The sequence below is a fragment of the Zeus faber genome, assembly GCF_960531495.2.
Source record: "Zeus faber genome assembly, chromosome: 13".
NCBI lineage: Eukaryota > Metazoa > Chordata > Actinopteri > Zeiformes > Zeidae > Zeus > Zeus faber.
In genome coordinates, this window is record NC_137198.1 from 15,996,040 (window position 1) to 16,273,539 (window position 277,500).

At 45.9% G+C, this 277,500-nt stretch overlaps 17 protein-coding genes across 18 annotated transcripts in view; 7 read left to right on the forward strand and 10 right to left on the reverse strand.

The window, feature by feature from the left end:
- Nucleotides 1-6,912, reverse strand: part of prox2 (prospero homeobox 2) — a gene marked incomplete at both ends in the record, with an annotated part of 7,599 nt that extends 687 nt beyond the window's left edge. The window contains 3 exons of the mRNA XM_080012854.1: nt 510-704; nt 2,118-2,219; nt 5,317-6,912. Of these exons, the coding sequence (XP_079868980.1) occupies nt 510-704; nt 2,118-2,219; nt 5,317-6,912 (1,893 nt within the window). The remainder of the gene's footprint in view (nt 1-509; nt 705-2,117; nt 2,220-5,316) is intronic.
- A 7,727-nt stretch (nt 6,913-14,639) lies between these two features.
- Nucleotides 14,640-25,667, forward strand: dlst (dihydrolipoamide S-succinyltransferase). Its single transcript, XM_080012483.1, has 15 exons — nt 14,640-14,777; nt 16,266-16,299; nt 16,405-16,441; nt 18,836-18,897; nt 18,987-19,061; nt 19,269-19,324; nt 21,195-21,303; nt 21,409-21,573; nt 21,710-21,795; nt 21,940-22,037; nt 23,783-23,913; nt 24,286-24,359; nt 24,464-24,547; nt 24,649-24,816; nt 24,966-25,667. Exons 1-15 carry the CDS (start codon nt 14,715-14,717, stop codon nt 25,098-25,100), a joined length of 1,377 nt encoding a protein of 458 aa, XP_079868609.1. The 5' UTR covers nt 14,640-14,714; the 3' UTR covers nt 25,101-25,667.
- A 768-nt stretch (nt 25,668-26,435) lies between these two features.
- rps6kl1 (ribosomal protein S6 kinase-like 1) lies at nt 26,436-30,738 on the reverse strand (the record flags this gene model as incomplete). Its single annotated transcript, XM_080012024.1, has 11 exons — nt 26,436-26,546; nt 26,673-26,768; nt 26,888-26,970; nt 27,134-27,223; nt 27,317-27,798; nt 28,156-28,789; nt 28,966-29,098; nt 29,551-29,598; nt 29,758-29,850; nt 30,153-30,277; nt 30,603-30,738. 11 exons carry the CDS (start codon nt 30,736-30,738, stop codon nt 26,436-26,438), a joined length of 2,031 nt encoding a protein of 676 aa, XP_079868150.1.
- A 2,150-nt stretch (nt 30,739-32,888) lies between these two features.
- LOC307238871 (olfactomedin-4-like) lies at nt 32,889-35,152 on the reverse strand (the record flags this gene model as incomplete). The annotated part of the gene is made up of 4 exons (XM_080012025.1): nt 32,889-33,703; nt 33,791-33,932; nt 34,014-34,226; nt 35,099-35,152. The coding sequence occupies 4 exons, from the start codon at nt 35,150-35,152 to the stop codon at nt 32,889-32,891; spliced, it is 1,224 nt and encodes a 407-aa protein (XP_079868151.1).
- A 1,785-nt stretch (nt 35,153-36,937) lies between these two features.
- On the reverse strand, nt 36,938-38,683 carry LOC307239510 (olfactomedin-4-like; the record flags this gene model as incomplete). The annotated part of the gene is made up of 5 exons (XM_080012922.1): nt 36,938-37,725; nt 37,813-37,957; nt 38,048-38,260; nt 38,348-38,515; nt 38,627-38,683. 5 exons carry the CDS (start codon nt 38,681-38,683, stop codon nt 36,938-36,940), a joined length of 1,371 nt encoding a protein of 456 aa, XP_079869048.1.
- A 1,737-nt stretch (nt 38,684-40,420) lies between these two features.
- LOC307238872 (olfactomedin-like) lies at nt 40,421-42,591 on the reverse strand (the record flags this gene model as incomplete). Its single annotated transcript, XM_080012026.1, has 6 exons — nt 40,421-41,250; nt 41,340-41,487; nt 41,667-41,879; nt 41,969-42,142; nt 42,244-42,325; nt 42,560-42,591. 6 exons carry the CDS (start codon nt 42,589-42,591, stop codon nt 40,421-40,423), a joined length of 1,479 nt encoding a protein of 492 aa, XP_079868152.1.
- Nucleotides 42,592-42,804: 213 nt separating this feature from the next.
- lrrc74a (leucine rich repeat containing 74A) lies at nt 42,805-46,788 on the reverse strand (the record flags this gene model as incomplete). Its single annotated transcript, XM_080012027.1, has 13 exons — nt 42,805-43,396; nt 43,618-43,703; nt 43,929-44,033; nt 44,229-44,372; nt 44,460-44,555; nt 45,172-45,366; nt 45,455-45,540; nt 45,648-45,729; nt 45,833-45,882; nt 45,999-46,092; nt 46,197-46,304; nt 46,394-46,569; nt 46,704-46,788. 13 exons carry the CDS (start codon nt 46,786-46,788, stop codon nt 42,805-42,807), a joined length of 1,899 nt encoding a protein of 632 aa, XP_079868153.1.
- Nucleotides 46,789-47,847: 1,059 nt separating this feature from the next.
- angel1 (angel homolog 1) lies at nt 47,848-54,077 on the forward strand. Of its 2 annotated transcripts, none has more exons than XM_080011921.1 (10): nt 47,848-47,919; nt 48,547-49,265; nt 49,351-49,592; nt 49,689-49,758; nt 49,891-50,327; nt 50,636-50,777; nt 50,925-51,035; nt 51,112-51,145; nt 51,945-52,105; nt 52,234-54,077. In XM_080011921.1, the coding sequence occupies exons 2-10, from the start codon at nt 48,620-48,622 to the stop codon at nt 52,392-52,394; spliced, it is 2,004 nt and encodes a 667-aa protein (XP_079868047.1). In that variant the 5' UTR covers nt 47,848-47,919; nt 48,547-48,619; the 3' UTR covers nt 52,395-54,077. The 2 variants fall into 2 exon arrangements, with proteins under 2 accessions (XP_079868047.1, XP_079868046.1); XM_080011920.1 differs by having other exon boundaries at nt 47,851-47,919; nt 48,666-49,265.
- Nucleotides 54,078-55,879: 1,802 nt separating this feature from the next.
- vash1 (vasohibin 1) lies at nt 55,880-61,469 on the reverse strand. Its single transcript, XM_080012578.1, has 7 exons — nt 60,057-61,469; nt 59,802-59,890; nt 59,184-59,240; nt 58,644-58,718; nt 58,038-58,419; nt 57,363-57,472; nt 55,880-57,261 (listed from the first exon to the last, which is right to left on the reverse strand). The coding sequence occupies exons 1-7, from the start codon at nt 60,276-60,278 to the stop codon at nt 57,204-57,206; spliced, it is 993 nt and encodes a 330-aa protein (XP_079868704.1). The 5' UTR covers nt 60,279-61,469; the 3' UTR covers nt 55,880-57,203.
- An 827-nt stretch (nt 61,470-62,296) lies between these two features.
- fcf1 (FCF1 rRNA-processing protein) lies at nt 62,297-64,682 on the reverse strand. The gene is made up of 8 exons (XM_080011912.1): nt 64,601-64,682; nt 63,747-63,811; nt 63,466-63,537; nt 63,080-63,228; nt 62,925-62,997; nt 62,735-62,822; nt 62,523-62,617; nt 62,297-62,417 (listed from the first exon to the last, which is right to left on the reverse strand). The coding sequence occupies exons 1-8, from the start codon at nt 64,601-64,603 to the stop codon at nt 62,369-62,371; spliced, it is 594 nt and encodes a 197-aa protein (XP_079868038.1). The 5' UTR covers nt 64,604-64,682; the 3' UTR covers nt 62,297-62,368.
- Nucleotides 64,683-65,952: 1,270 nt separating this feature from the next.
- On the forward strand, nt 65,953-81,339 carry arel1 (apoptosis resistant E3 ubiquitin protein ligase 1). The gene is made up of 21 exons (XM_080012619.1): nt 65,953-66,039; nt 66,600-66,768; nt 68,426-68,646; nt 70,772-70,843; nt 70,948-71,174; nt 71,365-71,602; nt 72,252-72,421; nt 74,447-74,627; nt 74,802-75,046; nt 75,655-75,732; nt 75,836-75,977; nt 76,089-76,210; nt 76,326-76,401; nt 76,508-76,617; nt 78,064-78,243; nt 78,571-78,696; nt 79,507-79,636; nt 79,744-79,802; nt 79,894-79,983; nt 80,078-80,253; nt 81,153-81,339. The coding sequence occupies exons 4-21, from the start codon at nt 70,828-70,830 to the stop codon at nt 81,253-81,255; spliced, it is 2,469 nt and encodes an 822-aa protein (XP_079868745.1). The 5' UTR covers nt 65,953-66,039; nt 66,600-66,768; nt 68,426-68,646; nt 70,772-70,827; the 3' UTR covers nt 81,256-81,339.
- A 17,603-nt stretch (nt 81,340-98,942) lies between these two features.
- LOC307238874 (latent-transforming growth factor beta-binding protein 2-like) lies at nt 98,943-191,747 on the forward strand (the record flags this gene model as incomplete). Its single annotated transcript, XM_080012028.1, is given in 40 exon segments — nt 98,943-99,301; nt 102,999-103,066; nt 113,271-113,541; nt 131,665-131,918; nt 133,272-133,457; nt 136,469-136,666; nt 138,148-138,473; nt 139,808-139,910; nt 149,834-149,908; nt 153,720-153,842; nt 153,929-154,093; nt 155,773-156,174; nt 157,030-157,049; nt 157,279-157,309; nt 157,791-157,874; nt 158,944-159,069; nt 160,196-160,324; nt 160,544-160,663; nt 163,254-163,373; nt 163,579-163,701; nt 163,842-163,967; nt 164,070-164,195; nt 164,322-164,447; nt 165,022-165,122; nt 165,124-165,148; nt 165,573-165,698; nt 167,140-167,259; nt 168,130-168,255; nt 172,257-172,379; nt 173,107-173,226; nt 182,546-182,674; nt 183,279-183,413; nt 184,773-184,979; nt 185,110-185,202; nt 185,623-185,751; nt 185,869-186,009; nt 186,574-186,747; nt 187,664-187,933; nt 189,212-189,361; nt 190,981-191,747. Coding segments are annotated over 40 exon segments (6,021 nt in total). The 3' UTR covers nt 191,172-191,747.
- A 2,551-nt stretch (nt 191,748-194,298) lies between these two features.
- On the forward strand, nt 194,299-202,430 carry pomt2 (protein-O-mannosyltransferase 2). Its single transcript, XM_080011887.1, has 21 exons — nt 194,299-195,071; nt 195,173-195,257; nt 195,367-195,471; nt 195,590-195,698; nt 195,800-195,908; nt 196,533-196,692; nt 196,790-196,896; nt 197,011-197,093; nt 197,171-197,280; nt 197,379-197,445; nt 197,611-197,671; nt 199,426-199,504; nt 199,626-199,777; nt 199,884-199,975; nt 200,087-200,163; nt 200,248-200,319; nt 200,429-200,488; nt 200,565-200,670; nt 201,149-201,286; nt 201,374-201,485; nt 201,594-202,430. The coding sequence occupies exons 1-21, from the start codon at nt 194,752-194,754 to the stop codon at nt 201,697-201,699; spliced, it is 2,310 nt and encodes a 769-aa protein (XP_079868013.1). The 5' UTR covers nt 194,299-194,751; the 3' UTR covers nt 201,700-202,430.
- A 507-nt stretch (nt 202,431-202,937) lies between these two features.
- On the forward strand, nt 202,938-215,123 carry lin52 (lin-52 DREAM MuvB core complex component; the record flags this gene model as incomplete). The annotated part of the gene is made up of 6 exons (XM_080012145.1): nt 202,938-202,956; nt 204,404-204,478; nt 204,604-204,641; nt 204,772-204,838; nt 204,983-205,066; nt 214,743-215,123. The coding sequence occupies 6 exons, from the start codon at nt 202,938-202,940 to the stop codon at nt 214,796-214,798; spliced, it is 339 nt and encodes a 112-aa protein (XP_079868271.1). The 3' UTR covers nt 214,799-215,123.
- Nucleotides 215,124-219,300: 4,177 nt separating this feature from the next.
- On the forward strand, nt 219,301-224,451 carry vsx2 (visual system homeobox 2; the record flags this gene model as incomplete). The annotated part of the gene is made up of 5 exons (XM_080011896.1): nt 219,301-219,742; nt 220,192-220,276; nt 220,823-220,946; nt 223,549-223,729; nt 224,054-224,451. The coding sequence occupies 5 exons, from the start codon at nt 219,301-219,303 to the stop codon at nt 224,449-224,451; spliced, it is 1,230 nt and encodes a 409-aa protein (XP_079868022.1).
- Nucleotides 224,452-234,224: 9,773 nt separating this feature from the next.
- Nucleotides 234,225-242,262, reverse strand: LOC307239504 (synapse differentiation-inducing gene protein 1-like). The gene is made up of 4 exons (XM_080012915.1): nt 242,094-242,262; nt 240,285-240,780; nt 236,406-236,543; nt 234,225-234,996 (listed from the first exon to the last, which is right to left on the reverse strand). The coding sequence occupies exons 2-4, from the start codon at nt 240,708-240,710 to the stop codon at nt 234,838-234,840; spliced, it is 723 nt and encodes a 240-aa protein (XP_079869041.1). The 5' UTR covers nt 240,711-240,780; nt 242,094-242,262; the 3' UTR covers nt 234,225-234,837.
- A 17,990-nt stretch (nt 242,263-260,252) lies between these two features.
- Nucleotides 260,253-276,673, reverse strand: LOC307238961 (RAS guanyl-releasing protein 1-like; the record flags this gene model as incomplete). The annotated part of the gene is made up of 17 exons (XM_080012126.1): nt 260,253-261,730; nt 261,824-262,164; nt 262,832-262,963; nt 263,420-263,456; nt 263,721-263,865; nt 265,585-265,694; nt 265,881-265,985; nt 266,182-266,262; nt 266,601-266,876; nt 266,989-267,105; nt 267,812-267,985; nt 268,152-268,305; nt 269,673-269,804; nt 270,008-270,059; nt 271,576-271,701; nt 275,666-275,838; nt 276,540-276,673. The coding sequence occupies 17 exons, from the start codon at nt 276,671-276,673 to the stop codon at nt 261,608-261,610; spliced, it is 2,412 nt and encodes an 803-aa protein (XP_079868252.1). The 3' UTR covers nt 260,253-261,607.
- Nucleotides 276,674-277,500: the final 827 nt, after the last annotated feature.

Sequence of the window (277,500 nt, forward strand, 5' to 3'; positions counted from 1 at the left end):
AGCATCGCTCAGGCGTGCCGGCCCTCTAATCCTGAGTTGTTTTAGCGGGATTCTGCGGCTTCCTCTTCCCACAGTTTGATAAAGCATCCCTCTGGGGTTTGGATAATGGCCGCCGAGGCCGGGGCGGCTACAGGTGCAAGCGTGACACACAGGTCAGCGCAGGGACATGGTGCGCGGCCGCGGGGCGGAGGTCCTGGAAAGTGCAGCAGGTGTGGGGGCCCGAGCCTTCGCACAAAGAGGGACCGCTCCGTCACCGTCTGAGTCAGATCGAACGCTCTCAGCTTGAAAAATGTGCACCATTCAGCAGCTGAGCCGTGCCGAATCAAAAGAGTCTAAATGCTGTTTTTTTCCCTGCAGATGAAAGAAAAACGCGTGGTTGCACATCCTACGCTAGTACGCGGATGCTTATATCACAAGTCAATGAGCCAAACATCGAATAAAAAAAAAAAAAGAGGTTTACGCGAGAGGAGATGTGGTTTCATTGGCCGGAATCTGGAAATGACGTTCACCTGAAAGTCGTTGGCTTTGTTGTAGTGCATGTTCAGTGCCCGGAACAGCTCCGAGTCGCGGCTGACGGACATCTCCTTGACGTCGCTGACGCCGTCCACGATGGCCTGGCGCGCAAACTTCTCCATCTGGATGTAGTAGAACTCCCGGAAGTTGCTGAACCACTTGATCAGCTGGGAGGTGATGCAGCGGTTGAACTGGGGACAAGAGAGGAAGGAAGAGGTGCATGACAATCTGGGACGTAAAAAAAATAAAGTATTCACATGTTAAAAGTGCGTCACAGACCCAAAACGAGGTCCGGCAAGGTGTCGACCAGAGGTAATGTTCTTTTGTCGACCCGGTACTCTGATGCCACTGATTAAGGACAAGCAAAAAATGTAAATTTGGAGGTTGGTGTCGCATCGGGACATTGAGATTGAATCTCTTATTTTACTCCAAACCAACATTTGGCATCCACTGGAAAAAAAAAAAACCCAAAAAAACCCCGACCTAATGGCACATCACTCAAGTCCGCATTAATTGCTCTGATCTTTTCCCACCGATGTCCGGGGCGAAAAAACATCTGTCGTGGCTGTGTGTTTCTAAACTCAGTCTTGACATTAGGCTTGTTATTCTATCTCTTCATCCAGAAGGACAAAAAAAAAGGGAAAGGGCCTAAGGGCTGGGCAGGCATCAAAGACGTGTCTTGCCTCTGGTGCTGAGGGTGAGAAAGCGGCGGCATAAGGACAGAAGGAAGCTTCCCTCTCACTGACTCTGAGGCTGATAGGATGGAATCAGACACCGGGATTAGTCGCTCTTTTGTTCACTGCCACTTCCCACCACGGGGTTGTAGGCAAGGAGATGTTCGCAGGCTGCGGCACCGACTGCATCCCGCCCTCCCGCCCCTCCCGCCGCCCCCCCCCCCCCACCCCACCCCACCCCCTCCTCCCTCACCGTGGACCCGGGGGTCAGGGCAGATTGGGGGGGGGGGCGAGGCCCACGGAACAGGCAGGGAGACGGAGAAGACCGAGACGGGGGGGGGGGGGGGAATAAAAAAAAAGGGGGGAACGGAGACTTGTGAGAATATGACAACGGCAGATGCCTCGACACGAGGAGCATCAGGTGAAGCAGAAAACGGAAACAAGAGCTGAGGGGGAGCGGAGAAGAGCAAGAAGCAAAAGTCGAGGTAGCAGACGAGAAGAGGAGCCCGGAGAGGAGACGGGCAGAAAAAAGCACAGGATGTTGTGGTTCGGGCCAGCGTACACAGCTCACAACCCGGCGCACCACAAGTCTAATACAAACTCAATGTTGACACTCAATAGCAATGCCTTGCCTACAGAGTCCTTTGTCACTCCATTTGCTGACTGGAGTGGCTTTTTTAAAGAGAGAATGCCCCTCTATCTCCCTCTGCCCCCAGGACATACTAGCAGCTTAGCGGCTTTGTTATTCTAAACCCTCTGCTTCTTTGTTTCCCTCCTCCGACACACTGCTGATTCTGTCCCAACCGTACATCAACAAGTAGATACTGAAGAGATAAACACGCCGACCAAATCGTGCATTGTATCACGATCGTGGGGGAGGGGGTCAAAAAACAAAACGGCGCATCGCGGGTCCCGATTGCGATTATTTACCTTGACATCGGGAAAGTAGGTTTTCAGCACGTTGGAGCTGGGGTAGCGGGTGTAGAAGAACATGAGCTTGGCCTTCTTCAGATGGTTGGGTGTGAGACCCTCCTGGATGTGCGGGTTCACGTTAAGGCGGCAAAGGCTGAAGGTTCCCGCATAAAACGCGGCGTGCAAAGCGATAGCAGACAGGAGTATTGTGTTGCCTCAATCTTCAGTCAAATTGAATTTCGCTGAAGAACAGCTCGGCATTAACTGGGGAGTCAATAATGACCCTAACATGTGCTTATTGGCAAAACAGCATTGCAAATTAGATTAGGGATTTTTAATTAGAGAGTAAAGCACTTCATGCCTGGCAGTAAAAGCGGTTTGTTTTGAAATGTTTTGAAAGGAGGGAGTTGATTTTCAGATATAATTAAGTTGTGTTTTAGGACAACATGTGTTGCTTTATTTCTTCCCCTTTTTTTCCCCCCATCACGCGTCAAAACATTGAAATTACCTAAAAATAAAGGTTCTCGAAAATAACTTACATTTGGCTGCGTATATGTTCGTTAAATATTATTATTGGAATTGCATCGCGCGAGCCCTCAACATCGACATGCATGTACGCATATTTCAGTGAGATTTTCTGCATTGAACATATCAATAGATTCAATTCTTTCTCAAGTTCATCCCTCGTGGCGGTGAAGATGCTCGGGAGCTCTCCTCTCTGTAGTCCGCGCCTAAGGTCATAATATTTCCTTATCAGGTTACCCCACGCCATACATTTATTAGGGAGCTCACCTTTGAAATAAGGAAGTTGGAATTAAAGATTGATGTGGCACTGTTCAAAGAGAAGCAGCGCCCGTTGCACGGTAAAGATAAAGTGAACCCTGGGAGAAAGCAGATTAGAGGCAAAGGAAAGAAATAAAAATAAAAAAAATCAACAGTATCGATCGCTCCCGTCACCTTTTTTTTTTTTCCTTTTCTTTTTTTTTCAACGCCCCAATCGAACGCGCCGCCAATATGTTTAAGCAAGTCGGACGAGTCGCAGGTTTCCCAGAGCGGCGACGGAAAACAGCCGCGGCGGTTCCTGTACGTTGATCCCTTACAGTCGGACTCAAATCCTCTGATCTACTTGTTGACAGAAGTGTCCGACAACAAATGCTCAAGACAAGAGCTCAAGTGTTGTGGTTGGAGAGCTCTCGCGGTTTCCACCAGCACTCAGAAGTGACCTTTATGCACCCCCATCACTCTGATGATGGAGAAATAGATCCTGCACCTTTTCAAGTTTGAAAAAAAACCACACACACACACACACACACACACACACACACACACACACACACACACACACACACACACACACACACACACACACACACACACACACACACAACAACAGCGCTTCCTGAAACAGAAACTGATGCTTTCTCTGCCTTTGAAAAATCTGCTTTTGTTCCTGGCAATTCTTATCAAAGCCTTGTATTCCTTTTTATTTGTCTTTTTCTAGACTTAAAGTCATTACTCCGCTCAGATTAAAGAAGATGCTGTAATTTTCTTTGGGGTTAGCGAGATCAAAGAAAAAATTCTCCTTGAAGTTTGTTTCTCGTACCGGCTCCTGCTGCAATGAACCTCAACTAGCTATTGTTCAACGGAAAGACCACAAACACGGGGTTTCTATGCCATTGTAAACATTTGGTTAAAGATAAATTATGTTCTAAAACCATATGCATGATGTGAAAAATGAAAAAGATGCAAATGTGAAGGATAAACTAAAAGCTCTTAATTTCAGTTTGAAACGTCTACAAGAGGACGTTTTTAACGGCACAGGAAAATAGATTGAGGCAAGATGAAAGATAATATAGTCAATGATTAAAAACGACTTACACCGATCAGCCACTACATTAAAACCACCTGTCTAATATTGTGTAGGTGGTGCCGCCAAAACAGCTCTGACCCGTGGAGGCATGGACTCCACAAGACCTCTGAAGGTGTCCTGTGGTATCTGGCACCAAGACGTTAGCAGCAGATCCTTTAAGTCCTGTAAGTTGCGAGGTGGGGGCCCCCGTGGATCGAGCTTGTTGTTCCAGCACATCCCACAGATGCTCGATCGGATTGAGATCTGGGGAATTTGGAGGCCAAGTCAACACCTTGAACTCTTTGTCATGTTCCTCAAACCATTCCTGAATATATTTTGCGGCGTGGCAGGGCACATTATCCTGCTGAAAGAGGCCACTGCCATCAGGGAATACCGTTGCCATGAAGGGGTGTACTTGGTCTGCAACGATGTTTAGGTAGGTGCTACGTGTCAAAGTAACATCCATATGAATACCAAGACCCAAGCTTTCCCAGCAGAACATTGCCCAGAGCCTCACACTGCCTCTACACTTGCCTTCTTCCCATAGTGTATCCTGGTGCCATCTCTTCCCAGAGGAAACGCCGCACGTGCACCCGACCATCCACATGATGTAAAAAACAATTTGATTCACCAGACCAGGCCACCTTCTTCCATTGCTCCATTGTGATGCTCACGTGCCCATTTTCGGCGCTTTCGGCATTGGACAGGACCGGTCTGCGGTTACGCAGCCCCATACACAGCAAGCTGTGATGCACTGTGTGTTCTGACACCTTTCTATCATCGGAGCATTACATTTTTAAGCAATTTGTGCTACAGTAGGAATCGGACCTGATGGGCTTGACTTCACTCCCGACGTGCATCAACCCTGTCGCCCGTTCACCAGTTGTCCTTCCTTGGACCACTTTTAGGAGGTGCTAACCACTGCATACTAGGAACCTAAGACCTGACCTGAGATGGTAAGACCTGCCATTTTGGAGATGCTCTGACCCAGTCGTCTAGCCATCACAATGTGGCCCTTTATCAAAGTGTCTCAGATCCTTACGCTTGCCCATTTTTCCTGCTTCCAACACATCAACTTCAAGAACTGACTGTTCACTTGCTGCCTGATATATCCCACCCCTTGACAGGTGCCATTGGAACGAGATGTGCACTGTTATTCACTTTTTTTGTCAGTGGTTTTAATGTTGTGGCTGATCAGTGTATATTCCCATGAATGTATTTTAATTGTAATATATTTTTTTCTCATTTTATTTTTTTTATTTTTTATTTTATGATTTAACTTAATTAACTTTTCAATCAAAGGTAATTGAAAAAGTACACAGCATAAGAAATGATGAGAAATTAAGTGTTTTTTTCTTTAAAATCAAAGGATATATTGAGAGACATGTAGGGGTTTCGTTCGGCCATGCTCTGCAGATCCCCGCACTCCATCTTGACGTGAGGAAGACACAAGTTGTCCATCGTCACGGGGCCGAGGGCAGCAGCACGAGGATGGTGACCTAGGTGACCGGACGTTACCTTGGACCTCATGGCCAGAGTGTCCCAGGGCAGGTCCACCGAGTCTGGGGAGCTTCTTTCCATTGAAGGGGTCATACACGGTAGACCCGAAAAGTTGGTGTGTTGCCCGTACTTGAGGAGGTGCTCTAGGATCTGGCTGTCATGCAGCGGTGTGCTGTAGTTAAACTGAAAGGCGGGCTGGTGCAGGGGATAGGGCCTCTTCACTGTTGGGGTGACTGAGCTCAGAGGGGCCATTGTTGGTTTGCGGACCACTAGGGACAGGGCCTCCGTCTGGTCCTGTGGACTTTGGGGGTCGGCATTTTCAATGCACTCCAGAGACCTCGGATTGCACGTGGTCTCCTCGGGGTGCGGTTGTTCCTGAGGAGGACACCCTCCGTGCTGGCTCTTCCTCTCTGCGCCCAAGTTAATCTGCATCTCTGGAGATGGGCACATGTGCTGCTGAGGGGACAGATCCAGACCTGAGGAGGAGGAGACTTTCTGGAACACCTTATCGACACATTCGTTCACAACCCTGGAAAGCTCCTGCTTCAGGGTGTCCTGGAGGCTCTGGGTTTCTTTGTGGTGTAGGAGATAACCCTCTACTTTCATTCTGTCCTTACACTCGGCAATCGCTCTCTCATGCCTTCTCTCGAACTGCTCATCGCCGCTTAGGTAACTAGACTCTTTATTTGGCGACAAATTATCTTGCTCCGCAGGGCCTGCTGCCTCGTCTCCGTCATCGTGTTGAGAATCTTCTTGGTTGTAAACCTGCAGGAACTTCTCCTGGAGCTGACGCAAAAGCTTTTGCATGCTCTGAAGCTGTTCTTTCAGCTTGCTGCACTCCTCGTCTTTAGCGTTATCACCACCGCTACCGGCGGCAAACTGCCTGTTCTCCAGACCTCCATCATTGCGGCTGTGCTCCTGATGCTGAGGCAACCTCTGCTTCCGTTTGTTTTCTCTGTACACTTCTCTGGCCTCCCGAGTCTCTCTGCTCTCTCTTGCGTCGGCCTCAGATCTTTCGCTGTCTCCGTGGAGCCTGCTGTTGGGCGAGCCGGCCATGACCCTTATAATGTTCTCCACCCTGGCTCTTTTGGCCTGCAGGTGATCACTCAGAGGACGCTCCCCATCTGGGCTGCCTGCTGTGGAGAGGTGAAAGCTCGGGGAGGTAGCCTCAGTTGTGCTGTCCTTTGAGGAGACGCTACTCTGGTCCTCCAGGCTAGAGTCAGCGACGGTGGAGCTGGACACGGCCGACGGAGCAAGGTAGAAATGGCTTTCATCCAGCGCTCTTTTAATGTGAATGGTCTTGCGAAGGAGCTGAGAGATTATGGAGCCATTGGAGTACGAGGCCAGGGTCGGCTCGTCGTACATGTTTCTACGGAAACACGGGATCATGAGCTCAGGTTTTTCATCCTCCAGACAGCCGTCACTCGAGTTGTGCATGTTCTGGTCAGGAAGGCTGAGGTTCATGCTGAATTGGAACACGGATCTACAGTTTGAGACCGGAAAATCACTAAATGGGCAAAAGGATAGAATCTGAAAAGTGAGAAAAACAATTTCAACATGACATTATTAACATGGATAAAAAAAGCTCTGAATTAATTGTAAACAATACAATCAAACCTATGTACAGTAATAATAAATAAAACATTTCTGAGCTCACTCCATGATCCATCTATTCCTGGTCTAGACTTGGTTATTATTAGTTATTAACAGGTACAAGTACTACTATTTTAAAATCCCCGTGTAGTGTATCCTTACAAATAAGGTTGTTACTATGAAAATGTTTATATTGTGACTGTGACTGTGTGCATTATCATTCAACAGGACAATAACCCAAAATACGTCTCCAAGCTGTGTAAGGGCTATTTGACCAAGAAGGAGAGTGATGGAGTGCTGCATCAGAGGACCTGGCCTCCACAATCACCCGACAGTCCCGACCTAAACCCAACTGAGATCGTTTGGGATGAGTTGGACCGCAGAGTGAAGGAGAAGCTGCCAACAAGTGCTCAGCATGTAGTATGTGGGAACTCCTTCAAGACTGACTGAGGAGCATTCCAGTTGACTACCTCATCAAGCTGGTTGAGAGAATGCCAAGAGTCACAAGGCAAAGGGTGGCTACTTATAAGAATATCAAATATGAAATATATTTTGATTTGATTTGACACTTTTTTGGTTAACACATTATTCCATATGTGTTATTTCATAGTGGTGATGTCTTAACTATTATTCCACAATGTAGAAAATACAAAAAGAAAGAAAGAAAGAAAGAAAAGAAAGAAAGAAGGAAAGAAAGAAAGAAAGAAAGAAAGAAAGAAAAACCCTTGAATGAGCATATATATATATTTCCCTTTAGGTTTGGGTCTACTTTATCCTACAAACTGCTTTGACATATTCACAGCATGAAACATCAAAAGAATATCCATTTTGCAGTCCGTTTGCAGTATTTGATATTTTTCATTTCGTAATCTACCATGACGTTAAACTCTCACGTCTCCTTCTATCTTGCTTTGCTTTGTGTGGCGTGAAGGATAAAAAAGGATAATTGTTTAAAACCTTTTCAAGGTAAATTTCATGTAATGACAAACTAGACTATGCACCCTATATGCACGGGACTATATTTATATAATTTCAGTTAAGGATTTTTTTTCTCTCTTTTTTTTTTTACAAATCTTTTTTACATAATGAACCATTAACATATTTAAATCTCATATGTATCACCCATTTGGTTAAAGGGAAGTATAATAAAATCAACAACAATTAATTAATTATTATTATTATTATTATTATTATTATTATTAATAATAATAATAATAAATATAAATATAATAATAATAATAAACATTGATTTATTCATTGAACTGTGGGTCAAATTGACCTTAATGATATTGTCAGTAGCTCTGTCCTTGGTAGAAGTGAGTAAAAATAATTACAGTCGTATATGAGTAAGAAAATATCCTGCACGGACAGTCTGATCTTTGAAAAACAAGTAGCCTATGATTAATAATAACACCGAGGTGGGTAAAGAGGAAAAGGCTATGGTATATTTCTGACGATATTCAAACTGCAATGCACGCCATTTATATATGTCCCATGGGGAAATTGAATAATACATGTCATATGCAACATTAAAATGTTACATTTGAAGAATATCTGGGAAAGGTTGAAAGGACAGAACACACTCGCCCAAAAAAAAAAAAAAAAGGATTGTATTGCTTAAACGTGTTTAATAAAACCGCATTGAGGTTTGAAAATTCTCTACGAGACGCCGACCAAACTTCAGGCCTGTGTATCTTATTTATCTGCACGGATCGGTACGAACAGAATTCACATTTTATGTTTAGGCGATGAGAAAAAAAAACTATAAACACGGAGCAATACAAGTGATGCGGTCTTCAAACTGGGGTCGTGTTTATGTATCAGGTCGTACGTCGTCGAATCGAATAATTGTTTGTTTTAATATCTTTAGCAACAAAAGTCACAGCCCAATAAAGTAAGCATTTGCAGATTTTTTTTTTTTTTTTTTTTTTTAACCGGGCAGCTGCAATGCATAATTCTTTGCCAAAACAAATGAATAAGTGGAATAAATGTCCGCCACACAAAAAAGAGAAGAGCAGGTGGGTGGGGGGGGAGAGAAATGAGAAATCAAGCGTTAATTCACAAACGCACAAACAAAATGAAAGAAAACAATATGAAGCGAGGAGTTGTACGGGCGTGCGGTGGCATGTGCCGTGTCCGTCTGTGATGTGTGCGTGTAAGTGAGTCCGACAACAGAAGCAGCGCAGCACCTACCTGTTGAGCGGGGCTGTCGCTGTGGCAGCGACGCGCGTGGAAAGTGAGTTGAGGGAAGAAGTGCGGAGCGCGAGACGGAGCAGGGGCGTGGTCAGCCACGAGCCACGCGGGGTGGGGGGTGCGGGGTGGGGGTGCGGGGTGGTGGTGGGGGGGGGCACGACACGGGACGAGCTGCGCCTCACCCGCTACCGGTTTTGAAATAAAGGTATTTATTTGATTTTATCCATTTATTATTATTTTTTTTTTTTATTTCGTTGTATTTGTATGTCGCTTTCTTTTATTTATTTATGTATTTATTCGTTTATTTTCATCCCTATTATCTGCAAAGCGGATTTTACCTCCTGAAAAAAAAAAAAAAAACAACAACAACAACAACAACAACAACAACAACAAAAAAAGGGTTTTAACCGATCTCATTTTCTAGTCAGGTCAAAGTCAACACAATAGACAGACAGACTGACAGACAGACTGACAGACAGACAGACTGACAGACAGACAGACAGACAGACAGACAGACAGACAGACAGACAGACAGAGAGACAGACAGACAGACAGACAGACAGACAGACATAGATAGATAGATAGATAGATAGATAGACAGACAGACAGAGAGACAGACAGACAGATAGATAGACAGACAGACAGACAGACAGACAGACAGACAGACAGATAGATAGATAGATAGATAGACAGACAGACAGAGAGACAGACAGACAGACAGACAGATAGATAGATAGATAGACAGACAGACAGACAGACAGACAGACAGACAGATAGATAGATAGATAGATAGATAGATAGACAGACAGACAGACAGACAGACAGACAGACAGACAGATAGATAGATAGATAGATAGATAGATAGACAGACAGACAGACAGACAGACAGACAGACAGACAGACAGACAGACAGACAGACAGACAGACAGATAGATAGACAGATAGATAGATAGACAGGCCGACAGACAGACAAAAAGTTAGATAGATAGATAGATAGATAGATAGACAGATAGACAGATAGATAGATAAAGAAAAAGCTTGAATGAGTGTGGTGTGTGTGCAATCTTTTGACTGGTACTGTATAATATATTTCATATTTGATATTCTTATAAGTAGCCACCCTTTGCCTTGTGACTCTTGGCATTCTCTCAACCAGCTTGATGAGGTAGTCAACTGGAATGCTCCTCCAACAGTCTTGAAGGAGTTCCCGCATACTGCATGCTGAGCACTTGTTGGCAGCTTCTCCTTCACTCTGCGGTCCAACTCATCCCAAACCGTCTCAGTTGGGTTTAGGTCAAGATTCAGGATTCAAGATTCAAGAGGTTTATTCGTCACGTACATATACATACTTTCATACATATGTGCAGTGAAATGTCAATGCAACGCACCCGGTGATTACACACAGTGGCCTAGATTGAACACAGTAGCTACCTGAGAATTTCTACTTGACCAACTAACTGATTCCTAAAACGTCATGCAGTAAGTCGAATACTATAGAATAAAATCAAAATATATAGAATAAAATAAAATAAAATAGAATAGATAAACGGAATAGGCTTATATATATGGGATAGACTTATGTATATGGGATAGACTTATATATATGGGATAGGCTAATTATGTATATACAGATATGTGCATTAAAGTGGCATGTGAATAAAGTGAGGTAGTGTTTGTGGGATAATACAGCACAGTATACAACAGTACGGCGCCGCAATAGGGAAACACCGAACAACCCTGAACAGTGACACAGTATGTGGTACAGTACGCTACAAACAGTACAGTAAGGTAGGGGAGCCTGTGTGTGTGGCTCAGTGAGGACCCCTGGTGAGGTCAGCGTCGACAGTTCTTATGGCTTGCGGGAAAAAAACTCAGTCTCAGTCTCTCTGTTCTCGCTGTGTGACTGCGGAGGCGCTTGCCTGACCGCAGCGGCTGGAACAGTCCGCTGTTGTGGTGGTGAGGATCCTCCATGATCCTGCGGGCTCTGCTACCACACCTCCTGGTGTATAAGTCCTGCAGGGAGGGGAGGGTAGTTCCAGTGGCACGTTCGGCTGAACGCACCACGCTCTGCAGGACCCGCCTGTCCTGAGCAGTACAGCTCCCAAACCAGGCAGTGATGTTGCCTTGTCAGGATGCTCCCCGCCGCTCCACGGTAGAAGGACTTGAGGATCCTCACCGAGACCCGGAATTTCCTCAGCTGCCTGAGGTGGTGGAGACGCCGCCTCGCCTTTCTCACCAGAGTGTCTGTTTGTCATCTGATGCAGCGCTCCAGCACTCCAGCACTCCAGCACTCCAGCACTCTTCCTTCTTGGCCAAATAGCCCTGACGCAGCCTCTGGACGTGTGTTTTGTGTCATTGTCCCGATGAAAAACAAAATGATCGACCATCCCACGAAGAGCAAACCGGATGGGATGGTGTACCGCTGCAGAATGCTGTGGTAGCCGGGCTGGTTGAGCGTGCCTTGAATTCTAAACAAATCACTGACAGTGGCACCAGCACAGCTCCTCCACCCCATCGCACCTCCTCCCCCTCCTCCTCCTCCTTCTCCTCCTCCTTCTCCTCCTCCTTCTCCTCCTTCTCCTCCTTCTCCTCCTTCTCCTCCTCCTCCTCCGTGCTTCACAGTGGGAACCACACATGCAGACATCGTCTCTTCACCTTTTGTGTCTCACAAAGATACAGCGGTTGGAACCAAAGATATCAAATTTGGACCAAAGGACAGATTTGCTTAGTTGATGGTGTTATACTACTACTACTACTACTACGACTACCAATACTACTACTACTACAACAACTACTACTACTATTACTTCTAAAACTACCACTACAACACCTACTATTACTACTACTACAACAACTACTACTACCACTACTACTACTTCTACTACTACTACTACTACAACTACAACTGCTACTATTACTACTACCACTACTACTACTACTATGACAACAACTACTACTACTACTACAACTACTACTACTACTACTACTACTACTATTACTACTACAACTACTACTTCTACTACTACTACAACAACTACTAGTACCACTACTACTACTACTACTACTACTACTACTACAACAACTACTACTACTACTATAACTACTACTACTACTGCTACTACTACTACAACTACTACTACTACTGCTACCACTACTACCACTAAAACTACTACTACACTAACTACTATTACTACTACTACCACTACTACTACTACTACAACAACAACTACTACTACTACTACTACTACTACAACAACAACTACTACTACCACTACTACTACTACAACAACTACTACTGCTTCTACAACTACTACTACTACTGCTACCACTACTACTACTACTACTTAAACGACTACTACTACAACAACTACTATTACTACTTCTACCACTACTACTACTACAACAACTACTACTACTACTACTACTACTACTACTACTTCAACTCATACTACTTCTACTACTACTACTACTACTACTACTACTACTACTACTGTTATATTACATAATTCCATGTTTTTTCATAGTTTTGATGTATTCACTATTATTCTACAATGGAAGAAATTGTAAAAATAAAGAAAAAGTCTTGAATGAGTAGGTGTGACCAAACTTTTGATTGATTCTGTACACACACACACACACACACACACACACACACACACACACACACACACACAGACACACACACACAGTATTACAACAATTTTGCATATACAAAAATTGTTATAATACAATGTGTGTGTGTGTGTGTGTGTGTGTGTGTGTGTGTGTGTGTGTGTGTGTGTGTGTGTGTGTGTGTGTGTGTGTGTGTGTGTGTGTGTGTGTGTGTGTGTGTGTGTGCCAAAAACAGCTCTGACCCGTGGAGGCATGGACTCCACAAGACCTCTGAAGGTGTCCTGTGGTATCTGGCACCAAGACGTTAGCAGCAGATCCTTTAAGTCCTGTAAGTTGCGAGGTGGGGGCCCCCGTGGATCGAGCTTGTTGTTCCAGCACATCCCACAGATGCTCGATCGGATTGAGATCTGGGGAATTTGGAGGTCAAGTCAACACCTTGAACTCTTTGTCATGTTCCTCAAACCATTCCTGAATATTTTTTGCAGTTTTGCACGGCGCATTATCCTGCTGAAAGAGGCCACTGTCATCAGGGAATACCGTTGCCAGGGGTGTACTTGGTCCACAAATTCCCCAGATCTCAATCCGATCGAGCATCTGTGGGATGTTCTGATACATGAATGAGTGTGGTGTGTGTGCAATCTTTTGACTGGTACTGTATAATATATTTTATATTTGATATTCTTATAAGTAGCCACCCTTTGCCTTGTGACTCTTGGCATTCTCTCAACCAGCTTGATGAGGTAGTCAACTGGAATGCTCCGCCAACAGTCTTGAAGGAGTTCCCGCATACTGCATGCTGAGCACTTGTTGGCAGCTTCTCCTTCGCTCCGCGGTCCAACTCAGCCCAAACACTGTTGCCATGAAGGTGTTGACTTGGCCTCCAAATTCCTTAGATCTCAATCCGATCGAGCATCTGTGGGATGTGCTGGAACAACAAGCCCGATCCACGGGGGCCCCACCTCGCAACGTACAGGACTTAAAGCAGGGGCCTTCAACTACAGGCCCGGGGGCCACATCCGGCCCGCAAACAAATGAACGTGGCCCGCTTACATGGTGATAATATACCGATAAACCCGCCCACCAATTGTTTTTTTAACTCACAATGCTTAATTAATCCGCACAGATGTACTTAATGTGTCCAAAATATAAAACAGAGTTAAATAGATCACAACAGAGGTATTTCCAACAGGATTACGAGGTAATCAACAATTAAAAAACAACTAAACAAACTAGGCCGGTTTTCCCTTGGAGGTCAACACGGGGCCCCCTGGAAGAAGACAACATGGCACGCGGCGCCCGGGTCATTTGGGTTTGAGACCCCTGGTTTAAAGGATCTGCAGCTGACGTCTCGGTGCCAGATACCACAGGACACCTTCAGAGGTCTGGTGGAGTCCATGCCTCCATGGGTCAGAGCTGTTCTGGGGACACGGGTGGGGGGGAGCTGCACGGTATTAGTGGTTATTAGTGGAGGGTTTTAAACATGTGGATGATCTGTGGGGCCCAAACCAGGACCTTTCCATTCTGCACACAGTATATCATCTGTGCATTTACTGCGTGTACCGGGGGGGGGGGGACAAAACCGAATCACCATGACTGTACAATACAGTTGTGTTTGAAAAGACGTGTTGAATAAAGTATGGTTAGAGTTATAAAAAAAAAAAAAAAAAAAGCGCTCAATTCCATTATTTCGTTTTCTATTGTGTATTTTTTTTTAACTCATGAAGAGGTGCGCCCCCCGCCCCGGTCTTGACAGATGGTTCGTCCCATTCCACTTCCGCTTCCTCTGCTTCCCGCTTCCGTTGGACTCGCCTCACACCGTATGACAGGCGCGTCCCTCCTACCGACAGCTCGCTGTCACAGCCGCCGCCATGCTATCCCATTCCCGGTGTTTCACCAGGAATTTCGGCCGTTCCCTCTCCGCCATCCGCCAGGTAGGCGAGAACGACGCTGGAGGCGGTGTTGGTCGTTGGTTCCCTCGTTGCGTTGGTAGCGGCTCCTTTCTCGCCGTTCGGCCCGTGCAGCGGCTTCTAATACTGTGCTATGCTAATATAAGCTAAGCTAACTAGCATGGCTAAGAACAGGCCGCAACATTGCAACTCAGCCAAGGGCAGTATGGCACTGTTCCTCGGGGAGTCCTGCTGCACCGCACCGTGGAAAAAACACAGACGAGCAGTTTATTTCTCATGCGTTTCGGTATACTTGTCAACTGATTTGAAAATTATTGAAATAAATCTCTTATTGTTGGAAGAGCTTCACTGTGAACTTGAACGGCGTTTAGCTAGCACGCTCCACATACTGCTCCTTTAGCTAGCATGTTTGAGGTCATAATGGGATTTACATGATCTCAAGTCAGCATGGGAAAGATAAACATAAGCAAACAATTTCTATAGATCTCATATAGAGATAGTGTTGCATGCTTATACACCTAGGGCTCCCCAGTCAAACATATTCACTCAAGCGTTTATACATATGGATTCACCCTGTACAGAATATCCCATTTAAACTTATACCCACAGTCAATACTTGTAATCATAGTGCCACTCAGCCCCCATAGCATTTTAATATCCTGTGCGTAGAACATATTATGTATAATCTGTATTTTGAATCTTATCCTTTAGACTAAGCGTTTGTACGCTTATTGTCTGTACACCGATGCAATCTACACCAACCCATACTGAAACACATTCCTTAGTACGTGAAAGTGTACTTGGCCGAATAAACTGATCACAATTCTGAGAAAGTGCTATGGAATATGTACAAAGGTCATTATGAAACATAGAGCCATGACTTTTGACCCACCTGCAATGAATACAACCAGACCCCTGGTATCGTAAAACTCTGCCCATTTCAAACTTTCTAAACTGGGACCAGCACTTACATGAGAAGCCCCTAGCGTCTCAACAACTTCTTATCAAGTTTACCATTGCAGAACATTGATGTTCTTATTATTATGATCTTGTTCTAAATAATGGCAGTTAATTTTTCAAATAGAAAAAGAAACTTATACCCAATTGGCTTTTTTTAACACTGATATTCATAGGTTTTTTTACAAGCAAGCACAAATCACAGACAACACACAAAAAAACGGATTATAGATGAATTAGCATTCTGAGAGTTGGGTGACAATATATGAGGTGGGTTACAATATATTTCTTAAAAAATGATTTGAAAGAGAAAATTAATAAAAGAAAGCACAGATTTAACATACTCATGAATCCATTCTCAATATGATTCAAAGTCAGTTCAAGTCTTATCGTATATTTGTTTGTCATGTTGTATACGCGCCATCATTTTTTCCATGTCTGACAGTTCTCTTTAAAGTCCAAACCACACAACCGTTGAAGGAGCCAATTCTGCTTTCCAACAGATTGTGATAGATTTAGCAGCAGCTAAGCTAACAAATATCTTCTTTTTAACAGGGAAATAATGTCTTAGCTCGTCGAGCAACAGCGGGTATGTGTGACTGCTGCTCTTAAACTTTTCTTTTGCTTTAAGTTAACCCAGAAATGGCTGCGCTGAGAAAACATTAACTTGTTTCTTTTATTCTATGTCTTGTAGCTCTATCAGCCAGCCAGGCTGTCACACTCAACAATGTGTAAGTATCACAACAGTACATGTGGTCTTGCAGAAAACATTACTTGGAACTGATCTAATGTCCCATACGCATTGGCTGGGTGTAAAATGTCAATACTTTTATCTAGGGGTGCAACGGATCACAAAACTCACGGTTCGGATCGTATCATGTTTTAGAGTCGCGGAGCGGATCATGTTTTGGATCAGCAAAAGAAAAAAAGAAAGGGAGACAAATATAACTTCCCTTTCAATTGATTATGTTTAACACCTAAAGCAAGGAACTTTTGCCCATGGTCTTAAATGAAAACCACATTCAAGACATCCAATGATTAAATAAAATCTTAAATTATATAAAAATTATACTCAATTGTTAAATTAAAGTGCAATATGAGGCACGCATGATACCTTCTTCCTTTAAACATGGTAGTGAATGTAAAAATATAATTAGATCCGCCCCAAGTAATTGAATTTTGATTCCAGTATCACACTAACCCTATCTAGTCTTGGTTTGTAAAGAGAGACGCTTGATTCTCAATAAGTAATTGAATCCAATCAATATATATAATGTTGTTTTTTTTCCTCGTGGAATAAATATAAACAATATTTCATACAATTGAATAGATTAAAAAAAATGCTTGGGAGCCGTAAGAGCCGTCCCTTTTCAGTGAGAAAAAAAAGAGACAAACTTTTCAAAACTGTCTGCAAGTGTGATAAAAAGTTTTATCTCACTGACTGAATTGCATATACTTTAAGTATCAAAAGATCATGTGGTATTTGTCAAGTTTCAATACCAAAGTAGTTTCTTCAGCATCAAACAACAAAATTTCATATTCATTTTATTCATATATATATATATATATATATATATATATATATATATATATACATTACAGGGTACCTGCAGGGTCTTAAAAGTATTGAAGGTGTATTGTGGGGAATTTATGGCACAGACTTGGCAGAAATGGAATAATATTTATAAGCATGTTTTAATTTGTGTATAATCCCATTAAAATAATTATCGTTATGTTCTTAGCCCAGAGCGGGCAAACCAAACACTGACTCTAGAGAGGGCCTTTCGCAGGTTTCACGGCCACGTGTCTTCTACGGAGTCTGCCATGTTTGATCACCATGGGAAGGAGTATTTGGTTGAATGCCACTGCTAGATACCGCTCAATTCTACACACTGCACCTTTAAAAATGCATTGAATTCAATATTCTAAAATGAGGCCTTAAATGTATTGAATTTCGTTTACAAAGGCCTTGATTTTATTTTTCCTGTCCTTTCGTAGGATTAAAAAAAAAACCTTCAACTTCAAAATCCATTAACATGTGAATTCCCTGCCTCTGTTCTGTCTCTGCATTACCACCGCGACACAGCAGAGAGATGACGTCAACAAGTGGCGACATCAATAGTATAGATTATTAAAACAAAAAAATATATAGTTTCACATTTATCTGGATTTTGGTGACATTTCAAACAAAAATAAGTGGTGAAGCTGTGATATGTTTGCAAGAGTTTGAAGTGACCATATTATTTGTTGTTAATGGGGGGTTTCCAGTTTACGTTGTGTAGTAGTACGCTAGCTATCGTTTATTTCCATTTTCTTGCCTTGTTTTCACATTGCACATTGTTACTGTGATTAACCTAGACCCTGTGCATCACTGGCTGCTATATAGTTTATGGATTTTATTTGTTTTACTTTATTATTATTTTTTAACCACCCTGTAGTTACCCTGTAGTTAGTATATGACCTTCAAATCAGTGTTTCTGGTAGAGAAATTGGTATTGAAATAGATTTTTTTTGTATATAATCTGTCTATCTAAGTGCATATAGATAAAGAACAACAACAACAAAATGCACTGGTGGTAAAGAAGAAACCCCTAAGTGCTTGTGATGAAACTACCAAACAAATATATGCTTACAATGTTAATCATACACAGACATAACTGCACACATGCTCACACAAAAACATTGAAAAGACAAGGTATTAGAAGTGATATCACATGTTAAAATGATAGCTTGCCCCACATACGTCAGACATAAACAAACCTTTTTTTTTTTTTTTTTAAGATGCCCATATCGTATTGTCTGTAGAAACACTAATTTCCTAAATTCTCTCGATGTAAATAATGCATAGGAATTTCATATATTTTCCTTTGCTTATATTGCAAAGGAACCTAGTAGTTATGGTATCAGAATAGTATCACAACTTGAGCAGGAGAGAAGGTGAACTTCAAGTTATAAATTAAATTAGGCATAGCTGTTTTAATACATGAGCTCTGGGCCAATTACCATGGGCTGGAAGTGGAAGTATCCCACGACATGCAGACGAAGAAAAAGGAAACTTTAAATTGTTAAGGCGACCTGACCTAGATATGTCAGTATTTAACTGAAGATCTCGGTTTTTTCTGCAGTAATGGTGGTCACCGGTCAAGTGTCTTCCAAATCCAATACTTTAGGACATCTGCACTCTACAGTATGTATAAAATTAAGATAATTAATACAATATCTATATGATCTATTTGCAGTGATTAATTAACCGGTGTTGTCTTGTTTGTGTCCTAGGGAATGAAGTCATCACAGTCAAGACCCCGGCCTTTGCAGAGTCTGTCACAGAGGGTGACGTGAGGTGGGAGAAAGGTAAAGAACTAACTTTATATTGGATTTGATCAGGAGAAAAATGTAAAAAATTTAAAATAAAATTGTAAGTGTGGTAAAATTTTGCAGTTGCAGTTATTTATGAGATACGCTGCAACGGAGAAAAAAAAAAAATCATATTTAAAAAAAAAAAAAAAGTGTTCCCTTTGGTGTTGTGTTCCTTTACTTAACACAGTGTTCTCTCTACAGCTGTGGGAGACACCGTCAATGAGGATGAGGTCGTTTGTGAAATTGAAACCGATAAGGTATCGCCAGTTAATTCTCACCCGTTTTTCAGTGTTGACAGTTATGGACAGGTTAACCCCCAGAAATGAACTATTTGTAGCGAATTAGGAAAACAAAACCTATGCCTCGACCACACGTGCATGGATTTTTCTGATAATGCATTTTTTCACCCTCCATAAAAAATAAAATAAAAAACCGCTATCCGCACAAGAACGCAAAAATGATTTTAAATGCTCACATGAGCATGCCAGGCAAGTAGATAATGTCATAAAACTTGATGTCAAACACGAGAGAAGAACATTAGGAGCGTGTGTATTGAGCTTCCTCTTGAGCGGTGCGATCATAATATTCATACACAATACTCTACAGGCGAGATTCCTAAAGTTGGAGATCCTTTTAAACTTGGCGGAGGAGACACGGCGAGCAACACAATGGTCATCGGCCATCGCTCGTAGGTTCCTGATGTATGCTCAAGTTGAGGTCTTGACGTCAGCATTTTCAAGAAGCTCCGTTTTAGGTGTCCACGCCGAAACTGAGATTTGAAAAATCTCCACCCTGGAAGGTGTGTTCCAAAAGCTTCTTTTTGAGTCACCTCAAACCTTTTCACATGGACGGGAGGCCAAAACGCAGGGGAAATACGTGTGGCCAGGTGCTGTTCCCTCAGTTGGTACTATCAACCATCACACTTTGCATTGCTTGGTGTGAGATGGGAGAATGTTAAAGAGTTGATCTATTTCCCATAGGATCGGCTGTGTGTAAGTTTACTAACACTGTAAAGTGATCTCTTAAACTTGTCTTCCTACCTCGACATTTAAGCACAAGGCAACATAGCCTACAAAAATATTTTTTTTTTTAGCTTTGATCTACCCGACTTGACGCGAAAACCATTAAATATAGCTTAGAAAGACTCCATTTAATCCCTAAATTATATAATTTATTATCATGGAATGTGTGGCCATTTAGTTATAACAATGTTTACTCTCAAAGGCACCTCATTTTTTCATTTCAATAGACAATTGTTTTTCTAAAATTGAACCCCTTTTAATAAATTCAAAAAGCAATCACTGTTTATTCAAAAAGTAGTTTCAGTAAAATTTGAAATTCTCATTTCCATTTGGTTGCCATGTCAACCAAATAAAACAGGTTGACGTGACTCATCTATGACTTTTAGAGTACTTCTTGGTAGAGCCTGACCGATATATTTGACTTTTTTGACCACATCGGGATCGGAAGTTATGCAGCCAGTGTGTCCCAATTTTTAAATTAGTATCAAAAACAACAAACATTGATTATTTATCCTGTACTTGCCTTTTTTTACACTACTTTTAAGTTACTCACCAAAATCAGAGCAGAAGTCCGACTAGGCTTTATAAATCCATCGATGTTTATTCACACTCGTTTAGACGCGGACACAGTTTTCCAAGCAGGAAGCGATGCTGCGTTCATTGAAACTCGGAGAAGGAATTTGTTTGGGAAGTGATTACGCGTTCATCTTTAAAAAAAATTTAATCTATCATAAAGTTAATTGTGTGTTTATTTGTAATTGTTTGCTCATATGTAAAATGTTAGCAATTATAGAAACTTAAATAAAATATAAGTTTTTCAAATTGATTTGAAAATGTTGCACTTTTTAGCAAATTATCAGTCAAAATGTTGGTAATCGGTGGGCTAGGACGCTCCAATATCGGGATCGGCATCGGACCCAAAAATCTGGCACCGGTCAGGCTCTGCTTCTTGGACAACAATCGAGTTCAAGGATATGAGCTATATCTGCCGTTGTCTGGATGCAAAGTTTCTACAGTTAGTTTACAAATTGCTCTGCTCTTTTAAAAAACTGTTGTTTGCTGTAATTGCCATTTTGTAATTTATTTTTTATCTCTCATTTACTAGACGTCAGTGCAGGTCCCCTCTCCGGCCGCCGGGGTGATTGAAGAGCTTTTGGTCCCCGATGGAGGCAGAGTGGAAGGGGGAAATCCTCTGTTCAAACTTAGGAAAGGAGGTCCGTCGTGAAAGTGTGACTTTATATTTAATATGGAATTGTAACGCTGTGCTGTGCAGGTCAAAATTTACACAGATGCATTTTTCCTCCTCCCATTGCTCGTAGCTGGTGCTCCTAAAGCTGCGGAGGCTCCCAAGGCCGCCGACGCTCCCCCGCCCGCTGCTGCTGCACCTGCCCCTCCCCCGCCTCCCCCCGCGGCCGGGGGTCCTATTCCCACCAGCATGCCCCCCGTGCCACCTGTGCCAGCACATGCTATGGACACCAAACCAGGTTAGTTCTCATCGGGCGGCTTCTCCCGAGTCATCCGAGAAGTGTTTAGTGTTCGAACCGTTCGGCCTCTTAATCAAGAGAAGCCACTTCATCACTGCACCGGCGGTGACTTACAGCTGCTTCACCTTTTCACCAGTTTCAGCCATCAAGCCCAGCGTTGCCCCTGTCGCCACGGCGACCCAGATGGAGGGCGGAGCCAAAGGCGCGCGCACGGAGAGCCGGGTATGACGCCAGTATCGCATAAATAAAACGGGGATCTCATTATTGCTGGAGTTACCCACGTTCCTACCCAAGGCAACAAATCAAATTTAGTGTTTCTTCTTTTTACGTTTTGCATTAAGATGTGGTGGCAAACTGTGCTTTTAGGTGAAGATGAACCGCATGCGACTGAGAATCGCCCAGAGGCTGAAGGAAGCCCAGAACACCTGCGCCATGCTGACCACGTTTAATGAGATCGACATGAGGTTGGCAAATAAAAACGGCTAAATTATTTCCTTGAATTATTACAATTTCCACATGATCAGATTGATGAAATGGAAAACGCTGCTGCTGCAGCTTCAGCAAGGTTGTGTTGAGACTCATTTTATATTTATAAATTACATTATAAGAATGATTCGTTTGGAAATTATATGGCCTTGTACAAAATTAAATATCCAAAAAATCGAAATGAACAAAAGTTCGACAGGCGTATGTTTGATTTATTTTATTTTTTAAGTGCAGAAAAGTCTAGACCTTTCACAAATGGTTATAGATTGGAATCTTCTCAATAGGAAGAGCTTTTTGAAACCCGAGAGCCTCTTAGACGTCGGAATGTAAATATTTGGTTATAATGCCATCTAAAACGAAGATAAGAATTTTTTAAAACGGTCTTTATTAATTTACAAGGAAATGTTATTGTCTGCGCTCTGCCCCCTGTGCCGGAGAGGACACTTTGAGGGTTTCTTTCCACCCCCCGCAAATGCGCGGTGTCAGCTTTCGGCTATTCAGGGTTTTCTGTGCATCCTAATTGGATTGACATTGACGGTGTGGAGGAAGACTTCCCAGGCCGGGGCTCATCTGGAGCCGAAGGAGCCGCTCGGAGCAGGAGGCAGGAGCATCTGCACGGCCCGCAGAGACCTGCGCTCTGAGTGCACGGGGCTGCCTCAACCGATATGGGCTTTTATGACAGCCCAATAAGATTTACAGGCCCTAGAAAGTGAAGATTTTTATCGCTTCTTCTCTCCTTTCTCGGCGAGTGTGTGTCTTGGGAGAGGCTAATCGCGTTAGCGGAGAAACCCTAGAGCTTCAACAGGGTTAGAGACAGGAAAACAAACAATTAAAAAGGGAGATACAAGGAAAAACAGCAATATTGAAACGATTAGCAGCCCAATGTCAAAATCGCTAATTCACTGTGACATCTTTTGAAAAGTTCAAATAAGGCAGATTTTAAGCCTTTATCTTTGAGAAATTATTACACTGAGATGAGAAAACAAAAAAAACAACAATGCAACTTCTGTAAATTCTGGATGTTTTTGTTGGCTACATCATACTCAAAGCCATTTAACCACCAATTATCATATTAATTAAGTTGCTGTTTACACCTATGAGTTTATATGCTCTACCCAAGAAATGTCAGTGTTTGAGTCTCCTCTGACAGACTACAATAGAGGCAAGAGGAACCATTCAAAAACCTGTCATAATCGTAGTTTTTCTAGACTTTTAACTGACAACTTGTAGAGCTCAAAACAAAATCTAATAGTACCTTAAATGATCCAATATCACCTGCTACATTGAATGTAGTAATGTTTTTTTTTTTTTTGTTTGTTTTTTTTGTTAAAATGAAGTTTTTCTACATCAGAGTCAAGATTTCTAGTCTTATAAAACCCTGAAACTACTGCTGAACCTGATAGCTGCACAACCGATGGAGAAAGATCATTTTATTTGCCTGTCTGAAGTTCTGTGCTAAAGGTACTGGTTAGATATATTGTAGTACCTGATCACTGATCTGCTATCTGACCCAAAGGAAGCTGTTATGATAACAGTCCAGAATCATGTGGTTCATATCCAACTCTATCTCTGCCTAATCCGTACTGCTTCCCTCTACCAAGTACTTATATATTATTATTATTATTATTATTATACGGACCCTTACCAGTTTGTGTTTTGCTTGCAGACGCCCTGGGAAACAAACCCTCGTCTTAATTTGTCTAATTTTGTCATCTGTCCGCAGCAACATCACAGAGATGAGAAAAACATACAAAGACGCCTTCCTGAAAAAGCACAACATCAAGCTGGGCTTCATGTCGGCGTTCGTGAAGGCGGCCGCGTACGCTCTGGCCGACCAACCCACAGTCAACGCCGGTACGGAGCTCACCTTAAACCGACTTCTACGTTTTTGTTTTTGGTCACCAGAGCTTGCGGCAGACAGTCTTGCACTTCATTATCTGCTACTGCCAACCTCAAAGCCTCAAGCTAACTGGTTTAACCCCCACCCAACACCATCCTGTCCTACTTAGACAGACCACACACAGCAGGGTTGATCTGCGCTGCCAGGCTCCGGCACCTCAGGCTGGTCTGTGGTTTTTATGCTTTGTTGCCATCAGACGTAGAAAGCGGTACATGTTTTAAGGAAGTCAACCTCCATGGCTAAAGGTATAATAGCTTTGTAAAGGTGTGTGTTTTGAAGCCTTTTTAATCCATACCTTTATTTTTTATTGTTTTGGTCATCTCTAGTGATCGATGACACAACCAAAGAGATTGTGTACAGGGACTATGTTGACATCAGCGTGGCCGTGGCCACACCAAAGGTACGGCATACGGATCTTAAACCTTAACGTTGTGTCGCAGGGTCCACTTGTGTCTGATGAGAAGGGTCCCACCCTTGTAGTGACGTGGCTTGGCTCTCTTGCAGGGTTTGGTGGTTCCTGTCATCCGAGGGGTCGGGGATATGAATTTTACTGACATTGAGAAAGCCATCAATCTGTTGGGAGAGAAGGTAAGGTTTATTATTTAGTTAAACATTGAATTGAATCACAAAGAAGCAGATTGTGCAGTTTTGGCTTTTTCTATTGTTTTCGTTTTTTGTTTTATTTCTAGGCCCGTAAAAACGAGCTGGCTGTTGAGGACATGGACGGAGGCACCTTCACCATCAGCAACGGTGGAGTGTTTGGCTCCATGTTTGGTACACCCATAATCAACCCGCCCCAGTCGTCCATTTTGGGCATGCATGGCATCTTTGACAGGCCCGTCGCCGTCGGGGGCAAGGTTTGTCACCGCAAAAGTTTTGATAGCGCCAACCTTTTTACATCTACAGATCTAGTTAAATTATAACCGCTGGGAAAAGGAATGGCGTTTTAGCAGCAGAATCCATAGAAAATGTGGTCCGCTTAACTAAATCGCATCCTCCTCCCCAGGTTGAGATCCGTCCAATGATGTACGTTGCCCTGACGTACGACCACCGTCTGATTGATGGAAGAGAGGCCGTCACCTTCCTGCGGAAGATCAAGGCCGTGGTGGAAGACCCCAGGGTGTTGCTCCTGGACATGTGAGCCCTTTGTACCTCCAGGCATCAAGAAACCAACCACACCCACAGAAAAACAGCTTCTGTACCATCCTGACGATCTTCTCTGTGGCTACAAATTGATTTGTTATTGTATTGGTAAAAAAAAGGAGGGGGGGGGGGGTATTTCAACCAAATTCAATGTGTGCTCTGGACATTTGCATGACTAAGAAAAAGATAAAAGGCTTGATGCCTCTCAAGACTGGGTTGGGGGTTCTGGTGGTACTACTCTCTGTAGATCAAAAAGCATATTGTATAACTCATGTTCACCATTTGCCATTTTCTACATATATAACATTTTTAAATTGTGCAATGGATGGCATACATAGATATATATATCTTAACCACAATTTATCGTTTCCTTGTTTATGGTGAGAACAATATTATTCTCAAGTTGGGACTACGAAGCAGGAGACACCAAAATAAAGAATTCCTATAAGTGTTTTTTTTTTTTGTTTTGTTTTTTGTCATCTGGTTCAAGTAAGGAAATTGTTCATGCTGTTAAAAGAAAGTGACACTATTTAAAATGATTTTAAAAAATAAAACCTGAGCTGCATTACCTGAGAAGTGTTTAATTTCTTCGTTTCCAGTGACTTACACAATCTAGCGACAAAAAAAGAGCAAGTGGAAAATCTAGACTGAAAATACGTTTTTTTCAAGGTTTTGTTATATACAGAATTCAGTGGATTGTCATGCATGTACATTAATTGTCTCTTAGTGGCTTACATAGAAATAAAGATAATTTCATGTGGCAGTATGTTGAGCCAGAACATTTTGTCATCATTACCTCAAAGTATTGCTCTATCAAGAATCTTATTCTAAAGTAAGTATATCTGGATACGTTCTTTCTAGAGACCCACCATGTTCTGATGATTAACTTTGCATAGACATATGCCCCAATTAAAGTGATGGCAAACACAGAAAGAGGTATTTTATTGCATGGTTCCCTTGGTTGACAAACAATTATTGTCACTCATAGCAGTGAAACTCTTAATGCTCAGTTTTTGATGAGAATATGCATCACTGGCCATGCGTGGTGATAAAGTGTGATGTTGATATGTGTGAATATACAGTACAGTACTGTACAATTTCACAACGGTGTCAATGTCTCGAAATTGCTTTCAGTTTCTACCTCAAGAGGCTAAAAGTCTCCTTCATACGCAGAAGTATCAATCCAATTTTGCTGCACACTGTCGAAGGGACATTTTTGTGTTGGCAATTTAAAATAGGCAGGGCCCTAAGTCTTGCATCCACTTTGGCCACATGAGGGCCCCAGAATTCCAGAGAAGCAGCAGAGCAGCGCGCCTCCGTGCTGGCAGTAGATCTAGCAGCTCAGAGCCTTCCAGGAGACACCACTGAAGAATGGATGACACTTGATGTCGCTCACGCCTCCTCCTCCAGAGCCCAACCGGTAGCCGGGGTCAAACTGGAGCAACTGTGGAGTAGATAATACAGTACAGTGACTTCAGGAACCAATATGGCGATAAGGATGATGGCGCTTGCGTGTCATTTGCCGTCATCGGGTCTGGCGCATCCGCTGTTCCGCACTACCAAGTCCTACCTCAGTGAGCAGGGAGGCTGCCGCAGTGCTCAGGTGGTCTGGAATGAGGAGCTGGGTGTGGGAGTTTATTCCTGCCGGGTGGAGCTGCCACAGTGGCTGGAGGAGCAGAGTTTTGCGTGAGAAGGTGCACAAGGGCTCAACGGCTTTAATATCTCAGGGAACAGACTTTACTTTGAGACCGAGCACTTTAAAGTAAGTAGGTTCTCTTTGCTCACCATTCCTGTCAGAAGCTCAAACAGCAACGCTCCCAGACTCCACCAATCACAGGCTTCTGTCATATTTGAAACACCTCCAATTTCTTTGAAAAAAAACAAAAAAAACAAACAAGTTTGTTTTCATTTTGTTCTTAAATGTCACCTCCAAATGTAATAACTTTATTTGTTGACATGGTTTTAATAGTTGAACATGTACGTATCATTCATCACCACAGTGGCAGAAGACATCAACATGCTTGGTGGTACCTGGAGCACAGTACATCTGTTCCATCGCTCTGGAGCTGATCTCTGACTGAACCTCGCTCCACTGGCCAAAGAAAGTCAAATATACCTTTCCTGGGAAGACATTGTGCTTTTTTATCTCAAGTCAAAAAGCATGGAGCCCCCTTACAGATCTTTTACTGGTGTAGGCTGACTTGGTGCACTCACCGTTGCTGGTGAGCAGGACGTTTTTGGGGTTGAGGTCCCGACACAGGATGCCTTGCTGGTGCAAGCTCTCGAGGGCCAGCAGGATCTGGGCCCCCCATACACGCACCTCTTTCTCAGGAAGGCCCCAGCAGATTTGCGGGGCCTTTTCTTTGGCTTTGGAAGACTCTGCAGGGAAGTGAGGCACGTGGCACCAGCCATCCACCTCAATGAACTGGCCCTCCCCCTGGGCCTCCCATCCCTCCGATTTCAGAAAGGCATTCATATCTCCCCTCCGGCTGTGAGGCGGGGCCCCGGGGAAGCCGAAACGCTGCGAGGTGCACGGTGACGCCGTACTTGGAGGTGCCTCCTTCCCCCCGGGGCTCAGCAGCTCCCACGCCTCCTCTACTCCTTCTTTTGTCTCTTGGGAGATGCCTACCTCTTGATATTTCACCCCAGAAAGGGCCACAGAGTTCCCTCGGTGTGTCCCCTGTTCCCCAGCGGTACTATGGTAAAGGGCGAGAGATGCAGAGTTTTCCGGCGCGGTCCCTGTGTCCGTATAATCGGAGAATACTGCTCTGTCTGTACTCCTGATGACCACCATTGTTTTACTGTCCTCTGTGATCGGACTACTGTTGCTCTGATCCTCTGCTCCTTTATGTTTTGCGGTGTCTGTCGCTGTACCTGTGGTACCTTCAGATACCTGGTGAGAACCATTAGTCATCCTAGATGCCGAAGTGCAGATCTCGGTTTGGCAATGGAGAGGAAGATGTAAAATAGCCGGAGAGGAACATTTTCGTGAGTTTGTGCAACGATTTCCGGCGTTCACTGACACAGATCTTCCATTTGCATGTGATGCAGACTGTCCAGCAGTTGGTTCGTATTCTGTGTCGGCCACTGCATAGGGGTTGATGCTCTCGCCGTTGTGCAGAGGATCCGCTGCATTCCAGGCGACTTCGAAGTCAGTGCTGCATTCAAGGAGTCCCATCCCAGCCGTCTTTTTCTGAAGCTCCGACATGACATCAAGAGTGTGGCTAATACGAGCACACGCAAGAGGAAGAGCAGGTGGTTCCTGAGTTTCATAAGGGCGCAAACACAGACTGGGGGCTGGTGGGTGGATGTGGGCTTTGACGTGCGTCTTCGCAGGCCCAGAGAGTGAGGTGGGCCGGTCTAACCGGGTATAAAAAGACGCGGAGGCGCGCGTGTTCTGCAGACAGCCCGTTTCCTCGATGTAGGAGTGGGTCCCGCAGCTCTCCAAGCGCTGCTGGGTCTCGTCCCAGGAGGTGGGGGAGGAGGCCGGGCTGACGTCCCTCGCTCCGTCCGGGGAAGGGGTGGTGCCCGTGCCTAATGTACTATCGTGCTGGTACTCCGCGCTGATCGAGGGAGAAGTGTAGCTGTTTTTCATCTTGACCCTATGTTGGCTGGCACCGAAGCATTCCGGGTGTTCCCTGGCTCTTTCACGCCTCACCTTGTGCAGCTTAGAGAAGAGCCTCCCACCTGAGGAACCGAGGGGGAAAATAATCACCATGTCAATAATGAGCAATGTGAGTTTACATTGACATCCAAGGGGGAAAATGACAGCGTGTTGGTGTATCTCAGCAAATGACACCATTGAACTGCAAATATTATTCCTGTGGCGTTCCTGCGGTCAGGGCGTGGTCCCTGGACCTCACCTTGTACATGTTCCAGGTGCAGGTACACGGCATCCTCGCTGACGTAGTACCGCAGCAGCTTCACCATGTACGGCACCCCCTGAGGGATGATGGTGGGCTGGTCTCTGCTCTCCCAGCTCGACTTGACCAAACTCTGGTTGGAAAGAAACAGAGAAAAACACGACAAGGTATAAACCTCGACTGTGACCAGGAGTCCGGAGCGGCGTTGTTCAGCCCTACTCAGTTTTGAGTGAAATTCAGTCAATTGATTGATTGATCCACCTGGATGTATTGCGCTGACATGGACCTAGTTGCATCAAAGCAGTCAACCACTACTTAAAATGCCTCTGAGAGGATTGCCTCTTTTTTCATCACACCTCTGCGGCTGCTTAAATTGCAGGGGCAGCGGCGCTGGCTGAGAGTGGAGGCTTTTCGATTGATCGATAAAGAGAAACTCCCATTGCTCGCTCTCTGCCAGACAACACCCAGAATACCTCGCTGCCGGTGGATAAAGCTTTGCCTCCTGGTGTAAAACCTGTTCTATGTTTGTGTAACATACTGCAGCAGCAACTCAGGCTGTGTTAAAGAGTGGAGAAGAGAACTCACCTTCACAATAAATGTCTCCTTATTGACCATGCTTTGGACAATCAGGACCTGTGCAGTAACAAATATGAAAAATTGATTCATCTTTGGGTTTAGCAACAAATTCTTTCTGTTTTTTTTATCTTCCCCAAGCATGGGTGTCAAGACACAATGTCTGCAGAAATAAAGTGCTTGTTTGGTACTAAAAGTTCCAAAGGGGTCCCAGCTTACCTTGTCCACCACATCCACCACCTTACACATCTCCAGGTCCTCCACAGGCGAGCTCAGGTGTCGAATTGGTCGGAATCTCAAGCTGCTGTAGCCCTGGTGGTAAAGGTATAGTATACATTATGTATTCTTTATTTCATCTTTATTTTCCATGTTACTGTAAATATATTTCCAATACTATAGTCGGTGAACTGAGATTTTACCCTGTGTTTAAAATAAACAACTGGAGAGGACTTTAACACCCAGAGGGATGGGACTACAAGATGGGTAGTGCTCATTTGTGCTCTCAAACTCTCAAGAGTTAAATGTCAATGTGTGCTGCTGGGGTCTGTCCAACAGAGTGGAAATCCCTCAAAACTGCGTTTTTGTAAATGTCCGAAAGAAATCAGTTACCTTACCCCTAAGTGAGAGCTTCCCTTGCCCAGGTTGTCCTGCAGGTGTGAGATGAAGATTTCTTCCGCTCTCTTCAGGTACTGCGTGGTCTTCCTTTTCACAGCCTCCCGACGCTCATTATTTGGGTCCACTGGAAAACAGTCAAGGCATTTTCAGGCGGCGTATCCCGCGGAGTCATACCTCTACAGCTAGTGTAAACATTGACTAGCGCCGTCACATGAGTGGCCTTTGAACTAATAAAACCCGCCAGTAACACATAGTCAATCACTGACAAACTGCATCCAAGGGAAACACATCCAATAAGTTCCTCTTTTTTATGCTCTTCCTCTATGAATCACATTTTCATCACATGCCTGGTGATTTTGTAGAAACCATGCATGTCGCTACTTTAGTATTCAGTATACTATATGCAAGTTCCTTTGACATGCAGACTGACATGGACGCAGCCCCCTTACGCTGTACACCGTTGAGCAGTAAATCCACGCCGTTCTTGTAGTAGCTGAAGGCTGCCTCGTAGTCTTCGTTAACCTCCCTGTCCAGCGCCATGCGTATCTGCTTGGCCGCCTCCAGAAGGTAGTCTCTCTTGGCCATGGCTGCCCTGGCTGAGCCCCGCCAAGGTCCGGATGGGCCTAACGCGACAGGGGAGAGTCAGTTGTGCGCCTTGAGATCATCGGGTGGTGAGTGTGGCCGCCCAGGTTGTAACTCACCCTCGTTCCCCTGTTCTTATCAGCAGTGGGACTCATCGCGCCTTCCCCCGACGGCTCGGCGGTCGAAGTCCCATGGCATCGCAATCTGAGTCGGGTGTGAAAAGAGTGAGCCTTCAGACGTGCACAGGAAGTGGGCTGGCGGTGGCGGCTGCTATGAATAGGAGGCAGTCGCAGCGGCAACACAGGGATGACTCACTGCGCTCAGACACGCGGGCCCCTGTTTCTCTCAGGTCAGATGAGATGTTGGACTTATTTCCATTCATTCACTGTTGTCACCTTGGTCACGAAGCCCAAAACATGCCCACGCACCAACACCCATGCAACCAGATATGTGAGGACTCTCAGGCAGCAGAGCATCTGCGGTGGCTATTTTCTATATTGTGAAAACTCTGATCAAATGGGTCCTTTGATTATTCCTGATTGAAATGTATGATTGATTGGAGATGCTTTCAAATAAATTACAGCCCAAAACGCAGACATGGCACATGCACACAGCTCCCGTCCCTTTTAACAGTCACAGAGGCAACATCATCTTAGCAGTGTTATGAAACACACACAGCCATCTTCCCAGCATCCTCTCCCCCACATCGCTACCCATGCCTGCTTCCCCGTGTCCCTTTCCTGAACCACAGAATCCAGATAATCACACACTAAATTCCCAGAAAACGGAAACACACCCTACCTAAAGGCTTTGGATCCACCGGCCCCAGACCGCAGCATCAGCGGTAGTCCCTATTTCAACCGCCTCCCAGGAGCAGGAGCAGGAGAGGAGGAGGAGGAGGAGGAGGGGAGAGCTCGGAGGAGGGCTGTGATTGGTTGGGTGTGATGTCACTTTGGGTACCACATCCTCACATCCCCCCTCGCTCGCATCTCGACAGATGCTTCCTCACTTAAAGTGACAGAGCTGAATTTTTTTGTGTGTCCGTGTGTTCTGCAGGCCATTCCCATCTCACGACGTTGCACTCGTAAAATGGACGGCGTTTTACATTTGATCTAATCGCTCGTCACGACGCGTCGGAACAGATTTCGAAATGCAAAATAAACCAAAAAAACCTAGTTAAATTCCTGAAACAGTAATGACTGTAATAACTCGTACTTATTTGCTGTCGACCTTCCAAAGTGGAAGTCACCACCCCCGGGGCTGGAATTTATAATCTACTGGGACGTGGTCCTCTGTACCAGATGGAGCCATGCTCTTAACAGAGCACAAAGAGAACCCCCCCCACCCCCCCCCATAACCTCCCCCTGACCCTCCCCCTTACTCCCCCCACTCGCTCCCCCCAGCACGGAGGGGGGACTGGCTTTCAGGGAGGGAGCGAGGCCCAGCGAGAGAAGGGGTTGCGGGAAGCTTCGGCGGGGAGGACACAATGAAACCTTACTCCAAAGGATACAGCGGGACGGGGGGTGGTGCATGGGGTTGTCTCACACTGACACCGCCCAGACAATATAGCTCCTACATTAGCTTTGTAGCAGGGGTTCTCAAACGCATTTTTAGGACCAAAAAAATGTTCATTTTTTTTGTCTTCATTTTAGGGCGAGAATCAACAATTGTATGTGTTTCAATTCACATTTCGGCCTATAAGCAACAGATTGAGTCCTTATTACTATACTTTAAAAACTCCCATTACTGGTCAAAGTGTACATATTCCACATTGCATATTAGGAATGATATGCAGAGGGAGCTCCAAATGGATGACAAAGAAATTATGATAAATCTCAAACCTATTTATGTTTTTTATTTTTATTTTTGAGAATAAATTAATCACATATCATTAAATAAGCAATGGAAACGTCCTGTGACCACGTGTCCATATCAACTGACCCCGCGGCGGGTCGCCACCCCAAGGCTGGGAATCCCTGCTTCACACTGTTTATTGGTTATAATTTCTCCCTCTCCGATTTAATTTTCGGTCAAACAACTGATGCGACACACTTATTTGAATGCTCCAGTTGCCTTTAATTTTAGAGACGTGACACGCTTGATGAAATTATTATTATTATTATTTTTTTGTGAATCAGCTTTTTCTCAGTCTCTCAGTGAACATAGAAAGGTGTCCAGTCAGTGTCGAACTTGACGTCGTACGACACGTAGTAGCCCTGGTTGTACATGTAGAGCTTCTGATCCGTGGGGTTGTAGTGCAGATTCGCAAAGCTCTCCTGGAACCTCCGGAGCGGGACGCTGAGGTGCTTCTCCCGCCCCGTCCTGGTGTCGTACGAGTAGAAGATCTCCTCCGTGGTGAGGTCCCCCGGCCGGGTGGCGTACATCACGCCGCACGCCATGAAGGCGTTGCCGGCCAGTGACTTGAAGGCCCCGGTCGTCCACTCATCCTCGATCCCGAACGACTGCTCGTCTATCTTAGCGATCACCATCTTGCCCTTGGCCTCCTCTGTGGCGTAAATCACCCACAACCCTTTCTCGTCGGCCGAAAAGTCCAGGTACTGTTTGGGTGAATAAATGTAGGTAAATCTTTCGCTAGCTTTTGGGACGTCCCTTTGGTTGTAAACGGAGGTGGTCAAATTCAGTTTGGACATGCGGAACGGGTTGCCAGTTTGGTAATATATGGCATTGCCGTGGACGATGTAGTTGTTGCCAGTACCTTCGTACCCCTGTGGTAGAGCATGATGGGTGAAGGATGACCTCAGAATGAGCTGGTCGTAGTTGGAGTAGAGATTGAACTCGTACACCGATGGACTGCTGTATGCGCCGTACCAGTACATGGACTCAAAGCCCCGGACGGGTTTGGAGTCTTTTCCCCAGCCCCCGAATCTGAAATCTACGTTCAAGTGAGCGTTGAGCTGGCCGACCACGGGCTCCCCCACACCGACGATGACTCCGTGATCGCAGTTCCCTGAAGGGAAACGGGAATGGAAAAAAGGGAGTTTTGGCTTTTCCATCGAAAACAATAACCATGTAACTGAACGGGCGTCCGTCTTACCAATATCTGGTTTGTTGACCTTGGTTTCTTCCTGGCATTCCTCCAGTATCCTCTGCAGTTTGATGAACTCAACGCGGATCATTTCCAGGTTGCTCTTGTCGTAAGTCTCCAGCTGGTCCACGATGCGGCTCATGTTGTGGATCTGGTACAAACATGCGGTTTAGTCACCAACCCGTCTCAGAATCGAAATCCGCCTCAAAACGCTTTCGCCGAATGTCTTTACCTCAGCGTGTAGGCTGTCCAACGCGGGCGAGGAGGAGTTGAGGGACTCTCTGAGCTGCGCCACCAGAGCCTCAAACTCGCGGAGCTCGACCCTCAGAAGCTCAAAGTCCAGTTGGACGTAGTTGTCCGGGTTGCTTTCCAGAATGGCCACTCTGAAGGTCAGGTTCTTCAGCTCCGCCAGAAAGATCTCCAACTCACCCTTGTAGCTGACCATCTGAGGGACAACGACACATTAGGTTGTCATCATTAGAAATAACCCAGATAGCCCATCACCTGAAGAGAAAACATGCTTTTTTCGAGATCATCTCCACTACAATTGTCAGACAATTTGAAGTCGAAATTCATCGTAGCTTATTTATATTATAGTATGTATTTTTCATCTTCCATATTCTGACAAAAACTTCCCATGAGTGAAAATGCGCAAAACTTTGTAGAGCAGTATGGTCCGGTCCAAAATACTTAGAAATACTTTTCTGGGGAATTTTCTCAGGATGTAACCCCATTTGAGGAGAATGATTTTTATCCTGCAATCATGTTATCTGTATAAACTATAAAACTCATTAAGTAACATTAACAGTTTTATGCAATAAATTCAAATGTTACCATATATATTCTATACCATATTTGTTCATTCCTCAACAAGGTTTGTCAATATCTGTAATATTGAGAAAAGAAATGGCATTGTACACAAATTCTCACTCAATCAAAGCTTAACGTATAAAACTAAATGAATGTATTCTGCTTAGCTGTTCTCCGGTACACCTCATTGCTGCTTATCGCTCAATATACAGTATATAACTGCAATAAAAAAATGTGAAAATGTTTTTTTTATACAGTTTATATATTTTTTTCTTTTTTCAAATTGAAGATTGAAGCATCACCACACAAAAACGCAAATACATTAATGCAAATACAATTTTTTGAACTCAAAAGAACGTCAATATTATAGTGAATGTATGTTGTGGTGTAGCCTGTACTGTGTCAAGCAGCAGTTACTCTGGTGCTGTTAATCCAGTATCTTTCCAGTCGAGGATTCCACCTCAATAGATTTAGGAGCATAACTGTAAGAACGTGTTTTGTTTCTACCTTTTTCATCTGAATCTCCGCCTCCAGAATCAGGTCCTGGGTGACTTGCTGCATGTGTTCCACTCTCTCCACCGGAAAGTTGGTGTCGGGCAGATACACCCTGCAAACACACTCTGGTTCCTCCGCTGATGCCGTCACGTTGCCCGAATCCCAGCCCTCCATCGACTGTAAATACAGTACAATATTTCTAGTAGGGATAATACAGGAATTTGTTCAGAAGTAGAAGAAGAAGCAATTTTTTTTTTTTTTTACCAGCCATGCCAGAGCGGTACTCGGTAGGAGCAAGAGAAGCAGGAGAGTTGGAGGCCTCATGACTCTGTTTGTCTGATATCTGTCCTGGCCCGTGGGGTTTTATACCCCTTATTATCTGATGGAAAACATATGACCTATTCCCATCGTTATGAGGTTACCATCATTTATATAAATGTAGATGTTCATGTCATGTACACACACCCTTGAGTATTATCAGAGTTTTGTTATTGCCATCTGTGTCCCTTTTACAGCTATAAAAAAAACAATTAACTTTTTATTGAGTTTCCCCCATCCATTTTTAAATTTTACTTAAATGCTCAATTTCCGAATTGAATCTCCGAATTTAGTTTTGATTTGAGCTTAGTTCAATATTTTGTATTAATGCTACAATCATACCTGTATTGAGTGAAGCTGTAATCATATTTTGTGGACAATTTTATGTAATTGTGTACTGGGAGTGTATAGTATAGATTTCGAGTCGTTTGTGCTTTATTTCAAAGGTATCTGATGTTATTGGCACATTTCTGGTGAGAATTTTAAATTGCATGAATGATACCTTAAATTCAAAATTCAATAAAAAAAAAAAACATTAAATTGAATATAACCATACACATGAGCTGGGGTGTTTGACACACAAATTGACATGGGAGATTTGATTTTTTTTATTTGATTTTGTGCAGCTTTCTGGTAATGTATTGGTTTTTTTTTTTACTTTCTGGAAGCTGTATTTTCAAAGAGAATAATTTTACACAATAGTGTCATTTTGATTGTTTTGTTGTTACGTCTTGATTCAAGTGACTTGAAGAATATACAATTATTTCAAAAACTATATTGTGTTGATGTCACCAAATTCTGCAGAATGACTTGGATGCACAATGATAATATGCACCTTATCAATGCTGTACAATAATTACAAACTAGAAACACAGCATCATAAAACATTCATAATCATTTTTTTTTTTTTATTAAAATTTTTTTTTTTTTTGTTTTGTCCATCATGACCTGATTATCTCCGGCACTGAGGAGGAGTGGTTCTCGCCCTAATTAATATTCATGAACTGACCTTTGAGGGATACACTGTGGGCGTGGCTTAATTGTGGACGTGGTTTCATAATCTTCTGCTGTGACCTGATTGGCTGTACATTAACTAGTGTATCTGATGAGTTCACGAGAGTACGGAAAATAAAAACGTCGACTGAGCTTGAAAGAACAAGGGGCGCGCTTAAAAAAAAAAAAAAAAAACTAGAGTGTATGTTTTTAAACATTATGCATAAGTTGATTTTTCAATGTAAAGCGGAAAGAGTGCTTGATGAGTACATTTATAAGTGATGGTACAAAATACTGCAGTTTCAATTTCAGTCAGACTTTAACACAGGAATATAATCATATGAAGAAAAAAAAAATAATGCTTGAATGCTTCAGTGGAATTTATTTTGGAAAAGAAGGAAACAATTTTTCCAGAGTTTCATGACATGACAATGACTCCATTGGAGTGAACGGAGTGAATACAGGAGGACTACAGGTAAACATAGATCGGGTTGTGTAAATTACGACACGTTCCGCTGTAAAGAGAGGACAGCTTAAGTCTCAGTTGAACTTCACGTTGTAGGCGATGTAGTAGCCGTCGTTGTACATGTACAGTTTCTGGTCGGTGGGGTTGTAGTCCAGGTTGAAGTAGCTCTCCTGGAACTTCTCGAAGGGGACGCTGAGGTGTCTCTCCTCCCCGGTCTTGGTGTCAAACGAGTAGAAGATCTCCTCGGCGTTCAGAGACACGGACCTGGTGGCGTACATGACTCCGCACACCATGAAAGCGTTGCCGACCAACTGCTTGTACACACCAGTGTTCCACTCGTCCTCCACACCAAACGACGGCACGTCTATCTTAGCAATGACCAATTTACCTTTTGATTCCTCTGTGGCATAAATAACCCACAACCCGTTCTCATCTGCAGCAAAGTCCATGTTTTGATTTTCTGAATAACTGTAGGAGAACCTTTGGCTAGCCTGTGGGATTACTCTGTTGGCGTATGAGGAAGAAGTCAAATTCAGTTTGGCCATACTGAAAGGAGAGTTGTGCTGGTAATATAGGGTGTTGCCATGAACAATGTAATTGTTGCCGGTGCCTTGCCATCCGCTCACTATGTCATGGTGCTTGAACGCAGTCCGCAAAATCAGTTTATCGTAGTTAGAGTACAAATAGAAGTCATACACTAAGGGACTGCTGTATGCGCCGTACCAGTGCATGGACTCGTAGCCCCGGACAGGTTTGGAATCTTTTCCCCAGCCCCCAAATCTGTAATTTACATTCAAGTTGGCATTGAGTTGCCTGACCATGGGCTGGCTGACACTGACGATGCCTCTGTGATTGCAGTTTCCTAGAAGAAAAGAAGAGGGTTAGGTTGGCTGTTCATCTCTTATCAAGCCACCATCCTGCCTCCAACATGAATTCACCGACTTCTTACCGATATCTGGCTTGATGATGCCTCCCGTCTCTTTCTGGCAATCCTCCAGCTTCTTCTGCAATTTAGCAAACTCGATGCGGATCACGTCCAGGTTGCTCTTGTCGTAAGTCTCCAGTTGGTCCACAATGAGGCTCATGTTGTGGATCTAAGAAGAACAAAAGACCAGTTGCGAGGATGGCGTGAGTTGAACCTCATCGCTGGTGCGCACGTTGTGAGTTGCCTTTTTTGTTTTTACCTCGGTGAATAGACTATCAAACGCCGGTGAGGAGGAGTTGAGAGACTCTTTGAGCTGCGTCACCAGAGCCTCAAACTCCCGGAGCTCGATCCTGAGAAGCTCAAAGTCCAGTTTGACGTAGTTGTCCGGGTTGCTTTCCAGAATGGCCACTCTGACGGTCAAGTTCTTCAGCTCTCCCAAAAAGATCTCCAACTCACCCTTGTAGCTGACCATCTGAGGGACAAAGGCACATTAGGTTGTCGTCATTAGAAATAAAATAAAAAACACGTCTGATCTTTGATTCACATCTTCTTGTAGTACCTTGTTTATTTGGATTTCCACTTCCAGGATCAGGTCCTTGGTGACTTGCTGCATGTGTTCCACCCGGTCCGCAGGGAAGGTGGTGTCAGGCAGGTTGACGTGGCAAACGCACTGGCCAGAGTCACCCTCAGATGCAGTCACATTTCCAGATCCCCAGTCCTCCAGTGGCTGTACACATGAAGAGTTCAACAACTTTCTCTACCACCGATTAAACAAGAAGAATATAAAATCATAATAACTCATTACCCTGGTTTGTCATAGAAATCACAAGTCACTTACTATCCAAGCCAACGCAGGGCTGAGTGCTGAGACCAGCAGTAGAACTGCAAACACCATGTCTCCGTTTAATTATGCTCTCAAACTCAATGTCTCCCTACCTTCCCCGGCAGTGGGTTTTTAAAGACGACTCTTATCACACTGTTGAAAAAAACCACCATCCCACATCTCATCATTAGTACTTTAACTGCTGATAGGTTTTATGACATTTGCAGATAGTGTATCAACACGCAGCAATTCCTCTATTTATTCACTCTCGCTTTTGATGGCGTGGCATCCTGAATTTATGGTCACGATCTGAAAATAGTGAGAAAAGCCTCAGGTGCACTCATGTGTACATGTGAGTCATGCACTTAGCTTTTGTAGATTTTTCCTGGTGAACTTTTACAATTATGTATTTAGGGATGACTACACAGCTGCTTCTTCACATGCAAGTTGCTTGAGTCCCATTGAATAGAGTGGTTTAATTACCTGGTTTAAGGACATTTTGTTTCCATTCTTAATAAAGGTTGTTTAATTCCTCTTATTTAAATATTAAGGCTATTAAATATTACTGTTCTGTATTAAATATCAAATTTTGCAAATATATAAATATATAACATGCAATACATTCAATGTGGCAAACCGCCACTAATGCAATTCTAACTAGTAATGCAATAGATTCAAATTATTTAAATCAATCCGTGTTCTCTCCATGTTCAAGTGGGTTTCTTCCCACACAAAATCATGCGCATCTTATACATCTGGCCATGGTACTAGCTCTCGAGCTGGAGTTGGTCCCCCTGCCCCATAGCCCGTACTACTCCAAATACCTTTGGTTGTGTCGGTGCAGAGGGCCTTCCTAAGTGATAGGTTTGAGAGTTATTGATCCCTGTAGGGTCAATAATGTGTCTACTGCGGATCTCTGGTGCTGAGAGGCGATATCACAACCAACTGGGCTTCTCCAGTTTGCCTAACCTACATGAAATTAGAGACATCCTTACAGCCGGTGGGGGGGGGAGACATACTGTGCATACATACTGGGCATACTGTACTGCACATGTAGAACCTGTGAGGGGAATCAAATCCAGTTCTTTAAAGCTCTCTAAACCTGAATCCTCATGTTTGATTAAATCAAACTGAATGAAGCAAGATGCCTCATTGTTATTCATCTATAGCAGCTGATTGATTGGATCTTCGATATTGATTCTTCACACGGTTTGACGCTGGTCATCGGGATATGGATGTCTCTACCGCCATTGATCAGTGTGATGCTGGGAAACAAATGGATATCCAATTCACGTGTATATTTTCACAAATCAATGCCTGCAAATTTATTTGTGCAAGGCTAGGCAAGGTGATCTGAGAGAGGATTTGGCTCGTCACGTGAGAGTCTTGAATACACTTCCAAAAGTGAATAAGCCCCTCCCAAATCTCGAGTTTAGTTTTGAAATACTTTGAGTTCTCAGTTCACGACGCTGAATCAGTCAATGAAGAGTTATATTATGTGTCGCTCGCATGATCGTTTCTGCTCCCCAAGCACTACTTGGCACCACAGAGCCCTATGGTCAACAGCTTTTTATAATTATTATCACGGCCACTGGAATGAGCCACAGGATTATATTAATTCAGCAACAAAGAACAGCAGTGCCGTTGCAATTATAACAGAAGAAATGTGACACCATCATAATGCTCAAGAGAATTTATTGGCAATTGAGTAGAGAGGGTTCGTGAAGTATTTTTGCAAGAAACAATAACAGATATGATTTGTTTTTATTCATACGGTATCACATATTTCAGTTCAACATCATCTGCCCACTAAGCCAGAAGTGGCGGTGATTCCTCAATGGCGTTAGCCGTGTGATTAAACCACAGGTGGTAGTTGACGTAGTAGCCGTTGTTGTACATGTAAAGCTTCTGATCAGTGGGATTGTAGTCCAGGTTGACGTACGCCTCCTGGAATCTCTCGAAGGGAACGCTGATGTAGCTCTCTCGCTTGGTTTTGGTGTCAAACATGTAAAACACCTCCTCGGTCTGGATGTCGATCGTTCTCACGGCGTAGAGGACGCCGCACACCATGAAGGTGTTGCTCGCCCCGGGTTTGTACACGCTGGTCTGAAACTCCTCCTCTATTCCGAAGGAGGGCTCGTTGATTTTAGCCAAGACAATCCGACCGCTGGACTCCTCTGTGGCGTAGGTCACCCACAGCCCCGTCTCGTCGGCGGCAAAATCAAAGTTCTGATTGGGCGAGTGGGAGTAGGAGAATCTGGTGGTCGCCTTGGAAACCACCCTGTACTCATATGTCATGGAGGTGAAATTGAGTTTGGCCATGCTAAACGGACTGTTGATCTGATAGTACAGAGTATTGTCGCGGACAATGAAGTTGTTTCCCGTGCCGCCCCAGCCGCTTTTCAAGTTGTGGTGTTGGTAGTTGTTTCTTAAAACGAGGTTCTTGTAGCTGCTGTATAATTTAATGTCAACAATAGAGGCGCTGCTGTACCCAGAATACCAATACATAGATTCACTTCCGCGGACAGGCTTCGAATCTTTACCCCAGCCTCCGAATCTGTATCCGGAGTTGAGGTGGGCATTGATTTGGCTGACAATGGGCTGGCTGATCCTGATGATACCTTTGTGGGCACAGGACCCTGAAGGGAGAGGAACGGGAGTGTAGAGTTAGCAAAGTGCATCAAAGGGTCGGGCCATTGGTGTTTTACAGTGCGAGCCATCTTCTCACCGATGTTGGGGTTGAAGATCTCCTGGTGGCGCCGCTCACATTCCTCCAGTTGCAGCTGGATCTTGATGTACTCACGGCGAGTGACCAGGACCAGGTTCTTGTCGTAGATCTTCTCCATCTCAGTCAGGGTCTCCACCATGACTGAGATCTAGTTGTAAACAAAAACAGTTGTTCTTAGGATTGTTAGGATACTATTAGGGGTATTAGGATTGACCTCCCATAAGAAACATGATTTCGGTAACAAATAGAAGCTAAAGAGTATCATACTGTATGAGTACACATGTGCTGCCATGATCCATTTTTAAACAGCAGTTTATTCAGTCTCACCTGCACATGCAGAGACTCGAAGACAGTAGTGGAGCCTTGAACTGACAACTGAAGTTCAATAACTAGAGCCTCCACTTGTTTAATCTCAATCTTTATTTTCTCAAAGTAGGCTTCGTTGTAGGAGTCAGGATTTTTCTCCATCTTCTCGATCTCCGCAGTCAAGTTCACAATCTTCACGGCGTATGCCGTCAGCTTGATCTCGTAGGTTTCCAGCTGAAAAGCAGGTCGGTTAGTTCATACAAGTCTTTCGGGCATTCATTCGTTCTGCCTGAGTGATGCGTATAATCTCCTGTCGCAGGTACCTTTCCCATCTCCAGCTCCAGCTTATGACTGATCTCCACGGCGGTTTGCTCCACCAGCACCAGGTCTTTTAGAGGGAAGGCAGAACTGGGCAAGAAGGCTTCACAGGTACACCTGTCTCCAGTGCCGCCATCCGTCCCGTTCCTGCGATTTCCTTCACCCCATCGAGCGACATACTAACAAGGAGGATCATATAGACATGCTGTTCACATAGAATACAGACAGAGGTTTGAGGTGACAGGATAAATGTATAAGCAATGAGATATGTAATACATACCCCCCGGGCTAATGTGGAGCTCAGCAGAGCTAAGAAATACAGAGCGACAATCATTCTGCTGCCGTCAGAATAGTTATGACTTCTACTGTCTGATATTATGGCTTATATAGTACTTTTTTCTGTTTGTTTTCATACTTCAGGACCGAACACCTGCTCCTGTTCACAGCACTATCAGCGAAGACAATGTGTCGTGCCATCACATCAGGCCAATGTTGTAAAACCCTACCTCTATCATCAACAAAGATATGGAATGTTTCACTCTAATCATGCAATGTTTGAGGTAGTATTAGAAAACCACTGGCCAGCGGATCTATACCTGGCGATGTTCCAAGGTTTTATGAAAAGCATTGCTCCCAGGGGATGTGTACTTTGTGGTAGCTTGTTTTATATACGAGAACGAGGCTCTTCACTGTGCTTGGCAAAGGTTGATTTGTATGAGTGCCGTTTGAAACAGACCACTAATGCATTATAATTCCCTATCATTTCAATCTTTATTAAGTCACCATATTGAACAAAGAAATCAAGGGAAATCGGGAAATCGTGTTTTTTAAGTGAAGTTCTCTAGGTTTTGCTCTGCTCTTGTTTCTTGCTCTTCTTTTTCTTGACTTTGCCTGTTTTGCTTTTCGCGGCTGGCTGGTTGGCGTTGAGGGCCGGCCTGGATCTAGTCAGGTGGTTCACAGTCGTACTGAGCTTGCTGTCGTCGCCCTCTGGATCAGAGTGCACTCCCTGGGCGGAGATGGACTTGCCCGGGGCGAAGCGAGGGGAGTCGTCCAGCAGATTGGGCTGGGAGTAGGAGTGCATGGACGGGGAACTGGGAGGACGGTGCTGGTGCTGGGAGCCTCCCCCGAGCGCCGGCAGGTTGACCTGCTCGCTGCTGAGGTTGGTGGCGGAGTAGCGGCTGCTGTTGCACATGACGATGTGGTGCCAGGAGCTCAGCGGGGTGGCAGAGAAGTGCTGGGGGCCGCCGGAGTCTTCTTTGGCTCCTCCGGGAGACATCACCATGGAGCTGCGAGGGGTGACGGCCTCCACCGCGCTCTGGAAGGTCTTCAGGATGCGCTCGCTCTTCTGCTTCTCCTTCTTCTCGCGCGACTCGACCTTACGCAGCTGGCGGCGGTGATCCCTCATCATCTGTTTCCTGGTGTCTACCAGGCCCCTGTTTAGAGAAAACACACTCACACACTATAAAAACCTCATACCGGTCTCATGCCAGGTTATTGCAATCTGGGCATATTTCCAGCTCATAAATCCAACAGCCATGTCTTATGTCAACTACCTCCACCCGAGAAACAAGGATAAGAAAACAGATCACACATACAGTAGATGTGTGTGTGTGTGTGTGTGAGATCAAAGCATCGCGTCAGGCAAACTGTTCACCTGTAGTCCACTATGCCCGTCCCTTCCCGGTCAAGTCTCTGAATGAGCTCCTCGATCTGATAGCGATCCAGGGGAATGCTGGATTGCTTCAAAATAAAAAGGAGACGCAACAGATAGAATACAGTGTTTACCTCTGGACCACATCGGAATGCTTTGATGATTCCAAATTATACAATGACAACTGTGAATGTCACTGGGATCTGAGCTGATCCAAGATGACTGAAAAGTTTGTGGCGCGCAATTGCAAATTTATCAGCATAGTCATTTTCTGCAAACGTCACAGTCAGTTGTTTGGCTCTGAATATGAGAACCTGCACCGCCTTCCTGAACTCGGCAACAGGGAGTCTCATGCTTCCATCTTTATCGATGTTCTTGAAGAAGTCCCACAGACGAAGCTTGCGTTGGTCCAGATAATCCTTAAAAATAGACGTTTTTGGTCATTTGGTAACATGTCAGCACTTTGCCTCAAAAAAATTCTCGATAATGGGATGACTTCAATAAAGCGCATGGAACAGTTTTACATTTTAAAAGGGAAGGGTATTTTGGGGGCCGAACTGACATTGTTTATGGTAGAAATAATGTTATGAAAAAAATTGGTTGGGCAACCAGACCTGGATGACCTTCATGGGGTCAAGGCGTTTTGGGGGCTTCTTAGCAATGAAGCCCCCCACCCCTCCATACTGCACCTCCAAAGCTGGGTGTTCCTGGTAGGTGAGCTCCAACAGCTGGACAAAGTTCTCATTTACCAAAACATTCTGCACAAAGAAATGGATTCCCTGTTGGAGTTATACGTTCCACAGCCATTGTGCACATTGCATATCGGAGCTCCACTCGTCACTCACGCAAATGTCGATCTCCTCCAAAGCGCATCTCGGTGCGCACTTCACCACATTGACCAGAGCCAGTGCACCCTCTACTGTTAAAGAATTGTATGCCAGCTAGAGAGGAGGAGAGGAGAGGAGAGGAGGGGAGGAGAGGAGGAGAGGAGAGGAGAGGAGAGGGGAGACATGGTTGATATCACACTGCATCATATGATATTACTCATGGATATGCTGGGTATTTGAATTTCATCTGGCATCAATGTTTTTATTACTTAAGTAGTTGATCACTTCAGTGACAAAACAAAAATGTGTATGTAAAATGCAAAAGTGTACAGTACTTTCTTTCTTAATTGTCATTTGTTTAAGCTGGTGAGAGGCATTTTGTTCTAAAGCAGTGTATGATCTATAACGTATTTGTCTTACTTGTATTTGATACTTGTTTATCATTACAACCATCATGCACACTCTGCTTCGCTGAATATGTTGCTTGCACTGTTGAGATTACAGGCTGAATTTGTCACCACACCCCCCAATGAATGCAATACACTTCCATACATTAAAGCAGGATTCTGATAATATATAAATATAAAGAATTCTCATATGAAAAAGGCATATTGGCATCTTTTATAATGAACTGCTATTGCAGCCAAATACATTTTTTTATTAATAACCAGCCCAACGTATTTTGTGCATGCATATTGCACTGACATTTCAATGCAATTTCTCCACCCACCAGGAGCACCCGCAGGGTGTCGTTGGCCTCCAGCCCCTTGCACAACATGCCCACTCCCTCGTTGGTGATGCGGTTGTTGTTGAGGCCGAGGTGCACCAGAGTGTTGTTGTATTTCAGGGCCTCGCCCAGAGCCAGGGCTCCTTCATTCCCAAAACCATTCCATGACAAGTCCAGGTGTTTCAAGGTCATATTCACCTACATATGGAATATGGGGCTTATATTTGAATGAATCTGATGTGAGGCATCAGTCCACAGATCGAGAAAGTCGTTGATGTGTCCACACCTTAAGCCCAGCACAGAAAGCCACAGCCCCTTTCATTCGGAGATGATTCCAACTTAGATCCAGGAGCTCCAGACCCTCGTTATTTGCTAAAGAATAAGAAAATAATACAAATAAAATAAAGCATACAGTGACTCCTGTAAGTTAGTGACACAATAGAAAATACATTGGGATCAGACAGTGAATTTCACTCAACCAAGCATCTGTCCTAAATGCTCTCCTCCCCGTCCACAGAACTCATTATGGCTCAGGTCCAGTTCCTTTACTCTGAAATTGAGCTGAGAGAGAGAGAGAGAGAGAGAGAGAGAGAGAGAGAGAGAGACTTACAAGATATGAAGTAAAGTTAAAAGTTGGTGTTAATGTCGATCTTGAATAACTTACTGCCAATGCTTCTGCAAAGACTTTAGCGTCATCCTCAGCCAATTTATTTCCTGTAAAGAACATTATTATTATTATTATTATTATTATTATTATTATTAATAATATTCCTGTAAGTAACCTCTGATGATTCACTTTGGTGGAATATGTATAATCTTGTGCGCTTTACCCGAGAGTTTAATAGATTTTATTGAAATATTATCCAGCAGCATTTTAGCAACACCCTGTGCTCCAGCAGACTGAAGGTGGTTGTTGGACAAATCCTAGAAGGAAACAAAAAAATTCCCAAATCATGTCTGACGTTGAGACGCAGTCCTGCAGAAAGCAAAGCTCTTGCGCCCTCCAGTGGACAGATATGATACTCCACCAGGTTCTGGATGGTGAAATTGGCCTTCAGCATCTCCACCAGGTACATCACCCCCTCTGCCAGAAGGTGGTTGTCTGCCAGCTCCAGAGTGCTGATGTCCATGTCAGCCTGGACAAACACTGCTTATCAGTTTAATTTCACTTTAACAGCTAACAAATAAACCACGCAGCTCTATTTCAATCTATTTTCAACCTCACCACCAATGCGATGGCGAGGGCCTTGGCCCCCAGTGGTCCCAGTCCATGGTGGTTGAGGCTCATGGTGGAGGAGCCCAGGTTTCGTATAAAGTATGAGACGGGCACCACGCCGGCCAGTTTGCAGGCTTCTAGGTACACTTCAGCACCAGAAATGTTCCTGTGGCTTTGTTCGTTTTCTGGCAATTGAGTCGGACTGATATCATAGGCTTGTTCTTTTTGCAAACTTATAAATGGATATAGTTGCGTTGAAACTACACAAACAACCGTACTGCACATTGAACGGGTCTATGCTTTCAAACAGGCCACTCACCATCCGGCTCCAGGTCTGTATCCCAGTCATCGTCCGAATCCAAGTTCTCTCTTAAGCAGAGGGACTCGAGGGGTAGCAAAGACATCGTGGTGCCGAATATTTTACATGAGATATTCCATGGATTTACGTCCGTTATATGAAAACCTTTACCGCTTCGTGGTGTTGTCAAATCATTTCTTCGCCCCAACCCAGCTACACTCTGTCTGGGTCGCGACTGTGTAATCGAATAGGCCTGTGCCATCGAACAGGTAACTCTATCCGTGAGGTTCCACATCCTTCACACACATAATTTATGTCCCTATGTTTAAAATCCTGCGTTATAACTCGAGGGCTTATAGTGCCAACAGTGTTGTAAATGAGTGGTGTAAAGAAATCTATGTGATCACAATACACGACCTTTGTCTTTTCAAAATACAAATTTACAAAAACCTTTGAAAAAAGGGCCATTTATCTCAGCAGCTTCTTTGGTATTTATTTGTCGGCGGCAGCTATCTAGACCAGCCGTTTCCCAACTAAAGAATGCCGCGCCCGAATTTGAAATCATCAACATTTCTGCAGCCCAACCAAACCTTTAATGACCAGACATAAGATACGATACAAAAATAGAAACATAGATAAATGAAGAATAACAGGTAAAAAAAATTTTTTAACCCCCGTGGCTTTGTTTCATCATTTCTCATGACTTTTTCAAATGTGAATATTTGATCCTAAATACGTTACGGTCATTTCAAACCAAATTACAATTGCAGCGCCTCCACGGCACACCAGGGGGCCGCGGCCCACACTTTGGGAAACACTGACAAAAAAAAAAAAAAACAACAACAACAAGATTCCGAACTGAGGCGAAGAGACCCGAGCAGACGTCATCGCCGTTAACGCGTGTAACGGCCGGGTGGGGTGTTGACGGGTACGGATCCAGACCATCAACCGCACCGAAGGACCGTGTTCTAACGCGCTAACCGGGTATTACAGCAGCACAAGTTGACGGGTGGGTGCAAGTTTAAAAAAAAAAAAAAAATGAATAGATAAAATGAAATAAAAAAAACAACGCGTCCCGTGGCCGCGCGCCAACCGAACACCACCCGCCGAGCGGTCACAGACGCGCATGCGCACTGGCAGTCCAGTCTGGCCCCCCCCTCCAAACGCGACATGCTCGGCACCCTGTTGTTCTATGGACTTTACCGACTGACACGGCGTCTCCGCGGCCTACGCGCAGGTAATCGTCGTCCTCGTGGATATTTGCAAACGTCAGAACGTTGTGATCCGTGAGCGGAGGTTGTTGCGTCTCTCCCCGCGAGCGGACGCCCGTTTCGGACGTCGGGCGCTCGCACGAGGATGAAAACACATCAATGTTGTCCCCACGCAAACGGCAACGCACTTTAATTTCACTTTTTTTTTTTTGATTCGGAATTAAACATCCCGTCAACACACCGAGGTTCTGGATAACCCACGTATGGAGCACGTTTTGGAGCGTTGCTTGTACTAAAATAAAACCATGTGCGCGGGCATACAGGGCAAATTCAACAAAAATGCACAGGGTTTCACAGGCAGATTTTATTATTATTGCTTTCCTATTCTTCACAACTTTTAGCATCTAATAATAAAAATAATAATAATAACTTTGAATCATAAAGCGATAAAATCGTGGTTTGCAGGCTGCCCTTATCTGGCACGTACTTCCTCTCGGCGTGTGATAATGACGTCATGTCATGGCCACGTGTGAATGTTTGGATTGTGGAGGGGAATGTTATTGCCATGTGTTCACGTTTATATTCGTGTCTGGGAGACGAAACAGGACGTCACTTTTAAAGATTTTTACACCTTTCCCTCGTTTGATTCCCAGCTGTTAGACCAAGCCCTTTTCTCTTACTCCTGCTCGGAGGCTTCATGGTGGTGCCGCCCACCTGCACCCGTTAATGTCCCCGGCGTGTGATGGAGTTTGTGTCCCCTGGTTTCACACAGCCCTGCTGGACCGGTGGCTCCGCCCGAGCGGCCGACAGGGGGAACAGTTAGGGGAAGGACAAAAGGAGGAAGGACCAACGATGGAAGACGAAAACAGACGGGTAGGAACGACGATGGGTGCAGCGAATGGCGACGAAGCGGAGGTGACGGATGGACGGCCGAAGGTCAAATGCGACGCTCCAAACCAAGACACAGGCGTTCCCCGAGAAGTGTTTGATATCGAGGCAATGGCAGAAGAGCCCGTCTTTGAGGGCGATGCGTCGCTAAGCCCTCTGCAGTGTCTACAGACGTTGCTGAATTTGAAGTCCGCTCAGGGCACGCAGCCGCAAGACGTCTATCCAGTGTCCTCCACCGAGGAAGCGTCTCCAGAAGCGGAATGCTGGGATGATTACACCTTTTCCGGAGCGAGCGATGCCGAGCTGGATCTAGCGCAGCTCCTTAAAATCTCACCAGAGGAGCACCGCCGGGGTGTGCACAGCCGCCCGCACGCCGGCTGGCATTTCCCCGTGGGCCGCGGCCTGACGGAGGTTGTGCGTTGCCCGTTGTGGGACTTCCCAACGATGAGCTACTACACCCCGATGCAGCAGACGCCTTTCGAAGGTGAGACGTGTCTCGTACGCCGCGACAGCAGCAGGAAAAATGTGATATTGTGCTTCTGTGCTTTATTAGTCTCATCTGCCGCCAGTGGTTTGGAGAGTGTGGGAGGAGGTGAGCGCCACCCACGCAGCGGGAGATCCTGCTCCGGGACGCGGATCCTTGACTGACCGCGAGGCCTCGTTCGACTTCACCGTCATGTCCTACAACATCCTGGCCCAGGACCTGCTGGAAGCCAACCTGCAGCTTTATTCACACTGCCCCCTAGAGGTGCTGAAGTGGAGTCACCGCTGTCGTCTGCTCCTCGAGGAAATTGTCAAATGGGTACCGGATGTATGTGTTTTGACATATTTCATATTCGTTTCGGTAAGCCATCGCGTTGTGATTGTTCGGTGTTAAATAATGAGCTGTGTTGCATCGCGTGTTCAGATTGTGTGTCTCCAAGAGGTTCAGGAGAACCACTACACAGAGCAGCTGCTTCCTGTCCTCTCCCAGTGCGGTACGTCCAGGTCCACTATATTACTATGAATCCTCTTGCTGCAATTACTGTGCTATTGCCGTATTGTTTTGTTGGCGACCGTAATGTAAAAACAAAATATTTCTACACAGTGAGGTTTTGCTTCGGCTCTAGGCTACAAATGTGTGTACAAGCGGCGAACTGGAACCAAGACGGACGGCTGCGCGACCTGCTACCGTGGCGACCGCTTCTCTGAGCTCTCAGTCAGCCTCCTGGAGTTCCTCAGGCCTGAAACAGGACTGCTGGACCGGGACAACGTGGGCGTCGTCGTTTTGCTTCAGCCTGTTGCGGGGTCAGCGGTCGCGGCGCAGGGCCCACCCATCTGCGTCGCCAACACCCACCTCCTGTTCAACCCCCGGCGGGGCGACGTGAAGCTGGCCCAGTTAGCCATCGCGCTGGCAGAGGTCAGCGACGTGGTCCGGTCCTGCAGGGGCAGAGGGCAGCGGTGCGAGGTTGTCCTGTGCGGGGACTTCAACTCTCTGCCTGAGTCGCCTCTGTACAGTTTTATTACCACCGGCCGGCTGTTCTACCAGGGCCTGCCAGTCTGGATGGTGAGACCAAGGCACCGTTTTGTTTAGAAAAGTTGCATCTGCATCTCTGGCGCCCTTCAGTGGGAATAATTGCGATAGTAGAAAGATGCACACAGACGGACATGGACGGAGGACCCGTCAAACTAACTTATTGTTACACTTTAACGTTCAACACACCCCGATTTATGCACCAATTTGGCACAAGAATAGGAACATTGCTGCTTCCCCATGACTGCTAGTTCCTGCACCAGCGACGGTATGTTGTACTTTTCCCCATGTTTCCTGACATCATTTTTGTAAGCATGTAGGCGTCCTCTATCCATGTCCAGGTATCGGGTCAGGAGAACCTGTCTTTCAGATTCAACCACCACAGGTTGTTCGCCCCCCTGTGGCCAAGCTCTCTGGGAATAACTGACAACTGCCACTACGCCGCTGGCCGGGCCAGGTCTGAGAGCCAGAGTAAGGAAGCAGGTGATTGAATCTGGATTGTGGTGTTAATTTTGTGTCCTTGATACAAGACACAAAACAAAACAGATCATCAGTTCCCCCTGATGTGCCATAATGTTCCGGTTCTTCTTTCTAAATGATTTCTACTTTTTATTTGTTCTTCCTGTGTAGGAAACGTCAAATACAGCCACGACTTTCTTTTGCAGCTGCGCTTCTGTCCGGCTGCATGTGTTCGACCCCTGGACCTAGAATTGATACCCGGTGTAACCGACAACACCCCAGGTCTAGTACACAAGCCACAAACTATTGGCCACACAGTTTACAATTTCAAATACTTTTTCTCCCTTACTTTCCATAGATATTTCAAGGACATATGAGCTTCACGTTCAAAGGTCAGTTAAAGTTGCAATTTGAAAATGGTAAGAAAACATACTTTTTTCAACCTCCAACAGAAATGGTTGAAGGACAAGGGAGTTCGAGCCATCACAAGGTGTTAAATTTGAAGGACATGCTGTAATAGTCAAAATTTGTACAATTACAGATTTAAGCTGAGAGCGACTGTGTTTCCCAGAGCTAACATTGTCGCAGCTGCAAAACTAGTATAAATATGTGTGGCAGTTTCGTCTGCCACACCCCACCCAGGCGGCGTATTCAGGGCCCTCCGGTACAGACGAAGGGGTCGAAAACACGTGTTTATTGTGGAGAGAGGGCTTGATAGAACAGGCACCGGAGCAGATGGACACAGGTCATGACAGGGCTCCTCCCCTGAGTGTGTGTGGGGATGGGGGATTTTACCCGTTGCTCATTAGACTAACCAACGAGCAACAGGTATGCAGCCACACTGATCCTGGGTCCCCAATTACCTGGACCCAGGACAGGTATGGCTGCTCAAACCACACCACACCCCCGATACTTAACTGAGGCCAGGGACCGCCTGGGTGCTGCTGCTGCCAGTGAGGAGAGGGTTGGCGCTGGGGCCGCCTGTTGACCCGCTGGGGTTTTACCTGTTGCTCGTTAGACCAACCAACGAGCAACCGTTATGCAGCCACACTGATAAACATGATAATATGATTTACGATAAAGAACACACTTGAGAAACCTGGAACTCTATTAACTGGAAACTTGAAAGCTTCATGCAAAACGTGTGGAAATGGGTGCAGTGATAATTAAATGTGTCTGCCACACGTTTAGAAACACTATCCATCATGGGCTGAACCTGTGCTCCGTCTACCAACACACGCGCCCGGGCTCCGGCCTCCCAGAGGTCACCACGCTGCACTCTGAAGTGGGCGCCACAGTCGACTACATCTTCTACTCTCCAAAATGTGACTGGCCCTCAGACGATCTCAGAGGTATATGCATGTTTAAGCAATTAGCCTTTGACTGGCCAATCAACCCTGCAAAGCATTTACAAGCACCTGACAGAAACGTCCTGAAAGATTTCTTAGTGCCAACGATGAATTTGTGTTTCTTTTCTTAGGTGATGGCCACCTTGCAAGTGGAGGCCTTAAGTTGCTTGGTTATCTCTCCCTCCTATCAGAGGATGACCTCTGGGCAATGGGTGGTCTGCCCAATCCACACTTTCCCTCTGACCATCTCAGTCTCTTGGCCAAATTCCAGATAGATCTGAGTCCTGCATGAAGGGGAAGGCTTTTGACCTGGGAGTATGGAATGCCATTTGAGTCCATCCTAAATAAATAAATATGCCTATGCAATAAATACTGAAATAAATAAATGAGGCAATAACTAAATATATAAATGAGTAAATATAGTTAAATAATTTTTTTTTATTTTTAAATGATTTTTTTTTAAAATACTTTTATTAATTTCGGGGGACTTTTATTTCATAAATCCACATTAATTTATTTAAGGGGACTTTTATTTCATAATTCCACATGTATTGCTTTTATGACACTTTTATCTCATAATGCCACATTTCCAATCTTTAAATGCAAATGAATGGGGTGCGGTTATCTCACAGATTCGGAGCCGGCAGAGAGGCAGGACAACACCAGGGCTGCCGTTGGCGGTCTCCTACACAACAGTGGTGGTTGCTCGGAACTAGCTGTTACAGCAAGTGCCGGCCCACTGTCTCGACAGCTTGGGGGTGAGGCCCTTCTTTCTTTCCGGACAGTAGAGCCACCCTTGGGTCCCAAAGACTTTGGAACAGTCCCTCTTTGAAAGGCTGCGGGAGGTGCACGGGTTGACCAGGCAAGCCTTGGCGGAAGCCGGGTCCAGACAGAAGTGGACTCACAGCTTCTGCTGCAGGGGAAAGGAATTTGCACCTGGGACCCACCCAGTCTCACCCTGTGGGTCTACTGTCCGGAGAGAACCTGTCTACTGTCGAGACAGTGGGCTGGCCCTTTCACTGTGCTGGAACAGCTGTCGGAGGTGGTATACAGGGTGCGGCTGGTCAAGCGGAACCGGGTGGTGGCCCTCCACCGCGACCGGCTCGCTCTCCACCCGCCCCTGGCTCCAACCAAGGAGGTATCCGTGGATCTGAGGACCAGCTCCGAGCAACCACCACTGTTGTGTAGGAGAGCGCCAACAGCAGTGCTGGTGTTGTCCCGTCTCTCCGCCGGCTCTGAATCTGTAAGATAACCAGGCCCCATTCATTTGCATATAAGGAATGGAAATGTAGCATTATGAAATCAATGTGCTATGAGATAAATAAATGTGGAATAATTAAATAAAAGGACCCTGAAATGAATAAAAACAGCCTTTTGAAAAACATCACTTTTAAAGTAAAATGTATGTATTTATGTATATGTATGTATGCATTTATTTATTGCGTCATTTATTTATTTCAGGGTTTATTTCGGAGGCATATTTATTTAATATTGACTAAAATGGTGTTCCCTATTATGGGAGAACGCAGTAAGACATTTTATTTAAATGATGCTTGCCTTTGCACTGGCCACTTTTAATCAAGACACTTACTTTTACTGGCTGATGCATCCAACTAGCAAATCACTGTCTACAGAAGGGGATGGGGATTTATAAGCACAGGGGGTGTTTACAAAAATTGTTAAGTGTTGTGTATGTTTTCTTTTTTTTTTTATTGCATGTAAAAAGCCCCTCATACTGTATTTAATTTAAAACGCCTTCATATAATTAAGATCGCACCTTTTTCGCTTAAAATGCACTGACCTATTTTAAGTTGAAAATATAGATGTTTTATTAAAAATTTGATTTCAGGGGAATTCTAAAATTATGCCTGGATTCGGCCATGTCATATCAGCTGCTACTGACATTGTTACAAAATATACATGTATATCTACAGCATATATATTTTTTCTTTTGTTTATAGTTTTTGGTTCCATTGTGTGGTCTGGAAATGAAATATTTTCACTGATTTTGTAGCCTCTTAATTCCAGTTATTGTTGAACAATACTCCATCACAGGAAAAAAAGCTTTCCCTCAAATATCACCATTATGTTACTCTAGATTCAACTCTTTATACTCTGCATCTTCATTAATAAGGACTTTTTAGGTGTCGATGTTTCCGCCGCCCCGTTTGTTGAGATTTGTGACCGGAATGTTAGCGATGTCCCTCCACATCCCACTCAAGGACAGTTTGTCAGGGAGAGAGGGATGAATGAATAATTCATGAACACGCTAGAGAATGTCTATGCTGAAAGGGGGCTCAGACACAGAGTCTATGTCAGGACCATTAGTGTGTGTGTGTGTGTGTGTGTGTGTTAGACAGTCAGCTACCATCAATTTGTCTTCAGTGAGAGGACAAATATCTGATTTAATTCGATGTAAATTGCATTTGTTGAATGGCTTTTTAAAGTATACTCTCATAGTATATGCGAGTATACTTTAATTCCAAAATTAATGTTAATGTAATCAATTCACTGAGGCAATGGTTGCAAGTAAATATGCATTCCATAATACTTACCATAAACCAGATATGTGCAGCAGTGTTTCCCCTCCAGCGGCAAACACATGGAGATAAGTGGGTCAGTAAGTTTGTGATGTAGGTCACTGTGCCTTCTGCCGCTCCATACAAGCTGCAGAATTAACACACATCTGGAATCAAATATTTCACAGAACCTTTGAGGAGTGGACAAAATAATGGAGGGACCACACGAGAGCGGCGTTCTATCTTTGAAGTAGCTGAATCACGATTGGAAATGCAGTTTATGGGAGTCATGGCCAGGCCAGTTGCGTCCTATGGTGCCATCCCAGATTTTCGGGATGGTAATGCCACCGTGCACACTGCTAAACACATTCAAAAGTGGTTTCATTAGTCGACTGCTTCCCAAAGTGACTCTCCACCCCCTTCATCCCCTTTCAAGAACTGGCAGCTTTTCTTGAACAGTGATGCAACAATATCCTGCTGCACAGTTCAGGGCGTGCGGCAGCGTCCCAAGAAGGATTTCAGATGTTCTGGAGGCAACGCGTGGCCCTACGCCACAAGCATTGACTCTCCACCCAATCAAGGATGCCTATCGGTTCATTGAGGCGAGCTTCACCTCTCACCCCCGCTGCCGTGATGCTGAAGCGCACGCCTGCACGGCATCGATTCGGTAGCCGTGGACCAATCCGGGCAAAGGAGCGGATTCGATTCGAGGCTACCCCTGGTCATCGGCACAACACCGACCGTCTAAAAGAACGGCCTCGGCCAAAATGTTCGTACCAAAAGAGCAAACCCGAATATACTGTATGTGGCAGTGGAGTGACAAAGTTCTCAGACAGTGTTGAATTTCAAATGCGAGCCAAAGCCGTTTCAATCTGTTGAATGTGTTCCATCTTATCCTGGTGCAGATATTCTCTGGAGAGATTCTCCAGAGATTCTCAATAGGAGGACCCCGCACTTCTGGCTCCAACTGGCCGTCCCGTGTTTACTGGCAGCCGTGCTCGGGGCCTAAACATCTCCTTTTTTAGTAGTGCAGGTGTAAACGCTCCTCTCTGCTGCTTAGCGGGGGCAGAGTTTGGAGAGCTGCCTCCCAGAGGTTTTTTGTTTTTTTAGTTCCTGGCAGAATACCGGCCTTCGCTCGAAGTCTTGCAGAGTCCTCAAGCGTCTGAGCGCGTCACAGAACACAGCTTGCCTGCATTTACCCACGGGACAAAACATTTTAGCCACATCCGTCCTGTTTATTTTGATTTCCTGTAGACCAACAACAATCTTTTGGTATAAAGTGATGCCGTTTCGCAAGAAGATTGTGGTAAAAATCAACATTACACATGACAATCCCGTGGGACTGGTACTGTAATATAACAGTGCGTGGTTAATTAAGTACATGACGTGATGGTGGAGTGCTTGTTCATGAATACTGAAGGCGTTTGAATACAACGAAAAAACCTCCAGATAACACACACGTACCGAATTAAGACGATTGCCGTAAACAAATCTCTTTGCACCGCACCTATAATGTTAAAAGTCACTTGGCTACCGCTTAAGGCTACCAATAGAACCTGGTTAAAAAAACACACACAAAAAAAATGCAAATTATCATATAAATAAATGTCTAAGAAAACGACCCATTAAAAAAAACCAAAAAAAAAAAACCCAGTCCTTGCAGGATCTCTTAAAAACAACAAAAAAAAGCATCTAGAGTAACAACGACGCAGATCAGCTTCAACTCGGCGGCAGCCAGACTGACGCCACGCCCCCAAGATCACAAACAGGGCTCGTAAAATGAAACGGAGCTGTTTCATTGCATGGCACATCTCAGAGAGCAGAGATTGTGCCGTTCAAATAATTCAAATTTCAACTATTTAGACAGTTGGAAAAATAATTAAAACGTAAAAAATAAAATAAATGAACCTACTGCTCCGGCTCGTTGTTCTTCTCTTTGTGTTTGTTAAAAGGCACAGGGATAGTGGTTTTGCAAATTAGACACTACAAAAGCAGTTGCTGCCCAGCAGAGCTCAAGGTTTAAAACTACATTACATGTAATGGGCACGACATGACGATACAAAATGCACCGAATCTTCCAACAAAAAAGTCCATCTTGACAACGTTTCGTGGAGCCTCCCGACGGCGTCTACACCCATGATATTGTCCATCAGCACGTTTACATGACGTGGTTTTCTTGCCCGGCTTTGGAGGTGTGTCTTTCTAAGTAGGTGAGGGTTGTCAAACTGCCTATTTCTAACAGTTCAGGAATTCACATTTCTCGAAACCCTCCGTCTTTGGCTCCCTTTGGAATTTAAAATTTAAAACATTCCCAGCACCAAATCATCGTGTGTGTGTGTGTGTGTGTGTGTGTGTGCGTAGCCTAGCCACGTACCATTCTAAACAAAGTGAGCCTAAGTGACACCATTTTTTTTAAGCAAAAAAAAGTTGCTTGTGACCTATTCAAACAATGAGGGCGTGTGAATAGATCAACCAGTACAGTTGATTAGGCCCAAAAGTTTTTTTGTTTTTGTTATTTTTTTAAAACCACCACCACCGTGGAAAGGAGTCTCTTCGCTTTGAAAGCGAGCTCAGGGTCCTTCTCAGACTCTGATTTGATATCCGTTCATGTCTGCGGGTGGTTTCTTCTCTCCAGAAGGCCTGAAAAACACACACAAACGGGACAAATGTGTGGTGAGGCATTGTTTGGTTACGGTTGTGTTTCGCCGCCAGCGGCAGAAAACCTCTGTGCCGGCTCTTACCGCCTCTCGATGCGGCCCACCCTGCGCATGGGGCTGCCTTGGGTTCGCAGCGGAGAGCCCACGCTGTTTCTCCTGTCTTTGGTGGGAGAGGGATGATCCGGCTTTCCAATCTGTGAAACCGGAGACAAGTCAAGTCGTCGCCGGCGTAAAGCGAAATCATCTCCAATCTGGACGAGTGGTTGTGGGAAAAGAACGAAACCTAATCTGAGTTTTTATTTTGTTAAAAAAGTCTCCGGCTGTGGATACGGCTTCAATATAAGAGAGAGGGCGTTAAGGGCGTGAGGGTTAGACCGTGATTGTGCGTGGGCCGACGAAGCCTTGGTGTAAAAGATCTTATGTCGATGGATGGATCCAGCCGGGCATGACGCACGCCGGCGCGGTCATCACATTAGAGGATAGCAGATTACGCGGCAGCTCAGCTCGGAGGCTGCTGTCATTACCGGGAGCGTCGAGAGGCCATGAGGACATTTCATTACGATCAACCGCTCAAAGAGAGAGTCGGCCCCCTGTCGTCATGCGCAAAGGGGAAGAACTGGCGGGCGAGGAGAAGTCAAAATCGAATCGGCGGCGGCGTAGGAATCCGCTGCAAATCGAACGGATATCGGATAGCGCCACCTGGCGTTGACCGTCGGCGCGAAGGCAAAAGATTAGGAGCGCCAAGGCGTCATACTGTACCTTCAGCCTCATGTCCCGAGCGTGCCTTTCCAGCTCCTTCCTCAATTCTTCCTTGGTCAGCTTGTCCACGTCCAGGATGGAGTGCTTCCACTCGATCTGCTCCACGCTGTGGAGGTCGTGTGACACGTACTGGCCGATCTTCACCTTGCGCAGGGTGTGCCAGTAGCCCCTGTAGGCGCCCTCGAACTCCCGCACCAGGTCGCCCAGCGTCCGGAACTCCAGGGGCTTGAACATCAGGTCGTCCCTGCGGCTCATGCCCAGCGCCCCGAATCGCCCCCCGCTGTGCACGCCCAGCACGATGTGGTGAAAGTGGTTCCCTGAGAACTGGGTCTTAAAGCTGAGGGGGAAGCGCTCCACACCGGGCATGTTGTTGGTGAGGTAACTGCCGCGAGCTCGGGTCAAGGAAATGTACGCTCCCTGTGTCCGGTTCTGAGGCTGAGCGGGGTCCTCGCGCGGTTGTAAATGCACCGTGCTTCCATCGCGCTTAAGCAGAAAGAAAGGACTAAATATATATTCCATACCTCACTAAACAAACTAAAACACTCTAGATATCAATAGCCGTTGCATTGTTTCTATGAGCCCAGAGTTCATCAAGGCAAAAGATACATTCCCAGGATGACTGCCTCCAGACACTTGATGGGTAGAGCCTCCCGGGTCATTTCCTTAGCAATATCCATTAACCTGTATGGCAGATTTGGGGAAAAAAAGCACAGGTTCAATTAAAAAATATTTGTTAAAAAAAAATACATGAACACATTGCAACGTGCAGTAAAAAAACCCCCAAAAAAACGGAAGTGTCAATAAAACGTGAAAATAGCAAAATATTTGCCCTCAAGGAAGATTCTCTGCTACGAAAAAAAGGTAATAAAGTGAGGTCAGTCGAAGTAGAACCCACATCCCCCGCAGGGCCACGTGTTTGGGACCCTGCTCCTGCAAAATACACCTGATCTGTAATTCCAGTTCAATCCCCATCAGCCGTGAGCCGACGACGTGCAAGTCCAGCGGCTCTCGTCGGGTTCTATTGTCTCGGGGCTTCGCATCAGCCTTACAGCGGCAAACAAGAGCGTCCACCCGGAAACACGGAGAAACAAGAGACAAAGACGGAGGCCCGGTCGGGCCGGGGCGCGAGAAACCGAGGTGGCTTACGCAGTGAGCGGTCGACTCTTCTTGATCTCAAAAAACTGCGTTCCGGTGTGATTGTACCTGGAAGACAGCGTTAAGATAAAATAACAAGAGACACGCGACACCAAACACCAAAAATGACTTCGCGCCAGGGCCGCTCTGTGAGCAGGAGAGGACAATCACACGGAGCGCTTTGTGATATTCATAGATTGTTGGTTAATTATGCATGAGTGCCAGTGCGGAGCGGGGGGGACGTTGTTTATGTTTTATACAAGGGACGTACACGCTACAGTGACCCACTTCTGATGTTTGGTCCTGATGAACCCGGTCGGGTGAGCGGGCATGTCAGTCATTCCACTGTTTTACGTGGTACGAATGTAGTTTCTAGTGTTGCCAGCGCTGCGGCGTGGACTCATTTTGCATTAGTGCGAAATCAGCGCAATATCTACGTCGCCTCAGGTGCGGGGACACAATGCAGATTTTACGTGTGATTCATCCCAAACCACGATGAACGTTCATCCGGTTACTACGTTGGGTTTTACTACAATTTGTAGCCAGACCGCTGATAATAGTGCATTCTTGCGATCCCGTTAAGTTACAGCATTGGCATCATTTCCAACTTGACCATGATCCAAAGGATACTGCAAATCCCTGATGTACTTCTGTATGGCTTCCAGGCGCTGTGGGACACTGGTGGTGGGTTGGTATGTAGGCACACTCGGTATTGGAATCTGCAGGGCAGGAGACACAAACAACATCGTGAGCAATGGACACACAATCCCCATATTGACCGCAGCGAGGAGGAATGTTCGTTCCCTCTCAGCTCCCCCCTCAAACGTCAACGGCGCAACGCTTCCGCTTCCATGAGAGCGATTCCCGCCCCCGTCGGAACCTCACCTTGGGCAGATCGGCGGCCCCTCGTATCTCCCTGCCCACGGCCTCACCGCCGGGGTGAGTGCGGGCGACGTGCCGCCACATCCTCTCCCAGGTCTCCTCCTCCACCGGCAGGCCCGCCCTGTTCACGAAGAAGGGCACCCCTCCGTCCCGCAGCTCCTCGTCGCCCTCGTCCTCCTGCTCCTCGTCCCGCTCCTCCACCGAGCCCACCGTGGCCCTGATCATCCCTCCTTCCTTTCCGACTCGAGTTCTGGCTCAGAGACGCTTCACAGATGGGGCCGCGTTAATCCGCCTGCAGGTTTAGAGAAGAGTCCTGCAGCAGGTGACCCGCTCATCCCACCCGACATATGGCGCCAAACGTCTTTCAAAGAGCTCCGCGGGTCAGGCGTGGCGATCTCCGCAGCAATAAGGCGGCGGCGTAGTAACAACGTAGTAACAATGCAATGACAAAGTGATAATGTGTGATGTCTATTGTAACGCTGACGTTGTGATAATGATCATAGCGTAATTACAATATAATAGCACAAAATCATGAAAATCTGCGGTCCCAAGCAGTATTTGTACCAATACGTTTGGGGTTATGTTTGTACGACAAGCCTCCTAGTGACCCCATCAGAGAACGTTGCATGTATTTCTGCTGACTGTATCAACGACAAGCCCGGTCAAGTAAATAAATGAACTAGCGCAATAGTGTCCTTTCTCAGCTTGAAGTGTGCCGCCTATTTAGACGCACTTTAAACGTGCAACCTGTTTTAATTCCAACATCCAATGTCTTTGAGAGCTCCACAAACTAAAATTCGGTAATTAGGCGGCTGTAATAACAATGTAATAGCGGAAACCAATGACAATCGACTGCGTTCACCGGCCGTATTTGTTGAAATGCATTTGAGATCATAGTTGACACCATATATTGAGCCACATTACATTCAGCCCGCTTGTGACCCGAATAGACAATGCGTGTATGTAATTGTTGCGACTATATCAACAATAAAGCGTCTCAAGTCAATGAACTACACCAGAACAATACGCTATATTTCCTTAAGCTTCAAACGTGCAACCCATTTGAATGCAGTATTGTCAGCCTGTATTTAAAAAAAAACAAAAAAAAAAACCATTCTGCAATTCACATTTCGTGTTCCAACTCATCCAGATGAAGGTTGACACCGCGGGGGAATAGAAATAAAAACAAAAGTATTACAAATCTCAATCCCCGGAGCAGTTATCCCAGAGGTCATTCATACAGGGATCCGGCAGAAATGACGGGGAAACGCCGCTTCCCCACCCGACGCCGCTCACTGCGTCGCTTCGTCCCGCCGTCCGTCCCCGACAATAACCCTCCGTCGAGCAGCCATTGTGCGTCTTTGTCGCCCGCGACTCCGCGGAACGCACGCTCCTCCGCTCCGTGCTCCACGCGCCGCTCAGACACTCCCAGCCCTGGGACTGCTGCGCATGCGCGTCATAACGGGATGACTTCACGCCGTTGGTTGTTTTTTTTTTTTTTTTTTTTTTCCCCTCGTTTTCGTTTTGTTTTCCATTTAAACGCCGGTTTTGATAAAAAAATAAATTCGGATGAATTCGAAAAAAAAAAACACGGAAATAAATATATCAAAGCATACGTACACCAACCTGAACGGCTTTCTTGTTCTTCTGAACGGGCTCTTTGGAAAGGATATTAATAGGAAATAAAAAGTGACGTCATTGTACGTCACACACGTGACGTCTCGGTAAAACCCAATATGTTTATTTCCTATCGAGATCCTCTACGGGTGGATCGAAAAACACAAGTTGGCGTGTTAAGGGCAAGTCATCTTGTTTTACGTCGTTTTGTTGCGTTATAAGTGCTGTGTTGATAGTCCAACTTTATTTCAATATTTTAAATTAAATCAATTATTTGTCCACACTTATGTAGGATGGAACATCAAGGTGATGTTTATTTTATTATGGGAAACAGGGAATTCCCAATTCCTTTCTATGATTTCATTTGAAAAACAGTACTTGTGTGCTAAACATTTTTTCATCTTAAAATCAAGATTAATTAATTCCAGTATGATTTACCTCAATGGAGCAGTTTTGGTTAGGAAATAAGATTGAGTGGATATGGCATAATAGGGGGATGAGCATAAGTAATTCACAATTCTACTTTACACCAATTATAGGTGTAGAATACTGTCAAAAACTGCAAAGAATGTTTATCTTTTAATATTTCAACACAGCAAATTGATCAAAATGTCAAAAACCTCAAGTAGTAGACAAATGGAAATCCAATTTAATGACAAACATTAGTTTATTTACAGTTCAGGTTAAACTGAATATATTTAAAACCGTGGAGCACCGTAATCATCAGGCATTCGTTCAATATTGTACCTAGGGAGAAAGACAAAAAAAAATGCAAAAGGTAAATCACAGCTTTTAACTGTATAGTATTTCAAACAGTGGCAAGTGTAGAAAATAAAATAGTGGTTCATTTACCTATGGTTGGAGATGTACATGATTGGCACGCCAGGAATCTTCCTGACCCTTCTCTTTAGGTCTCTGTCCACAGTAGCCATGATGTAACACTTGTGCTATGGAGGATATTTTGAAGTTAGTGCAATCTAATGTGCAATTTTTTTTTTTTAATACGTTCAAATATTAATCTTTAATACTTTTAATGAAGTAGATTTTTAAGAATACAACATTACCTGTGTTACCCTTTGGACCAGGCAGTCATCTGCGTATGTTCCCTTGTGTGAGCACGGCAGCCGTTCGAACCGAGGATCTTTAGCGATCCTGGAAAAAGGAAAAGCATAAAACGATTGTTACAACAGCTTGAGAACAATCCATCAGAAAAGGTGAATGTCCATGGGGTTGAAATGAACGGGAGCAACTTGCCTGAGAGCGACTCTGAACTTCAATCCAAGTTTCTCAAGCTCAGCCATAACACAGTCAGTGATGCACGGTATACCTTGATGTAGAAGGTAAAACACAATGACACAGTTATTCTCAATTAAATCTAGTAGCAGTCAACCATTTTTTTAACTACTTACATTTTGCGTACAGGCAATCCATCATAGATTGTACAACATCTAATTTGGCCTTGATGGAGAAGTTGATGAAATTGGTATCAACCAGAATGTGGTATGGAGGTCCAAGTTGAGTGTTGTACTGGAAGAACATGCAGGAGGGGTGTTTTGTACTGTAGGGATTGAAAAGGGATAAGTGAATCACAATAACACCTTATTCAACTGATGGCTGGGCAGTTATTCCCCTATTTCTATCATCAGTTTAGTATCTTCAGTAGTATTACTAGTCATGGAAAGAAGACATTATGATACACAAATTTTCCAGTTTCATCAAATGATAATGAGAAGATAAACCTTTTGAATTTAAAGCAGGGTATAATACACTATAACATTTTCCCCTATTAACTTACACTTCTTTCTCCTTGAGTTGAGATGGATCTAGCTTCTTTTTTGATTTTCCTTTAGACCGGTCTTTGTCTTTTCTGGAATGACAACTTGAGGTTACAAGCAGAGCTAGTGCACTTTAAGACTAGACATAGGCTGTTTTTTAATGACATTTCTAGATCAAGAACATCATTCCATAGAAGCAATATTACATTGTCAATTATTATTATTATTCATCTTAAATAAATAAAGTATATAGGGGCAGGTTTCAAATGGGAAGACTTCCCCAGAACACTGAAAGTCTTACAGCCGCGGATCTTTAAGATTAATCATCCTTTTCATCACAGCAAATTGCTTGGTCTTGGCCTTCCCCTAAGATTAAAAACAAAACACAAATGTTAAGATTATAAAAAGTTCATGGTATTTTACTAATGCAATATTCTGACGCCACAGATGAGGGAAAAAATTAAGTGTCAGAGGTAACAAAAGATAATACTAAACTTCATTTAGTGCAGCATTAGATTTAAAACGATATAAACACATTCATGAAACTACCTGAAAACAAATGGGATGGATTGGAGCTGTAAAATTGTACAGCATGAATAAGGTTTATACCATGCATTTAAACACTGACTCACTACAGAGGACACACTCCATGCACAGACTACTGATAAGACAGGTATCAGAGTTAAAAAACATTCTTACGCCACGTTTCCACAAAATTCTAGTCTGATTTTTGGAAGCATCATCTCTGGGAAAGTCATTTGGAATTGAAATAAATGAATGTGACCAGTATTTTTACTTTTATTTTTTTACACTTAAGTGAAAAGGTAAATAGCACTCTGCAATGTAATTTAGTTTGAGTTTCGATTGGCAGCTTGACGTGGTCGGTTTCTAGAATAAGTCGCATTTTAATGTCACAATGAGAGTTCATTTGTTAAAGATTGTCCCATCTCGTTTTTCACACCGTCTACACTGATACAGGGCAGCATTCGCTAGCTAGTTAGCTCGGTTCACGTTAGCCCGAGGTAAATAAAAGCAGCCGTCTTTGTTGCGGCATTTAATACAACACGCAACCCCAACGTAAGACTGAAGTAAAACATCGTCACGCTTTAAAAAAAAGTAAAAATGTAAATGTGAACATTTTATGGTCGACATTACCATGTTTCGACCCGCGCAGCCACTTGTGACGGACCTTCAATCCGGTCCCGAATCCTCGTGGATGGGAAACGTCGGCCACGGCCGCTCTGTGCGTGATGGCGTCGGCGGGCGGTACGTGGCGTCATCAACAATCGACAACACTGCGTACGATCCGGTGCTATGCTAACGGTTGGCAGGAAAGGGTTGGTGCAGTGTCTTCATAGCGTTGATAACAAAATATTCCTGCGGCTGTTTAGAGGTTGGAATTGTATATTTTTGTACTAATTACATCTCTTGAATTTACCCCTTGAATTGTGGCACGTACCATCATGTTTTTCTTTTTTTTTTTTTTTTTAAATGTCACTGGCGTTGATATCTTAGTATATGAGGAAGCAACCACTGTAACATTAGCGTAGCGCTAGCGCTAGCCGCTAGCACGAGCCTCTAGCGTCACCGAGCACCACTGACACATCATATTATGCATCTTGAAACGCGTATTTATAGAATAACAGGCAAACGTGGTTGACCCAATTTGTTAATTGTAAGTGTGTGTGTGTGTGTGTGTGTGTGTGTGTGTGTGTGTGTGTGTGTGTGTGTGTGTGTGTGTGAGTGTGAGCGAGCGACAGTGTGAATTGCTTCTATTCTGTTCTAACCTTCTAACATCGAGCGTTATTGTATATTGCCAATTTATTTCTTCTGTTTATTCCTGTTGCTTAATTATTAGTGCCTATTGTTTTAATGCAAGTCTATCTATCTATCTATCTATCTATCTGTCTGTCTGTCTGTCTGTCTGTCTATCTGTCTATCTATATCTATCTATCTATCTATCTATCGTTGGCCAGTCTAAATGTCAGTTAATAATTCCCAAAACCACCATCAGCATTTGCATTGACATTTTTGGCTGGGTATTGTTGAGCACTGTTCAGTGTGTGGTTCGGTTGCGGCGCAGTGGCCCATTCCTGGTTTAGATATGCTCATATCTTGAATCGCCAGCTAGCCTTTAGGAACCATTTGCCAGATTGTTAATGCTTATTTAATGCAGTACCACCCACAACCGTTTTAAAGTGACAAAATAGGTGCCGTATATACCCGTGTATTGGCAGAGAACTTAACTTAGTTCTCTGCCTTTCTCCGTTGTTTAACTATTTAAGTAGACTCAATTGTAACTCCAAAAGTTTTTTGCTGTGTTTGCTCCAGGTATTTTTTGTTCGTTCCTGTGTGGGGTTCGATGAGACGTGTCCGGCCCCCTTTGTGAACGCCAGAGTGCTTCTATGAACAAGGTGGGGTCTGAGCGAAGGCTGAAGATGGTCTGATGGACCGCCGCTTTTTGCTGACCTTCCTATTCTGCTCAGTCTCGTGGATCTTTTTCTGGGAAGTACGCTGGAAGAAAGGCAAAGAAAGTCAGATTCAGGAATGGCTCCAAGGACATAGCCTCTCCCAACACAGGCAATTGTTTGAAGGTCAGTGGAGAAATTTGTCATCATTTGAAATTACCACCAAGCATCACAGCGGAGAGATCAAGAGTGTCAGCAGATTTTTGTTTTTACTTCTGATCGTGCTCAAGTGGGTCTTTTTAAACGACCATGTCGACAGATACTTAATTGGAACTCGAAAGTGTATACAGAAAATACAATTTGGGTGTTAAAACATTCAGATGTTAAAACCAACATACATAAAATAGATCAGGGAACTGTAAAGAACAAACAAAACATCATGTACATGCAGTTAAATACAATAGACAGCGTGTAGTGTTGTTATGCACTTCTGTCTGATGTGCATTGACCTGTCTGTACGTGATTCTTGTTTTATGTATAGCATGCGTGGGTGATGGGTTGGTTGTCGTGAGCATATAAGATTGTTGTTAGCACTGACGTTAACAGTGTGTGTGTGTGTGTGTGTGTGTGTGTGTGTGTGTGTGTGTGTGTGTGTGTGTGTGTGTGTGTGTGTGTGTGTGTGTGTGCGCGCGCATGCGCGCGCGCGCCCATGTGCTTTTCTGCCATTGATCGATTGATTGATTTAGATGTACAGACTTTGGAGGAATTGAGCCTGAGTGTTCTGAGTCGCCTGGAAGAGGTTGTGAAGGAACGGCAGTGGTGGAGGGAAATTGCAGAGGCCCACATCCAGTTGCTCCGAGACTTTGCATTCCAGGAGTGGCTTTGCTCCCAGAGCCTGGAACACTATTACCCTACGTAAGTTTTGCGTGTTATAACATTTTCCCATCCATCCATTTTCCCTCCAGCCTACTATGTTTAATTAGCTTTCCTTATCTGAAAATCATTGCAGGCTGCCATGTGTTTTGTGTCAGTCTTTCCCCTGCTCAGTCCATTCCTCAGCTCCCATTTATATTGAATTGAGTTTGACTATATATTTAATGATGGAAGGGGGGCAAACAGGTTTTATTGTCTTATGTCCACTAGAGGGCAGCCAACCCGCAGCTGAGCTTAGTGACATTGAGAATGGGAGGCTGCAGTGTTTCAGTGTCGCTGCAGTAATAGTTATTCTTTAGGAACTGTTACATAGACAGCACAGTCGGTTTAAGCTGAGAGAAAACAGTTCTTTCCTTATTCCTGAGGGGAGTACCATAACATTTTAGCAGCAGAAAAAAATGTCATTTACAAAAGATAGAACATTATCGCATTTCTAACAATAATATAAATTAATTGTTAATAGAGATCATGAATCTGGATAAATAATGTGTCTAATATGGGATATGGGTATTACAATTATTTTTAAGGTGATTATTTATGAAAATAAATGAATTATTAACAAGTAATTAATTACCTTTGTCTTTTGTTCCCTGAAGTGGGCATTAATTATGGAGGAAACAACTACCTAATGGCATTGAACCAGACAACTTACAATATAGGTGACAACTTGGAAGCACAACACTGATTTTCAAGTGTCTTTGTTCAATTATTTTATTTGATTGATTTTTACACTGCTGTTTTTAAACAAAAGCTGATAATAGCATGAAACTGTCACTGAGTTCCAAAGATTAAGCCTAAAAGACTTGCTGCAACTGTGTCAAGTTACGTTAGCATATCTGGTTTCTGTATCATCAGTTTTCATGAACATGTGCACAGTGTCAGTATTGAGATCTGTACATCCCTAACAGAATTGCATCAGTTGTCAATGTGTCATGTAATCTCATTTTGTTAAAAGGTATTATTTTTAAAGTGACTATTGGTACCGATCAGTAATAAAAAATTCATGAACCGTACCAAGCGCTATCCTATGTGCACTTTAGATACTTTAGATTGAAAAAGCCTTCCCACTTAATTTAGCTCTGTAATCATTTGTCATTTGATCAGATGAGTGCAACTTTCCACACCAAGAAAAACTTTCCGCTTGCTGTTGGCATGTCATGCTGAGTTCGCTCACAATATTTGCTTTGTGTGTGTATGTGGTAAGCCCCATTGTGTGCAAATAAAGGATAGGTTTCCAGTTTCCACCCAGGCCTTATTAAAATGTTGGTTGCCATCATTTATAACTGTTCATACCACAACCTTGCTTACACTTACCACTCTGCTGAAGCTGCTCGCTGTGATTTAATTCAGTCAAATCGGACAAAGTCTGAAGCTATTAAACATCCCTGTTAAATCGACATTTTTCTAAAACGGGAACTAATGATTCTAAAATATGGGAACCAACATTTTATTAAGGCCTGGGTTGAAAAAAATGACAAACTTGTCCTTTTAAAACAATCAATTTAACCTGGAAACAATGTGGAATATTATATTGCAAGATAGAGTTGCATTGCTGGAGACTAGGCTTAGGTTTAAATATTGTAGTCTATGCATGTATCCTTTTTCTAAGAGCTCTACTTTATTGTCTTTATCTTGGCAGGCTGAAGGCCTTAGGTTGTTTGAATCTGGATGACCTAGCACAATTTGACCGTCAGCTACAACTGTCTCTGGCCGCCTGGGGCTACTACTACGAAGACTACATCAAGTTGTCCACAGGAATCAAGGTCCTCCAGGCCTCCAGGGGAAGCCGTGACCAGGACTACGAAATCCGGCTTGTTCACAGCCTTGCCAAGAGGCGTCTGAATGAGAAGTGGTCATTTGGTGAGTGAAAATGTATTTTTTTCCTTTTGTTTATTATTATTATTTTTGTTTGGCCTTTCATCAGTCTTGGCATAGGTCGGCTGACTTGGATTACGTTGCCTGGGCTCATAGAGATTAATTACAATATTAAAGGACCATACCAGTATCAAGTGGAATTTAAGCCTGTTTAACAGTCAGCACTCATTGTACATTACCCCTGACTTGATTTTTAAAATCTTGAACCATATGGGGAGATATTTAATTTCAAATAATATTATGGTCCCCCTTACAATAACACCAACGCATATTTTTGTCAAAGTTACTTAATTGTTCTGCATTTGCCTTTGCTAATTCTATTTGAATAGTCAAAAGTGCCATTGCTAACATGAAATTAACAAATGCAAAATACAGTGAAATTGAAAATTGAAAAAATACGTGTTACCGTTATTTTTTAGCAGAACCAGGAGAAAATGTTATGGTAGGCTTGAATTTTCAGTTTTCCAAAACCCAAACTTAAGCCCCTTTCCCACATTGAATCCATAACATCCCTGGATGAAAAATATCTGGCAAAGGCGGTAGGTAGTCGTTCCCCCATAGCCTCCTTCATGGAAAAGTTCCGTATCGAGTCTGTTCCCACTTAGATGACTGTTCCGGATACATTACGTCATGCTCGCTTGAGAGGTGTCTCATATCACACGTGACTAGGCAACAGAACAATTTTTTAGACCAACAATTCGCTCCCCATCTCCTCGCCCCACAGACTCTTCCCTCTGCTGACTGAAACAGGACAGAGCCCCCGTTCAGGACACAATAACCCTAAACCCAAAGTTATTTAATCAGCGTGATCATCTCCCTGTCTCCCGGCGGGCAAGCTACGCGCTTGCGCCTGATGTCCCCACACGGTGGCACAGCACCTCTAACTCTAAAAGACACGTCTAGGGTCCGAGTGACATTTTTAAGAAGAAAAATAATACAATTTAAGAATACAAAGACCTGTCTCTGTAGAGACTGGACGTGTTTCAGTTTCTCGTCTTTGCAGCCAAACTCCATGGATCTGATTTTATTTTTTTATTATTGTACGTAATGTAATATGTAATAAATATTCGTAAAAACCCGCTATTTGTGCTTTATGTGGATTTGGCTCCATCCCTGCTTTACGGAAATGTTACTGCTTCCATTCCCACATTCTTCCATTCACAGCACTTCCGGCAATATACCAGAAATTATACAACCTCGAGAGTGGTTGTATAGGAAGATTTATAGAACGACTTTTACACAACATCGAGACGCGCTCCCATTCCCACATGACGCCAATATGGAACTTTGTTGGTAGATTTACGGCTATTAGTGCAAGTGGGAAAGGGGCTATGGAGACGATATTAAAACCACCTAAAGGTGTGAGCTATGATCTGTAAAATGGACAAGTCATAGTGTGTGTGCTGACTAGTAAATGAACCAAAGCCCAGTTTGACGCCGGTTTGGTCCTTTTAAATGTTACAACATGGCTGCATGTATTGGTGTTGACAGTCACAGATCCTCTGATATCTTGCAGTTCTGTAATGAGAAGTAACGTGTTGCTTCATCCTGACCTGATGTTGCCAGCCTTGTGTATACATCAGTATCTTGAACGATGTTCACTAGATGTTGAGTTAGGGAAGTTGTGAAGAAGTTGTAAGTTGTGCAACACATGCACACAAAACATATGCTCTCCTTCCAAAGGTAAATGCTGTTTTATTTGCATAGTTATATTGGCTTTTGTTGTTATCTTTGCTTTTAAATATTTCACGGACGGCCAAATTCATGTGCGTTCTACATGTCGGAGTTTGGGCAGAAATTTCAAATGGTTTTCGTGGTATTTGTCACATGACATCAGGATCTTTTTTCCAGTTCAGCCTGCAGAGCAAACCTTTGAAAGTCAGATCGTCAGAGATTGCTAATAGTGGTAGTGGTAGTAGTTATATCTATTGTAATGTTCTATTTAGACTAACAGGGTGAAAGATCATTCACAGTGTAGATTAAACTTTCTGAAACTTTAAAGGAAGTGGATTGAGTCTAACGTTGATCTACATGCTGAGAACAGGAAGTGCTGTATTATTGTTGTATACAAAATTGACTAAGTTTTGGATGCGGTCTTATTGTCTTTCAGCTGGAGCATTCATATTTGGCTGTACTGTGGCGCTGTGCTTCTTGATAAGGGACCTAATGTTTTACGTGATTGGTGAGTGTTCCAACAGCTATTTAGATTTGGGGATGGGCAGACTCAAAGCAAATAAATGAGCCGTTACCAAACCCGCTTGTAATCCCCATCTTCTTGTCTCCCAGGTGGAATTACTGTTTCCATCATCGCGTTTGTCTTTACCATCAAGTTCCTCTGTGAGCTTGCGGCGAGGGTTGTCAGCTTCCTGCAGAATGAGGACCCGGGGCGACGCGGTGACCGCAGCATCTACGACTATGTTCGGGGAAACTACCTGGACCCGCGTTCCTGCAAGGTGGCGTGGGATTGGAAGGACCCCCAGGAAGTGGGACAGACTATGAGCTTTAGGGTCCAGGTGAGAATCGATCAGCCCTGATCATGGCTTGGCGACAGATCAGATAAAATATCGATATAGCGATGTGGGATTTTGTCGCAATATCATAACATCTCGACATAGCACCATGTTGTCTTTAAGGCTGCATGATTACACCACAATCACAAGAAATTCCACGACTGCTCATCCAACCATTTCTCCTGTATCATAGCTCTTCTACAAGAACGGCCAGCCTTTCCCTGCACACCGGCCTGTCGGCTTGAGGGTCAACATCACCCATATGGAGCTGGCCCTGGACATCCCTGTCACGCAGGAGGTCCTGCAAGAACCTGAGTCCAATGTCGTGAAAGGGACCTTCACTGTCCGCAAGGCCGGCCGCTATGAGGTTGCTGTAAAATTGGGCGGCCTCAACGTAGCGTACAGCCCCTACTACAAAATATTCCAGCCGGGTATGATCACTTATTATGTTTGATGGAGTCCAACATGCCCATCACGATGATTGCATTGATTGTCCTGTCGAAGGGATTAGATGAACATAAGTTTTAAGGCCTTTTTTTTTTTTCTTTTTTCAAATAACAAAATCAGATTGATCTTCGTTGATATGGCTTTTGTGACCTTCATTGACAGTTCAGCTTTTTTCAGGGTCCGAACAATGGAACTGAGTGTCTACGTTGTCTTAGCTAAGTAATTCTGTTGGTTCCCCTATCACTATCACAAGGTTAGCAATACTTGATTGATTACATGCATCATGTTGTGAAGCACAAATGTCGCACAAAAATGATAACATATCACCTACAACTCCTCGTGATTTTGCCATAAACAAGGGAGTTTCATTAGAAAAATTTTGCTTTTGGTCTCAAATCCTACTCATCATTATCATCTAGTTTAATGTGATGGGCTTCTGTTGGGTTCTTCAACATTGTAAATAAATATTGTGTTTTAATGATTTTTTTCAGGTTATCCCCTTTTCAGTTTGATGTTACTTGGGGATTCACATTATATTATGTCATATTATATTATAATATATAAAAGTTTTTATTTATCACTATATTTAATTTGCTGATTTATAAATATTTCCTTACATTTTCTCCATATCAGGTACAGTGGTCCCATCCAAGACCAAGATAGCGTATCACTTTTCTACTCTGGTGCTCACCAATGGCCAGCAGCACACCCTGCAGATTGAGCCCAGGGACGAGTACGGGAACCCCACCAGTAACTCCACCTCCCTGATAGACGAGGCCAACTACAGCGTCCATGTCCATTCTGTAAGGAGATCAAAACTCTTCTATCGTTTGCTGGACTGTAAATGAGGGATGACCCGACACATTTACTGCTCTTGTTTGCTACCCAATAGAAAAGTCCAATACCAAAAAGCCATATCAAACATCTTAGACACAAGGCAAAAACATTGTGATTTTCTTTTTTGTTTTTCACATATTAATGCTAATCAGAAAAATAAAAAAAACTTTACGTGAATTACTGACAATCAACACAAACCTAGATTTCTGTTTCAGACTATTGATGATCAAGTAAATCCAGCTACTCCCTGTGCCCCCACCCCTGAAAGTAGGGTTTAGATAACTCAGGGACCTGGAGGCTACAAGGCACCAGGACCAGTGTGCAGATATTTTATTTGTCCCTGGAGGGAAACTGCATGAAAGCTGTTGTCCCTGGGTGGGATCGAACCACCAGCCTTAACCCCTTTCTCAAGGCACCAAAAACCCAGTAGCTCCAGCTAACATCCGGCATTGGTCATCAATGGGAAAGGAAAAACCCGGGTTCAGTCGTGGGGTCAAACGACCCGCCAATAACCCGGGTTTAATCAGCTCCACCTCCGATCGGCCCTGATGTGAACAAGACACTCGGGTCGACCCTCTAATTTTGGCCCCTTTACCGGCGCAATGTGACTGACGCATGTTGAAAATCCGGACACTGGCGCATAAATGCACAGGAATATCCGTGTATCATTTGATATCGGATTTAGAATCCAAAATCAAAATTAGAAGTTATTAACTTTTTTTTTTGCATGGGGGACCGTGATATGTTGTGAGTGGGGGGGATCGCAACCTGGGGACCACAACAGAGAACCCCCACGCTCCCCACCGGTCCCCGCTCCCCACCACCGAAAGACCAGTGTGTGCATCGGTGCTCCATGCTGCTTCTACTGTAGCGTTGGGTTGTTCATGAATGATCCGATTCTTTTGAACAGCTCAAAATACTTTTTTTTCAAGTATTACAGTTTTATGTCGTTGTTTGTTTAAGTGGCTGTCTCCTCTTCTGTCTTGTTCTCAATCACACTGGAACCATGACACGCCCCTTTTCCGGGATGTTCGTGACGTCGAACGTGATGCACCAGAAATAAACGGCATTTCTCCTGGCAATGGAAAAGGTGTCAATCGCCTATTTTTAGCGGGTTGACCCAGGTTTAAAAAAACCCGGGTCAATCCGCTAATTTCGGTGTGAATATTCAGTGGGTATATTTTATCCTTCTTCACAGAGAAGCTGGAGTCTCAGTATTCACTCTGTATTTACCATCCACGATGGGGCACCTTGAGCCATATAACCCTGCATGAACTCCCAGATACTGTGCCTGTTAGTTCATGGAAAAAGGAAGTTATTCTAAGGGCTTGGTGGAGGCCGTGGTAGCATTTGGAGATTGGGATAATGGCAGGTTGCAGGTTCCGAATTGGCCACAGGACTGCCTGGTTGATGTGGAAAAACTGGATGTCAAATGATTTCCTACATCTTAACTGACAAAACAGCAGTCACAGCACATTGCTAGACAAGTAATGTCGTATATCGGTTATATTTTACGATATAGTAACTCTCTTAGATGGGAAATTTAACTTTCAGCATTATACTACAATGACGGCCCAATCATTTTTATATTATTATAAATATTGCAAGTAAGAGCTTCTTTAAAAAAAACAAAATTGACAAGGAATAAATCAACGAAATTGCTCTGTTACTTTTATTGGTAGACCCTGCCTGAGAAAAACAAGAAAATCTCTTCACAAAATGTACTTTTATTTGAAAGAATATGCTGATTTTGGTTGAGTTGAGTATTTTTTTTTAAATATATTTTAAAAATACATTTTTTAAATATTTATTCATAAATATTATGTTGTCTTTATCTTTAACCTATCTGTTCCTTTCCATTTTGACTCTTGTCCGTATCCACATATCGGCTCATACTTGCTTAATTTTCAGAATCAGAATTTGTGTTGGGTAACGAAAAGTTTGACTGTAAAGACACAACTGAAAATAAACCCTGGTGCCTATCCCTGCAGCTTGGTCCGGTGGATGGCGACGGCCTGGAGGAGTACTACAGCAGATCGGTGTCCTCCAACAAGCAGCAGTGCCAGGTTCTGCTGAAGCTGACTCTGAGGAAGAGGGGCTGTTTTAGAGCCCGCATCTCCTACAAGGACCAGCCGCTCAGCAACGGGGAGTTCGATATCATCGTCCTCAGCGGTGAGCCGACAACGTCTGAATCTGTTAGATATAAGAGTCCGTTGCTTCGCTTTGGACGCATTTTTAAAGTTGGAGCTGAAGTCCTTGTGTATATCATGCTTTCTGTCAAGACAAAAGCCCCGCTCGCCTTCTTTGTATTTCCCCCGCATGATGTTGGCGTGACCTCTCCTACAGAGAATGAGAAGAACTGCGTGGAGAAGAATGTGTCCACTCCAGGGATCAGCATCTACTTCGAGGCGTATCTCTACAGCAGCGGGAACTACAGCAGCTCCTCCTGGCAGCTACCGGCCTCTGCCCTGCTGGCCCCGCAGAGGAGGCCCTCCATGGGGGACGAGGAGGAAGAGCACGACTCCCCTGTGGAGGGACAGCCGGAGAAGGTCAAGAAACCAAAAAAGGTCTACTGCTACATATCACCAAAGGTCAGTAGACGCCGCAATATGGGTTGATTTGATCCAGAGCTTGACATGTTTGCTCTGGCTGAATTTGAACTACGGCTGGGCAGTACAGCATATTGTTATAATATCGACATTGTGGTCTGAGACCAGATATCCAGGATTTTGGTTGTGGTAATATAGTTAAATGTTGTCTTTAAGGCTGTATCACAGTAAATCGTTTATAATAAGTGATTATACTTTCTGAAGGTCATAGAATGTTCTCCCTATTGTACCTGCTTGGTCATAATATTCACATAAAAAGAATGATTCTCGTGTGTAAATAAAAAAAAATGTATGAAAGCACCAATTGTCATTCCCAAAATATCATTAAAAGGTATTAATCAAAAATACTTCACCAGATTTTATAAATATATATCCCAGCCCTACGTCTTGCATAATTGTGTGTGTGTGTGTGTGTGTGTGTGTGTGTGTGTGTGTGTGTGTGTGTGTGTGTGTGTGTGTGTGTGTGTGTGTGTGTGTGTGTGTGTGTGTGTGTGTGTGTGTGTGTGTGTGTGTGTGTGTGTGTGTGTGTGTGTTTGAGAAAAGGTTTTATTCAAGAAATTCCGATTTTGACGTTGTTTTCTGTTACACAGCAACTATCTGTGAAGGAGTTCTACCTGAAAATTATTCCATGGCGCCTTTTCACCTTTAGAGTCTGTCCAGGGACTAAGGTAAGCAGAAGTGTCTGCTGTGAAACACCACGAGTAACGGACAAGCTGTCATTTTAATCGACCCGATCGGGCTCCCCTAATATCTCACGTTCCTGGTCTTCAGTTCACCTACCACGGCCCCGACCCCGTTCATAAGTACCTGACTCTGGTGGTGGACGACGGCATCCAGCCTCCTGTGGAGCTCAGCTGCAAAGACAGGAACATCATGGCCGCCACCTTCATCCGCTTCCTGCATAAGAACATCGGTTTGTCAGATCACCACCTCATCCAAAAAAAATCTGCCCTTCCGAGGATTGTGTTGTCAACGCTGATTCAAAATTTTTTTTCATTTTATTTTTTTTATGGTTATTAAATAGGGGGCTCTGAAACGTTCCAGGATAAGGTGAATTTCTTCCAACGTGAACTCAGGCACATTCACTCCAAGAAACCTCGCACCAAGACCTGCCTAAAGATCACACGCCACACCATTCTGGAGTCGGTGAGGCTTTTTCTGTTCTACTTCCAGCTTATTAAATCATTCAGTCGTCTCTCATCAGTTTGCTTCTTCCCTCTATCGGCGTTTTTATTGCTGTTTTTACTTTTCTCTTGCTCAGTCGCTGAAAGCTACAAGGAACTTCTCCGTGTCAGACTGGAGTAAGAACTTTGAGGTGGTGTTTCAGGACGAGGAAGGTTTGTTTTAGTCATTTATCATTTATTAACTCTGGTAACCGAAGGGCTCAAACAAAAAACAAAAAAAAAAAAACTTCTGACCCCCCACCTGTCTCTCTCTCTACAGCTTTGGACTGGGGAGGGCCTCGTAGGGAGTGGTTTGAGTTGATCTGCAAGACACTGTTTGACACGTCCAACCAGTTATTCACACGCTTCAGTGACAACAACCAGGGTCTGGTAAGTTGACGCAGTTAACCATTGGCGATCCACGAGATCGTCTGTGTTGGGTGAATTACAATCCAAGTCCCAGAATTTAATTTGAGTGTTTTTTGTTTATTTTTCAACATCTGGGTGGGATGCCCTTTTCTCCAAAGTACGCCTTCTGATCAGTTGATTTTTTTTTTTTGGTTTTCTTGGTCACTTTAGGTGGTGGGGTTATTTTTTCATCCTAGCAGTGTGCCAGGTCTTTGCATTCTTGCCAGTAAAGGCAATTGTCCGTGGAAACGGCACATGCATAACACAAATCTATTGAGTGGCTGTTTCATATTAAATTTCAATTATGTTTTTTTTTTGTTTTTGTTTTTTTTAAAGAGCACCGATTATGCTCCTTTTCACCAAGTTATTATATGGTCTCTGAGGTCCCCAAAACATGTTTTCCACCACTCAGATTATGCATTCGAGCCATTCTAACATGCGTCCAATCCACCCTGTCTGAAAATGGGCTGTTTAAGTGGGAGGAGCCCCCCTCCCGAGGCCCCGGCTTCTGTAAGCCAATGGGGTTTGAGCACAAGTTCCGGGTTCTGTGAGCCAATGGTGTTTGAGCATGGCTTCCAGGTTAAGTTAGTTGAGTCCCCTAAACTTTCACTGACTTCACCTCATCAGTCCACCAAAATCAGTTTGTGAACAAATTTGAGGCGAGAAATAAGCAATCCAGTTGCTGAAGCTTCCCTCATACTAGGTCTCCAAGGCCTCATTTAAAAAGTGTTCCAACTTTCACTGCTGTGTCTGGAGCAGCGCGGAGCTTAGAGCACCGCAAGTTACTACGGGGCTTGGGGCTTTTTTGTTTCATTCAATTACAGCGACGTCGGGGAGAAAAAAAAATACATCTACAGTTTTGTGTGGAGAAACGGAGCGGAACGCCAAAATGTAACCTACCTACAACCTACAATCTGTTCATGTGGAAACACACACACACAAAAAAAACATACAACAGAATACATTTTTAAGTACTTACATTTCCCTCGTCTGCAGTTTGTCACAGACAGTTGGTATTAATTCCTCTTTCTTTAAAAGATTTGTGCTGGTCTCTACCACATTTCCCATGATTAGCTCTTAGCGTCGATGCTAGCGGGTCCAGTCATGCTCCAGGCGTTGGGTCGAGTTACTCAGATAGTAGTATTGAGACACAAAGCTGAGCGGCTCGTTTTAGGACATGTATTCTGAAACCGACAGCTCACAAAAAACTGACTGCATTGTCTTATTTCACAGATTGTGTGTTGGTAGGCCCATCAGAGACCAAAATGTATGTGTACAAGCACTGGAAACTTAGTTTTGCTTAATAGTTCCCCTTTAACAAAATAATCTCATGGATTACCGCTTTAAGATTGGTTGCCATGTGTCACAGTAGCACACAGTCTGCCTTGTTTTCCATCATGTAAAATAAAATTCACCGTCACATTTCAGGTGCACCCAAACGCTGACCGGCCGGCCCACCTGCGTCTGAAGATGTACGAGTTTGCGGGGCGCGTGGTGGGGAAGTGCTTGTACGAGTCGGCTCTGGGCGGCGCCTACAAGCAGCTGGTCCGGGCTCGCTTCACCCGCTCCTTCCTGGCCCAAATCATCGGCCTCAGAATGAACTACAAGGTATGGAGTACAGAGCATATGGCCTGTGGACAGGAAGTTGGATGAAAGTTCCCTCTTCCATTGTTTACCTTGTGGCGTCAGCTGCACTCTATCATCCTTGTGGCCAGAAACCCGACTTGTGCCTTAGCTGGTTTTTCTTTTTGTTTTTTTTTTAAAGGAGAACAAGCCAATATGTTTAGCTGTTTACCCTGCACACTATGATTTCAAAGCACGGCTCAAGAGCTACAGACTACATTGTCTTTTTTTTCCCCTTCTACAAACAAAGATGTAAGGATTTGTTTACTCAAAGTTGTTTTCCTTTGTTTTAATTACATTTCCCATGGGCAGTACTTCGAGACAGACGATCAAGAATTCTACAAAACCAAAGTCTGCTTCATCCTAAACAATGACGTTAGTGAAATGGACCTGGTGTTTGCCGAGGAGAAGTATAGCAAAGCGGGACAGCTGGAGAAGGTGACGCAACACTCCAGGAACACTCAGACACCCCAATTTATAGCCTGGTCGGAGGAGAGCTGCAGGCCCAACAAAAGAAGCTAAATGGCTCATTTGAATACGAGATACTCATGTCCGCAGTACTCAGTGTTGGGTTGAGGTTGGGTAAATGGGTCAAATTTAAATGTACAGGTACTCCTCACTTAACGACCGAGCTCCGTTCCTGGGAATAGGTCGTTAAGCAAGGACCCGTGTTATTTCACAGTAAGGGGGCGTGGCCATTCAGAACGCTAGTGTAGTGAATCCTGACTGAATGTGAGAACGGTGATGAGATGAGATTTATACAGTGTATATATTGTATATATAGTTTATATACTATATAGAGTGTATACAGTATATACAGTGTATAGTGTATATATATTGTATAGAGTATATACAGTGTATACACAGTATATATATAGTGTATGTAGTGTATATAGAATATATAGTGGCTATTGTATATACAGTGTATATAGTGTATAGAATATATAGTGTTTATTGTATATAGTGTATAGAGTATATATAGTATATATAGTGTATATAGTAAATGGTATATAAAGGGTGATCCGTGGTGAGATGCTTGAGGACCGATCAGAGAGCTGGTCGTGAGTCCAAACAGTCATTAAAAAGCTAGGTCGTTAAGTGAGGAGTACCTGTAATCATTTCTAAAACGATTTGTGACACTATATTTCTGAAACTGTTTTTATCTGGACTATTAGGGCTCAGTATTCAGCATGATCGGAAAAAAATTGCAGAGACCAAATAGAATAACGTGTTCTCCACCGCCCGCAGGTTGTGGAGCTAATATCGGGCGGAGCCCAGATTGCGGTGAATAATGAAAACAAGATGCATTATCTCAACCTGCTGGCCCAGTACCGGCTGGCCAGCCAGGTGAGGGACGAGGTGGAGCACTTCCTTAAAGGTGAGGAAACTTGTATTTTCCTGGACGGCAGTTTGGACACCTGGTGTAAGGCTGTGGTATCCATTTGAACTGGCACGCAAACTGACCGAGCTCTTGTTCCGCTGCAGGCCTGAACGACCTGGTTCCAGAGAACCTGTTAGCCATATTTGATGAGAATGAGTTGGAGGTCTGTTCGATGTTTGAAATATAACTTTTTTTCTCTTTGATTTCAACGCTATAGTACCCGGGATGACTAATTCTGCACTTTTCCCCGCTAGCTGTTGATGTGCGGCACCGGTGACATTAACGTGCAGGACTTCAAGGCCCACGCTGTGATCGTCGGAGGGTCCTGGCACTTCAGAGAAAAGGTAAAAAAATGAGATTCCCGCTTTCTGTTCTTCCTGCGCTCGTTTTAAAGGCTGTGTCCTCAGCTCTCTCTCTTGTATGTCGCGTGGGATGCAGGTGATGAAGTGGTTCTGGGCGGTGGTGTCCAGCTTCACCCAGGAGGAACTGGCCCGTCTGCTGCAGTTCACCACCGGGTCGTCCCAGCTCCCCCCGGGGGGCTTCAACACCCTCTGCCCGTCCTTCCAGATCATCGCTGCCCCGACGCACAGCACTCTGCCCACCGCGCATACCTGGTGAGCGAAGGAATGCCTTTCCGCCTCTTTGTTTATGTGTATACACACCGATCAGCCGCAACATTAAAACCACTGACAGGTGAAGTGAATAACATTGCTCCTCCTGTTCCAGTGGCACCTGTCAAGGGGTGGGATATATTAGGCAGCAAGTGAACAGTCAGTTCTTGAAGTTAATGTGTTGGAAGCAGGAAAAATGGGCAAACGTAAGGATCTGAGCCACTTTGACAGGGGCCAAATTGTGATGGCTAGACGACCGGGCCAGAGTGCCCAGGCTGACCCCTGTCCACCGCCGAAAGTGCCTTCAATGGGCACGTGAGCGTCATAACTGGACCATGGAGCAATTGGAAGAAGGAGGCCTGGTCTGATGAATCACGTTTTCTTCTACATCATGTGGATGGCTGGGTGCGTGTGCGTCGTTTACATGGGAAGAGATGGCACCAGGATGCATTATGGGAAGAAGGCAAGCCGGCGGAGGCAGTGTGATGCTCTGGACAATGTTCTGCTGGAAACCTTGATTGGGTCCTGGTATTCATGTGGATGTTACTTTGACACGTAGCACCTACCTAAACATCGTTGTAGACCAAGTACACCCCTTCATGGCAACGGTATTCCCTGATGACAGTGGCCTCTTTCAGCAGGATTATGTGTCCTGCCACGCCGCAAAATATATTCAGGAATGGTTTGAGGAACATGACAAAGAGTTCAAGGTGTTGACTTGACCTCCAAATTTCCCAGATCTCAACCCCATGGAACACCCCACAAGACCTGCTGTTTTGGAGATGCTCTGAGCCAGTTGTCTAGCCATCACAATAAGTGTGTGTGTGTGTGCTGCGTGCGCACATATTCCTCTAATGGTTCTTTATTGGAGTGTCATCCACTGACTGGTTGTCTCTTTTCAGTTTTAACCAGCTGTGCCTCCCTACCTATGACTCTTACGAGGAACTGCACAAGATGCTGAAGCTGGCGATCAGCGAGGGGAGCGAGGGCTTTGGGATGCTCTAACCCCTGCCACGCCCACACATTCCAGAGCTGTGGCTCCTCTCACTCAACGGGAGAGAAGCAGGGCCCACTCTGCCGCCCTGGTAAGCTGGTTCCTTCTCCACCTGCTCCATCTGAGAGCCACTCAAGACTCTTTCAGGATGGAAAGGTGTTACATGGCGTCGTCGGAAACGGGACGATCTCATATAATTTCGAATTTTCTGTAGATAAAATATTTCTTTTTGTGAAATGGTGAAGATGAACTGCTGCAGAAGACTTGGTTTGCCTGGTTTTATTTCCTGATGCTAAATTTGATTGGTTTTATATGTTTGAGTGACATGTGGCACTAGGGCCTCGAGTGTTGGAATATACTGTTCTTTGTTTTGTTTTTTTGCAAGCTAAGGAATTTTAAGTGCAGCAGCAGCCTTCATGCAATGTGAATCAACTGGACATCTACAGCACTTTGGCCTTAATCGATCAGGGACTGATGTGTTTATGTAAATAAAAAATGTTTTATTTCAGTACTTGTACATACACGTAAGTATATATAGGTTTTCATCAAGTTCCCTTTTTTGGTTTGGTATTTGACGAAGGGACTATGGATATTGATTTCTTTGTGGTTGTTTAAGGGTTGAGAATTTATTATAATTTCTACAGGTATATGAATTATCATTTTTTTTTTTTCTTCAAGGGATGATTTTAAAAGAAGCCCAGTCATTTGTACTGTTTGTGTTTTAACTTATTGTCTTCAAAGTAACTTGTGTTGACCCATACTGATGCATTCACCTTATTGTTTAGAATGATGTTCTGTTTTGTTTTTTTTGGTTTTTTTTTTGTTTTGTTTTTTTTATAACTTGCCTTATTCGAGCCTTTGCCTCTGATTGTACGCAGAGAGGTACATACTAGACAAAAGCCTGGTCACTCACTCGATGACACTATGGTAATAAAGACGTTGCTGTTACTGCTCTGGCCTGCAGGGGGCTCTGGGACGAACACGAGCTGGAACTAAATGCCAGCTTTGTTAAATCTGCTGTTTAGTATTTATTTTTATTTAATGCCTTCTTACAGGTTTACCTCAGAATCTCCTATGTCACCTATGCATCGTCCAACAGTGTACGTGTGCTCGTGCACATTCCCACTCTCACACAAACACACACACACACATGCTGTTCACACTGTCGCTACATTACCCAGACAGGGTCAGCACAGAATGTTATCTTGTTTTCTTTGTATAAAAAAAAAAAAAAAAAAAAAAAGCATTTATTTTTAATGCCCATGTTTGTTTGTATACATTTTGAGCAACGACATCTGTTTATAACTCAAAACATTCCTTTGCTTTTCGTATTAATCGCTTGGCCATGTGCTGATCTTTCAAATGTATACCAAACATTTAGCGGAGGATACCTTCACGGCGTCATTCAAAAAAAGCCTTGATGGCAGGTTCAATTACATAATGTTGTGAGTAGGTTTTATTTCTCTCCTGAGCAAAAGCAGAACACCCGATTTAAATCCCACCGCTTACTTGATTCTCACAGTTGGCAGTGCAGATTCGACTCAGCCATTAAGAGATTACAGGACCGTCAGCCCGGTCGTGTTGAGCAAAACGCACACGTTGCGTTGCGGGCGGTTGGGGTTTCTTACAGGTTGCTCTCCGCACTGGCACCGTTTCTTTGCTTTTTCTCCTCCGTTCCCTCAGACTGTAGTTCCTCAACACTCAGTGTTCCAGTACAGTTTCCTAGCGAGTTACCAGGACGGTTTATAAAACTTGGGCTGTGCAATGTCGCCCTGATCTACAGAAGAAAGCACTAACATGCAATTTTGTATTAGCCGTGCGAATCAGTGGTTTCAAAACTAAATCCTTCACTGAAGGTGTTAAACAGATTGCAAATGCCATATAACTAAAGGAAATCCGCGCCGGCTTAAAAGTATTAGATCTATTTAGTCAACGTAGTCCTTGTTATGAGACACCAGGAAAGCCGTGTTGTTGTAGTAATGTCCGTGTCTAGTTGGTGTTAAACCATCATGCTCATCCTCTGCGATCCGTATCTCATTTCGGGGTGGTTTCTGAATTAAAGTATAAGTGAAAATGTGTGTATGATTTGGATTTTTCTTTTTTTCTTTTTTATTGATGTAAATATTGTTAAATAATGGCATATGAATTAAGAGCGGGGGTGTTTTTTTTATTTGTAAAATAAACATTTGCAAGCTGTTGGCCTTTGCTGATGGATGTTTGGGATTCTCTGCACTGCAGATCCTTTGTTTATGGAAATAAAAAAGGTAGTTTGACTCAATTCAGTCTGTGTGTGTGTGTGTACATTTAAATTGCAAAGACGACTCACCTAAATCTATCTATCGGTGCCTGGCACTGACCAATGCTGTCTGTCTGTCTGTCCCGGTTAAGGCAGTGGGGGAAAAACATACTCTAAATTTAATACCGGCTTGTTTACCCCGTCTGGATGATCCGATGTGGCCTCTCATGGATCTCAAAACGGTTGCATTCCAACCTCGCCAGTCTGCTCCTCGTTATTCAATTTCCTTACATACCATGACTTATTTACCTTTTCACTATTACATATTCTGATTTATTGTTCTCATCTCAAAGGAGTTGTATCCCATTTCTGGCACCAGATGGCAGTGTGACTACAAGTTTTAGCTGTTGATTCCCACTGGGATCGTTTAATAGCAGTAGATGATGAGCCTCCTGTCCTCAGCTGATCCACAACATCAGATCTTCCACAGAGAACAGCAGAGGGAGGAACATGAATTCCGTTAATTTTAAGATCCAACGATGTTTATATTTAACTGAGTTTCAAGTCAGCTGGTGAGGCTCTAGGCTGATTCATCTCAATTGCTAAAATTGGAAGTGGAAACCCTATAGAGGTGGTGGTATATCGACGGACTTTTCAGCACAAAATTTGATTAAATACACTCTTGGGGGGTTAAGTGCTTGACATCTGAGTCGCAGCTGATGGTGTGCTACACATCTGGTAAAGGCCCCAGTTAGAATATTTTCTGACATTGCTGTTTCTTAAAAGCACTGGACATGCCGGACCGCCTGGTTCACCACACTACATCCACATGTTGTTGGCTTGTCTCCCCCCGCCGTGGTCTGAACACTATCAGGAGCAGCCGGAGAGGCATCTTGAAATACTTGGGAGGCAGGAGTCCAGTATTCAGTCTCTTGGCATGCACCTGTGGATTTGCATAATGGTCTCTCTCAAATTTCCCCAAGGAATGCTCGCTAAAGAGGGACCACAAATCAGAAAGTCGTCTTCTCAGAGTAACGTACCACGTTGGATTCTTCCTAAGGAATACCACGGGGGGATCGACGAACAATAACGGCGAGCATTTTTTTTGTATATTCATCCGATGATGCTAATTCTCTGGGAAACATGTTTTTGCTGACAAATTTTCCATGTCCATACTCCGTAAACATCTCCAGACCCGACTCCGGCTTGGTTTAAAAGGCTCGAAGGTTGCCAAATACTGGGGAAGTCAATTTATGGGTGGTTCTTCTCGACCAAGGAATCCAGTCGAAAAAGCAGCGCCTCATTTCCCCTCTCTGAGTCAGCCACCCCGACGACTCCTGAGATGTCTATCGATTTGGCCACTTCCCTGGATCCGACATAATTGTCCGCAGACTGGTCTTTACGGGGCAGAGAACACAAGTGTAGCGGGGCCTTTAGTCACTTTACAACATGACTGATCTCCCCTTCTTTGAAACCTGCCTCGGGGCTTTCTGCTTCCCATTGTACGAGGCAGGTCCTCATTATCAGATCGGGATGCCACTGATTAACTGCCAACTGGATTGGCCGCAGGTATTCATCATCCGAGCTGATTGAACCGATTCCGGGGGCCAATCCCAATCAGCGTCGCCGAAGGACGCGGGCGGCGCTTGCGTCCGGAGCAGCTCTGGCGAGACGTTCTCCCCACGTGAAAGCGTTCCCTTCAAAGCCGCCGTCGCTGACTTCACGTCACGTGCGCGGCCGGACCCCCCCTTTTGGTCCGGCGTCTCCAGCCCTGGGAAACGTCAGCGCTGAGGGTTTTAGCCCCGGGTCTCTTCTCTTCTCCAGCGCGGGTCAGACGGACGAAATTCTCTTGACTTCGGAGTGGAATGCCTTGATGTGTGCGTCGTGTGTGTGCGGTTTCCTCTGCCATGTTATCGCGCAGATGTCCTTTGATGGTCTTCCGTGACGCGGTGACGGTGCGGTTCTGCGATCTTGACGTGAGGGATTACGGGGGGAATGTCTGCGAATGTCTGTGTGGGGGTTTGGGGCGAGTTCCGAGCATCCCGGTGATGACAATGGTCTGGCAACACGGGGAAGAAAAGGAATGTGTGCATCAGATGCTGGCGCTGATTAAAGACGTTGCTGTTATTCAGGATCCTTCGTTGCTCGCCCCGTAAATCCTCCGTGATTGAAGTGCTGAAATGCGGCGCTCGTCGCCTCCAAAATGGCTGAGAAGCCGAGCGTCCGCGCGGGAAGGGTCACCGGCGGGCCGCGCCACGGGGGGAAAAAAAAGGGGGGGGGGGGGGGGGCTCGGTTAAAACGCGGAGGCGTCCGCGGACACGTCGTCGGGCGAAACTCGTCGCAAAAGCACGGTAGAACTCCTCCACGCGGCGAACGTCGCACGGGCCGCGGTCGGAGGTGAGCGGAAGCCCCGGCGCTCACGCACGGCCTTGCGAAACTGTTTTGTGTTGAGACGGAGCGTCCCCCAGCCGAGGGCTGTCGGCGTTATATATGCTGTTGGAGAGAGGCAAATTGATTCATGGGGAGCGCCGTCCTGCTGGGAGGTGCAGCAGTATTAAATTCTGCGTCGGGAAACATTTACAGTCCTTACATTTCCTCCGCGCAGACAGGTTCTTCTACAATAGTTGGACAAGCGCCCCATCCACCGCTTCACCTCTGTCGTCCGTGCGGTGTTCTCATGTCAGATATAAATTAGCTGTAAAATAGAGGTGAGAGTTCAGGGTGCAGCGAAGATACAGACAGCAAACAGCTGAATTTCAAACTAAAAAAGCGGGAGGAGCGGAGCGGGGGTTTACAGGTCGGGTTCGGTCAACCTCACGGAACTTGGGGCCGCACAATGAGGGCCTGTCCGGCCCGGTACGGCGTTAAAGCACCGCCGCTCTCTTCGGAGTGGATTAGGAGAGCGGAGCGGGGGATGCCCCGCCACCCTCAGAATGTGCCGTCACCGCCCTCAGAGGTCTGGTTGGCGTCACTCTCCTTTTTCCGACCGCGAGCACCACAGACCCGCTGAGAGATCCAGGCCACTTTGTTGATCCTGACGACCGTGAGTCACAACCAGGCCTTGACCTCACTCCACACACAAAACACGGTTTGACGACCGCATGATTCACCGTTTGCGATGCTTACGTTAATTTCCCGTCTCTATCCAGTCGGCCGGCAGATGCACTTGCTGAGCCTCAGTGCGTGCTTGAGGACGGTGATTCCCAACCTTTTTCACATCAAGGCCACTCAAAATGGTAGTCATTGTACATTCTGTAACGGTGCTTGCGTTGCGTGAATGAACTACTGTATCAGTGGATTTGAACTATTAACCATTTTGCCGGAAGCCCCCTGGAACCTCTTGCATGTACCCCTGGAGGTGCCCGGACCCCTCGTTGGCGGCCATTGCTTGAGGAGACACTGTGAAGACTGACAACAAAGCACAATGAATCCTCCCAGAATCCATTTTTATTAGACACGAGATGTAGAAACACATCTGACGTCATGTAGTTATTTCTCATGGAGCGGTTTGGCCCCCAGCATCAGACCGCAGCGTGTGAAGTTGCGTCCGAGAACTAAGCTCCCCGCCGGGAAGCCGCGTGGGTCCAGGCCAGGGTACTGAGCTGGCGTGTGGGCGAAACTGCTTTAAAGCCAGGAAGTAAAGAAAACAGGAAGTTAAAAAAAACCCCCAAAAAACAGGCAAGGCTAGGCCTCCTCACCGCACCTTGTGCTCGGTTCGGGGATGTGACGCCATGTCTTGGCCGGCGCGGTGCTTCGCCGCACCGTATTAGACCTACATGCGAGGGAAAACACAAGGGTTGCAGCGCCATTGCTGGGAGACGGCAGAAGTGATGGATCTTCGCGGAGGAGGGCGAGGCTGGGGAGGGGAGCGGGAGGCAGAGAGAGAGAGAGAGAGAGAGAGAGAGAGAGAGAGAGAGAGAGAGAGAGAGAGAGAGAGAGAGAGAGAGAGAGAGAGAGAGAGAGAGAGAGAGAGAGAGAGAGAGAGAGAGAGAGAGAGGAAAACAGTGCACCTGCTGGAAACTGCTGATGGAGTGGAAGTGTGTTCCTGTCTGGTGTGGCATCCTCTGCCAAGCTGTCGTTAACTGCTGCAGAAAGATGGTGGGCCATGAGGGACCACCCTAGAGAGAGAGAGAGAGAGAGAGAGAGAGAGGGAGGGAGAGAGAGAGAGAGAGAGAGAGAGAGATGGGGAAATAGGGCGAGGCTCCGTTTAGAACGACAGGAAGATTGACTGCATCCTATTAGCTCGACCGGTGCCAACATCTCCATGAAGAGATGGCGGGTTGCCAGGCTCACCCTTTCAAAACAGCGAGCGTGTTTTTTGGTCCCACTTCATTCACCCCGTGTCTTTCATGAATCCGGGGGGGGAGGGAGGGAGGAGAGAATTAGCTCAACTTAGAAAACGACTCCAAAGTCAGATGCATGGGAAGCAAGTGGGTTGTTGTTTTTGCAATGTTGCACCCTCGTGCAGAAACATTACCCCGAAGATTTATCCATCTCCGCGGCCCTCTCCGTCTCTCCATGCGGTGATAACCCGGCTCTCCCCTTCCTCCCTCCCCTTGTCTTAAAACCCCGCCGGAGGCCCAGGTGGACGGGATGTGATGTAACCGGTCAGGGCTCCCTCTCTGCTTTCTGTGTTAGCGCCGCGGGTCAGGGCAGGAGTCCCTTCCTGCCACCCAACGGGATGATGAGGAAAGCATCCCGGGGCCCCCTCCGGGGACGACATTTTTTTTTTTTAAACTCCGAACCCGTGCGAGGACACGAGACGGGTCACGGAACACGGATAGGCAAGAGAGTGTCCTTCGTATATTCCGGGTGTGAACCGCACCGAGAAAAACCCCGGTTCTTTTTTTTTCACCAGTTATGGGAAATTTAACTCCTCGGAGGCTCGTCACGCTGTCAGAGCCAGAATATCAGGGACGCGGACGTAAACAGAGCCGTGTTTTGCGCCGCTACCTTTGAAAGCCAGTTCGCTGAGTGACCTCTTACCCCGGCCCCCCGAACGCTCAGAACGCACGACCCCGGACGCCGGAGAAGAGGGAAGAAAATCATAAAAGTACCTGGAACGGTTTTTCGACTTTTTTTTCTTCCTTTTTTTTTCGTCGGGGGCTCCGACTCGGCCAACCGTCCGCGACTCGCATTTCAAGACCGCGGCGTCACTCGCTTAAAAAGAAAATCTGCGATTGAGACGTCAGCGTGAGGGGGAATAGAAGGGACTTCATTTGAATGTCCAAAAAGACACGCGGCTGCTCGGAAATTCCTGTCGGCGAGTCAAGTATCTGCATGAGGTCACGAAAAATGGAAATGCATTCCTGCGCCGCGATGATGGACGCCGAAGAGAGGCTGACGTGCTCCCTGATTTGTTTGCTTCGTTTGGACAAGAGCGAGGAGCGGGGACGAAGGCCCCCGCCGGTGATACTCTCCAGGCTGTGAACCGCTCTCCCCGTCCAAAAACACAGACTCGCGTGGAAGAGCACGCGCGCGCTTGCGCGCACACACACACACACACACACACACACACACACACACACACACATACACACACACACACACGGACGCACACTAAACAAACACGCCCTCGGACTCGATATGGTTTTCCACTTGGACGCCGATGACATCGCTCAGACTTCCCGCTCTTGCCTTCGTTTCCTCCAAGCGCGGGTCCTCCTCGGGGGGCCCCGGTTACGGGGTTAAATCGGTAGAGACGTCCGAGGCTCCCGAAACCTCCGTTTCCACGGGTCAAGGACCGGCCGCACCCGGGAGGAAAATTCAAAATTCATGAGACGAGTTACCACCGTCGATACCCTGCGGTTTCAGATACTTTCCGTCCGCCGAATCTTTTTGGTGAGTCCGCCGGCGAAGCGGGGAAACCGGTGGAGTATTTGCGGCGGGGGTTTAAATGCCTGCCTCCGACCAGAAGGACTTCCCCTGTGAGCCTTCACACGGAAACGAACTATGTACGAAAACAAAAATGACGTGATATTAGCTGTTGCTCGAGCGATGGCTCCCCGGCGCTCCCAACAGGGCTGTCAATCACTCTCTCGTCGGGGTTTCTCGAGACGAACGTCCGACGCGGCGCTCCGACATGTGGTTTGGCTTTAAGCGCTCGCCTGAATAATGTCTCGATTCGCTCTCAGATAAAGGAGCGACCCCGAGGAGGGCTCATCCGTCATCATCGTCAACATAACGACAGAGCCATTTCTTAAGAGCTAATAGGAAGGAGCCTCGCGCTCTGAATGTGGAGCCAGTCCATCCGGCTACGGCTCCTACCGCGAGCGATCCCAACTTTATTTATGACCAAACTGGCACTTGAGGTGAAAACCATCAAACCAACGGGAAAGCACGAGTGGAATTATTAAAAACATGAAACACCCCGCCTCTCGGGTGTGTAATTGAATTTCCGTGCCATTTTCTCGCGACATTACGGCTTTTTTCGCTTCTTCTTCATTCCCATACGGATGTTGGGAATAGTCGGGGACCAGCATGGGGAGGTAAACAAAACGTGGGCTCCAGAGGCTGTGATCGCTGGAGTCCCACCATCTCTTCCATTCACCCGCTAAGAGTCAATCTGGCATCATTTGGAGATTTTTTTTTTTTTTTTGGGGGGGTACATTCCCATAATCAGCAGCCCGTGACGTTCAAAGCCCTCCTACTTAACAGAATGTGATGGAGCTCCAGCTACACTTAAGGGAATATTCCAAATCCACATATATAGGCCGGGTTAAGAGCGGAGGTGTAGATGTGCAGTACACGCCTGCTGACCACATTCCTCGTGGTCAGTAGAACAGGGTGACAGACAATTTGAAATGTCCGCTGCCAAGTGTATTCTTTCTTATGTACTTTTAAGGAAAGGTTTAAAAAGCAACCCCAAATGGAACCTCCCGCCCCCTTCCTCCTGATGTTCACACTGCCCCTCTCACACGGAAAAAACAGAATGCACCTACGTACACAGGACCTGGCATCGACAAATCGGATCTCGTTCGTGCTTGGAGCCTGTAACGTTCTTATTTTTTGTTTTGAAATACATATTACGTCACGAGACAACCAGCTTCTGCTTCGGTTGATAGGACGTTAATATGTGCCGTCTCCTACTTCCCGGCATCCCAACTATTACTGTAATGCACAAGTTCCCTCTTCAGATTTGCAATTGCTTTCCTCTGAGGGGAGCGCGCGTGTACGGTACTGCAAACACCATTTGTATAAAAGCAAATCTTGTCGGCGGTGTGAGCGGTGTACGAGTGTTCGTAACCTGACTGGGGTGTTCACGTCCGCAGAAAGGTGGGACGTTCTCCAGCCCCGCCCACAGCGCCGAACAGGAATGTGGAGCTGAGGAAGGTGGACGGCTCTTCAGTAAAACCGGTGTCGCCCATCCAGGCCGGCGGCAGCACGCCCTCCTCCTCCTCCTCCTCTTCCTCGGTCCCATGGTACGTCTGCCGCGGGCGGCGGCTGGGTCGGGGGCCGGTACTTTGCTCACGATGCCCATGTGAAGTCATGAGGATCAGCGGGAAAAGTAAACTCAACCTCTCCTGGCACTGGAGGCCGTTGAGCAGCATGTCTGTCTGCGGGCTTATTAAAACTTGGCTCCCTAATGACCGCTCGCCCTTGAAGCCCGCTGAGCGCTCAGTGCTGCTCAGGAGACGGAGCGCTGGACGCACGGGGGCCTCGCTTCCTGCTTCCTACGGGGCGCTCGGGTGGACGGAGACCCCCGAGCCGCGGCGTCCGTCGGAGCCGATCTCACAGAACGAACCACGTCCCTTTTCTTGTCTGTGAACAGCGACAGAGACGCGCCCGGGTGTGACTTTTTTCCGCCTTTACTGAAGAGACCTCCGTGGGAAAGCGGTGGACCGTCAATCCTAACCCCCGCCCCCCCACACCGCTTCGGTCCTTATGGCACATTCGTGGAATCCCTTTAAAGAAATCTCATTCCATAAAAGTGCCATAAGGAGTGAAGCAGGCCCCTCCCACCAGAAGATTCAGAGGACTTTGTTGTCTCTGTGCCTTGGGCTTTTTCGCGTACAGGTCAAGCGGCTCTCAGATCCCCACACATCACTCTTCTCCTCTGAGCTCGCACCGTGAGGCCCACGGGCCATAAAGAGCTCCCATTGATCGTCGCCGTTGTCGCCCGGACGGAGGGTTTTTCCTTCCCCGCGTCTCTGCGATGCCGCTGTCGCCCCCGTTGACCTCCGTGCCGCAGGGATCCACGCCCTCTCCTACGGGTTCCTCTTGTTACCGAAACCCCCCCCCAAAAAAAAAAAACCCCCACTTTGAAGTTATCTCGGCTAATTGTCGTCATTCCATTCCAACGTTGCTTGGCCTTTCTTTTTTTTTCCCCCCTCGCCCTCAGCGGACCTCAGGGACGGCGGATCCGAGGGGTTCTTTCTGACTAAATGGACTATGCGGGAAAGGTTTAATGGATTGAAAAATAACACGTTTATCATGCTTAATAGGAAGCTATTCTGGTCAAATTGACCTCATGCGGGGGGGTTAAATCGCATCATAACTTTCTGGCACCCCGGCTTCGTTGTTAATTGGGGGCAGTGAAGAAGATGTTTCATTCGCATAACTCTTAGTGAAAAGAAAAGCACATGATTCCCTGCTCGTAGCTAACCAGGCGTGAGGCCCATCCAGCAGGAAGGGCGATGCAGCAGATTGTGATATGAAATAGCAAAACATGTAACCCCCTTTTTCATAACCGGCGAATTATCCAACGCACATTATCGACACCATGTCAGGTTTCCTGCACATTGCTCCGAAAGGACGCTGGTTTACAGTAGCTTGACCGGGGGAAAAACCAGAGCGCCGGGGATAATTCGGCAATCAGAGGTCGCCAGGAATGCACTTGTCATCGGGTGAGTCAACCAGCGGACGAGTCAAACCGCGGCTTTGGGCCTCGTCCATTCCCGGCAGCACGTGTAAACATACCTTAACGCGCATTACTCAGCCGCCTGCAGTTACAAAACAACCGACCTGGGCAAAAAAAAAATCATTCCGTTCCCCGTCCTCTGGACAACTGTAAAAATGATTGGCTCCGGGGTGAAAAGTACGGACGGGAACCGACAGACGGTGATTCATGGCGGAGCGCGTTTTTCCGGGGGTCTCCGTAGATCACGGTCGCTGTCGGGGCAGGCCGCTTCTCCGGCTGACAGGCGGAAGAGTAAACTGCAATTTGCGCTTGTGCATCGCCACCACAAGTTGTTTGTTAGAGGAGAAAAAAAAAAAACCCCAAAGTGATTGTTGTCTGGGTCTGGAAAACGAATGACTCAGTACGCAGCCATTTTAAAAGGCGTTTGGTGTCTACGCCGGGATCCAGGGGGAGCCCGTCTCCCCCGGCTCTACCTGGCAGTAATTAGGATGAAAACGCACCGAAATGGCCTTCTGGAGCCGATCAATGAATTAGGTGAAAAGAATGTAACTTTCCCTGCATAATTAGTCACAGTCCTTTCACCAGTCCCTGTTCAAAAATAACCTCCGCCTTTATTGGGTCCGCATGACACTCGTTAAAGGGGATGAACAATAGGGGGAAACGGATTCGACGCAGTCCCAGAAACCCGTTGGAAATTGAAAATAAGATTACATATTACTGCTTTACACAGCTTAGACTTGGATTTTATTTAATCCTTTCCCCCTATTTACCGCAGCGGTTACTGTTTGCGAATTGCATACACTTGGGTAGGATGACTGGGTGCAGGAAATACGTTATTACGATGGTGCCAGACAGTTGGCATGACCTCCGTTGTGCCGTTATATCTTACCCTCGCTCCTGTTTACAAAACATTCCATCCAATGTTCCTCGTGTATTTCTCGCTACCGTCGCTTATTAAGTTAAGTATTTAGGGAGCTGTGTTGCGGGGACGCCAGGAATCACATCAGTCTTCAACGTCAATGGAGCGGCTGTGCGGGAGTCTTCTAACCTGGCAGAGGAGAAAAGGGCTTGACCGCTGAGAAGGGGGTCGGAGCGGGGGGTGGGGGGTGTGGGGGGCGGTTCCGAAAAAAGTGGAAGGAAGAATACAAAATAAGCCTGACTTATTCGACTGAGGTTTTTCAACTCCTCGAGGGAAGCGAGGTTTCCGCCCGTTCTCTACTGATTTACGTCGAAGCTGATTTCATGTGAATTTGACGATTTCGAGGGCGGGTGTTGCTAACGATCGGAAGGAAGATATATGTACTGTTTGTATCGTGTAAAGTTATGGGGGGAATTTATTTGACCTTACTGGTGTCCAGCGTGACCCACAAATTGAATGTGCACCAACAACATTTATTTTAATGGCGGGCCATGACATCACCGTGCCCCAGCGTCCCCACACACACACACACACCAGGGAGCCCCCAACCCAGGCTGAGCAGCTACAGGCGTAGATCGGCCCGCCATGCGCCCCCGCCAGACCCCGGTCCCCGCCCGCGTCCCAGGACCAGACAGTACATTCAACCCCCCGGACCCGAGCCCAAAAACCCGCAACCAGGCCCCAAACCAACACACGGATGCCAGCCGCAACCCCCCTCACCCCCCACCCACCCACCCACCCACCGCTGGAGACCGGCCAGCTCAACCCAAAGACAAGAACAGGTCTGGTTGTAAACCAGATTCTTTGACTTTCTTTCAAACAGAATAGTTTTCTAGGGCTCACCCAGCCTCAAGAAGAACCAGGCCAACAGTGGATATTCCCATTTGCAGTTCCTCAAGCTCTGCCCAAACTCATATCTGACAAATAGGATTAGGATGTAGGGAAGAGAGAAAGAATAAACCCAACATTTCTCCACTCGGGAACCACGGCCCAGGGCTTTCCACGCGCCGGCGGTCGACTCGAGCTCGTTCGTTCGTCCGTCGTCCGCTACGTAGTCACCCAGACGAGAGTGAGTTACACAAAATGTTTCCTCCGAGACCCCGCTGGGAAATCCCGGACATCAGGAGGAAGTCTATAAGCCCTCGTAAAACAAAACGCAGCCATCACGTCAGACCGAGGGCGGTCCAACTGACCTCATCAATGTCTTAGAATGACTTTCGACACAAAGGTACAGTATCCTACACTTTATGTTACGTCCGTTCCCTCACAACATACACTTGTCCCGCTGGGAATTTCCATACTAGGGTTATTTGGAGACGTATTTCATCTCAATTTAATAACCTTTCTTGGTATATAGAGGTTATTTTGTTTTTCTGCTTTTGGGTTGGGGCGGAGAAGCCTTTATTGGTTATTTTAATGTAATGGGTATGACATATATTATACCTTTTACATTAAAATAGGTATAATAAAAGAACCAAGCCTTCAGTTCTGGAGCAGTGATGGGTGGATGTCCACAGAAACCCATGGGAACCGAGCAATTCCCCTGTGGCAGGTCTGCAAGCATCAATCTTGAAAATAAAGAGGTGTGCTTGCACACACACACACACACACATACACACACACACACACAGACACATTTTTTCAAGTCAGAACTTGCTGTCTCCACACAAGTATGAGTATTATGAAAGGCGAGGTAGAAGTTCCTCTCTTGAATAATGCCCTTGTGACCCAGCTCTATTTTCCTGAGCTGACAGCACCTCATTCGTCCAGGTGGGAAAGGACCCCTCGGTCCTTGGCCCTGTAGCACATTTCGGCTATCCTGCTCCAACCCCCGACTGTTTCCTCTCCTTCCCTGAACGTCTGCTTTATGTACACTTTGCTAATCTGTGATGAGACTTGAGGGTGGTCTTCTGTAATATTCCCCCAAAGAACAGAGCTGTCATGTTCGATGAAAAAAAAAAAGGCCACATCGGGAAAAACAGATATGTGCTATTTGGCCAAATGAATGTCACTCCTTTTCAGCTAATGTGTTTTCTCATTCCCTCTTCGCCTGTTTTTCGCAGGTTGTGACTGCCGCCCCGTTGGAACAGCATCGGTATTGTGTAAGCCGGGTGACGAAAAGGAGCTGAGGATACTGATGCAAATGGCAAAAGGTAGCGAGCTACTGTAAGAGATAAACCATCCAGGTGCGTCCTGTCCATTGAGAGCAGGCACACGAGACGAATTCACGTGGGACGCTTAAAATGCTGGATCCAGGGGGGCCTCGAATGCACCGTTGGTACCTCGTTGTATCGGGGGGAGGGGGGGGGGGGGCGTACATTCTGGGGCGTAATGATACTGTTGAGCTTCCTAACGGACACACTTGAACCCCGACCCCGACGCGGTCAACAGTGACCATGCGGTCGCTCATTGGGCATCCATTTCTTTGTCAATCTCTGAAAAGAAAATTCTGTATTTTTCTTCAGCGTTTCATATATTTTCCCTTTTTGATTTGATTAATTGGAATTTTTTTAAATGATACATATCCATGCATCCGTATACTCAGATAATTACAATAATTATACTCAGACAAAATAAAACACACAGATTATCAGTGTTATTGAAACGGGGATGTTATTGTTACTAATGCACAGTGTTTACAGGAAACTTGACTGTGAAGCACAGTCATAATTGTGCTGTGCATTTGAAAAGGGGAGGCTAGGAGTGGCTTAGTTGTCGTGCCAGAGTTTTCAAAGAACTCTTTGTGCAAAAAGAGTCGCTCATAGCCAGAGACATCCTCCTGGTATTCTTCCGCGAGTCCCTCCAGATGCTGCAAATTGTGTCAAATTGGGCTACATTAAGGCGCTGATTTCATAACATGGATAACTACTACGCCGATCCCCTGCACACACGCAAAAACGTGGCGTGTAAACAACGTGACGCAAACGGGTTCCCGCAAAAAAAAAAAAACAACCTAATTGTGGCAGAGCAGCCTCTCACGCGTGTCACAGGTCACCGTGCAGACACAGTAGTGCTTCATCAGATTCATTCCCTTCGCGCCCTCGTCACCGAAGACGCTGACATCAACCGGTCCGGACGGGAATGAGAAGGCAATGAAGTAATTATGGGGAATATGAGACGGAACAGTCCGGCTAATAGGCCTCGCTAATACACGGGGAAGACAACCTGCCCGGAGGATGGAATGACCCCGTCGGACGGTCATAAGACGGCCGCGGCCTCCCCCCACACGTAATTAAATTTCTGGAGGGCTAAAAGTCAAGTTGTAATCAGCTGAGGCGCACGGCCTTGCGGATTCCTTTTTCTCGGAGATCCGAGAGCAGAGAAGGAAGGTACGACTCCAAACACAACACAGCGCAGGGATACCTATAGCCCGACCCAGGATCTTCAAAGTGTATTTAGCTGAAAAGCCGGATGATTTCCCAGCAGACGATAACCTCCTCTAATTAAACTCTAATTTGTCCGGCTGGAACTTGGCTGTGGAGAAAGGGCAGCAGATCTCAATTATGTTTAGGGAAAGGGGAATGAATGAATGGCCAGAGAGAGAGAGAGAGAGAGGGAGAGGGAGAGAGAGAGAGAGAGAGGCCGACCGCTAAAGTCTTTCTATCCACTGATGTGTTTTTTGGAAGGTTGTCCGGCGAGTGGTGATGGCGCTGGCATCGGGGGGACCACTCATGAGAGGCTGGAGTGCATCTCTGTGGCTTGAATGCTGGGAGGGAGCCACTTGTTGGAGATCTTATGGGAGAGAAGAAATGTGTTGTTTCCAGACAGCCGGGGGGAAAGTGATGATGCTGCATGGATGAGAGGGGAAGATGAATGGGATTTGTTATATAACCACACCAGTTTTCCAAGGTTTTTCAGATTGGCTTCAACTGTGAGCTTCCCCTAAAACCGCTCTCACCGATCTGCAAATACCGCGCTACGGACATTAAAGTGGCGATCCACGAGATCGTCTGTGTTGCACTACAAGTCCCAGAATTCAATTCCAATTCCAAATCCATTCTATCCAGTCGTCCGATTGATCTAATTGTTTTGTTGTTCTCGGTCACTCTACGTAACGGGGAGCTTCTGTCGACCGAGGGTGCTGTTCTTTGTGAATCTTCGTCCATATCGACAATTCACTGACCACATCTAACCGCGCTGTTTTTTCAAATTCTGGCTGTCTCTGACTACTTGTGCCAAATCTTTGCATTCTTGCCGTTAAAGGCGGACCCCGCCACCAACAATGGAAACGCCATATAGTGGAGCACATGCCTAACGCAGATACACTGAATGCTCGTTTACTCAAAAGTGCCATCTGACCAATATATCACTTCAAAATGATTTGAACACAATAATCTTATGGATTATTACTTAAATGTTAACTGCAAAGGTAGCGAGTACTGCACTTTGAGAGTGAACTCTGATCTAAAACACATCGGGGCTTGATGTTCACTGCTGCAAACTGTTTATTCGGGGGATAAACTGAAACAGGTAGCCCTGCAACTAAGTCACTACAGGCACCCGTCCTGCAGCAGATTGCATTGACCTAAATATATTACATAAGACCCCCGAAAAACTGTTGACTCCGTAGGAAAAACATCTGGTAAGTGGTGGGCTAATTTTATAAAAGCAGTAACCCTGTGTTTTGCCAGCGTTTAATTGCACTCAAACGCGTGGGCTTTTTTGTGCAGCAGCAGCAGCAGCAGCAGCAGCAGCAGCAGCAGCCGAGGCAGCCGAAGCAGTGAAGAGGGGGAAATAAACGCACTTTACTGCTGCAGATCTCCACCGTGAGAGAGAGAGAGGGAGAGAGGGAGAGAAAGGGAGAGAGAGAGAAAGAGAGAGAGAGAGAGAGAAAGAGAGAGAAAGAGAGAGAGAGAGAGAGGGAGAGAGGGAGAGAGGGAGAGAGAGAGAGAGGGAGAGAGAGAGAGAGAGAGAAAGGGAGAAAGTGAGAGAGAAAGGGAGAGAGGGAGAGAGAGAGAGAGAGAGAGAGAGAGAGAGGTAGAACGCTGTGATGTAATTTGGCAGGGAACAGCGCGCGGGACAGCGAAAGGGAAAGGAGGCAGCGGCGCGACCCACGAGTGGGAGTTCCTTCTTCTCGCAGAGCTCCCGGTGAGTCGGGATCCAAGGAGGGAGGAGGAGGAGGTCACATCCATGGTAGTACTAGTGTCTCTCCCAGAGTCAGCGCGCAGGGAGCTCAGTGTAGTTTCAGGAGCCGCTGCAGATGGATTAACTCTCCTTGAAAGTACCATTCCGCAATTCTCACAGCACGCGTTTTTTTGATTCTTTTTCTTTTTTCCTTTCGCTTTCTTAAATTTTTTTTTTTTTTTTTTTTTTAATCCCTAAAAAAAAAAAAAAAAAAATTCGCGCATCGGGGGTTGCACGCTCCCCGGTCCTCCTCCTCCCCCCCCCCGCCCCGTGCACAGCAGCTCACCTGGCACTATGCGGAGCTCCCCGGGCTTTGTGCAGCGCTCCCGCCGGGGACCGGAGTCCCGCTGAACTCCCACGCGCGCTCGGCGTTCCGCGCTCCCCTGCCAGTGGCGCGCGCGACGCAACGTGAACGTCACTGAACGTGCCCTTCCGCGCGCTGATTTCAAAATCAGATTTTATTTTTATTTTTATTTTTTTTTATTTTTTTGGTTTGTTTTTGGTTCCTCGTGAGTAATTAACGTCCACGATGGGACGCGCGGGTGTCGTCGCGTGTGCGATGATCGTGACAATCGCGCTGATGCGGGTGTGTGACAGTGACCGAGACGCGGCGGGTTCGAGCGCCCAGACCCGGGTGCGTGGTCAAGGTCACGGCGCGTCCTCCGGACCGCCCGGCGAGGCCGAGGGTCCACCCGAGGCGGACCACCACCACCACCACCACCCCCGGGGCCCCTCGTCCCGCCGAGAACACAGACTCAAGGCGGGTTCAACCGCCGGTTCGGGGTCCCCCCGGGAGGACGGCGCGGCCCGGACCGCGAGGCAACTGGTCACCCAGCAGCACCCCGCAGCGCAGCACAGAGCCCGCAGCGGCGCCAGGCACAGCAAGACCCACTCCTCCAGCACAAGGAGGCTTGTTGGGTAAGATCAGAGTGTCAAGTGTGCTTCAAACAACTGTCATGACCAATTTGTTTTAACATTTTTGTCAACAATTGGGGATTTTCGTTGAAGCCTGTATGACATGTTTCCTGTACCAAAGTGGCCACTCTGCACAGGTTTTCTGCAAAATACTCCCTGTGACATTGTCTTTCATCCTAGGATTGGCCAATCTATTGATATAATATTGATTTTTTTGACGTGCGACACAATATCGTGTGAGGTTTTGGTTATTGTATTATATATATAATATTATGATATAGGTAAATGGTATTAAAAGTGATGCAACAGCCTTAACTGGGCAATATTGACAGAACAAATATCAAAATATTTTTGATGAATATCTTGTTGTTAATGATGATTTGAGGATATTTTGGGGGTGACTATTGGACTATTGGCTTGCACAAGTTATTTAGACAAGAAAGACAAGGAATATTTGAGAGGCAATCATTAGTAATGTGCTGTATATTATGACCAAGCAGTTGAAGCATCGCTTAGAACAGTCTATGAAGTTCAGAATATTCTATTACCTTATTGCAATGCAGTCCTAAAGACAACCTTTAACCATATCACGCCATGAAGACAACCAAAGTCCCTGAAGATGTCTAGTCTCATATCATTCATATCATCTCAATATTATATTGATATATCTGCCAGCCCTAATTTATTTTTTACAACCTAGTTGCTCTAAAGTTTAGCTATACATCTAACATAACAGCATGCAGGAAAATAGCAGACACCCCCAAAATAAAGCAGTATTATCCAGTGGGAATGGCAGTTGCAGTCCAACCACACATCAACCAAACAGTGACAATTGCCAGAGTGGAGTGGTTTTTTTTCTTTAGTAATCCGGGTCACGGCAGGACATGAATTAATGGCTGAGGTGAAACACTGTGCTGATTGCAACTGATTACATTGTGAAAATGAGAGTTTCTAATGAACAGCAAATGTGGTCTCAATAAATGGAAAGATGAATCTTAATGAACCCCCCCCCCCCCAACAAAAATCATTACGTGTCCATTAGAACACATCGTAGAACCTATAAATCACAGTAGACGATTTGGTATCAAACAATCTGTTTTGTGTGTTCTGCCTTGTGTCGTACTTAGTGGCTGCACCATCTTGGCTGCTGGACATTTGTAAATTCCATTGGTGATCACAAACACCTGTTTCTCTGATACCCTTCACTCAATGGTACAAATACAAATGTTTTTGCCAGTTTAAAATTCTAACACAGGGAAATTGGTTGTTCCTTGTTTTTTTTCCCATTTGGTAAATGAAGCCTCATGCAGCCAATGCAGTTAGCTCTATAAAGACGAAAAACATAATACGAAGCGGAGGGGGCATTATCTTAACAGTAATCACAGGGGATTTAAGGGGATCACTTTGGATTGTAGACACTAAGATGTTAAATATTTCTTCTGTGTATCATGCGAGTGCCTCATGCCTCCAGGAAACAGATATTTTTTGAGGCAGCTTATGAGGAACACCTGTGATGAGTGATAGTTGGAGCTTGGTAAAGCCATCGGCAGGGATGAGGTGTACTTCCAGATCTAAACCCCAAATTGTCATCCGGCAAAGAGGAAACACGTCTAAGTGGCCTGAGCCTGCCAGCCCCTCCTCTCATCCCATCCCGCTCCTTGTTTTGGATCTCACTTGCCTTTCTGCTTGGCTCCCCAAACACAAACAACACAAAGCGTAATGCCCACGTATCGAGTGATTGGCGTGGAATCAAGAGTGTGAAGTTGTATTAAGCTCTCATTCATATGTGCTTTCTTGAACGCTTCGTTCGGGGGGGAACTCCTGACATCATCCGGTGCTTTTTTGGTCTTGCTCCATCAAGCATGACAGACGTAAGTATCCAAATTTGTCTGTCAAAATATCGCGTTTAAGTGGAGTCAAATGAAACGACTGTCCACTTAAGGAATAAATTCACTGTTTAATGAGGATTGCCGCCGCCACAATAAGCCACAACTTGCTTTATTGCAGTATAGCGTAAAGTCCTTTTTCCTGAGAGTGCCAAGAACCTACCCAATTGAATGAATAGGCTCCTTTGAGTTGAAAGAAGTCTAAAGATGGCATAACATAAATTTTCAGGAACATTACCTTGGGGTAATTTGCAATGTGTTTTTAACACTCTCCGATTCATTAGCTGGAAATGAATCATCTGCAGCTTGTTAGGGAGAGTGCGCTCATGACACATTTCCTCTTGGAATTCCCACTCTGCTTACTCACTTTACAGTGCGTACGTCCCCAGGGACTGGCACCGCACTCACTTGACCTTTCTTTCCATTCAGGTTGACTCAGAATTCCTACTTAACTCTCACTTTTCCACCTGCCAGACTTGACGTTTGATTCATTCGGGAACCTCTGAAAATGAGGCAGGAATAATGTATGAGCCAGGCTGCCCCTTAATCCCTTGAAATATTGACTGTTTATCGGTGCCTAAATCTTCTATGTGTTTTATAGCCTCTATGTATTTTAACAGATTTAAGATACATCTATGCAATGTATTTGCGTTACACGTGTTCCTCTATATGCTGTCTCCAGCATCGGTGCCCACCACCAATGCTGGAGACAGCATATAGAGGAACACCTTTCCACGCAAGAATGGTAAGATCGGACAGGAAGTGCAACCGGCGTAGGTAGCAGTGCTGTCAATGTAGAGGAACATTTCCAAAAAAAAATGCCTGCCCCCGCAAGTGACAAAGAAAAAAACAACAAATCCCCAAAAAACCTCAAAAGAAAGTGACTGTCTGAGAGGGAAGAGGAGGTCGTGAACCCAGGGGTTTGCAAAATAAAAACGTTGCCGTTTTAAATGGAATTCTGGGAGTTGTGGCGTAGTCCGCCCGACGCGGACGTTCTTATGGATCGCCACTTTAACATATTCTACAAATTGTGTCGTACAGTGTGAGGAATGTGGGGGCTGACGACGTTTTGGCCCACGCTCGGTCTGATTGGATTTATGCGAGCGCTGATCCTCCCTGCGGCCTGCGTGACTGCACGTCATATCGGCGACTCCTCACCGAAGATCTTCAAATGAATTTAATTTCGCTGAGGTCAGCGAGTCAAAGTCATCACCGTCGCCGATCGGCTTGAATGAGACATCCGCTTACTGAATACCATGTGAGGATGTGACGGGCCTTAGATGTTTCCCAGAGCTGAGCCGGTTTTAGATTTGCTGTTACACTGGGGTTGCCTTTTCATGTGTCTCACTAACTAACATTGGCTGGTTATTCAATTATGGACTTTAGAACGTTTGTGTACTGTAAACGTATGAAAGATGCACTGGGAATTTTCTTTTTAATTTTAATTTTTTTCCTTTGTCCGACATGCCTCGGAAAAGGCGGAGGTGACCCCTGCGGATGAATGAAAACCGCGTGGGTCTATTCATGCGCTCGGAACGAGTTTTACTTTTTTGCCCCGAAAATGCTATTGAGTCAAATGCAATTACAGCCGAACCTCTGAGCCGTTCATTTAGTGGGTCACGACATCTGAATAATGTGAGCGGTCTTTAAAACTGTCTAAAACATTTGGAGCCGGAATGCAAAGGGGTGGAAGCACGCCTGCGACTCAAGGTCACTGTTGCCGTATGAAATACGATGACGGTGATGTGGTGTTATTTTGTGTATTTGTGTCATTTCCTTACAGTGTGTTGTATAAGATGTCCTCCTCTGTTTAGGCCCAACGTGTGCGGAGGTCAGCACTGCTGCTCTGGCTGGGCTGTGGCCGGGAGTCGCTGCATAAAACGTAAGTACAACTCTCCTCCGCCACACCGTTCCTTCCGTCGTCCGCTGGAGGCGGCGTGTGCGCGGGCTCATCATCTGGTTCCCCTGCTCGAACCGCGGAGCTCATTTTGCGTTGTGTCGCTGCACTAAAAACGAATGTCAAATGACGGGAGGACGCGTTTATTAAGTTTGATTTGTTATGGTCACGTCACAAAGCCATGCCAACATGTGGGCCTGGTAGAATGACTTATTTGGACTTGTTGACTTAGTGATTGCTGCTCTCTGTCATTTGACATTACACTTTACTCTGGTTCTTGTTTTTGACAGGAATGAACAAAGGGATTCATCAACTAACTTTTCCACAGAGCAAAACATTAGAGACAGACTTATCTACTATGGGCTATCTTCTAATGGCTGATTCTTCTCAGGGTGTTGTTGCCACCAGTGTGGCTTTCTCTTTTCATGTGATATTCTCGCAGAATAATAACCGACACTTAGCACTTGGCTCTCTCTTTTTTTTTTACGACACAAGCCCTTAATTATGGGTGGAACTGTTTCTTTTTTTTTTTAAATTTGACTGCAGCCGCATTGGAAGGCTTAACTGCCAGATAATTAAAAGTGGAATGGCGTGAACGAATAATTGGGCTCTTTTAAAATGGAATTTGGGCAAAAATTGAAACAACTTTAACAAGTATTTCCAGGCTTTTCATCACGGCATTCGTAACTGTGAAGCAGCTCCTTCCTTTTAATGTATTGTAAACGTGATTCACAGCCTTGTTAGACTTTTTTTTTGTTATTTATTAGTATTTATTCCTTAGAATGAATTCCATTCCAGCACCTGGTCAGTGCAGCTCAGTGTTTGGGGCACCGCCGTCATCTGCTGCGGAGGGAAATAACAGGTTAGAAATTGAACCGTAAAAGTTATCCTTTTAGAAGTTTCACAAGCAAACCCGAGCTGAAACCCAGACAACAACTGGCGTTTCTGTGCAGATAAGTCTACCACTCACACAGACACAAGCAGACAAACCTGCAGCAGTAATATCGGCTGTTTGCTCATTTTGCACTCGATGAGAGGCGTCAGTCAATTCATCTAGTTCCATTGCACAACAAGCTGATTTGGAACAGAAGCCCCCATGCAATGTTCCCCTGCTTCTTCTTCTCAAACCCTGCTAAATGCACATTTAAAAAGGTATAAAATGATGATAATACAGTGCAGTAACTAATCATATCAAATGGGGAAAAAGCTTAGGCTCCGCTAGAAACTAATACCACTTTCAAACCGAAATTAGCAGGACCCAGGTCAACCTGCTAAGAATAGGCGATGGGCGTCTTTCCCATTACCAGGAGAAATGCCGTTTTTTTCTGGTGCGCCACGTTCGATGTCACGATCAAGGAAAAGGGGCGTGTCATGGTTCCAGTGTGGTTGCGAACGAAACAGTGGAGGAAACAGCAACTTGAACAAACAGCGACATAAAATTGTGAAACTTGAAAAAAAATATTTTGAGCCGTTCAAAAGAATCGGATCGTTCACGAACGGCCAACACTGCAGTAAAAGCAGCGTGACGCATCTGCGCACGGATTCTCCATGCTACCGGCCAGTCAGCGGCGGTCCTTCGGTGGCGGGGAGTTCTCTGCTGTGGTCCCCACGGTGCCATCCCCACACTCGCAACATTTCACGGTCCAATTTGCGGGAAAAAGTCAATAACTTCTGACTCTCATATTGGATTCTAAATGGGATATGAAATGATCGAATGATACACGGATATTCCTGTCTATTTATGCGTCCGGAACTCCGATGCGCATCGGATCGCACCGGTAAAGGGGCCAAAATTAGCGGGTCGACCTGGGTGTCCTGGTCACATCAGAGCCGATCGGAGGTGGAGCCGCTCAAAACCGTGTCTATTACAGGGTCATTTGACCCGGGACTGAAACACGAGTTTCACTTTCCCTCTGGTGACTAATGCCGGATGTAAGCGGGTGTTAACGGACGCAGCCATCAGGAGCAATTAGGGGTTAAGTGTCTTGCTCAAGGACACAACAGCATGCTAGCAGGAGAAGCCTGGGATCGAACCAGCAACCTTTAGATCACCAGACCATCACTAGTAAACCCCACCTTACAAACCCTTGGGTTGAGCAGGTGCCGCACAATGCTCCAGGACCCTATAGCCCCAAGCCCTGCCTGAGGTTCTCCTTGGACACTGGAGAACTCCACAGGGTCCAAATACTGGAGCAATCCTTGTCCCTACTACGTCAGACTCGGGTGGATGGCGGCATGAGAAAACACGCTCACAGTAGGAGAAAGAAAAGGAACAAACCGGAGAACGGGGAGCCTAAGTAAAAACACATCGGGGCTGAGCTATGTCTAGGAAATTCCTCGTGAAGGGATTGAAGTAATGTCTAATATTAAACGTGTCGGCTGCAGGCTTCACCCGTGAGGCTGTATTGGGTGTCTTGAGTTAGGGTTTTTCGAACAATACCTCCTTGTTCAATTGGGTTGAGCTCAGAACAAATATATGACAGGAATTGCTTTGCAAGTTGTCCAGGGAGCGTGTCTACCATGTATTTAGAAACGTGTTTATAGAAAGGTCTACGTCTCGGTCTCTGTTGGTCTGGTTGGAGATTATTTTCTGGCTCTCTGAATACATAGTTTTGGCCAGGTCCTGGTGGATTGGGTGGTGACTGTCTCTGTTTTCTCTTCAACCTCTAGACGGATGGTTAGCAGACTTGCTTGTCTGTGTATTAAAGAAAATTCCATCTGTTGGGAATAGTTTATTCTGTTTAATAGAACACTTTGATCCACTGGAAAACATAGAACATTGAATTTCCTCCACTGTGTCCTGTTTATTTCCTTTTCATTGTTGTTAATGACTTTAAATAGAGGAAACAAAGTGCTAGATATTTGTGGTTGTGATCTTCCAAACCAAATTTAAGTAATTCAATGTTTGGTGCACAAAGGTATTTGAGTTGTGGTTCACTCTTAGAAATAAAGTACAGCATTGTAACTTTAAATGGACTTCATTTCCCTTTTCAGTCGGGAAGACACAAAAGCGCTTCACAGTTTACGGCTCACATTCACCCGCTCTCACACAGATGGAGGCAGCCATCCAAGGCACCGACATGCTCCGCAGTTGCAGTTTGATATGCTACCAGGAGGAACCGGGGATCAAACCATCGATTCACCGACGACCAGGGGCTCTACTTCCCGAGCCGCTGCTGGAGTAGACTGCCTTGTCACGCCGGCAGTACCTTGTGGAGGCCAATTGTTTTGCAATTCTTGTCACAAAATTGTTACGAGAGGTGCAAAATAACAAACGAGTACCCATGCCACGGGTACAATGAGTGTACCTCAGAGGGTACTGCTGTTGTGGCAAGCATCCTAAGGGTACAACACTGTACTTTATTTCTAAGAGCCTTGGTCAGTAAAATGTGTAAGTGTGGCTATATTTGATTCCAATCCTTTACCTACCCACAATGCATAATGCATCTTTGTGCATAGATACCGTGATGAAAGGGTTACAAAATGAATTGACAAAAATGTTCTCCTTGGCATGGGCTCCTTGGCATGGCCCGTACCGCCAGGGTCACTGTGAATCATCGTCACTTTTAGGCCTGTGCTGGCTTTTGCTTTTGACATGGGCTCTTTGTTAATCAGATTAATGACATGGTCTGCCGCACAGAGCATGAATCTGTGGCTGAATGTGGAGTCCCAACGGTGGCCAGCTCTCAAAGTCCAATGACTGGTCCCAGCAAGTCAAGTCTATATGAAAACCCCCACCTTCATAGAATATCGATTTTGTCAAGTTCATTTACCCACACTGTACATCACACTGTTTTGGAGAAGGTATTGCACTCAGTCCATATGGCATCATGCTGCAAGTACCGGAAATACTGAGCGCATGACCCCAGGAAAGGTGCACACGTGGCCCTTAATTTAAACCCATCGCTGTGTGCAGAGCGCAGATGAAAGGTGCATCATTCACGAGGAGGAATAAAGTTGTTTTCAGTCTCTTAAGCTGTCGGTGATTGACAGAGTGAAATGCAGTAGAAAGGAGTTTCTTTTTGATTGCCTTCCAGCTTTCTTTGGCCTGCTGTGCCGTTCAGGGCCCCATCCAACCCTAAAATAACTCCTCATGCAAAAAGTCTGCCTCTCTCAGTGCCATACCTCCACTCTTAAAAGCTAATTCTTGCCCTCTTTTTAGACAAAATCACTAGCCTTTTCTAAATGCTATCCCTTCTACTGGGTTTTAAGACTTTCAGTGCAGACACACCGGGAGACAATGATTTTGAGATCTCTTCAAAGGCCATGCTCACCTGTCCAATATTTTATTGTTACCTTATTTTTTGTAAATTTACATTGATAAGTCATTTTCTAACACCCCTTTTTAATAGCAAAAAATGGAAATTAAAATGACACATTTTCATCCCCTGTAATTGACTTTTCAGATAATGATATTTACATAGAACAGACTCAAATAGATGATTATTTCTCCTTCTGACCTCACCAAGCATCTCCAAACATGGCGGTGAGGGATAGATTCTCAAGCCTAGTGTTTGGTGTGAGATTGAGTATACTTTTGATGCCCTCCGCCTCCTCTAACTTCAACATGTGTCTGGCAGCTGCTTAAGTATCAAGGAACTACACATGTGAGCATTTTGGAGCCTCCAAACCAGCACCTAGGAAAATGTAGACTTGCTATCAAGTAATGGATTCAAGGCGCCACGCTGCTGCTTTTTGATAACTCTCCTTCATTTAGGTGAGAATCCGAGGAAAGCCATTTTACACCAGTTTAGCGTTTGTTGGCATTCAATCAAGGGCTTTGGAATGGATTCGGGGTCATGAGGTAGTGTAAATCCTGTAATGTTACCCAAAGATTTGACATTATTCTCTCTCCTGAACTCAGACGTTAAGATTTTTTTTTTTTTACAAGACGTCAGTAAGTAGTAGGTATCCTTCAAACAGCTCCCGACGTAGGACTGCCCTGTGGTAGGAAATGAAAGCCAAAACAACCAAGCCTCCATGGGAACTCTCCCTCCCGCCTCCCCGGCGTGGTCTTCGAGGAGCAGTGGATGTAATGTAGACCTCAGCCTTGTAGTCCCCGCTCCGGCTTTACGCGTGGTGTGTGGATTTGCTGGGGTTACACAGTTCATAGGGCAGCGCCGAAGCTCTTGCAGGCGGCCTGGAGAGAGTTATGGCCCATTAGACAGATCCTGTAATCAATACACACCATTGTCCTGGAACCCATCATTACCCCAGACACCGGACTGCTCACTCTCAGTTTGTCTCCCCAAACCAGGAGTGCTGCCTTCTCCACTCCAGCTGTTGTGTCTGCTCGGAGGCTGCAATTCCGTCCCGTTTCGGCCTCTTCCACCACATGGTTTTGTAATTGCTACTATGGATGACAGTGTAGTGAAAATGAGTTACTGCTGCTACTCTGGATTTAAACGTCTTCCTGCGACTTTTCTCTTTACCGACCTGTCTCGCAGCGTTGAGGTGTTCCTGATATGGTGACAGCGACCGCCCCGGCCACGAGAGGCTGGAGCTTCGCTGGAGCGCGTTCTTGTGTGGCACCGTGATGCATTTTGTTTACCCTTTTTGCATATTGTAGCTCGGGTCATGATGCAAGGAGGGTGAGGAGCTGTCAGACGTCCCTCACCAGTCACGTCTGCGGAGAAATGCGCAAGACCGGGCCTGACTGACACCCCAAGAGCAACACTTACAGTGAACCCACCCTCCTTTACCCCCAGTCACACACTCTCATTTCGGCCACAGCTTTGTCAGCGCAGCACGTACCTAACCGTATATCACTGCTCCTCCTGCCTGGGGGCCATATGGAAGCTGTTGGGATGTGAGCCCCTGGGGGGATGGGGTTTGTGGGTTTTTGGTGAATGCAACGTCTCTCAAAGTCAGCTTTACAAGTTGCGGACACACGCCCCCAGATCCACATATCCTCCACACGGCACCCCAGCATGTTGCTCATTAGCGGCTGAATGTAGGGGTTTGGGGGCACAATGGAGCCATGATATAGCGTGGCTAAAAGTAATGTACACAGTGTCATGGGTCAGCTGTAGGTTAACAAAATCTCCCCGCGGAGATTAGATGGGTGAGGTAGAGTTAAGGCTAAAACTACCGCCTTGGACTAAAAAAAACACGGCTCTGATGGAAAAATTGTTACGTATGACAGGGGGCACCTTCATTTGGTGAAATTGTACCCCCTAAAGATTTACCACAAAGAGAAAATAAAGAATCTGTCAAGCAGTGAAGGCTCTCTCTCGCTCTCTTTTCTGGTCCTAATTAGAACAACAGAAGGCCAAATTCTGTGCTTTACGTCCTAATGCAAGTGGAAGTTGGGCTTCACTGCAGCGATATTATAGTAACTGCTGTGACAGTGTGTGTTTTGAACAGTAAAATTAGCTTTTGGGAAGGCGGTCTGCAACCAACCACAAAAAGATCTTGCAACGAGAAACAATTGCATCAGCTGCTCAATAACCCAATTCTTACTCCTTCAGCCTGCAACTCCAGCTATGACCCTTGAGCATTACTCACTTATATGTAGAATGAAAAACCAGTCTCCAATCTTACGCAACTCCCACTCATGCACACACACACACACACACACACACACACACACACACACACACACACACACACCTGCACTGTCTTATATTGTGTGATGGTTTACAATGAAGTAATTCAGTGTTTTGTCAGATATTGGCAAATAGCCAATTCCAACGCGGGTTGCCTACCGTGAGCTCACCTCTCGCCGCTTCAACTTTCACTCTTTCTCCTCAACTTCCTGTCTCTCAGTTACAGGATTTGGAAGGTCCTTTATTCGAGCCTTTTGTTATTTCTTCTCCCACAAATCTTCAGTGCTCTTCACCCTCTTAAATCTCGTAATGACACAATCTGCTCTCTCTCTCTCTCTCTCTCTCTCTCTCTCTCTCTCTGTCTTTCTCCTCAAAATGAGTGTGATTAGACTTTCATTATCGATATAATTTTCATAATGTTTTAATATCAAGCTTGGCCAGCGCTGATGACCTATGTAAAAAAAAAAAAAAAAGGAAGGAATTTATAATGTGTTTGAGTTATGTCAAATATTTGGTTTCAAATTTCCCCCCGGCTGAATGAAAGGATTGTAAAGGTTTGATGGGCTGTATTACTTTGAGTGAGAGCGAGGAAGGGGGAATCTCCAGTGGATTGTAATTGAGTGGAGACAACCGCTCGGTTGGAAATGAGCACCTGGTGCATTGGGGTTAGGTTTCCTAATACTTTACACACTTGCAAACGGGGGCTTGTGAAAGGTAACTATGGTATGTGGGAAGATGATGAAGGCCCTGTGTTTTGGATTGGTATAGGGCCGATATTGACAAAATCGCAAAGTAATCGTTTTATGAAATTTACACACAATAAATTACACCTTCAACAATCTATGGAGTTCATAAAATTGCGTAATTTTTCCTTAATGCAGCCAACATTTAACTTTATCGTGATCGGAGCTTCACTTTCTCGTGTCCTCGTTCCGCATCGCCTTGAATCCTTAAGATACTGTATACTCCAAGGGATGAACCCTGTAATGTAACTCCTTTCGAAGCCTCCCGGCGGCACAGTGAATTCAAGGATAATTGAATCTTAATAATTCCGATTTGAAAGACGCTCCCAGTATACAGTTATATGACGGTAGAATGCCCCCACCTTAAGGGCAGTGGCACAACTTTCAGGCTTAAACTAATTATTAATGCATTTATAACATCAGAAATAAATCTTCATCATGTCACACCAGGTTTGTACGGCTGAGGCGGGACAACACCTGGCTCTTTGAACCGCTGTGTATGCAATTATGCACAACATGTAGTTTGAACCAACGTGCACACCTTCATACCACGCTGTGGCTTGTTAAGTTCTCGCTGTCAAGGTTTTATGGTCATATTAACCCTGATAGTTTGTACGATACCAAATGATGAAAGAAAATGGGTTTGTAATGGGTACAGTCAATACAGTACTCAGTCCTACCTGTGTGTTTATCGTCTATAACGCATAGTCCCATATTCATTCTGTTTTATAAATACACTTTATTAGGAATTTGTCTAATTCAGCACATTGGTTGTGGTGGCTGCTTTAAACCATGCAACAATAGTCTTAATAGCCTACACTTTTCAGATGACTGGACCTGGCACAACCTCACAATGCTCGGCCAGTCAGTCTCAGCAATAATTAGGGATGAAGTGGCAATGCCAGGAATGTTTTCCCATTTCTCCTCCCTTTATCTCTGCTGATTTTTCAATTTCTTATTATTCTCCCAAAGTGTATAATCACGGCGCATATTTCTGAAATGGATGGAATGCGAGGCAATTAGTTTTAATGATGTGCAAGACAAATCTGCACGACAGCAATTACCGTGACAATGTGTTCAACAGCCCAGAGGCAGGGCCCGGCGACAAGGCGGCCAGACGGTGACGCTGTGCCGCGGCCGGACGGGACGCTTCATGCGGGACGCACGTAAAGGCCCATAGTCACTGACCTGTCCACTGTCGGCTGCAATGTATGGAATGTGTTTGTTTTCGTCGGGTGCCGTCTCTGTTTCTGTGCCAAGCAGCCGATTAATGTTGTTACACGTCACAGGAAGGAACGCGACGCCCCATCGTTGATTCGTGCCGTCGGCTTACGATGGAATATTGTTTGTTTTTATCTGAGGAGCACGGGGTCTCACTTTGCAGGGCTCTCCCTCTGTGTCGATGGACTGTTTGATCCATCTTTTTGATCCATAGACCTGAGGAGAAGCAGACTCTTGACAAGACCGTGGCTTCTAGCCAGCCTTTACTTTAGCTGGGTGATCTATTTGAATCTTTGTCAAACAGAGGTCAGGCAGTTTCTATTTTATCCCATGGTGGAAAACCTGTATCACATACCACCTAATAAGAGTCCATGAGACCATTTCCCTCAATTAATATGCTATCACGGGCTACGCTTTCCCCAAAGTACCTAAAAATGCGATGTTCCAGTGAAATGTGTTGACGTGAATGGAATTGTCGATGTAAGAATTGGGTGACGGTCTGTTAAAAATACAAGAATCAAGAAATAAAAGAAAAATTACCAGGCTAAGCGTAGTGAGGTCATAGTTCCTTGTCTTAGATTAGGTATTTGTGCCAAAAGGAACACCTCTCAGGGGGACGTTTTTGCTTTCACTCAACACCGAGTGCAAGACACTGCGGCCCCGGGGTCTGAATCATCCCATGAACAGGGAGGGCGCAGCAGATCGGGCCCTCAGTGCAGTCAGTGGGGCCCTTTGACAAGCGGCTCTCCTCACTGCCAAGAGCTGTGGCAGCCGTCCTGCCTGCTATCTGTCAGTGTCCACAGCATCTGTGTCAATAGCATTCCACGGGCCTGTTGGCAGAGCACCACTGTTTTCTTTAGCCACCACCGTCTAGTGACCTAATTCACTGTTTAAGGACAATGTGGTAAAATCCTGAGGTGCCATCCATTACATGTACCTGTGTCAAAAGATGGGGAGCTTGTTTGCTCTAAATGGCATGTCGCAAGTCCTCCAGTACTCTGGAGGACTTGCGGAGCTGGAGTGTGGTCAAGGGGGCTGTGCTTTGACTGTGACATTGCCCCAGCACAAACTGCATTTGCATATGATTGATTCGCCATGATTCAGCATTGAGAAATATTTGGACAAACATTTTTTGAATACAAGAATATCTCTGCAAAGGCAACATGTAAGATATTCTCAGTTTACATTCTCCGGAATATTATCTTCTACTGTACCATTTCCCATTTGATATAATCTTCTATTTTTATAGCCCTTGTATACCCCTGTGCCACTAAGAAGGCATTCTAGAAAGGTCTTTCTAGGCAATGACCGCACGTAGAAAAGCCGGCAGCACTAAATTGAGCCGCGAAGCTTGAGACGGCTTTACCTTAGCGAGAAATCGGATAAGGGTTTAATGTAAGCGATCACATACATTTAGACTAAACAGGCCAGTTAAGGGCTCTGGAAAATGAAACATGACAGCCCCCCTGGGCCGACTACTGCATGGCAAGGGCCAAACACACTGAATCCAGGGGCTGAGGACTAATGGGCCCCCTTGATCGAATCATTTCAAAGTGAGCTGTGGTGCAGAGAGATTATGAAAAGCCAACGTCTGCGGCGTGTCCCTCCTGCCAGGGAGCACATGCTCCACCATGGCCGAGTGAACGCTCACCCTGTTCCTCTGCTCCGCCTTTCCAGCTGACTGCCAGCCCCCCTGCCAGAACCGCGGCTCTTGCAGCCGACCCCACACCTGTGTGTGTCGCTCGGGCTTCCAGGGGCCCCGCTGCGAGGAGGTCACTCCGGAGCAGGTGTACATCCGTGACGGAGGGGCCCTGAGGCGTGTCCAGCCAGGCAACAACCCCTTCCAGAAGGACCAGCCGCGGAAGAGACCCTCAGAGAAACAGGCCGTGGATACATCCCGAGCCCAGACCCCCCGGCCCACGACGACCAAGCAGCCTCTCCACACCGTGTGAGTATCTCCCTACAGCATGTTGTACTCTCATTCCTTCCTTTGCTTTAAGGCTTTCTTATTTGAAATGACGGTGCCCGTATAATAGTGATGAAAAGTTTGTCTCTTTTTGGAGATTCTTTATGAGTGATTCAATGACGAGATTTGTAAAAAAAAAAATCTGACTTTTCGTTTGTTTGATTCAGTCGGTGTGACAAGATGATTCTCACAGGAATCATTTACTTCTGGGTCGCTTGTGAAGAGCCCAATCTCCAAAAAGAGCCAAACTTTTCATTCATTGGGAACGCTGCGTGGCTGGGGGTGCATGCACGACCCGCGGCTCACGGCTCCCGGCTCCTCTTGTTCGCGAAACAAGAGTCGAGTCTCAGCCAACGCCGCGTGTCGAGCTGCAGTTACTGAGTCACGAACAAACAACCCTTTTTGGCGGAGTGACTCCCGCCTCCGGAGTCATTCCATCAAATCATTTCTTCTCTATGAACAAATCTTTTGTGAACCTTGCATTACTACTGTATAGGCGATATTCGATAATATTGAATATCGTGCCATTTGCCAGCATATGCAATATTAAAAAACAAATTTATGATTCCCCTTATTTATACTTCCTCATTGAAATGTAATTCCTGTGCATTTTGTAATCTCCTATCTGTTTTATCCTGTTATTGTAATGCACACCGACTGACTGGTGAACGGGAGATGCTTTCGGCACGCACATTTCGTCGACGCCCATGCGCAACATGCGATCCGTTCTCCGTGATCCAGCATCAGGGTTTACTGTCTCTCCAAATATGAAGTGGTTTTTTTAATTGTAGATGTATTTATTGTGATTGAATGAAACCAAAAAAAACCCGCTGTGTGCAACCGTGCGTAATGGGAACACTTTAGACCATTATATCGATAATATCGTGCATCGCGATATTTGGGCGGGACTGCATCACGACATAACATTTCGGATGTCGCCCAAGCCTACTACTGTATGATATTTGTGCTTCAAAAGCCACTTAGTCGACCATTAATCACTGGAAAGGAATGAGGAATGCCTATGTAGTGACGCTCGATCCCTGACAACTAAGAGGAATAAGTCTTAAGGTATCACTAAGCAAATAAGATAAAGGACTATTGTACCGAGCAAGAGGTTAACTTTGGTCGACAGGATTTATGATCTCTGTGCCATTTTGTTCAATCTTGAATGCCGCGTGAGTTAACCACAGCTGCTTATTAAATGTTTTTGAGCCTGATGTCATGGCCCGGCGATGTAAATCGTTATTTGACCATAGGAATTCATTTTATTGTGAAACCTTGACTATATTTATAATACTTAATTCCGTTTTTCATGTGCCTATGAAACCGGTTCCATCATCTTAACAGGAAGGCCGCGCTTTGAAGCCGTAATTAGAATCAGAAATCGGGTAAATATGTAGCAGCGCATGTTGCCAGACTTGTTGATTTAAGAGCTTAATTTGCTTCAAGTATTGTTGTTACAACCAGTATTGGGGAAATAAACTCAGAATTGCAAGTTATTAGAAATGATGCGCTCAAAATCAGCACACAGTTATTCATTATATTTTTATATATTGCTGGTTTTGTGCGGAGCCAGTTTAACTAACTGAGCATGACTTTACCCATTAAGAGTATGACTTTCCACTCGTCAGGGGACTTAAAATCATCGTTGGGATATCGACGTATTCATCCAAAATGTAGGAAACAGCTCGTAATCTGCCAAACAGAGGCATCTGGGTTTCCAAAAAGGCCCGGCTTGAATGAATAACATATATTTTTTGTGATGCTTTAATTTAATTTTAGTTTTTTTTTGTTTTGTTTTGTGACATATTCAGATAACAGTGACGACCATCGCGCTGAGAATAGCCCTCTTCTCAGTCCACTCCAAACCAAATATCCAAACAATCCTAATCAGACAGCGCGAGGGCTCCCTGCCTGGCAGCCGTGCACTTTTCTCACATTTCTGTCTGAAGCCATCTTGCCATAAGTTCTCCTCTTCCATTCGCCTCAGTGTAATTTGCCAAGACCCAAAGGTTCTGCCAAAACCTTTGATTGAGTGTCTCTAATGGCAAGAACTACGTTTCGGATCAAGGGCGATGAAATGGAGTAATTGTTTATTTCCGTGAATATTGTTGATTGTCATTCTGCCGGGATGAAAGCTTATCTTGTCAACTTGATTTGTTCGCTTGGACATCGGGGGCCGCGCTTTTTTTTTAATCTGCTCGTAGTTAGTCAAACTGCCATGACTTGTTTCAACACTGAGGTCACCATTTATCCAGTTGTCTGGGTAGTATCTCTCGGTCGGACCCATTTCGTTTTCTGAATCACAGTTGACGTTTATGGTACTTCTCACACAAATTTCGCAGGGTGTTGGTGTCATTATGTCGCCTTGCGTTTCTGCCGGCATTGCGGAGCCGCTGGCCGGGTTCTCCGAATGCCTGCGGTGGCGTGACGAGAGCATGTTTAAATGTTGCGCCGGAGAGGATTTTCGTGTTTCTCTGTGATACGAAACAGTTATTAGCTCAGTTCAGTTTCTTTATTGTCCAATGAGGAGAATTAAGCTTGCGGTTACGGCTCGGCAAATGGTGGAGATAAAATGTTCTTGAATTCTTACATTTCTATACAATACAAACTATCTAAATCCGTACGGGCCCTATCAAAGGCATGCAATGGCTCTGCACATGTTTCAGTTTTAATTGACTCACAGGACGTTTCTGCATCCTGAGTCATAGATCTGGTGCAATTACCGAAGGAAGTGAAACGGCAAGTTTGACATTGGGAAAGTCAAGCGGCGATTCCTGAATGGCACATGGCCTCCGAAAAAGTATTTTGATCTGGCCGGGTTCTAATGGTGCTGAATAACTGGCTTCAGCAGGTGGTGTTAAGTTGAAGATGAGCCACTTCCCCCTGCCAGAGTGCAAATCCTTCAAGGCCCCCGGCTGCACCTAATCCAATTATTTGTAAAGGTGGCCAAGTAAACCCGGAGCAGAAATTCCAGAGCGAGACGAAAATAAGTATGAACCGGGGAAAGGTAAACGGGCGTGTTGATACTGTAATCCGTGCATTACATTCTGGACATTCTGTACGTTACACAAATAAAAAAAATGCCGGATATGCTGTATCTACTGTAGGTTTTTTTACAGCGTGGATTTTTTTATTTTTTCGGCTCTTATGTAATGCACATTAACCCAGCCCAGATCCACAGCCGCACATGCTGAACATTGTGTCGCGCCAGAAGGATCTGTGAGAGGTGGAGCTGCGCCGTCCCTGGGGAAGTGCAGGATGCGAGTCCTGCTCTCAGATAACGGACAGTGGCTCCGGCGCTGCCAAGGCCAGAGACGCGGTGCTGAGGTCAGATAGAGGGAGGGAGAGAGAGAGAGAGATGCAGGGAGGGGGAGAGAGAGAAAGACAAAGGCAGAGAAATCAGCTCCAGACCTCCATTAAGATGTTAGGAGAAGTTTATACTTGGGGCGGGCGACAATGTGTGCAACGCAAAAAAAGCCACAAGGTTATGTCTCGACACGGACTCGGGGCGACTTGGAGGAGAATAAACAAAAGAGAGAGAGAGAGAGAGAAAGAGAGAGAGAGGGGGAAAAAAAAGGAGAATTTCAGAGAGAGAAAGCGAAAGAATGAGAAGAGTGTTTCCTTTCCAAATTAGATAAAGGCGTGAAGAAAAGTTGGCCGTCTTGTCTGGTGGAGTCTGGGTTCAGACAAACGTTCTGCTGTCCAGACCGGACGCCTGACCTCGCCTCTCCTTATCCAGTCTGATAACAGGACCCTGCTCCGTGCACATGGAAACAGATGGGCCACCCAATGCACCTGCTGGGGCTTCATAAAGGGCTTTGTTAACACTATTTAGAAGACGTCAGAAGAATTTTGTGGCGCTTAACTCAATTTATGCTGTCACGCCTAACGACTGCATTGAGTTGCTGAATGGAATAATAATAAAAAAAACAAAAAACGATACCCCGATACCATTCGATTCTGTCGTTTATATTTTTGTTATCGTTTGGAAAATTGAAATTAGTTATGGTAGAATTTTCCGCTTCAGTGAAACACAATGTATGGAAATATTTTACTTCTGCATTAGACTGCATTTCTGTACTAGACTGAATTTGATTTTTTGTGATGTACATCAGATGGTGTGCTGAAAAGTTGGTAATTCCCATGATGTATAAAATGTCAGTACATCCACATAGAATCGCATCATGAGCCATCTCATCAATATCGGATTGAATCGATGGTCAAATTGTGACCCTTTGTATCGAAATTGAATTGTAAGATCCCGCCCATTACCCAGGACTGAAATAAACATTTTTCTTTTTTTCCTTCCAAAAACATTTTCCGTGCTTGTCTTTCGTCAAAAGCCTTACTGTCAAAAGTCCAGACTGTAATATTTAATATAGCGCATGGCTGCTCTGTAGATGCTCTGCAGGTTCCTCTGCTCCATCCGGCGCCGACATTCCTCTTGATGTTGTTAAAACAACATCAAGAGGAATGCTCGCCAATCCCGTAGGATTCATTCAACAAATGTAGGGGACGGCATCTAGTCTTAAAGGTTTTGACCGGCTGGACTAAACTTATAACCTGCCTCCACTCCAGCAGCTTCTGAAGGTTCTGGGAACGCCGTCCTTATTCTTTCGATCCATCTGCGCAGTCAGGTACTGAGTCTCATAAATACTATGGAAACCTTTATGCAGTGTCCAAGTCATAAAACAGACTCTTCTGTCCGGACGCTGGAGTTCAGCAGTAGTAATCATGAGATCCTGATACAGTATATTGAGATTTGATTGATATAGTTTTAATTAAACAGGTTTGAAATTAATAAATAAATAAATGTATACACCTACATACAGTACATAATTTACATACAATCCGTAGGAGCTCCCTCCATGTTCTAGGTATAATAAAAGTGGCCTATGCATTACTCAAACTACATAATTCGACACCAAAATAATAATAAAAAGGAAAATAAGTCTACTCTTTCATTGCTATTGTCACAAGAAGTTTGGGACCTAAAGACTGGGTCATGGCCCGAAAAAGGTGCCACTGCCTCCTCCCTCTCTGTAACTTCAGTCCAGGAAACAGAGCAGGGTAGGGCAGGATGTGTGCGCACAGTCAAAGGTCCATCGTCCATCTCTGGTCTCCATGGTTGCATACTTGAACGTGGAGAGCGGGGCCATTACCTGGGGCCTCATTCGCAAAAACCGTACGTGCCTCAAACTTCATGTACCTACGCAAATAAAAGGTAAATATAGAGTAAGTGCATGAACTGGATTTTGGCTTATGTGAAAAAGCTTCTTGCCCAAAAAGGTTAACATCAAGAATTGTGTGATCTGTCGATAATTAATATTCCAAGGCATATTGTATGAGACTAATCTGAAGAATTTGATGCTATGAATGGACAACAGTTGGATGTTGGAATTTGAACAATGAACACCGTTTTGTTTTTTTTAAATATGATGTTATTTAATTATATTGAAAGTCCCAAAATTCAGTCTTGAACTTTTGATCCTGGCTGAGTCCACTTTCAACAGTAATAGCTCAAACTGTTGCTTTGTGGTACAACACTGCGACAGACATCCCATATGCAGAAAGTGCATATAAGATGCAAATAAGTAGAAAGTTGAGACCCGTTTCTTTTAATACCTTAGAAAAACATGTTTAACTCTTTTTTTATCAAATATTTGTGGCCAAAATGTTTAAACAAAACTATAACCACCACTGTAATGTCAACAAAACAATCCACCGTTTTTAGAAAACCAGCTTTTTTTCCAAAGGGTACGGCGTCCACTGTGTAATTAAGGCAAGCGTCGTATAGGATGATTCCCTCTGATGCCTTCTGCATGTGTTGGCCGCCGTGGTGCGCTGGAAATTTTTCCCTCCACGTCCTCGCTCTTCTACGTGAGTGGAAAAGGCGGCGCCGTAGGTTAATACTGGAATAATGACAGTAATAAAAACGTAATGTGGTGTCATGAGCCGTAGTCGAGCTATATTGTTATATCGATCATCGTCCCACCCCTTTCTTCCCAATATGGTTTTAGAAATGAGTTACAGGCCGCAAAATTCAATCAAACTCATACTATTAATTGGGGTGTTGGAAAGAAAAAAAAACAAAACAAAAAAACACATGGAGCAGAATGCAGCTAAGTGGGTGATAGATCTGCCTTTCACTGCCGTAACTGTTTTGCTTATATCGGCCCCAACGTTGGCGGTGTGACTAACAGGCCTGGTGGTTGTGTGGCCTGTTGACTCAAGGCTTTGGACTTCGCCGCACAGACGTTTCTCAGAGGAAACTGTGGTCATGGTGGGAGTTCTCCAAGTAAATCACGGATCACGGGGTTGCTTTCACTCCCACTCAAGACAAACCGCACCGGCGGCCCAGATGGAAGCCACTGTCAACATGTTGGAGGTGACCTCAGCACCTGCCAGATTATTATTGCAGCGCCTACAGTCGTGTTGTTTTATTATTACACCTACTGTTATTGGTCGTCATGATCTCACAAGATTTTGAAGATATCGAATGGAATAGAAAACACGGGAAGTTCTGTGAAACATAATCACGCACGTTGAAGCGCGCCAGAGGTAGAAGAAATGACACATTTCTCATTACTTAGTTGAAAGGGGTCATAAATTTCGAAGAGCGGTTTAAAGTCCCGTAATCGTTTGAGGAACTTGTAATGCCCTTGATTCTCTCCACTTCAAGACGATATGCGTGTTGTTAAAAAAAAAAGGGAGAAAAGACGTTTTTAACAGTCTTAACGTCCCCCAGATTGATGAAGCCGACTGCAGCCAGGTCCTACACCTGGCTGCAGTCCGCTTCATCAATCTGAGAGGAAGAGGACTCGCCCAAACCTGTGGCCTTGTCTCCCGTTTCTGTTCCGCTGTGGACCAGAGGGGGTTAAACATTTGGTTGATTCCCGGCACCGTCTTCTCCTTTCAGAAGAGTGACTTCTCTCCTGGAAACACAACATATGACCATATGGCTGAGACCCGTGATCTGTTTTCCCAGTGTGCGGGGGCGAGATATTAGGCGTGGACCTCAGGTCACCGTCTGCTGCCTCGACGCCGGCGCAGAGGCCGGGCACGGTTGGCTCGTGTGCTGACGCTACAAACTTGACCTTTGACCCGACCCCCTGGGCGCCGGTTGAGCATTTTCACTTGTGATGTGAATGGGACGGGGCTTTATCCGGAACATGGTTGGACATCCTCTCCCCTGGGTTTGGACGGAGGGAGGGCTGGGCGTCGCTCCGCTAACTTTGGGATTATTGAACATCAACACGGTGGAGTGCAGACTCAGCTCTGGAGGCCATGCTGTCCTCAGGTGAACCCTGCAGGGTGCCGAGGAGAACCGCAGTGGGAAGGAACCGGGAAATAAATGTTGCGTTTTTATTCAAAAGCGTGTATTATTGTCAGAAAATGTCCAAAAAAAAGGGGGCGGATATATATATTTCTATTTATATCCGTGTTTCCCTGGGGATGGAGTGCGATGATGTTTCTTTAAGGGAATCCTATCCAAATAATATGTATGAGTGGGATGTAAGCAATTTCTTAACTGGGGCACTTTTTTCAAAGTAAACAGAAAAACATAAGAAGAAGGAAGAAGATGGGGAGGAGAGAGCGTGCGGGTGAGGGAATCCATCAGTCGTCTTGGAGATTGACAGCTTTTGGAATACCTACAGTACCATCTTTGGGAACCGAAACGAAACGTGTCAAGATGTTGTTTATTTCACAGATATGTGTTTCCTTGTGTATTTCTATCAAATTACTGATTTGCTGTAACGTTACAAAGTTGCAGGACTGTTTTCCCTTCGGCGAATGATAATCCTGAATCCGTGATCAGCATTGACGCTTCATCGTTGACATCGGCCCGCTGCTTGTTGTTATAATGGTTGGAGAGAGAGCAATAAGATAAGACGGGGCCGTCTACCCTCTCCTCTCCTCTCCTCTTCTCTCATCTTGCGTCGTCTCGTCTCCTCTCCTCTCCTCTCCTCACCTCTCCTCCCCTCTCCTCACCTCTCCTCTCATCTCGCGTCGTCTCATCTCCTCTCCTCTCCTTTCCTCTCCTCTCGTCTCGTCTTCTCTACCGTCCTCTCCTCTCCTCACCTCTCCTCTCCTCTCCTCTCCTCTCTTCTCGTCTCCTCTCGTCTCGTCTCCTCACCTCTCCTCTCGTCTCCTCTCCTCTCTTCTCGTCTCGTCTTCTCTACCGTCCTCTCCTCTCGTCTCGTCTCCTCTCCTCACCTCTCCTCTCCTCTCATCTCCTCTCTTCTCCTCTCCTCTCTTCTAGTCTCCTCTCCTCTCTACTCCTCTCCACTCCTCTCCTCTCCTCTCCTCTCTTCTCGTCTCCTCTCGTCTCCTCTCCTCACCTCTCCTCTCGTCTCCTCTCCTCTCTTCTCGTCTCGTCTTCTCTACCGTCCTCTCCTCTCGTCTCGTCTCCTCTCCTCACCTCTCCTCTCCTCTCATCTCCTCTCTTCTCCTCTCCTCTCTTCTAGTCTCCTCTCCTCTCTACTCCTCTCCACTCCTCTCCTCTCCTCTCCTCTCTTCTCGTCTCCTCTCGTCTCCTCTCCTCACCTCTCCTCTCGTCTCCTCTCCTCTCTTCTCGTCTCGTCTTCTCTACCGTCCTCTCCTCTCCTCTCGTCTCCTCTCCTCACCTCTCCTCTCCTCTCATCTCCTCTCTTCTCCTCTCCTCTCTTCTCGTCTCCTCTCCTCTCTACTCCTCTCCACTCCTCTCCTCTTGTCTCCTCTCCTCACCTCTCCTCTCCTCTCCTCTCCTCTCCTCTCCTCTCCTCTCCTCTCCTCTCGTCTCCTCTCCTCTCCACTCCTCTCCACTCCTCTCCACTCCTCTCTTCTCGTCTCCTCTCCTCTCCACTCCTCTTCTCTCAAAAAAAGAATTTGCAGCAGTGCTCATATTTCAGCACCTAGGGGAAACACTGACCTCCTAATTTAGTTAAGATAACTAAACTTAAAGAAGCAATCAGGTATAGGCGTATTCCATGCGTTCATTTTGCAAATCGACCACGATATGTCAGCGGTTGATCTTGTTAATCAATATATATATTATCCTAAATATTGCATGCACAGGCACAGGGTAAAAGCAAGTCTGTTCAAAGTTTCTTTAGATGTGTCTTATATCTAGTTTAAAAAAATGTGGCTTTAAAAATCATTAAATAGTCTTAAATGTGAATTTATCAGGTCTTCATTTCAGCATAAACATTTTGTCTGGTTTTTATATCATATATTTCTTTTTTGTCAAAATTCGTCAGGTTCTTCTGCATCAGAGTTAGCATTTTTGGAAAACAGCTGATATAATTTAGTTCATAACTTACCCTATTTATAATTCATAATTACCTGTGTCCTGTACCAAATAGTCCTTGCTTCCATACATAGCTGCAATAATTGATCGAATAAGATAAAGATGATTTGTCCAAAACCACATCACACAAAACCGGGCCCAAGTTGGTCGGACTCCACTGACGTGGAGCCAGACGAGTCTCATGAGCATTTGGAAGGAAACAAAATATGGCAGTGAACTCAGCGTGGGACAGATGTGTCTCTCTCTCTGTCCAGCTTTGCCAAGCTCTCCTAAGCTCTCTCAGAAGGGCACTTGTCTCGCCACAGTGTGGTCGGTTTAAGGTCCCCCCCCCGGCCAAAAAAACCTACTTGTAATCCAGAGCAGCACACGCGCAGCTGTTGTGATGACAAAGACCAGTTAGAGAGTTAGAGAGGAGGCTCCTCCCAGAGCACACTGAGGCCTCCAGCTCAGGAGCGAAGGCAGATGGAGGAAGCATCAATCAGGCCGTGTTCCAGAAACGGGCACGGCGTCGAAAACCTCAATCAGTATTAGGATTCAGCATGGCACTGGTTCGTTCCGAGTTCAGAAGTTCCTTTTGGGACAAAGCGGCGAGGTGGACCTCAACTTCTCGTTGGAAGGTTACCGCCATTCAGTCCCTTTGGAGCCCCCCCTTTTGCCTTACATACATCTCATACATACGTGTGGTGGCGCCTTGCACAATGCCGTGTTAATTCTTCCCCATTTTCAAAAGTTGCCCTCCATCCTTACTTTACTTCTGTTTTTTAAACACTTATTTACAAACTTCATGGGCCTGCATTGAAATCTTTCTAATTTGGAAGATGCGTTTGGGGTATAGTACAGTACACCATGTATATCGTGAAAGGTATAAATTTACTAACCGTTTTATAAATGAACGGTTCAGTTCAGTTCAGATCCCCGAAGCACCGTAACCGTAGTCCTCAGCATCCGTTCAGTAATAAGGCCTCCTGGACCTCTGAGGCCTTAGATACTGCATTCCAGAAGTTCACTCTCGACTTTTACGAGAGGTGAAAATAAATGAATAGGCATTGGTGACACCCAATGCCTGCCAAGTGGAATTCAAAAGAAAGTTACCATTCAGGACGTGAAGCACAGCCCTTTGATTCAATCTCGAGCCACTGTAATTGATCGCACCCTGCCCTGGCTGCTACTAGCAGTATTTCGTGGAAAGCCCGCCAGACGGGGGGATCGTGATTTAATCCAGTCTTCGTGGCCGGGGCGATAAGGTCTCTGACACACCCTGTTTTTTACAAGGGGAAAATGTTCTTCCAGGAGTCACAATTAGCCCAGTCATAATGACTGGAGATGCTATCAAAGAAAGAAAGACTGGGACTTAATTGTTCACTGATGTTTGGCCTTACTTAGCTTAGTGTACGAGAAGGCCCCGCATTTCCCTTTTCCCGAGCAGAGAAAGGCTTGAAAAACCCCTTTCCCACATGGAATCCATAACATTGCTGGATAAAAAATGTCCGGCAAAGGCAGTAGGTAGTCATTCACACATTGGCCTTCAATTACGGGGAAGTTCCATGTGGAGTCTGTTCCCACATTCGATTCTGTAGCGGATACAGTACGTACATAGTGATGGGTTTGTACGTTGTGTCCAGTGAAGATGCATCATTTGGACAATGTGTCTGCAACGGACGTACAATGTGAATCGGTTTCGATTTTCTCCTGCCCCTCAGAGACCAGCGCTTCGGTCTCCAACTCCCCGTCTCCCCGCCCCTCCCGGACAGACTCGGTTCCCTCCGCTGACGGAGAGGGGACGGAGCCCCCGTCCCCGGACGGAATAACTCGTCCCTAACCCGATGTTATGAAATCAGTGCGATCCTTTTCAACCTTTTCCTACACTCTCTCTGCCACAGTTCAGAACGGACCCGACTTTTTTTTTGTTTTTTCTTCCCGAAAAACAAATAGCTTTGCAAATATTTGTATGAAATACATATCCGGAAAAACCCACTATTTGTGGTTTGCCGGTATTCCAATTCGGCTCCACCCCTTACTTTACGTGCTTGTCCCAGTCAAGCTATTGCTTCCATTCACACACACTTCCATTCACAGCCGTACCGGCATTTTCCCGTAAATGACGCTCGCTCGAGAGTGGGGAAATCTACGGAACGACTTTTACGGAACATCGACACCGGATCCCTTTCCCACATTGCGCCGATACGGAATACTTTCAGTGCAAGTGGGAAAGGGGCTTAAGTAAAGCGATCATGTATGTCTGTAACAAGGTATTTTTGGTTCCATAATATTTCTATTAAAGTTAATGACTCAAATACTCATAATAGAAGATGTTCAACCAGAGATAGCAGAAGATGTTGTTGCCCTGAAATATGGCCATGGATGTTTAGTTCTGTATGTTTTGAATAGCAAAGTTAGTTAAAAGCTGTCTGTCTGCACAGCAATATGTAATTCATTCCAGCTATCAATTGGTGCTTTGTTCCGTTTATTAACAACCAGGGAGGTACAAGCAAAATTCCAGTGAAAACCTTGTGAGCTTTCCTCACCTACTTTATCACCGCTCCCCCGGGAAGGATTTTTCCTATTCTATAGAGACCTAAATGAGCTCTAACTGTTAAATAAACATGTATCGCAGTCACTAAATCAGCGGAAACCTGGTAGCATGAACATACAGTAAGAGCAATTAATCAGAACTGAGTATCAGAAGTTCTCCCTACATCCCATTATTGGTAAGATGTAATGGAAAACACTGACCAGTGCTTTTTAATGATGATGATGATGTCATGTTAAAAAAAACCAAAAAACTTTTTCACATACAGTATGAACCCAACTCTGGCAGCTCAAGCTGCCAGAAATGCACAGACCTTCAAACCAGCGTTGTTCTGGCTTCCATGTCAACTACTGTGATGTCCATGCACCGTGAGGAATAACCCTGTTTGGTTCTCATTTCTTCCTCCCGCGTGAACCCTTCGTGATTTTTAATTGGCTCGTGCGTCCGCGGTCCAGCATGTACAGATGTTTGTCTGTACACCTGCCACGCCATTTGCTCCCCTCCGTCGGTGGTCTTCGGGGCTCCAGTCAGGAGATGTTGACTGCTTCTTCCTGTTCCTCGCACACTCTCCTCCTTGATTTGTTAGAAATGGAAGACTCGGTGATGTTAACCTTGCGGGACGTGGTTTGGAGTCCTTGATCCACCTGCTTTGGTGATGGCTGATGAGGACTTCTGTTCATGTCCAAGACTAACTTCCTTCAACCATCCACAGGCATTCCGCACAGATGTTTGCGGGCAGAATTGTCCGTGTCGGGTCTTCTCTTCCAAGTTGTCTTCTATTTGATCTTGTCCCAACGGCTGACACCGGGGTTGTCTGGTTTCTTCTAAGCCACCACGAGGGAAATTGCTTTTAGGATTGTGTCCTGCTCTGGCTTAATCGACCATATGTACTCGATCGACTTGCCCTTCCCCGATAATTGCCCTAATGTCCTCTTCCATTTTGGCTCCGAGATGTTCTCTTGTGCAGCTTAAAGGTGCAGTGTGTAGAATTTACAGAACGGACTTGGCAGAAATGGAATATAATATTCACAAGTATGTTTTAATCAGTGTATGATCACATGACAATTAGACTCGTTGTGTTGGCGTTACCTTGGAATGAGCCGTTTTTTTATCTACATAGGGAGCGGGTACGCTTGCACGGAGGCGGCCATGTTGCACCGCCGCAATGTTTCGTCTACAGTGGCCCAGAACGGACAAAACAAACGCTGGCCGCCTTGTTGCACTGCCGTGGGGAGGGGCATTCAGTTGGTTGCGATCTGCAACCTCATCGCTAGATGCCACTACGCTCTACACACTACACCTTAAGGTTTTGTTCCCAGCACTGTGGTCCAACGTCTACGGGAGAACATTTATTACAGCGATTGATGACAAAAAATTACGTTTCTGCTTGGAACGTGGTAGTGGAAATGGTCAACGCCAGGTTTTGACAGCTAATGCGTCACCTTCTCTAGCGATCCTAGCTACGCATCTAAATTCACATTGAGCTTCTTGGAAGAAGCAACGAAATGCAGAGGGAACGCCCAAAACTCTACTGAGTTACCTAAAGACACTATTCCTTATGTGTGACTGAGGGGTTTACACTGCTGGACTTTTAACAGCAAAAGCTATCGCAGGTCTGCACAGTTTGTTCTGTAAAAGCCGAAGTACCAGCTGCCTTATAACCTTTTTGTTTCGTTTTGGGGTACGCCCTTGTCGAATGTTTTTTTTCTAAGAAACACTTTGTTATTGCAAACGCTATTGGCCCGATGCTTGAATCTGACGTCACACACTGTGTGCATCTTTTTCATTGCCGTAGTTCAACAAAGGTGCATGTGATAGCACTTAAATGAAGCCCTAAACTGAAATGTTGATTCCAAAAATGTGTGTCCCCCCTCCCCCCTCCCCCCAAATAATGTGTTCCATTTCTGGGTTGCCCTTTTTCCTTCATTGAACTGTCTCTCCCTTTTATTGCCAAGTGTGTGGCTGTTCCTGCAAAATGTCTGTTGTTTTAAGTGCGCTCTGCACACTCATGTATTCAATTAGCCCATTTGTTCCCTTTCTGTTGTTCCTCCGAATTAGACGTGACCTGCGTATTTACCCTCCATCCACGACATGAAATATGCGCTGTTACACTTTATCTGAATGAGATGAATGTCTGCAAACTGGGATTTACCATCCACTTGATCTTTGATGATTTATTTTCCCATTCACTAAGTAGCTTTCAAATTGCCATAATTATCTGCAACTTATGTAACAAGGGGATTTCTGGATGGGGGTTGTGGTTGGAAAGGGGCTAACGGAGACGTTAGTATTTTTGCTTAAATAGCAAGAATACTGAGGGGTTGGTTTTTCTCTTGCAGTGGAGGGCACCTTTTCTTGGCTATTGGATATAGTAAGAAGAAGGTTCGCTTTATTGATCCCTGTGGGGAAATGTTGTCCTCTGCATTGAGCCCATCCTAGACATCCAGGAGCAGTCGCGAAGATGATCCCCGACTCGCCGGAGGTCACGTTCAGTGCCACGCTACATATAAGGGTCTAGCACAAAGGTCCTTTTTGACGGGACAGGGCGGCGTGGCTGGGATGTTGTCTGGTATTGAGTGACCCAGACACGGGCGCTCATGCCAGACCTGCCTGCTGTCAGACGGCCTTGTTTAGACAGCCTGTTCAAAGCCAAAAACGGCTCTCTCCGACATCCAGACAAGCTCTTCATATCGCTCAGTCGTTGTCTGCATTAGCTGCCACCGGCCAACGAGCCCAGCCATTAGATGTGGGTTCTGACTTTGGTATTTTCAAACAAGTCAAGATGAAAAATGAGCCTTGCCATGGAGGAGTCGTGCCGTGCAGCCAGTACGGAGATGATGTGAGGCTCTAACACCACAGATCCCGTACCTCTTTCCGATCTGCTTGGTATCCTAAGCCCCGGGAAAAATGAGAACGCCCCTGTTCAAAACACATTAGTCTTAACTGAGGTATGATTTACTCCGTATGGAGGGTTGGATATTTAAATAAATCATAACTCTCTTGAGGAGATTTGGGGCTGACTGAATTAGCTGTTTTCCATACAATATGCCGCAGATAAACAATTTCCTTGGCTCGTACGGAAGAGAGGGGAGACAGTTTGAGATCTAAACAGTCCTTCAAGAACTGGGTCACGGTGTGTGTGTGTGTGTGTGTGTGTGTGCGTGTGTGTGTGCCTGTGTGTGTGCCTGTGTGTGTGCGTGTGTGTGTGTGCGTGTGTGTGTGTGTGTGCAATCGGTTTGACACTCCCATACTTAACATGAAGCTCGTATTTGGTTTTGTAATATTATTCATCAAGGTATGTCACAAAAAAGGCCCAGATAGATAACTTATTGTGTCCCCAAAATGTCTCTAAATGGTTGTCTGGCTCATCTAAGTCCATGGGTCAGGGGTGTTGCTAGGATTCAAAGACATCAGGGCCTTAGCCCGAGTAGGCTCTGACCATTTTGCTGCTCTAGGCAAAACTGTCAGGGAGGGAGCGATCGGGCGGCCGCCTATGTCACCTATAGGAAGAGCCGGCCCTGCAGGGCTTTTTTTTTTTTTTTTCCCGATCGGGGGCTATTCATAAAACAACATTTGGGCCCCGAAGCCCCGGACGCCCACCCCTAAAACGACGTCCCTGCCAAGGGTGTAGCTGGCTCAGCGACGGGACCGCCGATCGCACAGCCCGACATGCCTTCACGAGAACTAGCATTCATATGCTGTAATGCCATGATGAGCTCAAAGATGCGAAGCAGCGCGGTGCCAAGTCTTACTGTCGTAATGCGTTGGAAGCCTCACAATGTTGTTTTTTTTATGCACAGTGTAGTTTCTTGGCGTCCATTGTTACGTATAATTTCCCCAAATGCAGCAGATTTAGTTCTCCCACACATGGGAGATGAATGATGTGTGAACGAGGACGCCGCCAATGGGCCCGGCGTTTATGTCAAAATTTCATCCTGTTATCAGATGCAAACCCTCGCTTTGATCAGGAATTTGGACGGAGATTTATCAGGACCTCGGTCCGGCATCTCCGATCCCATGCATATAATTGTCGAGCATATGTTTGTGTGAGTGTAAAATACACAATCCGTGATGGACTTTACGAACATGTGTTACAAATAGGTTGTCTCCCCTGGTGTATAATTTTATTGTCTATATAATAAATGGAATTCCGTCTCACAGGATTCTTAATGCCATGTGATCGTGTTTCTCTTGGTGTTGTTGCAATATACAACAAAACTACCTTGAGAGCACCTCAGCCAACCCCGTTGTTTACCAAAGAATATTTGTTTTTTCAGACATTAGTAGAGAGAGCCATCAGGTGCTGCTCGGCGTGAAGATTCTATAAATTCACAAAATCTTCCCAAATTTGTCCGTGCCTTGATTCTGTCTTTGTTCTATGTGACTACTAAAGGAAAAACCCAGATATTTTTTTAAGCAAGACCTTTATTTTTCAAACATTAGGACTTGGAAGCCGACCCAAGTGAAGTCAAGTCAGCCCAATCCCTCCCAACAACCAAGAAATAAGGCTCAAGGTTAAAAAAAGTATCCGTCTTTCATCTTGGCAGTCGGCGATAATTATTATGGTTTGATTATCGAATGTTCTCCAAAACATTTTTCGGTCTGTTCTCCAAACCCATGTTTCATTCTGTCTTGACGGGGGTCTTCCAGACTGCTTTCCAGTCGCCCAGAACGAGGTCAGACTGGATCCTTTACGTTGGATGGCTTCGGACTTTGAAGTTCCCTAATGATGACATCAAACTGAGCAGATGCAGCCACGCTCGCCCTCTCCCCCCTGCTCCCAAATTGTGAGGTCCAGCGTGAAGCTCGTTCCGAGAGGAAGTCACTCCGCTGCGGAGAGAAGGGGAAAAGGGGGCCGAGGGAAGAGAGACAGAAAAAGAGTACCATCTGGCCGAGCCTGGGAAGCGGCGCAGGATGCACGCGCCAGGTGTCATTGACATAAATGGTGGTGGGGGAAAAAAAAAATAAGAAAAATAAAAAAAAGACATGATGAAATGGAGCGGGCGGTGTTGACGGCTTGACCACCTCCAGCGTCCAGCCCACCGCCGCTGATTGATCCAAGCACGTCTCGTTTCCCTGCGTCACATCCTGCCCCCGCGGCACGGGACCCGCCCGGCGGGGTTCAGCACCCGGGTCGCCGGATGCCGGCTCTCGGGTTTTTTTTGTTTTTTTTTTTGTTCTTTTTTTCCCAGAGATGATGTGAGGGCGGGCCGTCGTCGGGCGCTGTTTGTTTGCCTTCTCATTTACCGTCCGCCTTTCTTCGTCAACAGGAATGCGGCTTGTACTTTGTGAATAAAGGGACGTGTGTAGGCTCGTGATGAATGTGCCGCAGCTGCCGTGAGGTCGTGTGTTTGGGGTTGTAAGTGCTGGTCTGGCAGATGGAGTCGACCCCCCCCCCCCACCCCCCCTCCGGGCCGCTCACGTGAGCCTGGCTTCCGGGCCGCACGCCGCTGGGTCGGTAATTGCCTCGGAATCAAATGTTCGCCGGCGCAAAAATAAAAAAACGCGCTCCTCCGCAGCCGCGGTTGGGCCTTGCTCTCCGACCCCCGGGTTTAATACTTCCTCCGGCCCCGCGCAACACTCAGGATGTTGCTCCCGGGTTGGGAACTGTCAAACAGAACAGGAGGTTCAGGGTCTAGTCAAGCACACACAATAGGTGACGGAAACACTTGCAGCCCTGATGGGAAGAGCTAATGTGTTTAATCTCTTTCTCGCTCTCTCTCTCTCTCTCTCTCTCTCTCTCTCGCTCGCGCACACACACACGCACACACACACACACACACACACACACGCACACACACGCGCACACACACAGGCACACACACAGGCACACGCACAAATCCAACGAGGAGTGAGGCTTGAGCCTGCTGGATCCATTATTTAATCACTCTTAAATGGTCTTAGGTTGTGATTTCTCGAGCGCCAAACAGAACGTTTGGTTAATGAAGCGAGGCCCGTCCCGACGATTGTTTTTTAGATCAAAAGGCTTAAACAGAAAGGTTTTTGGCGTTATTAATTCCATTAAAACAAATTACGTCCGAATCGTGGCATCTCATCTATATAATCAATTGATTAAATCTATGACCTAAGATGTTGCGTTGTTTCTCTCTGGGGATTATTATGGGATGTTACACATGTTGACCATGCTTAAACGGATTACACGCTGGTGGACATCGGTTGCTGGTGGGCGTCTCCCCATCAGCCCATGTGTGTATATAATGCGTAGGACATTAGGCTTTGTCTGAGGTCATGTGTTTATGGTATGGTATAATGTGATTGACAGGACCCAAGTGAGACGGGGACCCCCGGATTCCTCCCCTCGGCAGACCGGGACCTCACGCACGGTGAAACGTTACCCGTCGTCCGCCGGGCCCATCACCTCCAACGCTCTGCCCAGCGGAAACGGCTTCGGCAACGCACACGGCGACGGCCACGGAAACTGGCACGGGAGCAGGAATGGAAACCCCAACGCTCACAAGCCCACCGTCAATGGCCAGCTGCAGCGACCGCAGCTCAGCAACGCGCTGTCGCAAGCAGGTAACGCGGGAGCGCGAACAACCTTCTACGACAGGAAGGGAATGTTGTGAAAGTGGGATCGGTTTTCGGTTTCCGTGCACCACTTGACGTTCCCACTTGTCCGAGCTGCGTGCGTAACTAACATCATCTATATGAGCACGGCGATGCATTGATGTACTGTACATCCTCCACTGTCATCACTCAGTGGAACATTAGACATAGGAAGGGCGGGGTGGGAGTGGGAGGGCGGCTTGGCTCGCCCCCCTCCCACCACCCCCACCCCCCACTCCCTCCTCCCCCTGTGTGGTTTGCGTCACACTGGTCAGTGAAAGACACTCGGCTGACATCCCAGCCATGTGCCTCGGGCGGGAGGAGGGCAGATTCCTGTTCTACTGCACAACTTTTACTGTCTGCTCCACAAGCTTCAAGAGAGTGCTTCCATCTGTACGTGTGTGTGCGTGCGTGCGTGCGTGCGTGCGTGCGAGTGTGTGTGTGTGTGTGTGTGTGTGTGTGTGTGTGTGTGTGTGTGTGTGTGTGTGTGTGTGTGTGTGTGTGCGTGTGTGCGTGCGTGCGTGCGTGCGTGCGTGCGTGCGTGCGTGCGTGCGTGCGTGCGTGCGCGTGCGTGCGTGCGTGTGTTTCCGTGGACCCTAGACAAGCGCACGCACAGGGAGAGAGCCGCATGCCTCGCTAACTTTGGGAATCTGCGCTGTCACCTCTAGTGCACGACGAGCGCTTGCCTGCGCCCTGGCAGGAACCAGCCCCAACAACTTGAAACATGACCTGCTCCTTCCTAATTTCATTCTCTTTTCAACACTTCACCCCCCCCCCCGTGCGCCACGCACCAGACACAACCGTGCGCTGTCCAAGTTTCCTTTTTTATTTTTTTATTTTATTTTTTTTAACCCTTCTACGAGGCCGGCGGCTGTTGAACACATTCCCACCGTTAGACAAGCTCCGCTCTCTTTGTCTCTCTTACGCATACACACATCCAAAACACCTTCTCTCAAAGATAAAGCATTTGGAGGCCGGCCCGATGTCTCATACCACCCCTCCCGCCCACATACTTTGTTGGACTATGGCACATCTCCCTCAGCTGCAGCATGCCACTGCCTAGCCGCTGGCACACACACACACACACACACACACACACACACACACACACACACACACACACACACACACACACACACCACACACACACACACACACACACACACACTCCCACACCCTTATAAGCCTCCCCCTCTGCAGCCGGCCCGGGGAAGCGTGTGACGGCGGCGGCCGCGCTCAGGGGAAGGATGCAGCTCGTCTACGGCTCGCTCGCTCTGGTGCCGCTCCTGCTCACCCAGGTGTGTGTGTGTGTGCGCTTCCCAGGGAAGGCCAACCTCACGTCCAGCCTGGACCGCATCAAGATCGTCTTCACGCCCATGGTCTGCCGCCGGGTGTGCAGCGGCGGGCGCTGCCACAACAGCTGCGAGAGAGGGGACACCACCACAGTGTACAGCGAGAACCAGCAGCAGCAGCAGCAGCAGCAGCAGCAGAAGCAGGGATACCGCCTCTGTGAGTGTCCGCTCCGCTCCACGCCGGGCCCTTCTCCTTTTTTGTCCCTTTTTCGTCCGTCCTCTGTTCTTTCAGTCGTCCGCTGTCTGTTCGCTTTCTTTTGTGTCTCCGGACCGGCGTCGCCTTAATCTTTTCTCTCCCGGCGGCCGGGGAGCCTGACAAAGACGGGTTCCCCCGCCTGCGGCGTCTATTCTAAACACCGACGTCGGCGGGGCGGCACGGAGCGAGGGATTAAAAACGGAGAAAAACTAACGGTGAAGTTCTCAGTCAAAAAAAAAAAAAAAGGGTGTGTGTGAGAGAGAGAGGGAGGGAGGAAATGGGGAACGAGCACATTCGAAGCAGGCTGCGTAAAAATGGGGTTTAATCTCCCCCCTGCACACTCGTGGAGCCGGTGGTCCCACGCTCCCAGCACTTAGCCCTGTCTCTTTGTGGTTTACACCTCGCACTCAGCGCCGCCACCACCGCTGCCGCCCATTTAACGTGCTCCCGACCAAGGAGGGAGGGAGGAACGCAGAAGGGGAGAAAGAGTGGCAGCATGAACAGGATTTTATAGGGATTACATTAAACCTGCTATTTATCCAGGGGGCTTTGGTTGTGCCCGTTGGGTGGGTTTTTTTTGTATGAGAAGGAGGGGGCGGGGGTCTATACCAGCGGGAAGAATTCGATTTTTCCTCATCGGTTGTTTTGGATCCTGTCTTCCCATGTCACACACACACACACACACACACACACACAGACAGGACCCCCATCATTCACAGGCTCCCTGCAATAAAAGTGCCGATAGGAACAAACATGCGCGAATGGCGCCGTCTTACACTTCAATGCACCGGTTCTTTAAGGGAGGACCTGGCTGAGTTATGAATATATAAACAGCTTTTTGTTGCAGATTTATGCGCCCATTAATGGCCTTTTGGAACTCGTTTCCCATATTCCAAACACTTCAGTGTCCTGGCACAGCTACTCCCCGAGATTACATTCCTGGCACCTCCAACACCTCCTGTGCGGCAAATTTGTCTTTAAGCTCCGGTTTTACTTTCGAGAAAGGGCCATCGGCCATTATGTAAAAGCGTGTGTTTAAGAGTGTGTTAAAAAGCTGCCTGCCCGTTTAGGCTAGCATCTCTCTGCGTGTTCGGCGAAGAATGTCGAGTGGATCGCAAACAGTTATCTCATGCTCTTGTTATGCTCCCTACACAGGGGCAGTAAAATCCGGACAGATAATTAGAGCAGACACACACGCACACACACACACGCACACACACAGACACACACACGCGCACACACACACACACACACACACACACACACACACACACACACACATACACACACACCCACACACACACACACACACACACACATACTCTCTCTGAGTACAACACTCAGTTTACTGGCTAAAATTAGACAAGTCTGAAGTCTGTGTTTGCTATTGTATGTGCACTTAAGGGTTATGTAAGGTGTATGTGTGTCCTGTCTGTCTGTCTGTCTGTCTGTCTGTCCGTCAGTCCGTCCATCTATCTATCTATCTATCTATCTATCTATCTATCTATCTATCTATCTATCTATCTATCTATCTATCTGTCTGTCTGTCTGTCTGTCTGTCTGTCTGTCTGTCTGTCTGTCTGTCTGTCTGTCTGTCTGTCTGTCTGTCTGTCTGTCTGTCTGTCTGTCTGTCTATCTATCTATCTATCTATCTATCCTCATTCCAACTCAGTGCTGTTGATGCTATGTGACAGGAGGGTTCATACATCACATGCCATGCAGGCTGCCCACTTCCTTTCTGTCTGTCTGTCTGTCTGTCTGTCTTTCCCCGCCCCCCCTCCAGTTTTCCCCCTTTTCTTTCCAGAGTGTGTCGACCAATTGATCCCGCTGAAGGTGGGGTCAGGCGATCCCCATATTAGGAGTTGGTTTGGAACCGACAACCAAAAGACAAAATGGGAAAAACGTGGCTCTTCTTCACGTTTTCATATGTTGCGAGCTTCAGAGTGCCTGATACACACACACACACACACACACACACACACACACACACACAAACACACACACATACATTCTGGTTGCGTCTCTCACTGTCACATAGTTGTGTGGATTCTTCCTTCGCTGATCTTTTGAAGTTTTGAGTTAGATGAGGTCAGGTCAGAAGGATTTGCTAGATGGGAGCAGCATGTAGGCTGCAAGCCCCCCTCCCCACACACACATATACACGTGCACACATACACACACCCACACCCTCCCCCTCCAAACGATAAGAGCAAAGAAAAGGCCTATGGAATAGAAGCACTACTGTCAAATAACATCTGGCGATTGCTACCTTGTCCTCTGGATTTCTCTGGATTTCTCTGAGCGCCTCCCCTTCCCTGTGGCAGACTGCAGCACATAAATCATAGAGTAAGCAAAGCACGCGTTTGGGATTCAATTTGCTGACAGTTGTTTTGCCTTTGATATATTTTGTGTGCGAGCTTTGATATTTTGGAATTTGGTTGTTTTCCTCCGCCTTTGTGTGTCTGTGTCGCCGCCAGCCGAGCAGGTGTTCTGCAAAGAAAACGCGTGCACTTGTTATTTACACCGAATTACCGGATGAGTCATGGTTCTCTATCATCACAGTCATCATCCGGGAATAGGTAATTATTGATATGAGGCCAAACATGCCAAGAAGGAGAGGTGAGCGGCATGAGCCCTGTCTTCGGGGCCATGTTGAAGCTTCATTAACGCCGCATTGGAATGAGGTGTCTGATAACAGAAAAGTTATGGAATAGTTATGACGTGATATTGCAAACTATTTGTGGACACAGCCTACCCAGCACACGCTCTTCCTGTTAGGGATTCGGGCACCCCTGTTTCTAATTATTAGAAGGGACCTCTGCGTACGCGGAAACATAAATCAACGCAATTAAAACTGGCTGTGGAGACTAACGATTTCCCCATTCCTCTGTGATCCCCCCCCTTCCGTTTTTCCTCCGTTTCGCCCCTTTTATTTCTCTGCCTCTCTCTCTGTGTCCGTCCCCCCCCTGCAGTCTTCTGTCAGTTACCTTGTCTCAGCGGCGGTCGCTGCATCGGCAGGGACCAGTGCCGGTGTCCGTCAAACTCCACGGGGAAGTTTTGCCACCTTCCGGCGCCGCCTCCCGCCCGACCCAAGGCCCCGGGCCGCAAAGACGCCGCCCAGCCTGGAGCCCACACCTCCATGTACACCCTGCCGCTGTCCAACCAGCAAGGTGATCACCAGACACTTTGGGCTGTTTGAAAGGGACGTGTTACTCACTTTTTTGAGTATGAATATTGAAAATGGTATACAAAGGTATCAAAGCCTTGTTTATGACAGAGGGATACTGGTACCTGGCAGTAGGCCCCACCATGTCCTATGACTAATATACTCATGTTAGTCATACAACTGTTGAGCACCGTTAAAGACTCCTGGCACTGCATGTACAATAATGACAATGATTTTGGTTGGAAAGGCTCTATGACAGCATATCCACACTATCCATCATGTCTATCTCTACACATTCTTGCCGTACCTTCCGGGCTTCAATTATCTTCAATTATTATAAATGATTGCCTTTGGGTGCTGAAAGTGTGCCCGACAAAGAGACCAATTACTAAACAGCCAGAAATTGACAGGCTGTATTTATTTTTTGGAGCCGATCATACACATTTGCCTTGTTTCAGCTGCAGACTGGTGAAAGCGTATTAAAATCAGGTTTTTAGTCCGTGCTCAACCATTGTGGTGTTTTTGTTCTTTTGTTCTATTTTCGCCGAAGTTAGTATCTTGGCGTGCAACAATCTGGTTACTTCTTTGACTCCTGTGGCCATCTGTGGAGGTCAGAATCTATTTTAGTCCAGGTTTGTAGTATATGACTCACTGAAAAACATCACACTGTTGAATCAGACCTGCTTTTTTTGAACAGGAGTGGATATTGGAAACAGACAAGGCCATTACCCACACTATGAAGCAATATAAAAAAAAGGGGGGGGGGGTTGCTGCTTTTCATCTGTCATTTTCTTTATTTCCTCCCCTCTGTCTTGCGAGTCCAGCCTATCTGTAAGTAAAAGCAGAAGCTCCGTGTTCTCTTGAATGCCATTCCAAAAGTCTATCGATATTTATTAACCGCGGTCCAAAAAAAGACAGTGACCCGGATCGATTTGTCATGTCACAACACAGGCACCACCACCCCCCCCCCGCCCAAACACCACCTGTCCACCCGTCTGTCCGAGAGCCTGTGCATGCGGAGGAATTGCTTTGATGATCCTTGCCTTGCTTCATGTCTCCCTGTCCCAAAATCACACCACTGCTCCCTGTGCGAGAGGCCATGATTGATGGGAAGTGGGCACCCCCTTCCCATCAACCCACACAGAGAGCTCCATCAAAGAGCTCATTGTGACATTTTGTTCACTCCTCAACAAATTTGATTCCAGTCTAAAAACACGTTTTTTTAATTTTTGTTTTAATCACGGAATTCCAAAAAGATGTTATTGTTTTATAGCGTGTTAACGGCTCCCTCCCGTCTGGGAGTTCCCCCCGTTTATATTTCATAACACAATGACGAAATAAAGTCTGTGGAGCAAGTTGTGTGTGGAGTATTTGTTAATAGATATCAAAGTGCTGTGTGTGTATACAGCTTTCATTTCAAACTGTAAACATTAAAGCACACACTTTAAACTGTTTGTGTGTACTCTGGCTGTCCCCCCCCGGTAGCTTCTCTCCATCCATCCCTGGTCAACGTCCATGTTCAGCACCCCCCTGACGCTGAGGTCCAGATCCATCAGGTAGCCAGGGTCCGGCCTGGCCAGAGACCGCCAAACTCCGAGGGGGCTCACTCTGTACAGCAGCGCTCCCAGCCCGGCAACGGCAAAGAACATTATAATAAACCCGTCAGCGGGGATGTCAATGGACACCCACCCACTCACGGGAACGGTAATGGACAGCCACCGACCGGCGGGAATGGTAACGGTCACGACGTACCGCAAAGCCGTCAAAATGGACACGTCGGAAGGTGTTTCCAGGAGACCACTGATGGACAGGTACAGAGGCAAAGTACTTTACAGTTCAAAACCCGCCGCATACACTGTCATCATGAGCTGATCCGCGCCACCTGGTACGTCCGGGGCCCTAGTCCGGGGTTGAAACCGGCAGCGGCCCGAGCGGTATTACCGCAGGAAAATTCCATCGCTCTCCGCCCCTACTATAGCTGCTGACTGCTGCAGGAAGTGGGCCTGTGGCTCGGATTTATGCTGCGCCCAAGATTTACGAGCCAGAGCAGACTGGTCATCTCATGTTCCAGCGGCTCCCAGCGCAGGCATGTTATGAGTCAGGATGAGCTGGAAGGACAAAGGTTAAGCTTGAAATCCACCCCATGTTGTCTGTCTCATGGCGACGCAGCGGGAGGAGGCCTTTCACACGCTCTAACATGGTACCGTTCGCCCTATATGGTACTCCGCCAAGATAATATATGTACGTCAGATTCATTTAAGTCACACGTATAGAGTCACACTTGTTAAGAGGAAGACGAGATGAGGGAGGGAAAAGGGGGCATAAAGAGCGACTCAAGTTGGAGCGCTTAGATTTGGATGGTTGGAAATGTAGTGCAGCATCTGCTGGCTTGGCTGCAATGAGATGCTGTTTTCCCTGCCGGCTTCCATGTTTTGTAGTCTCAACAATACAGTGAGCCAAAGTAGCGATGGCCCCACTCAGCCAATGTTATTTGTTGAGCAAGTTTGCTCATGCTGGAGCGTAGCTCTCATTTTCCATGATGTGTTCTCATGGAGGGGCCGAGGATAAAATGTCAGTCTCACGTTGGGTTTTTTGAAAAACGCCATCGAGTTTCCTCCTCATGCAAATGCCACGACCCGGAGTGATCCTTGCCAGTGTACCAGTTTGTTGTTCCATAGAACAGTCGCTGCCTGAGTTTCATAAATATCCATTGGCAAAGAGTCCGTCAAGCGAGGGTTGATAGGAATCTCCACCGTGTTCTAAGCTCCTTAATGAGACATGCCAGGAGCGGAGCTGTTCCTCAGGCTTCGGTGTTTATGTCCTCCTCGGAATAACACGTTTCAGATGTGTCCGGTTCACTCAGTCCTCACAGATAGGTGCACACGCACGCTCCCACACAAACACACTCCCAAACTCTGTGCCTGCCAATGTACACACCTCGGCACACGGGGAAGGACAGCCCTGTGTACGATTACGCACGCACACACACACACACACATTTGCATATACACACAAACACACACATACACATGCCCAAACACATACAGACATACAGACTCACTTGTACTCATACTCACAAACACACGTAAAATGGTTGTTTTTTAGAACTCATTCTCAGATTTAATACAGATGTGTATTGTTGCAGTGTGGGAAGCCGTTGCCAGGCCTAACCAAGCAGGATGACTGCTGCGGAAGTGTCGGCGACTCCTGGGGTCTAAACAAGTGCCAAAAGTGCCCCACCAAACCAGGTAAGAAGAAGAACATTCTTTCACCGGCCCCCTCTTGTTCTATTCTCTTCTGTGGCATGATTTCCAGACCTCACCATGGTGGAGAGCAAGCCGCTTTTACTTCCATTACAAGTGAAGGGGGCAAAGTAAACGAAAACACATTTCGCATAAAGATGCGTGTCTGGCAGCGTACACCGTAGGGGAGGGGCTATCACGGCATGGAAATGAGGACCTGCGGTTTGAGCTGGTTGGCCACCGGTGCCGTGGCAGGCCCGAAAAACAGCAACAGAGCGTGGTCGTGCACCGATTGCACGGCGAGGTGGGTGGTGCCGCCGCTCACCGCGGAGATGGGGACAATCCCTGGACCTGGCAGCTGTGTTGTTTTTTATATGGAAGTGCTTGATTACATCCCCGGGGGGCCATTGGAGGATATGTTATTGAGGCCCCCATGTGGAGCGACTGCAGCTCGTGAGGACACTCAGCCCTCGTCTCTCTCTCCCGGCGCTCTTAATCCTATTAGGTACATGCTTGACAGTGGGAGATGTCAATTGGCTGTCACAGTCCCCTGTCGTTCCTCGTTCAGGGCCCCGTTCAGCGCCTGACCAGACCTTAATCAGAAGCAGACATCATCCCTTGCCGTCTCCATCTATCACAGGCGCCCATCCATTATTTTCTCCCCTGCTCCTCTTCTTCCCCTTTCTCTCGAGTCTCTGGCACAATTTATTTTGGCTCCCAGATGGGTTTCCTCGCCTCTTCTGTCTTTGAAGTTTCAAGAGGTGAGAGAGAGTTTCGACGGGTCCTTTTTGTAGTTGTTTTTTGGGGGGGCCGGCGCCGCGTCCCAGGTTTTTTCGGATTGCACACATTTCATTAAAAGATGACGGAGAGAGGAGCAGATAAGAAAGTAGAAAGGGCAGAAAGAGATAAATGAATTGGTCGCACGTGAGTTACAACGTTGTCTGCGGGGGGCGTTCATGAGGAAGGGCTTTGGATTCTCCTCAAATGTTATTTTTTCAGGAGAAATGATCATGCCCGAATGGCCAATTTACAATGACTAACATGGAGTCAAAAGCAACTAAAAGAAACCTACAGACTATCCCATTCATTTCTTGATGCTTTACGATACTGTTTCGTTTTGATTACTATTTTTCCGTTCTTGCCATGATGAAATGGAAGTTTAGTGAGATTCCTAAGCTTGTCCCTAAGCAGCTTGCTGAGCATGTGATGATGTCACGGTTGTGTTTTTGGATGCGATGCTTACATTGGTGAGTTTATGGCTGGGTGAAAAAACGCTGTTAACTTAGAACATGCATCGGCGCTTCAGGAGGCTGTTGGCAGCCTCTTTTATTGAAGCTGAAGAAGACTGCCAGTGTGACCACAGCTTAATGTCTTCGACAGCATGAAAGAAGGCCTGCAAAGAGGATTATACTGTGTTTTGAATTGGGTTCAGAGGTCATTTTAACAACCTCAATAATGCCGATTTTATGAGAATTTAATAAAAATGCTCCCGTTAAAAATTCTGTCTACATGGGGTGTGTATGTGTTTGTGTTTGTGTTTGTGTGGGTGGGTGTTAGGGCTGGGTATTGTTTTGTGCCAATTGTACCAATACCAGTACCTCAAAGCAGTACCAATAAAGTACTTCATTCAATACCTTTTTTTTTTTTTACTGTACCCATCATGTGAATGGAAGCATTCAGTTAAAATTCCACCACTCCTCCCCATCCAAATGATTTTTACACAAATACGTTTTGAAAGTGCTCAAATTATTCAAATATATATTTAATAACTGTACAAATCGGTACAATGAAGTACGTGAGAAGCGTAATTATAAACAAATAGCCTGTACAGGAGGAAGGATTACAGTGAGGAAAACCTATTTCATTGCACATACACTGTTGTTTTAAAACAGACTTGAAAAATTGTGAACCTATCCTTTAACAGACTGTTGTAGCTGCTGCTGCGGTCGTGAGCCAATCACACGTCGGGTTTAATCAAAGAACGCTTGCGGTGATTGGCTGCGAGCAAAATCATACAAATAATCTTTTTTGTCTAGATCTAGGTACAAAAAGAGTCAAATGCAGGTATCGTTTGACTGGAGAAGTTTTGATACTACTTGGTATCGAGTTATTTCGGTCGATACCTTAAAGGCATTGAGTCCCAATACCCAGCCCTAGTGGGTGTGTATGTGTATATAAGCTATAAATACACAGTATATGTCTCTTTGCATTTCATTTCAAGGCAGGCTCGCTCTCTGCTAATGGCGACATAGACAGAAAGAAGCTTCCCATCAATCCCCGGTGGAAAAGGCCTGTAGTTTTAAAATGCTGTCAACAACAGCTTGCTGAACATTCCAGGCCTGTAATGAGAACCAGTTCAAACTAAATAACTAGTCAAACCCTCGCTCTGGTTTTGGTAAGGGGGGGGGGGCCTGACCTGATCTCCAAATTGTGTTTTCCGATAGCAGCCGACATGTAGGCAGATAAAACTGTCTTCATGTCTCAGAGATAACTGCTGATTGGTCGAGGCAAGGGGAAGGGGCAAGTGTGGAATCAGCGGACGCAGACAACTTGCTTCACCGCAAATCCCATGTGAAGTGCGCTGCAGAAAGTGATCGCAGCTCTTTGGAAGTGATGCAACTCATGACTAATGGAAAGCTTACCCTTGAAAAGGAGCGAGCGTTACAAGATAGTATTGTTTGCTTTACCCGAAGCATTTCAGGGGGAAAAATCTCCATCAGTAAGGTGATCCGAGGTTGACTGGGAAACCCTCAGAGCGCCCCGACTGTGACCATTTCCACAGAGCCGGTATGGCCGGGTGACAGCGCTGTGTCGCCGGGCCTAGCTCGCGGCCCCTCCCTTAACCCTGTGTTTCACAGCTAATGGAATTCCGCAAGCCATTTGTCTCCCCGTCTGTCATTGTTGGGCAGCCTTCCTCCCTGTGACTCTCCCGCTCTGCGATGCTGGGATGCTTCCCAGGGAGTCGGACCGGGGGTCCCCGGGGGCTTGAATGAATCACCCCACCCACAGGAGCCTTGGCCTCCTCTGCCACTATCTCCCCGGGCCAGCGAGGTCATTATGATGTCACCGCCCTCGCACTGTCACTGCCCCACGAACGCTCCGTCACACCGCGCCCTGCTAACTGAGGTAGTCTATCTTTTCACTCCCATCCCCTCTCTTTCTTTTTCTCGGCCCACTCTGTCTTCATAGATCTAAATAAATGCGGTGACGGTGCTTTTTGATGGTGCAGCAGGGGAGCGCTCCTCCCTCCCTCACGGATCATTCCACATTGCGTTCTCACTCCTCCAAGGTCTGCCATCCATTCTATTAATCTGTCCCTCATCTCCAGGCAAAATCCCCCGCTTATTACTTTTTATTAGAGCTGATCAAGCATGAACACTTGTTAACGACGAGCGAGGAACGGAGATTTGGTGACTCCGTGCTTGAGGAATAGGAAGAGCGGAGCAGATGCGCCGCTCCGCGCCAACGTTTCCACGCCGCGCCAACTCCTCACATTGATTAGATAGAAACGTCACGCCATTTTAACAACTTTTGATTCATCGATGTTGACTTAGCTTTATCCAGGCACAACTAGAGAGATGGAATTTATTAGGTGGACAGCGGCATGGCTAATCAGACCCTAGCAGACCTAACTGCTTTGGGAAATAAATCCTAGATATCTGTCTCATGGTACAAGGCAGTGCGCCAGTCAGTTGGAGGCAAAGGCATATCAAGTTTGTGTTGCCTTCCCTGAGACAAGGCAAGCAAAGGGTATTTTTATGTACCATGGTATGGCTTCTTTTGGCATCGGCCCTGGTGGTAAATATTCCAAAGAGAATTGGGAATCATGGTGGTGTATGTGTGTGTGTGTGTCTGTGTGTGTGTGTGTGTGTGTGTATGTGTGTGTGGGTGCGCGCGCGTGTGGGTGTGCGCGTGTTTTTCAATGCGTTTGATTCACGATCTTTTGCCATCAGCATCTTGGACAAGGTTATAATCCGTGTTTGCAGAACTACAAAGGGGGACGTGAAATGGTAATTAATGGAAACAAAGCAAAGTCTATTTTAAATAGAGATTTGATTTTACAGAAACAACGTTGCATTCATCAAAGCGCTCCATAATCCTTTGCTGTTGTTTACTATTACCATTGGATTCCCCTCTTATATAGTATAAAGAAACAATTAGGGATGTGCAATATTGTTTCCCGACAGAGTTAAGCTTTAAGTATTAAATATCTCTCTGCGTGTATCTTTACGTCATCAGGAGCATGTTGGTATTAGACCATGTGGCTTTCACATCTGATTCAACTCTGTTTGACTGGCATGGCCACATTATTTACATGGCATGTGATATGGACCATGCCAAATTGGTAAATGTGCCGTCTGCCAAGAAGAAATTCTGCTTTAAAAGCAAATCACTTCCTTTCAAGCCTGTTTGATCCAATCAGCCATTGGCCCAAGGTTTTAGTTGGGATGGATTTGTCATATTTGATTGTCAAAGGAAAAACCCTCCCTAGTGATTAAAGAGTTATTTTTTTCCCCCTGGTTTTCTTGTTGACGGCACCAGTTTATCCCGTGGTGGTTTGGTGGGAGGCACATTTGTTGGATGAAAGGGGAATTGGCCTGTATGTTATTTTCTTATAGAATGGCACCCAATGGGATGGAAAAGGAGACTCCTGTTTCTCTTTCCCCGCCTTGTACTCGTCCCTTCCTTTCCCTGATCTTCCACTGCTCTTCGGCGCCTTCGGGCATCTTAAAGGGCACAGACCTCAAAAATGCCTCTCGGGCAGACCCCCGGTAGCCTGTGATTGATGGGCCAGTGCGACCTCGAAACGGGCTTCGCTGCAAAGCACCCAAAGGATAATTGTATTAAACCGCCAATTAAAGACTTATCTCCGGCAGAGTAACCCGATTGACAGGGCGCCCTGGTCGCCCCACCTTCGCTTCCTTCCCGTATTGTGTCCCACAATTTGCATAAGCCGTCCTTTCACTTCAGCCTCCCACAGCCGTGCTCGCCCCCAGAGCGATGTTGACTACGGATATCGGGGGAGGACTTGAATGGATGTTTATTTCGATTTCTCATTAGGACTGTGCTGTCAACCAAGAAGTTCCGGGAAATGCGGATTGCATTTTGCATGGGAGATGGTCCAAGCAAATATTATTGAACGGATGCCAGTGTAGCCCACAATACCAAGGGCTGTTCAAGGACGATAAATTAGTGAGGGGGGGGGCAAAGTCTTTTGGTGTCCGGTCCTAAATGGGATTGCCAACCATCAGAAATCTCTGTCTGCGTTCTGAGTGTAAACTGGCCGGTCTGGCTGTGTGCTCTATGCTACAAGGGCAAACTAATGATGGGCTGTCTGAAGCCACTCTTGCATGCAGTGTAAGTTGACCTTAACTGACATCATTGTAGGGACCCATTTCTAAAAATAAACAAAGGGGTATCCAAGGAAACAATCCACAATTAACATCTGTAAAGAATAACTTGTCCGCACATTATTAATTTATAGTTTTAGAGAGGATGTCTGTCTTTTTCTCAAGCCAGGATAAGACAAGATGTGACTCGAACATGACTCAGCCTGAACTTGTTAGCGACTGCGCTGGTTCTCTCCTCCCCGCTAATAAGCTTTATTGAGCAACCCCCCCCACCACCTCCATCACCACCACCACCACCACCATCCCCGCCGCCGCCGCCCCACACCCCTTCCTCTACCCCTCCCACTGGGTTTCCCTTGGCATGTGCGCCCTGCTGTCACTTAGGGCAGACTTTCCCTGATCCCATCTCCGTGGGAGGCCGTACCCACCACCCCACCACAAGAGCTCATTACTCGGAAACCTTGGAGGGGGATTAGAGCGGAGCGAAGAGAGGGTTGAACTGGGCAGACAGGATCAGGGGCGTCGCTTTGACACAATTACCCCTTCCAACCAACCTCCCACCCCTCGCCGACCCCCCAACCCCACCACCCCCTTGCTGCATGGCAGGGGAGCCCCCTTTAGTCTGACCCAGTTTTGCTCTGTCAATCCTTGGGCACCTCTCCTGGTCCACTGGGTCACAGCGGGACCAAAACACAACTCGGAACGTCGAGTTTTGTTCACAGGACATTGTTCTGGAAATCGGTAAAGGAGGCAACGATTCCGGTCAAGATGGACTGAGCATGAGCTGTCTATATGGTATATTTACAGTGAGTTAGTATTCATATTCAAATGTGCTGAATACCCAAGGTCTGTCGTTGAGTTCAATACTAAGCATGATGATGCCAGAGCGCAGAGATGCTCTCTAAAAGTTCCTCAAAATTGAAATTTGTTCTGGGTGGCTCCTTCGCAAAGGAAATCTTTTTGGCTCATTGAGACCGCCAGACCCAATAGAGCTTCTTCTTCTTCATCTTCATCTTCTGCTTCGTATTATTATTATTATTATTATGATTATTATTATTATTATTATTATTATTAGGGCTCCAGGGCTGGATCCCTAATATTAATACCATAATAACCCTAATAAACCCTGGAACCCTATTGTTTCTGCGCTGATATTTATTACAGGTACTCTTCACCTAACGACCGAGTTCCGTTCCTAGGACCAGGTCGTGAGGTGAATTGGTCGATAAGCGAGGACCCGCGTTATTTCCGCGGTAAGGGGGCGTGGAGATTGTGAACACCAGTGTAGTGAATACTGACAGACAGCGGGAATGAGACTGAGACTGAGAACAGTGATGCGCGATGAGATGCTTGACGCTGAGACGCAGCGCGCACGCCCCGGTATGGCATATACAGACTGGTCAGAGAGTCTGGTTGTAAGTCCGAACAGTCACAAACAGGTTGAAGTTGAAGAACGTTGGTACAACGTGATTGGTTTGAGGAGCGGGGCGCTTTGTGACATCATCATCCTAAGTTATACAAGTCCAAGCGTCGTCTCTCGGAAGCCATTGGCATCCATCGTCTTGCCCCCTGTGGACTGCATAGCGTTTGCTATGTGTGGACTGCCAACCCGAGCAGATGCTGCGTTTTATGGGAACTCAGAAAAATGAAACTCGTGCCGCGTTTCACATGACGCCAAAAACTATAATCAGTCACAGAAGTCGTTTTCGCAACACAGGAAGTTCTAAGACACTTTAGATGAACCGTCCCTTTCTTTTTTTGTCCGCACTGCGATCCAGGAAGGATCGGAATTGTTAAAACACCATTCTTGAGGGACATATTTTGCTCCTACCCCCGGCCAGGGGCTAAACGACACAAGAGGAACGTTCAGTGACGTAAGTCCGCAGTGATTGGTCGAACACATCGGCCAATGAAGCACCGGTAACCGACATACTTACCGACAAAATACAACAAGAATAAATACAACTGAAACATTAGTGGCACTCTAGAAATTACAAATGACGGAGTGCGACCTAACCTGGATGTCAGAGTAACGATCACAATGTCTGTCCTGCACCATTATTTGGTAAAATACACAATTACCCGCTTAATGACAGACATTTCAGCCTGCCCTGTCGTGTGATCTTTATAAATACTGGGATATTTTGCTTTGTTGTTTTTGTCCATATGTTTTGGCCAGCTTTTCAATAAAAAAATTACCTGACATGTGTTGTGGTCATTCCTCCAGAATGAACACTCACTTGCTCTATTTTGCAAAAACAAAAAACAAAGAAAAACAAACATGTTTGATTCAAATTATATTCAACTGGTCTAACATTTGAGATTGAAGAATTGGAGAATTTGGAATTGGTGTCGATATTAAACGACGGAACCTCGGAAAATTGTAACTGTAACTTGACTGAACTGGACTGTCTATTGCTGCCTGCAGCTACAGTATATTTATTATTATTATTATTATTATTATTATTATTATTGTTTTTGTTATTATTATTATTATTATTATTATTATTATTATTAATAATAATAATAATAATAATAATAATAATAATTAATAATTAATAATAATAATAATTTTATCCTCTTTTCCATTATTTTGTTTGTATGATGAATCACGAAATAACCTTATTTGGCAGCTGCAAAATAACTTTTAGTCTTACATAATCCAAGTCCCAGCTTGCACCCTGTGTAAGAAATAAAAGAAAAACAAATGATGTTGGTTTCCAAACAAATATTGGAGCACTGGGGCCCAATTTGGTGCCTGGTGACATAAGAGGGCAGATCAGTTGTAGAGATGTCGGGTTCTTTGACTTCCAGCGAGAGTCTCCCCCGCATCAGAATAGCGCTCCCTGTCAATTACACATTATTCTACCTTTTGCCCTGGCCAGAAAAAACACAGTGCACTATACTGTACTACTATACTATACCTCTGTTTACTGGAGCACTCTGCCTCACGAAGACATGTGGGGTTTTCGTTGGCTACGCTCTGGTTTGGGAACGTGTTTCTTTGTTTTTTAACAGTTGACTGACTTGACTGCTTGTGTTGGTTGGTGTGGCAGTGAGTTCCAGTTGTCTCAATAAAGCGTATCAGTGTCCAGCATCAGCAAATTGTAATGAGGAAAGAATGATTCTCAGGGTCGGCCTCATCCCGTTCTCATCAGTCGCGTGGTGGAGGTTCTCCTTCAAGCATGATTTGAGTCCCATCTTGGTTCAAAAAACTTCAAAAATCTGCGAATAATTACGCCATTTCTCTTCACAACTCATCTCTGATTACAATCTCATCGAACCCCACTCACTTTGTGGCGCTCACAGACGTACATACAAAAACATACAAATGCTCACCAATGTTTCCCCCCTTCAATATGATAGTCACCCTGACCTCTCGTCTTCTTCATCCATTACTGGAGCAGGAATGCCGAGTGAGTAAATGATGTCATGTGACTATATGGTCTCATTGGGGTATTAATGGACACCCAGTGTTTTTATTGCAACACTTTTATGAACATTGTAAGTACCCTGAAGGACACATCACAATGTTTTTATTGCTTCACTAAAATAGGCTCAGGTAAAACTATCCTTGGCCTTACATAAATCATCACTCCTGCTAGAGCAGTCAAAGGTCTTTTTTTTGCTTATTTTGAACCTATACATAAATAGACTATTGATTACCAGTAATGCAGCCAAAATCACTCGTTGAGTCATCTAATGTTTAAAAATGCAAAATCCAGATGTTAACCACTATTAGCTTATAATAAGAGTGAGGAGAATTTGGGATTTTATTATAGAGACTTCGACAGATCGGGCTTCCTTGCTGGCGACTTGATGACAGTGAACGCGAAACACAAAACATTGAAAAGTCAAATTATTAAACTGTGGAAAAATTACTTGAAACTAAAAATTATTACATTTTTGATAAATATATAAATGTTATAATTAATTTTTAGCACTTTGTTATACAAAAATGCAACCTTTTTGATACTTTGATACCTTGATACTTTGATACTTAATACTTGATACTTGATACTTGATACTTACATTGAGAAATGATTTTGTGGGAGCCCTTTGGCCAATTTTATCTGCGAATTCAGTTTTAATGTGAAGCAACACTGTATTTATATATAGGTTTAAATCAGCAAACCTACCCCTTAAGGCATTTTCGGTAGTATATGTAGAATTTCACTGTGTTTGACAAAGGTCATGTTCTTCCTGAGGATATTTACGATATGCACTCTATATGTTCTCTATGTGTCCATTTGGGTCGGTGATGTGTAGGAAAAATGACTTTAAATGACGTTGACTGTTATTGTTATATTCTGCTGGATGGCAATGCTTGTAAATGTGGTTGATGGAGATCCATTTACATCCACTCACTCTGGTGTCCCACAGGGCCCAGCTGTGGGTCCCCTCATTTCCCCCCCCTCACCAAGACACTCACATCTGTAAGTGATATGCTCTCCTCCAAGAGCTAAGCTCCTCTTCCCACCCTGCTTTGAATGTAATGCTTTGTAATACTGAGGCATTGCATTGTGTGGACATTTTATTTTCCTCAAGTGTAATTTGTTTCTATTCTCATTTTTGCAGCTTATGCAGTGATTGCAAACGGCCAGGTTGAATGTCCCAAAGGTTACAAAAGGATGAACCTGACCCACTGTCAAGGTAAGCCATGAACTCTTTTTTTCAAGAAACGTGTTTAACCCTCAGTTTTTACGTGCGTTTGACAGATAACATAAACATATCTTCAAAAACTTTACGATCAGTGCAATGACTATGATGAAAACACATTGTCCATATGGTCCCATGGATATAGGGGCCCCCTCGCGTATTTATAAAAGTTTTCCTCACTGTATGCAAACCTATGGAAACCAGGCCAATGCTGCAATCAGCTCTGTCAAGGGTCAACATTCTCGGCCTTCAATAAGCCCCAAGGGTTACTGTTTTAATCGCTCTCCTAGATTATAAGGGGGAGGGTGGCGGGGAGGTGGCAAAAACTTTTGTGCTGGAGATTATTTGCAGGTAATGCAGATTTAGCCTTGGACTCACTACCAGCTATGTAGCCCACCCACAGTGTGTATCCCAAACCAACATCCAGTATTTTAAACTATCATGTGTTGTCTGCGGCATTTCATAATACTCACACTAACTTGAATACAATGGCCAAATACTTCGACATAGTATTGCTTCATCTATGAACAGAGGTTAATATGAAAACGGATACAAGCATTTGGAATATCTCAATGAAACTTGAATTGGCATATCCTATAAGCAGTGTCATGGATGGTTGAGCAGGCGGGTGTGTTTGTCTCACTGCCCACTGACTTAATCAACTATATCATAATCCAATGAGTAATGCTTTCTGGTGCACTGTGCAACAACATCATGGTCCTGTGGACAACGGTGACTTCATTAGTGACATCCACTGCTCCAGGTTCAACAGGTTCTCCTATATGTTCAGTAAAAGAGGCCTGTTAAAAAAATGGGGAGGTGGGAAATCAAGCATTCCACCGCTCTTTAGAAGGAAGGAAAGGGCTGTGTACACACTTAGTGTCGTCCAAAATGGTGTTAAGAAAGAGTAATTTATCTTACTTTTATTCTTGCTTGCGTTCTTATAATAGCTTCAAGATGTTCTTTCCTTTCGGTTGCTTGTTTCTGGAATTTCCCAAAGCAAAGCTGACAGATACCCACAATATTTACTGCCCAGCATCAAGGACTTTGTCTTGTTCAGCCATTCCTTAATTTCCAAAATAATATTTTTAATTTCCATCCCACAGAAGGGCTGCCAGGCAGTGAAATACCTGGTTTTCTTTGGGGGTTCTTTTCATTAATATCAGGATAGAATCCAGCCTGCCAAAGTGTGGCTTGTATCCCTAAGCTGCTTGCGCCGCACAGCATTTACTGGAACAAACCAGGACTTGTCTCATATCCTGGATCTGAAGTCAGTATCTCAGAATAGGTATGATTCACCCGTCTGTTGCTTTCCACTCTGGACACTGTTTCTGCGAAGCCCTGATACCGAGACAGGAAACCTATCAAGACGATGTTCTAAACATTTAAGGCTGTTCAGCCGGCCGCTTATTATCAAATCGTGTTAAATGATGGGGAAAAACGTGAATGCACAGAGAGATGCCGTCAGACGTGGGAGATGGTACTAAAATGGTTATTTGGAGGGGATTCGCTGTGTGACGCATCCCTTCAAAGAATAGGCCATTACAATTTTTCACTATTTCTCTGTTTATTCGGCTCGACTTGGAAAAGTTACCGAGGAGTTTTTAAACACATATTACTATAGTGATATTTATCAAGCTGCATAGGGCTACAGACCGAGGCCAAGATTTTCCTGTACGGCGATTCTAAGAAAATTTTGGCCAACCCTCTAAGTAAAGGTCAATTTGGCCACTGAGCGGCATACTTATCCCTATTAATTGCAGCTTTGGCAAGATGTTGAAAAGGATCATTTTCCATACATAAAACCCAAGATGGATTGGCTTTTGCCGCATAATTTAGAGCTTACAACCGCCTTGTGTAGGACTTTAAAATGAACACGCCAATATATTCTGGAATTACACATTTTTCAAAGCCAAAGACCTCAGACTACAGGGTCGTCTGAGGTCACAACAGGCATGTTGTCACATTAAACAAGATGTAGGGGGACCCTTTGACTGTGGCAAAAGTGAAAATAAAGTTAAAATAATACAATACCATCGTGAAAGCACTGTTGAAAAGGATCACTGGTGGATGTCTGCGGTTTCCATCTTGGCCTCAACAACAGGGACTATGTGTCTAAGAGAGCGACCAACTGGAAAGTTAAAAGAGGTGTTGAGATTAGTGCTGGTCATGACAGGTCGTCATGGAAGTCAGTTTCAATCCCCTCAACCCACCAGTAGACTGTAACAATAGCACTAATCTCAGACTCAACCAGACCATGGATTAAAGACCCCATGTGATGAAGGCTGAGGCCAGCACCGACTCTAAACAGATAACTGCTAAGGCCAAGTTCATGTGGTACGTACAAACACTGTTGTCCTTAGCCCTGGAAGTGTTTAGAGCAACCAGTCACATGCCTCCCAAGAGAACTTGCTTGTTAGGAACAGTCAACAGGCACGATTGCCCTTATGAATTGGATCTTCCGTATATTTGCTAAGCAGATGACAGTGGCCTTTTTTTTTTTTTCCCCTCACAGCGAAACAGGGGAATGTTTGGATCGTTACTAACACTGCACATGACAGCAGGTTGTTAGACGGTCAGCTATGGTGCCAAGCTGGTTCCTTCCCGAATATTACACAAGTGCCTGTGCATTCATATGTTTACATGCTGTGTGTCCGTATGTCAGCGTGCATCAGAGGCGACATTCCATGTTCAAAAAAGCGAAAGCTCTCCCCGGTGTTTCCAGTAAACAATCTCAGATTTTCTAATTTATCTATACACATTCCCACTCGCACACACACACACACACACACACACACACCCATACACACAGAGAAAGGAAGAAAGTAAGAAAGGGAGATTTCAAGATGAGAGCTGGATCCGCCTCAGTCCCGGCATTTATCAGTCACCAGCCGTTCCCCCCATAAGCTCACTTTTTCCACCAGGAAGCAAAACAACAAAACAAGACCAGATTAATTAGAATTGGGAAAATCTGTGGTGGCAGGCTGTCATGTTCCAGTCATCACGGTAATGGGAACAGTCCTAATGATTTACTCTCTGTTTAACACAGTAGAACAACAAACTCTGCCCCGGTCCCAGTGTGATGGCATGACTAAGAACCTCAAATATGCGCCGTGGCACAGCTTGCCAGGCGCAGAATACCTTGCTCACCTCGTCGGGCTCTGCGTCTCCGGGGTCGGTTGCGTAAAGGAGCCATAACCAAACTGCCGCTCCACCACAGCATCGCTGGCACATGGTTCCCACTAGACGAGCGACAGAGAAAAAAACTTGCCTCCATTCCTTGAGGTAACCTGAAGAAACCATGATATTGGCCGCATTAGAGGGAAGACGCCGAGGAAACAGAGATACTAATCTAAAACATCCCCCTTATTCCTCTGTGTCCGTCCGAACACAATGTTTCGTTGGATGGTTGTGAGTGTGTCTTTCGGTATTTGTCTTCCTCGTGTCATCACCGCAAAAACCCTCATGTATTGTGCTGCTCAAATCAAATTTCACATTTTTTTACAGCAAGTCCCAGCGGCCTGTCTTTTTCATTTACGCGTCACGGCGCGGTTCTCTGCGGGCAGGCATAATTACAATGTGTGCCGAGGACAACGAAAAATGAAAAGGAAATAAAATATTCCACGATACCAAGACAGAATACATTTGCGGCGCGGGGGCGAAACCGAATCTGATTTGATTAGGGGTCGAACATTTATCGGCTAATCGGACGCAGGATGTGCGCAGCCCCCGCGGCGGCCGGAGAGCTTTTAACTGTCGTAGCCGCGCGACTTAAAAAACACCCAAAACTTTACATATTCCGCAGACATCAACGAGTGCTCCATGCCGGGGATCTGCAAGAACGCCGAGTGCCTCAACACCAAAGGGAGCTACCGATGCACCTGCAAGCCGGGCTTCATGCTGGACCACGCCAGGAGCCACTGTGTCTGTGAGTGGCTTTCCTTTCCTCCCTCCGCCCCCCACTGTCCTTGCTGGGGGCCCCCGTGCGCTGACGGACGCGTTTCTTCCCCGCAGCCGACAAAGCCGTGTCGGACCAGAGGGAGCTGTGCTACCGGACCGCCGTGGCCGGCGCCTGTTCCCTGCCGCTCCCGCAGCACATCACCAAGCAGATCTGCTGCTGCAGCCGCGTGGGGAAGGCCTGGGGACCCGGGTGCGAGCGCTGCCCTCTGCCCAACTCAGGTACAGCCCACCTGCACTCACTCTCCAGCCGCCCCCTTGCCCCCCTTCGCCCGGTGTTTGCGCCGGTCCTCTAACCGCGCTCTTTCTTCCCTAACAGTCGCCGAGTTGTGAGTTTTGCGCACGACATGTTCTTGCATATTAAGGATTTTTATTTGTGACTTCATGCGACGGGGGAAAATAAATCGCACAAACTCGAAACAGCAAAGAATGCTCAATGTTCCGTTCGGTCACCAATCCGCTCCGTGCCAGGCATGTAACCGACTTCAAAACAACCAAATGTGTTTGACGTGGAAGGAGACCAAGAAAACAAATCATATTTTGGAGGCCGCATAATTGTGGGAGTCGGTCTTGTGTTATCAAACCCAACCCCTGTGAGAGAAACCGCGCCAATGGACTAGCGGTGCAGCAAAGCGGAGTTAAATATCTTGGCCGAGTGAAACATGGGAGGTTGTCGTCCTTTTTCTTCTTTTTTTTCGGGGGGGGGACTAATCTTCAAAGTGTTCGAGAGAAAGAGCGGGTTTTATAGACTGCCCACTGTTTCCAGTGATTCATGGGGGTTGTCATAGATCAGATATCAGACAGGCTAACCGTCACAATGCTCCTCAGCCTGTCTCTGCATAAAAAGCACTCACACACATGCGTTAACACACACACGCACGCACACACACACACACACACACACACACACACACACAACCACGCACACACTTCCTGATTGTTCGGACCCTGGCTTTTTTTCTCACACAGCCTGACAAGCTGTTCGAGCCATGTTCAGCACAAAGCGGTGACAGCGATCGCTGTGGATTCGGTAACAGTAGCCCCGTGAATCGCACTCCGGCTCGGCTCCGGTTTCACTTGATGTGGCTCCTGGTCACACGGAGCCCCGTTTTTCCCCCCAATTAAGATCCATCACTCAGTGTCCTATCATGTCCACTTCCTGTATTTACACATACGTTCACAGTGACCACATATCTGTCATTGCTCATATCTATATTCCAGACGCTTTGGCATAGGGCTGCTCATTTCAGGTCAGGTAGAGGACGCGGTTCATCCCACTTGTAATGGATTCACCATCGTTGAGGTTTGTTGGGCACCCACACAAAGAGGTGCAATCTCCCCCTTTTATCTCGCGAGCCAATCCGCCATTAGCCTCCAGTGTCTCTACAGCAGTGAGGTGAGAGTTCAAAAGACTCTGACATGACATGACTACGTAATTCCCTAACCGGCACAGCTTTGTGTGTGTGTGTGTGTGTGTGTGTGTGTGTGTGTGTGTGTGTGTGTGTGTGTGTGTGTGTGTGTGTGTGTGTGTCTCCTGTTTGTGCGTCTGTGTGTGCGCGATGAGTGTGTCAGACCTACCCAAACGCTTCCAAATCCCCTCTCTGGCCTGTGACAGCTGTCACTAGGTTGCCAGCTCGCTGCTTTCTTAGTTGTGGATGAAACTCTATCTCCTCCAACACAGTGCACTGTAAAGCGCTGCATGCTTGACATAACAGTATTACACAGATGGCTTATGGTCTCGGTCTCGAACACCAGACAGAAACTTGAGCCGTAATTATACTCTGGCAAGATCTCACGTCAGCTAGAATACCCAAATGCTGGTGGGAAAACAGATTTTTTTTTTCTTCTTCTTCTTCTTCTTCTGAGGCCCATTGTTGTGCTCCTTCATGCTTCCCCTGCAGACCACTTCAAGGAGATCTGCCCAGCCGGTCACGGGTACACCTACTCCCGCTCAGACGTGCAGATATCGCTGCGGCTGCTGGAGGAGGAGGATCTGGGGGAGGCGGGCGCCACTTGGGACGGGCAGCAGCACCACCGCCCGCACCACCCGCACCACCCGCACCACCACCACGACGGCCAGCTCTCCTCTTACCTCCCGGAGCTGCCCTCGCTGCAGCCCAGCGAGCCGCACTACACCGACCACCCCCAGACCCCGCACGTGCCCCGCCCGCCTCCGTCCCCGGAGACCCCGCGGGCGCCCGTCTACCCCCACACTCCACAGCAGCCCAGGGAGCCGCAGCAGCCGCTCCATCCCTCTCCAGACACAGAGTACCATACCAGAGAGACACCCAGACAGCCAGGCGGTGAGAATCTGATGTTTTCATAGACGTAACTGCCATGTTGACTTTGAGGATGATTAACCTTGTTTTTCCTAATGACGACGCTGCAGACGACATGCACTCAGCCTCCGGTATTTATCCAAACATGGTCTTCCCTTGGTCACTTCGATATTGTTGGCAACATCGCCGGCGAAATAAATTTTGGCAACTGTGTATTTTTCTACAAAAAGGAATATTTGGGGGGCGGCAAAGATGTATTAGGGGTTTTTTGGTGAGAATGTAAACATCAATAGGATGTTTTGATCTCCACAAATAAATTGTGCGTCCACGGCCCTGGTCCGTCCTCCGCAGCGCGGCAATAATCCACAAAGGTCAAACATCTGCAGCTTCAGAATTTCCTGGATGTTTTCCTCTTCCCCCCCGTTTTCGCCGTTATGAGACAATCTTGAGCCGCGGCTGCCAAATACAATGTGATTTATATGTGGGGAGACAATTCCGCAAATATTTAGGGATTTTTGCCTCCATTGTTAGAGATAAAAATCGGTTTCCTCTATGCGTATGCCTCACATTCGATCTTCTTTCTTGTCTCTATCGACATCTCATTTATTTATTTTTTTCATTCTAGTATCTAGCTTCCAAAATTCACTCAACAAAAGCTTTTTTTTTTTTATAAGACATGAAGAGCTCAAAAGCTGTTGGCCAAGTGCCCAAAGAGAACAGAGGCTGGAGATATTCTTGTTAAATTGGCCAGAATGTAAGGTTGACCACTGATAATCCCACCTCTCCCTCTCCCTCTCTCTCGCTCTCTTCCTCGCTCTCCCGCTCTCCCTCTCTGTCTCTCTGTCTGTCTCTCCCTCTCTCTCTCGCTCTCTTCAGCAGATGTGGAAACACTGAGCCCGGTGAGTTCCACACTCCCTGACAATTTTTGGCCACATGCTTTTCAAATGTTTATCTGAGAAGGAAAGGTTCTCGCAGTCTTAGCATTAAAATACTTCAGTATATATGCTCTCCAAAATCCAATTAGGTAGATTTGCATGCTTAATAGAGTTTAATATAATAAACATAAATATGATGGTTTAATCAGATGTGTGTTTTTTGAACCAAAATTTTTTTTTTCTTTGCTTCTAGCCGACGACTGACTCACCTCTAAAATATCCAGGTATTTATTGCCTATCCCCTTTATTTACTGTAGATTCATGTTCCCATGCAGTATTTTCCCATGCCACATGTGGCTTGATATATCGCCCAAGAGCAAATAGAAATTCTTCTTACTTAAAGTCAGTCAAACTCATGATCCATTTTCTATAAATGCCTTCTGCACAGCTGGGGCAGTCTTTACCCTTCAACAAATGAAAATATTGGCAAAATCCAAACGCCAAAACCATTATATGAGTCCAGTTGATTTATATGTGTTGTTGTGCTGTTTTTAGTCCGGGAATAACATACAGGGTCTTTATAAGGCTGCCATGCTAACGGCCACGCTCTAGAACTCTTATTGCAGTGGTGGTTTGAAAAACACACCGTATATCACTCAGCCTGTACAAACAGAGAAATCACACTATGAAACAATTTAAGTGATTTATCCTTTGGGTACATTGAGAATTTAACCCGCTCGACCCTAATTCTTCATTTCCTCTCAGAGACCACACCAGACTCTTCCATGGTTGACTTGAAGCCGGACTCGGAGGAATCGGCCTCGGTAGACGCGGCTTTCAGAGCTCCAGGTGAGAGAGAGCAACAGCGGCGCCATGGAAACCAAGTGATTTAGGGACGACCACGGCTGCAATAAATAAACCGCCTAATGCAACTGGATTCCGTTGCCTGGCTTCACGCCACGCGGCCATAAAACAGAAACACGGAGGCAGACAATTCATTTTTTAATTCTCGGTTTCACCTGCCAGCGTAACACAGAGCATCCACTTCCATACATTTATTATATACACACACACACACACACACTAGAACTGGGCCACAATGACAAAATCAAATATCTTCATATACTGTATCTTTATATATTTTATATATATATATATATATTATTCTGGGGATGACACTCGGTGCTTTCATAACAGACATTTACACGGAAAAAAACAATCATTATTAATGTGGATATTATGACCAAGCAGGTAGATGCGTGGATTAGAACTGTCTATGAAGTTCAGAAAACTGCGTTCATTTCCTTTAATGTAACCTTTAAGACAACATTTAACTATATCACAATATTATCAGAACCAAAATCCCAGATGATATTTTTTCCATATCACGATATATATACATGTTGCCCAGCCCTGTCTGTGGTGTCTGAGTGTGTGAGAGAAGGAAGGAGATACAGTATATAGAAAAAGGACATAGTGAACCGCCACTCGAGAAGCCCATGGACTCTCTCCTTCGGACTGAAATGGACAAGAACAAAAAGCAGTGAAACGCACCCCTGAACGGTTCCTCTCTGTAAGAGATCCGCACCCCCGGTCAGGACACTTTGAGACTATAAAACCTGTTCGCTCAACCGAGACCCCAACTATAAAACGGCAAGATGGCTCCCACGGATAGGAACATGTGTCATGTGGAATGAACCACTTACTCTCGGTTGGGGAAAGGGTAGATGGTGTGTCTGCATGCAGATGTTTTTTTTATTTAGAATGGCTTTTATGTATACAGTATGTGAGGAGGGATAATGTGCATATAATATGCCATATAATATACTGTGTGTGTGTGTATATAAATATATATATATATATATGTATATAAATGCACACACTTTATATATAAATACGTGTGTGTGCCCTTTCACAGCTGTAGACAAGTGTGCCATCGCCCCAAACATATGCGGCCATGGGAAGTGTAATCCTGTGCAGACGGGCTACACCTGCTCCTGCGACCAAGGCTACAAGCTCAGCGCGCTGCAGACCAACTGCATCGGTAAGCTCCACACGACGGGAGAGACAGATATATAGAAAGACGGAAAAGAAAGGGTTGGAATGCAGCAGTCGAGGGGGCCCGGGGGCTCTGTCCGCTCGCCATTTCGTCATCCCCCAAACACAAGTGTGTCTTTCACGCTGACAGTGGCCCCAACGCAGCAGCCTGGAGGAATCCAACTGGGCCAAAATGAAAAGAATCCATTTGTTGATGTTGACTTTTTCCACGATCCCTGACAAGGAGTGCGTGGACGGTCCAAACACCTGCCACGGCGCTGCGATCTCTTACCTAACTGCGGCTTAACCTTGGCCAAAGTCTCCCCGCTACACTTTGTCTGGGCTCCGGCCCACGCGGCTGAGGAACGCCCCAGTGGTGCACGGGCTCCACGGCCAAGGCTCGGAAAATCGCTTAGTCCCCCGTGGTGGAACCGTAATGTAACGTCACATTACAACTTATGCACTGTGCCTCACACATTTATGTCCTTTTTCTCTCTCCCTCTCTTTCAGCAGCCCCTTCCCTCATAGTATCGCTGTTAGTATTATTATTATAATGCCATTATTACTTTTAACATACTATACTACCATAATATAGATTTACAATACAGCCATACACATATCTATTAAACCGATTCAGAGATGGCTCACGATACAATTCTTTATCCATATATTTCCATTTTATACGCCATGACTGTGCCAACCTTTCAGCGTACCATCTGACGTGCATTACGAAATTATCTCACAGAAAAAATTCTATAAAACAAAATATCGCAAATACTAATAGAACATTTTTCAATCAATTTGTGACCATGGTGGTATTTATGTTGAGCGGAAAATGGTTAAATACCTTCAAAACAAAATATCAATATTAACATTTTGACATATATTTTGAAATTGAAACAATAGAATTGAGTTGTTTTGGAACACCAATTTTTTTTTAACCCGTCCCAGCTGCTATATATATATACTATATACTTTGTTGGTCTCCCCTGGGGATTGATTAGTGTTAGTGATCATTGATAGATCTCGTATCTTATCTTATCTCATCTTATCTTATCTTATCTTATGATATCTCATCGTATCGTATCTTTATCTTATCTTATCGTATTGACCTTTTCTGACCTTATCTTCAGATGTGAACGAGTGCGAGGAGAACCGGTGCGAGGGGAAGGGCCACTGTGTGAACACCTTCGGCTCCTACACCTGCCACTGCTACAGCGGCTACAGCCAGGTCATCACCCAGAACAGGAAGTTCTGCCAAGGTGAGCGAGAGACACCGCGAAAGAGAGGTAGAGAGAGCGAGGGTAGAGTTAACGTGAGGAGATGTCGTTTTGTGTGTTCGTTGCTCCGGGCCGCTGTGGGTTTCCTGTTCTTTCAACAACAACAAATTAAAAAAAAAAAAGGCAGATATTCGTGATTAACTCTGGAGCACAATAGTGACTTTCTTCCCGGCTCTCCTGTGTTTTGGATGCCACGGCCAGACATTAATGAGTGCAGCATGCCCAATAAGTGCCTGGATGGAGAATGTGTCAACACAGAGGGATCTTACACCTGTGAATGCAGGAGCGGCTACGCCAAGTCCTGGAGAGGGCTCTGCGAAGGTGACATGCACAAACAGTAGCACACGCACACACACATGCACATGCACATGCACACGCACGCACACGCACGCACATACACACACACACACATACACACACACACACACACACACACGCACACACACACACACACACACACACTCATAACATAGTTTATATAATATCACAATGCTGGCCGGAGCTATTTGTTCACTGCCATGGGTGAATTTTGTACCCCAGTTACAGAAAAAAAATATATTGTTCCATTTTCCTCTGATGTAAGCCAGGAAAACAATGTGTTTATTTTATAATAAAGGGATTTTGCATGTTTGCGTGTTTGTGTGTGTGTGTGTGTGTGTGTGTGTGTGTGTGAGTGTGTGAGTTTTTGTTTAGCTGTTTTCATTCTTGGGTCCATCTTTGTGATTATGTTTACATGGGCTGTTCAGACATGCTCACAGGCTATTTCTGAGTGTGTGTGTGTGTGTGTCCTGGTAAAATCCCATATTAGTTTATTGCACAATCCTGATGATTTATATAAACTTCATTATATAAATCCGCTTATGCACCAACGCTTATGCACCAACGCCCCCGTTTCTTCCACTGCCGGGCCTGCGGGCAGGGCCTTTAGGTCTCCAATGGGCGATGTGTAGGTAAGGCCTTCCTTGGGTTCCAAGGGCGTTGCTGACCATTGACCACGACTTGGAAATCCCATCCATCCACCCGCCCCTGCAGGTTTCCTGTACTGGATAACACTCTGGTGCTTACGTAAAAGGAAGCTCCTAGTTGGCACCTAGTTGGCCGTATTACAGCACAGTTCACCGAACTAAAGTCAGTGCTTGTGGTTTTTTAGTTGCCGGCCAATGTAATGGAGTGAAACTGGATGTGCGTGGGGAATCACATATACAGTGTGTGTCACGGCTCAGAAGTCGTAATATTCTGTGTTTTATGTACTGCTGGGCCCAAACTGCAACCAGAACCCAGAGCCATGATGATGGCTGCGCCATGGGCACAGCATGGCCCTCCACCCTCCGCCCTATCCCTCGCACTGTTTAAACACATCCAGCTTGTTATTGCTGATCATTCCGTATCTGCAGCCTCCATAAGAGAAATTGTTTTAAATCCTTCAATTTGGGAGAGCCCAAATATTTTCCCCTCGGCCCCGGCCTTATGCAAACAGCCTGTTATTGTTGGAACGCCCTGGCCACTGTGCTGCTTTATTACCTCAGGGGGGAGAAGAGAGGATTCCTCAGGAGTCAGCAGAGACCTGACGCCGAAAGGTCAGAGGATCGATTCCACAATCGCTTCGGAGCGACGGAGACAATCAAATTGTTTCCGTTCGCCCTCATGATATTTGCCTGACACATCACGAGAACACGAGAACGCATTAACGAGTGGTTGATTTTAACGCGCCGTAACTGACAAGCCGTAGACACGTCCAGTGTGTTGTTCGGTGAAAGTCCCAGCAGCCCCTTGCCCAGGGGTGGCCTTGTTACATAACGGCAGGACCGGTGTTGCCACATCGCCTCCTGACCTTGCACCCCTCTTATTTGTTTGGAAACTCAAGCTCATGGAGGGGAATATTCCCAGAAATGTGGGGAGTTGAGCGACTTAAAGCCAATAGAAAGTCTAGTAATAAACCTAGTTTGTTATTAGTGATTTTGGAATTTGAAATAACTGCTCTGTTTTTTGTTTGTTTTTTTCTCTTACCTTGCATCCAAAGAAAACCCTGGCAATGGTTATTCCCACTTCTACTTTTTTAAATTCAATTTTACTTACTGTATGCCATGGTGTGATGCTATATGAACCCCAGAGGTAAATATTTTCATTCAAAACAGGCTTACGGCATCCACCCGGGGGTTAGAAAGTCACAAAAATAAATACAAACAATGTGAGTTTGCCGGTTTCCAGCGTTTACCTCAGTCAATTTACTCACTGCACAGTAGTTTGGGCCCAATCGGCCGCGTCGTAGATAAGCCCGATTCCCGGTGCGATGGAGGAAACAGCTCCAGTCCCTGACCGCGTAGGAGGCCGAGAGATGGCAGAGAGATTGCAGAAACAAAGCACCAAAGGGCCACACTGACAGATGTCTGGCAGGGGAACAAAACCCTGTCTGTGGCTCCTGACTGTTTTCATAGTGTGAGCTCTTGTTTCGACTGTCTCCCTCTCTGTCTCTCTCTCTCTCTCTCTCTCTCTCTCTCCATTCTCGATAACGTCCCTCTCTCTGCCTCGCTCGTCCGCTTTTCCTTCCTTCCCCTTCCCGCTCTCTCTCTCTGCCACGTCTCTTTCTATTCCGTCTTGAACGGACGTTTATTGGAAGAATTTGCATTGCAAATCTTTTACCACTTTAACTAACGTGCGCCTGGAGTTCTCTATTAAACAATGCCACCCCCCCCCAAAAAAAAACCATGAAAATATCATTCCTATTGGATTCATGTGTTCTGATTTAGAGCATGAAGTGGAAAGGATTGTGCTGATGTACCAGATTTGTATCGACGTAACAGCTATTCATGAACATTTAAGTTGCAACGGTTTAATCTCAGCAGTGCGGTGCAGTTGCGGTGCCTCTAAAACTCGGCCCCATTTTGGCCCCCGTCACCTCCTCTGTCCTCAGACGTAAACGAGTGCTTGGACCAAGCGGTCTGCGGCCAAGGGAGGTGCGTCAACACCGAGGGCTCCTACCAGTGCAACTGTTTCCAAGGCTACGAACTCGCCCCGGACAACCTCTGCCAAGGTAGGCTGTCAGTCACGTCGTCCGGGCGTGTTTCAGCTCAGAACTCTGGCGCCGCTCTGTGAAGAGTTATCCACCGTGCTACCGCGAAAAGCCTGGCGGCGCCATTGAAGTCTGCGGGGCGTCGGAGAGGTTACCGCGGGCGTGCTGAAGCCCTCGGTCCTGTGAGGCCCCTACCTTCACTCCCCCCCCCCTCTCTTCTCTCCAGATGTGGACGAGTGCGTTCTTCCAGGGGTCTGCCTCCACGGCAGGTGCGACAATCTGGACGGAACCCACGAGTGCACCTGCGACCGGGGTTATCAAGCCACCGCAGACGGGAAAGACTGCGAAGGTCTGTGGCAGATTAGAAAGGGGCTGATCGGTTGTAACTCACCAGCACATGATTCTCACCCTCCCTCCCCGCCTCTTGGCAGCATCAGCTTCTAATCTGTCCTTTTTTTTTTTTTTTTTTTTCCCCCATTTCTTCTTTAGATATCGACGAGTGTTCTACTCACAACGCGTGCCCGGCGGAAATGTGCGTCAACAATGAGGGATCGTTCACGTGCCAGAAATGCAGGCCTGGTTTTGGACCCTCTGCAGATGGGCTGAGATGCAAGGGTAAGAAAGAAACCCGCCGTGTGAAGGACGACACTCAACTTGGAATTCCCATCGGAACACGCAGACACGCGGAGCCGAAGTGAAAACATCTTCCCATTTTAGACTTGGACGAGTGCGCCCAGGGTGACTTGTGTCTGGGAGGAGTGTGTGCCAACACGGAGGGATCCTACACCTGCACCAGATGTAAATCCGGGTACAGAGTGTCCCAGGACCGTCAGCGCTGTGAAGGTAAATCTGATTGAATGACACAACACCCAACCCAACGCCAGATCCTCAATCCTCGACGCATCTCGAGCAATTTGTCGGGTCAAAGCGCTTGACGGTGACTGTGCCGGTGCGTGTGTTTCCCCGAAGATGTCGACGAGTGCCAGTCGCTGTCGGCCTGCGTCAACGGCATCTGTCTGAACTCGGAGGGCTCCTACACCTGCAAGGGCTGCCCCACGGGGTACGCTGTGTCGTACGACGGAGAGCTCTGCGCAGGTCTGTCAATACGTCTAAAGTCAAACTGGCATTTTACCGTGTCGACACTTCACAGGATCAAAGCGACCACAAAACAAAACAACATATCTCACATCTAACCATCCGTACAAATGTCCTTATTGTTATTGTTATCATCAGTGTTGGTGTTTGTATCATTAGAATGCCATTATAAATACTATCAGTACACCACTGCTATCTAAACATACTATACATATATCACACCAACATTTGATACCATACTAGAGAATATGTCCTCATACAGCTTCGTTCTATCATCTATAATCACATATTGTCGCTGCACTTTTTACTATATACTAAGATATGTATATGTATAATAAGATGACATACTTTACCTGCTCAGATATCGGGCTCACAGCTGTACAAGCGTGCTTCCCTGCTAACTTCTGTTTATATGTGTATAGATATTTCATTTCAAATTTTTTTTTTTACTTACATTATTACTATTCTGTCAACTTTCTGCTGCTGTAACTCCTGAATGATTCCCCCCTGGGGATTAATAAAGTTTTATTTAGACAAAATAACGCCTTGTGCGTTGTGAACTTTCACTTTTCAGATATTGATGAGTGCGCGCTGCCCGGTACGTGCCCCAGAGGAACGTGTACAAACACGGAAGGTTCCTTCACGTGTCTCACGTGTGAGCCGGGATTTAGAGTCCCCCGAGGACGGACATCAGTGCGAAGGTGAGGTTCTTACTGTGTGTGTGCTTGAGCTTTTGGCCGTGTGTGTACATCTGTGTCAATGTGAGTTATTAGGACGCTGCATCAGGTGTGGCAGCTTGGACCCGAAGCCCTTGCTATGGAACGCATCGCACAAACACACTAATCCGAGACATCACATCATAGCTGGATCCCGTTTCCCTCCTCGGTCTCTGGCTGGGGTCGTCCTGTTCCGTGTTCAGACACAACGAGACACCGGGTTCCCAAGTAGAGCATGTTACGCCCATAACGTCTTCCAAAAAATCCCCGTCCATAACCGAAGGCACGAGAGATAGAGCCGTCGACGGTTCGGCACTTACTGATCTCACTGATTGGCCGCGGCAGGCCGCCTTCATTCCGAGCCAGGGCCGTGATGGTAATCTGCGGCGGTTCGCGTGTTTGTCTCCAGATGTGGACGAGTGCGCGGCGGCTGACGTGTGCCCGGGCCAGCTCTGCGAGAACACGCCGGGGTCCTACGCCTGCAGGAGCTGCGGACCCGGCCTGCAGCTCTCTGAGGACAGCTACGCCTGCGAGGGTAAGAGCCCCAGAGCTGATCTGAGAACCAGATCTGACCCCCCCCCCCCCCCCCCCCCCCCCCAACCCGTTGTCTGGAGCCTGGAAAAAAAAAAAACCCTGAATCTTTAAAGGGATTATTAATTTGTCTTGACGTGATCCATGAGATTAACGCGGCTAAATCCAGGCTTTAACGAATCTTGGGAAAGGTTACTGTCTGTTATGATTTCATGGGAATGAGCGAATGGACGGTTATTTAAAAAGTATCTAAACATGGCGTTAGTCATGTAAGGGGTTTGTTTTCGATGTGTCTCGCTGTGAGAAGGAGAAGATGGACCTCTGATACGTGCGTGCGTGCGCTCCCGGGAAAAGGAAAAAGACGAGTTTCATAAAAAGGAAAAAAAATCTGAAATCCGAGCGAGCCGCCGATAGGACTTTAATGGACGTCGCCTATGCCATGGAAAATAATAAAGCCTTTAATTCCAAACGACGCCAACCACTTTGGTGCTACGGGCCAGCTTGACCCGTTGAACTCATACCCAAAGCCATCTCAATCACTTAACAATAGCAGCCACTATTGACAATATAATCTGTGGCGGGCAGAGGAATTTCCAATGATCGCATAAAAGCGAGAGCCCACGACTGTTTGTAGATACAGTAATTATACGCCACCTGTAATAGCTCGCTGTTTTGGAATGGATGTCCGTCCTGCATACTTATCCTTCCACCCTTTTTAATAAAGCACTGTCAGTGCGAGCTCATAAAGAGGGCTTTGCTCACTTACTGTACGCTGTTTGGCCCTCCTATAGGTCGTTTTCTTTTTTGTTTTTTTTATATTATTGTCAGGGGTTGAACTACTAAACTTGAACTACTAAACTCGGCTCATAACCTTTGACCTCTCAACTTTCTTCTTCACCGCCATATTTCATCCTCTCCTCACCCCCTCTTCCTCTATGCTCCTTCGTGTGGTCATACACCAACAGAGCAGCCACCAGGGCAATTGAACCCTCATCAGGTTTAGTAATCTGTGGGTCAGTGACAGTTGTGATGGCGACGTAGTCATTTTTCGTACAGTATTCATCTATTCCAGCATCGTTCCAGCTCAGACAGAGCGTGAGTCACGCCGCGCTGAAGCATGACTTTTTTGACACATGCTCAACACTCTGTGAGTTCTTCAGAAATGAGCCATTTGAACTGGGAGCCAAAACCTTACAGCTGGCGGGAATGTGTCATATAATAATGTTTATCTGCATGTGTTCGTGTGTGTGTGTATGCATGGGTGGGTGCACATGTGTGGTTTCGTGTGCCTGTTTGTGTGTGTTTGTGTACATACGTGTGTGTGTGTGTGTGTGTGTGTGTGTGTGTGTGTGTGTGTGTGTGTGTGTGTGTGTGTGTGTGTGTGTGTGTGTGTGTGTGTGTGTGTATGGGTGTGTGTGTGTGTGTGTGTGTGTGTGTCCTACCAGATATCAATGAGTGCGAGGACAACGAGCATTGTGTGGGAGGCCAGTGCACCAACACCCAAGGCTCCTACAGCTGCTCCTGTCCCAGCGGGCTGGCTTTGGAGGACGGAAAGCATTGCAGAGGTACACGCACACACATGCAAACACACAAAAACACACACAAACACACACAGACAAACACACAAACATGCACACATCATTAGCATCTAACTATAAAAGAAGGAATCTCTGTATGTATGTATGTATGTATGTATGTCCATCGATTTTATCGAAAACCGTTCATCCAATTCACACTTGGAGGGTCTGTTGCTGGGGACCCAAGGACGTGCGATGTCGAATATGGTGCAATTTGGACACGCGAACCGTGTAATATTTCAATACGTATAATAACTTTCAATAAACAGCGAGCTAGCGGGGGGCGGGGCTTCCCGTGAGAAACAGCGAGCCAGCGAAGGCCGGGGCTTCCAGTCAGAAAGAGCGAGCCATTGGGGGGCGGGGCTTCCCGTGAGAAACAGCGAGCCAGCGGGGGGCGGGGCTTCCCAGGAGCGGGGCTTTCCCGTGAGAAACAGCGAGGAGGCAGGGGGCGGAGCTTCCCATGAGAAACAGTGAGCCAGCGGGGGGAGGGGCTTCCCGTGAAAGCAACCGGCCCATTCCGAACAGGCATGTTTGCCGTGAAGTAATATTATGTGAAATATTAATAAACTTTGAATAAACAATTATCCACATATGCAAAAGCACGTGTTGGTTGTGTATTTCCCATGAACAGATGTGTTTGAACGTGTATTACGCTAGTTAAGAGAAGAGCAACCAATTTGTTCTAGTTGTCCCAATGTTGATACATTGTGTGTGTGTGTGTGTGTGTGTGTGTGTGTGTGTGTGTGTGTGTGTGTGTGTGTGTGCGTGTGTGTGTGCGTGTGTGTGTGTGCGTGTGCGTGTGTGTGTGTGCGCGCGTGTCTGTGTGTGTGTGTGTGTGTGTGTGTGTGTGTGTAACAGATGTTAACGAGTGTCTAACCGTCTCTGGGATCTGTGGGGAAGGAGAGTGTTTGAACACAGAGGGCTCCTATGTCTGCACGTGTCCTGATGGATACACCCCTGTCAGCAGAGGGAACGGCTGCCAAGGTGAGAGGCCAATCCATTTAATATTATTTGTGCTATTTGTATGAATTAACCTCTTATTTACGACAAGGCAGTGGTTGATTACGCAACTAGCACATGGGGCCGCGTTGTAGTTGCTTTTTTGCATGGGAAGTACAGGTCAAACGGGGCGGTTGAATGGTGTAATTTTGTCATTGTTGATCCTTGGACCAGCTCAGGAAAATAAAAAGCTGCATTCAGTAGTGTTTCACTTTAAATATTGATTACTGAAGTAACAATATGCAAAAATATTTTGGAGGGATGCAGTGCAAATCTAACAAAGAGAAATACAATTGCATGCATTCTGAGAAAGCTAGAGGGATAGAGCGCATAAGGAGACAAAAGAAGACAGTTGTGTACGAGCCACTGCAAAGGGGAGCGGCTGACCCTGAAGCAGCAGCTGGGTCCAGCAGACGCTCATATCAGAGCAGGTGGAGGCTCTGGAAGACGTTGATGAGGCTTCAAATACTGCTATCACTGTTGGAGGAAGTCATATACAGTATAAACATACTGTTTATCGCCTCATCAAGCACACTGTACTGTACCTCCTCCTGTTATTTCTGCTACCCTACCTTAAATGCTTATGCATAGTGGAGAAATGCACGTTTAGTGATGACACTGTTTGGATGCAAAGCAAACTGCTTCTAAGTTGGTGCAGCTATTTCATTAATAACATGCATGTCTCTTAAACAAGGTGCAAAAGGCTTAGTAAATCTTGCTCAAAGAGCCTTTGGCTGCTTCTCAGCTTTTCAACCAACAGGTTTTAGCTCACATTGTATAGTGGTATAGTTTGCCTTCAGAAACCTTTTTGGTTTGTCATTTCCTGTTAATTTGAGGCTGGCGAACAGGAAAGGGATCCTTCATTCCACACTTTACCAAGACTCTCTGCTGACCCTGCCCTGTCCTGTCAGCGTGTCCATCTGGGTAGGCTAGAAGGCTGGGAGGCTGGGAGGCTGGGAGGCTGGGTGGCTGGGAGGCGGGGTGGCTGGGAGGCTGGGAGGCTGGGAGGCTGTCCGCCGGCCGGTACCCCTGGCATGGGGGCTCAGACCAACCATTGTGTGTAATAGGCCATGGCCTGACATCAACCATCTCACCGCTCCCTCCCAGCTCGGACATTAGTTTGATGTTATTCCAGCCGCACCCAATGACCCACTGGTCACAGCAAAAGGAAACAAAATGAGCCCTTATTATTGGCCGGAGAAGAGGAGAATTTCCTTCAGAATAGGCTGAAGCTTTTGCTGTCAAAAAAGTTAATTAAATTAAATGACTTGGGCTAGAATGTCATAATTGGAATCAGTGTTGTTGCTGGTGTGGCTTGCAAGGAGGAGGTGAACTAAAGTAATCATCCACAAAACATTGGGAGGCAGTTTGCCCTGTCACGATGTGAAGCTGTTAGTGTGGGGCCTTCTGACAGGGTGCAGGGGGCTGTCGGGGCCCCGCTCTCAGAATGGTCCACCACGTTCTAGAGATGCACCGATCCAGTGTTTTTCAATTCCGATCCGATTCCAATACATATGTGCCGATACCGTTACTGATTCCGATACCAGAGTTCATTTTTATTATTATTATTATTAAATTCCATTAAATGTAAATGTATTCCAAAGCAATTTATTTGAACTGTATGTTAAGTAGGGTTCAGATACGTCACGTTTTACCTTCACATATAAGCAGGTGAGTAGCCTGGCATCGCCTGACCATTTTGCAAATGGCATTAGTCTGGAATCTCAGTTCATTTTCAATTTCCAAGGGCCGTTAGCAACGGATGCGGACAAAAATGTCTCTGGATGGAATTGGATGGACCTACAACCAATCAGAGCATTGGATAGACCTACAACTAATCAGAGCAACGAAAAGTGTGACGTAACGCTCAGCAAAAACACCTTTCTTTTCAACAAAAGCTTTTTAGAGAAAATATACCATCCAGTTTGTTTAACACTGTTGCGATAGCGGACTCAACAGACCGTTCCACATCAGCCGCAGCCATCTTGGTAAGGTGCTTCAACAGTTCTCCTCTGCAGCATCATGGTATCAAACCGGCCCCATCACAGATAAAGGGTTGTGATTGGCTTGACCCTGGTGTAGTTTTTCAAAGTGAATATTTGTAAAAAAAACAAAAAAAACCTGAAAAGATCAAGAACTGGACCTGGACCTTTGGATCGTACGTATATATTTTTTTACTTTTTTTTCCTGAATATACAGCATTGAATATACAAATGATTCATTGAAATCGGTTGAGAAATGTAAACGTTATAGTGCTTTTTATCCAGACAAATCGCAGCTCCCCCCTTTACTTGTATTTGTTTACAGGCCGGTCTTAGGACGTATCTGTGTAGTTTTTTAATCCTCATCCTCAGTCCCATATACAATGAGTGAATTAAGTCAGTATTGGCACCGACACCGATATTGGATCGGATCGGTCCCATCTGGAAGACAGGTAGTCCCATTGTTACAACAAGGATAAAACCAGTACCAGTGTTGTACCAGGTGCTGCTAATAGAGCTTTTCCACTGCATGGAACCGGCTCGACTCGACTCGACTCGCCTTTTTGGTTTTCCATTGGGACAAAGTTGTTGATAATACCTGGTACCTGGTACTTTTTTCGGCTCCGTTGAGGTACCAAGTGAGCTGAGGCATTACCCAGGTCACATTAAAAACACTGCAGACTACTGAATGGTCACAGAGAATGGTCATCATTGCGCACCACCACGGGTAAGAGCGTGACTGAACAGGACTGAGAGCGTCCCCCCCGCACAGGGCTTTTTTTTTTTTGTTATTATTGGTTTTGTTTGGAGAAAAGCGGGAGACATCGCTGAGGAGAGAGATTTTATTTTTTTTTTTTAGAAAGGTTAAAAATACACTAGTTATCGTCCTCGGAGTCTTAAAAAAAAAAAAGGATGCCAAGAAAACAAAGAAGCCCTTATCCAGCCACACAGCGAGAATCGAGAACACCATCCCCTCCACCGTCCACAGCCTCAGTTGTTCCTGCCATGACGTCACGGCTTTGGCACGACGTCTTCGGCACGACGTCATAGACTACAATGACCACTACTATACTTGAAACCCCTAGTTTGGATCGGGGCACTGCAGCATATGGTTGTGTGGGGGATGAAAGGCTGATTCAGTCAGGTGTGGTCACATGGAGCTTGGCCTTGACCAGATGGCTCTCAAGCGAAAACCAGAACACGCGCAATAAAGGAATGGCAGGGATCTGAACCCCCTAAAATCCCCGAGCCTGAATCGAAACCGCATCTAAATCAATGTATTATGCCATAGCGCTGCAATGCCTTTCAGTAAACACTCAAAGGTTCTTGAGTTTACCGAAAAAAGCTATCAGGTCGGAGCATTTTTATAGGCTTACCGCAGGTCTGTAATAGTTGTTTTGTCTGCTTTTACAAACATGCATTTACCTCAGCGACTCTGAAGGATTTCTCTCATTATCACATGCTGGAAACGAAAGAGGAGCTATTCCCCTGTGTTGGATTTTTCCGACTTCCCCGCCTTGCCTCCACTTACCCTGGATCCAGATACCTCGCAAAATATGTTGTAATGCCTCAATTATTCCCCAATCTAAAAGTTAATCAACCATATAGCCTTCATTATTAATTTTTACTAGGCGGAGGGGAATGTTCTCAGCCTGCAAAGCCGGGGTACATGGTTCTTTTTTTTTTATGTTTCCTGTTTTGCCAGTATACCATTAAGTTTTCCAAATGGACAATGCGTCGTGTGTTCAGACAAGCTCTTGATTACAAACGCATTCTTCTTGTGATACTTACAAGGAGGTTTCATATTCCCCCGGGGCCGGCGGAGGACAGAGGATATATGGGGATAATTAGTCAGAAATCAATATGCAACAAATCTTGACCCCCTTTCTTGTCTCCCTTTCTTCAATCGTCCTCCATCCTCCCTCTCTTTTTCTATCCCCCCCACCCCCTCTCCCTCTTTTTCCTCTCGGCCTGTCCCTCTTGCCTTTTTTCTCTCTCCTCTAGATGTGGATGAATGCAGTAATGGCAGCATGTGTCTCAGAGGCCATTGCCTCAACACGGATGGCTCTTACATGTGCCTGTGTCCGGCCGGCTTCAATTTCAACGTGGAGTTGTCGGATTGCGAGGGTAAGACTGAAAAACCGAAGTTCCCTACGGGACCCCTCCCCGACTCGCTTGGTGTTGTGTTATTGAATATGTAATGGGGGAGTTTTTGGCCGAGGCTCCCGCTACAGCCCCCAGTCCAATCTGTGTAAACCGACGTGTCACCATCGGTTATTTGATTGTCACGCCACATTTGCGTCGGAACCTGCCCGGTGTAGCGCGCTGGGCTATGATTGATTATGTATAGCCGAGTGCTTCACCCCTGGGGGCCTGCGCTGCGCTTTAGTTTATCCAACCCTCGCTTCCACGCTTTCCTGCGGGGTGAGGCCCGAAGGGTGCCCGGGCGCCCCGCGCTGCCTTTTCGCCCTGGGGGAACATGAATGACCCCATTGTGAGCTGGAGGTGTTTCTCCCTCTGGAACGTTCTCCCTTTAGCTCCTTCACAAGTTCTTCAGTTGCTGTGATAATATTGTTCTTGGCCGTGCTTGTTGCCTGCTGCTCTCTGCTGAGGACAGCTCCACCACAGGCCTCCCGGACAACTCCCGCTACACAGCCATTATCCTGGAAGCAGAAGAGCAGAGGGATGTGTCTGTGTGTGTGTGTGTGTATGTGTGTGTGTTTGTGTGTGTGCGTGCGTGCGTGCGTGCGTGCGTGCGTGTGTGTGTGTGTGTTGGTGTGTAATTCCACACGTGGTTGGATTTCGATGTGGCTTGATTTATAGCGTACAAACATCTGTCTCCCTGTCTCCTCAGACTACAATGAGTGCGAGGAGTTTGGGAGCTCAGTGTGTGGTACCTGGCGCTGCGAGAACACCATCGGCTCGTACCACTGTTTCATAGGCTGCCAGCCCGGCGTGGACGGAAAGGACTGTGGTAAGTGTTCAAATACAATACAACTTAAGCTGCACCGCACGCAGGGATGTGTCCAAGTCATGCAAACGCTATTCAGAGATAATAGGAAAAGAAGAGGGAGCTGTGCCTCTACATGCCAATAGCAACAGATTGAAAGCACTAACCCCATTTTTTTGCCGCTCTTTGTTCACACATCAGTTCTATTTATATGCCTGGAATACACTTAAACTAAACATTTTTTCCTCATTGATGTCGTAAAAAATGTAACCAGCTCAAGATAATCCTACCGTCCCCTGTCTGCCTAATTCCGTATTTGGCAATAGGGAAAGGTGAATGCTGAACGCAGCTGCCTAAACTCTCCACATTCCTCCCCGCCTTGCATAGATAGTGAATTTGGCACGGGTTCATATGAAACAAAAGCTATCAGGTACAATGGTTCTTCCTGGGCAGGATGGAGACACAGAGAAAGGACCCTGACATTAAAAAAGGAGTGTCTGATTGTCCGTGGTGGAGTGTTTGGGGCCAGCAGATAATAAGAGTCGGTCTCATCCTCCAGACAGGGGAGAGAATGGAGGACAGCGACCCTGGGTGGAACTCCATCACCTCCTTGGAAGGGGTCAAGGGCTGTTTTCTGATACAATGTCCTGTCCCTGTTCACTCCAATCCACACCAGACCACTTTGTCCCTCACCTTCCCATTAAACCTTGCTCCATTAAACAGTCCTGTCACGGGGGCTGGATTGGCTGGACCCACACAGAGCCAACGACAACGGCCCTATGGCCAAGAGCCGCAAAACACATCGAGACTTGTGTATCTGTTGGCAGTGGCGGATGAATCGGGCAGGGTGTGTGAGCGCCTGTCACGGAGATATGCAATGATTGAAGTTGTTACACAGCGTTGGAAATGCATCACTTTTTCTTTTTTTTTTTTACCTCTTTTGCTTGTCTTTGGCTCATTGAACATATGTGACCTGTCAAAGTCAATGTCCGAGCGAAGCAAAACACAGCCAAACGATCTCTTTAGATCAAGGTGATATTCAATCAAGTTGATAACAGAATGGATGCTGATTGCAGCTAAGTATGTTGCGTGCGTGTGTGTGTGTGTGCGTTTATGTGTTATGCACAGTCACATATTTGGCGTTTGTGCATGAAGCCTGTAAGCAAGAAGGGAAACACACTCCGTAACCATTGTACAGATGCTTCCCATATTTTCATCACTCAGAGTTTAACTCTCAGCAAAGAGGTGAGTCTGTACCTTGCCCCCCTCCCACCCTCGCCCCCCCACTACGTGTGGCCGTCTCCTCACTCCGGACTTTATGATGATGTCTGTCTGGCACCATCTTAAGAGGTTAGAAGCCTGTTGTGAGATAGGCCCCAAATTGAAACCAGCTGCTCACCTCTCTCCCTGCAGTGCTCGGAGTCGGTGCTCTGCTATCCACTTGAACGCATTCTCGTCCTGATCAGCGCATGTGATGTAAATATCTGCCACTGGTAATCGTATTAGGGGCCAAGTACCTCAGCACTGCCCTGCTATTGTGTAACTGTCCACATAAACTAGCTTTACAGGTTATGGACTCTCCTCCCGAGAGGTACTTAATTAGGGAGGGTATGCCTTGTAGCGCATAATGAAATCATCTATTTAGGTTGGGTCTCGTTTTAAAACAGCTTCAAGTCATATACCCTAGGGCTCCCGAGCCTCCCGAGCCTCCGACTCTGCTCGTCTGCGTAGGCCGCTGGTTTCTCCTATTGCTCTGTTGTGAAGCCAGCCCACCGTGCTCCCCACAGGCCCCACAACAAACACACGCGCCGCTCAGAAGTTGACTCGCGGCCCCAAACCGCCCAACACACCGTAAGCGTGGGGCCCCGAGCTCGAGGAACCGGGCCCTCTTCCCCTCTGAGCGGCACGGTGTTCCACACAATAGCCACTTGTTCCACTGGGCGATGGGAAGTAGAGGGAGATGCTGCCGTCAACCCAATAAAGGGTCCACGGGCGGGAGCAGAAAGGCCCTGAAGCATATTTGTCTGCTTGTAAAAATCATCAAATATTTAGGAAACGGCCAGACGCTGTAATTTGCTGTTTCTGAGAGGGGCGTTGTTTTATTTTTGACTCTGCGGCCTTTCGAAGGGGCAGTGGTTGTCTTTGGCTCAGCTCGCCGCACTCATTTAGATTTACAGTAGCGGTCATAATACAAAGGGGAAAAAAACAGGCTTTTTCCTCATTTAAGTGTTAGCCGCACCAAGCAATGATGCCATGCACAGGACCTTTTGGCAAGCCATGTCAGAGAAACCGTGTGTGTGCGTGTGTGTGTGTGTGTGTATGTGTGTGTGTGCGTGTGGGTGCGCGTGCGCGTGTGTGTGTGTGTGTGTGTGTAAGAGAGGGAGAGAAAGATGGCAGGTTCTGTTTGACTGCAGTCTTTTTTATCCAAGCTTCAGTTTGACATTGTGCCATTGAGTCTCTACAGCCGCGCCTTGACTTTCCCAGGGCGGAAATCGTCTGTGGTGACGCTCTACCCACTCCCACAAATAAACAGAAAGGTTGCTATGTGTGGGGATCGTCCATGTTGGCTTACAGCATGCACACATTGCGATGCAGGTTGCCCTCCTTTCGGAATGAGGCCACCACAGGCTTGGATGTATTTTTCAGATGAAACGCGCATACACGCCAATTCCGAGCTCTAACCGCCGCATATGGGTCCAATCAGACCAGGGGTTGCCCGGGGAACGGGGGAGAGGTGTGGGCTGGAACGGGTTAGCCAACAGTCAAACAGCCAACTGATTTAGGCTTTTGGCACAGTACCATGTGCTCCATATTATCACATGTTACAGGGACCCCCCACTTAACCCAACTGATCCGCGGATCACCGGATCCAGGAAAGAGGTTCTCCTGGGTCAGACTATTAGGAAGGGTGTCTAATGGTGCGGGTCGCCCCCTAAAAGCTCAGCGCCTCCCATCCAAAGTGAACTCTTCACCCTCTTCTCCACCTCAGAGCGTCCCTGCGGCGAGTTGAGAGCCCAGCCTGCGTCCTGACGTAACTGTGATTATGACATGGAAAGAGGGGGAAAGGTAACGACTTCCTCCCGGTGTCACTGGAGGCTAAAGCTTGGTGGAGCCATCTTATTTTGTATTATTCATAGTTTCCCACAAGTTATTAACACGGTGATGAGCATGCTCTCTGCGGCGGGATAAAGGCGCGTTTAATAAGCCTGTTTAGTTATGCTGTCACTCCAGAATTATCAAAGTCAGACTCGTGGAAAAAGAAAAATCATTAAAGGCCTTTTGGCCCAGATGCTCCAAATCCTTCCTGGGATGAGAGTTTCATGGTGTTGCCGCAAGCTAACTACACATATGGTATGCAACACATTATGTTGATGAAAAGCCGAATGCAGACACTGGTTATTTAATTTAGCAGCAAAGAGATTCTTTCACCATCTTGAAAGAACTCCCAGCCGGTCCGGGTCTTACTAAAGCTATTCACAAGTTTGCTATTTTACTATTTCAATAGTAGACAACAATATTTAAAGGAGAATATATTAAAACCCATCGGTGTTGGGCATGTGCGACAGTTTACTGACCACAACTAGCTGGTTGATCCAATTCATTACTTTCTCCTGCCCGACCTGAGCACTCTTGCTGGGGAAGGCGGACCCCACCACCAACACTGGAAGCAGAATGTAGACCACAATACGAATATGTTGAATGTTTTTTCTTGTAAAGAAAAGCAAAAAAAAGTATGTATGCTATTTATACTATATATATATATATATATATATATATATATATATATATATATATATATATATATATATATATATATATATAATAAATAATAAATATAAAATCTTATGGATTACCACTTTAATTTACTTCTGAGGCCTCCCTTGGAGAACAGAGACAATTCATTCACATAAAGCTTGAAAAACTATCCTCTCATAGTAGGATAGTTCCTCTTAAATGGTCTGTCAGACTGAGCATTTTTAACCTCTTCTACCATTCCCTAAAATAAATGTAATTCCTCTGATAAAACCCTTATCTAACTGCATAAATATGCTGATATCACTTGATCTCATTGAAGATTTTGCCGACAATGACTGACCTATGTAGATTTGATGACCACTGACAAATAAACTTAGTATAAAAAGGTACAGGGTATTAAAATAAAGTCTAAATGTCAAAATGATTCAAAGTAAAATATAATTCCAGGAATTTTTCTTGCTGTGCACATTTTATGAATTACATGTGAGTCACCGTAATTAGCGGAATCACATTACTCAGAGCGACAGCACGTTTTCATTTTCGGACCGTAATGAAGTAGGTGTCCCGCTGCCATGCAATCTCTCTTGATTACGCCCTCTTTTAAGCCCTAATCGAGTTAAGGAGTGTGCGCTATTCCAGGTTTTCGTATCAGTCCGTGGAAGACGCACGCTTTCGGACCGTCAAGGCGTGTTAGAGAATTTGGGGCAGGAACGCTGACAGCAGAGACGAGCCCTACTCCCACACCAAACCCTAGTCCGTCTTCGTTGGAATGGAAGACGTTCAGAGTCTTGGCCGAGTCCCCCCTCTTGTTCCGAGCGACTGGGTTGCGGTTCCTCAGGCCTCCTCTCTCCTCCCTTCTTTAGATGACAAAACATTTACGAGTGCTGAGAGGTGAAATGAAGTGCTTCTTATGTGTCTGTACAATATGTGAAGGCCATTGCCATTTCACTTTGTGTGGATTTATAAACGTCTGAGGCATTGGACTTCCATCGCCGCCTTTAAGACTGGCAGTTGTAAGAGGGGATGTTCGGTTTGGTAAATCGTGGAGCGTGTAGTATGATGCTATCTACCGACATGTGAATGGAATCCAAAATGTGATCTTGTTGCTTGTTTCCAGTGTCTGCTTTTCATTTTTCAAAAGAGACTTTTGGGCAGTGAGGGGCCGACACACGCCTGAGTTTTTATTAAAACCAACTAAAAAAAGGCTCACGGGCCAAAACGTCAATACTGAAAGATCTATACTGGCAGGAACAAAGTCCGGACGCCTTGCGATCTGTTCCGCAGGGACATGTCTCTTGCACCATGCGATCCCAACAACAACACATAAGAAAACTCTCCCAGCTGGGTCCCACCAACCAGCGCTAATGAGGCAGATCAGGCAGACCCGGTACAGCTGCACTGCAGCGGGAAGAAGCCAGCACCGCCACCTGCAGACCGTGGCTTAACCACGCCCTCTCGTCTTCCACATAGCCCCACCGACCAACTTAGGCCGGGGAGCCGTCTGGCTGAGGAAGTTGGCTTCCACCATCCGCGCCCCTGGCCTATGGATCACCTTTGACTTAAATGGCTGAAGAGGCAGGTACCAACAGGTGATCTGTGTGTTGGTATCCTTCATGCCCAGGAGCCACTGTAGTGGGGTGTGGTCCAAACAGAGGGTGAAAGGGCGCCTCAGGAGGTAGTACCGGAGGCTGCCTACTGCTCACTTGATGGCCAGGCACTGTTTCTCAATGGTGCTGTACCTTGACTCAAGTTCTGAGAGCTTCCGGCTGATGCACAGCACCGACCGGTCAGTCGGCGCCCTCCACCTGCTGGGTCAACGCTGCCCCCTGTCCTCTGTCCGACACGTCGGCCTGCAAGCAGAAAGGGAGAGAAATGTTAGGTGTACACAGCACTGGCTTCACAGAGCAGTTCTCAGAGCAGTTCTCGACCCAGGTTACTGGATATGGTTACTGAAATTGCTAGTTTTTAGAACCTCCAGCCCTAAGCTATCCCCCTCAATCACCGCGGTGGCCAGAGACATGGACAACCACTCCTTCCAATCGACCTCCCAAACCCTCCGTGTGACCATGAAGAGCCCTTGCCACTTCGTAAGTAATTTAGAGCTAGACGTATGGAGAAACACTAACACCTTGTCTACCGGTGCAAATTCCCTGAGCCGAGCCCCTCTGTCGTATAACCGGTGCTGACGTTCCTAAGACTGGAGCAAATTCTCCCGTGACAAGCACCCCAGCGTGTGTAGATTTGCGCGCAGGTCCAGGTCCAACATACTGAACTTTGTACTTACTGTTGCTAGGCCCAGTTTTCCTTAATCAGGTCCAGCACCCCCCGGGGTCTCCTGCTGAAGAGGAGTTCAAAGGGATAAAATCCTGCCTAGGGAACCCCCCGCACAGCAAACAACAGAAGGTCGAACCATTTATCCCAATTACGACTATCGTCGTGCACATACTTACAAACTGTAATGTTCTTCAGCGTCTTATTGAACCGCTTACCAGGCCATCTGTCTGGGGGTACACACTTCTCCGAATTGAGTGGACGCCCAACAGCCCGTAAAGTTCCCAAAGTGTACGTGACATAAAAGAAGTGCCCTGGTTGGTCAGGATTTCCTTCGGAATCCCGACTCGAGATGACCTGAAACAGTGCCTGCGCCAAACTTTGGCCATAATACTGCACAGGGGTACCACCTCGGGGGAAACCAGTAGGCGTAGTCCACTAGGAACAACACAAAAGAATACCCGCGGGCACTGATGAGGTCTGATGAGGTCCATATAGAGTCTTTCGAACAGCACCTCAACTTAGGTGAGGGGCCTCAATGGCACGGTTGGTGTAGCCAGAGGATTGACTAATTGGCACTCAGGACACGTGGCGCACCATTTATGCACATCTGCTCAGATGTAAGGGGGCCAGTAAACATGAAGCTTTTTATCGTGTCCAAGGTGACCGGCCATCGGGTTATGGCGCCTGGAAAAGCATTTCCCGGCAGATTCTGTGAACCAACAACTGGGTAATTTCCTCTCCTGACTGAGTGTCACGACTCACTTGATATAACCTGTCCCTAATCTCCAAAAAATACGGGTGAGTGAGTGCACCATCTGGGCACACCAATTCACCATTCACCGATTTTAACTACCCACTCAAAGGCCATGCGTAGGGTATCATCCCGCGGCTGCTCTAGCAGAAAATCATCCATGGAGGCGACCACTGGCACTCGCTCCGGACCCCATAGCAACCACTAACGATCTCAGTGTCACCACACACCACGAAACACTCACATTTCCCTCCTGAGCGTGAGCGCACTCCCCCAGCCTCCCTTATTAAAGGGTCAAGCCCTGGCCAATCCGTACCCAAAATCATGGCGTGTGTGACAGGCGGGCACCAACCGAAGCCTTCACCATGCTTTTTTCCCTAACAAATTTCAAGCCGCACCATCGGATACATGTGAATATCCCCAATCACACACTGAATCTCCACCCATGACGCCTCCACCAAAGCCCGGGGTCAAACCAGGCATTGCTGGACCATCATCCAGACTAGAGTCCAGCAATGATTGATGATGTACCCGTTTGTACTCTTACCGGTACGTTATAGGTCCCTTCCCGACCGGGGGAGGGGCCCAGTGGACCAGTGACCGGAACCATCTGTCTGACCTCCATCATGGGGCAGTCCCGCCGGACATGGTCGGGTCACGCACAGCGCCAGCACCCCCACCCAGGCATTTGAGCAGCTGTCTGTGGTAAAGAGAGGGGACAGCACGGGAAGGGGAGACAGCGTCACCTTTTTTTTGTGATTGTATGTGTTTTGTATTGTATTAGTTATTGTATTCTGTACTTTTTATTATAATGATGATTATAATATAATTATTATAATGATTATTATTATTATTATTATTATTATCGTTATTTTCAATAATAATGATAATAATAATAATCCATCCTTCCATGTTAAAGTTGATGGGAGGGGATATAAACTGTGTACCACAAAACATGATGATGAAAACACATGCTTAGTAGCTGTTGCTGATTCAGAACTTTTTTTTAATGATAAAGCGAAAAAATAAAAACACTCACAGTGTGCGGTGGCCGACATAAGTTGTTGATAAAACGCCATACAATTTTGTTAAACGTAACTAACATAGAAAGTGCTCTTTTTGTTCTTTAATATGCTGTGGGAGTCTCTACCTACAGGTACAGGTTTAGGCAGGGAGACGGAGCCTTTCTGGCAATGTGGTGCCAATATGGTGTGAATCTTTATTAATAATTCAAAACAGGCTCGCTGGCCAAAACAGGAACATAAAATAAGAGTATTAGTCAGTGTCTGGTTTCTCCTCGTTTGCGGTCTTGTCCGCAGGCTTCCAGCGTCCTGCACCACGCGATCTCCACTGTGAGACAAAACAACACATGAGAGGACTCTCCCAGCCAGGTCCGACCAATCATCGCTAATGAGGCTCATAAGGTGGACCCGGTGCAGCTGTGCCGCTGCGGGAAAAAGGCCGGCACCGTCACCTGCAGACCGTGGCTCAACCACGCCCCCCTCGTCTGCCGCATACGCTGATCGTGTTTTTACTCCGAGACCGTTTTCGGTAAATCAGTAAATCAGAAGTATATCAGCTATAGCGACGACCCTTCCTCTTGGATCCGGTTTCTTGTCAAAGCGCCGGCAGGGTAACGCTGACCGGCAGGTTAACACTGACCAGCAGGCGGTCGCACTGAAACCAGAACAGATACAGATGATTTAAGTGCGATCATGAAACTCTGTTTGTTTTATAAACAATTATAATCAGCCTTGCCCCTCCGGAGGTATCGGTGTTTGGCCCCAGCGCGATACACAAGATGCCAAAAAACACTGAATTATGGATGTAAGAAATTGTTAACAAATGTTCTCTTTCAACAGCGAGTGGCGGGGAGCCGGCGCACGGTGTTAACAACCTGAACATCCGTGTTCCTCCGTCCGTCTCTGCATGCAATGACATCTAAGCTGAGCAAGGCCTTTCTCCTGTTTTTATTTAACTTTTTTAATGAGTTATCGTTGCGCATGAGAGGAACCGCTGCGTGTTGCCAGTTTCTTTTTTTTTTTTTTTTTTTTCATCCGAACCAGACCCGAGATCAGCTCCTCCGCTCGGACTCTCTTTTTTTTTTTTGTATGATGTTGCTTTCCCTTCGGGGAGAGGTCCATAAGATATCACACACATCAAAATATCCTCGCACTGACTCAGGGAAAAACGTTTCCCGCCAGGACTGTTGCACAATGTGCGCGGGAGCCAAAATGGAGAAGTTATTTCCACACAGCTATATTTATTCCAACGCATGCAATGGGGCTTGTTTGTATACAGATTTCCCGCCAAAGCTGTAAAGTACACCATGTCTTACATAATCCCGCATAAGTCATTACTCAATCGATTGATCCCGGCAAGGGATAGTCCTCTGAGGCTGGAGTTGATGGAGAGAGGTATTTCGGTCGATAGAGACCCGGCCTCGAAGGGGTTGTTGTGAAGTGGAAAAAACCCTTTGATTCTTTTGCCTAATGTGCCGTGTCCGTACGATGTGTCCCTCAGACGCCTCGCTCATCACAGCGTCCCCTGCTCCCCCCCCAGATATCGACGAGTGTGTCAACGAGACCATCTGCGGCAACCACGGCTTCTGCGAGAACACGGACGACTCCTTCCGCTGCCAGTGTGACCAAGGCTACACCAACCCGCCGGGAGACCTGCGCCTATGTGTCGGTGCGTCGCTGCTTTTGGACATGAACATTACAACATGTTCGGTTTAGATTTACTGCGTCCTGATTTGGCTCTTGGTAAACTATTTGCTGTTGACATTTTCTTTCTGATTTATGTCGCAATACACTGACAAGTATCAGCCAACTATAACTTTAAAGCCCTGCACACCTATATAACAGCAATTCAGTGGAGAAATAAATTACAAAGGGATGTACTACTCTATAATAGTGGTTCTCAACATGGGGTCCGGGGACCCACCAGGAGTCCCCATCAAAATGAGAATGCATAATAATTGATCTCTGTTATCTCCCTGACTATAGTATAGACAGGTGTGGAGGTTTGGACTAAATTATATCAAACAATAAAAATCTTCTCCAATTTGGGACAAAATATTATCAAGCGGGGTCCGTAGCTTCATATGTGTATCAAATTGAGGGTCCTTGACCTGAAAAAGGTTGAGCACCACTGTTCCATACAACCACAGTTAATATTTAAAGTTGGCACCCAGGGAAGGCAAAAATGGTTGATAGCACACGTTGAAAAATGAAAATCCCCGATCCTGAACCACACCTCTTCCCCCCTTCTTTTTCCCTCCTCTCATTCTCAGACGTGAACGAGTGCGAGATGAGACTGGCGCTGTGCGGGGAGGCCCTGTGTGAGAACTTCGATGGCAGCTTCCTGTGCATCTGCCCCAGCGACAATGAGGAATTTGATCCCCTCACCAGCCAGTGCCGCTCCCTGGGTAACAGAGCAGGAACCGCGCACACAATGGCTCACGGGACTTAGCTCCCCGGCCCGTCACTGGGATCGCAGAGTTTTCCCGGCTTTAATGAGCCGTCTCTCATTGTCCAAACAGCGCAGGAATGAGGAGGATGCAAGCCGCTCCTCGCCAGGGATAATACGTTTTAATGGATTCTCTGGGCGGGTAGAACGACACAAATCTTGCGTTGGGCCGTTTCCCCTTGGCGAAAACGATGTCGGCAAACCTCCGCCGCCGGAGAGCAACGTCAGCAGCTGTCCCTCTCGGGTGTAATTGCCATGAGAACCCATTTCCCCACCAACAGAAACAATGACAAAGTGTTTTAATTGGCAGTCGGCGTCGTGGATAAATCCCTCCCGTCAACGGCAACATGACCTCGACGAGAGGTTACTGATCTCAAGAGGAAGGGAAAAGCTCTCAGAGCCCCGGCGTCACCGTCTCGCCCCTGGCCTGATCCGTGCGTACGTGCACGCCAAAGGGGGCATATTTACATTAATAAGCGACGCACCCTCGCCGGGGATGTTTTTTCTTCTTCTGCCCGGGCACTAAACCCCAGCTATGCCTTTGTGTACCTTTTCGCCACATTCCGCTGTTTGCTTTCGACGTGCGCTAATCAATCATGTGAGAGCGCACAGTGTGTTGACTCACATGCCAGTGTTTCCATTTGGCTAAGCCGGCAGCTTAAGGGTGGATGCCTACGGATAAATGAGCAGGCTCAGCAGTGGCAGGCGGAGGTATGCGCTGCCCGCTGGAGGCATGTCGACGCTCCGACGAAAGAAAAGCACGGCAGCCCGCCCCGTAGACACTGTTAGCATGTCGGGGTATGATATGATGTGGCCCCCGGTGTTGCCTTTGGCAACGGCGATGCCGAGACCTCCTTTTCGGCGAGACGCTGGCTCCTGGCCCACTTCACGGACGCCGGGATGTTTGGGATGCTGACTCCCGACGAAATATCCAGCTCTTTATCGAGACGGTCGGTTCTTGACTCTTCACTCGGTGAAGAGTTGTTCACTTTTCAGAGTCTTCGTTCATTTAGTTTGATTCATTCGTGTGATTCATCCTGTGCGTCTGGCTGTGGTTACCCAGTAGCAAACAACTCTTTTCCTGGAGTCGCTCCAGACTTCCGAGATATTTAAAAGATTTGTTCTCTAGTCTTGCATCACTAATGCTCCTACAGCTCGAATCTCCTACTGACAGCAGAATGAGAGAGCGTGCTTATTCATAATACATAAAACAGTTTCTAGCATTTTTATTTATTGGATTTTATTTTTATTTTTTTTTTACAATCATAAATATACCACACAATAAAGTTGAGCATTTTTATTTTTTGTATGTTTGCAGTCGACGCCATCCCGGGGCCCGAGGCATCGCCCCCTCCGTCCTCCCCCTCCAGGGAGGAGAGGAAGGAGTGCTACTACAACCTGAACGACGCCAACTTCTGCGACAACGTCCTGTCCCGAAACGCCACTAAGCAGGAGTGCTGCTGCACGGTCGGGGGCGGCTGGGGCGACAACTGTGAGATCCACGCTTGTCCGATCCCCGGAAGAGGTATGAAACGGGGGCCAGCTTAGAAAAGCTGTTTTAATACAAACAATCAACATGTTGTTGGAGAAGGCGGATCGCCTCTGCCGGTCACGTGGTTTTTGTATTTGTCTGATGAGGACGTTTTGTTCTCCAGCCGATTACAACCAGTTGTGTCCACACGGAAGCGGTCTTCTGCCCCGGACCGCGTCCTCGTCGCAAAGCCGGGAAGAACGGCATCAGTACAGAGGTATTTCAGTCAGTCCTTCCTTCTGTCTCTTGCTCTTCCCCCCTTTTTTTTCCAGAAAATGCGCAGATTTAGCTCTTCAAGCCCCTCAAAGGATTATTTGTGAGGTTTGTGATCCATGATTTGCCCTTTGTCAACTGATACTTTCCTTCCAGCTGCGGGAACGTTAAAGAAAGACGGAAAAAAAGCATTCCTATCTTATTTATGGGTCTTCCTGTGATGCTGACCTTTAAGAACTTAATGGGGTTGCTGCCTGTGTGTCTGACTAATTGGGTGCCTGTTATCCGGTTCTGGGACATTACGACCACGTTGCGAATGGTGGGGCAGAAGTTGTGTGCGGCTTTATCTCACTGTCTTCCGCCGATGTGGTCATCGGATTGAAATCACCCTCGTGCGCCTCTCTTTGTCCTCCTCTCACGTCAGATGTGGACGAGTGTGAGATGTTCGGGCCGGAGATTTGTAAGAACGGACAGTGTTCCAATCTGTTCTCCACGTACACTTGCTACTGCCGCTCCGGCTTCTACTACGACAACATCCGCCTGGAGTGCGTGGGTAAGAAGACACCTCCGGTAAACCGCATTTCCATTTAAAAAATTTTAAACTTTTTGTTGTTTACCCTGTGGTTTCCCTATGTGTGTGTGTGTGTGCGCGTGTGTTTTTGTGTGCTAGACTATGACGAGTGTGCGACGGAGAACTCCTGTGTGGACGGAGTGTGTGTGAACACCGCCGGCTCCTTTAACTGTTTCTGCGGCCCCCCGCTGGTGCTGGATAACACCGGGCGACAGTGTGTCGCCCTGAACGCCACGGAAGGTGTGGAACACACACACACACACACGCACGCACGCGCGCACACGCACACACACACACACACACACACACACACGTCAAGTCACTAGTCATGTGCATTACTTCTATTATCTCAACAACTTAAGAATAATATGAGTAATAGGTTGGAATATGTAAAAGGTAATAAAATTGGGAGTAGCAATTTACAAAAAAATACAAAATTGTAAGCACTATACAACACCGTGGGGCGGTTTCGCAGACACGGATTAGGCCTAGTCATAGACTAAATCACTGGACTTTTGATAGAATGGCCTTTCTCAGTCATGGTTTAAAAAAGTCTCAGACTTCCCCACTCCTGGTTAAAAAAATCGGATTTCCAGAAGGAAGATTACAGCTAATCTAGCTCTAAGTGAAGGCCTAAATTAAACCTGGAAAGAGAGAGAAAATACTTATTGCATATAAAGAAATGACATTAATTAGATTAGATTAACAAATGGCAGAAAGATAGACTCAGAAATATGAATATATTTTTCCTCTATGCCTCATTATCCATCCATCCACTCAACCATCAATCTATCATGTCTGCAGAGACCCTGGAGCCCGATCAGGACCTGCACATGGAGATCTGCTGGCAGGGCCTGGTGGAGAACAACATGTGCTCGGACCCCCTCCCAGAACAGCGGACCACCTACACCGAGTGCTGCTGCCTGTACGGTGTGGCCTGGAGCGAGCAGTGTGCCCTCTGCCCCCGGAGGGACTCTGGTAAGTACTGATACTTTGAATTAGATCGGTTCGATAGCCCTAGCTGTGTGAGATGATTTATATATTTATGCGGCGGCGCGACTGGTGTTCAACCAGCCAAAGAGGGCACATGTCACTCCGCTACTCATCGAGCTCCACGGGTTACCTGGAGCCGCTCGCATCAAGTTCAAGTCTCTTATGCTGGCCTACAGAGTGATTGTTGGGAATGCTCCCAGCTACTTAAACGCTCTTGTAAGAGCACATGCTGCCCCCCGGATGCTGCGCTCGTCAAATGAGCGTCACCTGGCTCTGCCGGCCGTACAACCACGGCAATCCAGGTTATTCTCATTTGTAGTTCCACGTTGGTGGAACGAGCTGCCAAAAATGACCAGAGCAGGGACCTCCCTCTCTGTCTTTAAGAAGCACTTGAAGTCCCAGATCTTCAGAGAGCACCTCCTCTCCTAACTTACAATTACTTAGCACTACCTAGAAGTATTTATTGTTACACTAATGTCTCTGTCGCAATGTAGCTTGAATGTTATTCTCCCTTGTAAGTCGCTTTGGATAAAAGCGTCTGCTAAATGACTAAATGTAATGTAAATGTATATACTGATCAATATTCAGTGTTATTATAAAGAAAGAGTTCTGATTTTTTTTTATGTTAATCCCTATTTTATACTCATCCCTCATGTAGCATGTAGGTAGGTCCAAGCCTTTTATCCATACTGGACCATCAGGGTTCCAATATAAGTAATGGGGGACAAACGCAAATCTGAGTTCAGTGCAAAAACTCACTCCAGGTTTCAGGCAAAGCTAACATGATGCCACGGCAGTCTGAAAATGTACTGTTTGCGGTAAAGTTTGAAAAATCAAAACTATTCCTCTAAGATATCTCTGTGATGAAACCCTCCTCCTGATATCTTTCCAACACATACAGAAGACTACGCGGTGATGTGCAACCTGCCCCGGAGAGGAGGCTCCTCCGACAGCTTACGGGAGCGTCCAGGCTACGAGTACAGTCCCGAGGGTTCGGAGGCTCCCATTGAGCCTTTTGTTCCTCGGTACTGGGACAACTACTACAGCCCCGACCTCCCCCAGAGCATCCCCCTCTTCACCGACCACGACTACAACGCCCGGGAAACTCCCGCACGCCTGCCCATGCAACGGCCACGGGAGTTCCAGCCACGACCAGTCAGTCCTTACGCTGGTGGGTAGATGGATGGATGGATGGATGGATGGATGGATGGATAGATAGATAGATAGATAGATAGATAGATAGATGGGTGGATGGGTGGATGTATAGATGTATAGATGGATGTATAGATGTATAGATGGATGTATAGATGTATAGATGGATGTATAGATGGATGTATAGATAGATAGATGGATGATAGATAGATAGATATATAGATAGATAGATAGATAGATAGATAGATAGATAGATAGATAGATAGATATAGATAGATATAGATAGATAGATAGATAGATAGATAGATAGATAGATAGATAGATAGATATAGATAGATAGATAGATAGATAGATAGATAGATAGATAGATAGATATAGATAGATAGATAGATAGATAGATAGATATAGATAGATAGATATAGATAGATAGATAGATAGATAGATAGATAGATAGATAGATAGATAGATAGATAGATAGATAGATAGATAGATAGATAGATATAGATAGATAGATAGATAGATAGATAGATAGATAGATAGATAGATAGATATAGATAGATAGATAGATAGATAGATAGATAGATATAGATAGATAGATAGATAGATAGATAGATAGATAGATGGATAGATAGATAGATAGATAGATGTATAGATGGATGATAGATAGATAGATAGATAGATAGATGGATGGAATGATAGATGGATGGATGGATGCATAGATGGATGGATGATAGATAGATGGATGGATGCATAGATGGATAGATTGATGCATAGATGGATGGATAGATAGATAGATAGATTGATAGATAGATAGATAGATTGATAGATAGATGGATAGATAAATAGATAGATAGATAGATAGATAGACGGATAGATGGATGCATAGACGGATGGATGGATGCATAGACGGATGGATAGATAGATAGATAGATAGATAGATAGATAGATAGATGGATAGATAGATAGATAGAGAGATGGATAGATAGATAGATTGATAGATACAAAAACTAAACATTTGGTATACAATCCATCTAAAAATAAACAATGAACCTCTGTGACAACAATTCAACTTCTAAAGTAGTAAATTGTGCAAGTTTACATCAATATAATATAAGATACCACTTTAGTGTCATATATATGCATATACATACATATGGGTATACAGTATGTACATATACTGTGTGTAAGAGGGTGGATCGAACATCAAGCTCAGGATGTACCGTTCACTGTGTGTATACAGAATGTATCTTGCCCCAAATCCTGACGGTGCTCTCACGTGTTTGACTGGTGAATTCAGATCGGCACGCCGGCTTCGAGGGCCTGCGGGCGGAGGAGTGCGGCATCCTGAACGGCTGCGAGAACGGCCGCTGCGTGCGAGTGCGGGAGGGCTACACCTGTGACTGCTTCGACGGCTACGAGCTCGACCTTGCCAAGATGGCGTGCATAGGTAAGGGCCGCCGGTTCCAGATGCCTCTCGCACGGTCAGACCACCCTCCGGCCGGATCCGCCGCCATGTGTGTTCCCTCCCCCCCGCCCGTCCACGGAGCAGGAATGTTCAGGGATTCGCTGCAGTGCAGGCGGGGGTGGAGGGTGGAGGGTGGAGGGGGGCGGGTAGGAATAAACTAACTCATTTCATCTTGTTTCTTGAAACCGGACCACAGAGAAGCATCCCTGGAGGAGACGTCCTCCCGGAGTCGGGCCTTGCTTTAATTTCGAGCGAGCTAATTCCCGGCGCAGTGTATCAGCGAGCACCAAAGCAAGACGGGAACATCGGCGCTCTCTGGCTTTTCCTCGCGCTTTATGGGAAGCCGATGAAAGCGGAGGCGAAACGCGAGCGAGAGCGACTGAACTTCCCCGGGCCCGGGCTCTGCCAAGAGTGAGGGAGGCCTTGAGCCGCCGCCACGTCGTGTAATACATGTGTTATTACATATTTGAAGTGATCAGCACTTGTTTGGTTTGAGCGGGAGAGAGGCCTCCTCGTCACGGCGGAGCAATGCGATTACCGCGCCGGTCAGGAATCCGTCTGCGAGCGGTCTTATCAGCTCCAAGGACGGGACGTTTATTCCCACAATACAAACAAACTGATCAAGTTCTGAGCGCATGGAAAGAGTCGGGGGCAGCTTGGGGTGGGGTCGGTTGGGGGTTGGGGGGGGGGGGGCGCGTTTCGTGCCCCCGCCTCCTTTTGCGCGCACACAGCCCCGCCTGGTTAGAATACGACATCAACAGGCGAGGGTCATTTGACGTCGATGCCGAAACGACAATCAGACCTCCCTGAACACACACACACACACACACACACACACACACGCATAGGCACACACCCATACGCACGCCCGAAGGCCAAATGGAAATTTCATACAATGCATTCTTCAATTTAAGCAACAACATATGAATGGTTTTAATGTTAAGGATTACTGAGCCCTGCCGAAGTTCAGTGCCTTTAATCACACGCAACATGACAGCATCCTTTCCAGGGAGATTATCTGCCGCTTTCGGAGGCGATATTATGCAAGGACGTTCTGTCGAAACTGGGGGGGGGAGATCGGAAGGAAGGAAGCCGTTCTCACGGGGGAACGTAAGGGCGACGGAAGACGACCGTGATGGAGTGTAAGGCGGGAGCGCTCGGCAGCTGCCGCAGCTCCCTCATCGCGTTCCAATCGGACTCCCTGCGGCTCTCACTTTGCACCTCGTCCCACACACATCCACATAACTTTTGCAGTAATATATGTGCAATAACGCGAGTATTACACTGTACATACTGCTAGTTCGTACATAGTAATAATTCATATTGTATATACATATGTATGGTATTTGGTTTATGGTTTTCTTTTAGATTGATTTAGTTATTTTTATATTTGTATATATTTAGCAGTTTTTTTGTTTTTACTTTTTATCTTGACTTCACCTGTTATCTTTTTATTACTTTTACTGTTAAGCATTTATTTATTTTTTGTTTGCTTAATCTGTGGAGAAACGCACCGAACCTCACCGTAACAAATTCCTAGCTCATGTAAACGTACCAGGCAAATAAAACGGATTCTGGTTGTGATCCCCTCCCCCTCGCAGACATAAACGAGTGCGAGGACATCAGCGACAAGGTGTTCCTGTGCCACAACGGCCAGTGCTCCAACACGGACGGCTCCTACAAGTGCACGTGCTCGCCGGGCTTCGTGGCGTCCCCCAAGCCGCACGAGTGCATCCCGGCCATCCCCGCCATCCCCGGGTCCCCCGGGCCCCGGGAGGCGGAGGGAAACTGAGGCCGAATGGACTGACGCAGGCCCTCTTCTCCTTCTCCTCCTGCTCCTCTTCCTCCTCCTCCCCTTGCTCCTCCGAGCAAAACCTCCGAGGGCAAAACGTTGAAACGTCCAAACTCGTTTCCCCGCATAGGACCCCCCCCCCCCCCCACACACACACACACACACACACACACACACACACATACACACATACACACACATGTAAACAAGAGGACCACGAACTGTGCAGTGAATGTATTACATGGAATGAAATATTTCGACAGATTTGAATTTGCCTTAAAGGGAATTTGTGGACTGATTTTTTTTTTTTTAAATCCCCAGGCAATTTGATGTGCAAATATTTTTTCTCCGCATTACTTTCTCAGTCACTTCTCTTTCTTTCTTTTCTTTCTTTTGGGATGTATTATTTAATTTATGTACCCGACGGGCCTCTGTAAAACGTAGAAAGGAAAAAAAAGAAGAAAAAAAAAAAAACATTTCGGAGAACAATACTTGATTTGCTCCGGCGTTTGTTCGTATTGACCAATTGACTTCGGTTACAGCGTGGGAAGATTGTGCGAACGTCTTTTTTTTTTTTTTATATACAAAATCAAAAAAAAAAGAAGCATACAGTTTCCATTAAGTTATATAAACAGGCTGAATGAATATTTGGTGAACATCGCTATTAAACCTCTATAGAAATATGACCATCTCACTCTCAACTGTAATTAATGTTGAACTTGGGCTACAAGGACCTCAGAGGCGACAAATACCACAAACAACTCATTTTGACTTTCAACTTCTCGCGGCGGCGAAGGTTCCTGGAAGCGGGGAAGAAGAAGCGGGAGCGTTAAGTCACGATCGCGGAAAGGCCGCGGGAGTATAAACGACGATCGTCGAAACTCCATGATCTTAAAATGACCGGCCGCCCCGGCGGAGGTTTTTTTTTGTTGTTGTTTTTTTTTTGTTTTTCTTTTTACATTTGGGTTTAGAACAATCGTGTTCGGCGACGACGCCCGTGTTTTTCCGTTCTCTCGTCTTCCTACTCGACTGCTCCGCGTCACGTGCGTGGTAGTCTGCCAAACTAATAGTTATTACGGGGGTCGGACGGATCCTTCACGTTCCCGCTCGGGCCACGTTGGTGGAGAACGGGCTTTTGCATCCGCAAATTCACACAAACAAAGATGTTTCCATTCAGCGCCGTTGCCTTTGAACCCCACATGTGCAGCCGGACCGTTCCCATGTGTGCATCTCTGAGCGACGGGGAGGTTCGGGATGTATTGTACAGATCTAGTACTATGTATTATTTTTGTTACATATTCCACCAGGCTTATATAGTACGACCAATATTTTGTTTGACGTAAAAAGAAAAAAACAAGAAGGAAAAAAAAAAAAAAAAAAGACATTATAGCCATTTTAGATTTATATATTTCTGTAAAAAAAAGTTGTTTTTTGGGGTTTTTTTTTTTTTTTTTTTACATCTTTTTATGTATTGGGGGAAAATGGCTGACACTGTACTAGAGGAAGTGTATGTATCCTGCCCTGTGGAGCAGATAATGAAATGTTTTTTTTTGTTTTGTGCCAGCATTGTTTCTGATCATGGACTGTCTGCGGTGGCGTTTTGTCCTTCAAGTATTCTATAAAGACAACATGCCTTTAAAGTCAAGAGCCTGAACGTACCCGTAACAACTATGCCCAAATGGATTCTATGTCATGAATGTATCCCGATCACTACACACATTCACTTTTAAATTATTGGTCACCAAACAATGGTAATATCATTTTCCTCTCCTAGATTCAGGTTTATCTCTTTCACGGACTGAGCTTACCATGAGAGATCCCGTGCTTTTAGCACAAACATAAACCTGTCGTGTTCACTTTGGACTAAGTCTCGTTCCTGATAATTTATGCTCTTAAACTGTGTTCACAAAGCAGAAAGCTGGATACTCAGATGTTTCCACTCTATATACAATAATCAATGTACAACTCAACATCACACATACCGGACGAGAGGTCTTACGTTGGGGGTAAATAAAGTCGTTCTTTTGTTTTTGTTTGTTTTTTTTGGGGGTATTTAAAGCCTTGTAAACCACAATGAAGTTCAGATAAAGGTTGTGCTGTTATGCTGTGGTCAATGAAAACATGTTCATTTATTTTGTTTACCTCTTGGCTGTAATCACTACCAGTCATCAAAATAAATCTATATATATAAAAAATGGATATATCTCTATTTCCTCAGAAATGTCCATTTCACATACCTCGGAATTGATGCCGTTGAACACAGGTTTTTTGGGGGGTTTTTTTTCCCCTTTAATTGAACGCGCAATAAAAGGGTTATTATAGTCCTAGATTCATTGTACTCTTACTCCCTCTAGTGGTGGGTCGAGTGAAGCGCGCCCATAAGCTCGGCATCCTGCCTGGACCGTGATTGGCTCACCGAGGGCGGAAGGGACACCCGGAAAGGACCGCGGCAAGTCGCGTCCGCGCTCTTCCCGGCGTCCCTTTCGCGTGCGCGCACGGAGCGTCGTTGACGAAGCGCTTTCGTCACGGAGCGTAGAAGGCGGCACGCGTACGCCTCCATCACATTGGCATCGTTTTATTCAAGGGGGGTTAGAGGTGGGTTCCATGCCGCCGGCTGGGTATCCAGCTGCGACACTTGTTTCCAAAGATGGACAACGAGACGCCCGCTTCGGGGTCTGCTTTGCCAGTCCTGCCAGTCCTTCCAGTTCCGTGTAGCGGCGGTTGAGTAAATGGCAGTCATTAGCCAGGGTTGGGCAAGCGGCGGACGTTTACTTGGCTGCCAACGGTGTCTTTCCAGCTCCTCCGGTTCTGTGCGGTGACGCCCACACTCCCAAGCCCCGGCACTTGGCAAGCGTCAGGCGGCAAGCGGCGGGAGGTTCTTCGGCTTCTTTTGCCGGGATTGTGATTGGCTAACCGAGGGCGGAAGTAAAAAAAAATAAAAAATAAACCCAGAAGGATCGTGGGAAATCGAGTACACGCCCCCCCCCCCCCCCCTCTGCGGTGGCCGCAGACGACGGTAGAGACTACACGTCCCAGAATCCCTTTCGCGTGCGCGCATAGCGCCGAGGAGACGCGCCGGCTCACGTCGCTGCGGCCGCAATGTAGTTTGAAACGTTTTCTTCGTGGAACGTAGTGTCAACATGTGTGTACCTGCTTCATACGCGCACTATTTTATTGAAGGTGGTAGAAGGCGGTCGGTAGTGGGTTCTATGCCAGCTAGATAGCTAGCTAGGATACTTATTGCGAAAGATGGACAACAAAACGCCTGTTTTGGAGGCTGCTTTCCAGTTCCTCCAGATCTGTCTAGTGACAGTCCAGTGAGACGCAGTCAAACCAGGGTTGGGGAAGGCGGTTGACATTTCGTTGGCTTCCAGCAGTGTCTTTCCAGTTGCCCCAGTTTGCTGGGTGCGAGCTTTGCGTTCTTGTGAAAGGCGGACCCCGCCGCCAGCAACTTGATGCATACAGAGGAGCACAAGCAATCACGCCAATGCTCTGAGCGCCCGTCGGGGAAAGCACATCATATCGGGTCCTTTTCATCAAAATAATCTGAACATATCACCGCCTTGGTTCATAGTTGAAGATGAACATCCAAAATAGAAAGAGGAGAGAGAAGGAGGACTACACATCCCAGTGGAGCGGTGGAGAAGACGCTTCAGTTCCACATTCAGAGCCAGGACTCCCTACTTCGCCCAGTCCTTCACCAGAGGCTGAATCGAGAAACGATGGTGACTCCGCAGAGAGCGATAGAGAGTCTTCAAATGGGACATCTGATTGTGCAGACGAGGAATGCTGGCCTTCCGATATTCAGTCCCCATCTCCAAATCCAGTCCTCTTTTCGCTGGTGCTGGTGCTTTCCTTTTCCACGCGTTTTTACAAGCTCATGGAACCCCCTCATGTATGGTAAGTACTTGTTTCAGGTATGTTTACCAGTGATAACACATGGATTTGTGTGTGTGTGTGTGTGTGTGTGTGTGTTGATACGCCAGTTCTTCATGTTTCAGCTGGGACGAGACACACTTTGGGAAGATGGCAAACTACTACATGCACAGAAACTTCTTCTTTGATGTCCACCCTCCTCTTGGGAAAGTAAGTCAGGTGCCCCAAGGAGCACACCCGAGGAGAAACACCATACAAAATGGCATTGTACACCACAGAAATCCAGACATGTGTTTACCCCGCGTTATCTCTGTTCCAGATGCTGATAGGTCTCGTTGGTTATATGACGGGCTATAATGGCACCTTTCCCTTCATAAAGCCAGGACACAAATTTGAAGACCACAACTACTGGGGGATGAGAGCAGTACGCTTCTTGTCTCTGTCACAAACATATCTATATTATTTATGCCCAGGCTGTATGGCATTATTAAAAATGAATATAAAATATCCACTGATACTTTTTTTCCTGGTCCGCTCTTTAGTTTTGTGCCGCACTGGGCTCCTGCCTCCCAGTCTTTGCTTACCTCACTGTGCTGGAGCTGTCTCAGTCCCCCACCGCCGCTCTCTTCACTGCTGCCGTACTGATATTTGGTGAGTGTTTGATCTCACAACTAACCAGAAATAATTGAACTAACAAGACTAAAACAATATCACCAATTCTCATTAAAACTGAAACTAAGCTTGCTTGACAGATACTGGCTCCATCACCATTTCCCAGTACATACTGCTGGATCCCATCCTCATGTTCTTTATCATGGGAGCAGTGTTGAGCATGGCCAAGTTCAACAATCAGAGATACAGGTAGGACGTCTTCATAACCAGTCTCATTTTAATTGTCACTGATTCTCAACCTTCTTCACCAACCACTCCCCATTTGAATCGGCAAATATTTTTTATTGTTGGATATGATTAGGTCCAAACTTCCATACCTGTAGATACTATAATCTGGGGAGATAACAGTGACACTATCATCAAAATAGTGAAAATGATTGTACATTCTATAATGGTGCTAACTTCTTTGACTTTAAATAATGGTGGTTTTTAACTATGAATCATTTTGTTAAGGACCACTGGTATCTCTCGAAGGACCCCCATCGGTCCCCAGAACCTGTATTGAGAACCTTATGCACTCTCGGCAGCAGTATCTTCAGTCTCTCTTTGTCTCTGTTGGGCTCTTGTTCCAGTGTATTTGTGTGGTTTGACTTACACCTGTTTGTTGTTCTTGTTATTGTGTAGGCTCACGATTAAGGTAGTAGCAGCATAACCTCCATGTGGCTTTTGATTTAAAAGGGAGGTTTCTAAATGTGTATTCATGTAAGAGCCTTTTCGTCAAGTGAAGCATGTGCAGATTCTTTGTGACGCTGTACAATGACTCCTCAAATTGTCTATCTATACCTGAGCAGATGGCTGACTTTTGTTTTTCAGGCCTTTTTCTGCATCTTGGTGGCTGTGGCTGGCACTGACGGGTGTAAACCTTGCCGGGGCTGTGGGGGTGAAGTTTGTGGGGCTGTTTGTCATCGTGCTGGTGGGGCTGAACACAGCCTGCGACCTATGGAGACTCCTGGGGGACCTTGACCTCTCACTGGTATTGCAATTTTTTTTTTTTTCATTATTTATAATTTGAAACATTTTATGAGTTCCACCATACACTTGATAATGTGGCTCTCTCACATCTCCATCAGGTGGATGTTGCAAAGCATTGCCTGGCCCGTGTGTTCGGGCTCATCCTGCTTCCGCTGTTTCTTTATGTGACAATATTCACAATCCACTTTGTTGTACTGAGCAAAAGGTGAGCGTGGTGGTTTGTGTTTCACGTTCCAGTGGGACTGCACCGTTCACAAAATACTTTGAGTTTGTGTCTGCTACATTGTTGTGTGTGCTCATGACTGTTGTCTTTCACCAGCGGCACAGGAGACGGCTTCTTCAGTTCAGCCTTCCAGTCTCGTCTCATAGGAAACAACCTGCACAACGCGGCCATGCCGGAACGTGAGCAGGTTACGGATTCTTTGAAAGTTATAATATTTCATCTGTTGCAGACTGAAATATGTCTGTTTTGCTCCCAGACTTGGCGTATGGATCTATTATCACAGTCAAGAACCACCGCATTGGTGGAGGCTACCTGCACTCTCACTGGCAACTGTACCCAGAAGGAGTGGGACCGAAACAGCAGCAGGTTCTTCTTTGGAATATAAACCTAATAAAAAATGAAGCGCTGATCCCTTCCAAGCAGATAACTGTGTCCTCAATTAACTCATCTGTGTCCCTACACAGGTGACAACCTATTTCCATAAGGATCACAACAACGTTTGGCTCATCCATAGAGAGGACCACCAAAATGGTAAGAAAATTGACTTTTAAGACAAGATCAAGAGTTGCAAAGAACAACTGAACATAATGCAGGATTGAATTAACTGGGCACAGTGGCTATAGAAACGCTATACAAATGTAGTTGCTTTACAATTTAAATTACAAAATGTTTTATCCTTCTGCTTTTTATATTTAGCGCAACCTGAGGAGCCTGACCTTGTCCGCCATGGTGACGTTATTCGATTGGAGCACAAAGAGTAAATATCATGTCACACAAAGGACCTATGTATTGGTCATACTTTGGAAACATTACATATTTGCTCTTTAATTGGGACCTATTGGGCTAATTTCCACTCTCTATATTATTGTTCAGGGACTCCACTCGAGTGGTTTTGCATGATTCACAGTTCAGAAAATACATTATTTATCTTATACTTGCCCTTTACACAGCCCCTGAATACAGCCTCTGGTGAAACAAGCCGTTTTAGCACCTGTCTCTTTCAGGCCCCCCTCCCTAAAAACCCACTTTATTCTGATTGGGCAACTTCTGGGAGCCTGCTGAGGGGTGTACCCTCTGTAAACGTTCACTGATTTCACCTAGTTTGAGCCTATAGATGAGCGTGCGTGTGTGTGTGCGCTCACCGGCCACTCTATTAGGTACACCTTGCTGGTACTGGGTTGGACCCTTGCGCCTTCAGAACTGCCTTAATTCTTGGTGGCATAGATTCAACAAGGTGTTGGAAACATTCCTCAGAGATTTTGGTCCATATTAACATGATAGCATCACGCATTTGCTGCAGATTTGTCGGCTGCACATCCAAGTTCAAGTTCCATGATGCAAATCTGTCGTTCCACTACATCCCAGCTCTATTGGATTGAGATCTGGTGACTGTGGAGGCCATTGGAGTACAGTGAACTCATTGTCATGTTCAAGAAACTGGTTTGAGATGATTTTAGCTTTGTGACATGTATTATCCTGCTGGAAGAAGCCATCAGAAGTGGGTACACTGTGCTCATAAAGGGATGGACATGGTCAGCAACAATACTCAGGTATGCTGTGGCGTTTAAACCATGCTCAGTTGGTACTAAGGGGCCCAAAATGTGCCCAAGAAATATCCCCCACACCATTACACCACCACCAGCCTGAACCCTTGATACAAGGCAGGATGGATCCATGCTTTCATGTTGTTTACGCCAAATTCTGAGCCTACCATCTGTATGTCGCAGCTGAAATGGAGACTCATCAGACCAGGCAACGTTTTTCCAATCTGCTATTGCCTATTTTTGGTGAGCTTGTGCCAATTGTAGCCTCACTTTCCTGTTCTTAGCTGACAGGAGTGGCACCCGGTGTGGTCTTCTGCTGCTGTAGCCCATCTGCTTCAAGGTTCCTTCCACGTGTTGTGTGTTCAGAGATGGTATTCTGCATACCTTGGTTGTAACGAGTGATTATTTGAGTTACTGTTGCCTTTTTATCGTCTCAAACCAGTCTGCCCATTCACCTCTGACATCAAGGCATTTTCGTCCACACAACTGCCGCTCACTGTATATTTTCTCTTTTTCGGACCATTCTCTGTAAACCCTAGAGATGGTTGTGCATGAAAATCCCAGTCGGTCAGCAGTTTCTGAAAAACTCAGACCAGCCTGTCTGGCACCAACAACCATGCCACGTTCAAAGTCACTTAAATCCCCTTTCTTCCTCATTCGGATGCTCGGTTTGAACTTCTGCAAGCCATCCTCACCATGTCTACATGCCTAAATGCAATGAGTGCTGCCATGTGATTGGCTGATTGGCTATTTGTGTTAACAAGCAATTGTGTGTGTGTGTGTGTGTGTGTGTGTGTGTGTGTGTGTGTGTGTGTGTGTGTGTGTGTGTGTGTGTGTGTGTGTGTGTGTGTGTGTGTGTGTGTGTGTGTGTGTGTGTGTGTGTGTGTGTGTGTGTGTGCGCGCGTGCGACAGAAAATAGGGAAAAGCATAATAGGTCCCCTTTAAAATACTTTCCTGTACCTGTCAGGACAACCCGTAACCTTCACAGCCACCCCCACCAAGCTCCCATGACCAAAAAGCACTTCCAGGTTACAGGTTATGGCTCTGTGAGTACCCCATTTAAAATACTGTCAACAGTTGGAATTGCGCATTGTCTTATACAAAACAAACTTAATATATCCGGGTCTTGAGTTTGTGTACCACTTCTTCTCTCCAAACTTTTGTCAGAATGGCACTGGCGACACCAATGACCTGTGGCAGGTGGAGGTGTGTGGAGGTCAGAAGGGTGACCCTGTGAAGGTGGTACGCAGCAAGGTGCGATTCCTGCACAAAGTTACTGGTTGTGTGCTTTACTCAACTGGAAAGAATCTTCCCAAGTGGTAAGGAGTGTTTTATTTAAATTTTTCTTTGATCAACCAATTTTTCATTCAATTTGCAGAATGTTAAGTGTGTGTGTGTGTGTGTGTGTGTGTTTCTTCTGTTAAGGGGCTTTGAACAGGTGGAGGTGACCTGTAGTCCCTACCTGAAGGAGACTCCAAACTCTCAATGGAGCATTGAAGATCTCATCAATCCTAAATGTATGAAGCCTATATGCCTTGTGGCCATTCTTCTAGCCTCTCATTTAATGTATACCACTTGTTATATCACTGACCTGTGCATTTGTTTCTTTCCTATCTATCCATTCACAGTACCCAATATTAGCCTTTCAGTGATAAAGCCCAATTTCCTGGAGATCTTACTGGAGTCCCACATAGTCATGATCAAGGTAAAGAAAAATGACAAAATGTCAAGTTCGCCTTCATGAAAAGTTGACGATTCTAAAAGGCCATGGTGCTGTCTTTCTTTCTAGAGTAACAGTGGCATGAAGCCCAAAGAAAACGAAATGACATCCAAACCGTGGCACTGGCCCATCAACTATCAGGTGAATCTTATATTTGTGGTATAAACCTTAACTGACTTTGGTCAATCGTTACCTTAATTACATGCATCACTCACTGTGAACGTTCTTTTTGTTCCTGTCCCTGTTGAAGGGATTAAGGTTTTCAGGAGCAAACGAGACCGAGTATCGTGTGTACTTACTTGGAAACCCAGTAAGTGAACAGGGCTTCCTTCCTCTCATTCTGTGCCTCGTGGCTGAATAGATATGGCTAAATAATTCATCCTCAGGTGATCTGGTGGCTAAACCTGGCGTGTTTGGGGTTGTACCTGTTGATGGCGGCGGTAGCCTCCCTATCCCTTCAGAGAGGTTTGAAGCTCGGCCAAAGGAGAACTGGTAGGAAAACTCATGACGCCCACTTATTCATTTTATCAAATTAACAGAGTTTTTAAAGACTCCTGTTTTGAGAGCAGCTCTGTATCGAACAGAGCTGCTCAGATTATTACGTAATCGTCTGGTCCCAATTATTTGAGCTGATTGTTTTATAAGATCATTCAATTTCACAATCATATGTTACCGTATTATCTTACCAAATGTCGCAATAAAGAGGCTTTTGGTGCGTCTTCCTTCATTTGAATTGAAGCAAATTAACAGTCTACTTGAATTTTTTGATTCATTGTCAATGGGTAATTCTTCTGCAATAAAGTAGACATGTATAGTGGCATAAAAAGGAGACAATTCAATTAATTGCAATTAGTCAAAAATCTTGGCAGATTTTGGTTGACAATTGTCAACCAAAATCTCAACATCATGACAGCCCTGGTCTCAAAATCAAAATTTTTATACCACGTGTTCTTTTTGTTCTGTGTTTCAGAGCACTGCTGGGTGCTGATGAGAGGAGGGCTGCTGCTCCTGGGATGGCTGCTGCATTACATGCCTTTCTACTTTATGGGTCGCATCCTTTATTACCACCACTACTTCCCTGCCATGCTGTTCAGCTGCATGCTAACAGGTTCTCATCACCTAAACTCACGTCACCCGCAGACTGGAGTGTCATTGTGTTGTTTTGGCTGAGGATGTTCTTTTCTCTCGGCCTCAGGAATCACATTGGATGTCCTGCTTCAGAGTTCTGATCTGTTGCTCCGTCCTCCGTATTGCGCCTGGATGCAGAGACTCGGAGAGATCGTTCTTTATCTCAGCATCCTTTACAGGTGACACACACACGTTATAAGTGACATAGAAAAGGCAGTTGTGTTCCTCTTCCTTCTGCTTTATTCTCCCCGTCGTGATTAATCCTGTGTGTTCTTAAACCGTTCCAGTTTCTACCTGTTTTGCCCGATGTCGTACGGCATGACGGGCCCTCTGGCTCACAACCCCGCCAGCACCATGGCTGGCCTGAAGTGGATGAATACATGGGAGTTTTAGCCAATTTTAGGGACACTATTGTATTTAAAACCTCAAGGACTTTCATCTCTGCACATTTTTTTTCGTCATAGTGTTTACAGAAAAGATGTAACGTCTTCATTCTATTTGAGAAGTGTGTGTGATTTTACTTTAGTTCATGTGTGAAATTAAACAAGACAGGCATGAAAACAGTGCAACACAACAATAACGGATATGGTATTCTCAGTAAATTCATATTGAACACCTAGCACATTTATCACCCACCCACCTTAATAGTGTGTTACATTGTTGACTTTTGCAATAATGAAATAAAGTGCCTGGTGTGTGTGTGTGTGTGTGTGTGTGTGTGTGTGTGTGTGTGTGTGTGTGTGTGTGTGTGTGTGTGTGTGTGTGTGTGTGTGTGTGTGTGTGTGTGTGTGTGTGTGTGTGTGTCAAGGGGCTATGAACAACTGTGTGTTGCAATGCTTCAAAGATGCACTGCATCTTGACGGTGGTGGCTGGTTTAGGGGTAGATAAGAGGGCAACGTGTTATTAGAAATTGTGGGGGGGGTGTGTGTTTCTCTCTTCTTTATTTTTTTAACACTATCTGTGAAACTTCTATAGACTGAGACTGTCCCGATTATGTATTTGAAGATCTAGATTTTAGTGCTGCCTATTTTTGTATTATATTTGGACTTAGATGCAAAGAGACTCCAAACAAATGTCGGTGTGAAGTGAATGTGTCCTTAAACTAAAATAAACTTAAAACTTAAATATAATATGAGATCTGTGGTTTCCTATACACTGCGTATCATTTTGTCTATTTAATGTATCATATTTGAGACTATGCTATTGTGATTGCATTTAAAAGTGATAATCCCTGAGATCGCTCAGAGGAAGGAAAGGGTAAAAAAAAAAATGCATCAAATTCGATATATATATATATATATATATATATATATATATATATATATATATAATTTTTTTTAACAATCTTTTGTGAGACATTAACCATGGCCAGAGAAAACCAATCATGAACTCAGTCATCCTTGCGGTCTCACATTAAAAGGCGCCTTCACGGACCGAATGAGGCGAATTACTTGGGGCCCTCGATGGGTGCGCGCCCGCCGGGATCAGCGGCCAAAGGGCGGATTCCCGTGCGAAACGGGGCCGCGCTGCCGCCGCTCACAGGTGGCTTCGGGTACTGCAGCGCGGGCACACGTGAGCGGCGCCGAGCTCGCCTCCCATTGGCCGCCGCGGGTCACGTGTCCGTGCTGAAGATGGCGTCTCCAAATGGAGGTAAATTCTAAATCCTTACGCCGCTGCGCTGCGTATAAATTGACATTTGGGCTGCGTTGGCCGCCGAGAACCGGTGACAATTCGTACGTTTCGGTGGCCGAACGTCTGGGACGAGGGATAGACACGTCGCCGGGGCTATTTTGTAGTGTTTAAAGATGTTTTTAGGGTTGGCTAAAGCCGACAGTAGCCAGTGTTTTGTCAGTTCAAAGGGAGGCAACGTACAGTACACACACACACACACACACACACACAGACACACACACACACACACACACACAGACACACACACACACAGACACACACACACACACACACACACACACATACACACACACTTTAAGTTAAGGCAATATTCAGTTTAGAACTATCAAAGGTCTTAACACTGGTTGTTGTCATTTATTGTACACACAGTATATGTACATGTTATGTGTATGTGACATTCTATATTGTTTTCTATATATATATATATATATATAGTTAATAAATGAATAGTTAATGATAATAATAATTGTTAATTGCGAGTTGTTCTATTGTTCATATGTATCACTATATTAGTATTTTCAATGATATGTAAATGTGAACTTACAAAAAGGCAAATGGCACGTATTACATTGTGATTGTGCATCGTTATTGATGTTGTGTTATGTAATATCAAACGTCCTTCATCCTTCAGCCAAGCAGAACAACGCAATACTACTGCAAAGGCAAACATGCAGCAAAACCTTTCATTTAACTAATGTTGTATTCCGAAACATTCGTTTGGCAGATTAGTTGTAGGTACTTTTTAATCTTTTTTTTTTTTTTGTTAACAAACCCCAAAGCAAGCCTTAAAATTCATACCAAACAAAAACTGCTCCATTCACATTTCGGCGTAAAGGATTTTTCCGCTATTTTTTAACCAAGTCCTAATTAAAATGTCGGTTCCCATCATTTGTAACTTCCCACGCAGCGCAACCTCCCCAAGCGCCTTATTATCGGGAAACTTACCGCTCTGCTGCAGATTCTCACTGTGCTTAAATGTGGGTCTGGGTTGGAAAATGGTCAAACATATATCCTATCCCGTGACACTTGTTTTGACCTGCACTGTGACACATGATGTTGTTCGGTACCTCTGCTCAAGCACAGCCGATTTGATGCATTTGGATACACTACAACCTTGATATCCTTTATCCTTACGCCTAATGAATCTCAATAACTTGCTAGTGGTAAAGAGAAACAACAAAAATATGCATTGCCAATAATGATTCAAGATTCAAGAGGTTTATTTATCACATACGTTCATACATATATGCAGTGAAATGTCATTGCAACGCACCCGATATTACGCACAATAAACGGTAAAAATACTAAAATATGTGTAATCGACACAAGGCAATCATTTATTCATTATCATATGTTTATATTGGTTTTTAACACTAACCCTCCTTGTGTACGATTGTCTTAATAGGTGATGATTTTGAAACCTCTCTTTTGAGTTTTGAGAAGCTGGACAGAGCCTCACCAGACTTATGGCCAGAGCAATGTAAGTACCTTTCTATACTGGAAGTTATATTATGCTGGTTTATTGTTTTTTTTTTTGTTTTTTTGTTTTTTTGTCTCTCAGCTGTTGTATGATCAGCCATTTTAATCTTACAATGTCTCACACAGTGCCTGGAGTTGCAGAATTTGCTGCGTCTTGTAAGAATGTGAGTTGCTTATATTAAGAATAAGTTGAAAAGGGAGATATTAAACAAGCTATCAATTAATTGGCTAGGGATAAAATAATCAGAAAAACAGTGGTTCTATATATTAACATTTTTCTGTCCGATATCACAGCCAATCAGTGATTCACCTCCTAAGTGGATGGCCGAACTTGAGAGTGAGGACATTGAAATGTTGAAAGGTAAAGTATTTAAAGAGGTTTTCCTAGAAAGATACTATAAAGTACAACAGGCTATTGTCAAAGGAGTGGTAATGTTATGTCACATAGTTTGAAATCTTTGTTCTGGCATGTGATGAATTATGATTTTTATTTTTATTTTTATAGAGCTGGGTAGTCTCACGATGGTCAACCTGATGGAGAAAGTCAAAGGCCTACAGAACCTGGCCTACCAGCTGGGCTTAGAGGAGTGTGAGTACACGTACACCATGTGTGAACTACACAGTACTGGGAATGGGCATTGTTTATAAATATCCTATACCAGTTCCTAAACGTTACGTTCCTAAATTTATATTTTTATTTTAACAAACTGAAAACGTATACCTAGCCGATCACATTACTAATCACAATATACATGTAATGAAAATCACGAATGTAAAATGAGTTGTTAATTAGAAAGTAAAATACAAAAAATCAGACAGATTTTTTTTCTTTTGCAGCATATAATATGCTTGTAAACAGAATAATACACTTATATCCTTAATCACCAGCATTGAGTATGTCAGTCCTCAATTGACCACAGGGTGGAGCCACTTGGCTTGGTAAAATGTGTGTTTGCTGGTTGATTCTTACATCTTCTGGTGATGTCTCAATAGAAAAACTAATCCTCAGACAAGGTAACTCGGTGGTCCTATACCTTTATTAATCTCAACACAGCATAATTATTGTGCTTTTTGAAATCAACAAAATCAGCTGTCAGCTACTTTGGAAAGTATCGCAAAAAATAAAAGGGCTTCATCCATTCATGTTTTTTTTCACATATTTAGGGCAGTCTTGTGTGGAAAGCGGAAACAAGAGAATGTCAGCAAGAGGCCAAATGCAAAATCTCGTGTTTAATCCATTGCCTAGGACCTCCATTGTCATAATCCTTGTAGAGTGTGGATTAGAGAGATGAAGCTAAGTGCTCATATTTTCTAAGAGAAAATGGGTACTTAGTTTGCTAGTGGGGAAAAAACACAAAATCACCTTTCCATGGATGGGGTGTACACAGTGGAATAATAAACCTAATATTCCCACTATTCGCCTTTATTTGAACCTAGCATCCAGGTTATTGTTGGACTTGCACAATCGCTTTCCAGTTATGCAGTTCAGTGCTCAATTTGAGATAAACTGCCGATATATATTTTTTCAATGTTAGATAGAAACAAATATGATATAATTTAATTTCTATGAACCGTTCTAAAGCTACAGCTCGACAAACTGTAGTTTTACAGACAGAGGGCAAAGTGGTCTCTGTCGGTACCATTTATAAATCCGGTTTATTTGTGTCTGAGAAACGTGAAACGTGGTGAACAGGTTGTAAAGGATGCCAACCTTCACAGTTTGCCTTAAGATTATCTCAGCGCTTTGTAAAATGCCATAAAGATAGGATGATTAAAGTAGGCTCTTTCAGGAGCGGATTATGCCAAACGTGATTTTTCAAGGCTTTAAAAAAAAATGGAGAGATTTGTGAATGGGATCTTTTTTATTATCATTATGATTCAAGCCAGCCATTAAATTAGAGGTAAAGGGAGACAATGTCTGTTTTTTTGTAGAGTGTCTATTAGAAAGGGAAGAAAACCCAATACATGCATGATTTAGACATCACTATAACTTTGTTTAAATGAGTTTATATCCTGCTATAATCTACCTGTTTTTTTAGGATCTTATTTTGTTTGCTTTGCAGCGCTTTGTCTACACAGTGCGAGCACGCAAATCTGATTGAGGATACGTATGACTGATCACCCCCCAAAATTGTTGAACTTTAACCTCAAAGCATATTTGTATTAACAAAAAGCAATATGGAAAGGAAAACATTAATTTATTCAAATTGCAGGTATGTAGTGTTTATGTATGTCACCTCTCCAAAGGAGGTGTCTGTAAAAGTGGATTCCATCACTTATTTGTGTAGTCTACCACATTTAGTTTGATCAAAGCGTCTCACCGCTAGGTCTTCCGTGAGGCCTGTGAAGCACATCATCTGGCTGGTATAAAGATGTTAGCTGTCACGCGGGGAGGACTACAGGCTTTGCAATCATGTCATGTACCCCAGGATGACGGGACACAATGATGGTTATTATTGGTCTCGGAGCAGCCCCGTAATGGGTGCCTGTTTAATGCTCTCTGGTTTAATTTTCTCCTTTTCCCGCCTGTCAGGGGAGGCCTTGTAAATCTCAGCTACTTTTTCATCATGTTTGTGTGCTCCTCAGTACCCGTAAACGAGTCGCCGCAGAGGCACAGCGGAGTGAGGGCACAAGGACAGGATTTACTGCCCCTCCCCCACCGCATGTGGACCATTAAAGATAGAGCTGGTTAATGGGACAGAGCACAATCAGGCAGCAAAAACTCAGACGCCTCACCGCAGTGGCCAAGGCTGCTTGTGCTTTCTCTAAACCCGTTCCGAAGCAATTTTATGCATCAGCTTGAAGAAAGATGCATAAAGACAACGCCATGTGTGCAACACACGCATACTCCTAGCTTGGAGAAAGCCACATGTGTGCTTGTGTGGGTTGGTGGCACACTCTTTATCTCGTGGGATCACACCCCCACTCCGACACCCACGGTCCTGGTTGTGTGACGCTGGCCCGGTCCAGTCCCAAAGGGCTTTGACGCGTGCCTCTTCCCCAGACCCCAGCTGCTGCGCCGCCCAGTGATGAATGCCCCTGTCGTGGGCCACTGAGTGTGAGCATCAAGCCATATCTCCCCCGAGAAAACTAAGGATTTCTGATAAGTGCTGTTATTGGAGGTAATTGAAAGCTGAGTGTTCCTCTGGGACGTGCTGAAAGGGCCTCAGGCATAGGGACGACTGTTAACACGGCTGGTAGAGGCAGTGGTGCTGCTCCATCACACTTGTGGGCTCAAGGCTGTGGGCAGACTTGGAACACCTGTGACCCGTGGAACAAACACTAAACTGAATCCTGAAGACACGTTCTTGTCCGGAAGGAGGCCTCTATCACCTACACAAGGTTTTCTGTTCTACTGTGTGAGGCTAACTTGTTAGCTTTGTTGCTATCTCATCTGGATCTATAATGAATGGGTATAAAGAACACTGAGATTTTATTTAACTGATACTGAAGGTGAAGGAGCTCAGCGCAGAAAGTTGCGTCGTTGGGCCACCTGTTGTCTCTGGTCCCCCCTCATCTGGTCCCCCCTCGAGCACCTTTTGCTCGACACGGACACCAGTCAGTGTGGACCCGAGCTGACCCTTAGTGTGGCTTGCCTGAGTGAAGGTGAGCATGAAGGTCGCCTGCCCTGACAGCTCCTAATGGGCTTGAATTCACCGCCTCCTCCTCCTCATCCCTAGGATCAATCACAGGCCTATTAGGACCGCAGCAACACTGAATATGATTGCATTCACTGGGCTCCAGTGGTGCTAATGTGCCTCCATCAATCCATCAGGGCGGGCTGACCGCGGGGCGGGTAGTTATGAAGTGCCTGCACTGACAGCACGTTGAATGAGGAACGGGGATCGGGGGGTGGGGGGGGGGGGCCTCACCCGCACTTCTAACCTTCCTCCTCTCATCCTCCTCCATGGCTCTCCTCCCTCTCTGCCGTCCTCTCCACTGCGACTTTATGGTATCATAGTGGAGATGAATGGCCGTGTCTGGGCAAGTCTCAGCGATGGTGGCACCCGAATTGGTGTGCGGTGAAAGTGAAAAAGCAAAGAGTTGTTTGAGTGTGTTTAAATCAGTGTTTTTGATTTATTTTTTTGTGCAGCATGAATGGATTTCCTTTTTGTGATTGGATAGATGAAGCTTGATAATGTGACACATATGTGAAATACAGGAACATTGCACTGGATACAACTTGTTTTACTTAATTTGATTCAGGTGGTGTTTGTAGATTATACCAAATGACAGCCTTTGGAAAATGGCAAAGCCTTTTGTAAGAATGGCACTGATTGTATTCGTTGTTCCTGGTTGTTTAGAAATTCCTAAACACTTGCACGCACATTTTGCAACCAAATTATATGAGTACGTCCAAGCATTGCAGCAGGTTGCAGCTGCAGCTGTTAGGGCCTATCTGTATCTTGGGCAGAATCAGTGTCAGAGCTATGTAAACGAGAGCAAGGCAGAGCTATACACACATACACAGGCGCACACACACACACACACACACACACACACACACACCCCTTCCCAGATCTGCCTGTCTGCTGCCTTCCTGAGCAGATAGGAAATGACACTTCATTTCCATAAAGGCATTAGGAATTCATTGGATTTTCTTTCCTAGCTAATCATAGTGAGGGTGTAAAACCTTTTAGGCTTTTTAATGAATGAATTTTGACTGATTGCCTATTAATAAGGACACCTCTTGAACAGGCATAGGCTGGGGCATGGGTGGAGAGGTGCAGATGTGTTTGTTTGTGTGTGTGTGTGTGTGTGTCTGTGTATGTGTGTGTGTGTGTGTGTGTGTGTGTGTCTGTGTGTGTGTGAGTGTGTCAGCCAGGCACAGAATGCATTGGAGTGGAGGGGAGGGAGAGGAGGGGGGTGGGGGGGTCTCTCGGTGGGACATAAAGAGGAAGCAGTGGCCCCCTTGGGAAATCATAGCTCGTGTCTGCATCTTAAATATCCCTGTGAAGTATCAATAAGTGGGTAATTGAATTTTGAACACAAACATGAGCGTCAGGTGTATGTGTTGCAAAGCGTTGGTGTCTGGAAAGGGTGGGTGGGTGTGTGTGTGTGTGTGTGTGTGTGTGTGTGTCTGTGTGTGTGTGTGTGTGTGTGTGTGTGTGTGTGTGTGTGTGTGTGTGTGTGTGTGTGTGTGTGTCTGTGTGTGTGTGTGTGTGTGTGTGTGTGTGTGTGTGTGACGTCTCTGTGCGCGCACTGGTTGGTGTTTCCATATGTGTCTATGTGTCATCCCCTCTTTCCCGGGGGAGGAGGGCGGTGAGAGTGGATGTTAAATCCATTAAATAAAGCTTACAGGCTGTAATAGCCAGAGTGGCACTCCGCGATGGGCAGCGGGGGTCAGATAAGTCCTCTTGACTCTTAATGAAAGTGAATTGGGGCAGCCAGGGCCGGGGTCCAGGACTCCAGTTAACCCAGGTGGTCGTCTGTCTTTGGGGCTAACCGGGGTCCAGCGTCTTTCCATAGAGACGGGCTGGCGGCAGGGAGGGTGGGGAGAAGGGTGGCTCGGTGATGATTACTCTCATTTTATACACAAGGGGGGGGCTTGGGCTGGGGCGTGGGCGGTGACAATGACACCCAGATCACTCACAGCTAACGGGAGTAAAGTAAGATGTAACACCGGAGCATTTCCTTTGCATCTGCATTCAGGCCACCTGGGATTTGCGCAAGTGAAAATAATTTTCCAGCATGGAGGATAAAGAACGTGGCAAAGCATTACAATGATTCACCACAGAGTTTCCTACGATGGAAGCCTAGGTGATTGCAATTTTTAATTTAATAAAAAAAAAAAAGACAGCATTTTAAATAGCCATCAGGTATATTTAGCTGTGCGTCCAGATATAGGTTAATCAAACCAAAATCGAAAGAAAGGAGATTACCGGGCAGACATAGCTGCGGGATCGGAAGTCAGAATCCTCAGACAGCATAAGCTGCTGCTGCTGCTGCTGCTGCTGCTGCTGCTGCTGCTGCTGCTGCTGCTGCTGCTGCTGCCATCACCGGGGAGTCCTCCTTTATCCTGCCAATACTGGCCAGTTTGCCTGACAATAACCTGAGCTATCTTTGTGTACAAGCTGATATCCAAATGTACCTTCAAGTTACTTGGATAATAATGCAGTACAATCAAATCAATATTCTTAAGAGGTGTATTGGATGGCATTTTAGTGTTTTTTGGGGGGTTTTTTCCTCACATCGCCATCATATCCTCTGATGAAATCTCTGGATACTTGTGGCTAAATGATAATTAGAGTAGAACAAATCAACAAGGCACGGAGATGGCCCCCACAATCCATAAGGTGTCATTTAGTATGGATGGCAGCCCTAACAAGTTGCTGATTAACTTAGTGCAAAATTAGTAATTGACCTTTCTAATCAACTAAACAAATCTCTAAGTCTCCCTAATCACTATTGATCTCTCTTGGCCTGTGACAAAGCACATATATGTACTCGTGTGTGTGTGTGTGTGTGTGTGTGTGTGTGTGTGTGTGTGTGTGTGTGTGTGTGTGTGTGTGTGTGTGTGTGTGTGTGTGTGTGTGTGTGTGTGTGTGTGTGTGTGTGTGTTTTCCCCGCATTTCTTTCTATAAATTATGTACATTGTAGTGCATTGTGCTGATTATTCTTACTCTCTTTTTTTGTGGTCTGATTCAAGGAGCAAAAGTATTTTTATATTTTTGAAACCATATTGCTTTGACCGAGAGGGACACGACCATATATATTCAACGTTGTAGAAATTTACATTGAACACCCATTTCTGATCGTCCTACCCACACGTCTTCCAGACTCACGTTTTAATTGCATGTTGTGACGTCATGCATCCAATGTTTGGTTCACGTCTCGCAGGTAGAAGGGGATGTTAAGTGGGATTTGAAGTCGTCCCAGATTTGTTCCTTTGTACGGAGAGTCAACACACTCCAGTCTGAGTTAGTGACATCTGTTGGGTTCGTTTGTCACGGCTAAAAACGTCATATTTCAGTGTTGCTGCCGTCTCCACTTTGCCTGGCCAACGGCAACAGTTTGAACCCACAAGTCACGACAAACCTCCCCCTTTTTTTATCAGAGCAGATCAGCACATCATAAACTCAGTACAGGCTTCAGCTTGATGGCATCTTTAACAAGATCATTTAAATGATATGAGTTTCTGTCTCAGCTGCGGGAGCCTAAACTGAACTGTAATTAATGAGCGGCTCGCCGGAGTGAAGGTCCTCAGGAGGCCTGGCAGAGCCAATGCCGGATATTCTGTTTGGCCTCATCAGGAGGTAAGGGGGGGGGGCTGCAGAGAAAGTGAAGCGAGACACCATAAAAATGTAAGCCTCCAATCCAACTCTTCTAATACAATCGTATCAGCTCACTGATCATTTTAGGGTCACCCCGGTTTAATTGCTTTGCCTCACCTGATCCAGGCGGCCTGACTGCGATCTAGGGGATCGTCTGTCCGTCACAGGGTCCTCCGGTGACTTTGTTTGGGGTTATTTGAAGAGACAGCGCACTGCCAAATGAATTCATCCCATTCCAATTAGCATCATGTTTAAACTGATGATGGACACCTCAAGGTGATGCGGCCCCTGTGCCCAGACGCACCATTATCATTCCACACCGGGCAACTTATCTAAATTACTATCCGCCCCAGCTTTTTCATTAGCCGCTCGGGGCAGGGGAGGCGGGGAGGGCCTCCTCTCCAACACGCAGCCAGACAGCGTCTCATCAGCACCGGTGTCAGCCCCAACAAGGAGGTTCAGCTCCTGTGCAGCGCCAGTCTTTCTTAACTCTACTGGGACAACTGTGGCCTGCTTGGATACTGAACACAATCTTCTTTAAGGCTTTATACGGACGGGCGTCTGTCTGCTAATGGCCCATTTACGTTGGCATTCACTATGCTGTGTGATTTATTTTATTTATTTTTGGGGTTTTTTGTGCAAGGTTAATCAGCAGTGTCGCGTTTTGGTAAATTCATTGAGGTGGTTCCAACTTTGAGGCTCATTGAAAACAGTGTCGGAACTGAGAGCCTGATCCTGTTATTGTCCTACACAAAGAGCAATTACCGACCCTGGATGCTGCCTCTCCAGGGTTTGTGGTGATACCGCAGGAATATCTCTGTAGTCTTTACGGCACATGTCTGTCCGCGAAAGAAAAGCCTCTTAATTGTCATCCCAGATTAGACCCGTTTCACACAATGCTTTCAGCGGGGGACTCTTCTGTTATGTAGCTGTTCTTTGGCACAGAGTAACCACTCTTGTTAGGAAAAGTCCATCAAAACACCCTCAACAGGGCAAAATGGAATTGATTCTTTATTATTTTTTAATAGTGGTGGAAACTGTTTTAGTTTTTGTGTTCGGCATTTATGGCCACATTTCATAATCAAAAGTGGATTTACTCTGTAAATGAATAGTGAGCTACTATGCTTCTTAACTCGTTGCCCCAAAGTCATTTATTCTCTCTTTTATCCTGGTTCATACATAGGCACGTATAAACACACTTTTAGGTCAGGGGCAGTGGAAGCTGACTGCACTAAGACAGCAATCACAAGTCATTTTCTTTGGTAGATAGCCTGCGTATTATTTTGTTTTCCATGTCCAGAACGAACAGATGTTTGTATAAATTACCTCACAGTTTGTCATCACAGAAATTAAATACATGCTTTGCATTACTAAAGAACTGAATCCGTCACAGAGTTGGGAGTCAGGTTTCTCATCGGACAGATCAGTTCTTCTCTGAATCATGTTATTGCTAAAAGTAGCTCTTCACTCGGCCGATTTATGACAATATCTAAAACGTAATTGGTGTGTCAGTCTTAATTTTGAGTTTTGATAAGAATAATTCAAAAGGAATTTCTGAATGCCACAACCAGCTCCTAAATCTGGGAAAAGTCAAGGAGGGTGAGCCAATAAGGGATTGAGCCTCATGAAGTATAACCACCTTTAATGCTGGTGAGTCAAACATTGATGCCAAGTGGAGTGTATGCTCTCCTGGAAGCTGCATCCATTTGGAAAACAAAGGCTCCCAAGCTTCTTTCTTAGCTTTCGAAATTCTATTTTCTCTCATGAACAAATTGGGCAAGAAGTCTAAGCCATTCTTGGTCCACTTTGTTTTTTGATTGTATTAGCAGTGCACTGTAATACAAGGATTTTTGCTGTCAGCCATGGTTATTCTCGGCCACTAAATAAAAGTTTGCTTAAATTCACCATAGTGGTGTGGGAGCAGACATCCAAGATGATGACATTTGTTGAACATATAATGGACAGGTCAGTATTTTTTTTTATGTATATAAATAAGTAACATAACATTTTCATTAGACAAATCTATCTGAATATGGCAACATTGGTACATCCTTATATTTTTATGAAGAAGTTGCTTTAGAAGCTACTGTGGGATTAGTAACTGTGTTAATGAAACAACGTTATCCATTGCACATGAGCCCTTTTCTTACAGTACCTTAGATGTATTCTCCCCATTAGTGAGCTCTCACTAGCTTTGTGCACAGATTTGAAGAGGAAACTCTTTGCTAGGAAGTTCTCGTGCCATTTAGGGAAATTCCTGAGGCACCAGCATGCACACAGCGAAAACACAACCTTTTGGGGGAAAAGATGCATTTAGGGCAGGTAGCAGACAGAACGAGTGCATGTGTGCGAGCCAGCAGCATCCCCAATGCACCCCCAGTCGGCCAGTCATCCCAGTCTACAATTGGTCGGAATATCCCGTGGTTCATTGTTCATTGTCACAGTTGACTAGCTGAGGGGCAGAGTTCAGCTTCCGGTTCATTTCTTCACTTTACCCTTGGTGAAAACACCAACGTTGCGTGCACTGGGCACTCTGACACAGCGTCCAGCATGTCCGCCAGTGGTTCTTTTGTGTTTGAAGTATACTGACTACTTAAGAGTTACAGGAAGATAAGGTATTCAGTAGATGTATGGCCCCTAGCTTAGAGAAATTCTAGGATATTATTTTGCACCTCGGGAATAGGAACAAAGGAACCACGTTTACGAACCTTAACAGTTTCAATGTACTTCACTCCAAAAAACACCTTCTGAATGACAATCTGCTGTCATGCGTGTTTACTTTTATAGGAGCCTCGTCCTCATCCTAAATAATCGCTTTACTGCCGTTCCATCCTCTTCAGTTTACTGCCGTGTTTTAGACATGACATCATTTGTTGTTTATTTTCTTATATTATTCTCATATTATATGGGTCGTGAATACAAGAATGACATGGAGCTGAGCCCTAAGCCTTTCTACTTCTTCCTTGCTTGTGGTTCTGCCTTCGTCTCCAGCCAGGGAAATGACCAGAGGGAAGTTCCTGAACATCTTGGAGAGGCCAAAGAAGTGACGGTTTAACTAATGCTACTTCTGTGAACGACAACTGAGGATGAGAGGTCCAATCCGATCCATCATTTCACGAAGAGAAAAAACAGCAAGTTTAAAAAAAAAAAAACACCAAAAAGAGACATGCATTCACTAGCAGCAAGATGTCTTCCTCACACAGCTGAGGTCCTCTTTGGTGCACATGCTGTTGTTCCTTGTGGGTTGTTCCATCATTTAATTTTATGACAAAAACGTTTCCCTCTGCTGTAACCCCCTATTTATTCTCATTCCCATTTCTGTGTAATATAGAATTTTGAAATTTGTGATGTTATATAATAAAGTTTGAGAACAGTGAGAATGTTCATCCTTCAGTGTTTGAATGTCTTTGATTGAAATGTGCAGTTTCCTGACTCAAATGTTTATTATTCTGATCTGCATCTCGTGTTCTGGTGGTGCAATTGTTTTTTAGAGACCGTTCAGCTTTTAATTAGGGCAATAACTTCATGCCTCTGCCACTCCACAGAGTGCAGCACCTCTCCAGCCTGGGACATGTAAGGAACTACGACATGAGCGCCTCTGCCCCACTAGCAACTCCTTTTTTTCCATTTAATGAGGATTGGAAGTAGAGTCTCCAACACAAAACATTGCGTAAAAATAATATTGCTCATTGTCATCGCAGTTAACGAGAGTGGACATAATTACTAGGGCCATTTCTTTTCTAATTAGCACACTTCCAGCATTTTTGGAGCTAGTGGCCATGCAAAAAAGGGAATCAGACAGGCATGCCGAATGGGAAACAAAAAGAGGTCCGTCCGCCATAATTAGGTGAGACAATGCCCCTGACTGTTCTCAGCTGGAGATGTCGCAGGGGCTCTGGCCACTCACTCCCAACAAGTTACACTTCTCCACCGACCACTAATAAGCCCCTAATCGTGCTTCCTATTCACACGGGCGGTCTCACACAACCTAGTTCACCCTTCTGAAAAATATGCATAAAACATATTTTCTAATGTGTTTGTGAGTGTCCTCTTTCGACAGACAGCGTGCAATAAAAGTACAACACACTGCGTTGTGCAGGAATGTAATCTGGCAATAAAGGGAAGCAACAGCCAAGAAATTAAAATTCATGAAATTAATACTTTACAGTTTTCAATGCATTGATTTTACACATTGCACAGTATACACATACTCATCACTGGGTTTTGTTTCATTTTTTTTTTACTATTTAGGAGATTGGTTTGTTTGACCATCCCAGAGTGTTTGCTCCAAAAGACTAGTTGTCAGTCAGGTAGGGTTAGGGTTGCTGTTGAGCACTTGTTGATATTGACCGATGAGCATTGATCAGTCCACTGAGCGTCGACATGGTAAGTGACCTGACGTCCACAATGTGCTGAACGCACTGGTGGATGCCTGTCACCCGTAGCCTCCGGCTGCAGAATAGATTCCTCCAGAAACGGGTCATTCCCCATGGAGGGAGAGTCATCTGTTAGGGGGGGGAAACACAAGTCCGCCCATCCACATAGGGCTGCCTTGACCTCGCAGAGCCTTAGTACCTGGCAAACGTCAATCTGATGTGCCCTAAATCCTTAAATTAGCTGTCAATTAGTGCAAATTAATCAACTGCTCGCCTAATTAAGCAATGCCGACGGGCAGCTCCCAAACACGGCATTGTGGAGGAGCCATGAGAAAGCTGGAGCAAGCAAACTTACTTTGCATTGGGGGGCCATCACATCACGCCCCCGGCAGTGCTCTGAGAAAGAGGCAGCAGAGCCTCTGGCTGTGCTTTACTTTCTCCCTTGACTTGGCTCAAGATGTGTGCTGTCATCAGCTTCCAGGTTTCAACGCCGAGGATACAGCTTGATCCAAAAGAACCACAGCGGAATTACACTGTCTGCATTCTGCCTTGTAATGTAATAAGAGCCACACGGAAGCTTATCTTGCTGCATGCTGGGTGGCAAATACTGATGTATGGCTGATTGCGTGTGGGAGCTATACAATATTTGCAGGTCATTTATTCTGATTGCATATGAGAACTATACATTTCGTGCAATCTGCCCGGGCGGGGCTGCATATCTTGGGTGTTCGCCGCATGCATTATCTTATGACCTTCCAGGAAAGTGGAAGTTCTTAACCTATTCATTCTCGCAAATACACGTCAGGATTTTCCAATCACAGCGAGAGGAGGATTTCACAATATTCATTGTGGAGGGCGGTTTTTGTTTACAATTGTTGTCATCTTGTGACCTGCTGCAGAGAGGCACTCTTCTTTGAAGGTTAGGTCGGTTGGTTTTGTTCACCACTAGTTGCTGAACCAATCATAGTTGTAAGTGAAACGTCCAAAACATATGTCATTTGTAAAGTCAATGCTTCACTGAAAGCTACCCCCCCCCCCCCCTTTGATGCAAAAAAAAAGAAAAATGCACTGCTCAAAAAACCAAGAGATTTATGGGCCAGACACTTGTCATAATGGTGCATGGGCCAAAAACTGCCATAACAGAATTAGGAAAAGGAAGAGGGAACCAGAAGCGGGGGAAGATCAACAAAATTTTTCCAACAGCTGTTTGCTTTTTAATCTGCAGCCGTCAGATCCTGTGGTCTTTGATGGGCAACCCAATCTACACGAATGGCTGAACTAAATCTTCCCTTAATCTAGGCCCTTATTAGGCTGCCTCCCTTTTGCATGCAAATAAGGATGCTGCCATCCCCATAAGGAGACGCATTATTAAAATGTGCAACGACAGAAAAGTGTTTTATTAGCAAACAAACAAACAAAAAACATATTTCAACAGTGAGGCTGCACTAACCTTGGGTAGGTGACAGGTCTTCTTCACCTCCATGTGAATAAATGGTTTGATCCCACCTCTCTGGAACATCATTAGCATATTCTAATAACATTGATTTCTTCATTAATGCGTTTTTCACCAAATAGGCTCTAATTAGTTAAAACTGCTCCTTGCAGCAACATAATTTGTCCCTGCTAATAAGTTATTTAATTGCCACTTTTTGATGTATCTAAAATATGAATTTGCATGGGAGAACAGTCGTGTTGAATGGTCCAAATATTTAATCTTTGCAATGAATGAGCCGCAATGAATTGTAATTAATAACTTCAACCATATAGTAGGATGAATTATCCTGTCGTTACTCAGTGTTGTTGTTTGGATTCTGTTTTAATACATTTTGATATTTAATGTGATTTCATTAATACATAGGTTAACTGGGGGGGAGTCATGGTGTGCCTTTATCCGTGTTGCTAGACTTAAAGCAATTTGCACACATTTATTTTAGTATAATCTCATATGCCAGAACCAAACCATTATTTAATTAAACTGCGGGACACATTGCCAATGTACGGAGAGAATCTAGCAGCGCTGCAGAAAAAAGACAAGAGAATAATAACAATCTGTTTAACATGAGCCAGTATACACGGCCCATATATTAAATGTAAACAAAATAAGACCATAGAAAATATCTGTTGTCATTTTCTCTTGAAAATATAATTAATGTAGACGTACAAAAAAAAAATGTATTTTTCTAATATAGACAAAAAAACCCTTTTTTTTTATTATGCGGCCAAAAGCCAATCATTTAATTAGGTCCAAAAACTGTCCGTAATTAGCTAATCGAAGATCTTATAACAATAATAATAATAATAATAATAATAGTAGTAGTAGTAATAATAATAATAATAATAATAATAATAATAATAATAATAGAACGAATTATAACAATAATAATAATTTTAAAACTCATAACAACGACAATCTAACAATCAAATATAATTAGAGTATTTAATAATTCCGGCGATAACGATAAAAAGAAATCAATCTCTACTTTTTGTTTAAATTGATAGGGTCTTCCTTTCCTCGGAGATGTGCAGTGGTTTAATCTGCTGTGGGATTATCAGCATGCAGCCCCTGCCCGGTGCAGCTCCACAGTGCAGCTGTCCTTCTGCAGAGCCTGGATGTGCGTGGGATCTGGAAATACATCACGGGGATAGAGAGGGAGGGGGGGGGGGCATGCACTGGAAATCTGTATAAAATAAATGTGCATATACACCCACGGAATTATCCCAGGAATTCGAGGGGAATTCCTCATCCTTTTTTTTATTCCGTCGTCGCAGTTTATTGCCTCAGAACATGTATGCATTTTGCATGCACTAGTATCTAAATAATCCTGAAGGCGGCTTGCATTCCAAGCTGTTCTGCATCCGCGGCCTTCCTTTCCTCCCTCGCTTCTCGGTCTGGATCGCGTCTCTTTTGGCCGCGTGGGGAAAAAAAAAAAAAAAAGGCGCGTGCAGAGGGCGCATAGAGCGTCCGATCCACAGGAATCCAGAGCAGCCTCCCCGCAGCTGATTGGCTGCCGCCTCCTGCCTCCTGTCGGGACGGACCTGTTGGATAAAAGGACCATTTTCTAACTGGATCCCGGGACTCTCGCCGTGGATCGCACACTGGGGACCTTCCCTGCTGAGACGGCGCCATAACGACAACACGCTGGGATCACGGGGGGATCCGCCGGGACCGCGCCATGACTGGGAAGCAGGGCACCGTGCTGTCGGACAGTCTGGGCGTCTCCAAAACCGCCGCGGGTGCGAACGGAGGAGGGAGCCGCGGGCACCTGCAGATCTCCAAGAGCGGGTGCGCCACGCAGCCGCCCCGCTGCACGGGCTTCGGCATCCAGGAGATCCTGGGGCTGAACAAGGAGCCGCCCGCGGCCCCGAAGAGCTCCCTGGAGGCCCTGCCGGCCGGGGCGCACCTGCTGGCCGCCCGGTCCATGCTGGGCCCCGTCGGTGTGGGTCTGGGGGTGGGGGTGGGGGTCGGGATGGGACTGATCGGCCCCGGTGGGATTCCGTCCTTCTACAGCCAGCCTGCCTTCCTGGAGGTGCTGTCCGACGCTCAAAACGTTCACCTGAAGCCCCACGACAGGTCAATGGGACGTGTGGATGCCAGCCACTCCACCGCCAGCTCAGGTGAACATGAATTACACTTACTAAAATAATGCAACGCCTTTTTAAAGCTAATAATGTTTATTTGTCCCGTGCATTTTGTTTTATTTATTATGTGCATTGTTGTCACAGACTCAGTGGAATGCAATAATAATAATAATAATAATAATAGTTATTATTATTATTATTATTATTATTATTATTATTATTATTATTATTGTAGTAGTAGTAGTATATTATTTATAAGACGTATAGTCCAACAAAATATATTATATTTGGGTGTTTTTCTGGTAGATCTGCAGGATAGGCCTATGTCTCTAATATTAGACATATGTACTTTCACTGTAAGCTTTTCAAAGATTAGCAGCTGATGATTTCATTTTTCCACGTATGACCTTTTCTCCTGATTACACAATCCTAACCGAAAAAAAAGATAATTGATGCTTGATCGTTGTTGTTGTTGTTTTGATCAGATTCTGAGGATTTGTCTTCCAACGAAAGAAAACTCTCCAAGTCTTCCATAAGTCAGAGCAAGAAACGCAAGAAAAGACGTCACCGGTTAGGATGCCATGTCATTATTCCTCTGCTTAAACCAAGGCTATTAATAGTCCAAAACGTTTCAAAATGTATATAGGAAGTTTGGCATAAATTAAAATGACATAAGGCATTGTTTCTTAAAGCTTTTACAAATGGCCTTTATTAAGCGTCGGGCCTTTTTTTTTAATTTATATGTGGCCAAATATTTTTTTTCAGTAACAGATTATATTATTAGCATGCGTTGTTCTGTTTCTTAATAGTTAAAATGCACACCTTATTTGTTTTTCCATTAGATTCACATTTCAATTACTTTGAAATGTACTATTTTAACGAAATGTGTTTCCAGTAATTGTCTTAAACACAATATAACCGATGATCACTTCCAGATCATTTCCATTTTCAAACTATTCATTTATCTCAATGGTTATTTTTCTAATTATTCATTTATCCTAATGGTTATTTTTCTGATTATTCATTTATCTTAATGGTTATTTTTCTAATTAATCATGTCAAATGCTTAAACTTCAAACAGTTAAACTGACCAAAAAAACGATCCTCTTTTTTTAGAACCATATTTACTTCATACCAGCTCGAGGAATTGGAAAAGGCGTTTAACGAGGCCCACTACCCTGATGTGTATGCAAGAGAGATGCTGGCTATGAAGACTGAGCTGCCCGAGGACAGGATACAGGTAGAGTGATTCCTCAATTATTACTTTTTATGATTATGTCTAATTGTACATTGGGAGTATGTGGACAGGCCTCACTTGCAAAACAGATCACGTCACCTGCATAAATAAAGAAAATGATCATAATAATGACACCTTATTTATAGCCTCATCTTAAATCCAGCCTTTAATATAAAATACAGTATTTCACCACAATGTGCTGTCATCTGCGTGTTACAATGGTTAGGATTTGGATTTGACTGCTTCATATTTTATTAGCTTTCTCACGGGCCTTGTTGTTTTTGGTCTTAATGGCAAATGGTTAATTTACTGCAGGCCAGCAATATGTGCGAAATTATGCGTTTTTACCCCTTAAAATACTCACTTCCTTCTGATCTGATTGGTTTTTTTAAGCGTGAAAACGCCACTCAGGTCCAGGCTTCACGGTTTTTATTGTCAAAAGAACAGGAAAACAGCATCGCATATTTTATGCATTGTATTGTTATGCATTGTACTTACAATAATTAACTGTACACCATTATTTAAAACAAAAGTAATAAAAATAGTATCAAAATGTGATAGAAATACGGTAAAAACAAGAGGAATGCAAACAACAAGTAAATGTGTAATTAGCAACAGTAAAATAATATATTTACAAAAGCACGGCATATATACTTATCACCCACACCAATATGCGCCAGAAATACTATATATATTATATTTGTTATGTGTTGTATTATATTTGTAAGTGATGTGTTTTATTTTCTATCAAACGGTGTTACAACAACGATAATAATAATAATAATTATAATAATAATAATAATAATCAAGAATCAATCGTTATTATACATGAATGTACATTTATAAGCGCCTTTTACGAAAAAGAACCAAAAAAAAAAAACCCAAACAACTCCCCTTCGAAATATTTGGCAGAAGAGCAGAGAGAAACTGAAACCGCCTGGTCCCTCCGGTGGAAGGGCGCCGGGGACCGGAGGATGCGACGCTCCAGCCCCGCGTGGGCGGACGGACCGACGCCGCGGTCTGAGCCGGCCGCGGCGCAGGCACCACCTCCACCTCCCCCATCAGCATCTCCATCATCCCTCCCTCGGCCCCAGCCCGAGTCGGATGTGAAACAATGCGTCGAAGGAGCTCTAACGACCTAATCAGCGGGGAGGGCCATCCATCTGCCGCCTCCGTCCCCTCCCCGTGGCGGCCCTCCTCGCCCCGGATAAATAATAAAGGGGATAAATAATAAATAAGTAGATGAGACCGGGGCCGCTCCTCCGATCCTAAATAAAAATTAACACCCAATTTTCCTGGCCGGGTGTAATTAGTTAAATCAGACGGGCCCGGCCTCGTAGCGGGGAGTTCAGATGAAATAACTACATTGAATGTATTAGCGCGGGTCAATAGCGCCGCTCCCCCGAGTCGCGCCGGTTTAATTTCCCGTGATATTTGCCCGCCTGGCCGCCATCGATCGGCGCCTGAAATTAACTTATTTTTCAATCAGCCTCGTCGTGCCCTGGGGTCTCCTCTCCACACATGCTTCCTTTGAGGGGGCCAGAGAAGCAATTTCCCATAATAAAAAAAAAAAAAAAAAAAAAAAAAGTATTTTGTATGAAATAAGGGTTATCATCAGAATTACCAGAAAAGGCTCCTGAAAGGTTTTGAACGTTTTCAATTTAATATCTACACCCACCGCCCCCCCCCCCCCCCCACCCACCACCACCACCACCACCCCCTCCTCCTTCTCTAGATTCTTCTCTTTCTTTTTTTTTTTTTTTTTTTTTTTTGCACTTGTCACAAAGCCATCAGAGGTGGCTAAGTAGACTGTTTAACAGCCTTGTGTTGTGCTATAAAAATCAATTTGGCCTCCCGCTGACCTGACAGATAGCCCAGGCTAGTTGTTGGCTGGGCCTCCCTACAGTTTGTCAAAGCATCTATGTGCAGCCACAGCCTGTCGGAGATATAGATCCTGACAGAAAGCAGGGATCCCTCACACCTGCAGCCGGCTTGAAAACGGCAAATCAATACAGCGGCTCCCTTAAATCACTGCAATCTGGCCAGAGAGTTACCAGTGATATTCTAGAAATAGTAAACCCCACCTTTTTTCAGCACGACAACAAAAATAGTAATGCGGAATCATTTGTATTTCTCAGACCGCTGGTTCTCAACGTGGGTCCGGGGGACCGCGAGAGGTCCTCCAAGAGGTTCCCCGGGGTCCCCAGCGAAATGATTTCTTGTTAAATCGTCACCGTCATTTCATTTTCAAGACGTGAGCACCGTTCGAAAAATGTACAAAAATGACTTTTGTGATCGGAGTTTCACTGTTATCTCTGGACCTAGTATAGACAGGCACTGTATCTGGCTTTTGGCCAAATCAAATCTAACAGTAAAAAATCGTTTCACATCGGGATTCCATGGGACAAAACCGTATCAAATGGAGTCCGTGGCCTGATTGCATATCAAGTTGAGGGTCCTCGGCTTGAAAAAACTTTGAGAATCGATGTCAGTGAGTATGAGAGTTCCTGTGCCGGTGGAGCCCGACGTCACGACTCATGATCAAGACCATGATCCATCTTGTCCATAACCGAGGGACCTCTCTCCCCCCTCCCACGTCCGCCAGGTCTGGTTCCAAAATCGCCGGGCCAAGTGGAGGAAGAGGGAGAAGTGCTGGGGCCGCAGCAGCGTGATGGCCGAGTACGGCCTGTACGGCGCCATGGTGCGGCACTCCATCCCCCTGCCCGAGTCCATCCTCAAGTCCGCCAAGGACGGCATCATGGAGTCCTGCGCCCCGTGGCTGCTCGGTGAGGACGTCGTCACGTTGTTTCGGTAGCTCCCGTGCCTCCATTTCATTCTTGTGTTGACATGGTGTGAGTTTTGCATTGCATGCGCAGAGTGATAGCACCCACTGACTGGGTGCGTCCACCCGCTAATGCCCGCTTTGCATGAATGGTGGACATTCCAATTTTACCCGCATTTCCCCCTTTTTTATTTTTATTTTTTTTTCCCCTAAACTTTGGAATTTTGCACCGTCAGGGTTTCTTTGGATGATGACAACCAATGTGTACACATTTCCTATTTGTACCCTATATTCTAAACCAGAACTTTTTTTTGCTTACTGTTTTCAGTCCAAGATGGCTTTCCAATCAGCAGACGATGTTCTAAATCTGAATACCCGCAATTCTTTGCAGGGATGCACAAAAAGTCCATGGAGACCACGGTGCTGCCGCCGCCGCTGCCGCCGCCGCCGCCGGGCAAGCCGGACGCCCCCCAGCAGCCGAGCGCCCAGAGGGCCGAAGAGAGCGACGGCGAGGAGATGAGGGCGGAGGGCAAGTCGCCCATTTCTAAAGAGGAACTGAGAGAGAACAGCATCGCCGCCCTCCGGGCCAAGGCCCAGGAGCACAGCGCCAAAGTGCTGGGGACGGCGTCCCACGACAGGCTGACGGAGGCGAAAGACGAGAGGCAGGCGGCGGAGAAGGTCGGAGAACCCCCGAGCCCCGCGGCGCTGGAAGGAAAAAGTCCGTAGAGACTCTAAAGACCCCCCCCCCCCCCTCCCCCCGAAAAGGACTTCTGCCGCCGCCCCTGCCCCGAGCGGGCGCGGCGGTCCGGCTGCCCCCTCAGCGCCTCCCCGGCGGGCTCGGCTAGATCTCGGGGGGGGGGGCGGGAAATCACTGACGGGGTTGTCGGCGCCGAAACCCCGCCCGAAATCCACCGACCACCACCGCGGACTTCCTTTAGGAGACGAGTTCTGTCGCCGTTTCTTGTAAATGACCCGTGCACTTTCCCTGTTTTGAACTTCATTAACCCCAATCGAAGTTGATTGGGACCGCTATCCGTCCTAAACGACCGGTACGACGTGTATTTAAAATCCCCAAAAAGCTGTGCATATGACCGGAAGAGCGAGATTTAAGTCAGTCAATGTTCGATATAATAGACATCACACGACTGCCGGCGGTAGACCAGTCAGTTTAAAAAAATAAAATAAAAATAAAAAATAAAACCGAGTCCATATTCTACCCGAGCATCCATTCTAGCCTTAGCCGACTGAACCGCTTGTGCAGCTCCAAAACGACCACTTCGCCAGCGGGAGAGAAAACTTCCCACCGGCAGAGACAAGTCACCGTTGTCCAATATTGCTGTGTACATAACAGGAACTACGGGGGGTGAGGTCACAGGTCAAAAAGACGTTTTTGTCTCGTTGTGGAATAAATAAATGTTTGTGTTTGGACTTCATGACGTGTAAGATACGAAAATACAAGGAAATAAATTGGAATCGTCTTTTTTTTCTCTCTTTTTTTTCTCTCTTTTTTTTAAAACGCGGTCCTCTGGTTGGTTTTGTTCTGGTGGGGTTTTTTGTTTTTTTTCGCGCGGAGGCGGCGGATTACCTTTACCTCTCATTAAATGAAGTGTTCCAAATCTATAAATAAATTGTAATCCCGTGAGTAGATATGGCAGTGCCGTTGCCCCCCCCCCACCACCACCACCACGCACACACACACACACACACACACAGACACACACACACACAAAGCATCGGTTCCTCGTCTCCATGCGCCTGTAGCTGTTGTTTCTGTGTCTGTTATTGAGGGTGTTGTTGTTTTCAGATGCAGGTTACGCTCATTCGAAGCTTTCATTTGGCCTCGTCCGCCGGCGGGTCCCACCCATCGACCCTCCAGCCGAGAGGCCTCCTAAACCCGGGGGAGCTTTTGGGCTTTCGGGGTTGGAGGCAAGAGTGAAAAGCTACAAGACGGGCTCAGTCGACATCCAAATCGCTTTGCTGGGGGAGGAGGGGGACGCTGTTAGACGCTCCATCCTCTTACCCAACCAACCCACAGAGTTGGTCAGCTTTGCCGCTCCCGACTCGCCCTCCTGTTTTTTCTCTAAACCTCGTATCCGGCCACTTGAGCTCATCTCCGCATCTGGAGCCGGCGGTAAAAAAAATAAATAAATAAATTTAAAAAAAGACGTAATCTCCGTCTGGCTTCACGCCTCACCCTCCTATTAGCCGCCTCCTAATGAGTTGAACCATCGAATTCTATTCCAATTAAACACAGAGCGTCCTCAAAGGGCACGCGTTGACTTTTATTAGTATTCCTGTGCGCGTCCCCGGCTCTGAAAGCCTCTCAGGCCGGAAACATTATGTCAGCGGATGGCGAAAGGTTGCTAATTATATTGTTGACAGAGACGAGTGTACACGCGGTAATTAAGGATTACTTGGGAATGAACTTGGGTGTCAGAGTGACGGAAAATGCCGCGAGGCCCCACGTCCCCCGGCGAACGAGATGGATCGGGGTATTTTCACGGCTGCTTTTCCGTGCCGACGACTCCCTCCAGTTATGGGCTGCAATCTGGTCCCCTTTGTCCAGGCATCCGGCGGCTCGGGAGCCGGGGGAGATTTCGGGAGGATTCCGCCGCCCGTCGTCGTCCCTCGAAGCGCGCGACGCGCCCCCATGGCCGCCTCTCCACCGCAAAGGTCGTTTTCCGCCGTTTCTCCACAAAGAGGGGGCGCCGAACCCGAATTTTTGTGGCGCCGGGTTAGTTAATGGCGCACGAGGACGACGCGTGGTCGTTATTTTCTGGGCTTTCGTGCGTTCACGTAGGAGACGTTTGTTCCTTTTTTCCCTTTTCGGAGGTCAAAGTGCACGGGTGGGTCCAGAGCACCGCCTTGTGCGGTTTCCCGTGCAGGCTTTCCTCAAATCGCCACCAGATTCCATGTGTCGGTGAACCGGGCTGGATCCTGGAATTATATCGTCATTTGGTTCCGTTTACATTTTTTAACCTAACAACGTAATAACTGATCGTAGGGTTTGATTGGCGCTGCAGCTCACGAAGGCCCGAGTGACTATTTTGAACGTATATATTTTGACCGTGTTCCCGGTGATGTCGTTCACTCCGAACCTAAACGCAATCCAACCGAAACAGCCCCGATTTCGGGTCCGGGTCTCCTGGGGACCAGGCAGGAAAGGAAGCTCGGGGGGGAAAAAAAAGTTTTATGAGTTTGAGAGGTATTTCGACGCGAGGAAGGAAGACGGTGAACGCACAACGCGACCGCTCCCCCACACCGTCTGCAATTATATTCGCGGCTCCTCTGACATTCAAAGAAATGTGTTTTCCCGAAAACAGAGAGAGAGAGAGAGAGAGAGAGAGAGAGAGAGAGAGAGGCCTCCCGCCTCAACAGGCCGAGTCCGATTCAAGTATTGGGGCCAAGACATTTTGCAGAGCGGGGATTAGTCGTCAAAGTGCAAAGCTTTTTTTTTTTTAATCCCGCCAAAGTGAAACGGATGGTTATGATAGATCAGATTTATTGGAGATCAAGCTGCTTCCATTAGATCTGAGGAGGTAATTCCCAGTATCCCATGTGATGTGTGTGGGGCCGCACGGCCGGGCCAAGAGTCAAGACCATCAGAAGATCATCGCAATCCGTGCAAAGTCAGATCAGCGGAGGTTTATGGAAAGATTCTGACTAATGTAATACAAACATTTAATTTCTCTCCATGTTTTATTTATTTATTTATTTATTTATTTTAAATTTGGAAGCAGGGGTTTTATAAACAGTATGACTTATTGGAAAGATGAAGAGCCTGCGGATCTGTTTCGTGCCCTGAGGTGAAAGTGGTGGAGCGCTGCCCCCGAGAGGAGAGGCGCGGTAGTGCAACACCATGCCCCCACAGTTTGTAAAGGCGTCATCGTTTGGAACGATCAAGGCCTGAAATCTGTGTGGGGGGAAAGAAAGAGAATCACAATGAATATTTTACGACTTTATAAGAGCTGGGGGTGGTAAAAGCCCTGGGTCGGTTTTGGTGAAATGCAAAAAAAAAATTAAAATAAAAAAATAGAAAGAAAGAAAGAGAATTATGTAGATATTTCCCATATATTGTTACACATTGAACTCGAATTTCTCATCTTCATTTCTTCAGCATGACACATTTTTTTCTTGATTATGTGAAGATTATATGAAGATCATTTGTTATGATTATGTCGAGTATTAAAAGCAAAAAATAATAATAATAATTTGTTTATTCAAAACACACGTAAAGGAGTTGTGGTTCTAGTTTTGTTTTTATCTGGAAGTAATACCACGGTGAGAATTTGAACAAGCCTAAAATGTATTTACATGTTTAAAACCAATTTATTAGAGTTCAATGCAATTGTTTGGCGTCGCAGAAACCTTTACATGAAAATGGGTTTAAACACAAAGGGTTATCAGGACAAAAAAGTCAAAGTGTCTACTTCTAATACTGCATCACCCCAGGGAGTCAAAAGGAAATGAAGCCTCCGTGAAAGAAAATAAACAAAACACGTTGTAATTCCCTCCAGTAATACTCTTTTGGACTGCATGCTTTGCACTGGTCTGGCCAAATAAAGTGGAGCTCAGATACTCCAATTATGGCTCAACTTCCCATTGTAAGGATGTTTGCAGAACACTGACTAATCTCCTATTCCAAAGCCCATTCATTGAAGGTCACCAAAGGGGAAGTGGTCTAGGTGCTACTTGGAAGTACCACCAATTCTTTTTTTTATTTTTTTTAATAGTTTTTACTTCCAAAGCATATTGTTGAATCACCATCGCCTTATTCCGCCAGGTACAACCTAGGAATTGGTTCTGGTGAGGTTTGGTGCGTTTCAATAATAGAAACAGTTTGAATAAAATGGAGAATAAAAACAATAGTATAATGAAATATAATAAAGTAAAATGATTGAATGAATAAATGAGGATGGACTTTTTTATTTTAATTTCTTCAAGTGGCTCTTACTACATTACATATTACTATACTATATTACCATATGATATTACCTTCAATGTGTGTTTACATCACATGATCTCAGTCCATTATAGACTGTCTGAAACGGAAATGGGATACAGAATGTATTTTCTTCTCTCCCCATCTTTCTCTCTGGCATATAACATGTATCTGGCATTGGCTGCTGTCATTTTGTCCTTGAAAATGCTGTGAAGTTTGATGAGTTGTCTACTTTTGACATATTGCTCTTTATAAGATGTGGAGATACCAACAACCAAAATTGTGTATTAAACAGACAATGCGTCCATTCAGCCACACGGGGGCAGTGTTGATCTGTACTTAAAATAAATAGAAAAAAAACAACGTCATTCCTCTGGTAAACTAAATTAATTTTGTGTGGGGAGTAAATAAAATAAATAAAATAAATAAATATATATATATATATACACACACACACACTCATACACACACGCACGCACGCACGCACGCACACACACACACACACACACACACACACACACACACACACACACATATACTGAATATGAGTCAAACATGTGGAGTCAAAAAAGGGTAACGTGATCAGTATTTGAGACATTATGATATGATATTGTGATCAATAGGTGTCATTTCTAGTCATCTCTCTTGTGCTCGCCTCTGTGATGAGGCTGTCTGCTGTGGGCTAACGGATGGCGGCGAAATGATCCATCTGCACCGCAGGCCGCGTCCACTCCCAAGGTCCATTTGACCAAAGCTCCCTGGCTTCCATTACACTCCGCTCGGAGTTTTCATCGCTCATCCCAGTTACATACCGTTTCAACGCTCTGAAATAGTATTGGCAATTTTTTTACCCTTTTTATTTTGTTATTTTATTTTCCTACCACGGTGCAATAATATACTGACTGTACAGGCATGCCTTGGAGAGATAAACATGCGTCATATTTGTGCTATTCCTTTGAAATGTCTGAAGGCATTATGCTCCTTCCACCCATTTCCAGTTGTTTTTTTTCCTCAAGTAGAATAATGGTTTCACACATCTGAAATAGGGTTTTAAATTTTGTTTTATTCATCCAGTCCATGTTTGACTACTAATGTTAGTAATGTGGGCTTTTTGAGCTGGACCTGGCCTTAAATGGCCTGCGTGTGGAAAAAAAACGATGGAATCCAAGTAGTTTCACAAATCTGAAAGAGAAATGGCAAATTTGAAATGCTGTGTAATATCACTCCAATAACACAAACCATTTACCATTTTATTATATTTTTTAATTGAAGTTCAGCCATGCACTGGTCATGTCTACCAGAGAGAGTACACAGTACGTTCCTGAAAAATCGGAGGATTTTGACTGCACCGTAAAGTCAGTGTCAAGCGTCGGTGATATGGTAAATGCGTTCACCACAATGGAGCAGTGTGAGTTTGCCGGTCCCTGGATAACCTTTGCTGTCACACGTCACGTCTGTGGTCCAGCCGGCGTCTCCGTCACTCTTCCCTACCAGCCGCCTATCAGTCTTGAACCTGACTCCCATGTCCGCGGGAAGAGTTATGATGTGCAAAGTGACACCAGCACGGTGCAGCGGGCCATCTGCAAGCAGCCTGGCTTGCCAAACTGTTGGGTTACTGTGCCCGGACCAACAACAACAACAACAACAACTGTGTCGGTCTCTTATTACATTAGGCTGCACATCCTGCCCAGTTTCCCGTTTTCCCATTAGCAAATCACTTCACCTCTCTCTCTCTCTCTCTCTCTCTCTCTCTCTCTCTCTCTCCCTCCCTCTCTCTCTCTTATCTCAGAGCTGCATTAGTCAGCGCCGCCGGCGTTAAAACAGCGGTTGTGGTTTTGAGGGACGCTCAGAGTGTGTCGGGGGGGTCCGGACTTCACTTATCATGAAGAGCGGGCGGGCGAGAGAGGGAGGGGGGGGGGGGGGAAGATAGGCAGAGCCGCCATGTTGCTCCGGAGAAGATAAGTCAAGCTTATCGACACGAGGCTGTGATGCCGCTATCGCCGGAGAGTGCGCGCTGGCAAATGCCATCACGGAGAGAGGCATGTTGTCATGGACAAAGGTGTGACGGCAGATTAGAACGAAACACGCGTGTGTCTATGTGTGTGTGTCTGTGTGTGTGTGTGTGTGTGTGTTTGTGTGTGTGTGTGTGTGTGTGTGTCTGTGTGTCTGTGTGTGTGTCTGTCTGTGTGTATGTGTGCGTGTGTGTGTGCACGCGTGTGTGTGTGTGCACGCGTGTGTGTGTGCATGTGTGTGTGTGCGTGTGTGTGTGTGTGTGTGTGTGTGTGTGTGTGTGTGTGTGTGTGCATGCCTCAGAGATGCACTGTGTTCTGAAGTGAATCTGTTGCTCTGGAGATAGTGGGCGGTGGCACTGGCGGTTGGTTTAGGGGTAGAAAAGAAGGCAACGTGTTATTAGAAATTGATGGCGGCTTCTGGGTGGCTGTAGGCGATGCTGCCGGGGGTTGGAGGGATGCTTAGTGCAACACAACACTGAGATGTTCCACTGGACCTGAAGAATAAGAGAAAAGAGGCATTTTCTGTGTATTTGGGGGGCGTCGGGGGCGGGCGGCGGGTTTGAGGAGACTTGAGGATTCTCCCCCGGCGCCCTTGGGTGTAATGGGGGATGTTCTCTGGCTCTGTGAACACCGGACCTGCGGAGATCGGCGACGGCGGGAGCAGTGTAAAGCATTGACTCATCTTCTTCTTCCTCTTTTTTATTTTTTTTTTATTTGGACGCACAGCCATATTGATTCCAGAGGAGAAATCGTCTGGTTTTTTGGGGGGTTTTTTTTTTGTTCCTTTGAGAAGTCTCCCGAGCCACTGTAGTTAATCTACAGGGGGGGGAATGCACAAAGGTTTGACTGCCTCTGCACTGAGGGATGGAACGGCAGCCGCCAAGCACGGTTTCCACCGGATGCGACGGAATTAATGAATTAAACGCAGGCACAGCTCCCCGTTTCAAGGCTCTGGCAGACGGGGGGTTTTATTTTAATTTTTTTACACGTTCCACGTTTTTCGAGTTTCAGACCGACTTTAGAGCTTGTCAAAGGCGACCGGGTGCATATCCAACGTTTAAATAATAACGCTTCTTCGTTTCAGCACTTTGTGTTCAATGAGGTGCCACATCCACTCCCCTTCTCCCTTCTTTCCACAAGGTGCATTTTTTCAGGAGGTGCCGTCCTTAATGGTGAAGGGCCGCTCGTTATCTTATTTCCAACGGCCCGCTCATCACCACCTGACGGGGAGCCGTTATGAGCGCTGAGAGGACACATACGCACGTTCACCCACGGCGTTATCGACCGACAGAGAGCTGCCACTGACCCTCAAACCTTGAGGAAATTGGGGGAAACGGACCTTGAAAGGTGTCAGATGCAGTCGCGCTTCCAGGACACCGAACGAGGCCTCGCGGGGGGGAGGGACGACTCACCCAAAGAGGCTCTGTTCTCCGATCGTGCAGCATATCCTCATCAACCATTTGTGCATCGTCGGGGCTCCTCCCGCGCCCGCACGCCTCATCGGAAGAACAGATCTGCATTTATGTACCGTTGCCCCTTTTGTCCAGTCGCATTAATGTTCGAAATGACCTTGAAAATACGTCTGGGATCCTGGAAGACAGATTCATTTTTCAAATTGCATGAGAAATGACGTCTGGACAAGCACCATATCGCAACCGACAGCGTGATCGTGTCTTTGTCATTCGTAGTATCTGGCGCTGGATTGTTGTTCATCTTTTCTACTACTACTACTACTACGACTACTACTGTTTCGCATTTTACTCATTATTCTCTTTATTTTATGTTTGTTTGCCATTCGTTTTCATCAGTCCGTTGACACCGCACGCCCCCCAATGTTGATGAAGCGCCGTCTTTTTTTGTCGCCGCTGCCGTCGAGGTGATCCGCCGCGGGAAATTAATATAATTTATTCGCAGTAAATTAGGTTTCACTGAGGGAAATCTCCGAACCCGACGCGTAGCCCGGGCAATGAGCAACCCTGCTGTCGTGGGCGATTGTTCACCGGCGCGACGCCACCAATCAGGGCCGTTGTTTGTATGCCCGCCGCGGCCCGCGTGCGGGGATCGGTGACAGCTATTTTATCAAAGCGGCGATAAGAATCTGAAAATGCCTCCCAGTCGCGTGAACCGCCAAGTGCATCATGCCTCATATTAATGTAGCTCTCAGCTTTAATGTCTTTTTGTCCCTCCGCCGCCTTTCAACCCCCCCTCCACCCCCCTCCTTCCGATTTGCTGGAGCCCATTCATCTTCGTTTCCCCCTCCCCGAGACAGAGCTCTCGCCTCAGCCCCGCGCGCAACAGTCAGAAAGCCATTTCCGAGCCTCTTTAAGACTGGTTAAGACGCGACTCCGAAAAGGGCGCGACTTCGCCGAAACTTCCGAGTAAGCGGGCGCCGCCCCGGATCGTTCGGCGACGGGGTGAGGTGGGGTGAGGTGGGGTGAGGTGGCGCTCGGCGGTGGGGGTGGGGGTGGGGGGGGGTGGGGGACGGACAGTGAACAGTGAACCCGGCGCTTAAAACAAACAAAATCTCTCCCAAATTGTGGCTTGCTGGGTTTGCGCTCCCTGCCGCAGCCACTTAGGTAGACGTCTTTTAAATTTCACGCGGGGGCGGGATGACTAACGCGAGCGCTTTGCTTCTGGTGGTCTGAGCTGCCGGATTCAGGCGTGGGTGAAGCTTCCCATCCACCAGGGGAGCGAGAGAAAACACACGCGGCGGGCCCACTTCAGCGCCCCATACAACTTCCATTGATGAGAGGGCCACTCTCGCCCCCCCCCCGCCACCGCCGGCCCGATTTGATGCAGTAGAGACTCCATGTACTCAGAGTACGAATATAGACAAGGTCAGGCTGCGCTCTCGCTCGCTCTCCCTCTCTCTCTCTCGCTCTCGCCCAAATACCTGCCCTATTTAGAGCAGAGCAGAGCGGCCGGCGAATGGCTCTGGATCGCGGTATTTGGACGTCGTCGAATAGTTAATGCGATTCTCTCCGTCTGGGGCGGGGGGGGTTTTCGACGGTATCCCCAAACAGGGCAAACCCAAGGGCGACTGCTGCGACGGCGTGCCGGATGCTTCAAAGCCGCTCCGTCCTCCCGGGCCGCCGATGAGACGGGGGAGAGGGGGGAGGGGTGGGGGTGTGGGGGCGATGAGCCTGACGCCGACGGGGGCAGGGAGGAGGAGGCGGGGGGGGGGGGGGGGGGGTTCATTTTCGTTTTGTCGTGACACGCCTGTTGACTCGAGACGCCGGGGCTTTGTTCTGCCGTCTTCTCGGGCGCCCTGGCAGCTAAAGTCACCCGGAGGCTGCAGGCGGTGAGTGATGTGTGCGGGAGCCCCGGGAACGAGAGACGTGCCAGTTCCGCGGGCCCCGGCATCTGTGGCGGCAAATTGTCGATATAACTCACAGGGGCCGACAAACGCGTTGCGGCGGGCCTCTGTAAGCAGGCGATCAATGATATCTTGGAGAAGAGGTAATGAATAACGGTGCGAGAGACGGACGGGATAAGAAAGTTCCTCATCATGCCCAATGTATTTATTGACAAGATTAACAGTGTACAATGAACACAAATTATCCTGTTGATCACTGCTCAGCGCCGCGTACACGCGCCGTCAATCTGCGACGTATGTCCTCCTTTCTGTCTGGCGTACCCCGGTTTACTTGATACTATAATATCTTGAATTTACAACGTCAAAAAAACCCATTGCCTGACTTTTATATTTTTTACATGGAAGTCATGTGCAATGTAAATACCGCCACCGTCTGTTATCGTAGGGACAGAGGAAACACACTGTACACAGTAGAGGCGAGAGAGGGTTTGGGGAGGAAGGAAGCGGTTAGTGCCGCTGATCGGTGATCTTTTTTTCCTTTTTTTTTCGTAGGTACAGGTTTTGTGTAAAACCGTTCGTTGGCATTCTTCAGATCGGGATGGAAAAAACCCGGACGACCGACGGCCAGGAAATCAGAGCCATAATATCCATCCCGCGTGTAATGTTCTTGTCCTCTCGCTTTTTCAAACCGCCGTGCCGCCAGACTGGCCGTGTCCCAGAACGGCAGACCGGAAGGTATGACATGCTCCAGCACCCGTCGCAATTCCTCCCAAAATTTCAATCCCCCCCGCTCTCTCGGTCCAAGCGCTCCTGAGCCAGCCGGTCCTGTGGTTGCACTGTGGTTAATCGCGTCCGGGCTTGGAGAGATAGGCTACGAGGGCCACCACCACGCCCACGTACATCCCTGCTCCGATGGTGATGGAGAGAGCGGCCAGGAAAAGAGCTTTCCTGGAGATCATGCCAGCTCTGGAGAAGTCTCCCTTAGCGATGGCTTTGCCACTCTGAAAAAAAAAAAAAAACATACACACAAAACATAAAATAAAATGAAAACAGACATTGCGATGAGCCAGTATTACTCATCAGCTCCAAGAGAGTGTGAGTAGGTGTTCAGCCACAGTTAAAGGAGGGAAAAGCGGCTAATGCTCCTGGGGCGCTATTAGTTGCCATGGCAATTAGGTCATTATTGCCTGACAGTGACAAATGTGTTGTTTGGGTGCTTTGGTTTCCTAAAAAAAAAAAAAAAAAAATAAAAAATGGAAAGGTACGATGGCCTTTAATCCATTTATCTGGTTGACACATCTGTTATATTTCCCGTCAGTGTAATTCCCTGGAATGAGTTTGCAAGATTTTTCAGACAACGGACATAATTCTTGTTAGGTTTGAAGAGCGCAGATCTCTTTTCCTCACAGCCAACGCAACGCAGATGGTGGGCACACCTGGGAAATCTCATTATCCATCCATCCATCTATCCATCCAGCCACACATCCATCCAGCCAGACGTCCATCCATCACCTGGTCAAGGTCAGGGGGAGCTGGAGCCTCTCGCCGTCGGCTCAGGGTGTAAGTCAGGGAAACCAGGAGAACAAATCAATGATGGACACGACGGCACACACACGTGGCCGACACAATATTTTACAACGTCAATGCTCAATGTAGATGATGTGTTGACTTCTCAAATCGCCTGAGCCTACGCAGGCAGTCGTCTGAAGCAGCTGGAATCATGGGACTTGGGCTTTGGAAAATGGGGCTGGAGGAACACTTGGCTGAGCAGCTGTTTTCGCTGACCTTGCACAAAGCTGCGTTAGAGCGCTGTGCGAACAAGCGTTGACCTAAAAACCTCATCACCACCCAGAACTGTGCCGGGCAGCGGGCCGAGCTCCAGTGAAGCCTGCTGGTTCCTAATGGACTTCCATTGCAGAGCCAGCAGGGCTGCCTTCGCTCGGGCATAGATGTAGTACTAGGAATGTACTGTAGTATTGCTAGTACTGATAGTACGCTCCACTATCAGCTGGGTGTCTGTTACGCTTGGTGGCGAATGGATATCACTAATCTGCCAAAAGCATGGAGACTGAGGACTTTTCAATCTGGAGGGGAGCTTTTAACTTTCGAGTGTGGAAATTCCATGGACTGAGCAAAGCTAGAGGTGCGTCTGGTAGAAGGAAGAGGAGGGCGACAGGCGGCTTAACACCGGGCGATGTTGGATGACGTTGGATGATGTTGGATGACGCTGGATGATGGTGTGGTCCAGTTCCAGCAGGGGCAGCACCGCATGTCGCGCAGATCTTTCACGTTTGGTTCCTGGAGCCCAGCAGGCAGGTGTAATGGAAATGAATAAAGAACCAGTGGGGGTAAAAAAAAAAAACTCCAAACCAAATGAAACAAAACAGCTCTGGGGTCAGGCAGCTTTTACCTTGTGAGAGTAGTAGAACGCAACGATGCCCAGTGGCCAGAAGCAGCAGAGCATGGAGAAGATGGCCAGACCCAGGTGGTCCCTGGGGGGCTGCAGAATGAAGTTGTCCTCGCTGTCACTGTCGCTGGAGCTATCGCTCTGGGAGCCGGAGGGGATGGAGGGATCGAGCGGTGGATGGGGCGGAGGGGGTCGGGCGGGGGACAAAGGATACACAGAGGTGAGATAAGGCACAGACCACTCTACACGCAGTCCGTTATCGATAGAGCTCGCTCCTGTCATTCTGCGATGGGTTTTGCGTCTCGGGAACACAAAGACTTTATTCTCATAAATGTCAAAGGGAGTTTCACACAAATACTCTATGGCATGACATCTGATAATAAACGATGAACGCCATGTTAGAAAATGTCCTCGTATTGAACTACAGTGCTGCAGCGATGTGTGCTCCACCTTGACTCCACTTCCAAAATGCAACTACACATTTCAGTTCAAGGTCGTGTGTTCTGTGTCGTGGTAAACCTATCCGCCCCGTGTTCCGCCGCCGCCCCGGGACATGATGTACTGAGCCGCTCGGAGAGGATTTGGTACCTCCGTCAACACCCATGAGCGACCTGACAGATAACACGGGATTAACAGATTGTTCCGCCGTCGCGGGGTGACAGGGGAACAGCGGCGGGACGGTGTCCCCTACGTGCTGGGCTGCCACTAGAACACGTGCCCCGCCCCCACCCCACCGCCTCTATCCATTCACCAGGTGTCTTGAAAGGCATGGAGCCCCCACCGCACGGCGCCTTGATACCCCGGCTCAGGCCTTTCCGACGCCTCCCGAGGAGCCAATACCTTTTAAAATTGCATATAGCACAACACTGCTGAAAGCAGCGACGGCATAATGTCCTGTCGACCTTCTGAGCCGAGAGACGAGCCCAGAGACGAGCCCAGAGACGAGCTCCGCGACACGTCTCCGCCTCTCAAATGTCAAAAGACAGGGTGTGCGCGCGCGTGTGTGTGTGTTTAAATCAACAGAACCCCTGAAAAGGAGCCGGTCTTGTTAGCTCCGGGGCGTCAAATGAGACAGGGAATTGAAAAAGGCTGAATAGAATTCAATACGTAAGGCGGGAAGAAAATAATCGAATTTCCGATGTCGAAATGCGATCACGGAGGAGGGGGAGGAGGAGAACGTGACAAAGAGGAACGTGATGCTTATTAATCCAAACGAGGACTAATTTCGCCATTACTGCACTTAATTATTTTTTCAATTTGCAATTTTTTCGAGGAGGGAAGCACCTTTGCCACCGAATCCAATATTTATTCTCGTATTGAGTCTTCTCACATGAATTAAATTCAAACCCTCTTTGAATTTTCCATTGTGCTTTTTTTTTTTTATATCCAGTAAGATGGGTTACTCCAATCCAGCCTGCACTAATACCACCCCTCCCCTGCAGCAGTTGCCGTCCTCTACCTCTCCTATCAATCCAATATCGCCGTTCCAAAAAAAGGGTGGGTGGGGGAGGGGAGCGAGGTGCTTTTTCGAAAAGCTCAATCAGCCCCGGAGAGAGGAGCAGCAGAGACACAGTTCTATGTTCTGTGCTATCTCTCCCCCGTGTCCAAGCTTTTAGGGAGGAATACCTTAAAACGGCCTGGCGATAAGGGGCCGATTTAGACAGCAATCTCAATGATCACGCTCTTTCGAGTCAAAAATCTTGGTTAAATACAGACTCTACATATTAACTCGATCGTTATTTAAAATATAAAGACAGCAATTAAAAATGTGATTAATCTCTCCATTGGTGGAAACATATACATGTTTAAAAATGCATGCGAGACCGAATCTGCTGTTAGGTGATTGTGTTTTTATTCAAAAGAGATTACGACGCTGCCACGGTCCCATGCTATAAGTAATCTGCTTTTTGAACACTGCCCACCTGGATAACTGGGTCTGACTCACCAAAACAGCAGCTGGTCAAATCCACATAATCTGTGGATTTGTGTGAACAAACCCGCTCGTCATATCGCATGGCGCTATCCTCGAATCATCGCTGATCTAAAAAAAGAAAAACGACATTGAACGACTGGTACAGTGCGTTCTTCCTACTGGGAACCAGCCCTGGCAGCGGTGACGGGCCAATCGCTGGAGGAGCCTCGCCGTGTGCTTGGGGACTTGGTAACTGATAACCGCTCTCGAATCAGCTCTCCCAATACTTGTCACAGCCGTCATGGGGGGGGGGGGGGGCGGCAAAGAGACCCTGGACATTGTAATCGGAGGGGAAATCGGCGTCATAACGACCAGATTTAGACCGGAGTGGCATCGTGCTCCCAGCGTACTCGTTACTGCCAATATCCCTCTGCTCCGTCACTGTCAGGAATCTGCTGACGAAAAAAAAAAAAATGACTGGTGGCATTTGAAGCCGGGCGGTGGAAAAACATAATCCGCAAGAAACTGAATGCTCAGAATTTGGGATTTATGAGGAGCACCTCTTTAAATTTTGATGAGCCGTGGGAGAGCTGCTTTCTGTACACCTGGCACATGTTCATTGTAACTCTCTATACACGGTAACCCAGAGCCCCTCAGTGTGTGTGCTTGTGTGTGAGCGTTTTAATGTGCATTGTGATACATCGATTGGAGGAGAAGCCTCGAAACAAAGGGTCGGGAAAAGTCGAAAGCTCGGACTCAATCCAGCCTTAATCGGAGAACCTTTCACCGGCTCCGTCCGCTCGGTGAATTAACCTTAGCACCCGTCTCGCCTGCTCCGCGGACCTCGGCGGAGTTCCTGCTTATTATGCTGAAAGCGGCACATTAGTTATGCCCCTAATGGTAGCCGCTGTCATGTCGGCATCTATCTTCTAGTCCGCCAAAGTGATGCGTGCCGGAGCCATGGCCAACCCGGTTAGAGAGCCACGCTCCTTCCCCTGCCAACGAGGAGCGCCGGGCATTTTTCGCAAGCCTCCCTGCATGAAATTTGATTTGTGCCACTTCTGTGGCAATTTCTGCTCTTTTGCTGTAGCACTTTCCATGAGGGAGGATGGCCGCCGCCGCCGAGTCATAACAACAACTTGAGCAAATATCACAGAGCCGATATATTCAGACGAGTCCTTTGTCTCGAAGAAAATTCCAACTCAAAGAGGGTTGTAATTGCCCTGCGGGGGGATTTGAAGGACGGAGGAAAAAATTGACCATTTGGAGGGGAGAGTGATAAATGGGCAGGAATCACGCTCGCGGTGTATATCAGATTGGTAAATTAAAATAATGAGCACAGCTGAGAACCCCGACTCGTGTTGAAACATGTCCCTCACACTCGCGATAAAGCGCTTAAACATCTTTCATTTGAGATAGCCGCAGTATTTTAATTGCTCTGTTGGTACCACAAAACAGCTCCCACTTGCAGTTCGGCTCTTTAACTCGCTTGTGAAGGTTAACGGTTATTTCCCTTCGGGTACGACTGCTGCTTTTCTGGAAATTCACAAGGAAATAACAATATCTACTTGTGAAGCGTACTAATTGTATAGCCTTGCCATCTTCAATAAGTCCAATCTCCAGTAAAAACTCGTATCAACTCCATCCTGCTCGCGCAGAGCACCCGCCTCCTGGAAACCCTATATTGTGCTCGCTGGATCTCCGAGATAAAATTACTTCATTTCGCCCTCATTTTCTCTAGATGATAGAGCCAGATAGAAGTATCAAGTGATCAATACCGCAGTGCAGGAACAGACATCTACATTAAAAAGATTTATTTCCAAGCCGCATCGGAGTTGTCGCCTCCACCATCTCCGACGCTGCTTCGCCGCGTCGATACGGCCGAGTCGTGCGGCGCGGCCTCGTGCGACTCCTCGTACCGCCAGACACATCTGGACATTTAGAGAGGCGTCGTCTCAATATATTCTCACCTCGTACTCCTGCCCGTGCTCCTCCTCCACGTCGTACGACACCGTCTGGATCTTCACGTCCTTCTCTTCCTGCACGCCGTCCTGGGCGTCCTCCATGGACGTCCCGTCCAGCATGGCCTCCTTGCTCTCCGTGAAGGTCGTCTCGAAGCTCTCGCTCTTAGAGTCCTTGCTGTGGAGGCTGACGTCGTCCGTGTAGAGGATGAAGTTGGGTCTGTAGAAGGCCTCCACCGCCAGGTGCAGGGACGTGGCGTCCAGGTACTGCTGGGTCTTCGTCTTGCCGTTGGTCCCGGCGTAGAAGTAGCCGATCAGGTTGTCCCGGTAGGGGTGGCTGGGGTAGTCGCACTGGAAGCCCTGGTAGTTGCCGCGGACCACGTGTCTGCCAGTTTTGTCCAGCAGGGGGTTCTGGAGCTCGCTGAGGCTCTCCATGACGTGGGCCGGATGCAAACGACCGGCGAGTTAAAGAGGAGGGAGCACCAAGAATCCGGCAATCTGGGCGCTAGAAAAACACATAGAGCACAATTTAAAAAAAAAAACCCAAAAAACAAAAAAACGCCAATCCGACTGAGGAACAGTGTGTTCATCTATTGGTGTTTATTACGAGTTTTCACAATGCGGTAATGACGCGCTCTGTGCCACGACGGAACAGGACACGGAGTCACTGAGAAACACATTTCTTGTTTTTAGGAATCAGCTTTTCCTCAGGAATAAACCAGCCTGAGCCTTCAACTCGACATCTTCTGTATTTTGGGACGCTATGCTGCCTACGTAGCCTGGATCTGTTACACAGGGAGGAGGGAAATAAATCACTTTCGGCCCTATTCCTGCTGACATTATATGAAACCAGAGGATGTGTGACAGGTGTTTTGCAATGCATACTGATCTGACCGAAAACTCTACCCCACGTCGTTTGACTGTATTTCGAAGCCTCAGTGAAACGCTGTGCTTTTCGCTTATTTGGCTGGGGAGCCGGTCTGTGAAAAGTACACAAATAATCTTCTGCCACGGTTTATCTTTATTTCATTTATTTATTTATTTTTAAGGTTTAAGCCCTATTAAAAGGGGACTATTACGGAGGCAGTGATTACAGTGTCAGGCAATCAGCAGAGGCCAGCGTCTAAGGCAACAACATCAGCAGTCTGTTTTGTGCTGGGTAAAAAAGCAGTTTTACACAGGCATAAGTAGTGGCCATTAGGTGCACGTTGAGTTAAACCCATAAAAAAGCCCATAGAAACAGTGAGGGTAATAATATCGGAATTGGAGCCTGGATAAGGACAGGCTATTGCCTTTTACTGCATGTGACAACAGCTTTATGAGTCTCGGTGAGGGGCTTTTCTTTTCTTCCCACCAGGTCTCCATCATCACATGCTAAGATATGAGGGAATTCTATTACGCAGTACATTAGACAACATAGAACACACCCCACACACACACACACACACACACACACACACAAATAATTCATCTGATACACAGAGGTAGGCTATTAGGGGGCGTGAGTGATTACACTGCAGACTTATTAATGACTGTGTACCCCCCCCCCTCCCTTTCTGGCACATGACATTATTTTTGATTAAATCTTTAATATGAAATTAGAAAATATTGTGTTTGGAGGACTGAACTTGTCAGCAAAAATCTTCCTAATTTCCGACTTCTATGACAAACATGTCTATCCTAAGCATATAAGAGCAACACGGTCTCAAGGCTCCCGTGGAGATGGTGACATTTGCAACGACGCTCATTTCCCATTTTTTGCACGGTTTAGTGCGTGCATAAATCAATCAACAAGTAATATTCGTCTATTCGTCTTACCTGTTGTGCGGGATCCTGCAGACTTCCTCACTCATCATTCCTCATTTCTCGGGGCTTGAACCGGGGTCGATTAAGACGGATCAATAACTACGTAGTTCAAATGTTTGGGAATTGACAGAGCAGCGTCAATTTTTTGGGGGCGGGGGTGGAAAAAAAAGAAAAAAAAAAAGTTAAGTTTCCGTCAATGTGGACGGAGCCTGCGTGCGGGGCTGTGCGTGCGGAGCGCAGCAGCAGAGGAAGCGAAAGGTGGATTACACTGAGCATCACACGGAGCTCAGCATCCAAACGGGCACTGCAAGCTGATTGGCTGGACAGAAGTGCAGGGTAGACCGGAGACTGTTATTATTATTATTTTAAATGGCATTTTATTATTTTTCTTCTTCTTCTTCTTCTTCTTCTTCTTCTTCTTCTTCTTCTTCTTCTCATTATTATTATTATTATTATTATTATTATTATTATTATTAGTAGTATCATCATCATCATCATCAACATCAACATCATCATCATCAGCATCAGCATCGTTATTATTTTTATTAATTGTTTTTATTATTATGATCACTATAATAATAATCATAATCGTAATTATGATTATGATTATTATTGTTATTATTATTATGATTACAATAATAATTATTATTATAATTATCCAAGTTATCCAGCCCAAAAGTTGTATACACATTATATAACAAATACCCGTGCTTTGCATATAGCTGTTCTCTACAAACAACAAAACGCTTTCACCTCTGACCGCTTCCTTACCAGTGAGATGAAACTTGTTGTCACAAATTCCATGATGTCATTGTTAGGAAATAGTACCAACTTCACTTATTTTCAAGGACAGTGCAAAAGGTGAACCACGTTGGGGGGGTTGCTGTAAATAGCTCCTGAATGAGGCACTACTAAATTCATTGCACATTTACATTTGATTAATATTTCAGACAAACCCAATGCATTTATCATGAGCCAGCCATTTTGGTTGTCCTTTTTGCCCTGGTCTGGTGAGCTGCTTAAGATTTCAAGCCGACAATTTATCATTGTAAACCGTGTTTACATCGCATAAATAAAGATATGCTTTTTATGCAAAACCGGCCGAAGGGGATGATATGTATAATCTATGAGGAATAATAACAATAATAATAATGGTTGACCTGCTTTAGTTGCATGGAAGGAGCCTCTGACTTCCTCCTCAGAGTTGAAACATCCCAGAACCCAGAAGGCAGGAAGACAATGATTGAACCTTGGACGCGGTGTCTTATTCAGGAGGAAGCCTTCTGTTTAACTGGCTCATAAAAAAAAGTCCAGGACGTTATTAATGTGCCAGCCGTGCCTCAGATGCTCTGAGTGGGAGCTGCATGAAGGTGCGGATGGGGACTTTAGGAGTGAAGCATGCGACTGCATTTCTCACACTGGCTTCCAGGGAGGCTACTTGTGCTCAAATGGACAACGCAATGTTGTGGAAAAACACTCCCACGCCTGTGGTGGACACCTCTCCCCCAGGAGGAGGGGAGTACAGTATATTAGAAGAGAGGTGAGGAGTGGGTGCAGTTCCCTCTCTCTACCACCCCCACGCTTTTCCTCTGGCTCTCTCTCACCATCAGCATTACCGACCAAATTGAAATTGCCGTCCCATGGTGAGGATTACCGCTAGTATGACATGGGAACATTCACAATTACGTGGGCTACGGTGAGGTACAGTAACTCGGTGTACAGTATCAGAGCTGGTTTTACAGCGGTTCTTCTCCTCGGACCAGGGCTTTGCCAGCGTCCTGAAGCTGGAACCGAGAATATTAATGCTCCTCACTCCGGCATCTTCTTCTGCTCCCTTTTCCACTCTACACTATAGGTACAGCGTTGCTACTGTGCAGACACATTGTATTTCCAAAGTAATCCTTTGCATTTTGCATTTAACGTTGAGGCCAATAGGATTTATGGAGCTCAATATTAAAATGTGCAAATATGTAGTTTGTGCTAATGTATTGCTGCGGACTTGGCCGGGTCTCTCCTGGAAACGAGAAATCACGTCATAATGAGATTCTCCGGGTTAAACAAAGGTGAAGTAAAATTAATTGAAAAAAAAGTATGTTGGCTGATTTTAAGGAGTGGAAAGCCTCCATTGCCGCGTTCTTTCTTTGCCGCAGTTATCTTGCATGTTGACTTCCCTCGACCTCTCTTTGATACCGCGGCACACTCTGACACCCTGAACCTTGGAAGCCGTCCCCGCGGCCCATTAACCAGCCTTAATCATTTAAACACTTTTGAGAATTAATCGTCTTAATCCGATTTGCGGGGGAAAGTATTAAACCACTTAATTTGATCTGCACTTGCCAGCTTTTGTCAATAAAGGGGGGGGGGGGTTAAGTGACTTTTCCCAAAGGGCCATTCAGTGCATTATTTCCTGTTTGATTAAAGTCTCTAACAAAGCATTTGCCAACACAGCACTTCTGACCACCGAGGCGAGTTGAAACGCAGATACAAAGCAACAGTAAAAACAACAAAAATTTGAATTCCTCTTTTTTTTTGGGGGGGGCTGCAGTCTAGGTTGGATTTGCAGGGTTTTTAATCTACCTTTCAGCTGCCTTTCTGCACCTTTCGTAGGAGTAATACTGCCAAAAGCATGTGAGCGTCACCCTGAACCTTCCTCGGATCGTCGAGGTAATCCGCCCGGCTGTGGATGCTCTGTGCGGCTGTGTGAGGAGGAGCTCGTCAGGGTTTTTTGGCTCTGGAGTGGTCAGGTTTCAGCCGTGGACGCTGACTTTTCCGCCCTCCCCGTTCCTGCCTGATGGAGAGCCCTTGAAAACTCCTTCCAGACCTGAGGGGAAGGGGCGAGAAAAAGCCCAAACCGCCGACCGAGGCGCGCGAACGTTGCGGGAAAACGTGCGGAGGTGTTGGAACACGGCGGGCAGAGTCGGAAATTGGGCAGACGGATTACAGGCGCCAATAAGGAAGAAGAATTCCCGCACAAACACATGCAACTATTTATATCCTCTTATATTCTCCCCGGCTGTCTGCTCCGTTGGAGAGAACGGAGCTTAAAAACCTAAGCCTCCGTAAGAGCTCATTTTGTTTACCGTAAGTTACCTCTATCCGCCTCCCACTGAATTAACTCCTGAAAGCACTGTTAGAGAAACTAAACCAGAGTTATTTGTTCCGGGTGTGATAGCAAAGCTGGGCGTCGGTAAGGCATGGCTCTAAGGAAAGGGACTTATAGCACATCTCGTAACCAGAGAAATTAAAAATGAGCTTCACCCCTCTGCACCGTGATAACGACCAAACACCGCAGTCGGAGAGCTGCCAACGTATCAGAAGCAATTTCAGGAACGGGGGTTTTGGAACTCGCACTCGGAAGAAATTCCAGGGGGAGCGTAAAAGCTTCAGGCATAATTTGGAATTTGGCTGGCAGGTCGCGGTGGCGGTGCCAAGGGAGTGGGTTTGTCCAGGTGACGGGGGTCGGGCGACCCGGGAGGATCTGGAAGAAGCACCGTGGCATGGTGGTTACCCTTCCCCTACCAATTCCACGGATGTCTCATTAGGTTAAATGCGCTCCGGTGGGAGTGGGGCCAAAGCCAAGGTCCCATTTTTTTTTTTGGTCACGGAGGACAAACGCCGCTGTACCCAAACTCTCCACCTGAAGAGGGAGAACCCACTCCAGCCCTAAATCTGCAACTTGGGAGAGACCCAGCGGGAGACTCTGGTGCTCAAATTCAGTCATAATTGCGCTTCCTCTTTGAGAACTGAAGTGAATAATCACCCCTGGGGCGGGTTTCCAAACTTTGGGGCTCTTTTGCAATGGTACAGTAAGCAAGTGTGTGTGTGTGTGTGAGCGAGAGAGAGAGCGGCATGATTAATGACGTCCTCTTTGGTGAGATTTGAACATTTCCATTATGGAAACACGAATGATTATTTATTTGGACGGTCGAGCTGCTCCTCTATGAATAATGAAGCAGCCTGAAGATCATTAATATGATGGATTCCTTTTAACGTGCCTGTGCCGTGTCCCTGCTCCTCGGCGTGCTCAGGAGCGCATAAATTATTATTATTTTACAGTATGGACGGATTGAAAAAAAAAATGGAACAACATTATGATTTGACGTTTACGCCCAGTTCTAACTCGGAAAACACAGCGGCCTTATTGATGTTGTTCCGGAACCGCAATCATTTTTATTTTTTAGAAAAAAGTGTGTTAGTATTGATGAACCAATATTTTTCTTCATTCATCATTCTTAGGTTTGATTTTCTTTAACGGCGAGGTTTGCTTTATTGTTCACGCCGAGGTTATTTTATATTGAAAATAGTAAAGGTTAGCGTGTGTTGCCATTTATTCCTGCATTTATTATTGTTATAGCCATTTTTTCATGTCTTTATCGTTTATGTTTAAATTTTGGCTTTGTTTATTGTACATTCCCTACATTGCTTTTATCTTCAAATTAATCAAAAGAGTTATCCATCAGTCCATCAGTCCGTCTGTCCGTCCATCTATCTAGCTCTCAGTCTGTCGGCCCATCCATTTATCTATCCTTCCACCCATCCATCTATCATCCACCCATCCATCTATCCATCCACGCATCCGTCTATCCATCCATCCGTCTATCTGTCTGTCTATCTATCTATCTATCTATCTGTCTGTCTGTCTGTCTGTCTGTCTGTCTGTCTGTCTGTCTATCTATCTATCTATCTATCTATCTATCTATCTATCTATCTGTCTCTCTGTCTGTCTGTCCGACCTTCTGTCTGTCCATCCATCCATCCATCTATCCATCCAGCCGCCCATCCGTCCATCCGTCTATTTGTCTGTCTGTCTGTCTGTCTGTCTGTCTGTCTGTCTGTCTGTCTGTCTATCTATCTATCTATCTATCTATCTATCTATCTATCTATCTATCTATCTTAATCCCAGTTTGTCCACTAATTTGAATCCTCCTTTTGTGTAAAGCACGTAGAAGTACCAGTGTATGATTGAGGGAGATAACCCAATAATCTCCGCTGCGCCGTCAGAGCCGTAGCTTCATTCGCATCTCATTCCTGTCGCTCCATTAAAAAAGGACGTGAGGCACACGTCCGTCCTCGCCGGGGCTTCCCTTCCTGGCGGGTTATCCAGCCAAGCCGGAGACGGGCGAGGATAAACACTCATGCACAAATTCTTTAACAACCACGGAGGGGGTGAAAACCGAGCACTCATCCCGGGCAGAATAACACATTCGGGAGGAACCTGTCTGTCAGCGCGTCTGGAACGCTCCTGGCGGTCACCAGACGCGGGCGGAGGAGAGGTTATAAATAAATAGGTTCATCTTTTAGGAGCTCACTTTGTGCCCCGGTGAGTCACGGCGCTGTCTCCTCGCATCATGTCACTTACCTGGGTCTGTGCACCTGTCACTGCACCCCCCCCCCACCCCCACCCACAACACTCACTCACATGTGGGTGTGGGCGGGTGTGCACGTGCACGTGCACTCTTGTCACCTTCACCCCGAGGAGCTGCACGGCTTCGGCCAAAAAACAAAAGCCGTCACAGAGTACGCTCTGTCTGGGTTTTGAGAGTCCATTCATTCTTCTTCTTCTTCTTCTTCTTCTTTTTCGTCTTCTTCTTCTTTGTCTTCTCCTCCCTCACCGCATCCATAAACCTTCTCTTTGGCCTCTTCCTCTTTTCCTCTTGCCTGCCAGCTCCATCCTCAGCATCCTTCTCCCAGTGTAACTCTCATCTCTCCTGCACACGTGTCCAAACCATCTCAATCTGGCCTCTCTCGCTTTTCCAGCAAACTGTCCAACCTGAGCTGTCCCTCTAATGAACTCATTCTTAATCCTGTCCATCCTGGTCACCCCCGATGAAAATCTCAACATCCTCAACTCTGCCACCTCCACTTCAGCCACCTGCCTTTTTGACAGTGCCACCGCCTCTAAACCGTACGACATAGCTGCTCTCACTACTGTCCTGTAGACCTTCCCCTTCACTCTTGCGGGAACCCTTCTGTCCCAGATCACTCCGGACACTCTTCTCCACCCACTCCACCCTGCCTGTATTCCATTCATACAGGATGGCACTCCAGGTTTCGGCGATTTCAAGCACCGACAGTAACAGGTGTCTTGGCGTTTAAATAATAGGGGCATTACGTCCTCGCAAATCCATTTCGTGCAAAGCATTTAAACTCCATTTAAACTTTTACCGCATTTTTTTTCCCCCTTGCAACGCCGGAGCTACGCAGCCCCCGCCGACAAAACAATTGCAGTTTATTTTAAGGGATCGAGCAAATGCCTTCGTGCGATCCCGCAGCTTGCAGAAAATACGTTTGTCCCCTTATCAGCTTAGTTTTATTCGGACACATTCGGAATCACATTGTGCATAATAAAAAAAACTAAATTGCTGACTGAGAGACTTTTATTGTGGCACATTCCGTCGCACTGTGTGTGCTGATTGAGTATTATCCTTTCAATAAACTGCGGAGTGAGAAACTAAAAAAAACAGCAACCAAAAAAAACAACACTTTTATTACATCCCCCACAGTTTACATTCTGTGTATACTGTTGAAATGTAATGTGCTTCTCCGGTGGAATCAAACTAAACCCCCGCATCCCACTCTCGCACGTCTCTCCGCCAGATAATGTTCTCCCAGCCATGTGCAGCGCCAGGGTTATTGTTAGCGCCCCACGACGAGAGAAAACAAAAACCTGTTTCTAATGCGGCGGGGGCCACATTGGACACGGGGCCGGCGCCGCCACTGATGGGGAACGGGAGACGCTCCCGGGATTCCTGCCGATGTCAGGAGGTCAGGGAGAGAATCCTTGTTAGCGGCCGCTTCCGCCAGCCCGCGTCTCCACTTCAAATGCCTCTAATGGATCCGCAGGAGATGTGCAGAAAAAAAAGACATATATATATATATATATATAGAGCCATTATTTTCTCTCACCCAAAAACACCTTGATTTTTTTCACACAACGTGACCTTTGTCCGTGTCAAAAGGAACCTCGCTGCTCCGCATGACGGCTAAGGAGAAGGAATCGATGACGCCCGCTGTAGAATTAAACCGCCCCCCGGGGGAGAGGAGGGGGGAATAACAGAAGACAGATCAATCCCTTTAACAACACCATCCATCCGCTTGATCACTCTGTTCTAAGAGAGCAGGCCAGTCCAGAATATCAGTATGGGTCCGAAATGAGAAAAGCGGAAACGGCGGATGGCGCGAAATCGACGCCGAGAATCGATTTCTCGAAAGTCGCCGCGGAGAAGATGTCGGCGCGTTCACTGGAAAAACAGAGAAACGGGGCCGAACTCTCGCACGTTTTTTCCCCCCGTATGGACTCGCTTGTGGGTAGATGCGATGCTTCATCACATGTCGGAGCCGTCCTGACATAGTTTCTCTTGTTCAGATGAATTATAGATGTCCGTTGCGCATATTTAATTCCGAATGAGACGCTCGGCCGTCACATTTTTTTTCTTCCCACCGGTTCCGATTCCGGACGCTCAAAAAGGCAACGCTTGTACGGCTCGAGCCGCCCGGTACAGATTTAATATTTTGTTTACCTTAATCCCTCAACCCAAAGTATTGTCTATTAGTGAGGGCAGTGGTCTTAATAACACTTCTGTTTAAAGTTGATGTGAGGAAAGTAGCACATCAAGTTGTTTATTTAATTTAACATGTTTGATATGGCAACTTGGCGTGGTATCATCTCAGATCGTCCTATATACCCCTGCTCCACCCCTGAATAAAACATCGCAAATAAATGAATGATCAAACCACCAATGCATCAATATCAACCATCATCATCATCACTCTCTGCAAACTGGACCAGCAGATTATTATTTTTTTGCCCGGTTGTCCTCTGAAGCCTTCGGACCTGCTTTTATTTAGAAAGACGGATTAAGGAACAGCGACGGGCGCCCTCCCAGAGACCTACATTCCGCGGCCGACAATGTCCGACACTAAATTTGCGCCCCGCGCCCCCGGACGCCCGGGGATTCCAGAAAGTATACATATTTTATCGGCATATCCATATTTTATTGGAGCGCTCATTAGGTTGAGTGATGGCTCAGCTGGAGATGTAATCGGGTGGGTTTTTTTTTTTAAGGTTGTTGTATTTTTTTTTAATCTCTTATGCAATGCACGGCCATCTATTTCTCACTTGACGCCGGAGAGGTGAAGATCCGCAGCGTCTCTGTGAGGGTGAGGTAACACCGGTCCCTCGTCTCCTCCCATCTGCATTCCACAAACAAGCAAACCACGGCGGGTGTGATGGGAATACTCATATAGCCACAGTGTTTGTGTCTCAGAATAAATAGTATTTTTTTTTTTTTCAAGTACGTTGAATTTCATTATTTTTCAGCTCCGGTTTTTCTATTTATATGTCTGGTATTCCGAGGTATCTTCACATGACACCTGGTGGTATTTTGGTATATGGTATTTTGGGGATTAGCGCGTCTTAAACGTTCTGTAATTGAACCGGGTGAGAGCGGGTTCCATCTCCAAGATGTGTGTTTATACTGAGGAATGATTAGGGATAATAGTTTCTTAAAATAGGTTGGCAAAGTGACACCTTGGGTAACCATGGTAACCGAGTAATGGAGAGTGGAGAGTATAGGCGGTGGGGGATAGAGAGAGAGAGAGGGAGAGAGAGAGAGAGGGAGAGAGAGAGGGAGAGAGGGAGGGGGGAGACTTTGGAGATTCTTAAAGATGCTGAAGTCTATGAGGACTCCCGGATTTAAAAATACACGTGATGTGATGTGATGTGTCCCTCGCGCAACAATACAACAACAACAAAATAAGAAATAGAATTTAAAACCATTATATAGGACAGAGTTACAACGAAACACAACCCTTATCAGAGTCTTCTATTCTCAGAATTTTTAATAACAAAGAATACATTTTTTGGACATTTCATCATTTAATATACATGTTACACTTCCCAGAAAACTTATCTTTGCACCTCAGGCCCAAACGCCGTATTTCGCGTCATCCATTAGATGCATGACTTGTTACGTGAAAGGGTAGAACATTTCATCCTAAAATGGCCGCCGCATAAAAGAAAATTAATTCAGGGTTCAATTCATAAGCGAATATTTTATGATTATTCAAAGAACATGCCCCCCTGTAAATATCACAAATAATTGATTTAAATGTTTTTCCTTATCTGTGTTCAGCTTTGGGGTGGATAGGTTGTGCTTGACCGACACCATCAAACATTATAAAACGTGAAATGATCAGTAATTTATAATATCGCCGCTTACCAGCTTTTAATTGAGCTGCGTAAATGACGTCGCTTCCTCTTCACTTAAAGCAAAATTTCATTGGTTTTGGAGGGGAAATACGTTGGTGTATATAGGGTGTATCTATATATACTGTAAATTGGAAATAAATAAATAAATGATTCAACTTCCTTTAAATAACATTTTCTCATATAGGATGTTAGTAATGAACTTTAAATGAACAGGTTTTAGCTTGGCCATCACGCAGGTTGTTGTGTTTTATAGACTTTTGCTACAGCCCCCATGAGGTGAGGGACATTGAATCCCATGCAGAGAGAGAAATCATCCGTGTTGCAACCTCCCGTCTTTGCTTCCTCTCTAATCAACAGTCAGTATTCAGGACACGAAGCCGAATGAGGTAAACATAAAAGTAGACCACAAAATAAACAGCGCTTCATAGGAAGCGATTGTTTCGTAACGTTGCGCCTCCCGTCAGACGAGGGGAGCGTCAGTCGTGCTGACGCGGCTCCAGAGGTTCCCGAAAAAAAGTGGAAAAGTAAAAGCCCGTGTCCGCTCACATTACCTCCGCCATTCCTCCGACACGCTTCTTTAGAGGCTCGGCGGCGAGGAGGGGGTCACCGAAAAGTGCTGGCCCGGCAAAAGCCCGCGGCTGTCCGTCCCCATCCCGAAACTTCCCGGTGACTTTCCTCATCTGTCTGACAGCTTGTTGATCTGGTGGAACGTGCCCCCCAACACCACCACCACCACCACCGCCACCCGCCCACCACCACCACAGCCCCCCCGATCCCCCGCTAAACAGAATCGTAGATAAACGGGCCGCGCATATGGCGTGTCCCTGTTTCGCTACCTTTCAGATTTTAGATGACAGAACGCCAAAAAAAAAAACACAATTTTTTTTTTAAGGACCAATTAGGCACTTTTGAAGAAGGAGAATACAAGTCGGCGGTCACTCTCCGGGGAAGCCCACGGAGGAGGAGGAGGAGGAGGAGGAGGAGGAGGAGGAGGAGGTGGTGGGGGCGTCCGTCACATTAAGCGGAACAGTCGGCCTCTCCCAGCGGGTCGGTTGCACACAGATGGTGCAGAGTTGTGTGTGTGTGTGTGTGTGTGTGTGTGTGTGTGTGTGTGTGTGTGTGTGTGTGTGTGTGTGTGTGTGTGTGTGTGTGTGAGTGAAGCGTTTAATGTATTTCAAACAGAGGAAAATTAACCTGCGCCCGACCAAACACACGACCCCAGGGATCGGCGCGGCAGGGGGGGGGAATAAAGTTTTGGTGAGTCACACTCTCTGATGATGGAGTTTACCCATTGATTTTTCTTTACGTTCGGGGGATGCTTAGATATTTGTACAAACTGAGGTCTACGTTAAGATAAGGTGGATCTACGTCAGCTAACCATGGACATCTCCTGTCTGATCATGATGACGAGTCTTTCGGATCTATTTGCCGGAATGCATCATATGGAAATGCAAGGCCGCATGTGGAAACAAATATAATATTGATAGTGATGTTGATCATGAAAGGCTAGATACCGTCTGGGTTTTCGGTTTCCGTAAAATCGCGATCGGGCAGTCAGATGTCGTCTCTGAGGCTGCATTGCAGTAAAGCCACTCTGTTCTAGCTGATCAACACACCGAAAAAGCAGCTGCTCGTATCTCCGGCAGAACGAGGGTTGGGGTCAGCCGAGCTGGAAGCGGTGGGTGGTCAGCGATCGAGTTTTAACAACCCGCTGCTCCTTATTAAATCCTGTGGATATTTAAATCAAGCGAGCTGCGGAGATGCTGTATTAAAAAACACCTCCACCCCCCTGCGACCTTGTGGACATACGCTATACACGGCTCTCGTCTCTCTGCTCACGCTCGCTCTCTTCCTTTCAGCTGTTTTAGGCGTGATTTAATATCACAGGCGGTCGACGCGGTCCACGGCAGCTTTTTAATCCAAGCCTTTTATTCCTCTTTGCTTTCATATGATGTGTTTTATGCCTTTTTGCAAAGCACTTTGAATTGCCCTTGTGTTTGAAATGTGCTAAACAAATAAACTCGCCTTTTGCCTCCCTTCTCCTTTCTCCTTAAATAAATAATTAATTTCGACGAGAGAAAAAAGAAAATGAAGAACGGGGGGGAAAACTGTACAAGACTGCTGCAGAGTCAACAACATGATCCAAAGAATTATCAAGGCACAACTTCTTTCTGCTGAGGGTTATGGTTAGGGTTATGGTTAGGGTTAGGGCTAATTTAATCATTTAATCATTTAATCATTTAAATGCCTTAATTTAGTTGGCTTACCGGTGTGTTTTGGCTGACGTACGTGGTTTACTGGGTACTGTGCGACTGCAGTCCACTTTCAACTAAATTTCTTCCACATTTTTTTCAATAACTTCTCCTTTTTTTCTATACTAAATTCGAATTTGAGTGTTCCATCGGGTGTGCTAGGCTGCCTCCATTGGAACATTGGTTCAAAATCACAGTATTACCGAATACACTAAAATTTGCGGGTTTGCCTAGGGCCCCAACTTGGGCGGTGCTGGGGTGACTCAAAAACCGCCGGGGAGCGTGGGGGCCCTCCGTTGTGATCCCCACACTCGCAACATTTCATGGTCCCCCGTGCAGAAAGAAAAGTCCATAAGTTCCAATTTTGGACTCTAAATGGGATATGAAATGATGGAATGATACATGGATATTCCTGTGTATTTATGCCCCAGCGTCCGGAACTTAATGCACGTCTCCAAATCCAGTCATGTTCGATTTTTTTGTTTCAAAACAAAAGTCTGTGTGTAATAAATCCGGAGCCCACCCTGATTTTAAGCCCCTTACAGATAATTAACCGAGGTCCCATGGCAGAGACGCGACACAAACACAATATGCATCTCGCTGCCACCGTACAAAGATGTATGTTATTACGTCTAATTTGTATCTCCATTTTTTCTTTTAAGGTAATTGCTGAGCATGCTCTCCTCACTGCAAACATTTTATAGTTTGTGCTGGCACATTATGCACAGTGTGCTTACATATACAAAGGAGCTGGGTTATTTAATTAGTCTTTCCCAGCTTTTCTTTTCTTTTTTCATTCTTCGCTCCTAAGGGATTCTCGTGCATTTACAGCGTTTGATGGCTCGGGCGGCTGCAAGAGAGCGTGCATATTTGAACAAACCAATCATACGGAGATAGGGAATGTAAATATCTGTGCTCGGTATATGCTAATGTGAGTGTAGCGGGTCCTTCTCCCAAAACACAGAAAAGCTAAGCGTCGAAGCGTGGGAAGGAATTCAAAGTTTACCTGCTTTACAGTACAAATGTTTTGTTTTAACGAATTGACCACAGACAGTGGTCCTCCTCGTTTATTAAGGTGTTGAACACTTCAGTATGTATTATACTGTATTTAATATGTTATTATGCATGACTTGCAATTAAAACAATGGGCTTATTGATGTAGTCATTTTCAGACAAAGGGAGTTGTAGGGGAAATACTGTAGTGTTGTGAGCAATTTTCATCAAAACTGGTCTTATCTAACCAGCAGCTTTGATATTAAATTCTTTGCATGTTTCGTTTAATTTGATTCCTGGGCGTAGGCTGGATTGAGTTTAATAAGAGCATATGAAAGCTTAATGGAATTTGTGGCTAACTCAAAGGTCCTGATACATTTGCAAGCAAAACTACTCTACTGTTACGGTAACAGCTGGAAATGTTAAGCAATGCTGTGGAACTGCACTCATTTTTGTCACTGTAATGAGCAATATGTAAGGGATAATGTGCAGCCAGCCGATTTTATCGGAGTATAACCCCCAACAGGGTGATTAGGACTATACAGTACCACTCTTATATCACTCTGAAAGCGGCTGTTTCACAATAATGACAGGCTGGCTGCACATTACCACGCGTTTTACATGGCTGCTTACGAAAAAAAATAATACATTGAGACAAGTATAGATTTGGAATGATTATAGGAACAAATAGTATGCCACGAGAGGTGGTTTCCCCTGACAACGGTCATTAGTACTCTATTATATTATATATTATGTGTGTTATAGTGAAGGAATGGAGGTTGTGGCAGTTTCGCCTACCACGCGCCGTCCAAGTGGCCTGTTCAGGGACCTCCGGCACAGAGACACAAAAGACAGTGTTGCAGACACCAGTTTATTGTAGAGAGTGAGCTTGTTGGAATAAGCCCAGGAGCAGATAGACATGTGTCATGAGAGGGCTCCTCTCTCCTGCGTGTGTGTGGGGATGGGGCTTTTACCTGTAGCAACAGGTATGCAGCCAGTCTGATCCCAATCACCTAGATCCAGGTCAGGTGTGGCTGCTCAAACCACCCCATCCCCACACCACAGAGGTGCTGCTACATACGGTAGGCGGACCTGATGCTTGAGAGGAGAGGTTTAATGTTCAGTGTTTATATTCAGGCTACCAGTGGTTTTGATCTCAAGTCTTACTTTCCCCTCCTGACAAATTCTCATGGGTGGATTCACAAAAGGTTTGCGAAAACAGAAAAAGCAAGCGTCTAATTCACAAAGCACCCACAACTGCGCTGCCACGCAAATAGCGTCCCGGTGCTATTTGCGGGTATTAAAATAAGGTTTTATGCATGCATTTGGTGCAATATTGGCCCCTTTCTATGCAAATGAGCCTTATTGCAAAAGATGTCCAATTCACAAACACTGGCGCCAATAGCCGCCCGCAGTTAGAGTGAAACTATTAGAGCTGGTGAGAGAGCTGGTGGTAACCGTGCGGAGACCAATTAGAAAAATAATTGAAATCGGCTCTGCTGCACGATCGTCAGAGAGCTGGTGGTAACTGAAGCAAATTAATAAAGGGTGTCACGCCCAGGCTTCCAGTGATGTGTTAATTATATTTTGCCATTATCATTGTAATTATTCCTTGAACGGGTAGCAGCAATGGTGGTTTTCAAAACGTGCTCCAAAAGCAACTTGTTGAAACAAAGAATAATCGAATGCACAAAAAATGGTCTACAAACAGTGACAAAAACGGTTCCATAATCGCTATTAAATCAAGATATACCGAAAAACCAATTAAAAGTCATAGAGAATAGATACAGTGTTCAAAATTGGCCTTGAACCACAGATGGCATCAAACCTCATAGGACCATGGACAGCTCCGCAGCGCCCCGGAGCCGCTGCACATGAAAGGCTGAAAAAATGAATTTTGTGGGAGAGTAAAACATATGAAATGAACTGTCATCGTTCCTACAGTTTAATATTACGATTCAGTGAGAACTAGAATTTCTTAAGTATAATTTTTTTAATATATACACAATTTATTCATATAATAAATGAACCGTGTGGGAAGAGTATGTTTTTATCATCATGTTTTACTCATACTGTTTAAATGTTTTATAGTTATCCGCAATCAGACGCAAATTGCACTCAGCGGCAAAACTTCTCTTCTTCTTCTTCTTCTTCTTCTTCGCCTTCTTCTTCTTCCTCTTCTTCCGCCTCTTCTTTTTCTCATCCTCCTCGGCCGCTTTCTCTGCTGCATAGCTTCTCCTTCCTTGGCACGCGCTGGTGTTAGAGTTACAGTTGTTTTTTTTATTTTGGTTGTTGGTGTCGCTGCTGCACTGCAGCATCTGCACTTATGTCCCTCTCCTCTGATCTGCAGCTCTCTCTCTCTCTCTGTCTCTCCCTCTCTTGCTCTCTGTCATTTCTCCAGGCTCCTTTTCTCTTCTCATTCATCTGATGCTCTCTTTTCTTCCTCACAAGGTCTTCTCTTCCAAAGGCCGGCTCTTGAATTCAGAATGATTTCACTTTGGAGATGCGTTTTCCCTCCCACACACACCTCATCTCTATGTTGCTGTTTCTAGGAAAGGCAAAAAATGTCAATACTTTGATAATTATTTGATATCTTCAATATCTTTAAAGCTTAAAGGTGCGGTGTGTATATTTTACCAAAATGGACTTGGCAGAAATGGAATATAATATTCATAAGCATGTTTTAATTAGTGTATAATCCCACGGCATTAAGAATCGTTGTGCTGGCGTTACTTTAGAATGAGCCGTTTTTATCTGCATATGGAGCGGGTACGCTTCCACGGTGGCCGCCATGTTGCACCACCGCAATGTTTCTTCTACAGGAGCCCAGAAAGGACAAACCAAACGCCGGCTCTAGAGAGGGACTTTCACGTTTTTCGCGCCTTCCGCGGCCACCGTCTCCGTCTCACGGAGGCCGCCATGTTGCACCGCCATGGGGAGGGGCGTTCAGTTGGTTGGGATCTGCCGCCTCACCGCTAGATGCCACTAGACTCTTCACACTGCACCTTTAAAACATAAGTGGTGTCGGGGTGTTTAGGTGCTGGTCCGGGAGAAGAGAAGAGCCATTTAAAAAATATTTGAAAGAGTCTTGAAATGCGGTAAAGCCGACGGTGTCATTAGGCACCGGCGAGGCACGCTGCCCGTCCTTCTGGCTTTTTTTTTTTTTTCCTCACGTCGCAGACACGCGGCGTCTGAACGGACGGTGCAGGCGGTTGCTTTCTCCTGGCCAACATCCTTTTGTTTCAAATGGTTTAAAATCGCATTTTCAATCCCGTTCCTCCAGAGCATTTAAACGTCAACTGTTTTATTTTTTGGGGTAATTTAGTGACTGCGGGAAGCTCGATCCTGAGCCCGAGAGCCCATTAACAAATGAGGTTTCAGCTTTCGCAAGGCATGGCGCTCAGATCATCGTCGCACTTTCGCTTGCGTTTGCTGCAGCCTGAACGTAGGAGGAACCATTATTTCTTTCAATTGCTGGACCTGTTTTTTATTTTATTGGTGTAACCGAAAGCGAGCTGTTTATTTTAGGATTCAGCGGGTGAAACCATAAAGGAGCCTGTAATGCCACCAAGGGAGCCACAACACCAGGAATAGGACAAAAACAGTTTACAGCATTGGTTGATAAATTTACGCGTGAGTCATGAGGAATCCAAAAAAGATAATTAGAAAGGAAAAGATAAAACAAAAGAAAAGATAAAACAGTTAAGGGGCGAAAGGAATTTGGGCGCAGTGATTAGAATAGCTCTCTCGTCTTGTCAGACTCCAGCGGAGCTCGTCTCTCGCCGCGCTTTTCCATCAGCGTCAAGGTTAATTAAAAAAGGTCACCGTGGCTTCACGCGAGTTTTCAGAAACCATCTCCAGGTAATTCCCGCCAAACGCGTACCCCTCTCTTTTTCTCTCGTAACTAACCTCCGCCCCCCGCCTCCGTCTGCGCTCCTTCGGCCATCATTAGAACTTAATGAACCCTCCGTAATAATCGGGGGAATTAGCGGAGTTGGAGGTCGCTGTTGTCATCTCTTAGAGGCATTGTGGTGTTGGAGATACCGAATTAAGAAGCGTTGTGTTCTCATTGTGTACTCCGCCCGACGCTCGCCGCTGGGTGGGGTTTTGTGGGGGTGGGGGTTTGTGCATAATGGTGTGTTCCCTCATCTTTGCCTAATTAGTTTCCAGGAGTGTTCATTAGTCTGTGCAGAATTAGTTTACTTGTGGGGGTGTCTAACAATGGCCCAATTCCGCCCGGTACACCCCGACGTGCGGGTGATAAATCACGGCCCGCCGTGATTAAGATGAAAGCGTCACGCTGTGAATTTGAATCTCACCCTCGGCGTTAGGAAAAACGTGCCGTTTCGGGCTCAAACGCACCGCCGGACTCGTGTTTTCTGGCCTCTCGCCTGTTTGGGAATGTACCCCTCTCTCCCTCTCAACGCGAAGGCCGGCTCGTACGGTCTAGATGCAAATCGGATCGGCGCCGTTGTTCCCCAACTTTGGTCCGTTTCCAGCCCGTCACTCTGCTTCTCAGCAGGCCGTGTTATTAGAAAATATTCTGCGTTTTGCATGTCGTACAGCCGGATGGAGCCTTCTACTTCAGCCGGGCTGGTCGGTGTCACATTCAAATGGAAGTCAACTAGCTGTCACCAAACGCCCGGGCTCAAATTCGACTGTTCCCCTCCCCTCCCTCCTCTTCCTCTTGGCATTCTGCTGTTCTCATTACCAGACCCAGGCAGTCGCCGCCACCGTTTATGCAGCAAACAAGAGAACAACAAATAGGCAAACACCCACTTTCAATCAAATAGCCCCGCTCAGGCTGCTGGGGTGGCTGTTCTATGCTATAACACCAGCTCTGTGTTGCTGTGTGTATTACCACCAGAGGAAGAAAGCGGTGCAGCCGTGTCACCTCAACCAGCCAGAAGACAGATGATGACGCTGCTGGGCTGGAATCAATTCCAGCCCCGAAACGAAACCCTCTCATTAGCCACTGGTAAACATGGTTTGCGGAGGTGGAGACATGATGAACCCAAACGACACATTATTGTGACGTTTTTAGGGTGGCCACTGAATTTCTCGGGCATTAATGAATGATGTCGATGATTTGACTTGATCATTTGACTACAGGTCAATGTCTACGTCTGCAGGTACAGTCTGCTGTTTACACCTTGATGAGAAATTGGCAATTTCTTCAGATAATTTGTTTGTAGGGTTTATGAAAAGAATTGCAGGCTTTCCATCGACCTGTAGTCAAATGATGATCATTGAAGTCATTCTATGAGGCCCAAGAAATCCAGGGGCTACTCCTAAAAAAAAAACCATAACTATGCTTGGGTTGGGTTCATAATATGTCTGTTTTAGCAAACCTCACAAGTACATTTCTGGAGGAATTTGCACATAACCACCAGCAGAGAGGGAATTGGCTTGTGCATTACGCTTTCTTGGCTTCCCTTACAGGACAGAAAATGTTAATTACACATAAATCATCAAATTTCAACAGAATGTTCGACGTCACTGTAAGTGCTGCGCCCTCGCTGAATGCGATGAATGGAAAACACTGGAGGAGCAGCAACATGTCGTTTTCCAGTATTGTGATGCGGCAGTGATCCCTAGTGGCAAGGAGAGCAACAGAGGCAGTCATTTATATAAGCTGTATATTTATATAAGCACTTTTTTTTTTACGAGAACAATTGATGAGAACAAAATGGATACGACTGAAATGATGGACTTCAAAGTCACGGGACACTGGCGGCGTTCTATTTACAGCACATGACAAACACTAGTAACTGTTTGAAAATTATTATCCACAGGACACTGCTGCTATACTTGTTGCTATTGAAGAGACAATAATATAAATGCCAAGCGGCAAGAGTGCACCACACACAAAAGCATGTAGGCTTATGTGCTGAGCGATTTATATATATATATATATATATATATTACAAAAAAACATGTTTTAAAATTATCCATTGTGTAGTGTTTTCAACAATAAATACCAACAAAAGCACGGGAAACCTCTCGTCAACGTACACAGATATAACTCCTTCAGAGAAATGTGACATTTGGCAGCAGCACGGGCCAAAGACACTGTGCTCCATTCATTCTGGCACAGCGTCGATTATCGTCCGTCATCCCTTGTCGCGGCAAGAAGGAGAAGAAAATAAGTGGGAACCAAATAAATAAATGAAAAAAAAAAATCAACAACACTTCCGCCTTCTTCAAAAAAAAACGAAGTAAGTAAGTATGTACAGTATGCCGGCGGAAACAGACCGTCGAAAAACACACCGTTACGGCTTCGGGCTCGAGGAAAACATTCCCCCCGTCTCTCCCGGTCGTCACAGACAGTTCGGTGATTCCCTTCATTGATCGCACTCGTTCTTACATTATTCAGACGCCGGTTCATTCGCCGGGTCGTTAACCCTCGTAGCACAAAAAAATGTCGACTGTAAACAAGCAAGTAGGTAGAACATTGATTCCATAATCGCTGTTTATATTTAGACTGCAGGGCCCATCGCTCAGATCCTCGAAAGGAGCTCGTGTCCCGATATTGGCGCGGCAGACGTTCATCCTCGAAAGTCAAACTGTGCAGCGTTGACCGCGTTTGTACCACACACACACACACGCACACACACACACACATGCACACGCACGCACACACACACACACACACACACACACACAGACACACGCACACACACACACACACACATTCTGTGCATTGTAATAAAGATTGGAAATTAAATAAATAAAATGGAGCAAAACCCCACACAGCCGGCCTTTGAACAGCCCTGCCAATCAACCATTAGACAAGCCATCAGAGGCAGCGCTTCCTCTACGTAGCTTTTTCAAGTGGAGATGAAAGGGGGTCTGTGCCACGCACGTGGTTAAAAAAAACCTGCGAGTCCGACCAGCAGACTCCAGGTCGCACAGCCTCGGATTTGCCCGAATCTAGACTTTGAATGACTTGAATCCGGTAACGTGTGCAGACGTGGTCGATATGGGTAAAAAACTCTCCTCCCTGCAGTCTAAATATAGCCTAAAATACGGGATTTGATGGCAGTGGATGGTGCTGGGGGCGCATCCTGCTAAGAGGAGGAATCCTCCTCCGCCTGTCTCTTTAGCAGCAACTTTAGACTCTCCAGCTCCTGCTCCGACTCCTTCAGCCTCCTACGTAGTGTCTCGTTGACTTTCTGGAGCTTCTTGTTGTCCTGGAAAACGGCACAACACATTATATTTTATCCACGCAGTTACTGTAATTGACACAAGAGGAGGAGAACGGCTCTCGGTCTCTTAACACTCACCGATTCCAGAGCCTCGTAGGTGGGTTTGCTCTCCTCCTCCAGCTCCTTGGGCTTCTGCATGGTGGAGGCCCTGTTTTCCCATTTGGCGCAGTAGCGCTGCTTGCGTTGGGGCATGGGGCTGGGGCAGGGGGCTGCTCCGCCGGGGACCAGGAGGGAAGGCTGTTGGCGGCCGGACTCCGGGGGCGTGGAGGGGAGGTAGTGTCCCTCCGTCTGGGTGCCGCTGTGCACCCTCAGGTGTTGCAACAGCAGGGGAGGCGTCTTGAGGTGGGCCGGACCAGGGGTGTCCGGACTCCAGTCCCTGGATTCGTCCGCTGGGTATGGGAAAGGACCCTCCTCCGAGCCTGACGCCAAGTGAAACAAACACAAATGTCAAACGTGAGGTTGTTTTTCTATTGGACCATAATGTTTACATCACAAACAGGCTTTCAGTATTGCTAACTCTGAGACCTAGGGCCAAGAGAACGTCAGTGATCATAGAATTCTGAATAAGACTGAACGAAACTTCTCAAGTTTTTTTGATAAACTAGTGTTGATGAATTATTTGATCACAGTTTTGAACGCTTATGCTCATGTACCGTATGTGTATGTATGTGACAAATAATCTCTTGAACTTGAACTTGAACCTTGAATGTCCGGCAAGTCTGCAGCAGACATTTCTTTTCCATTCTTTGCCAAGCAACCCGGCCAAATTGTAAATTCAATCATAATCAATTTAATGTTGTTGAGTTTTTAATACACAATTATCACAACAGGATATTATTATTGTTATTTATATATATATTTTCTTAAAATTTTGGACATTTCTGAAGTTTTAAAAGTTTTATTATTCCATGCCACCAGATGGCGCTAGTCACGGGGACTTGGTGATGGCTGATCCATCAGTTAATACCGAGTTATGGAGTCTGAACATGTGCAAGCTATTCATGAGCGGAATGAGGGAGGATGCAGGCGGCATGTTATTAAATGAGTGATCAAATAACAAATTAAGTGTTTATAACTGCCTCCTACCCTCAGAGGTGCAGGTGGTGACCGAAGTCAGGCTCGACGTGGGACTGTCCATGGCGCTGGCGGCTTTAGTGTTCTTCTTGCACTCGAACGCCACCTGATCCTTGCACAGTTTGTGGCAGTTCATTCCACAGTCTGAGAACACAAAGGAATGCATGTCAGAGCACTTAAGGTGATCATAAAGTACCCTGCAGACTAGATGATTCAAACCTTATCTCTTCCCTCCTCTATTATCTCTCTATTGTCTCACTACGAATGCATTGCATCTTGCAAGTGCAACTTTCAGACCACTGCATGTTTGTCGTCATTTAAAGACTACGTTTTGTAAATGCTTTGTGGCAAAGGGGAAATGGTTTAAAAAAAAAAAAAAGAAAAAAAAAGACAAAGATTGTGGTTCTGAATCTGACTGCAGGCCCTGAATTCTTTCATGTGCAGGCAGGCTCAGCTAGCAGAGTGCAAGGCTGAAAACCACATATTACACCTTGTGCGAGGGATCTGCACGATACCTGCTCATGCAGCCGTGAGATATTTGGTGAAAAGATGAGAGAATATCCTCGTTCTCTCAAGCTAAGAGTGCGGCGGCATAATCACCTTTGCATCTGTATCCTTGTTTAATGACGCCCCACAACTGTCGAGGAGAAGGGGACGAAAACATATTTGTTCGATGACAATAGAACAATATACATAAGATATCTAGGTAGCAGGTCTGTCATGTGTTCATACTTTATAAACATGAATTAAACATTCTAAAAATAATATATTTATCTAATACACTGCTCTTAGATGCAAGGAGTTTGGCAAGGAAAGGTATTGTTTATAATATTATACCATACTATTGTTTTGTATTTTACACAGGGTTTATTTTACATTTCGTGTGACTTAACTAACTTACAAATCCCGAGCAGTTGTCACAGAAGGTGGGTTTCATGTACGTGGTCTCCTGGAAGTTGTGGACGAAGCCCAGACCCAGTTTGGAGCAGATGACGCTTGCCCTCATGAAATACGCCGTGATCTCCTCCCGGCTGATAAGGCCTTCCCTGGAAACCCAGCACACAGGGACAGTTAGAGGTTTGGGGAGTCACGGAATACATACGGATAACTGTAATCAGTTACAGAGAACAACGATCGTAATTTGATCCGATTCAGAACCAGAATGTGTTTACTCGGTCAAGTAGATTTTCATACACATGAAATTTCTCTTGGTAAGGGTTTGTGCATTTGGTGTACATAAAAAAAGCATAAAAAAGTTTAACAGTAAAACCCCCCAATTAATTCATTAAACAATGAATTCATTATTAATAAATAAATGTATAAATAAATAATACATTTACCAATTAACTAACTAATTTGTTAAAAAATACTGAATTAATTAAGTAATTAATTTATTAAGTAATGAATTAATTACAAATAAAAACAAATATACATAAATATACAGAATATACAAAATGTGATTCTATGCACAGAATAAATAAGATGAAAAGGCTGTGGCAGAGGCTAAGTGGCATTATGGTTGCTAGTATGTCTGTGGGTATGAATATAAATATAAACATAGATGTACAGTAAGTACGTAAAAAAAGTCCTCATATTACTGAGAATCGTGTCAAAGCACATGTTGATTGAGAAGATTTTCATACAATTTTTTCACCATCATTTTTGATAACACCTCAACCACCAATTAAAACTAATAAACCAAAGCACCAGAGTTCTGCTTGACAAACAGGCCGGAAGCTTGCTGTCGAATAGATATGCATTCAGTGGATGGAACTACAGCGAGTATTCCATGCTCAAAAGTGAAAAGTGTGTTGAATGTGAAGGAGCATCTACAGGCACAAAGCCGATTTAGCGACGAAACCCTGTTGATTTTGAACGTAGCGGCAGGTCGCCTGTGTCTGAGCCGCTCCCTCTCTGCGGCACTTGGGCTGAGCTCAAGGCTGTCTGGCTGCGTCTGTATTTCCCCTCAAATGTGTGATTTCTGTTCTTGTGGGCAAAAGAAGCAGAGAAACCACGAGCCCAGAGAAAGATTTGTATTATTTCAGACATGATCACGGATCATGATCATGAAATGTTCTATCTTATATATATGTTTGAAAGGAAATATCGTCATACCATCAGTTTCAAATAGTTCACTTATAAAGTAATTGGATTACCAAGTTGCCAATATCCATTCATCAAAGTGATTATATTACTTATATAGTGATTATATTATTTGAATTTTAAGAAGGTAACCTGTAGGTCATGGTGTTATCTTGTCCTTTTTTTAATCATATCTTGATCGAATACATTGTATGAGTAACCTTCGCAAAACCTTAATATACTTACTTTGGTAATTTCCTCATAACACTAAATATAGAACTTAATATTTTGACAGGAGTGTTACAGTTTTGTAGATCTAAACAACCTAAATATGCTTGAATAAAGTATTATGACCTATCTGTGCTCAATCCATTGCTGCGAATGTCAGCGTCTCGTACATTTTTCGTTCCACATGGAATGCTTTGATTTTCCAGTCCACGGCCGCTACAGGTATCGTGCACTTAGCGTGTTCGCTGACACACTTAACACCGGGCTTGCATGAGAGCCTCTTGAGTGAATTTGCGGTGCGGGGCTCAGCATGGTTAGCTGGGGGAGCTATTTTAGTTTCCTGTTGCCACACTCATCGCTACAGATTCCACCTTGGTTTCCTCTTCACAACAGTCAGCGTCGAAACCCAGCGAGACGCCGCACACCCGACGCCGTACAGTAACCCTTCCACTCACTTCTCTTTGTCCATGACACAGAAGGAGAAAGGGAAACTGGCGGCAATTTTCTCAAAATCCTCCTGAGAAATGAAGCCGTTCTCGTCGTGGTCGTAGTTCTTGAACACGGACTGTGAATCACACAAGAGGTGAGAGCTGTTAACCCCACGCGCAATGACCAAAAGAGCGCGTTCCTCACAACGATGCAGAGAAGTACAATGGTGAAACGAAATGATTAGGAGTTATGCAATGACATAAAAAAAACCCAAAACAAGTTATTGTGGGCAGGGCTGCGCTCGAAAAAACCAAACACTCACATCCACCATCCTCTGCACATGTTTGCTGATGGTCCGGGGGTCGGGTTTGGGGGCCACTCCCGCTGCCCAGTCCACAACCACTGGAGTTCTAGAAGGGGTGGCTGGCTGATGGCAACAAAGAGCAATCGTTACATCAACCTTGAGCAACGCGCCGCTAAGGGTAGCGATCTTCAATCCTTTTATTGTGACGGATCCAGTGATGAGACTTTTAGAAATGACGCAAAACAAATGTTACGTTTTTGTTTTTTTTCACCAACTGCTCAAAAGATTTCAATGCTCATTGGTGTTGTCTGTGACTCACGGGTGCTTTGGAGTTCTTGGGTTCCCTGGCATAAGAAAGCTCGTAGATGTCGTCCTCGGTGTAGTAAAGGTCTAGGGACAGCTGTGGAGGAAGAGCAAGCAAGGTTGGAGATCCCGCGGAAATCTCCAGAGGGTTCTGGGCCTTGTCATGCATTTGACTAGAGTATCTTTGGGATGGGAGGGACTTTTGTTGTGAAAAGTTTAGATATGAGCTCCCGGCGCTCCGCCGGCACATGAACAAAAGGTCCAAATGAAAAGAAAAACAAACTTAGGTCAATTAGAATTTAAGTCAATTAGAAAAGACAGTTACCTTATGAAGAAAAAAAAAAAAAAAAAAAAAAAAAAAAGAGTTGAAAGGCAGAATGTAAAAGAAGAAGAACCGCAACGCGAGGCGGTGACCGAAGCCTCCACCGGACCCACCGTCAGCAGATGGACCAGGTCCTTGTTGGCCTCCAGCCTGGGCGGGATCTGCTGCAGCTGGATCAGGTCGTTGATGTGGTTGTAGAGCGCCTGCAGCTTCTGGACGTTCACCTTGTCCTCCTCCACGTAGTCCGACATGGCTTCGTTGACTGAGATGAGATCCTTGAGGTGGACGCCCACGATGGGGATCTTGAAGCCGGCGCAGCGGCCGTACGCCTGCCGGTAGTTGTCGTAGTTCCTGCAGGACGACAGCAGCTCCGTCATCTCGTTCAGGGCCTGTGGAGGAGAACGCCGGACGATTGGACTGTGGGTCTCCGAGAGGGGATGTAGCCCGGCAGCCGCCCCGCTTATATCGACGGCGCGACGCGTGGAAACCATCGCTCCGTACCTTGATGACCTCGTTGGGGACGTGCGCGCTGGTGTCCTTCAGCCTTGAGATGGAGCTGTGACAGAGGCTTCCCACCACGGCCATCAGGGTGTTGAAGTTGTGCATGAGATGGAGGCTCTGGAGAGCACGCACACGTGAATATCCATCCCTTCATGCACGTACAAACACACACACACTGCGTGCAGACGCGCACACGCACAGGCGCACTCGCACACGAAACAATTAAACTCTCTCCGTGTAGTTGCATAACCCAGAAACCTGTGGTTACATAAGCCACTCACGCTTCTTCTGCTGAACTGTCGCTGCTGTTGCCTGCTTTTCCTTTTTCGGAGGAGCTTTTTGGAGAATTATACGGTGTTCATATCAATTTCAAGGGTTTCTCTAGAGTTCAACGCTACACGGCGGCTAGAAAACAAAGCACGAGGCTTCACATGACGGCAACGCCGTGAAGCATGCAAGGCCTGGCCAGCGCGGTATCTTAAACTATATCAGTTCTTTGCCCCTCTCTTCTACCTGTACCTCGCCCCCTTCAGCTCAACTAATACTTCTGTTTCCGTGTAAGGGCTATTCTTTTGACATCTAAAAAAAAAAGCGCTTGTCGCGGTGGCTCTCCAGAGTAATTTCCAGCACTCTTATGATTAAAACTCTGAAGGGTCTGTAACGCTGACCATTTTCACTGTAAAATAGTGTGAGTAGTGAAGTTACACCGGTAGAAATGCTGGTACAGCTGTGGGAGCCATGGACATTCGCAACATTCTCTCAGAAGTCAGAAATCTCGGAACTAGACAAAAGAACAGTGGCAATGATGAGGTTGAACCCATACCTGAGCCACTTGGATGAACTTGGTGAAAACCTCAGCTCTCAGCTGCGCTGTGGGCCGGCTCAGCACCATCAGCTGCACCCACTGGGAGATACCATTGCACAGGGAAATGGAACGTTCCATCGCGGGGATGTCCTTCACGCAGCAGTTGCGGATGTAGCTTTGGTAGTCCCCGAACTGCCAATGTGACCATAGAGGAACAACCAGCTGAATGGAAATTACTAGAAAGCCCTTGCGCGCATGTTCCGGTGGAACAACAACATGGTACAACGCCACGAGATGAGAAATGTTTCTTAAGAGACACATCGTATTGTATTGCCAACGCTTCGCGCTCTGTACTCACTGATATCCTACAGAAGGACTTGAACTCCAGGAAGGTCAGGTGCTCCGCCAGCTCGATGGGCTCCAGGTGGTCGAAAAGGAGCGAGACCTTCCGTTTCTTGCTGCTGTTCGCCTTGATCTTCTGGCTGGCTTTCCACGACCAGTCACGCTCGGTTCTACAACGCACACAGCAAGGAATTAATATGCCCATATCAGCAATCTGGAAATAAAAAAAGGAGTTACAGGACAGATTTTCTGTTTTTCAACCCAGGTCTTACCAAAATGTTGATTCTCGTCATTTATTCGTGTCTTTTTTATATCACGACCTCACTGAACCCTTGAGAAACTGTGCTTGAATTCTGTCCAAAGGGACAAATAGATAAAGTAAAATCTCCTTTTCAAAAAATGGCAAATTCTCGTTATAGTCCCAGTGTATTTATTTAACATGCTTTAAGTAACATCACATTTTATTAAAAATGCGCTGATGTAGCTAAGAGAGTTTATTTACGGGAGTGCAAAAGAGCCAATAAAGCTCTGTAAAACATATAAGGAGATTTAACATTTCCTCTGCACCATTGGGCTACATTTAAAGGGGACTTATTACGCTTTTCCTTGTTTTCTGTCATATATATAATGTTACAGTGTGGGATGTTCATATTTAGACGTGGCCAAAGTGTTAAATAATGAGGTAAACTAAACAAAGTAATCGCTGTGAACAAAACACTCGCTCTGAACGCTCAGGTTCTTTCTACTTTCTGCACGAGCGGACGTCACGCCGTCAAAGATTTTTTTTATCCGATCATCTGCTGCGTCCCATCCACTGTGCGTTTCTCCAAACAAAACCCCCCAAAAATAATGTTTTTATTGTCAACGTATTTATTTATTTATTTCCGATGTGTACGTGAAACAAATAATCCCCGTGCCCGTGGGTCCCTGGTGCGTCGCGGTGTCCGCGTCCGTCACTCCCACAAGCCTGGAGCACGGCAACCAAAGTCGTAACAAACTTTTAAAAGAGGCCTTGTAGATCTAATATGAGTGAAGATTCAGCAACTGGTTTGCTTATTTCTCTGCTCAGAAACAGATTTTGGTGGACTGATAAGGTGAAATCAGTGAAAGTTACAGAGCGCCAGCTCCTCCCACTTAATAGCCCGTTTTGGAATAAGAGAGTTAAAAAGGCATTTTGCAATGGCAAGAATGCACAATCTGAGTGGTATTTTCAGCTCCAAACTTCTTAAGACATGGTTTGGGGATCTCAGAGACGGACATCAACTTGTGTATAAAGGAGCATAATAGGTCCTCCTTAAGCACAGAGAGAAGCTGCAGCAGAATGGTTAGTTTCTCAGTTGTAAAGTGGTTTCGCTATGAAAGGTAAAAGAAACCGACTTGAAAAAAAAACAAAAACAAAAAAACGCACACCTATCCCCTAATGTACTCTTCCGTGAATCGAATGCTTGATGCCATTTGGTGGTGTATTTTCTGTTTGCGTACTCTACATAAAAACAATACGATCTGTTTAAAGGTAAACGGGGCAGGCTGTGCTCACATCCACTTGGTCTCGAGGAGCTGAGACAGATGCTCCTGGCCTTGGTCTCTGATCAGCTCCTGGAACTGCTCCAGGCTGTCCGTCAGGCTGTGGTGCAGGCGGAACATCACCCAGAACTCCTGGATCCAGTACCTGGACACGCGACACGTTACGGCACCGCGTGACCGCGGAGTGACGCGCGACTCATGCCACTGACTCACAAATCCGCAGACGGGATCTACAACTATCAATCCATATCTTTCCACCCTCCAGTCACCGGGAGGGGTCCTCGCCAGTTTCACGGAGGTCCGGCGGGTGTGTAAGAACCCGACTGTCGGCGCGAGGCCCACACTGACCTGATCAGAAAGCAGATTCTCTGGCACCCCACGGGCTGCTCGTTGTCCACTTCTGTTTTAAATGTGAGGACGGGAGTCAAGGAACCATGGAAATATATTAATGTGGATGATAATCATGACGGGCAATGCGGTGAGTCATTTTAGTCATTTAAAGCCTGGATTCAGATTGTCTTTCATTCGGTCGTGATATTTAATATTACTTTGATTAGATCTGGCTGAAGCACTCCGATGGAATAAAACAAATTTGATTAAGTTGGGTGAAGGGAAGAAATTCTCAATCATTCTGGCATGAAAGAGAAGACACTTTCTGATTTGGATTTCATTGGCGTCTTCTTCCTCGTTTGTGTTTCAAGTGAAAACACGAAGCAGGGAACAAACAGAAAATATTGATTCCCTTCTTGGCGTCGCTTTCTCTTTCTCTTCCACTCTGGCGAGATGCTCTCCTAAGTCCTTAACTTTTTTTTTAATTTTATTTTTTTTTATCTCACCTGCACAATTATCAAGTGTCAAAATACTTTCCACTACTTCTCTACCCTATTTCCATGTGCGGCACAGGCCCATCGAAGTACTTTTCATTACCATGCTTGCTTTGCTCTGACCCCCAGTCACGGAAGGGCCAACAACCGATCCCCAGAGCCACCAAACTGATGTCAACCGTAAAGCGCCACGGCTCTCCGTTGCCAGAAATCAGCTTGAGGTGATGCGCGGGAAAAAAAAAAAAAAAAAAAAAAAAAAGTCCAACTGCGTCATGAGAGCAGAAGAACTGCCCACACCATCCCATCGGCTGGCCGCCATCAGGGCTGTTAAAGGCTCCCGTGTCTGTTCCTCGATTCTAACCCACGCATTGCGAGTCTCGTTTTTTATCGACGCGTCTTCCGGGTCGTCCGCGGCGAACGAGAGGGTTAAAAATAGCAAAGAGGTGCACGCGGCAGACGGTAGTCTGACGTGGGTTTCGGGAGGCAGGGGCCGCTCTCCGAGCCATCAAGTGCCTGTGTTTGTATATAGTTGAAGGGGACTTGACCAGGATGGACCCAGAGGTAATTAACACCTGAAACCTCACGGCTTCTCAGCCGCGCCGCGAGGCTTCTCCGAGGGGGCCGCCTGCGTGACGCCACCGCTCTCGCCCTGAATGGAAGCGGAGAGTTCAGGCCCCGCATTGAAATCCAGCGCTTGTTTATCTATGTAAAGTGGTTGAAATCGGCGGATGGGGGTTAATAGCGAGACACTTCAGTTGTAAACGCTTCCCAAGATAGTAAGTGTACGTTGACTACAAAGAGGACTGGAGTTATACCCCAGATGGAAATAATAGATCCGAAAGCCCGGCTAATTACCAAACTGCCACTGCCTACCGAGTTGCACAGTGACAGCTTCGACAGATTTGCATGTAAAGCCGAGTGTGAGTTTGCCGGAGCCGTTGCCACTGGCGACCGAGCGCGAGCGGCAAACACAGATTAGACAGCTACGACGTGATCCCTCCGCATTATTTCTCACGGAGATCCGGCCAAAGCCTCGGAGCGCTTACGCCCGCCACGCGCTCGTCTATCGCCCCAGCAAGAACCCCCTCCAGCCGCTCGGCGCTGCAGGATATAGGACGCTGAGTCGGTCCATGAGGTCGCTGGAGGACATCAGGAGCCGGTGCATGGTCAGGGTGATGTTCAGCAGGTGGCTGCTCCCGCAGACGCCGCCGTCCGAGTCTGTGTGTGGGGGGGAAGACGGAGGGAGGCGTTTCATTCCGCTTCCAAACGGAGTGAACGGCGTCCATTATACAACGGTGTAATCATGAAATGATTGCATGAAGATTAAATATTCATCCCTCAAAAGACGTCAGATAGTCATTCTTTCAGTTACTCTGTATCGATCCTACATCAATTTATGTTCATCCCCTTCAACACTGATTAGGTTAGTTATAGCAGTCATATACAGTTAAACATTTGCATCAAATATATATATTATATATAGTGTATTGTTTTTTTTTTTCCATACATTTTGTTATGCATTTAGTTCCACCCTGTCTACGTCACTCTCTTCATCTACTTTAAACTATCCAAAATCTCACTTCCGTCTTTGTTAACACCTTCCCTTTTGTGGTTTTCTGCTAAAAAAATAGAAGTCGTGTCCTCTGTAGTTTTCTATAAAATGTAGGTGATGCCGGAAGGACACTGACGTTGCTGTAAATAGCTCCTTCAGTGGAGCACAATACGAGTGATTTTGAGTATAAAGTATAAAACCCGCTGAGATGAATGCATGAGCCTCTAGAGACCTTAAGAAGCAAGCGGGCCTTAAATGTTGTGATCCACTGTTGAAGAATTAGTGGAAATGTGAATAAATTGATTACAACTGGAAAGGTCTTCACTGGACATTAATATCATGTGATATCATGTGATATACAACCCTTGCTCGGTCTGGACAGTGGCCCGTATCTTGATTCCACCAAGGACATTAGAGTTTCTGCGTTCCCACTTTCAAACACTATCACCGTGGAAATGACACCGACGCCATGGCAACGTGCACCGCTCCAGTCTTTGTTATCTATATGCAGTGGGCCGCTCCGGTAGCTGACTAATCTCTGCCCTCGGATTCTGCACTGTGCGTTTCTGTTTTTCGCCGCGCGACAAACATGACCACCCAGACACACCAAATGGGTGTGTGTGCCGGTGACATCACCACTGTAGATACACATCTAGACCGTGGCGGTGTGGTGTTGTGTGTCATGTCCTGTCGGGGCATGTGTTGTATTTATGTCGTTGCGTTGTATCTCTTCAGTGTGTAACCAAAGCTGTTGTGTAGCTTGATGTTGAGAAGATTAAAGGATAGCTTTGCTATTTTTCAACCCCTTGTTAAAATGTTGGTTCGTGTCATTTATGACCGTTACTGTTTGCTATTGAGAAACTTACCACTCTGCTGCAGCTTCTCGCTGTGCTTTTAAATGCAGTTCAAGGGGGCAAAGTCTGAAGCCATAAAAATAAAAACCACGTGCCTAAGTGTATTTAGTGAAAATGCTTAAAGTAACAGTGATATCGCATTTCGTTCAAAACTCTTTTTGCAATTTCCGCAGAAAATCCAAAGCACAACACTGGCTCCAGTGGGTTTCCAGCGGGAAGCGGCGCAACTTCATGTGTCTCGTCCCTTACGCTCGTGCGGATGTAGCCAGAGGAGTTAATTTGTGGAAGTGTAAAAGGGTAAACTGAAAAAATTAAAAAAAATTAAATGCACAGCCTGCCACAGTTTCTTGGTATAACGTATCGAAACTGTCCTTTTCGAAAAAAAAAGGGGGTTTGAAAAAATAAAATAAAAAATCCCCGTTGGAATGCGTTATGAGCACAGCGAGGAGCTGCAGAAGAGGGGTAAGTTTCTCAACATTTCTCAAAATTTCAAACTATCCTTCACAACTTGAGCTTTTTCTTTATTTCATATTTCTGGCTTCGTGATCAAGTGAAGAGAAATAGGAGGGTATGACTTTACTATTGGCATACGTATTGGACTGTTAGTAGCAGTCCCACGGGGCATGGTTTAAAACTTTGAAAGAAGTTCCATCTCTTTTTTTTTTTTTAAACGGGAAACATTTTAATAAGCGGTGAAAAACGGCAAGGTTAATTTTCAAGCACACATATCAAACACCGATGGCTGTTCTGGGTATACAGTACCCGGGTGTGTAATCGCCCTGGTTATCAGTGAAAAGCCCAAGGTTTGACCACAGCGTGTTAGCTGTGATACTGTAACATACAGTGGTGTCAAATATCGAAAATCTCCCTCTAAATGACACAAATAATCCCGTCTGATCCCTCCCGCTGCACCCGGTTTCAATCGAACAGATCCAGACCTGCAAATCTAGAACAAGGAGAAGCCTCGACTCTGCAGTAGGCGGGGAAAAAAAAAAAAAAAAGAAAATTGCTCCATCCTTGATGATTTTTCCAACCGGCTTTCCAACCGCGAAACCCTCCGGGGGGGGGGGGGGGGGGGGGCAACGAGGTTAATTACCAAGGAAATCCTGCGCCGGCCCTTCTCACTTGCCGGAACGTGAGGAAACGCGCGGGGCTGGTATGCCGGGACGGGAGGAGGGCAACTTTATCATAACAAACACCGGGCACGGGCACGCCGGCGTCTGACCTACTTTTCCGCGTTATCTGCGCCATCCATCACCTCGCCCAAACCTTTTCCTTGTTTTGACACGGGCTTTTGGACTGGATGATCCCTTTGTTTTAGAAGAACCCATGATAGAGCCATGCCAATTGTTGCTCTCTTCTTCTCTCTCTGTCTCTCTCTCTCTCTCTCTCTCTCTCCCTCTCTCAAGTATATTTCTCTCCTCCACAACCGGGGACCAGGGGTTTTTCACACCACTTTGCATGACAAATCGCTTATATTTCCGTTCGGAATTTGGCGAGGCGTCCTCTCCCGGGGCCAGAAACCCCCTCGGACCCTCCCCGGTGCCGGAGAGCGATGATGTCAACAGCCATTGATCGGCGCCGTACAGCGCGCTGCATTTCAAAGAGCGGCCAGCATCTGAGGATGGCCGTTCGGGGAGCTGACCTTTGGGCCCGGGCCCGGCTTGAAGCGGGCGTCAGGTAATCCTTCAAATAGCTCCTACGTGCGCGCTCACATTTCGGAAAAAGGGTGGCAGGGTCCCGAGGCCCTCGAGGGGGGTTCGTCTGTGATGTGGAGCGCTCCACCGCGGAACCGTGAAAACTGTAAAGACCCCCCCGAAACAAACGTGCGATCATCTGATTCCATCGTTATATCGCCCCTATTTAGTCGTTCTTTTTTCTTCCCAATCACATTCGCCGTGTCCTCTTTGCTGTCAGTGGATTCTAGCGTCTGGAGTCACCGGGTGATTTTTTAACATGACATCTGTCGTGAATGTGAAATAAACAGCGAGCTGTTACCGTTCTGCCCCCCGCCCCCCGCAGACGGACAAACGTAATTACGTGATGTCACTCGGCGGCTCGCTCCATTGTGCCGCCTCTCCAATGCTCTCGCTTCACTTTTGTATCCAGGCAACAGCAATTTGAAAGTGTGCCTCTTCAAAGACATAATCACCATAACTCTGAGAGCACTCCAGATATCTTAGTGAGACCGATGATTCTTCACTCCGACGATCGACTGTGGCCCACTCACACCCGGGATTTCTTTATTTATGAAAAAAATAATAATAATCAGATTGCGGCGAACGTGTCATATAAAACACATTTGCTAATCAACGCATGTGAGGGTTATAGAATTATAAACACGATGCCATTTCCCTATATCGTAAAAGGGCATCGACTCAAAAAGAAAGATTTGTGGGAAAAGGGCCGCCTAAAGTCTGAGCCACAAATATTTTGCCTTTTGTCCGTAAGAAAATCTACTTTCACATTCAAACGCTACACAAATACACCAGTCCTTTGAATGTAGTAAATACTTCTTCTGTTTGAAATCTACAACTAAATGAACGCAGAGGAGAGTCGGGGGGGGGGGGGGGGGGGGGGGGGGGGGGCATTGGGACTTACTTTGAAAACGTTACTGTAAACACTGCTGTTATCTGAGGATCACTCCTTGATCACGGGTTGTGATTTACCAACGGAGGCATTTGTTTGAAGAAAAGGAAGTCAAGAGGACCTAAATATAATGGAAATGCACAGCACATTCAGGGGTCTCACGGCGGAGGCAGGAGGTCGGACCTACCGAAGCTCTGCAGACAGGCCTGGATCAGCTCGTCCCAGCTACCCCCCTTGGTCAAGGCTCCCAGAGACGCAGGGGTCTTGGCCTGGACCCCCTGCTGGGCCACGACGGGCCGGTGGAACCGCTGAGGAAGCCCAGGAGGAGAGACCCTGGACCTGGATCGTGGAGTTGCTGGCCTGGAAAGAGATGGAGAGATTAGGCGAAAGAGTGAGGGGCCAAAGGAGAACTCTGTGTGTGTGTGTGTGTGTGTGTGTGTGTGTGTGTGTGTGTGTGTGTGTGTGTGTGTGTGTGTGTGTGTGTGTGCATGAGAGAAGAGTGCATGTGCACAATTCAGAAAGCCGTAGTTGAAGAGAATGTGTGTGTGTGTGTGTGTGTGTGTGTGTGTGTGTGTGTGTGTGCGTGTGTGTGTGCGCGCGTGTGTCTGTGTGTGTGCGTGTGTGCGTGTGAGTGCGCGCGTGGGTACATGTGTGTGTTTATTCCAGTCTACATTTTTAAAAAAGGAAATAATTGTCTTACATTTGCACAGAATTGAACGCTATTGTTTCAATATCAATAGTAGCACCTGGAATTTGCTTTTCATTGTTCACATTTCCTTCCCTGTTGCTGGGAACACACAGCATTGCGGACATCCACTCTACACTTTTAAGTACAAAGTAAATAGAAAGGCCGTTTTAAAACGACAAGAAACAAACTGGAACCGCAGTAAAAAAAAACAAAAAAAAACAAAACACAACCAAATCCAACATTAAAACGATATGTGCGTAATTGGCACTAACATTACGCACGGCGGAGACGCGGAGTTACTGGCGTGATAAAAACAAAAACCTTTAGAGATAAAAAAAAAAAATATATATATATAACGATTGTCTTAACTCACGGGTGATCTTTTTCCTTCTCGTTGGATGTGGTATTTCCATTTTGGTTCTCCTTTGCCTGGTATCCCATGGCCAGGTACTGGGCCACCAGTGGCTGCACCAGGCTGTCCATCTGGCTCCTCTTGGGTAAGTGCATGTCAGTGCGTCTGGGAGCGGAGCGCTCATTGTTCTGACTTGGTGAGGATGATGACACGCGTGATGAAGGTGCGTCTCTGAGGGGGCGGAAGGGAAAAAAAAAAGTTTGGGTGACGTATTCAATTCGGCCGGCGCTCGGGCGGATAATCCATGAAAATGTGTTGAAAAATGAATAATAGTGAAAAAAGGTTGTTTATTGTATAAAGTTGTTTATTGATGGTGTATTTTTTAATCAATTAATATTAACATTACACCTGATAGACTAGTGCCACTAATAGAATAGTGTTATTATGTCTTATGGATAATAATAATAATAATAATAATAATAATTATTATTATTATTATTATTATTATTATTATTTATAACGTCGTTTCCAGCAGCCCACGAACAAGAATAATGTGTCTATATTTCTCAAAGAATTTGTTGTCTGAGCAGGGTGTGCAGAACAGGAAAGGGTGTTTCTTCCTCTAAGCCTTTACATTGAAACAACTCCATGACACTGATTGAAGAGCAACAGGGGTCTTCACAGGCTGTGAGATCTGTTGAATCGGGCCACACTCCCATTGTGTGATGAGGGCTTAAATAGAAAATACAAAGCAATGGAACACAAAATATGTCACATTATCGTCTTGTTGGTTGAAGCAGGGAGTTCCCAAAATGAGGTTCACGGCCTCCTAGTGGTCTTTAAAGGAAATGCAGGAGGTCCCTGCTGCAAATTATTATACTGTATTTTTTTTTTCATTATAATTAATTATTAGTGGTGGTTTTCACTATATTATTTAATGTTTTATTCTCATTCATTTTTACAAAATATATGTACTCAACTC

Excerpts from the sequence above, each read along its gene's own strand:
- fcf1 (XM_080011912.1), bottom strand. Across the intron at positions 63,229-63,465 it reads CAACTCAAGGAGAAAGAAGT|TACAAAACACCCCTCCTGCA; the intron begins GTAAGTTAATAG and ends CAATCCCTACAG. Across the intron at positions 62,998-63,079 it reads GGATTGCCTGTACGCAAAAT|GTATACCGTGCATCACTGAC; the intron begins GTAAGTAGTTAA and ends TTCTACATCAAG.
- LOC307239504 (XM_080012915.1), bottom strand. The coding sequence starts at position 240,710 with ATGGAGAGCCTCAGCGAGCTCCAGAACCCCCTGCTGGACAAAACTGGC. Across the intron at positions 236,544-240,284 it reads AGCACGGGCAGGAGTACGAG|AGCGATAGCTCCAGCGACAG; the intron begins GTGAGAATATAT and ends TCCGGCTCCCAG. Across the intron at positions 234,997-236,405 it reads CGTTCTACTACTCTCACAAG|AGTGGCAAAGCCATCGCTAA; the intron begins GTAAAAGCTGCC and ends TTTTTTTTTCAG.
- angel1 (XM_080011920.1), top strand. The coding sequence starts at position 47,853 with ATGCTCGGCACCCTGTTGTTCTATGGACTTTACCGACTGACACGGCGT. Across the intron at positions 47,920-48,665 it reads TCTCCGCGGCCTACGCGCAG|CCCTGCTGGACCGGTGGCTC; the intron begins GTAATCGTCGTC and ends GGTTTCACACAG. Across the intron at positions 52,106-52,233 it reads GCCCTCAGACGATCTCAGAG|GTGATGGCCACCTTGCAAGT; the intron begins GTATATGCATGT and ends TTCTTTTCTTAG.
- vash1 (XM_080012578.1), bottom strand. The coding sequence starts at position 60,278 with ATGATCAGGGCCACGGTGGGCTCGGTGGAGGAGCGGGACGAGGAGCAG. Across the intron at positions 59,891-60,056 it reads GGGCCGCCGATCTGCCCAAG|ATTCCAATACCGAGTGTGCC; the intron begins GTGAGGTTCCGA and ends CCTGCCCTGCAG. Across the intron at positions 57,262-57,362 it reads GTGGGCCGCATCGAGAGGCG|GCCTTCTGGAGAGAAGAAAC; the intron begins GTAAGAGCCGGC and ends TGTGTTTTTCAG.
- pomt2 (XM_080011887.1), top strand. The coding sequence starts at position 194,752 with ATGAACATCCAAAATAGAAAGAGGAGAGAGAAGGAGGACTACACATCC. Across the intron at positions 195,258-195,366 it reads TCCACCCTCCTCTTGGGAAA|ATGCTGATAGGTCTCGTTGG; the intron begins GTAAGTCAGGTG and ends TCTCTGTTCCAG. Across the intron at positions 195,472-195,589 it reads ACTACTGGGGGATGAGAGCA|TTTTGTGCCGCACTGGGCTC; the intron begins GTACGCTTCTTG and ends TCCGCTCTTTAG.
- arel1 (XM_080012619.1), top strand. Across the intron at positions 71,603-72,251 it reads CTACAAAATATTCCAGCCGG|GTACAGTGGTCCCATCCAAG; the intron begins GTATGATCACTT and ends TCTCCATATCAG. Across the intron at positions 76,402-76,507 it reads GGTGTTTCAGGACGAGGAAG|CTTTGGACTGGGGAGGGCCT; the intron begins GTTTGTTTTAGT and ends CTCTCTCTACAG.
- dlst (XM_080012483.1), top strand. The coding sequence starts at position 14,715 with ATGCTATCCCATTCCCGGTGTTTCACCAGGAATTTCGGCCGTTCCCTC. Across the intron at positions 19,325-21,194 it reads GTGAAATTGAAACCGATAAG|ACGTCAGTGCAGGTCCCCTC; the intron begins GTATCGCCAGTT and ends CTCATTTACTAG. Across the intron at positions 24,817-24,965 it reads CCGTCGCCGTCGGGGGCAAG|GTTGAGATCCGTCCAATGAT; the intron begins GTTTGTCACCGC and ends CCTCCTCCCCAG.